The sequence below is a fragment of the Oncorhynchus nerka genome, linkage group LG24, assembly GCF_034236695.1.
Source record: "Oncorhynchus nerka isolate Pitt River linkage group LG24, Oner_Uvic_2.0, whole genome shotgun sequence".
NCBI classification, from domain to species: Eukaryota; Metazoa; Chordata; class Actinopteri; order Salmoniformes; family Salmonidae; genus Oncorhynchus; species Oncorhynchus nerka.
Window position 1 is genome coordinate 51,553,854 of NC_088419.1, and position 288,358 is coordinate 51,842,211.

Consider the following 288,358-nt stretch of genomic DNA (forward strand, 5'->3'; position numbering starts at 1 on the left):
TAGTTTTTAAAACTGAATTGTTATGGTTGCTGATTAGGACACATCAATTTGAATATGTCCTTCATTTTCAAAATGCATACTGAAATACATAGGCTATTCAGTGCATTCGGAAAGTATTCAGACCCATTGACTTTTTCCACATTTTGTTACGTTACAGCCTCATTCTAAAATTGCTTAAATTCATTTTCCCCTCAATCTACACACAGTACCCCATAATGACAAAGTGAATACAGGTTTTTTAAATTATTGCTAATTTAAAAAAATATTTAAAAACACAGAAATACCTTATTTTCATAACTATTCGGACCATTTGCTATGAGACTCGAAATTGAGCTCAGGTGCATCCTGTTTGCATTGATCATCCTTGAGATGTATCTACAACTTGATTGGAGTCCACCTGTGGTACATTTAATTGATTGGACATGATTTGGAAAGGCATGCACCACAGGTGACAGTGCATGTCAGAGCAAAAACTAAGCCATGAGGTCGAAGGAATTGTCCGTAGAGCTCTAAGACAGGATTGTGTCGAGGTACAGATCTGGGGAAGGGCACCAAAACATTTCTGCAGCATTGAAGGTCCCCAAGAACACAGTGCCCGCCATCATTCTTAAATGGAAGAAGGTTGGAACCACCAAGACTCTTCCTAGAGCTGGCCGCTTGGCCAAACTGAGAAATCGGGGGACCAAACTGGTCAGGGAGGTGACCAAGAACCCGATGGTCACTCTGACAGAGCTCCAGAGTTCCTCTGTGGAGATGGGAGAGCCTTCCAGAAGGACAACCAGCTCTGCAGCACTCCACCAATCAGGCCTTAATGGTAGAGTGGCCAGACGGAAGCCACTCCTCAGTAAAAAGGCACATGACAGCCCGCTTGGAGTTTGCCAAAAGGCACCTAAAGGACTCTCAGACCATGGGAAACAAGATTCTCTGGTCTGATGAAACCAAGATTGAACTCTTTGGCCTGAATGCCAAGTGTCACAGCTGGAGAAAACCTGGCACCATCCCTACGGTGAAGCATGGTGGCAGCATCATGGGGATGTTTTTCAGTGGCTAGGACTGAGAGACTAGTCAGGATTGAGGGAAAGATGAACCGAGCAAAGTACAGAGAGATCCTTGATGAAAACAAGACGGCAAGACGGAGCTGCTCTTCCTCCCGGGGAAGGACTGCCCGTTCCATGATCTCGCCATCACGGTTGACAACTCCATTGTGTCCTCCTCCCAGAGCGCTAAGAACCTTGGCGTGATCCTGGACAACACCCTGTCGTTCTCAACTAACATCAAGGCGGTGGCCCGTTCTTGTAGGTTCATGCTCTACAACATCCGCAGAGTACGACCCTGCCTCACACAGGAAGCGGCGCAGGTCCTAATCCAGGCACTTGTCATCTCCCGTCTGGATTACTGCAACTCGCTGTTGGCTGGGCTCCCTGCCTGTGCCATTAAACCCCTACAACTCATCCAGAACGCCGCAGCCCGTCTGGTGTTCAACCTTCCCAAGTTCTCTCACGTCACCCCGCTCCTCCGCTCTCTCCACTGGCTTCCAGTTGAAGCTCGCATCCGCTACAAGACCATGGTGCTTGCCACGGAGCTGTGAGGGGAACGGCACCTCAGTACCTCCAGGCTCTGATCAGGCCCTACACCCAAACAAGGGCACTGCGTTCATCCACCTCTGGCCTGCTCGCCTCCCTACCACTGAGGAAGTACAGTTCCCGTGCAGCCCAGTCAAAACTGTTCGCTGCTCTGGCCCCCCAATGGTGGAACAAACTCCCTCACGACGCCAGGACAGCGGAGTCAATCACCACCTTCCGGAGACACCTGAAACCCCACCTCTTTCAGGAATACCTAGGATAGGATAAAGTAATCCTTCTCACCCCCCTTAAAAGATTTAGATGCACTATTGTAAAGTGGCTGTTCCACTGGATGTCTTAAGGTGAACGCACCAATTTGTAAGTCGCTCTGGATAAGAGCGTCTGCTAAATGACTTAAATGTAAATGTAAAACCTGCTTCAAAGCACTCAGGACCTCAGACTGGGGCGAAGTTTCACCTTCAAACAGGACAACGACCCTAAGCATACAGCCATGACAACGCAGGAGTGGCTTCGGGACAAGTCTCTGAATGTCCTTGAGTGGCCCAGCCAAAGCCCGGACTTGAACCCGATCGAACATCTCTGGAGAGACCTGAAAATAGCTGCGATGATGCTCCCCCATCCAACCTGACAAAGCTTGAGAGGATTTGCAGATAAGAATGGGAGAAACTCCCAAAATACTGGTGTGCCAAGCATAGCGTAATACCGAAGAAGACTCAAGGCTGTAATCGCTGCCAAAGGTGCTTCAACGAGGTACTGAATAAAGGGTCTGAATACTTATGTAAATGTGATGTTTTAAAAAAGATATATAAATCAGCAAAAATGTCTAAACCTGTTTTTGCTTCATCATTTTGGGTTATTGTGTGTAGATTGATGAGAGAAAAAACCAATTCAATACATTTTAGAATAAGGCTGTAACGGTACAAAATGTGGAAAAGGGCAAGGGGTCTGAATATTTTCAGAAAACGCTGTATATAAAATCTTTATAATATATGACAGCTCTGAATCTGTGTGTGTGTAAGTACCCAAACTCACAATCAATCGACACGTTTTTCCTGTGTTTTTTTGTGTTGATTTAGCCTGGCCTATCTGTTTTTTTTAGTGGAATGCCTACCTGCTCCGAATGTCAGCTGCCGCTTGTCCAACGGGACAGAGTTTCGGTTCAGCGGAGAGGAAGTGGGCTTCAACCAGAGCATCCCCTGCAGGAATGTGTATGTATCTGTATTACCAGACATTCGGCACTGTGGAAATGTTGAATACTTATAAGGGCACAACATAGCAAAACGTTTTGCAACGGAAAATCGAAACAAACATTTCTTATTGGACATGTTCGGGTGTATTCATTAGTGCACACCGTAGCAAAACATGTATGTTGGGAAAAGTCAGGTAGGTCCCTCCCCGTTTTGTTTGCTTTCATTTTGTTCCAAGTGAATACACACCAGATAGTACCTTCCCGTTTCATGCCTATTGAATATGACCCTGAAAGTATTTTTTTTATTGATATTGATTAGCCTAAATAATACCCCATCATATGTAATGTCTACACATGTAAAGCATTAGTGAACTGCTTCAAACTAAAATGGGATTTCTTTGCAGGAGCGGTTACTCCTACAAAATAGCAGTGGCCTTGTCCCTCTTCCTGGGGTGGTTAGGTGCTGATCGCTTCTACCTGGGATACCCAGCTTTAGGTAGGCCTATAGTCCTATAACTCAACTCTGAACCTCGAAGCCAGTTCCACTGCGTTTTTCCATTGTTCCCCTTTAATCAGGGACTGATTTAGACCTGGGACATCAGGTGGGTGCAATTCAATATCATATAGAACAGAAAACAGCAAGCTCCGGACCTCGTAGGGTAATATTTTAATAACCCTGGTTTACAGTATGACCTTTGACTTATCATTGCTGTAAAGCAGAGTTCTCCAAACCTGTTCCTGGAGAGATACCCTCCTGTAGGTTTACACTCCAACCCCAGTTGTAACTAACCCGGTTCAGCTTATCAACCAGGTAATTACTAGAATCAGGTGTGGTTGATTAGGGTTGGAGTGAAAACCTACAGGACAGTAGCTCTCCAGGAACAGGGTTGGAGAGCCCTGCTGTAAAGTTCAGGACGAGTATTGGTGTGCTATGTATCTATTATATATTCTATTCAAGTATTTGCAAGGCTTATTTGCTTTAAAAATCCATCCAAGATTCTTCACATTTCAGGGGCTTTTTTGTTTTTCCTTTGGACGGGCATGAGCAAGCTTTAGAGGCTGCACTTAGCAGCGTGATTTGGCATGGTTGGCGTGGGCATCGCCATGGAACAGTGGCGTATTAAGCTGGCAAGATGGGCAGTGGTTTTGTAGAGCAGACACCTGATGGCCATTGTTTTAAAAATCAACAAAGCTACCTACGTAACCCCTCCCCCCAATAGAGAAATGTACATTGTTGTTAATAATGATTTGGAGTAATTGTGTTTTAATCACAAGAGTTGCCGTTTCCAGAATTTGCTCATCGTTTAGTTGTGTGCGTGCGTGTGGAAGATGTGGGGCTAGCGAGCACCAGTAGCCTTTGCCCAGTGATGTCACCCGCCCTAAGATATGGCTAGTGTAGTGATTTGACTATGTTGTAGGCTAGTGACATTTGAATGTTGAAAGGAGAATGTGTCTAGTTGAATGACTGCCCTTGCTCTGGGTTTTCATGCATCCAATTCACACTCTCAGTGCACAGTTAAAGCACGACCTGCGGCTGCACACATTCATACTCCACTTCACTGCCCCTCTCACCGATAAAGACCTGTTGTTCCCAATCCTCCGTTGTTTTGGAAACAAAGTTGACTTAGCACCATTTCTCTCTGAAAGCAAAGCAGGCAGCAAAAAAACACACGTGCACACATACACCCTCTCCACTCAGACACATATTCACCCAGCACTGAAAGCATTCCAAATCGTTCACCTTCGCCTTGCAAGTTAATTTCCCATTCTGCGTCACACGGGCAAAGTTGGAACGGAACACGGGGGATAAACTGAAACGTTGCCCAGTCGCCTGGATGGGAGAGTTTTCATGTAAACAACGAAGCGTTGCTCACACAATAGGTAGCAAATTATGATTAGGGGCCAGGCAGGATTTTATTTATACCTACTTTAAAAAGAGACATGGTGTGCCCCTTTAAGCTTCATCCCACATTGACTATGTCTCCCCCTTTCATTCTCTGTCTCTCTCTGCTTCTCTCTTTCTCTCTCTCTAGGGCTGCTCAAGTTCTGCACTGTGGGCTTCTGTGGGATTGGGAGCTTGGTGGATTTCATGTTGATCTCAATGCAGGTAAGTGGCATTCAGGGAACAGCTGTGGAACACAGAGCTGCTAAGTAATCCCTCTATCTTTTGGTTATGTGTGTGAAAATCCATGGTCTTCTCACAGTGACATTGAAAGTAAATGTTTATGCATCCAATGTGGTGATGACAAGGGTGTGTTAGGTCAGTGATCCCTAATTGTGGGTAGAAGCTGGTTCCTTTTGGGTCACAGCAGATGACTACATTGGTTGGTCACAAGAAACATTAAAAGGCTCATTGGGTCACACTGCAAACAGAAGTTAGGAAACCACTGTGATGTTATCAGTATGATAATTGTATGTTTTACAAAGCTATTTCTACGATTTCAAAAGACGTTTCTCAATTTGAGTGCACCCCCGTGAATAAACAGTCGCTCTCTTCCACTAAAGGCTCGCACACGTCGCACCGAATGTGGGATGTAGCGTTTGTCTGCCGATAGTTCAGCGCGCTGGTGTGTCTGAACCCGAACAGTGATGGTAATCAAACGAGTGGAGCAAAGTTGGTCCTTACAGAACATCTTGGGCTTTGATGCAATGGTCAAGCAAAACACACACACTAATCAGAGCAGGCCACGTAACACTGAACAGAAGCATAGCCAAGCCAGTCAGGAAGATGCTGTGTGTGTGTGTGTGTGTGTCTGTGTGTCTGTTTGTATTCAGAAGAGCACCTGTGTCTGTGTGGCCCTCTGCTCAGCACTAACCTCTCTATGAATGGGGGTTAATGAGACTGTGATGTGTTTTCGCAAAGGGGCTTCTCTAGCCCCATCCCCTCCTCGTCCCCCAGGACCCCCCTAACCCCCCATTTATGGCCCCCGAGCCTGACAAAGAGAGGCCAGTCCATTTGTCATCCTGTTAGGGCCTCAGCTCACCCCTCTTTACCTTCGCCGTCTCCATTAAGGAACCAGTGTTTACAGGATACCATACATGGTTTGTGTTCACTAGGAACCAAATGGAAGCAAGTCGGCCAAAACGGGGAGGGACTACTTGAATTTTTTCCGCTTTCTGTTGCAAACTTTTGCTACGGTATACACTTAGGGTTGTGAATAAGGCCACGTGGACAGAGAAAGCCTTTAGCTTTAACTGGTTGTCAACATGGCCAGATTTTATAGGACGAAAAGCACACTTATTTGTTTGGTTTGTTCATTCGTTTCCCGTGTTGAATGAAACCTGTGTCCTTATCCTTAAAAATAGTTTTTTTTAACTGTGCATCATAAATGCGATTTTTCCAGAATTTTACCAAAACAGTTCCCTGTATCACATCTGAGACAAAAACACATACACGTGATAGAGAAACAGTATACTTTTTCTCGTCCTCCCCAGTTCTCCTCCACATCCTACTGTGGATGCAGGCCTTTATAAAGTCGCTATTTCCTTAGAAAGGGGCGTTGGCGTGCGTTTGGCCACTTTGATTAAGCGAGGCGACGGGCGCACTGTTTATTGTTCTCCTAATTTCTTATTGAAGGCCCTAAGAGAGCAATGCTTTTAAGCAGCTTCGGCTGTCGCGCACAGCAAAACACTTACATTCTCAATTAGCTGTATAGGCTTCGGCCAGGTTCTCTCGTTCTCCACCTTTTTAAAGAGTGACAATTTTGATAAAGAGTTCCACGTCCCCGGAGAGCCCATTTAGACGTCACGCTAAAGCCCCATATTTTAACGGCTAACTACCTCGACTAAAAGCAACGTCGGAGCGGGCAAATGCATCTTTGAGAACTAATGAGTAAACACCTGGGACATGTGATAATTTATATTCATTGATTATGTCTGGATGGGACTGGGGGAGAGGAGGAAGCTGTACGTAGCTGGACTCAGCTTCTGCTCCCTTTACACACTCAGGTGTGTGTAAGTTCACTAGTCCCACTCCGCTGCGATTGCTGAGTACCAAATCAGAAGTGTATTATCTGCTGGACCCAGGTTTTCACCGTGTGTAACCTGATGTCTTTCCTCTGTTCCTTCCTTTTAGATAGTGGGTCCATCGGATAAGTCTGACTACATAGTGGACTACTACGGTGCCAGACTCACACGTCTCTCCATCACCAACGACACCTATAGAAGAACCCAGATCTCACCCTGAGGGTGGGTACACGAGTATAGCATGTTAGACACGCCGCACCGGGGTACACGGGTGAATCTCAAGTCTATAGCATGTTAGTTAGAGACAACAGGCTTTGGCGAGTCATTCGCTGTGTAATTGTGGAAACCCAGAACAAACATGTCATGTAACTGCATCCGCTACCATTTACATGTTATGAAGTCTGTCCACGAGAGATGAGCCACTTTATAACAGTTTGCACGTCTTGTACATACACGACATGACCAAAAGTATTTGGACACTTGTTTGTCGAACATCTCATTCTAAAATCATGAGTTGGTCCCCCTTTTGCTGCAATAGCAGCCCTCACTCTTCTGGGAAGGCTTTTCACTAGATGTTGGAACATTGCTGCGGGGACTTGCTTCCATTCAGCCACAAGAGCATTAGTGGGGTGGGCACTGATGTTGGGGCAATTGGGCCTGGCTCGCAGTCGGCATTCCAATTCCTCCCAAAGGTATTCGATGGGGTTGAGGTCAGGGTTTTGTGCAGGCCAGTCAAGATCTTCCACACCGATCGCGACAAACCATTTCTGTATGGACCTTGCTTTTTGCACGGAGGCATTGTCCTGCTGAAACAGGAAAGGGCGAGATTTCATGGCTGTGTATTCAATTTGATACACCTGTCAGCAACGTGGTGTGGCTGAAATAGAAGATTCCACTCATTTGAAGGGGTGTCCACATACTTCTGTATAGAATGTCATTTTGAATGTCCACTTATTACATCTGCATGACATTCTTATTACAGCTGTATGACATTCAAAATTATATGTACATGAGCCCACACTGTACAGTCTGCTAGGCATCACATGAGAATTTAACACTGACTCTATCAAATATATAAGTTCAACAACAAAATACTGCATGCAACCTCTTTTCTGTCGTTTCAGGGCGAAAGTGAAAAACAACAACATGCTGTCTGAATGCTGTCGTTTTAAATTATGCCCCTCTTTTGGCATCCTATTTTTCACCCAACCAGCACATACGAACTATTCCGAGTCCACTTCTCCTGTCTGCATGTACCCCCAATGTCAGGAGTAGAGCCTGTGAAGCGAGACTTAGTCTCTCCTTGCTTCTTTGTCCTTCATTCCTTGTCTTCTCCTCAAAATGCATTTGAATAATTGGATACCTAGAAATTGGGTAGAAAAAGGGGTCAAATAAAACATGTAAAAATGCATTTGAACATCAAATCTGAGGAGATGAGGATACAAGGAACCAAGGAAAGACTTGAGATTCACCCGTGGACACGAGCTCAGGTCCCGGAGGGTTACAGTACAGGCTTTTGTTCCAACACAACATTAGCCACACCGTGTAGCTCTCCAGTACCAGTGGGTTGATGACCACCACCATAGCGCTTCAAGTCATCGTTATACTCCTATGAGAATCTAGAATCTGCACTGAGAACGGTGTACTGTAAACATAATGTCATCTGTGGTTTTTGAGTATGTCTGGCAGCAAGGGAACTAATTGTACTGTATGACTGTCTTTCTGCTTTCATTTTGTCATTTGAGATTTTTGTAAATAAAGTGATCATTTAATGAACATGGCCGCCTTTTGTAAATGACGTTATCCCGCCATTAAAATTACTTTCGTAAAGGAAAACACTCCGCTCCTATGTCCTCACCATGAACCCCCTCCACAGCAAGCAACCTCCCGCTGCAACACAACTCTGGCTATAACAAATCGATGAACCGCTGTATTCACCGTAGTGGTGTCGGATATCCATACTGATACCACATCTAGAATATCCAGCTCGCCCACCTACTGTACAACACATTCTCCCCATCACTTTCTGTTGCACTGTGTAGATTAGGAGTGTCACACCCATATGTTTTAAAGATGGCTTTCAGGCTCATGTAGCTCATCTATCAGGCCAGTGAGAGTACACCCCGGTCCCCCATCGCGCAGACGCACAGCAGGGCAGCACACCCCAGACCTCAGCAGAAAGCTGAGATGGCTCTTGCCTTGTGACTTTTCCCAAGTTTCCCTGCTGCAGCCTTTGTAATAAAGATGACAGTAGGGATACTTCAGGGGGGAGAAGATCTGTCTTCATCTGCAGGATGGATGCTGAGACCTAGCGTGTCATTTCCCTGACCTCTGAAATCCCTGCAGGATGGATGGTCACACACAGTTCCTCCAATGGGCTCAACGTTGGCCATTGAACTGCTGATAGGGTACTCCGTGTCGGATTGAACGGCAAGTTTCAACATAACTGGTTTTCGAGCTAGACAATATATCCCCTTTATGTAAATCATAAAGAAGGCCAAATATCTTTTTCACTTCTGTGGACTAAAGATGAGAGGCAAAGAAGACAAAGAGGGATAAGAGAGCGATAGATCTGGAAACACTCTAATCCAGTCAGGCCATCCTGTACCCTCAATAGTTTGATTTTGGTCGGAACAGCCGGCTTGTACCGCCTTTTCAATGAAAAGGAGGTGGATGTATATTTTACTCTGTTTGAGTGGATTGCCACATTCCTAAAATGGCCGCGAGATATTTGGTCACTGCTCCTCCAAAGTGTTCTTGTGGGAAAGGCTCAGAAAGTGTACGCCGCTTTATCTCTTGACCAGAGTTCAGATTATGACACTGTTAATGCTGCTCTCCTACGGGCTTACGAGTAAGTCCCAGAAGCATACCGACAACATTAATGTAAATTACAAAAGACAGAATCACAAAGCCACTGAGTTCGCAAGGGAACAAGCATGTCTTTTTGATCGGTGGTGTGGTTCTCAAGGTGTCGACGACCTTGAGGATTTAAAGACTCATACTTCTCAAGCAGTTCAAGAATTGCCTTCACAAAAAGGTTGCGACCTACATTTATGAGCACAAGGATCTCACTCTTGCGAAAGCTGCAGTTCTTGCAGATGAGTTTGTGTTGACACATACAACTACCTTCACAAACAAAGCACCCAGTAGTTATCCCTATTGTCAGTCCATTTCTAGTGCCCAAATATAAAAATCGGCAGAGAACTGTTTTTCGTATCCACCGGTTTGTCATTACTGCCGTGAGAAAGGACACATGAGCTCTTCGTGTCCTACGTTGAAACAGAACAATGAGAATTGTGAAAATGCTGTTTCTTCTTGTGGGAGCAGGTTGTTGTCCTTGCACCACACGGTCAGGTCTCTGACCTTCTCCCAATAGGCTGTCTCATTGTTGTCGGGGATCAGGCCTACCACTGTTGTGTCATTGGCAATCTTAATGATGGTGTTGGAGTCGTGCCTGGCTGTGTAGTCATGAGTGAACAGGGAGTACAGGAGGGGACTTAGCACGCACCCCTGAGGGGCCCCCGTGTTGAGGTTATGGTGGGTGTCATTTAGGTTGTTGTTGTTGTTGCAAGTCAACTTTCAGTGGACACCCCCATGAGTGTCTTTCACAACCTCTCCTAAAACCCCAACTGTTCAATTTTGGTTGTTGTCAATGACCCTTTGTTAGTACCACTTTCTGTTTGAGCGACATTATTTTGTTTTCTTTCTGGGGAACGTAACAAAATGGAAACAAAATGGATACTTTTCTGATAACCCATCAGGTTCCTCTACTCTGGGTTCTTTCGAAATGACAGGATTTGGCATGACCTTCCCTCCAGCCAAATCGTTTCCCAAAATGAATGAGACCCCCTTCACCAGTAGGCTAGGTCTCACTCCATCAACTACGGAAGCAGAAATAAGATCTGACTCGAGTTCCACATTAAACAAAGGAACTTCCATGCAACCCATCTCCACGCCTTGTACTAACACACTGTAATCAGTTGCTGACGTGTCAGGAAAAGGCAAAACACACTACAAAAATAAAGGACTGGGCTGCCCTAGTGTCTCGAGGTATATTCACCGGATGTTAAACAGATTCGCCACACAGCAGAGACACAAATCTGAAACAAAGGGTTCAAACACATCTGATCCAAAATCTGGTTTAGGAGATACCAGTCCCAACCAGAGATTTAATGGGCTGGAGTGTTCCCACAAGAAGAAACTGCTTTTTCCTCGCTCATTTTTCTGTTTCAACTTAGGACACTTAAATATCATGTGTCCTTTCTCACAACAGTACTGACAAACTGTCAGATACAAAAACAGTTTTCTGCCGATCTTTATCTTTTGATACTGTAGAAAAAGGACTGAAACCTCACAGTAGGAGATTACTTCTCTGGGTTGCTTTTTGTGTACGGATAACTACGGGGTTCTTTGTTTGTGAAGGTAGTTTTATACGTCAACACAAACTCATCTGCAAGAACAGCAACTTTCTCAAGAGTGAGATCCTCGTGCTCCTTTTCGTCAAGGCAATTCTTGAACTGCTCGAGAAGATTGAGAGTCTTTAAATCCTCAAGGTCCTTGACTGCTTGAGATACGCTTTTCCCCTTGCGAACTCAACCTGGCTTTTGTGATTCTGTCTTTGATAATTTACGGAACTGCTTCTGGGACTAACTCGTAAGCCCGAGGTATAGCAGCATTAACAGTGTCATCATCTGAACTCTGGTTAAGAGAGAAAGCGTACACTTTCTGAGCCTTTCCCACAAGAATACGTTGGAGGTGCAGTGACCAAATATCTTGCAGACATTTTAGGGATGTGAAAAATTTGTACATTTTTCTAGCATCTCACATGTAGGGTTTTCCACAAATGCTTCCAACTTAAAGTCCAATTTAAATGATGCCACCAATCTTATAACCTCTCAAGGTGGATGTCAGTGACACAAACTCCACCCAAAAGTGTATCTGGGCACAGCAGAGCTTTCTAGTAGCTGACTAGAGCGACTACCATACTCATGGGAAACAATATGCCGGACAAGCCCCCATTTTGTCACAATTCCTTGTCTTTTGTCTTAGCAGGGCTTATCAATACAGCACAAGGATAAGAGTTGGGAGATTTATAGGACACTTCCCAGGAGAGAAGAGAGCTGCAGAGTAGAGGCTGAGCTGGGCCTAACCTTCCCTCCACTCACCCGACAGAGAGGAGGCCATTCCTCATATGGCCGAGTGCTTTATAGCCACTAACTCCACAAGTGTGGAGCGCTGATATTACGGAACACACACATATACATACACACACACACACAAATATGCTCACACTCTCGTTCTCCATGTTTCACAAACACACACACACAGTTTAGAAAAGGACAGTCTTTTCCTGCGTCCACTGCGGAACCTCTACTGCTCCACCGAAAACAATCTCAACCCCTTTGGATAAATAACCCTGCATTGCAGCCTCCATTGATTGCACCCACAGCCCGACAAGGGAGAGTGGAGAGGGGGGAGAGATGAGAAGAATAGTTGTGTGTGTGTGTGTTAGGTGGATCAGACTAGGGAGAATTTAGCTGCTCCATTAATAGGCACACTGATTTACACACTCAGACGCCCAAGCAAACCCTGGTGTCAAGGAGTTCAGACACAAAACCTCTCCACTCCCCAGACTCTGCATCCCTTATCTCTCTTTTTTACACACACACAAAATATCAGAGAGGCCCTACAGAAACTTGTCCCCTATAGGCACCTCTACTATGGTCTGTGAGAAAAGCCAAACTGGAATAACAGGAAGGCTGGGTTGAGGTCACCGACCCCTGGACAGTAACGTTTGCTTGTCTTTATAGAAGTCGAGTGAGTAAAATCATAAAGTGACACAGGGAGACTCCCAGCTGATTGGGTTACAGTGGTTAAACCAGACTGAACACTGCCTTCAACATTAAGGGCTCTATTCAAGCTGTAAAGCTGAAGCGTTACATGCTGACCAAACCAGCCGCATTGCAAAATACATTTACACAGATGTTATTCAATCATTTCATCCAAACTGCTTGCCGGCGTCTGCGTAGCATCTACTCATTGGTTGGTGGTGGTAATGCACCTTAAAGTTGGTTGCCAACCGCCATATAAAATTCACAAAAGAAGAAGAAAGACGAAGAGGGGCCATATAAAATTCACAAAAGAAGAAGAAAGACGAAGAGGGGAGATTAATCAAAGCAAACTAACTAAAAACGAACTAGGTTTCCCCTTTTTATCTGTGGATTAATTACCAGTGTAGATAACACAGGATTTTGTACAACACAAAAAAAAAGGACCATGTGCATTTTAGGTAAAATAAAAACCACATGTTTATCTCCCAGGACAAATTAGCAAGCAACAAGCTAGCTAAATGTCCATGAATGTTTCATGTGTGTTTCGACCTGTCTTCAAATTAATTAACTCACAATGGGTTTCGGGATTTTCACCTGCCTGTCATAAATGCATCTGGAGCCTCATTTCTAAAAATTGACTTACGATCAATTTTGATCTTAACTATGACTCACCCAGAAAACCACGTATAAGTAGTTATTTATAGAACGTTGCTTTGACATGGAAATGATCTTATCTCTACACAAAGTCTAGACTTGCCGTAAATGATTATCCTGCTGGTTATGTAGGGGTATTGCAGTTTGGGACGCATATGCGTCCAAGCCTGTGGTTAAATTTGCATTAGCATTATGAACAATTTGTTAGGAATTATAAATTAAAGGTGTGCTGATTTAATTGCCAGACGCACGGCGTTTTGAATTAAAAACGAGATGCGATGTTCTTTAAATAGTGTGTCAAATTAGAAAAAAGTAACCATGGCTTTTCTTGCGTTTATTGGAAGACATTGAAAACCGTGCTTTTCGAAGGTGAGAGTTTTCAGAGACCGGAATGACTTTATTGCACATGATGATCCATGGCTATTCCTGACTAAACCCTCATCTGTGCTAGCATTCTATAAGGGGAAATCTCTGATTGTATGGCACGTTCAGGTGCCGTCGATTTTAGTGTTAATTTGAGATTTATAGATCACAGGTGCGTAAATTACAAACGGGCTTCTTAGAACCTGCGTAAACTAGTTTTTTTAATGTTCGGTATTTCTTATGAATCGAACGTAAGCATACCGTCGGAAATGATCTTTCGACGAAGTTAAAGTATAAATCTAAGATTTATTTTTTAGAAATGGTGTCCCTGGTGGGGATTTTTTTTTTTAAATCAACATGCGCACGCAGATACACGCGCAGAGCCAGTGTGATCAGCATGTTACAGATTCCACGATAGAAAAGTAACGGTCATTTCTGATCGATCCGAATAATGCAGCCGACCTATGCAGCGTTCACTGTGAATGCAGTCTACGCTAAAGTGGGAACGTCGGTTTACATTTCATTCACGCTGAACTTCTGCGATGCGGATTGATTAGAGCCCTACCTTAAACCAAACTGCTGCTGTGTAACGTTACCCGTAATGTTCCCCTGATATTTGAGTGTCCAGATAGTTACAGGAACATTTAAGGTATGTTAGCAAACACCCCCTGAGAACCAATTTAGGCGTTTTGGTTAGCCCACTGGGCACAGACGTCAATTCAACATTAGTTCAACTTAATTTAATTGAAATTACGTGGAAACAACGTTGATTCAACCAGCGTGTGCCCAAATGGCAGGGCAATATTAAATCTGTATGTTGACTTGTTCGAGAAATGTTTGATTGAAAATAGTGTATGTTAAAAGCACTGTTTGTGTCGATGGGTGTCCCTAACCTTGCCAACAGGCAAAGAGCTGTAAATAGATCAATGGTTCACCAATCAGGGCCTTGATGGGCTCCGCAACAGTAACAATGGGTGGTGTGGTTTATTTGGAAAACGATTCTTTGGGACCATCAGGCGGCGTCCTAAACATGTATTTAGGTACGTCCCTGGAACAAGCTGGGAACTAGTCAAAAACCTCCATGCGACAATGACAGAGCGTTCTGTTTTAAATGTCATTGGACACAGGAATGTGTTTTGCAGTGTTCCCATGAAACTTGTCTCGACCATTAATATCTTATATTCTGAGAACATGTTCTGTGTGTGTTTGGTGTGACACATGAATGTTCAGGCAACCTAGGGCCGTAGCTACATATGAGGACACTGAAGTCCGTACTTCTGACATTTTTTTAAATATATATTTTTAAGTAAATTTTTAGAAACTCATCGGGTCTCAATGTACTGTTGGAAGTTAGAATTGTTGAATAAACAAGGTGCAATTTCGAAACTGGGAGTGGTCTGAGTGGGGAGGGGAAATTAGCTGTTATTGGCAGAGAGGTTTGTAACTCTTTCTTATTGGTCTATTAACTCATTTACTGCTTGGTGATGTCACTAGGCAGGCCAAAACTACATTTTACCAAAACATGCAGAAATGTCGGGTCTTTTCAAACAGCTCTTATACTAAAAGGGTATTATCATCAATTCACAGTAGTATTCCAACCTCATAGTGTGGAAATACAGTTGAAGTCGAAAGTTTACATACACTTAGGTTGGAGTCATTAAAACTTGGTTTTCAACCACTCCATACATTTCTTGTTAACAAACTATAGTTTTGGCAAGTCAGATAGGACATCTACTTTGTGCATGACACAAATAATTTTTCCAATAATTGTTTACAGACAGATTATTTCACTTATAATTCACAGTATCACAATTCCAGTGGGTCAGAAGATTACATACACGAAGTTGACTGTGCCTTTAAACAGATGTCATGGCTTTAGAAGCTTCTGATAGACTATTGACATCATTTGAGTCAATTGGAGGTGAACCTGTGGATGTATTTCAAGGCCTACCCTGGGGCGGCAGGGTAGCCTAGTGGTTAGAGCGTTGGATTAGTAACCAGAAGGTTGCAAGTTCAAACCCCCGAGCTGACAAGGTACTAATCTGTCGTTCTGCCTGTTCCTAGGTAGTCATTGAAAATAAGAATTTGTTCTTAACTGACTTGCCTGGTTAAATAAAGGTAAAATATATATTTTTTTAAATACAAAAGAACTGAGTGCCTCTTTGCTTGAAATCATGGGAAAATCAAAATAAATCATCCAAGAAAAATTGTTACCAAATGCCTGAAGGTACCACGTTCATCTGTACAAACAATATTATGCAAGTATAAACACCATGGGACCACGCAGCCGTCATACCGCTCAGGCAGGAGACGCGTTCTGTCTCCTAGAGATTAACGTACTTTGGTGCGGAAAGTGCAAATCAATCCCAGAACAACAGCAAAGGACCTTGTGAAAATACTGGAGGAAACAGATACAAAAGTATCTATATCCACAGTAAAAACGAGTCCTAGAAAGGCCGCTCAGCAAGGAAGAAGCCACTGCTCCAAAACCCGCCATAAAAAAGCCAGACTACGCTTTGCAACTGCACATGGGGACAAAAATTGTACTTTTTGGAGAAATATCCTCTGCGCTGATGAAACAAAAATAGAACTGTTTGGCCATAATGACCATCATTATGTTTGGAGGAAAAAGGGGGAGACTTGCAAGCCGAAGAACACCATCCCAACCGTGAAGCACAGGGGTGGCAGCATCATGTTGTGGGTGTGTTTTGCTGCAGGAGGGACTGGTGCACTTCACAAAATAGATGGCATCATGAGGTAGGAAAATTATGTGGCTATATTGAAGCCACATCTCAAGACATGTTAAAGCTTGGTCGCAAATGGGTCTTCCAAATGGACAATGACCCCAAGCATACTTCCGAAGTTTGACTTCCAAAGGCAAAATGGCTTAAGGACAACAAAGTCAAGGTATTGGAGTGTCCATCACAAAGCCCTGACCTCAATCCCATAGAACATTTATGGGCAGAACTGAAAAAGTGTGTGTGAGCAAGGAGGTCGACAAACCTGACTCAGTTACACCAGCTCTGTCAAATCAAATCAAATGTATTTATATAGCCCTTCGTACATCAGCTGATATCTCAAAGTGCTGTACAGAAACCCAGCCTAAAACCCCAAACAGCAAGCAATGCAGGTGTTGAAGCACGTTGGCTAGGAAAAACTCCCTAGAAAGGCCAAAACCTAGGAAGAAACCTAGAGAGGAAACAGGCTATGAGGGGTGGCCAGTCCTCTTCTGGCTGTGCCGGCTGGAGATTATAACAGAACATGGCCAAGATGTTCAAATGTTCATAAATAACCAGCATGGTCAAATAATAGGTCTGTTAGGAGGAATGAGCCAAAATTCACCCAACTTATTGTGGGAAGCTTGTGGAAGGCTACCCGAAACATTTGACCCAAGTTAAACAATTTAAAGGCAATGCTACCAAATACTAATTGAGTGTATGTAAACTTCTGACCCATTGGGAATGTGATGAAATAAATAAAAGCTGAAATAAATCATTCTCTCTATTATTATTCTGACATTTCACATTCTTAAAATAAAGTGGTGATCCTGACATAGACAATGAATTTTTACTAGGATTAAATGTCAGTAATTGTGAAAAACTGAGTTTAAATGTATTTGGTTAAGGTGTATGTAGACTTCCGACTTCAACTGTATATAAAAATCAAATTTGAGTGCACTGAGCCTTTAATGTGTAGCAGCTAATTATATACAGATCGACTGAGGTGAATGAAGTTACAGCAAGCAATGTGATAATGGCTGGGGTCATTTTTGCTTGTTTTTGCTGTTCTCCAAGTACAGTATTTGAAAAGGGAGTGAGCCAAACTTAAGAGTTGCACTATTCCCATTTGCACTTACCCAATGTTAACTTTACTGTAGGTCTACCATAATTCACTAGGCAACTATAAAAGGACACCGAACACTGTGGCTAAGAAAGAGTGGAGGATAATGTTTCACTTAGCCCCACAAAACTCAACCAGCCCCTAAACTTGCCTGGGGACCAGACGGTGAATTTCTAAATTCAACTTCTGGAACATGACAGTGTTGATTCTGGAAATGGTCCTCTCAGGTCCTCTACAAGCCGGAATGTTGAATAAAATTATATTTGAACTTACTCTGCCAATTGTCTGTGGTGTTGGTCCTTCAAATGATTGACATTTTTCACTAAATATCCACAAAAGTAAGTAAGTATTATTTACCTGACTTTTTAGAGCACCGGTATTGAAGTTGACATTTCTATCATTTGGCACAGGCCAAAACCAGTGGTGTAAAGTATTTAGTAAAAATACTTTAAAGTACTACTTAAGTTGTTTTTTGGGGGGTATCTGTACTTTACTATTTATATTATTGACAACTTTCACTTTACTACATTTCTAAAGAAAATATTGTGCTTTTTACTCTATACAATTTTCCCTGACAACCCAAAGTCCTCCTTATATTTTGAATACTTAGCAGAACAGGAAAATTGTGAAATTCAGGCACTTATCAAGAGAACACGTGGTCATCCCTACTGCCTATGTTCTAACGGACTCACGAAACAGAAATGCATCTTTCGTAAATAATGGTTGAGTGTTGGAGTGCGTCTACAAGAACATGGTGCCGTTCGCTGTGCTTAATATAAGGAATTTGAAATGATTTATACTTTTAATTTAACTTTTGATACTTAAGTATATTTGGCAAAAATTTACTAAATTAAAATGTACTTTGATACTTAAGTATATTTAAATCCAAATAGTTTTCAACTTTTACTTTCCTGGGTGACTTTCACTTTTACTTGAGTAACTTTCTATTAAGGAATCTATACTTTTGCTCAAGTATGACAATTGGGTACTTTTTCCACCTCTGTGCAAAACCATGTAAACACCTACAAGACTTTAGTTAGTAAGCATGGTTCGCGTGCGTCTACTTGCGACTTGTGCACGTGCCTTCGGTCATAAGCAAAACATAACTTAATTGCCACACACAGACCTGTGTTTTGAAGTTGGTTTTTATAATACTTTCCTGTGGTTATTTTGTCTAAAACTTCTACCAGCTGAGGGACCAACACCACAGACAATCAGCAAAGTTTAAATATAATTTTATTCAACGTTTGTGACAGACAAGGGACATTTAGGATCTTTCTAAGTAAATGTCTTTGGCGTTATATACATCATTTGAAGACATTGGTACGTTTCATGACTACCCCTAACCAACACACCAGCAGCAGATACACGGACATCTTACAGCTAGTCTGTCCCATATGGCACCCTACTGACCTATAAAGTGCACTACCTTTGGCCAAAGTAGTGCAGTATAAAGGAAACAGGGTGCCATTTTGGATGCATACCTACATCAAATTCCTAAGGACCTCCTTCTGGGTTCCAACCTCAACATGGAACCTCCAGATTGGACCTGTGGCGTAAAAGCGTGCACCATTACTGGGATTTGGTGTCAGTCTTTTGATGTCCAGACTGACTGGGTTTGACCTTCATGCTGGTGGTAAAGCCGATCTGTGTGTGTGTGTGTATGTGTGGGTGAGGACACATTAACTTAACCCCCCATCCCATCGACATCCCCAAATCATCCAGGTTCGTTGTGAGTGTAGCATGAGTCTCAAATAGCACTATATTCCCTACATAGTACACTTGCCCATGTGCCCTGGTCAAAAGGAGTGCATTATATAGGAAACAGGGTGCCATTTGGGATGAAAACATACTCTCAATCTCCAGTAGAACACCAGTGAAGATCTCCACACTTCATATCAGACCTCATCATATTTGCTAATGCAGCAAAACAGCTGCGGTGGCTAGTCGGACATAAAGAAATCTTTGTTCTCCAGCTGTCCCTGAGTTTCATATATTTCATACATCTTCACCTCTTCCCTACATAACTCCTTAAGTACATCCTGTTTTCTGGCAAGTTCTCAGCTCTGAAAAAAAGAGACAGAGAGACAGACAGAGAGAGAGAGAAATCTCGTAGTGGGTAGGTCGCAGCTTTCTGTATATCCATGCAGGGTCACGGGCCATGTGTGTTTAATCAAAATTCAATTATTACACTGTACCACGCTCCAGAGCCCCCTCAGCCCCTCAGCTCCTCTTAGACCAGTACCAGGACTGCGTCCCAAATTGCATCCTATTCCCTATGTAGTGCAATACCTTTGACCAGGGCCCTATGGATTGTTCCAAGCCCTGGTCAAAAGTTTTGCACTATGTAGGGAATAGGGTGCCATTTGGGACGTAAACCAGGTTATAGAGGATGATGAAACTGGCCAGGCCCTAATTGGTTCAATATGGAGACAATATCTCCCACATACATGTTATGATGAATTGCTTCCTGTGTTAAAGGTTTTCCTTGGTATGTGAGCACACTGTCCCGACCACAGCCTCCGACTCAGGGGCGTACTGTAGTGTACACGCACCAAACGCATATGCACACCGACGTAAGCGCACACACAGCCTGTGTAGCTGCCCTAGGGAGGAGTTCCATTATCCCTGTTCAGTTTGGTAAGTGCAGGTCAGGACTGATGCATGTGAATAGCCAACCCTTGTGAGAGCTGATCGTTGACTCTGTCACAACTAATTTCTACTTCCTGATCATGTCCTGATTGGAGGTTTGGAGGTCATGTTGCAGTCTCATTGGATCTTGGCCTTGTGATAAGGGTGTGGTCTGAAACAGCTCCATACGCCGCTTCTTCCCTGCATGCACTTCTACACACAGTCTTTTTCTCCTCTTACACACTTGAACAAAAATGTTCAATCTTGGGGATAGGCTAGTTGAGGACCGTAGTTTAGAAACACTGCATCAAATACCCTCCTCATCTCCCTCTCGTACGCACACTCCCTCTCTCCTCCTCATCTAGGCTCGGTCCTTTATTTTACACCCACATGGCCGTCCGTTCTTCTCGACTCCATTACTTATCATAGAGGGAAGCATCCCTCACTGGGCCTAATGGAATCTGCTATTCAATAAGAATCTGTTTAGGATGGATTTAAAAAAGAATGACTCCACCACTCGACTACATTGGTCAGGGATTAAACCTTTTAAGAATGACAATGTCATCCGCCAGGCAGACGAGATGTTTAATCACTGAAACAAGAATGAATTTCCTCGTTTAGATGTTTGTCTGTTTGATGGTTGGTGGGGTAGGGGAAAAAAAGCAAAGCAACAACACCCACATTTTGATCTGGTATTTGTTTTTTTTTAAAGAAAACTGGGAACTGGGGGCACACCCTCCCCAGGGCATTCCCCCCCCCCTTACCCGTAATACCAATCACTGGCACATTTGCGTGGGTTACAGAAGCCATGAAATTACAGTTACATCGCTCGTGACCGAGTGCGGGAGAGGAATTTGCCGATAAGGTGACAGGCTTCAAGAAGTGTTGATCGAGGGAGCTAATAAATAAAGAAATCCTCGGGCCTCTCTCCCTAATCCCATTCTTTTAATTTTCCCATTTCGGGCTGGCGTGGCACCAGATAAGCCAGTTCAATATTAACACATGGGCTCAGGCATGGCATGGCGTCTCAGCTGATGCTTGGCTTCCCTGCCAGCAGGAAGCTGGTGCTGGCGGAGGCTGGCATGAGAGTGGCGCCGCAGGCACAATGTCACAACGGGTGGGTGGGTGACTGTTCGCCTGTGGGTGACTTATGGTTTATTGTTATTAAGATGCATGTATAGCTTTGGGAAGAGGTTACCACCTCACCTTATATGCAGATCTCCCAATCTGTTTTGCCTATACCTCAAGCCTCTCTTTTCAAATGAGGTAACATTTAGATGTAATAAAACAGAGGAAATGTATCTGGATCTGGTCTTAAGGGATGTGTCCACCTAAACCACGATGGAAACATATGTCTCTTTAAGTCCAGTCAGCTCTCTGATAGGGTCTCTGACCCTGTCTTTCAAAGATAATTCATAAAAAAATCCAAACAACTTCACAGATCTTCATTGTAAAGGGTTTAAACACTGTTTCCCATGCTCAATGGTTCAATGAACCATAAACAATTAATGAACATGCACCTATGGAAAGGTCATTAAGACACTAACAGGTTTCAGACGGTAGGCAATTAAGGTCACAGTTATGAAAATTTAGGACACTAAAGAGGCCTTTCTACGGACACTGAAAAACACCTAAAGAAAGATGCCCAGGGTCCCGGCTCATCTGTGTCAACGTGCCTTAGGCATTCTGCAAAGAGGCATGAGGACTGAAGATGTGACCAGGGCAATAAATTACAATGTTCGTACAGTGAGACGCCTAAGACAGCACTACAGGGAGACAGGACGGACAGGTGATCGTCCTCGCAGTGGCAGACCCCGTGTAACAACACCTGCACAGGATCGGTACATCTGAACATCACACCTGCGGGACAGGTACAGGATGGCAACAACAACTGCCCGAGTTACACCAGGAACGCACAATCCCTCCATCAGTGCTCAGACTGTCCGCAATAGGCTGAGAGAGGCTGCACTTGTAGGCCTGTTGTAAGGCAGGTCCTCACTTTACATCACCGGCAACAACGTCGCCTATGAGCACAAACACACTGTCGCTGGATCAGACAGGACTGGCAAAAAGTGCTCTTCACTGACGAGTCGCGGTTTTGTCTCACCAGGGGTGATGGTCAGAATTGCGTTTATCGTTGAAGGAATGAGCATTTCACCGAGGCCTGTACTCTGGAGCGGGATCGATTTGGAGGAGGAGGGTCCGTCATGGTCTGGGGCGGTGTGTCACAACATCATCGGACTGAGCTTGTTGTCATTGTAGGCAATCTCAACGCTGTGCGTTACAGGGAAGACATCCCCCTCCCTCATGTGGTACCCTTCCTGCAGGCTCCTCCTGACATGACCCTCCAGCATGACAATGCCACCAGCCATACTGCTCGTTCTGTGCGTGATTTCCTGCAAGACCGGAATGTCAGTGTTCTGCCATGGCCAGCGAAGAGCCTGGAACTCAATCCTTTTGAGCACGTCTGGGACCTGTTGGATCGGAGGGTGAGGGCTAGGGCCATTCCCCCCCAGAAATGTCCGGGATTTAGCAGGTGCCTTGGTGGAAGAGTGGGGTAACATCTCACAGCAAGAACTGGCAAATCTGGTGCAGTCCATGAGGAGGAGATGTCATAGGCCCATCGTCAACCAATCATATTTCTCAAATGCTTCCGCCTGAATTCCAGCTAAACTTCAAGACTACAGTGTAGGCCTAACTACTTACAACAAGCGTGTTTCTGATGAAGAGTAAGTAAATAGCCATATTAGACTGAAAGATAAGGTCATTTCGTCAAACTTGTGAGGATCTCCATGCTCATTAGTAACTCATTCAACATATTTGCTGCTACTTCACTCGATGTTTCCTTGGCCGAATATTCACAGCTTTTCATAAAAACGGTCCCACGCGGTCTCTCGTTTCTTCATCACCAAATTGTGTGCGAGGCAAAAACAGCCGGATAGGTGCGCTTCAATTGCTTATTCGTTGCAGCAGACAGCAGGGGGTCCGGAGCCCACGGAGCGTCGCTCCGACACTTCTCACAATGGCCCTCGTTTAAAGCTAGATCAAAGCTGAATCAATGTCTTGGATGTTCACTAGTATTCTATATAACATAACCAAATATAATAGCATAGTATAACATTACTGTTCCACCGAAAAAATCACCTCACATATCAGATTTTTAGGAAGTTTAGCTGAATAGTCCATCAAATCTAAAGCAGCTACAACCCAATGTCTTGCATTTTATATTTTAAAATGTGATCACCCGTCTCTGATGGTATCAGGGAGGCAGTTTTGAGCAGGACACATGGTAATGGTTCAAACTGCAGTAGGGGTGTGTGGTGTGCTGTAACGGCCCCCCCTCAAAAAAAAGGGGGGCAAAGACTCTCATCCTAGCCCTGATCTCAGTCAATCTTTTTGCTACCACATGTGCATCCATAAGTTCATCAATAAGACTATAATGCAGATGGGGTAAGTGGGCTGGGATATTAACAATAGCTCAATGACACAATATGAAGAACAAGAGTGTGAATACAGAAAACCTATAACACGTGGGTCTTATCAAAGTCTTCCATTTAATCCCTTCCCGTGACCGCCAAGCCACTTAAAAACAGGCAGCGGGCGTGAAATAAGCAGCACCTGTTTTGGGGGCGGCTCACACACAGACACGCACACTCACACATACTTACGCCTCACGTGTTTGCATTGTTTCTTGTGTGTGTGTTTGTGTGTGTTCATGCCTGCATGCTGGCATGCTTGCTGCTGTGCATATCTTTCCAGCCAGATCTGCAGCACCTCTCTCCTCTTACCAACACACAGGACTGGACATTCATTCCAGCTGTGACAGCACTACTTTACAAAGAAATGGATTGCTAGCTCTTTTTTACTCTCTCGCTACGTCTGGGTCTGGACTCTGGGAGAATAATAACAAGCCGGGCCCTTGCATTAATACGTTGCAGACTTCTACCTTAGGCAACAAGAGGGCTAACCTTCAGGACCTCGGTCCGATAGAAATGGAAATAAAAAATTCACTGAGCCTGCAAAAGATGTGAATGGTCACTGTTAAGACAAATTATGAAATGGGACTAATGAATTCCTGGGTCTTACCTCTCACCAGGGTGGGAGGGAGAGAGAGCGATAGAGAGTTTAAAGGCACAGAACTTCAACTAAGCGGCTGCAGATAAGTGTGTATGTGTGTGTGTGTGCCGTGAGTGCGTCATCCATTTTACCACAGACTGGTGAACTAACCTCACTCGACCCCACTAAAAGGAGAGTTATTGGATTCCAATGAAGAGTAATGACTAAGGGAAATACACCTCTTTCAGCGATTCATCCCAAATGACACCCTATTCCCTAAATAGTACACTACTTTTGACCAGAGCCCAGTGGGGCCTGGTCAAAAGTAGTGCACTATATAGGGAATAGGGTGTCATTTGGGACTCATTCCTAGCTCAACGTGTGAAACAGAGTTCTGTTGTCGAATGCCTCCTTTCTCACAGTGTTCGCACAGGCCATTTTAATTGTCTTGTGAGTTCTCTTTGGACCGTCATAAATAATACCTTACTAAAATACTTCCCCTTGTCATTATGTCTCTCTCAAAATGTTAGTAGATAGGAGGGAATAGAAATCATTGTTAACAAATATTAGGGGGTTCTGTGACTTTAATAGACAAGGCTGCCCTGGGATGGACGGACTACATACACCAGTATTATGTTGTCTCAACAATTGAAATAATGCAGTCTACCTACGGGGGGCAGTGTATCCCACCTCCAATGGACTCTCCAGTCCTCTCTCGCACAGTTGTTCGATTGCCTATCACAGGATACAGATTTATTATAAGGAAAGAAAAATACAACAGGCAACTGATGAAAAAACAACACCTTTTTCCACCTTCCACGCTGGCAGAAAATAGGGAAAGAAGAAGTAGACAAACAAAGTGACAAGTGTATCCCTATAAAAACTTACCAGACCTGGGCCTATAAGGGCTGCAGGCAAGCAGGCAGGTGCACTCACTCACACACACACATATATATGCACACGCACAAACACCAAGACAGCTCAGAGTAACTCAATCCATACAGGAATGTAAACTCAGGGCCGGATGGGTGTGTGTGTGTGTGTTTGTGTAGCGACAGGAGGGGAGAGGAGTCATTTGTCAGACGGGGAGAGATCCAGTGGAGTGTGACAGTGTGTGTGTGAATGCAGAGTGTGTGTGTGGAGGGGACGCCCCACACCCTGCTCTGGGCTGTCAGGGTGTGGTCACGGCCCAGTGAGGAGGCATGGAGGAGGGTTAAGAGCCAAGGCCACAGGGAGAGCTAATGGAGCTGAACCAGAGGGGACAGTGACAGGGACACAGCTTCCCCTCACCTGCCTCAGCCGCACTGCACACACATACATACACATGCACAGGTGCACACACACGCATGCACAGAAACAGACATGCATGCACGTGCATGAGCACGAGCATGGCGCACACACACACACAAGCATAGCACCAGGGTAAAAACATTCAAAACAAGGCTCTGTGTTACAGCACTCAATGAGTCTGAAGAAGCTGTCTGGTTGTAGGCCTTTACAGTTTGGCTCTTATCCAAATTCAGATTCACAGGCAATGACCAACAATTAATTAAAATATATATATATATATATAACATTGGTTTGCTTTCCTTACATATATATATATATTTCCAGCTCTTATTCTTTTGTCATTAAACTTTATTAAACCAAGAGAACCCTTTGAGACCTGGGTCTAATCTCCAATGGTGCCCTGAGCACAACAGTTCAAGCAACGTGAGCAACACATTTAAGAAGGATCACTACAAAATGACAGTTACAACATTTCAAATCATTTGACGTTACATTCAAAAGAGCAGTAGAAGAAGTGTATACAATCAATCAAAACAAGTGCAGCTTTCATTGGTCACATTTTTATCATAGCCCTAAATTCCCCTTTTGGGACCAAAGAATCAAGTTTTAGAGAGGTCATTCCAGGACCAGGGATGCATACTGGTGAGGGTCCAAAAAGGTGACACTAATTGAACAACAAAGAATATGATCTACATGATCAGTGTCTGTGTTAAATAAAAAGTGGTTCATGTGAACCTAACTCAAAGCTAAAAAAAAAAAATGTAACGAAAGCAAACCAATGTTATTTGTGGCCTAGACATTACTAAATGACACTCAAGTCTTGAGAAAAAAAAATACACTAATATTGCAGTTAGCCATGACAGCCTTTATAATAGAACGCTTGTGACCTCACCACATCTAAATATTGCACTTAGGAAAAAAACATCTTAATTAAGAAATAGAATGAAACAAACAGGCATTCTATTGTTGCTCTATTTTAGTGGCCACTATAGTAGACATCAAGTGCACAAGGCTACGTGTGCAAAAATAATGTTCACCGAGTAGAAAATGTAATAATCCCCCCTCACTCAGTGTTACTGTCAAGTTCACACAACAAAAGCAATATCTTTGGGATGCACTGCACATTATTACATTGTACATTTTCTGCCTGTGGACTTTGTTCTACAATGTGCCAGCAGAGCATGAGACCCTTTTTTTTGGCGAAAAAAAAAGGCAGAGAGTACTCCTGGCATACCTCTTTTAATCCACTGTATTGAAAAAGTGAGAAAGATGGAAAGTGTGGGGGGTTCCTTTCACCTCTATAGTGGCATCCAGCTTAAACCAGGCCCAGCTACAGCTACACTTGATCCCTGAATCCACTTGTTAAACAAGGCCTCATTTTCACCTAATTCTCATTCTGAAAATTAACCAGGGTTTGCCAGGGTCCAGTAAGCAACTAACGTTATAACAAGGAGTCGTATACCAGTTTACCAAATATAGCGAATTGGTTAGGTTACTAACGTTAGCTAGCTAGCTAGCTGTCTGACTTTATTAGACAGCAAAACTTCACACCATAAACTAAATGATTTGATCAGCTAAATTTGCTAATGTTGTCAAATTTCTCTGGCTAGCTAACGGAGAATTCGATCCAGCTACTGTAGCAAGATGCTTAACAATTCTAACCATTCTTGTTCCACCACACTTCCCTCACCTCAAACTATCCAAATGCCAGTTGTTTTTTCATGAAGTACGCTTCATCACCTCACCCCCGTCTCCGTGCTCAGGCGTCTCACCTACCTCTTCCGTTATCGTTCAGGGGACGCGCTGTTGTAACTGGCAAACTGCCTTTCCACTCTCCCGCTGTCTTTCCAGAGCGCGCGCTGATGCTTTAACTAGCAAATTGGTTGTCTCGTCTCTCTTCAGTCGCTTGCTGCATTCTGTTGTTATGTGAACGATTGGCTGAGCCTTGGATACAGCCAGTATTGCTCCAAACGCGCATCACTCATTCGCTCATAGCCAGTAGTGATCCAATATTGTCGCGAGACATTAACGTTTTGAAATTGGTCGATAATTATAACGATCGCAGGGTTCACCACCTTTGTGGAGCGGGAGAATAAGGGCCGCTTTCCACACTTTAGGAATAATACCCAATAGAATGGATAGATAAAAAGTATGTGTCATGGGCTCTACAATCAGATAGCCTTAAAACCAAGCATGTCTGTCCCAGTTATTTATTTTTGTACATCAATAACTAAGAGCGCCCAGAAGGTCCCTAGTAATGACTTGCAGAAGAGAGAACAATGGGTCATCATTTATAGTAGCAGGCAGGTCTGTGACTAAAAGGGTACATCAGAGATTAGGTTTTTATCATGAACAGTCTTTTTAAAATTATTTATATAGCCCTTCGTACATCAGCTGATATCTCAAAGTGCTGTACAGAAACCCAGCCTAAAACCCCAACCAGCAAGTAGAGTTGTCCTTATTGATGCTATATGTTGGTTAAACGTGTCAGTTATTTCAGTTTTGTCTGTTTTAGTATTGGAGTTAAGTGGAACCTCATTGGGCAGAGAAGTGTGTCTGCTTCTTTTTACAAATGCCTTCCAAAAGTTAGCTGGATTGCTACGAGGATCAGAAATGGAATTTATGAAATAATTCCAATGAAACCTTTTTTTTTATGGAAGCAGTAAATCTTTTTAAGTTGTCTGAAGGTGAGCCAGTTAGCAGTGTTACCAGTGTGTCTAGCTTCAGACCAAGTTTTGTTCCTTAGCTGAATTAACTCAGCAAGTTCGGGCGTGAACCATGGGTTGGCTATATCTTTAAATCTTAATCTCTTCAATCGGAGCATGTTTATCAGAGCATGGACCATGTTTAGTAGAGAATTGTTCAAGGGCAAGTTCTGCTTCCGGAGTGTCATTAACACTGAGTAAGCCTGAATGGTAAATGTCATGCAAGAACCCATGCTCATGGACCATGACGAGAAAACAACACGCCAATGACAGACTGTATCCCACACCGCGGCTTCGGTTTAGGCCCAGAGTGACTGCCATTGAGTTTCACTGTGTCTGGGTCAAGGTGAGATGATCTGCATTTCGTCAGAGTCCTGGTAAAACTCTATGGGTAACCATATTGAAGCATGATTGACGGTTTGAGATGTTTGAATTTGTATGTGGATTACTCGGTGAAATGCACAGTGTATGTTGGACATGCTCTCTCTCCTCACACTTTCTCCCGCTCTCTCAGACACGCACATACTCACGCACACACGGGCAGACACACACCCTTCCTTTCCCTCTCGATCTGTCCTGCTCTCTCACTCCCATTCCACCTCTTCCCTCCCACCTACACTCTGTGCCCCGCTAGCACATTATGTTCCTTGGAAGTTGTAGGAACGTACGTTTTTGGCTTCACATTGGTTCTGGGAACGAAGCCATAAGTTTCCTGAGCAGTCAAATTTAGAAAAAAAAATTCTTCCTGAGAACGAAGTGAACATTTTACCTGTTCTGGGAACATACATTTTTAAGTTGCAGGGAGGTTCTAAGAACATTTTACTATGGTCCCCTGAAAGTTTTCCTGGGAGTTTTTATTAACGTTCTGAGAAATGAAATTATAGTTTATTTGGAGGTTTTTGAATAACTTCCTTAAAACTTTAAACTGGAATGTTTCAATAACACTGCTAGCTTAGTTCAAGTTAACTGTTTTGAACTCCAAACACAGACAGGGCACATTAAAAAAATGTATTTTTTTCTTGTGGCACAGCGTCAGTGAGATTCGTACTCATGATCTTCTGTTCTCTATCCATGGAATTAGTCCACTGCGCCACCAGGATGGAGCTAGCATGCCATGTTTTTAACACATACAGAGCTGTTTATTTTAGTCTATTCAAACAGGCCCCATTCCAAAGGAAACAAACACTCATTAAGATCAGGTGTGGCCAGTTAGAGGGTGCGGCCATGTCGTCGACGTGTGTGTAGGTGGCAGGGAAGTCAGGCGCAGGAGAATCAAATATGGTATAATGGAGTAGTTTAATAACTTAAAAACACAGCTCCAAAACCATGATACCTAATCAAAATAAAGTGGGTACGAGGACCCGACGCACACCAATACAAACTACACAAACAAACAAACAATCTCTGACAAGGACATGAGGGGAAACAGATGGTTAAATACACAACAGGATAATGAATGGGATTGGAACCAGGTGTGTAGGAAGACAAGACAAAACCAATGGAAAATGAAAAATGGATCAATGATGGCTAGAAGACCGGTGACGTCGACCGCCAAGCGCCAAGCACCGCCCGAACAAGGAGAGGCATCGACTTCGGCAGAAGTCGTGTCAGTACCCCTCCCCACCGACGCGCGGCTCCAGCAGCGCGTCGTCACCGGCCTCGGGGACGGAATGTATGTTTTTAAATATCATTCTAAACAGTGTTCTTTGAACTTTACTACTGTTTTCTTGTGTTGTTTTTTTTAATAGAAAGTGAGAATATGAATAGAACCATGAGAAAACATTATGCTTAAGTACTGAAATTCCCACAGAAGAATGTTGTTTCTTAACATTCTCTAAACTATTCCAGTGTCAAACCACTTGGAGAACGTTCGTAGAACATGACCAAAAATGTAATTAAATGTAACAATGTTTGAACTTTTAGGAAACACTCGGTTAAAGTAATGAAATACTGTACCAAGAAAATACCATTATTTTGTCAAGTTCCTTAAAATGTGCTGAGAATGTTCCAAACACAAGAAACTATCCTGCACCATTCCCAGAACGTTATGGGAAGGTTGTATGCAAAATAACCATAGCACATACACACTCTCACCAAGCTCTAAGAAACATATGGTTCGCGGAACCTTATTTGCTGGCTGGGTGACCACACTGGCTTTCTCCTGCTGTTCAGATCATAGAAAGCAGACAGTTCTCTCAAACCACACTGCCCACTTTCCTTCCCTGGTGGAACAGCCTCTGAACACTGGCCAGCTAGCTGAGGCTTTTAATACATGAAATACATATTAGATACACTAAAACACCCTAGATACAAATACAACGTAGATACACACTAACACTCTCTAGATACACAATACACTCTATACACACACTAAATACACAATAGAAAACACATATGTTTACTTCACTCTAGACACACCTTAATACATGTTTTATACACACTAACACTCTAGATACATACTAAAATACACAGTAGATTAAAAAAAACTACCTACAGACAAAATACATATCCCTAATCGCAAATGAAAATATGACAAATGCTCCATAGAAACACGCACACACACACACACTACACATACAGTCCACAGTACACATGCAGTGACTCCACTCCACACTAGGCTAAACGGCACAGTACACAGTACCTCAGTGAGTCTGGCGGTTAGTGAGTCAGCTAGCCATAAATCATATTGAGGGCTAGCCACAGGAGGCATGGGCAGTGAGCACGCATGCACACAGACACACACGCACGCATAGGCAAACATATGCACGCACACACAGTGGACTGAATTATGCCCATCCGGGACACATTGACCCAAAGTGTAAATGTCAGACGTATAGGCTACACCAGGGGGAAATAATTCCTATTTAACTAAGACTTGTCTTAAAGTTAAAGACGAGGACTTTTCATACTCGGCTCGTTGTTTGAAGGAGCAAGGGTAAGATTGAAAAGTGTGATTTTTTTTCTCCTTTTTTCCCTTTTTCACCCCTTTTTTTTCTTCTCAAAGTGTCCAGCTTGTCATTCGTTTGAAACACTATACTCTTTGCAGTGTCTAAAGGTATTTTAAAAAGCCACCTATTGGTGAGTTATAACCGGAGACGCCACATAGAGAACTCACTGAACCTGGACTCTAAGAACTAGTCAGTCATACTTGAACCCAACTCCAATGTGACACAAAAGTGAGAGGGGTGGTGTGTTTGTGTGTGTGTGTGTGGGGAGGGGGGGCTGTGTATGTTTGTGTGCGCGCGTGTGTGTTGGTGTGTATGCCCACATGTGTGTGTAGGCCATAATCATGATGTTGGTCATCCCAAGAACACAGTGAAGGGAAACTACCCCATCCTTCTCTCCCACCTCCTCCACCCCACTCTGATCATCTCTATAGGAGATATTTTAATAGCACCACTTTCTACATTATATACAGATGGAGCCTCACGAACGCACCAAGAATGAGCATGAAATATAACAGCAATCCCAGTCATAAAAGCAACTTTGGGCCAAAATTTTACATTTTTTTTACTCATTCGCTCAGGCCTCAGATAAAAACGTCTGAGTGAGTTCTGAAACGATTATGGCGCACGTTGTACAAGCCATGAGATGATTGGTTTAAACTGCGGTGCAGCAGTTCAAAGCCCATGTTCTCTGCACCTGCTAGCGTGTCCAGTCATCACCCCTCCCAGTCTGTCTAAGTCCCACATGGCACCCTACTACCTATAGTACCTTATAGTGCACTACTTTTAACCAGAGGCCTATGGGATACCCTTTGGGTCCTGGTCAAAAGTAATGCACTACATAAGGAATAGGGTCCCATTGTCGACACAGACTCTATGTTATTACGTGCTGGGTCAGCTATTGATCTTCTCCCTCTTTCCAAAAACACTAATAGCAATTAAAGGGTTTCAAGCTGGGCGCTGGCCTCTCCTAAGCTTCTCATTGCTATTCAATGTGTCGGCCTGACCGCTGGCCCCTGATGTGACCAGCGCCTGTGTCATGGCCCCCCCCTGCCACACACACGACAAGAGCATGCACACACACACACACACACACACCCAGCCCTAGTCTTTGATTCATGTTAATTTCTTTGTTTACACCAGGAGCAATAGGTCTCCCCTCTAATTGCCCGTTCATTAGTGGTCCAGGCGTGGCCAGGGCCTTCCATCACCGTGGGGTATCCCCCCCCCATCTTGAATGGATGAGGCCACAAGGTCCAAGGGGTGGGCCAAACCACACAATGCTCATTTTGGGGACAGGGGCCATAGCCATCTCACTGAGGGGATTCGCTGGAAGTTCCAGTTAAGATGCAAAGTGACTGGAAATGCACCTCACATGTCGCGCAAGGACGTCAAATCCAGTGTATCCATAGGCTGTTGTAGGCTGGACTTCTTCACGGAAACTGCCACCGCAATAAAGCCCACAGTTTAAAATGAGACAGGCAGGGAGAACATGTGATATTGCATTAAACTGTATACATTTTGATATATACACACTGTAAAGGGGTGACTGTGAATTTGACTGTATCTTACAGGCAGCTCCAGTGGCAAGTAAAATTCTGTATTTCATACTACAGTACAGCTACTGTAATATAAATACGGTATCAAAGCAAGTACTGTGTAATAACACACAGTACGATATTATAAAATGGACTATTATACTGTAAAGAAGTAAATGCTAACCATAATCGGAATAAATGTATGGATGATTGAACATGGGAGGTAGGGGTACTGAGGGTACTGCAGCACCCCCTGAATTGAATCTGAATTGAAAAATATATGCAGTACCAGTCAAAAGTTTGGACACACCTACTCATTCAAGGTTTTTCTTTATTTTTTTACTTGTGTCTACATTGTAGAATAATAGTGAAGACATCACAACAATGAAATAACACAGATGAAATCATGTACAGTAGTGCACTGGGCCTTTAATAGTCCTGTATTAACTGACCGATGTAGACGTTGGCAGCGTGGGCCCAATTTTGTTTTTTAGCAACCATTCTTTAATGGAAATGAGTTTGTATTTCACAGTATTTTACTGTAATTACAAGGGATTGGTGAAAGCAGGTTGGCTGCTAGGTAAAGTGTTTACACATTACTATATATTCATGAATATTTGGTGTTTTATGTCAGTTGCACTTCTAGAGGCCTTAACAAAGGCTTCCAAACTGGCAGCGACTACAGGGTAAAACAGACCAAAAGGACATGATAAAAATGCTCAACCATTTAAGGGTTAAGACTTGCTGCCACTCCAATCTGTCCCCTATACAAACTGATGGGGCACTATAACCACATAGGAGTTACATTGGTACAGTATTCTCAATCACGGGTGCAACTAAATTGGCTTTTACAAGGCACGCCTGAAAATATGTTAATGGGGCAGAAACAACAATACCATGCACCCACTAGTGGTCAAACGGTTTTTGGGCGCTCCAAATCTATGGTAGGGTACTGTATTCTGTGGGGTGGAATTACAGTACCAATCGAAATACAGCAATTATTTGCCCCGCCCACAACATTTTCTCACAATGCACCATCATTTACAGTATACTGCAGCAAAAAGAGTATTTTGCTGTTGATAATGCCCCAAATTACAGTAGAATTTAGTTTTCCGTTACAGTGTACTGAAATGTATACACTACTGTAAGTCACTCTGGATAAGAGCGTCTGCTAAATGACTGAATGTCAAATGTACTGAGATGAAGCGTATCACCTGTTGTGCCAATAAAGCACATTTTGTTGGAATTGAACCAAACAGAAGTAGAATAAATCAAGGACACAGAAAGACTAAAAAGGGGGCGTGAGAGAGTAACAATATACCCTTTTCACAATATTGTGCTGACCCAAACCGTACTGTGCTGGTTCACGTTGTCATGTCCAGCATGGTTCTAGCAACTGGATGCATAACCAGACCAGGGCAGTACAGCTCACCTTAGCTCAATAGTTGGAAAAGTGTACAAGAAACCTGGAAGAAAATGGAAAAGAAAAAAAAGAGACAACTGGGAGAGAGAAATAGAGCAAGAGAGAGAAACAGAGGACACAGAGCACTCCAGAGAGAGGGAGAGAGAGAGGGTTCGAGGGGGGTTCCAAGTCATTCCTCTGATCTCCGCATGAATCTCTCCGTTTCTCAAAAAACGCTTGTCTGCAATTTCCACTCTAATGGTTGTGCCTGAGGCGATAATATGATAATGAGCTTGCTATCACCTGGGGCGAACTTTTCTCTGCGGCGCAGAGTCCCTACTCGGTCCTGCAGCGTTGCCTTTGATTAACGATGCGTGGTAATCCTGAGCGCGCGGGACAGGCCACAGACGGAATCCCTCTCGTTTGTGGAGCGCTCTGCAACAAAAGGCACAGGTGGAATTACAGACGCTTTACATCCGATAATTAAAAACGGTGCAACCCCGGTGTAGTTCTCCCCCCCCCCCCACACACACACACACACACACGTGCGATACATGTACACACAAGCACACACACAGCAATGGCCCCATAACACAAGGGTCTATGTCTGTCCTGTCGTGACACAAGCTGTTAAAACCTTTTAATGCCAGGAGATACCACCACAGCAGTCAAATAAAGTAAAATGGAACCACTAAGTTGCTTTTCCTCACATCTCTTCCTTACAACCTCTCTCAGACCATTTATGTCTTCATTCCCCGCTTTCCCACTCCTTTATGTTGAGATTCTGTATTCCGTTTCCCTCCAACACCACCACACTAGAAATCATATTGAAACGGACTGCTCTATGAGAGAGAACTATATGATGATTTTACCACAACAACTCATCAGGCCATAATAAGTAACATCTGTTTTGAGTTGTGGAAGAAGCTAGATAATTACACTTCAGGCCTACACTGATGGCCTATTGTGGTAATACAATTATATGGCGTTCAAACTCTCCTCTGATTACTCTGTGGGATTGTAATCTCATGCTCTGATTACACTCAGTGAAAGGCAAATGAGTGACTGTACTGTAGCACCACTTAGTCAGAGGCGTTGGAATGTGCAGGTTTAAAACAGGCCCCCATCACATTAAATTACAAATAGAATCACTGTGAATTATAGGATCTCTATGCCTCACAACTGAACAACGTCTGATATCACAACACATAGGTTTGAACAACGTCTGATCAACTCCTGAACCGTGTCTGAATAAAGTCTAAACAACATTTGATCACAACTCTTGACTTCTGAACAATACCTGAACAATGTCTGATCACAAATCTAACGTCTGACCTCTAATGAGGGGGCTTGTTCGTTAACGCTGACGCCCAGTTTAGCCTGAGGTAAAGAACACCCCATGTGTGGACCCACATCACCAACCAGGTGCTGGGTGTGAGGAACACTGATGATTCAGACCCCCTGGGCTATTTATTTGTTCTGTGTTCACCGACAGACACCAGCCTGGCCTCAGAGCCATACAAAACATACTTTATGTATTTCTGAGCACCTCCAAAATGTATGATACTTACTAATGGTGTAGTCATGTTGTTATACAGGAATTAAAGCAGTGAGGTTGGTCAGGAAGGGTGGGTGGGCGTAATCCGCGACGTCTAGCAATCCAAAACTTTGAGTCGCTTCGGGGACAACAGTAGCATGTTAGCTCAATTTAACCGATTTCACCTAACCTACGTAAATTCTCAACTTTTGTCGTTTTAGTTCTCCTAACCTTTGACATAAATTATCCTTACATTTTCTCGTTAATTCCCCTAACCACCAACGTAAATTCTCCACGTAAAAGGCTTTGCATGATCAATCGACGTCTGAAGTGCCCGTACGTTATTTACTGCGATGTAGTTTACGCAGATTTCAGGGCTCTCATACTTCTTGCGCTTAGCGGAGCAGAGCTATTGTGAAGTAAATCGTCAAAGAAGTACATTTGTATTTGTACAGGACGTTTATACAGGACGCCCCCACCTACCATTAACCAATCATGTCAATGTGGAGCTAATATGGAGCCCCCCGCATTGTTACAACATTTGAGAGGCGCGCGGAGATGCGGTACGGAGCCTGATTTGGCCATCTGCATGTCTCCGGGGAGACATCATTTACATTACATTTAAGTCATTTAGCAGATGCTCTTATCCAGAGCGACTTACAAATTGGTGCTTTCACCTTATGACATCCAGTGGAACAGCCACTTTACAATAGTGCATCTAGGTCTTTTAAGGGGGGAGGGGAGAAGGATTACTTTATCCTATCCTAGGTATTCCTTAAAGAGGTGGGGTTTCAGGTGTCTCCGGAAGGTGGTGATTGACTCCGCTGTCCTGGCGTCGTGAGGGAGTTTGTTCCACCATTGGGGGCCAGAGCAGCGAACAGTTTTGACTGGGCTGAGCGGGAACTGTACTTCCTCAGTGGTAGGGAGGCGAGCAGGCCAGAGGTGGATGAACGCAGTGCCCTTGTTTGGGTGTAGGGCCTGATCAGAGCCTGGAGGTACTGAGGTGCCGTTCCCCTCACAGCTCCGTAGGCAAGCACCATGGTCTTGTAGCGGATGCGAGCTTCAACTGGAAGCCAGTGGAGAGAGCGGAGGAGCGGGGTGACGTGAGAGAACTTGGGAAGGTTGAACACCAGACGGGCTGCGGCGTTCTGGATGAGTTGTAGGGGTTTAATGGCACAGGCAGGGAGCCCAGCCAACAGCGAGTTGCAGTAATCCAGACGGGAGATGACAAGTGCCTGGATTAGGACCTGCGCCGCTTCCTGTGTGAGGCAGGGTCGTACTCTGCGGATGTTGTAGAGCATGAACCTACAGGAACGGGCCACCGCCTTGATGTTATTTGAGAACGACAGGGTGTTGTCCAGGATCACGCCAAGGTTCTTAGCGCTCTGGGACGAGGACACAATGGAGTTGTCAACCGTGATGGCGAGATCATGGAACGGGCAGTCCTTCCCGGGAGGAAGAGCAGCTCCGTCTTGCCGAGGTTCAGCTTGAGGTGATGATCCGTCATCCACACTGATATGTCTGCCAGACATGCAGAGATGCGATTCGCCACCTGGTCGTCAGAAGGGGGAAAGGAGAAGATTAATTGTGTGTCGTCTGCATAGCAATGATAGGAGAGACCATGTGAGGTTATGACAGAGCCAAGTGACTTGGTGTATAGCGAGAATAGGAGAGGGCCTAGAACAGAGCCCTGGGGGACACCAGTGGTGAGAGCACGTGGTGAGGAGACGGATTCTCGCCACGCCACCTGGTAGGAGCGACCTGTCAGGTAGGACGCAATCCAAGCGTGGGCCGCGCCGGAGATGCCCAACTCGGAGAGGGTGGAGAGGAGGATCTGATAGTTCACAGTATCGAAGGCAGCCGATAGGTCTAGAAGGATGAGAGCAGAGGAGAGAGAGTTAGCTTTAGCAGTGCGGAGCGCCTCCGTGATACAGAGAAGAGCAGTCTCAGTTGAATGACTAGTCTTGAAACCTGACTGATTTGGATCAAGAAGGTCATTCTGAGAGAGATAGCGGGAGAGCTGGCCAAGGACGGCACGTTCAAGAGTTTTGGAGAGAAAAGAAAGAAGGGATACTGGTCTGTAGAGACTCCTCAATTGCATCCATACGAAGCCTCCGACCACATAAACAGATCAAGCATAAATTGCCTTTAATTCTCCTTTGTTGTTACAGCACAACCTGGTCTCAGAGAAATACGTATAATACTATACATATGAGAAGGTACTTCATCCAATTCGTATGCTATTGTATGACTGGGTAAGACATAGGATACACTATGTCCTATAATTCGTGTGATATTGTACAACCGCTATTATATTCGTAATGTGACTTAATCTATCATACAAAAAGGTGCACAGGTTTTCGTACAGAATAATACGAATTTCCCTGAGACCACGTTGTAGACACATACATCACACATATGCTAAGAAAATGTCCAACCTCGAGAAACATTTGATGCCATGGAACTAAAGTAATGGTCAAGCCAATCTCAATGTAGGGGCAATGGGGATATCAAATCAAATTTGATTTGTCACATGCTTCGTAAACAACAGGTGTAGACTAACAGTGAAATGCTTACTTACGGCCCTTCCCAACAATGCAGAGAGAACAATATAGAACAAATAATAATACAAGGAATAAATACACAATGAGTAATGATAACTTGGCTATATACACGGATATAGAAGGACACAGGTGCCGTTACTAAGCCTTTCAAATAAATCAATCTAAAGAAAATACGTTTTAACAACTCATTTAGCTACAGTAGGTGTGGATCTAGTCTCTAAGCGGTTTGTTAAAGAATTAAAAACCTTGCCACAAGTCATGCCCACATTGGAGAGGCTTTGTCTCTGTGTGAGATCGGCTAAGCAAACGAAGGGAAATTAATTATCATTTTGCCAGGAGGGCTTTACATCCCAGATTAGCCCCCTCCAGATCCTCCTCAATTTATGATCTATGTTTTAATGAGGGATTGCTCTGCATCTGGCTCCTAACTCAAGTGACTGACTATCAGTCAATGGAATCCATAAATTATTTTTTCTATTGATAGAGTTTGTAAAGTGTGGGCTAAAACTTTCCTTGAAAAGGGATCCATCTGTCCTTCGATCCTTGATGGTGCTGCAGATCTGTCACTATGGGACTTGTGAAAGAGGCTGTGTGTGTATCCATGCCAGGCTTAAGAGATTACTTTTAGGTAGTAAAGAAGGAAGGAAGGAAGGAATAAAGGAACAAAGGGAGAAAGGAAGCATTTCCAAAGTCTTCAAAAAGGAAACATGACCTCTGACCTTTTGTCGAATCAAATCAAATGTTATTTGTCACATTCTTCATAAACAACAGGTTTAGACCTACAGTGAAATGCTTACTTACAGGCACTTCTGGGAGGGGGGCGTGTGAGGTCACCGTGGGGGGGAAACGTGATGCCCTTTGTTACTGGTGAATTATTCACAGCACCTCTTGCGGTTTCGTCTCAGGATTGTCTCTCGTCCTGAAACCCAACGCTTAGTCTGCACTGCTCCCCCAGGAGAATCCAAGTTCACTCCCCACCGCACCGCGTCTCTGAGAAAGTGCCTACGGAGAGAGAGAGAGAGAGAGAGAGAGAGAGAGAGAGAGAGAGAGATGGAGAGAGAGACTGCACTCCTCAGGGTTGACGTCCTAAGAGGTTGACACAGTTAGCATAATTGGCAATCAAGTGAAGTTCATGACAAAGCAGGTCCAGAACCAGACAGATCACGTAAATGCCCAATGCAGCTGTTTTATCTCAATATTACATTCTTTTCGGGTAACAATTAAGTAGTTTACTGGGATTATTTTCAATTAATATGGTTAAAAATAAACAAAAAATAGCTTCTTAGCAAAGAGTGAAAGGACTGTCTGGGAGGTCTGAATGGGGAAGGGAAAACTGTTTGTTTGGAACTCTCTTTCTTATTGATCTATTAACTAATTTACCACATGGTGATGTCACCAGGCAGGCCAAAACTCCATCCCACCAAAACAGTCTTTTCAAACAGCCCTTTTAGTGATAACACCCTTTTCATAATGTTTTACAATTTCACAGTATTATTTCAAATTCATAGTGTGGAAATATATATAAAATACTCGTCAGACTTGACCATGCCGCACTGCCACCTTTAAAATAGGAAGAATAATTCTCACATTTGACATTTTAATCATTTAGCAGATGCTCTTATCCAGAGCGACTTAGTTAGTGCATTCATCTTAAAGATAGCTAGGTGGGACAACCACATATCATAGGCATAGAAAGTACTATGGGGCGGGACTGTGAGATTATTTAAGATACTCTATGAAGAGGTAGGGTTTCAGATGTTTTTGGAAGATGGGCAGGGACTTTGCTGTCCTAGCTTCAGGGGGAAGCTGGTTCCACCATTGTGGTGCCAGGACAGAGAAGAGCTTGGACTGAGTGGAGCGGCAGCTGGGAGGGCCAAGAATGAAGTGCTTGGGTTGGGGTGTAGGGTTTGAGCATAGCCTGAAGGTATAGGGGCAAGTACCATGGTTTTGTAGAGGATGTGAGCTTCGACTGAAAGCCAGTGGAGTGAGTGGAGGAGCGGGGTGACATGGGAGAGCGTGGGAAGGTTGAACAGCAGGCAGGCAGCAGCGTTCTGGATAAATCGCAGGGGTTTGATGGCACAAGCGGGGAGCACAGCCAAAAGCGAATTACAATAGTCCAAACGGGAGAGGCCAAGTGCTTGGATTAGGACCTGCGCCACTTCCTGTGTGAGGAAAGGTCGTACTCTATGGATGTTGCAGAGCATGAGCATGCAGGAGCAGGAACACAATAATCGAGAATTTCAATAAGCATTTATCTACGGCTGGCCATGCTTTCCATCTGGCTACCCCAACCCCGGCCAACAGCTTTGCAGTCTATCACAGTGCCATCCGTTTCTATAAGTCTTTGCTAGGTAAAGCTCCGCCTTATCTCAGCTCACTGGACACCATAGCAACACCCATCCGTAGTACGCGTTCCAGCAGGTACATTTCACTGGTCATCCCCAAAGCCAATACCTCATTTGGCCGCCTTTCCTTCCAGTTCTCTGCTGCCAATGACTGGACCGAATTGCAAAAATCACTGAAGTTGGAGACTTATATCTCCCTTACTAACTTTAAGCGTCAGCTGTCAGAATAGCTTACCGGTCGCTGCAGCTGCACACAGCAAATCTGTAAATAGCCCATCCAACCAACTACCTACCTCATCCCCATACTTGTTTTTGTGCTCTTTTGCACACCAGTATTTCTACTTGCCCATCCTCATCTGCACATGTATCACTCCAGTGTAAATTGCTAAATTGTAATTACTTCGCCACTATTGGCCTATTTGTTGCCTTACCTCCTTCCTTACTTCATTTGCACACACTGCATACAGATTTTTTTTCTATTGTGTTATTGATTGTACGTTTGTTTATCCCATGTATTATTCTGTGTTGTTGTTTTTGCCGCACTGCTTTGCTTTATCTCGGCCAGGTCGCAGTTGTAAATTAGAACTTGTTCTCAACAGGCCTACCTGGTTAAAAAAAGGTGTAATAAAAATAAATAAAAGGAGGGAGTCAATGCTTTGATGTTTGCAGTGAACGACAAGGTGTTGTCCAGGATCACGCCAAGTTTCTTTGCACTCTGGGAGGGGGGACACCGTGAAGGAGAGATCTTTGAGCCGGGCAAGCCTTCCCTGGGAACGTGAGAACCTGGTTATATACCCAGAAAAGAGGAGAAACCCCTCCCCCTCCAAAACAGGCACTGATTACCAAAACAACAGTAACAAATCGCCCTGCCCCTTAATCCTGGTTGATGTGTCAACAATCATCTGCAAGTCAATAGGAGTCAAGAGTTCACACACCAAGTAGGCTACTGTGAAGACAGGCAGCACTTAAAGTAGATGGCCATAGACGACAACAAAATGATACTTTCCTGCCGATTTCAGGAGTCTTATAGCTGTAAAAAAAAGTTAGAGGTTAGCAGAGACACCCCACTCACTGTCTTTTTCTAGTTCAATGAAAGTGAATGAACTAAGTAGACCAGACCCAGCTCCTATTTCAATGGTGCCTATGGGAGACACACCCAGCTGAGTAGATCAGAATGTACCATTTTTTTTCAATGGTAAAAGGCCTGAGTGAACAATGTTAATTTATTCTCCATCTTTGATCTTAGTACAAAATATTTCCATCAACTTCCTGAATCTCTTAAGACAGACAAACGGTAGTCTTATACTATATAATACCTGATGCACTGTATCACGACAAAAATGCATGTGCTGTATCAACGAAATCCTACACAATCCTCAGTTTTAGGTTACCAAACCTTCAACTAAATTCACAACCTTTTGCTTATGGGTGTGTTGGAGAGGTGTGCCCTTTTCTGTCCAACGATGTCTAAGATTCGGGGACCTTTTTGATACTCATGAGTGCCCATAGTGGACATTGTTGGTGTCTCTTGAAGCCCTCTGATAAAATGAGCCTTTTCGACATTGGGTAGTTTATGTATTAACGCTGTGTAATCACCTACTTGAATTACAATGTGTTCCTTCACGGTTGTCTAACAATAGAAAAAGTTTCACCTCACCATACCAGGACATTTATTCAAGTGGTTAACCAACGTGGGGGGAAAAAAGCACAGTAAGGGATTTAAAGTAGGAGTGTGTCAAAGAGTTCATGCCATCACTACGCACATGTGCAACTCTTTTGCATTTTTTTTCCTGTGTGTGTGTGTGGGGGGGGGGGTTAACCACCAAAGTGAGATCGAGCCAAGAAACACTTGTGGCTGAAATGAGGCGTGAGAGTAAGACACCAGTATGAAGCAGCCATGCAGCGTTCAACAGAGCGCAGGCTTCATCTCCCCTCAGACAGCTGGCATCAGCACTTCAAACCACTAAGTGCTGGGATTAGTCATAGAGGCCCTTTAATGCTGCACATATCCACCAAACATCAGGTGATCCCTCACACAATTGCGATAGAAAGCAAGTTGTGATCAAGCAGACTCATTTTACCACACTGTGAAGTTCCGAATTTGTCAGAGAGGCGTGATACTGTTTATGTTTGAACTGCCTTTCATTACTCTGCACTTCAGCCTGAATGAATCATTTTTGTCTGTCTGTGATCCTTTCCATCGCTTTAATATCTCAATGAGTGAATAGTAGCAGTTTCGCACAAACACCTGACAAGTTACAGACCATCACAATCAGTGCATTTGTGAAATAAGTAACAAGGCCACTGAAATACGGCATTAGCGTCTTTATTTCATGTTTTTGTTGTTGTTGCATAGGAAATGCACATCTTGCTTCCAGTAATTGAGTCTGCGTGGATGTGATGGTTTCACTAACGGGCCGAGAGGGATGATTCTACACCAGTTTGACAAGAAACAACAGTAGAAAGGGAAACGGAAAAACAGTCACACAAAGCGTTCCCAGGACAACTGAGTGGTAACAACAACTCCCATCTTAACATAGGATGGATACAATGGCAGTCAAACAACAATGGAGCTAGTAACATCCAACAAACAATAGGTGCTTAGTGGTTTATCGTCTTCTGTTCCATAAACGTATAGTAGAGGCACAAGGTTCTAGTCAGTTTCACTTATCTGTTGAATCATAAAACGTCTGATGGTGGTTTATGAGGACGCGGGGAGGCAGTGATGGGATTCTAGGATAATGGAGGATTCTGGGATAATGGAGGACTCCGTGATGGGGATGTGTGACTCAGACTGAGCCAGGAGTTCACTGATCTCCTCCCTCGGTCACTCAGTTTCTCTCAAGCTGACTTTTGTCAAGATTGTCTTTCGTTACGACTAGCTTGACCATGGTGGAGATTTGAGACTGAAGGCTGGGGGAAGTTGCCATATTCACTAACACACCATATGAACAAGTATCTACAGCAGTTCAACTTCCTAGTTTGACATCCAAAAAGTGAAACACTAGTCTACTAAGCTCCACTTTTATTATGAAAGTAAGTCACGTCTGATTGAAATCGCCTACTGCCTCAATTTCGGTTTCAAAGATAGCCGCTTCCCACATTGACGGGCTGACCAGTTTGGAACATGGGGCTTTAAGACATTGGGAAGTCTATCCTCGGGTGAGTTAGATGAGCCAATCGAGCTAACAGGATTGGGGCTTAGCATTGTTTAGCTGAGAGTCTCTTAGGTGTGTGAAGCCGTCTTTATGGACCTTACCCATTCACCTTCGCACTGTTTCACAGCTCTTTTGAAGTGCTACCCTGGGAGCCTGAGCAGGCCTCTCTCAGAAAGCCCAACTTCGGGGCTCCCGGCAGCTCAATGAGGGATTCTGTCGTCGATAGTGCCGAACAGAGCAGAAATGACTGCGGCCATTGATTCCCCCCCCACCCCCCGTAGGAAGGGCCTTTAAGGGAGATTCACACTGGAGCTGCTGCGCTTCTCATGGTTCTCATCAATGGTACTCCTATACTTGAGAAGAGCAGAGAGAGAGAGCGGAGTGCCAATGGTCAGTCGGTATAGGAGTGCAGGGGCCCAGTCATCATGGTACCACAACCATCGCTAAAGTCAATGAGGTTGATTGGAGGGAGTCCAACAAAAACACAACCTAACATAAGAGACCAAATACCCTCCAAAAAACTCTGTCGGATGAGGATGGAGTCAGGATGGTTCAATACAATCAAAGTGTAGAAATAAAGAAAACATGTCATTCTTAGGGAGTGGTGAGAAAGAGAAGGGGTCAAAGGGGGTAGAAGTAACAGGAAGGAGAAAAAAAGAAAGACATAGCATTCAGATTTTTGTCGATTTTTTTTTAGTTGTATTCATAACATCTTACTAGGCGATTATGGAAGATCATGCAGTTATATATTTATGGTTATTGTACATTAGCTATAATCAGAGGGGTCTGACAGACAGCAAAGGCTACTGGTGTTCAGAGATTTAAACAATTACAAACAATTATTGTATTCAGAAGAGCAATATACAGTTTTCACAGGCACTACATTTGATCTTTTTCATATGTCATGTAATATGCTGGTTTGTTTTGATTTCTTTTTGATTTTCATATAACTAGTTCAGTCCTTGAGCTGGGATCTCGAAACAAAAGAATTGATCACAAAAGAAGGCAAAGGCTGAATTTAACAAAGTAGATACCAAAGTTCACCATTTCAAATATACATACACATATACATGGATAATATGTGTAAATATACTTTATGGATATATATTTCATTAGTGCATAGTTCTCATGCAGATTAAACTGCTATGCTTTATAAGTTGTCAGAAAGCATGATAGTAAGTTCAAATTGTCCCCTTTTATCGTTTCTCTCCCCCTCGCCCGGCTTGATTTAGTACTTAGCACCATGTAATGGTTTTGCAAGAGGATACATTAAATATCTTTGCAAAGGATTAGCGACAATGTATTTACTCGTTACAGAGGAGCGCTAGTGAACATCTTCCATGTTACCCGCTCTTCGCGTCAAATGACTTTCCTCTATCCCTTCAAAGAGAACGTAACACACAGTATGTCCCTTGCTGTTTTCCAATGAATTTGGTTCTATCAACAGGCAACAGTGTGAACATGTGTTCCTTTCTTTGAATAGTTGAATTGTCCTTTTCGAAATATTATCAACCCCTAAACTATGCCAAAGGAGTAAAACAAAAGGGGAAATAAGCACAGGTACAACAGGAATGGCCAGAATTTTGTCGATCTGGATTCAACGTCAGACAGAAAAGATATCAGCTGGTATCTAGTCCCTTTGAACAGAAGTATCTCAGGTGTCATTGAAGCCACATCGTGCATGATTGTAACGCCGTTAAGCGAATGCCATTCGCTCTATGTTCCGCTCCCAATTGGTATATTTCACACATTTAGGTCTCTAAATTGATTGAAAGTAGTATTTGTTGTGAACTTTAGAAATACCCTGGTGGCAGCCTGAAACGTTCTGCCATTTCCATTGAACGACATTCTATTAGGCTTCTTCGGTCCTGAACCAAAGACTCTACAAGTACAGTGGCTTGGGGGGGGAATCAATACAGCAACAATGTCCACAATAATTAGGACCGACGAACGACAACAAAAGGCCTTTGATGTACATTTGCAAAGCCAGGCCTTTATTCCACCGTTTCCTAATCGTGTGGTAGAATTCCTCAAGAGCAGCTTCAATAGTGGTCATAATCCCCCTTTCAAAAAAATAAAAGTAACAACAGGTGCAGTGAAACGTGTCAGGTGTAATCAGTGTTGGGAGTAACGCATTACAATAAGATTACTTTTTTTTGGTGGTAACGAGTAATCTAACGGAGTGCTGTTCGATTTGAGTAATAATATTACAACTGAACAAAGATAGGTCGTTGTTACTTTAGTTACTTTTGATATCATTCCTTTCCTTTTACAGTTTTTGATCCAAATTAAACATCTCAGATGATTATTATTCCTTCCCTCTGTGGGCGCAATATTTAATATTTCTAATAGTTTTTATCCTGAGTCTGACATCCTCTCACCAAATTCCGGTTTCGCATGCACTAACGACTAACTGCTTAAGTCAGGGAGATGAAAAAAAATGACAGAAGTGTCTTAAACATAGAGTTCCCCAGCGTGTAAGTACTCCCATTACATTGATTAGGTAGGAGGACAAAAGGATAAGAATGTAACTGTCAAACGTAAACTGTGCCAAGGCGAGAAACACCTCTCCACTGCTGAAAACGCATCTTCAAATCACTTGAAGCACCTGGAAAAGAAACAGGCCAAGACAAAACTCGCAGCAAAAGACCCCCGAGGCCTGACCACTGCTGCTGAAGATGACTGTAAGCCAACCTCATCCAAACAACCAGGGCTGGATTTTAATCAATCAGGAGAACAGCCTGTACCCCAGGGAGAGCTGAACAAGCTTGTAGCTGGGAATGTAGTACAGGAAATGCTTGTGTCTGTCATTATTGGGCTACTTGTGTTAGGTAATATATAGGTAATATATAACCTTTTTTTGGTAACGACCCCACCACTGGTCATAACAGATATTAACGTTCCGTGAGGATGGAACTAAGAACCTAACCGATGTGAGTGGATGGAAAAGGGAGGGAGTGGGCCGATGTGAGTGGATGGAAAAGGGAGGGAGTGGGCCGATGTGAGTGGATGGAAAAGGGAGGGAGTGGGCCGATGTGAGTGGATGGAAAAGGGAGGGCGTGGGCCGATGTGAGTGGATGGAAAAGGGAGGGAGTGGGCCGATGTGAGTGGATGGAAAAGGGAGTGGGGAGTGGTGGGGCCGATGTGAGTGGATGGAAAAGTGAGTGGATGGAAAAGGAGGGAGTGGGCCGATGTGGATGGAGTGGATGAAAAAGGAGGGAGTGGGCCGATGTGACTGGATGGAAAAGTAGGAAGTGGGCCGATGTGAGTGGATGGAAAAGTAGGGAGCGGGCCGATGTGAGTGGATGAAAAGGGCGTGATGAGTGGATGAAAAGGGACGTGAGTGGATGAAAAGGGAGGGAGTGGGCCGATGGTGAGTGGATGAGTGGATGGAAAAGGGAGGGAGTGGGCCAATGTGAGTGGATGGAAAAGGGAATGGATGGAAAAAAGGGAGGGAGTGGGCCGATGTGAGTGGATGGAAAAGGGAGGGAGTGGGCCGATGTGAGTGGATGGAAAAGGGAGGGAGTGGGCCGATGTGAGTGGATGGAAAAGGGAGGGAGTGGGCCGATGTGAGTGGATGAAAAGGGAGGGAACGGGCCGATGTGAGTGCATGAAAAGGGAGGGAGTGGGCCGATGTGAGTTGATGAAAAAGGAGGGAGCGGGCCGATGTGAGTGGATGAAAAAGGAGGGAACGGGCCGATGTGAGTGCATGAAAAGGGAGGGAGTGGGCCGATGTGAGTGGATGAAAAAGGAGGGAGTGGGCCGATGTGAGTGGATGGAAAAGTAGGGAGAGGGCCGATGTGAGTGGATGGAAAAGGAGGGAGTGGGCCGATGTGAGTGGATGGAAAAGTAGGGAGAGGGCCGATGTGAGTGGATGGAAAAGTAGGGAGTGGGCCGATGTGAGTGGATGAAAAAGGGAGGGAGTGGGCCGATGTGAGTGGATGGAAAAGTAGGGAGAGGGCCGATGTGAGTGGATGGAAAAGGAGGGAGTGGGCCGATGTAAGTGGATGGAAAAGTAGGGAGAGGGCCGATGTGAGTGGATGAAAAGGGAGGGAGTGGGCCGATGTGAATGGATGAAAAAGGAGGGAACGGGCCGATGTGAGTGGATGAAAAGGGAGGGAGTGGGCCGATGTGAGTGGATGAAAAGGGAGGGAACGGGCCGATGTGAGCACTCCTCTTGTAGCCTCAGATTAGACAGATCGTCAAAATGAGCCGCTTGTTCCCCCTCTATTTCTCTTGGATTGCCCCACTTCTCCAACATGAGCAGCATATTCATATGGTAATACTTTTTAAAGAGTGCTAGGGGTCCTAACTATTGGACTCTGTGGGATAACAAATGAGACTGTGTATGGCACTTTACACATAGGGCTACCATTCAGGTGTGGCTTAAGGTGGTCTGTCAAATGATTACAGAGATCGAGTGAGTCCGTTGACAATTGCCAGGCACGTGTTGGTACTCCACCCTGCACTGGATGATATTGACCAGTTCTATCTTTCATTAACTAGATTTGAGACACTCCGGAGGAGTATTTGGCAAAATGTTGAGAATAAGAAGCTCAAAATAAGATGTGGGTATGTAAAAGGAAAGCCTCCTCTTCGCCAAGCCATCCTGAGTGAGTTAAAGGCGTGTATGTTTTGTGGTTGATGCCCGTGGGTCTGGTGAATGGTGTGATAATGGTTAGGATATGGTAACGCAAGGAGAGGGAAGCCAAGTATTAGAACGGAAAATGTCAGTAGTGTTCGAGGCCCCTGTGGGTTATGTTGTAAACTCCCATTTGAGGATGTGATTTTCAAAAAAGGTTCTCCTTTAGCACAAATGTGAATGACATTTTGATGATTCGGTTAAGCATCAAGCGCCTCAGTGTCATAACCTTTTCGAGGTCCCCAGTATGTTTTACAGGGCGCAGAGGGTTGACTGCAGATAAGTGATGTACAGGTTATGCCAAACACCTTCCCACACAGCGCCAGTCTATAGGCTGTTCATAGCCTTGATGAAAAGTTTGACAAAAGTTGGACAATACATGAACAACTCACCTCTATCTAGGCAAGAGCCGTGTGTATGTGGACTGTGTGTGTGTGTTTTGCAAATGCCATGAAGAACCGCACGTGAGCGTGTGAATGGGAAGTGGTTTGAGAGGACCCACGGTTTCTGGTGAGGAAGTGGGTGAGAGTGGGACAAGGAAAGAAATATGTGAAAAAGAACCATGTTGCATATCAAGCTGTTTATTTTCCTGCATGGAATGGTGAACACAAAAAAAAAGATGCCGAGATGCATTTATAATAGGGGCATCCTTTGGCTGTCTATGTCATTGTCTTCTGCCTAAACTAAATTTTAAATGCATTAAAAAAACAAAAACACTCTTCTTACCAATTTCCTCAGAATTACCTAGATTTAGCTTCATCAACACTGATGCAACAAATAACCTTCAACATATAGCATACTGTAACATCCATTTACAATGGGCTTTTCACCTCAATACCCTATACTTTTTAAGTATAGGAATACGCTATACCATCAAAAGAAGAACAAGTCCTTAAATACATACAAAAAGGAAAAAAAAAAGAAAAAGATAAGGAAACAGGAAACAGGAAACAGGAAAGTTTTCAACTTAAATCCAGTTCCCATGGAACAAACAAAACCAGTTCTATTAATGTGGCCTTAATACAAACAATCAGAGAATTCACAACACTAGTTTTTTCCTCATTTAATTAATGTTACAAAAGTCCTGCATTATAAAATAGGGCAGCTTTAAAATCAGTGTAATTAATAAAACTATACAACATACAAACAGCACGTCTCCCACAGTCAGGCCTTTCGGCCCTTGCTTGCTCTACAGCTTTTTTCTCTCTCTCTCTTTCTCATCATCACCACCACATCTTTCCTCCACTTCTGTACCCATAACTAAACGACACACACAACACAAGAACAAAAACAGACTGCCCAAACTATTGCTTTTAGTCTTTCTTTTTTTCTTTCTTTCTTTAAAAAGGGTGCAATTTTGTCGTATTTTACACACAGCCAAATCTTGCTGATTAGATGCTAGGCTGTCCACAACAAGGTTTTGTGACAAAAATGTCCGTGCAATTGTTTTTTTTCTTACCCCTTCGCTCTTTTAAAGCCCTGGAAGCAGTTTTTCAATAATTCTCACTATTGTCATTTATTTCATATTTTAGTGCAGATAATTAAGAAAGTAATGCCCAACTCATCGCTAAAGGGTAGGCAAGAACAAAGACAAAACAAAAACGGTCCTACTAAATGAAACACACAACCCACGCAAGTGTTACTACTAAACCATCACGTTGGACACCTTGGGAAAGGCTTCCCAATACTCAAACTGTCGTTATTTAAAAATGATATATGTAATAGACAGATAAACAATTCATATATATGCAATTTGGAAGTCCGTTTGAAGTAAAGGGTATAGAAAGTGGGAGTTTTGTTCTTGTTGGACGTCATATCTCTTAAGTCTGTCGAAAATGTGGATTTTGTAATGGAGAGGAAGTTTGACTTGTTGAATGGCTTGCTTGTGACCAAGAATATACAAAAAGGAGAACCCTACTATATTTTGCGGTCATTTTGTACGTGTCGAATACAAATAAAGTCAAGTACCCGAGCGAGGCTGACTAGGCTTTGCGAAACCTTTGTTCTCCATGAGTGGGTCTGCCAAATGGACCGACCCCCAACCATGCAGCCAGTCAAGTGCAGGCTAACTTTATAAAAAATAAAATGAAAAAGATCACCCCAAAAAAACGACTAAATAAAATGACTAGTGTATGTCTACATGAGTGCAAGCAGGTATTGCATATATCTTTCTCATTATTCACTTCTGGGAGAAAAAAAAGACGGAAAAAAACCAACAACAAAAAAACAGGAAGACTCCAAAACAAAAGGTCGTTTCCATTTAGAAATTTCAGCAACATCCATAAATATCAATAGACTAGTATTCTCAACATTCTCAAAAAAATGGGTTTCAAGTAGGGGGCGGCTCGGGGGTTAACTAAACTATCTACAAGATACAAAGCTAAGCGCTCTATTCCTACTCACTGAACGACTAAAAATGGGGCCCTATCAGGGTGATTGACTCTGGCCTCGTTTAACAGCAGTACTAGACAGAGATAGTATGTCAGAGATAGTATGACAGAGATAGTATGTCAGATCCTGTACTCACACAGCACTTCCATGTTGCATCATAGAGAGAAAAAGCACTGTTGTATACGGGCCTGAGAGGTCTTCCAATAGCAGATGTAATACTGCGTATTATAACCAGCAATTTCATTATATTTCATGTTCCTTATCAGTATTACAACTGTGATCACTCCTACACAATGGGAGGTGGGGGATGAAACTAATAAATCCAAAGGGGGGGAAAAAATGTAACTCTCCACATTGGAACATTGTGCAACAACTCAGGACTAGACCATCGCTCAAGGCACATTGATGAGGAACAATTGTTTCGTGCAATTTGAGAACATACAAACAAAATATATATACTTTAAGAAGAAACGAGAACTGATCATTTCAAGAGGGAACGAAATAGGAAAAAACGACTCCGAAATGATGAGAAGCGAATAAGAGTCTTAAAGACGTTCAGCTGGTTGATTGTGAAGGATAGCAGTAAAAAAAAAAAAAGCCTCGAGGGGCCAAACAAATTTAGACTATTGGCAAGTGCCTGATGTTGGGATTACAATAGTGTCTTTATTCACTAACTCTACATAATCTATGTAAAAATGTGTCACTAACACTAGAACATGCAGATTTTTTTTTGTTGATTTTTTAAATAGTTTTAATACGTTTTTGATCGACAGTGGATGAGTCGGTCATAAGAGTGTATATATATAGTATGTATAGTATAGGAAACAAAAACAAAAACGTTAATAAAATGGTAATTTGCATGCGAAGCGACTGAAAAGCTTCGCCGTCTGGTTGCGATCTTGCCTTCATGTAGATATCAACGTGTTCGCAACACAAATGCTCACAGAGGGTCCCTCTGCTTTTTCTCTTTCTCACTGAACTTCCATCCCCAGCCCATAAGCCAACTGCAGGAATAAGTGCTTCCGATTGGACAAGGCTTAGAGAAGGTCTAGCCAATCAAACCAGAACTTGGACGCCCATATAATATAATTTTTACAACAAAGTTGTTCCGGATTTCGCCTCATGAGAATTTAAGCCGCTAATTATTTATTTAAAATCATGTGCTTTCTTAAAATAAGTTAATCATTTTGCGTAAAAAAAAAAAAAAAATGAATCGCAGTCAAAAGCTGCAAGAGATGCTTTAAAATTATATTTCTTAAAGGGATTTTTCGTTCTACAATACAAACAAATTTACAAGATGAACAAACAAAAAATACAGCTCCCCTTATTTTCTCACAAGGCTATCGTTCTAATTGACGTTTTTTTTTGTACCCCGATATTTTAGAGTCCCGGAGGTGTGAAAGGACTAGGAAGAAAAATATATATACTTTTCACCAATTGTTTCAACGACCTATCTTACAAAGACATTTAACTATCCAACCGCTATCCAACGAAATTGCACTTTCCTCAATTCAATATTCCACTGTTCACGTAAGTCACGGATGTCTCCCGTCTAGTCAGTTAGTAGAATTACAGACCTTCTACCTGCCCTTTGCATTGTATAGCATCGTACAGACCGTTAGTTTGTGGGTTGATCGGAAAGAACTGAAATTACCTTTATACAAAAATGAAACATGAACAAGCCTCCCAGACAGAAGTTATTTTCTCACAAGCCTCTCGTTGAAATACTTCTCTTCTCGTTGCAGCCTATTTACCAGCTTCAATATGTCACCCGATTGACCGATATTAAACATCAATACCCCATCCCCTCCCTCGTCCCCTGCCCTATGAGTTCACGGTGTGATGGTTGGTAGGTTGTTCTCCTCTGCATGGGGTTCCATTTGCACTGCTAGATGTCCCTGGAAAAGCCATGTGGCCGGGTGAAGGCCTTCAGCCTCTTGGTATGGCTGTGGGGGGAGAGTCCCTCCTCAGGGTTGAGTGTGGGATAGGGTGGGGTGTGGATAGATGGTGGTGGTGGGGGGGGGGTGGTGGTGGGGGGGGGAGAGGTATTAACTGGTTGGTATCCGACCCAGCTAAAACCTCCACATCCTCGAGCCACCCAACCAGGGGCAATAACCCCCAACAAACTCAACAGAGTCCGGAAACAACCAGAGAGAGGGGGAAAGGGGGCAAAGACGGAGAGGAAACAAGAGCTTTGATCTTCCCCTCGTTTCGGCACATACACGTACACAGGACGCATAGCTCTCTGTCCCTTTCTCGCCCGCCGGACCCTCTTCAAAGTTCGGCTATGACGACGAAAGGTATAGGGAAGCTCTTTGATTTAGTCACATGATTATGCCCCCTCCGTGGCAAAGTGGGGTGGACGAGAAGAAAGAAAAGGAACAAGACGACGTGCACTTTCCCAGGATATATAGGCTGCTAGCTCTCTTCCAATAAACAGTTGAGGTGACTGGTACTATATAGGAATATAGGCATATAAACCAACCATGAATGGGGGATATATATGGGCTATATAGATATATAGTGTATCTAGCAGTGAGTAGCTCTCCTCTTGTTTTCTGGGGGAGGGGGGGGTTGTTGTAGCCATGCTGATGCTCTAGTCTCTCAGGCGCTGGGGATGTGGAGACGGTGACAGATTGGGGGGCGTGGTGTTGGGCTTCTCTCTGTCAGACGTGGGCACGTTTGCGGGGTGTTGGTCGGTTCAGGTCGGGTCGCACTCAGGGGAGAAAGTAGGGGTCCAGCGATCTGTCCAGCGGGCGGCGAGGGGGTCTGGAGTCCTTATCCCAGGTACCACTGCAAAACAGCGAGAAGGACAGAGGGAGAGAAGAAGAGCATACATTTCAGATAAAGTTCATTTAAGCAGACAGTCCTATTGTTATGTCCGAGTCTGATACGTCAGCCCGCGCAGTTCCTTTTTCTCAAGAGTCGTTGCTCTCTCTCGCTCTACTTAGTACCTAGTTGCCATTGTGTTCCTATACTCTCCAGCCAGCCAGTCACATTGTGCCTTCTTCTATGAACAATTTCAGCCATGAAATTCAGCCATACATGATCAAATAGCAACAGCCACTGGATTCTCCAATTACATCAAATGAACTACAGGACAAAATACAAAATCTCCAACCCAAGAATACCTATGAGGTTGATGGTATCCTAAATGAAATTATAAAATACCACAAATCCCAATTGGCTATACTTAAACTCTTTAACATCATCCTCAACTCTGGCATCTTCCTCAATATTTGGAACAAAGGACTGATCACCCCAATCCACAAAAGTGGAGCCAAATTTGACCCAAATAACTACCATGAGACATGCATCAACAGCAACCTTAGGAAAATCCTCTGCATTATATCATTAACAGCCGACTCGTACATTTCCTCAGTGCAAACAATGTGCTGAACAAATGTCAAATTGGCTTTTTACCAAATTACTGTACGCCAGACCACGTATTCACCCTGCACACCTTAATTGACTAACAGACAAACCAAAACAGAGGTAAAGACTTCTCATGCTTTGTTGATTTCAAAAAAGCTTTCAACTCAATTTGGCATGAAGGCCTGCTATATACATTTATGGAAAGTGGTGTTGAGGGAAAAATTGGCAAAATAAAATATGTATTCCCCCCCCCCCTCCCCCCCGGGGAAATACATATTTTTATATTGAAGAGGGTGGGGCTTAAGCTGCATCCATATATATTGAAGAGGCTGGGGCTTAAGCTGCATCCCTGTCTCACCCCCCAGGGATTATTTTTGTGTGTGCCAATTTTATATATATATATATCAATGAATTGGTGAGGGCACTAGAACAGTCTGCAGCACCAGGTCTCACCCTACTAGAAACTGAAGTCAAATGTCTACTGTTTGCTGATGATCTGGTGCTTCTGTCCCCAACCAAGGAGGGCCTACAGCAGCACCTAGATCTTCTGCACATATTCTGTCAGACCTGGGCCCTGACAGTAAATCTTAGTAATACAAAAATAATGGGTGTTCCAAAAAAGGTTAACGAATACAAATTCCATCATCTAGACACCATTTCCCTAGAGCACACAAAAAACTATACATACCTCGGCCTAAACATCAGCACCACAGGTAACTTCCACAAAGCTGTGAATGTTCAGAGAGACAAGGCAAGAAGGGCCTTCTACCACATCAAAAGGAACAGAAAATAACACATTGCCCTTTATGGTTGTGAGGTCTGGGGTCCGCTTACCAACCAAGAATTCACAAAATTGAGACTCTGCATGCAGAATTCTGCAAAAATATCCTCTGTGTACAACGTAAAACACCAAATAATGCATGCAGAGCAGAATTAGGCCGATATCCGTTCATGATCAAAATCCAAAAAAAGAGCCGTTAAATTCTACAACCACCCAAAAGGAAACGATTCCCAAACCTTCCATAACAAAGCCATTACCTACAGAGAAATTAACCTGGAGAAGAGCCCCCTAAGCAAGCTGGTCCTGGGGATCTGTTCACAAACACAAACAGACTCCACAGAGCCCCAGGACAGCAGCATAATTAGACCCAACCAAATCATAAGAAAACAAAAAGATAATTACTTGACACATTGGAAAAAATTTACAAAGAAAACAGAGCAAACTAGAATGCTATTTGGCCCTAAACAGAGAGTACACAGTGGCAGAAAACCTGACCACTGCGACTGACCCAAAATTAAGGAAACCTTTGACTATGTACAGACTCGGTGAGCATAGCCTTGCTATTGAGAAAGACCTGACTCTCAAGAGAAGACAGACTATGTGCACACTGGCCACAAAATGAGGTGGAAATGGAGCTGCACTTCCTAAACTCCTGCCAAATGTATGACCATATTAGAGACACATATTTCCCTCTGATTATACAGACCCACAAAGAACACAAAACAAATCCCACATCTATTAGGTGAAATTCTAGTGTGCCACCACAGCAGCAAGATTTGTGACCTGTTGCCACAAGAAAATGGTAACCTGTGAAGAACAAAACACCATTGTAAATATAACCTATATTTATTTATTTTCACTTTTGTACTTGAACTATTTGCACATCCTCACAAAACTGTATATAGACATAATATGACATTTGAAATGTTTAATTGTTTATTCTACTTTTGTTTACTATCTATTTCACTTGCTTTGGCAGTGTAAACATATATTTCCCATGCCAATAAAGCCCCTTAAATTGAATTGAGTGTGTATAGTGGTGGTGTTCACATCCTTCAGTGAAATGCCATATTTATTGCTCTCTCCATTGTTCATATTTCCAGTGAGCAAGCGCCCTGACACCTCTCCCTCCGTTCCTCTCTCAACTTCCCTCCTCCCTGCCCCAAGTTGAAGTTCATGCTACCATTAGCAAGACCCGGCCCATGGCTACCTCCCTGTGTATCCCGCTTTCTCCCTCTCTTCCCTCACTCTGCCTCTTTCTCCATCTCTTCTCTCACTCTGCCTCTTTCTCCCTCTCTTCTCTCACTCGGCCTCTTTCTCCCTCTTCTCTCACTCGGCCTCTTTCTCCCTCTCTTCCCTCACTCGGCCTCTTTCTCCCTCTCTTCCCTCACTCGGCCTCTTTCTCCCTCTCTTCCCTCACTCGGCCTCTTTCTCCCTCTCTTCTCTCACTCTGCCTCTCTTCCCTCACTCTGCCTCTTTCTCCCTCTCTTCTCTCACTCTGCCTCTTTCTCCCTCTCTTCTCTCACTCTGCCTCTTTCTCCCTCTCTTCTCTCACTCGGCCTCTTTCTCCCTCTTCTCTCACTCGGCCTCTTTCTCCCTCTTCCCTCACTCGGCCTCTTTCTCCCTCTCTTCCCTCACTCGGCCTCTTTCTCCCTCTCTTTCCTCACTCGGCCTCTTTCTCCTTCCCTTTCCTCACTCGGCCTCTTTCTCCATCTCTTCTCTCACTCGGCCTCTTTCTCCCTCTCTTCCCTTACTCTGCCTCTTTCTCCCTCTCTTCTCTCACTCAGCCTCTTTCTCCCTCTCTTCCCTCACTCTGCCTCTTTCTCCCTCTTCTCTCACTCTGCCTCTTTCTCCCTTTCTTCTCTCACTCGGCCTCTTTCTCCCTCTCTTCTCTCACTCTGCCTCTTTCTCCCTCTCTTCTCTCACTCTGCCTCTTTCTCCCTCTCTTCTCTCACTCGGCCTCTTTCTCCCTCTCTTTCCTCACTCGGCCTCTTTCTCCCTCTTTCTCTTTTCTCCTCACTCCTTCTCTCCTGTCCCGCTGTATTCTCCCTTATCACTGTTCCGTGAGTTCGGAGCAGCCAGACGCTGCCGCAGACACTGTGCTACTGATTCAGAGGGAACGCACACACACACACACACGCGCACGCACGCACACACACACACGCACCCATGGAAACAAACCTTGTCTACACTGCTGGTTTCAATGCACGAAAGCAAACAATATGAGCAAATAACAGACTAGCGTCTCTCCTTTTTGGTTCACTTACACATGTACTCAAAACACAAGGAATGAAATCATCTTGAACATAAATTATTCCATATAGCGGAAAGAAGCATCAAACTAAGTCATGGGACTAGAGGGGTGAAATGGCCCAAGGCTAAAACGAAAGGCCTGGTGTTTCAAATGAAGGCATTGTTTGAGTGTGTGCTTGTGCGTTGTGTATATTATGTGTGTGGTGTCTGTCCTGTGCGTTGTGTGCGAGTCAGTGTGTGTGCTCCTGCACGTTGCTAGCCGCTCTTTTCCTGCCCGCCCAGGCCTGTGAGTGTGCTGGCTCGTGACTCGTTGAAATTCTACTGCCGGGCCTGCGCACGCTGCTGCTCGGCGGCAGAGAAGACTGGAAGGTTAGTTTTTAATCAATACAAGTTGCTGACGCTAGGACTTTCTGCCTCGCTCACTTTCTCTTCTCTCTCTCTCTCTCTCTCTCTCTCTGCAGTGCAGCTCCCTCCCTCCCCCCATCCTTGTCTACTGGTAACTTTCAACCCCCCTGACTCCTTTTTCATCTCATCCCTCCTTCACTACTTCCCTCCCGCCCCCCTTCTTCCCCCTGTCCTGGGGAGACGGGCTCTTGCAGACCAGACGGTGTGTGTGTGTGGACAGTGGGGTAGTGTTACCACACAGTGGACTGGTGCTGGTAGTTGTGATTTAGAATAAAGATACTCAGACACTGTGTCAGGGCACAGTACTACAAGCCTAGAATGAGAGAAAAAGATGGGGACGAAAGAGGGGGAGGGCGAGAGAGGGGGAGGGCGAGAGAGCGAGAGATGACGAAAGAAAGCAAGAAACACACACACACAAGTAGCAGACGGACACGTTCAATTGGTTACCAGTGTGTGTCTTGTTAGTAGAACCAGAGGAAGATGTTATTGGGGACATGTGTTGCTCTGCTAGGCTAGACTGGGGTGGTTGGAGCTGGAACCGGTGCCCCGGGGCTCCACTATAACTCTAACCATTACACTGTGGTGTGTTCCAGTGCCCACAGGAATGCCCACCAGATGCCCGGTCGGGGATGAGCAATACCATGTGTTGTGGGGCCCGAGCGGGCACAAGGGGGGGTGAGAAATGGCCCTTTGTGACCCCCCCGTGTGCCACTAGTGACCTCACACACATGTACGCACACACACACACACACAGAGATAGAGAAAGAGGGAATGACCCCTCTGTGCCCGCTGTCCGTCGTGAGGGAGGCAAATAGAAGCAACGTTGTTTTTATTCGGTGGTCTGACGGAACACAAACTGGTGTTTGTTACAAAGACCATACTTCAGTCATTCTCTCTTCCCCTCCATCCTTCGCCCTCTCTCTTTCACTCAATCCATACCCCTCTCTTTCTCCCTTCCGTCTCTCTCTCTCCCTCCCTCCCTCCCTGAATGAGACATAAAACTGTAAAGACACAGACCTGGGTGTTTGGAGAACGACAGCTCTTCTTTTGTGTGGTTACAGCCTGGGCCTAGATTCACACCAAGAAACTTCCTATGCAAAAACGTAAGAAGCTTCTAATGAAAAAATTTGCAAATCGTAAGTGCAATTCCTTAACAATATCTTAAGTTTGAATGATTTTCTTACGAACTTCTGATTTTTTTCCGTACAAATCTTCTTGAGATGTTTGTTGCTAGGCAACCGTTTCAGCTAGCTATCTAGCTAGAAATGGCAATCGCGTTAGCATATTTCATTCTGAGATTACTGTTCTAAAACATGTTATTGTGTTTGAAATAATCAATATTGAAACTTTCAGATTCATTTTGTGAGTGAATTAAACATGTTAAATTGCTTTCATGAGCCTTTTCTCTCACTGCCCTTAGTTTTAATTTTTAAATTTTTATTATTTAACTAGGCAAGTCAGTTAAGAACAAATTCTTATTTACAATGACTGCCTACCCCGGCCAAACCCAGACAACGCTGGGCCAATCGTGCGCCGCCCAATGGGACTCCCAATCACGGCCGGATGTGATACAGCCTGGATTCAAACCAGAGACTGAGAGTGACGCCTCTTGCACTGGGATGCAGTGCCTTAGACCGCTGCGCCACTCGGGAGTCCAGTTTAAGACAAAGGTTTAGCTGTCTTGGAATTAAGAACATTTGCAATAACTTTATTTTCAAGAATCTGACTTCTTCTTAACGTTTTGCTGAAGGAGAAACATAAGAAATAGCACAAGAACATTTCCAAGAACCTTTTTGAGGAATAGCAACTTTGCTTAGCTTCCTTCTTAAGTCTGTAGTTAAGGAGAAAATGGCAGTTAAGAAGAGATCTCTTCTTAAGAAGGTTTTTGTGAATCTGTGCCCTGTTCTTTCTTCAGGACATTCCTTCTACCTCCAATCTGGGGCCTAGATAGATAGAAATCACACAACCAGACCAGTAAAAGTGGTGGTGGTGGTGAGGGCAACTATTTAATAGGAAAGACAGCGAGAAGGGACGACAGAAAGAAAAATGTAAACATTTAAAAGAGAGAGAGAGGGAGACCTAGAGTCCCAGGGTTGGATCAGTAAATAACACACAGGCCCAGGGAGAGAAAAAGGTGGGGATTCCAACCCTCACACTCTAGCTCTGCAGCTGTTTGCTCTGGGGCTGTCTGTGTGTGTGTGTGTGTGTGTGTGTGTGTGTGTGTGTGTGTGTGTGTGTGTGTGCGTATCTGTGTGCGTGACTGAGTGTGTGTGCACAGTACGATGCTAGCAGCAGGTAACAGACAGCCGCTCTGCGCTCATCTGTCTGGGTGTCCTATCTGAGCGCCTTCAAGGTGAAGCTAGTTTCATATGGATGGGTTGGCGCGCACACACACACGCAGACTGACAGACACACACACACACACTTCACACTTGAGTCATGGAGTCAAGTGTGGCGCAGTGTGGAGCAAGAGAGAAGCAGAAGAGACGGGGAGTTGGGAGAAAGGACACACACCCGGGGAAAGAGTGTGGTGTGGGATCTTAGCCTGTTCCTTTAAACTCCCTTTCAATGGAACCAGTAATCTCATCACGTGGAGAAGTGCTGACTCAGGCCGCTGGGTAAAGTGCCTGCAGATGAGTGTCATCTCGGAGGAGTTCAGCCTCATGTAATGCAAACCAGCTCCCAGCACCCAGAGTGGTGCGCTTATGAAACCACCTCTCCCTCGCGCCCCACGTCCCTTCCCTCTACCCCTCTATTATTCCACCTCGACCCTCTCCGCCAGCCCCACCACTGTTTCTCACTCGTTCCACCTCCGTCTTCCCCTCTCTCCATCTCATCCCTTCTCTGCCCCCCCCCAGCCTCCACATCTCCCCTCTGCCGCCCCTCCCGTCTCTGTCCTTTTCCTCTCCCTCCATCATTTACAGCTCCCTGAGGGATGAGCAGACACTCACCCCGCGGACTTATTTACATGCACACCTATCAGCAACACTGCAACACACTACACCTTACACTATGCCTGCGTTCCAAATGGCACCCTGTTCCCTTTATAGGCCACTACTTTTGATCTATGATACACTACCAGAGTATCCTGCGGGTCTCTTTCAGTGCACACTAGAACCAACACCTCAAACTAGCTGACTATCAGTGAAATGAGTAGTATTGTAATGCTTCGTCATTAGCATTATTAGCAGCGTTAGCTATTCCTGGTCTGTGGATGCTGTAATATTACATTGATGCATTGATGAGTGATAGGTGGCTGTCTTAGACATGGTCTGCTTATAAGAATATGCATCAGAATTACTGTGGGAGAGTAGACAGGTCAGAGCATCTCCCCGCTGGTTCAACCAGGTCATGACCCCCCCAATAAAAATCTCTAAATATTTACATAGTGACTCCTAACATGACTTTACACATGACACGCTGATTATGTTTATGGTAGCCCTAAAATAAACCATTTATAGGACGCAAACCTGTAACTTTTATACACATTTATCCCCTCAATTTAAGTGTAGGGGCTGCCCTTATTAAGAGAAGTGGCTGTGAGGCGACTGTCTCTCTGTGTGTGTGTGTGTGTGTGTGTGTGTGTGTGTGTGTGTGTGTGTGCCACCACAATGATGCTGGCTGGTGTTTGTGGGCCATCGCAGTAGACTCTTCACTGGGAGCAAATTGACACAAAGTACAAGAGCCTATTAAAGGTCTTATCTGTCCTGTTCTGTTCTGCTTGCCCTTTATATAGAGGGAACTAAAGGACTGGGCAGCCAGGGCTACTGTCTCCGCTGCTTCAATTTACTGCCCCACACACGCACACACACACACGGCAAAGACAAAAGGGCTAGGCTTGGCATACACATACACGCACACACGTACTTGCAAGCATACTCTCCACATCACGCTGCACACTCCTATATCTCAAACTATAAACTCCTTCCCCAATTGAAACATTGCTTATGAATCTGAACGTGATCCCAGACCTATTGACACTATGCAAGAGGCAGTCTATCCAACTGTAGACTACGGATGTGTGTGTGTGTGTGTGTGTCTGTGAAGTTTACTCCACCCTTTGTCTCTCCTCTGCAGGGCTGTGTGACTTGTCTGAGGAGTGCCGTTACTATGGGACTGGAGCTGCGTGTGTGTACCAATGTCTTTGTTGGATTAGCCCGGGGGTAAGAGGGTGAGGAGAGGAGGACAAGTGTGTGTGTGTGTGTGTGTGTGTGTATGTATGTTGTATATAGGGGGCGTATGTGTCTACCCAGGATGACAAGGGGCGGGCCGTGTGTGTCTGGTGTGTGAGAACTGTATGATAGACGGGCAGAGAGCAGGGCATCACGGGGTCCTCAGTGTGGTGCTGGTCTCAGGGGGCAACCAACACTGGCTCCCATGGTAGCCTCCACCCACCCCCCTACACTGCACTGACCCGCGGGCACTGTGCCCATCAAACACACACACACTCTTTATTTGGCTTTTCTTTAACACCTATCCCGCTTCTTTCATTGGTATAGCCTTCATCACCCCCAACCCACTCTCCCAAAAAGCTGCCAATGAGAGAGGGGGAAGGGGGGTAGGAGGTATGGAGAGTGGGCACAGGCACACAAACAACGGCCCCTCAATCAACCGTCCCGACTGTACCCCCCTTTCCGTTTCCATGGCGAGCGGACTGGGAATGTTTACTGTTACAGTCACATCTCTCTCTCTCACTCTCCCTCCATCAATCCCTCCTTCCCTCTATCCCTTTCTCTCTGTCTACAATGGCCGCCATGGGTAACTTTTGTCCTTGGAGCCACAGGGAGGTTTAGAAACTAGGGGCCGAGTGTTGGGTGTGTGTGTGTGAGGGTGTGAGTGAGACAAGTTCCCGCTGTGGGGGTCACACACTTTAATATAGCGAAGCCCTCACTGTCCATCTCGAGCCTTTTTATGTCGGGGGCTTTAATATCGCGGCTCTATCAGACGACCCCCCCCAGACGAAATTGACATTGACGGAATGCAAGGCAGAGGGAAAATGGCCGCTTGCACATAGAGCCGCTAGTAGTCCAGAGGCTCTGCCTCAACGGGCATTTCTATGGGCGTCTGAAGAACAGAGAGATTGCAACAGCGCTACTGCTGTGGCGAGAGAGCCTAGCTCTGCCCGTTAATGTAGAAGTTAATGAGAATACCCTTTTCTACTTTTAGCAGGCCCTTTGTCCTTCCGGAATAAAACAGGTTATTTATTAGATAAGACAACAGTGTCCACTTAAGATTCCATGGCTCTTATGGTAAGAGTAGGGGAGTTAAAACCAGTGTCCCATACAATCATGACCACCTAATCATCACCAAGTGCGCTGAGCTTTCTGGCGAAAAATGGCGTCCTGAATACATACTCAAACAATGGCTCACAAACACCCAGATGGGGAGTGTGTGTGTGTGTGCACGTGTGGGTAGGCGTGTGCTCGAGAAACAGGCCTCAGAGTCCCAGTCCTCAGCGCCAGGCCAAATTAATAATGCGCAGAGCGCCGGATTGGCAGGCCTGAGCAAACACAGATAGATGTGCAGATTGGGCTGGAGGCTTAGTGGATAACCCCAGTGGGACAAGGAGAGAGCGAGGGAGAGAGGTAAGAAATGACAGAAAGAAAAAGAAAGAGAGGAGGGAGAGAGAGAGAGAGAGAGAGAGAGAGAGAGAGAGAGAGAGAGAGAGAGAGGCCGTGATGAATAAATAGATAAATAAATAAACACAAACAATAAATAACAGCAGCAGCCACTCGGCTAACCTCCCTCCCCTCCCCTCCCTCCCTCCCACCCTCCTTTCTGGCAGTTGTGACAAACACCTGCCTCCACTCTCCCAGGGGGAAGTGTGTGTCTTGCGGCCTGTGACAGAGTCAATAAATCGACGGCCCCACTCGCTGAGGGCCGCAGACTCGCCGCTTTGACACACACACACACACACACACGTCATCATTCCTTCACTTCTCTTCACCTCTCCCCCCTCTCTTCCCATCCCGCCTTCCTTTTCTCTGGCAGTGAGTCTGTCCTCTGTGGGCTGGTTGTCTGGCTGGATGTAACTTGGCTGAAGCACGGTCTCTTGTGGACTGTAAGAGCTGGTTTCTCAGTTATGGTGCTGGAGCTGGTTAAGTCACGGCGCATACTGGTCTGTCTGGTTTGTGTGTACTGGGATATGATGGTATGTGAGTGCAGAAAACTGGTTTCAGTGTACTAGTGTGTAGTGATGCGAACTACTGTGTATTGGCGTGTAGTAGTGTGTAGCGATGTGAACTAGTGTGTGCTAGCGTGTAGTGACGTTTAGTAGTGTGTAGTGAGGTGAACTAGTGTGTCGTGATGTGTACTAGTGGGCAGGGGTGTGAACTAGTGTGTAGTGCTCTGTGTGTGTGAGTATGTATGTGTGTGTGTGTGTGTATGTGTGTGTGTGCGCAGTGGTCAATGATTAGAGAGGGGGTCTCAGTCAGTGCCACACCAATTACAATCCATAAATCACCTCTGGAATAGGTCCCCGTCCAGCCTAGACACTACTACTGAAACACATACACACACACGCACACACTAGTCACCAAGTGTTAGCTTATCACACAGCTCCCTTGTGAACAGAAGCTACAGTATGTCGTGTGTGTGTATCAGACTCCGGGGAAACAGAGGACTCTCTTTCCCAGCAGACGGGGACAGTAGCCGTACAACACTGTAGGGTATGTGGCTCACCTGGGGCTGCTGAGGGATATTTACAAAGCTGGGGTCTCGGGGGCCCACACTGACGAAGCGCTGGGCTGGGGACGTGCTCGGTGTGGAGTAGGCTGCAACGGGTCAGAAAGGGAGAGAAAGTCATGCCTCGGTCATCCATTGAGATAGAGAAGGTGAGTGCTCGCTAATTCCAAAAGGAGGATGTCAACCCAAGTAGCCAGGTGATATGTGTGTGTGTGTGTGTGTGTGTGTAGATGTGTTTGTGTCCAGTGTCCACTCACTTGGCGAGGTGGGGGAGTTACCCCCTCCCTCGGTGGAGGTGGATGGTGGTTTGGAGTCTGGCACAGGCAGGGGTACGGGCCGCGCCATAGGGGCGGGGGTGGAGGGGGCAGCATGGGGGTGGGCAGGAATGGGTTGTGGACCTTCCCCTGACTGCTTCCGTTGGGCTGAAAGAGAGAGAGAGATATAGAGATATATATATGTATAGAGAGAGAGAGAGAGAGAGAGAGAGAGAGAGAGAGAGAGAGAGAGAGAGAGAGAGAGAGAGAAAGGTGGGGGGGGGGGTAGAGAAAGCGAGACAGAGGGAGACAGAGAATACAAAGTAAAAACCAAGCAACATTGCACCTTCAAAACCTGGACCCAACACAAACGTACTCACACACACACACACACACACACACACACACACACACACACACACACACACACACACACACACACACACACACACACAACAAACACACCAAACACACCAAACACGCGCGCGCAAGCCTCCCAACAGGTCAGTGCTGTAACCTGTTACGGTATCACTATCAGAGTATTGGTCCTGCTTGTCCTCTAAAGAGGCCCTTTGTGTGTGTGTGTGTGTGTGCGTGCACGTTCCACGGAGGACACGCGCACATTAAAGCGCTTCTTTGCGAGACACTGCTCAGCAATTTTCCCTGCTCCTGGTCATAAAGAATTCTGCTGCTGTGCGCACTTTGCCGTTGATAATCTATTACCAAAACAGTGTGCTAGGGCTAACTCCTCCACTCTCCCTCTTTCTCCTCACAGCCTCTCTATCCCTCTACCCCCCCCCCTCTCCATGTCTCTCTTCCCACTCTCTTTCCTCTCTCTCTCCCTCTTAATCTATCCATCCCTCTTTCTCTCGCTCTCTCCACCTCCTCCTATCCCGCCGCCTCTTGTTGTAGTGTCGGGGCCAGGCTGGAGACAGCAGGCTGTAGGGTCAGCTACCGTGCACTCCAGATTTATGCCTGGAAGGAAGTCACACCGGTGTGTGTGTGTGTGTGTGGGTCTATGCGCGTGTGCAATAGAGACAGCTGTAAATCACCCAGCCACTTGTATCAGATACGCTAAGTCGTTTGATATAGAATCCCGCGTCATGTTCAGATCTGATCGAGAACAATTCTGTTGCTCTGTTTTGGTGATTGAATTACTATGAAAAGGGCCAGGTAAGACGGTTAATTGATGGTATTGGATATGTGTCTACCCTTTCCTTTACTGCTATTCAAAGCTAGAAGGTAGTCATGTACTGAGATTGTCGTCACGGCTCACTAAACCTTTACACACACAGTGCTGTTCTCTCTCTCTCTCTCTGTGTGTGTGTGTGTGTGTGTGTGTGTGTGTGTGTCTCGCAGTGTGTGTGTGTGTGTGTATTGTGGGCAGGAGTACACGGAGAGATGGATTCAGATTAAATGGGCGAATGAAAAGTGTGCATGGGGAAACTGGTCTGGGTATTGATTCAGTGTCTAGACAGAAATATATCAACTATCTAACTGCAGACATCGAGTCAACCCCCCCCAGATACAGACACACACACACACCCACCCACACAAACGCATTCCCACGCAAGTACATATACACACATACAGGCATACGCACGCACACACACACCTCCACTGCAGTGCTCTCTCTTCGACCACTTGTACAGTATTTCCCCCATGGTATTTCTGCATACTTCTAACAGAGAAAAAAATCCCCCATTAGTGTATATATATATATGTGTGTGTGTGTGTGAATGGACCAGCATGAATGTAGAGCACTATAGAGGGAGAAAGACAACGACAGAAGAATTTAAACAGAAGAATCCCAAAAAAAGAAGCAAGAGGCATCGAACAAGTAACGCATCCCAAATGACACCCTAATCCCTATGGGCCCTGGTCAAAATTAGTGCACTATTTAGGGCAGGGGTAGCTAACCCTGCTCCTGGAGTGCCGCAGGATTGTGTTCCAACTAGACACCACACCTGACCAACTGAGCTAACTGATCAGTTCAGTGGTTTGCCTAAATTCAACACACCTGGTCTTCCAGGTCGGTTCAATAAAAAAAAACGAAGTGCCCGCGGCCCCTCCAGGGCCAGGGTTGCCTACCCCTGGTATAGGGAATAAGGTGCCATTTGGGACACAGCCTAGGTGTTTGTGGTATGTATGTACTGTAGAAGGCTCCTTGTTCTTACGTTAAGGAAGCCCACCTGTCCTCCCTGCTGGCCAGAGTCGGGGCAGACAAGTTGGACAAACTCCTTGAGGCTCTCCTGGGGGTGGTAACGGATGGCCGGGTGGGAGAAGTAGGAGCCGGGCTGCTGGATGATGGGCGACGTGGGGAAGTGGAGGCTCGACGGCGTGGCGTGGGGACTCGCTGTGGGCGGAGAGGTGGGGGGGAGATAGCAAGTTTGTCATGTCAGTCAATAAGAGAGAGAGAGAGAGAGAGAGAGAGAGAGAGAGTCTGGTTAGGGAGTAGGCTAGAGAGATGGGAGGATGGAGGGGAGAAGGTGACATCATCTATCACGGTGGGGCGCCATGCACCACAGTTTGTCACACACCATTTAGAATGTCACTTAATATCATACATGTTCCGCACATCAACACACTCACATCCAGACACACCCACATAATCACACCCAGTAATTCCCAAACAAACAAACAAACGCCAAGGCACAAACACAAGCTGGGCTGTGCGTGTGTGTGTGTGTGTGACAGGCCTTTTTGACGTGGTGGTGACAGAGGGCAGGCGGCCCACGGTGCAGATGACAAGACGTCTACGGACCACAATGCCCCTCACTGTCTATCAAAAGGGAGGCGGGCCCTCCATGATTCAACCAAAGGCATACTTTGGTCCGCATTCCTTCACTCTCGCACAAGGGGAAAATGTGGTAACCGTTTACTTGACACTTCTAAACATGATATTTGTCACAAATTGGTATACAGTCATTGTAATTAGGCAATGACACTTAGTGACATTTGTGATGTCCGCTGATGGCATTTGACTTTCCACTGTGTCACAACAGAAGTGTCGAGAGCAATGAGTCTGGAGGTGAGTCTGGAGGTGTTGCGTCACCGATGACACAATTAAACATTTCCATCCTCTTAACTTCCAAATCTGTGTGTGTGTGAGCATGAGTGTGCGTGAACACGTGTGTGTGTGTGTGTGTGTGTGTGTGTGTGTGTGACGTCTGCATGTGAGTGAGAGTCGGTGTGAGAGTGAACGCAAGCATGTGTGTTTGTGTGTGTGTGTGAATCCTGCGTGTGTCTGTGAGAGTGTGACCGCATGTAAGGTTTGTGTGTGTGTGTGTGTTGATCTGCGTGTGTGTGTGAGATTCAATGCAAGTGTGCACGCGGGCTCAATTAATCGACTGGCACAGGTCTGCACCTGTCCTCCATCCGGATCCCGTGGTATAACTGACAGTGCTGTAATGGATCGAAGCTTATTAAGTATTTAATTGTAACCAGCACAATCTAATTAGGCTGCTCTTAATAGAGGTAATATTCAGTTATTGGTTATTAGTATAATGCCTGGCTGGGACGTGCAACGGCGGGGGAGAGAGAGGGGGTCTTTAAGCCTGTGATGTATTACTGCTGGGTCTCTTAATAAGACTAGCTCTCTCCGCCACTCTGCCCATATCAGAGAGAGAGAGAGAGAGAGAGAGAGAGAGAGAGAGAGAGAGAGAGAGAGAGAGATGGTAAACAGAGAGAGAGGGAAAGAGAGAGAACGTACAGAAATTACAGAGACAGAGTAGGATAAAGAGAGATGGTTAACTAAGAAAGAGAGATGGTAAACTTAGTGCGAGAGAGAGAAAGAAAGAGAGGGAGAGAGAGGGCAGGGAGAGAAGCAGGGATCGTACAGCTATCGGAGAGAGAGAGAGAGAGAGAGAGATGGTAAGCTGATACTACATAAACATTGTTAAAGCCACAGCTCCCTGCTGCATTAATTCACTTAACTTTGCCGTGATTTATGGCTCTGTCAATAGAGGCTGACTGGAAACTGGGGGGACGCTCCCCCTCCGCCATGCCGCTATGTGGCCATTGTGTTTACAGTAATAATAGAATGGACCATGGCTCTCTCTGGGTGCATCCCAAACGGCACCCTATTCCATACTTACAGCCTCAATAGAGTCTGACAGGAAACTGGACCCTGGGCAAATATAGTGCACTACATAGTGGATAGGGTGCCATTTGGGAAGCAGACTCCATGCCCTTCCTCTATCACTTTCCAGCCTAAGAGGCTGAAAGACACAGAACCCCTCCTTTTCTCTTTTTGGCGTGCCCCGTCTTTTCATATTCCTGCCTTTTGTCTGGGGGGCTGGAATGTTGGACTTTTGAAGTGAGGGGTGGGGTCGGCGGGGGTGAGGAGTGGAGAGACCCTCGCTGTGCACTCCCTGGCTGCGCGAGCACACACACACACACGGACATAATGAGCATGAGCATGTGCATGTGCGTGCACACAGGCGGAAGAGTGGAGTGTCCAGACTCTACAATTGAATTAGCCTTGCTGTGCTGTGTGCTGAGGCTATGCTGCAGAAGCTGCAGGCAGGAGACAGAACCACACTGACCTCACAGAGGCAGACACACCCATTCACAGGCTGACTCAGTCACTCCCTCTCTCTCCCTCTCTCACAGACACACTCTCTGTCCCTGTCATCCTCTTGCTCTCTCACTCTATGTCCTCAGGCACCACTCTTTCAGACACCTCTCTCCTGTCCCATTCCCACCCTCTCTCTACCCTCGACTCCTCTTTCCAGCTCACTGGTCTGAGACCTGTTCTCTGGCTCATGGCAATAGGCCATTGCTGAGCCTCCTCACAGACAGGGCAGTACCGGGTACAGTAACCCAGCAGCGCAAAGAGATCATTTTATCGCCACAGCCTAATTGACAAAACTTAAGTATTGCCAATTTTAATGTTGGCTGCATTCGAGGCAATGGCACTTACAAATGGAGATCCTTCAAACACCCTCAAACAAGGAAAATTATCCCAATCAAAGGTGTAGACACGTGCTCCACTAAGGCAGTTGCTTATCTTCTCATTTTTCCTTGTGGTAAAAAATGATGTGGGTAAAAACGAAGCCCAAACTAAAAGTAAGAATCTCGGAGCATCGTAGCACCATTCGGTGCAAGGACTCGACGTATCCAGTTGCGGCCCACTTTTTGGAAGCGAATCCCCCTATTTCTTCCCTACCTTACATATCGGCATCGAACACGTCAACCTCCCTAGGAGAGGGGGTAACCGTGACAATTTATTGTTAAAACGAGAGGCTGCCTGGATCTTTCATTTAAAGACCTTTGCTCCATTCGATCTCGACGTAGACTTTGATCTGAATCCATTCTTGTGATTCTTGTGATTTTGCCGTTCATTGTAAATGTTTATAGGCCTATGTAGCCAAATGGTATCTATGATCGTACGCTATCCATTCATGCTTTTTATATACAGTACCAAAAAGGATTTAGAACACCTTACTTAATCATTCCAAGGTTGTTCTTTATCTGACTGTTTTCTACATTGTATAATAATAGTGAATACATTAAAACTATGAAACAACATATGGAATCATGTAGTAATCAAAAACGTGTTCATCAAATCCAAATGTAAAGTTGAATTCGGAAGTTTACATACACCTTAGCCAACTACATTTAAGCTCAGTTTTCCACAATTCCTGACGTTTAATCCTGGTAAACATTCCCTGCCTTAGGTCAGTTAGGATCACCATTTCATTTTAAGAATGTGAAATGTCAGAATAATAGTAGAGAGAATGATTTATTTCAGCTTTCATCACATTTCCAGTGGGTCAGAAGTTTACATACACTCAATTAGTATTTGGTAGCATTGCCATTAAATTGTTTCTGGTAGCCTTCCACAAGCTTCCCACAGTAAGTTGGGTGAATTTTGGCCCATTACTCCTGACAGAGATGGTGTAACTGAGTCAGGTTTGTAGGCCTCCTTGCTCGCACACACTTTTTCAGTTCTGCCCGCATATTTTCTATGGGATTGAGGTCAGGGCTTTGTGATGGCCACTCCAATACCTTGACTTTGTTGTCCTTAAGCCATTTTGCCACAACTTTGGAAGTATGCTTGGGGTCATTGTCCATTTGGAAGACCCATTTGCGACCAAGCTTTAACCTGACTGATGTCTTGAGATGTTGCTTCAATATATCCACATACAGTGCCTTGCGAAAGTATTCGGCCCCCTTGAACTTTGCGACATTTTGCCACATTTCAGGCTTCAAACATAAAGATATAAAACTGTATTTTTTTGTGAAGAATCAACAACAAGTGGGACACAATCATGAAGTGGAACAACATTTATTGGATATTTCAAACTTTTTTAACAAATCAAAAACTGAAAAATTGGGCGTGCAAAATTATTCAGCCCCTTTACTTTCAGTGCAGCAAACTCTCTCCAGAAGTTCAGTGAGGATCTCTGAATGATCCAATGTTGACCTAAATGACTAATGATGATAAATACAATCCACCTGTGTGTAATCAAGTCTCCGTATAAATGCACCTGCACTGTGATAGTCTCAGAGGTCCGTTAAAAGCGCAGAGAGCATCATGAAGAACAAGGAACACACCAGGCAGGTCCGAGATACTGTTGTGAAGAAGTTTAAAGCCGGATTTGGATACAAAAAGATTTCCCAAGCTTTAACCATCCCAAGGAGCACTGTGCAAGCGATAATATTGAAATGGAAGGAGTATCAGACCACTGCAAATCTACCAAGACCTGGCCGCCCCTCTAAACTTTCAGCTCATACAAGGAGAAGACAGATCAGAGATGCAGCCAAGAGGCCCATGATCACTCTGGATGAACTGCAGAGATCTACAGCTGAGGTGGGAGACTCTGTCCATAGGACAACAATCAGTCGTATATTGCACAAATCTGGCCTTTATGGAAGAGTGGCAAGAAGAAAGCCATTTCTTAAAGATATCCATAAAAAGTGTTGTTTAAAGTTTGCCACAAGCCACCTGGGAGACACACCAAACATGTGGAAGAAGGTGCTCTGGTCAGATGAAACCAAAATTGAACTTTTTGGCAACAATGCAAAACGTTATGTTTGGCGTAAAAGCAACACAGCTCATCACCCTGAACACACCATCCACACTGTCAAACATGGTGGTGGCAGCATCATGGTTTGGGCCTGCTTTTCTTCAGCAGGGACAGGGAAGATGGTTAAAATTGATGGGAAGATGGATGGAGCCAAATACAGGACCATTCTGGAAGAAAACCTGATGGAGTCTGCAAAAGACCTGAGACTGGGACGGAGATTTGTCTTCCAACAAGACAATGATCCAAAACATAAAGCAAAATCTACAATGGAATGGTTCAAAAATAAACATATCCAGGTGTTAGAATGGCCAAGTCAAAGTCCAGACCTGAATCCAATCGAGAATCTGTGGAAAGAACTGAAAACTGCTGTTCACAAATGCTCTCCATCCAACCTGACTGAGCTCGAGCTGTTTTGCAAGGAGGAATGGGAAAATATTTCAGTCTCTCGATGTGCAAAACTGATAGAGACATACCCCAAGTGACTTACATCTTTAATCGCAGCAAAAGGTGGCGCTACAAAGTATTAACTTAAGGGGGCTGAATAATTTTGCACGCCCAATTTTTCAGTTTTTGATTTGTTAAAAAAGTTTGAAATATCCAATAAATGTCATTCCACTTCATGATTGTGTCCCACTTGTTGATTCTTCACAAAAAAATACAGTTTTATATCTATATGTTTGAAGCCTGAAATGTGGCAAAAGGTCGCAAAGTTCAAGGGGGCTGAATAATTTCGCAAGGCACTGTAATTCTCCTTCCTCGTGATGCCATCTATTTTGTGAAGTGCACCACTTGCAGCAAAGCACCCCCACAACATGATGCTGCCACCCCCATGCTTCACGTTTGGGATGGTGTTCTTCGGCTTGCAAGCCTCCCCCTTTTTCCTTTTAGACCAGAGGACATTTCTCCAAAAAGTAAAAATTTTGCCCCCATGTGCAGCTGCAAACCGTAGTCGGGCATTTTTATTGCGGTTTTGGAGCAGGGCTTCTTCCTTGCTGATCGGCCTTTCAGGTTATGTCAATAAAGGACTCGTTTTACTGTGGATATAGATACTTTTGTACCTGTTTCCTCCAGCATCTTCACAAGGTCCTTTGCAGTTGTTCTTGATTGATTTGCACTATTCACACCAAAGTATGTTAATCTCTAGGAGACAGAACGCATCTCCTTCCTGAACGGTATGACGGCTGCATGGTCCCATGGTGTATATTCTTGCATACTATTGTTTTAACAGATGAACATGGTACCTTCAGGCGTTTGGAAATTGCTCCCAAGGATGAACCAGACTTGTGGAGGTCTACAATTGTTTTAAGGTCTTGGCTGATTTTTTTTGATTTTCTCATGATGTCCAGCAGAGGCACTGAGTTTGAAGGTAGGCCTTGAAATACATCCACAGGTACACCGCCAATTGACTCAAATGATGTCAATTAGCCTATCAGAAGCTTCTAAAGCCATGACATCATTTTCTGGACTTTTCCAAGCTGTTTAAAGGCACAGTCAACTTAGTCTATGTAAACTTCTGACCCACTGGAATTGTGATACAGTGAATTATAAGTGAAAACATCTGTCTGTAAACAATTGTTGGAAAAATGACTTGTGTCATGCACAAAATAGATGTGTTACCCGACTTGCCAAAACTATAGTTTCTTAACAAGAAATGTGTGGAGTGGTTGAAAACTCGAGTTTTAATGACCCCAACCTAAGTGTATGTAAATTTCCGACTTCAACTCTATTTTATATTTGAAATGCTTCAAAGTAGCCACCGTTTGCCTTGATGTCAGCTTTGCACACAGCTTTGCACACTGGCGAGTCGGGCTCGTAAAATGTGGACGAGTCACTCTCTAGTTAGCGCCTGACAAGTGTGCTAATAAAACACCCCGTCACACTTGCAGTCGTACACGCACAGGCACAGACAAACTTGACACGTGCACACGCACACACAACTCAAGGAGGTACTATGTCCCCCATTAGAATCATAATCAATCATTGGTGCTTTTATACCTCCCGCTAGCGAGGCAGATTGTCTAAGTAGACTACCATTGTCGGGTGTCACTTAAGGTTGTGTCCAAAATGCCCTTAAATGGGATCTGGTCAAAAGTAGTGAAGTATGTAGGGAATAGGGTGCAATTTTGGATGCACCCTTAGTCTCTGGATCACCGCCACTTATCATCGCTTACCCCGTCCAGTATATGGCCGTAGAGTCTGAGTGATTGACCGCTGCCTCTCTGGCCGCTGACCAGCTCCTGTCCCACTGTGCCGACCGGCATGGGCCGGTCCAAGAGGGGTCCGCCAATGTCCATTACACAAATGGCCAGCGTCAATTAGGAATCATTATTTATTTCTGGGGGAGACTAAACTTAAGTGTTCGAGAACGATTTCCAATTACTTAAATAGCCTTGCTCACATGTTATGTTCCTCATTTATGCTCTGATGAATAATTTCCAGGGGAGAAGTTGTGAGTAAACTAAGTTTGGCGCCCATGTCCCAGCTTGTCAACTAATGAGCCCAAAAAAGGCTTTTAGCATGCGGAGGGGTGCTGCTACTCTACCCCTTAAACCCATCTTTACTGCATTTAGTCCCCTCTTGACATCCAGGGGTCACACTACCGATCCTGGGGGACCGCTAGCCTGGTTAATACCCGACTGAATGCTGTACTCACCATTACCTCGTCAGCGCAACATTCAGTCTGCTTTAAAACGGGTTAGGGGAGCCCTGTCAATACTTCTTGTCATTCCCATCAATCACCTCATATCTGAATTGTCCATACGGAACAAAAATGCTTCGTGAGCGGAAATAAAAGATCCCGGAAATGTTCCATACGCACAAAAGGCTTATTTCTCTCTAATTTTGTGCACACGTCTCTACAAACCTGTTAGTGAGCATTCGTCCTGTTATGACACTGCTGATTTGAAAAGACTCCACAGGTGGTAAAGGAGAAATTGGGGTAACAGTGTTAAGGCCTGTTAGAGGGGTGGGTGGAGTAACCTGCCACTGCTACAGAGAAGGATGTATTCCTGACAGCAGACACAGCACAGCTCATAACTCCCGGAATAAGCTCCCTCTTCTCTTCTCTCCCTCTCCGGGGTTTATTTGGGCTTCGCCTCGTGAGCGATGCGTCACATTGTGCTGAAGGTGTACTAACGCCACATTGTTGGGACAATGGCTCCCCATCAAATATGTTGAAGCAGCTGATATGCTGCTAGCCTGCTAGTACGCTAACTATGGGCTCTGTAGCCCCGTGCCCCCATCCTCATCCCATTCAAATCCGAGGGGACTAGCTGTAGCTTGGAGGGGAGGGAGAGGAGGTAGGGGACAGCATCCCCAGCAGGGTCTCTGAGGGCCTTTCACTGGGGCTCTAAGCGAGGCCTGTTAGCTGTGACTTTAACGCGTCATTATGGAGGAGAGATGAAAGTGGGGCTGGATGGACAGCAGGTCCTCCCCACATGCGCCCAGTGGGTGGGCCTGTAGCTAATCTGGAGGGGGTCCAGGGGCATCGCCCCCCCCCCCCCCCCGGGTCAAATATGTAAATTATCATGACGTGGGAGGGGAGGGAACAAGACGGGAAGCTGGCTAAGGCTTCAGACAGCTGGCGGGAGATGGAGGGAGGGAAAGAAGGAGAGATGGAGGGAGGGAGGGAAAGAAGGAGAGATGGAGGGAGGGAGGGAAAGTAGGAGGGAGGGAGGGAGGGAGGGAGGGAGGGAGGGAGGGAGGGAGGGGGAAGGGAGGGAAGGGAAGGGAGGGAGGGAGGGAGGGAGGGAGGGAGGGAGGAAAAGAAGGAGGGAGGGAGGGAGCAGCGGGCTCCATTGTGGTCTGGGCCTACATGTGGTGCTGCATGGCCAATAGAAAAGTGCTACGGATTAGTTCCACTTTGCAAATTGAATTGGTTCGGTGGCTTTTTCTTCCCCCACCTACCACTTTGTTCTATTTTACCCCCACTGCCAACTTCTAGTTGAAAAATATATTATACACTGAGCGTACAAACATTTAAGAACACCTGTAAACAGTGACCGGTAGCAGGAATATATAAAATACTAGTAATATTCTAGTGGTAATACACTGAGTATACCAAACTCTAAAAACACCTTCCTAATATTGAGTTCCAGAACAGCCTCAATTTGTCGGGGCATGGACTCTACAAGGTGTGGAAAGCGTTCCACAGGGATGCTGAAAAAAAATGATACAAAAAAGAAATCCCTCCCTTATTATGACTGAGAAGGGTGGTTTTCACTTGGAGAGATATCAACAGGTGTGTGTGTGTGTGTGTGTGTGTGTGTGTGTGTGTGTGCGAACCCGTGGGAGGAGGCTGCTGAGGAGAGTGCAGAGGGAGACAACGAAAGAAGACCGTTTTAATAGCCCTTTTGAAGACGAGAAGTCAAGCTAACGAACCGTGTGGCTCGCGAGTCTTTGTTTGCCAAATTGTGGCGCCCTGTGACGACACCTACGTCTCGCGGCTCAACGGGTTCGGCTAACGTTTCAAAAGGAACGTGGGGCGTGAAGAAGGCGCTCCAACTATGATAAATCAATTACAGATGAGATCGGTACAACAGGCCGGTTAAAGTCAACCAAACAGACATGACAACCGGCTCGACTTATGAAGATGAATGAACCCCACCATTTTGGCCTTTTATGTGAGCGTAGAACACAACATCCTAAATGTGACAGTTATACTACTTACTGACACTAATTAATCCCCCCCAAGCCTCAACCTTTAAGCCCCAGTGGGTTTTAACGGTTTTTTTTAGGTCAAAATATTATGGACATCAAGCCTGTAGTAATCCCCCCCCCACTGCAGATGGAAGACATCAACGAAACAGTGGTGTGTTTGTGTGCTTGTGACGACTACCTTCTCTCAGACAGACAGTGACGACAAGCTAGCTAGCTGCTTGACAACACAGAGAGCTCAAAGTGCTCACGTCACTGTCGATGAATGGTCTTCCTAACGTGTTCCACATTATCCGACGCACAGTTATCTGCACCGAGCTTAGCAGTGAGTACGAACAAAATGGGGAGACCGGTTGAAAAATGAGAATAAATAAAATGGTGAATTTAAAAAAGAAAAGCTATACGAACACTATAGGACTACACGTTCCTCAACCCATTTCTCAAACTGCAAGAACACTAGCCTGGACAAAGCAACAGAGTGCAAAACAATGTTTGGATGACCCATATTTTCCCCCTCAAACAAAAAGCATTGCCAGAGCATATGAAAGCATTGCCAGAGCATATGAAAGCATTGCCAGAGCATATGAAAGCATTGACAGAGCATATGAAAGCATTGCCAGAGCATATGAAAGCATTGACAGAGCATATGAAAGCATTGCCAGAGCATATGAAAGCATTGCCAGAGCATATGAAAGCATTGCCAGAGCATATGAAAGCATTGCCAGAGCATATGAAAGCATTGCCAGAGCATATGAAAGCATTGCCAGAGCATATGAAAGCATTGCCTCGCTAAAGCAAATACTGCTGGTGGGCAGGACGGGAAACAAAGCTCCCGGATAACCACACTATACTGTAACGCAGTCCCCCAAACGGAACCCGATTCCCTTTAAAGGGCACTACTTGGAGCCCTACGGCCCTATGCCATTTAGGACCCGTCCTAATACTTGGATAATAGTTCAGAAAGTAGCACTTACAGCTAATGATCTATGACGATTACTCATTTCAATGTTAGTTACTGGTCTCCTGAAACATTCATATCGTATAAACCTGTGTGGTCTACATTTAAGGCTATATGGTAATAAGTCATAATATATAAACCAAATATAAACCAAACCATATATAAACCAAACCATATATAAACTAAACCGGCCAAAGCAAAAGCAGCTTGCCTTGGTGAGGTCATCTGTGGATTACACTCACAGTAAAAATATGAACTCGTGTTCTGACATGACCATTCCCGGCTAAACCCACAGCCAGCCATACATGCACGCACAAAAACAGACACACGCAAACACGCACGTGCACACGGAACTAATCACCAAGTGTGAAAGGGGGATGGGATCTCGCACTCAAACCCACAAAGCAGAAACTGAACAACAGTGTTTCCCAACTTCCGGTCCTCAAGTATCCCCAACAGCACACATTTTTGTTGAAGCCCCAGATAAAACCACCTGATTCAACCAGTCAAGGGCTTGATGATTAGTTGACAAGTAGAATCAGGTGTGCTTGTCTGGGGCCACAACAAAAATATGTACTGTTGGGGGTCCTCCAGGACCGCTGATGGGAAACACTGCTGTACAACACACTTACAGTAGCAACACTACGTTTGAGCAGAGCCACACACACAGCAGCACCAGCCACATGGAGCACTCTGCTTTGTCTCTATCTCTCTACAGCCCTTATCTGACAGAGGGGAGTAGGCAGCTATAGGTGGTGAACTAGGGAGAGCCAGGGATGACACGGTTGGGGGTGAGGGTGGGGGGGGGCCTCACCTCTAGGTCCTGTAATGACAGGCCGATGATGGTGTGTGAATGCCGTTCGGGGGGAGGAGGTGGTCTGCGAAGGCACGACAGGGCTGCTGAAACCACACTTCTCTGACTTCTTTAATGTGGTGGGCGATGGCATCCCTGGCAAGAATGATTGATAAGTGAAATTTAATAAGGAAAGGGCACGGAGACTCACAGGCTGGGTTCACAGGTGAGAGAGTGTGGAGGAAGGGGGGTTGGCGAGGCGTGGGGGCCAGACTAGGGGGTTGGGGGGAGGAAAGGGGAGTGGTCAGGGCCCAACGGAGCGCAGCATAGGCTACTGTACGAGTGGAGGCCGGTCTTTAAAGGGGAATACAGATAGTTTTGTGCCTTGCGTCGCAATTATTATTTTTTAAGATATTTCCAAAAATCCTCACCTTTGTTGTTTGCAGGGTCCTCAATGTTAATCCATCTAACAATGTTAGGGATTTGATGACGATACAGAAGCTAAGTTACTGTATTACTTTTGAGAAGCATAGCTCAGAGGCACATACGTGTGCATTGATTGCCATTTTGTAAGGACCTCTTTGCCTATTCAGTTCAAGTTTTTAGAGGAAAGTTGATGAAATTCCAGGATACAGCACTAATTAGAAAATGTAGATTTTATTTTATTTTTATCGAGTTGAGGTTAGTTGTTAATAAATGAATGATATCATTTCCATACCAGAAAATGGGCACAAATATATAGAACGAATAGACATGCCTTATCCGTGGACTGATGGGGGTTTAGGGTTAAGAGAGAGATGTGGGAATGGTAAAAATAGGGGAAGGAGGAATAGATGGTATAGTAGACAGGTAAGGTCCTAGTGGCAAAGCACACAGCATGGTCACACAGTCCTGTCCAGTGTGTACTGGGGCTTTGCTGGGTTAATGTGAGCAATAGGCTCAGATAGCATTTTCCACAAGAGTTTAAGCCAAAGAGAATAGTCAATAGAGAGACCATGCATGATAATGTTATTTATATGGTTCATATTCAGTCTCTACTGTAATTGGTTGTGCACCACAGCCAATCAAAGCTCTATCTGACCACACCCCAACCACACTGGATGCTTTCATTTTACCTTGCCAGATGCACCAATGGAATGGTCTAAATTATGCAAACTCTGTACACCATACAAGGTAAAACTAATGCCCCTGATAAACACTCAATGGCTTTTAAAATATTAGTCTAAGAATAAAGCTTTCTTAATAATTGTAATGCCTCTCATTTTTGTTATGGAAGAATTAAACATTCCTTCCGACATTCCGAAAAGATCATGCACCAAGCAGAGCTGGATTTGGCCTTTTTCTAGCTCGTCTTGAAAGCATTGGAGTTGGGATCTAAAGTCTCTAGATGGGTCTGTGTCAATGGACTGAGGTCTGTGTGTAAAAAGTGTGTGTGTCAATCTAGCCCTAAATGACACAGAAGTCTCCATAACTCGCAGACTCCTTTCCCCTTTCAGGCAGTGAGAGAGGGAGATAAAGAAAGAGATGGAAGGACTGACTAGTAATTGCCCTCCGTTGGGTAAAGAAGGGTTTTGGGGGAAGGCTGTTTGATCAAACTGAGTTGGAAAGGGAAGGACTTAAGGTAGAAGTAGACCCTAACCATATATATATATATATATATATATATATATATATGCTGTGCAAACTGATCCTATATATATATATATATATAGGATCAGTTTGCACAGCCCCCAATCGTAACCGTAGCCATTTGGGGGGTAAATCATATCTGCTCTTGGACCAGTTAGGGGAAACTTCTCTGGGGTGGGGGCAGGTTGGAGGATGGACACACAGTCACAGTTTAGAGAACATCAAGAGGAGAGGGTTGGCTGCTTTCAACACAAAGAGACCAGGTCATACTGACACCATACAAAGTATCCTAGCGATCAAGAAACAAGAGGGCACACAGACGAACAAACACAGGTCTACAAACCCACATTCAACATACACTTTCACTCAATTAGATGCTCCACAATGGCTGAGAAGCACACAGCATTCATCCCTCAGATACACACTTGTTCACCATATAAAGACCTATCAATTCAATTGAAACCCAAGTCTTATCAGACATATTGCTGAATGTCTACTTTGATCTCAAACACCTTCTCTAAAGCCACTGGAAGTGCATATATATATATATTTGAAGCCCCAGCCTCATAAACAACACGAACAACAGTAACCACAACTTCTAGAGAGAGAGAGCGGCAGTCAAGCATGGGAAAAAAACATCTGACGTTTGGGTGGCCACCAAAGACGAGTCGCCCTTTTCAAATCCCGAGGAGGTTTGTGACCAATTGCACCACGCATGGGCCGTCAGAACCATAAACGCCATGATCCCATGGGCTGTGTGAAGCAGAGAGATGAAAGACAGGGGAGGGGTCAGACCAAACGTTGGCCGTGTTCTTTGAGGGGGAGAACTTTCGGAGAACAATTCTGCCCATTCATTACTATACCTGGTCCTTTGAAGTTGTGTTAGCGGCGGCTAGCTAGCTAGCTAGCTTCAGAGGCCCGCTGGGCTGGTCCCTCTCCAATAGGGTAGCATAGACCAAGCAATAGGAGAGGCTGGAGGGTCTGGAAGGGGCAGGAGGCTCAGACTTGGGCTGGAGTCAACAGGTTGATTTGTGTGCTAATGGCCAGGATCATATTCAAACAGTAAGAGCCCTGTTCAGTGTGCAGGCAGCTATTGTAGACTAGAGTCTTCTTCATGTGCTAGGGAATGGGGTCGTGTGCTCAGGAAGCTCTGGGTGCACGTGATTCAAGAAGAGATAGAGATTCATGGAGGTATGCGTGAAGTGAGATAGAGAAGAGGGAAAGCGAGGTAGAGAGGGAGAGAGAGAGAATGAATAGGAGAAAGTGGGTATAGGGGCTGAGACTGGGAGGCAAAACATCTGGACTGAGAGAGAGATTGCGTGTGTGTGTGTGTGTGTGTGTGTGTGTGTGTGTGGGAATGCAACTGTGTGTACTTGCTCGTGTGTTGTCTTGCTTGTGTGTGTGTGTGTGAAGGGCCTGAAGTCTGAGAGTGAGTAATGAACACTTAAAAAGATTCTGTCAGGTGGAATCAGAGCTGGGCTGTACTCAGCACTTTCCCCATTCCGAGGCGTTATTACACATAGAGGGGCCGCTTCTCTCCCCCCGTCTCTCTCCATCCCCCCTCTCTCCTTTGCTCTCTCCTGCCTCTGACAAATTGACAAGCCTGCTGGCTGGCGGGCAGGCGATTCTGTATCGAGCATCCGCCCCCCTCCTCGTCTTTCTCTGCTGTCCATCCGTCTCCCCTGCTTCCGAGGCCTCATCTCCGGCAAGCATCAATCAGGCCCAAGCTATCCCTGCTTTGCCCCAACTCAGGGTGTGCAAGTGGGCATGCACAGCAGCCAGACAGGCTATAATGGAGAAAGGTCCTTTACCCGAGTGGACAAGCAGGGCAGGTTCAGGCGGCCTTATCAATGCCAAGGACAACAACGTGCAGAGTCATGTCTGCCCCACAACGCCTTCTCTGATAGGTGGAGACATATCAGGAAGCGGGTGTAGGTAATGTTCAAATAAAATGAAATGTGATTACGCTCCCGAACTTTAACCTATGAAATATGTGGATTGAGTAAGTCTTCTTCTGGACATGTTAATTGATGAAACAACTTCTTCTTTGAACAGTCAGTTGAGACGTACAGCTCAGCGCATTGCTTAACCCCCTTCACACACTCCCAAGCAGACAAAATACACACACGCAGAGACGCGCACACACTCTCTCCCTCTGACACTTAGCTATCGAAGCCCCGGCGAGGCGTCCATGTGAGTGACGTGTTCCTGAGACCTGACGTGGGTTACCTGGGAAATGGATGGCATGCCGTTCCGCGGGATGCACTTTCACGAGCTGCGGCTAATTATAACACTGTCCCCACCGTGGTGAAAGGGCCACACACACACCAGACAAGACTTCAGCAGCTTGTTGACGTGACACACTTGTCCCAATGTCATCGAGTGTTTCAACACACACACACACACACACACACACACACACACGCGCGCGCGTCTCGGTAACCACAAACAAAGCCAACTGGACATCAACAAGAGCCAAATCCACCATCAAACAACATCGCAATGCTCAACAGGATGACAAAGGCAAAAGGAAAATGACACAAGGGGAGGGGGGGGGGGGGTGAAGCTGGAGGTTTGGATGACGATGAAAATCGTCATCCAAACGAACAGGCAGACATGCGTAACGCAGACATTCATGTGTCGGCTTGTAATGTTCCAACTCGGGGTGTAGATAAACAAGGACACAGGCACCAGGACACATGTTCACGGAAAATGTATGCAAACACACACAGACACACAGTCCACACCCCGGCTGGTGATGGGGGCTGTGAGGTGGGAGGGTGTAGCTACAATTCGCTCTGAATACGTAGACAATATGTACTGAAGTTGTTGACAGACACTTAAGATATAAAATGGGTGGAGTCGCTTGAATGTACATATCATGGTGCACAGTCAGGATTTAAATGGATATGAGCCCCATGCTACAGTACAGACACAGTGCAGGTATAAGGCCTAAGGTGTGCCGCAAGGATCTGTTTCAGTCCCACTATTTTTCGTCACAATCACACACAGTGAGGGAGAGGTGGAGGGGGAGGGTAGGTGGGGGGAAACCTGGACAATACAAAACACCAACCACAAAACTCGATACCACAACCAACTACAGAACCTCCTGATTTGGAGGGGGGGGGGGGGGTTAGGGTACTGGGGGGGGGGAGGGGGGCAACATAGGACGGAGGTGAAATTGGAAACAGTAATGCATCTTTACCTTGTCTTGAGATGAACGAACTAGCTAGCGAGCCACGCAGTTTATATCCAGCTTTTGAGAGACAAAAGGAAAGGGGGGAAAGAAACAGGGGAGAAAAACAAACAAAAAAAAGAGGCAGGGTGAATATAGTGTAGCGTTAGGAGAGAATATGGAGCATTACCTCATCAATTAAGTATGCATGTCAGTCCTGTTCCCGTGAGGGAATGCTGGCCGGGGGTCACATTACACATACAAATCACACACACCCATTCACAAAAGCATACACACACACACACACAAATACAAAAGAACGCACACACACACACACACACACACACTGTAAGCAAACATACTCGCACAGCCTGTTTAACTCATGCCTAGGACATGCACTCGTTGACGCCGTGTCGAATTTCTATCCTCTTGGAACACGAAACAGAAACACGAACACAGACGCACCATAGAAAAACGAACACACACACACCCGCCGCCAGTCCTCGCACTCTGAAGACGGGCCTCTGAGCAACTCCTCCCTAAAATTCCCAAACCACAAACACACCCCGGCACCAGTCCCTTCATGGATCACAACATGTTAGTAATAGTATTCATGTCATCGTTAATACCATGAAGGTGAGCCATAAAATGAAGGGGGAAAAGCCCATGGGCTCGACGGCGCTATTAAGTGACCCATAAAGTAAAAGCATCCTGAAATTCTGAGCTTGTGAGCACACAGGGTAGGACACTGGACTTTCCAGAGGAAAGCTGCAAAATGGCAAATTGCCCATCAAGACAGATCGCCTTTGTAAAAAAAAGTATATAAAGTCCAAAAGTGGTTCTGAAAAATGATCATGTGAGCCTTCGCTTTATGTAAGAATGGAAATCTCACGCGTCACCAACGCGTGAGGTCGAGACAGACTCAGACAGACAAGGAAGAGACAGGACACGATTCTCCCCCTCACTGTTTAGACACAATCCTACATTCTCACCCTTCACAAACGCACAATCCTACATTCTCACCCTTCACAAACCCACAATCCTACATTCTCACCCTTCACAAATGCACAATCCTACATTCTCACCCTTCACAAACACACAATCCTACATTCTCACCCTTCACAAACGCACAATCCTACATTCTCACCCTTCACAAACACACAATCCTACATTCTCACTCTTGACACACACACACACACACACACACACACACACACACACACACACACACACACACACACACACACACACACACACACACACACACACACACACACACACACACACACACACACACACCACTCCCTCTCTAGCTTGAAAGCAGAGGAGAAGAGCTATGTACAGTCGTAGTAGTAAGAGTAGGGAGGGTATCATCAGGGTAAAGGTGTGTTACAGGGGTGTTGGCATTAAGGGCAGGTCGGTTGGCAGCTTACAGCAGTACGTACCTGGTTCCACTTCGTGCCAGCTGCTGGCCTGGCTGCCGCTGCCCGGGGAGCGACCCTGGCCCGGGTAGTAGGACTCCTCTCCTGGACTGTCCACCTCATCCTCCATACACTTGATCCTCTTGGCCGAGCTGGTGGGAACACAGACACACAGACACGCACACACGCACACACGCACACACACACACACACACACACACACACACACACACACACACACACACACAGGTACAAGGGTGAACGCCTGCTAGCAATGTTTCAGTGCTATTCAGAGGCCATTCCTTAGCGCTTAGAGTTGAATGACAATACGCCTGTTTAAATATCTTCACTCATAAAATCGTACATTCAGTCATGATCTAAATGTGTCGACAAGAAGTATATTGTCACTGGTGTCTTTATAGAAACACAGTGTGTGTGTGTGTACGTTTAATGGTTGATCTCTTTGTGTCTGGTGCCCATGCATGTGGATCAACTTCCATGCTCTGCATCGGCCAGAATATGGAGTGTGTGTGTGTGTGTGTGTGTGTGTGTACATAGGGGTATCATCTGATGAATGCAGCCATCCCCCGGAGAGAGAGGCAGGCCAGATGAATGTAATCCTCTTTAACAGTGGCAACTCTGGCCAAGGATCAAGAGCCTGGGACTGACACACACGGCTGGCCTGAGTCTACCAGGTTATGTGTGTGTGTGTGTGGGGGGGCGGTCTGCATATGTTTGTGTTTGATGTGTATACAGTTAGGATGTAGCCTATGCATTTGGGTTAACGGGTGTGTGTGTGTATTCTGTCTGTATGTAAGCATGCATCCGTGTGTCTGCGCACGTGTGTGTGTGTGTTGGGCTCCTACTTGCGGCCACACCGGGGCCTCCCATCAAAGCCTGTCCCACACTGCTCTCTGCTTCACACAGTATCACTCCACACATGGACAGTGGTTTGGTGCTGGTGTGTGTGTATATCTACCAGACCACTGCTAGGGGGCGTCTCAAATGTCTCCCTATTCCCTTTATATGATGCACTTCCTTTGACCAGGGCCCATAGGTATCCCATAGGGCTAAGATCAAAAGTACACTATATAGGGACTAGGGTGCAAATGGGGAAGCACCCCTAAACCAGTGAGTTGTTTCCCTTGCCGTTGGTTCTGACATTTCTTTGTGTGTGTGTGTGTGTGTGTGTGATGTCTGCTGGCGGGTTTCCCTCCTAATTGCATAATTAGAGGCGGGGCACACACACACAGCCTCCTTGTTCAGCCGTGTTCGCTTCGGTAGGGAGGAGGCTGGACGGAGAGCAAGGCCGCTGGCTCACGTGGGCTTGACGCACACGGGTGTGCACGTGCATCCGAACCTGCACACACAGTGCCTGCGCATACACATATGCAAACCCATGTGCATTTAACATGCGCAAGTTTAACCAATGCACATGGAGAGTGTGTGTGTGTGTGTGTGTGTGTGTATGCTAGAGCGTATACAGTGCAACACTTTCCATTAGAAAGGATGGATATCTTGCAGTCATTATGTGAGTACGGTACAGGAGATGGTAGGTTGGAGGTTGAGCCCAGTTCAGTGAGCAGTGCCTCCAGGCTCTGTGTGTGTAGCTGCTCTTTCAGACCTTACACGGTGCGTGGGCTGTCTCCTGAGTAACGGGCAGAGTCAGAATGGGTGTGTGTGTGTGTGTTTGCGTTTGAGAGAAACACACATAAATGCGCTCCTAAACACACACATTGGTTTTTAACGCACAAACGTGCGCTTGAGCAAATACACACTGTGAGGTAAGGGTCTTGCTCGGAGAATGAGCAAGCCCTGTGTGTGTGTGTGTGTGTGTGTGTTCTGTGTGTGTGTGTGTGTGTTCTGTGTGTGTGTGTGCGCACGCTTGCGGGTGCATGCTTGAGTGTGTGCGTGAGTGTGTGTGCCTGTTTGCGTGTGTGTCCCTCTCATTCTCTCATTCTGTGTGTGCGTGAGGGTGTGTGCTTGTTTGCGTGTGTGTCCCTCTCATTCTGTGTGTGCGTGAGGGTGTGTGATTGTTTGCGTGTGTGTCCCTCTCATTCTGTGTGTGCGTGAGGGTGTGTGATTGTTTGCGTGTGTGTCCCTCTCATTCTGTGTGTGTGTGTGTGTGTGGTTACCTGCTGGAGGAGGTGCTTGGTAAGGGTCGCCTCATGGCCCCGGGGCTCATGCTGTAGTAGGAGGAGCTGTCCAAGTCCGCCAGCGAGAAGTTAGGACCCGTCCCCGCTGCGATTGGGGCTAGAGAGAGAGAGGAGAGATGAGGAGAGATGAGGAGAGAGGGAGAGGAGAGAGGGAGAGGAGAGATGAGGAGAGAGGAGGAGAGAGGGAGAGTAGAGAGGGAGAGGAGAGATGAGGAGAGATGAGGAGAGAGGGAGAGGAGAGAGGAGAGATGGAGAGGAGAGATGAGGAGAGATGAGGAGAGAGGGAGAGGAGAGAGGAGAGAGGAGAGAGGGAGAGGAGAGAGGGAGAGGAGAGATGGAGAGGAGAGATGAGAGGAGAGATGAGGAGAGAGGGAGAGGAGAGAGGAGAGAGGGAGAGGAGAGAGGAGAGATGAGGAGCGATGAGGAGAGAGGGAGAGGAGAGAGGGAGGGAGAGAGAGGAGAGAGGGAGAGGAGAGAAGGAGAGGAGAGAGGGAGAGGAGAGAGGGAGAGGAGAGATGAGGAGAGAGGGAGAGGAGAGAGGGAGAGGAGAGAGGAGGGAGATGAGGAGAGATGAGGAGAGATGAGGAGAGAGGGAGAGGAGAGAGGAGAGAGGGAGAGGAGAGATGGAGAGGAGAGATGAGGAGAGAGGGAGAGGAGAGAGGAGAGAGGGAGAGGAGAGATGAGGAGCGATGAGGAGAGAGGGAGAGGAGAGAGGGAGAGGAGAGATGAGGAGAGATGAGGAGAGAGGGAGAGGAGAGAGGGAGAGGAGAGATGAGGAGAGAGGGAGAGGAGAGAGGGAGAGAGGGAGAGGGAGAGGAGAGAGGGAGAGGGAGAGGAGAGAGGGAGAGGAGAGAGGGAGAGGAGAGAGGGAGAGTAGAGAGGAGAGAGGGAGATGAGAGATGGTGAGGAGAGAGGGAGAGGGAGGGAGACCATTAGTTGTGTTACATTTCAAACGTGTGTTTCCTCTCCCTGTCTTCTTGTCATCTCCTTCATCTTCACTGAGCCCAAACACACAGAATAGACCTGAGCAACATGGAGGAGTATTGGGAATGTGCTCCCACCTGTACAGTGCTGATGAGAGGAGACAAGAGGAAAGGAAGCCACTTTTGACTATTGAGACGCGGTCGGTACCTCGTTCGCCTTGTTGCACCAAAGTGTCCCACTAAAAAGGTTTCCCTTCCCGCTGCCTGCTCACTCACTCGTGTGTGTGTGTGTGTGTGTGTGTGTGTGTGTAGGTCACCGTGGGACTAGCTGGCATGCTATCGAGCGCCTTTTGTCAGCCAGTCCATAAAGGCAGGCGTTGGTGCCTCTTTATATTCATGGTGACAGGGACCACTATTTTTGATGAGGACAGCGCAAACGTGAGGCGGAGGGGATGAGGGAGGGTTGCCGCTGCATACCAAACAGAGGAGAGGAAGAGGAGGAGAGGAAGAGAAGGAGGAGGAGGCTGTGACAGACACGGTAATGGTGTTCCTAATTAACATTGGAAGAGGACACTGGTACAGGGGCAAGAGGGAGAAAGGGAGGGCGGGATGGATGGAGAGGGGGAGAGGGGGAGGGAGGGAGAGAGGGAGGGATGGAGAGAGAGAGAGAGGGATGGAGAGAGAGTGAGAGAGGGAGGGATGGAGAGAGCGGGAGAGAGGGAGGGACGGAGAGAGAGGGAGGGAGAGAGAGAGAGGGATGGAGAGAGAGGGCGAGAGGGGGAGGGATGGAGAGAGAGGGAGGGATGGAGAGAGAGGGAGGGATGGCGAGAGAGGGAGGGATGGAGAACGGGAGGGAAGCAGGGAGAGAGGAGAGGGAGAAAGCGCGATAGTGCATGTGTCATCACAACGCAGCATCCAGCAAACATCTCTAACAATAACTACCAAAAAAATCAACACTGTCCCTCGTAGTCATTCCATAACCCCCCCCCCAAAAAAAAAAACAAATGCCACTGTCATTTCCAAAATTCCATCCCCCTTCATCCTCCCTCCCTTCCTAATCCAAAGTGGCTTGGCGGGTTTATTTACGAGGCGGGCAGTAAAGCGGAGGGTACATTTGCATGGCTAATAGTGGGGGCCGCAGAAGTAATTTGTGAGAGAGCTAACCTGGGCACCGGGCTGCAGTAACTCAGCCTATAGCTCTAGTCTGGAGAGGAAGAAAGAGAGGGATGGAAGGAGAGCGGGAGAGTAGGGACAGAGGGGGTGTAAGGATGGAGGAAGGGAGGGGGAGAGGGTGGGTGTAAGGATGGAGGAAGGGAGGGGGAGAGGGGGTGTAAGGATGGAGGAAGGGAGGGGGAGAGGGGGAGGGGGTGTAAGGATGGAGGAAGGAAGGGAAGGGGGTGTAGGGATGGAGGAAGGGAGGGGAGAGAGGGGGTGTAGGGATGGAGGAAAGGAAGGGGGGTGTAGGGATAAAGAGAGTGAAGGAGGGATGGAAAGAGAGAAATGGATAGAGGGAAAGAGGGGGATAGAAGGAGAGGAAAGTAGGAGGAGAGTGATAGTGGGAAGGAAAGAAAGAGGGATATCGAAATAAAGGTGTACAGCGAGGGCCCTTCCTTCGGAACCAGTGGGATAGAGGGATGAGAAAGAGAGGGAGGCAGGATAAAGGGAGAGAGGAGAAAAATGACCAACGCTGCAGTCTGTCTGACTGGAATGGAAATCAATCATAAAGGTAATCCGCAGTCTCTACCTCTTAAGGGCTTTATCAAGTGCTTTTTGCCTCCTGGAGGATTCCAAATGAAACCTGTAGCTATCAGGCCTGCATTGATCTCTCTCTCTCTCTCTCTCTCTCTCTCCCTCTCCTTCTCTCCCTCCCTCCCTCGCTCTCCCTCTCTCTGACGGAGCCTTCCTCTCTCTGACGGAGCCATTCTCCCTTCTCTCCCACCATATCTGTCAGACTACCTTGGTTGTACCTTGCCGGTGCAGGAAGAAAGTTTAGCATTAGCGAAATGTTTCAATCAGCTCAATCTACTCATTAGCCACTTTAGTGCAAAGGAATGCGTCAGACGGTAGGTGTGTGTGTGCGAGAGAGAGACAAAGGCAAACACACAAACTAGTGCACACTAGTGCCGCGACAAGGTGGTGCTGCTGTACAATTGGCCCATCTGTTTGCTAGCCTCTCTATTTATCCCTCCCCCTCTCCCTCCCCTCTCGCTCTCCAGTGTGGTCCACTACCAAAGAGGCTGCCATTTCCTCCCCACGCCCCCCTCACCTCACCGGTCCCCCCCCCCAATCCAGCCAGACACCGGGGATCTAAACCTCCACAAAAGCTGTGAGGGCAGTCTTTAGAAAAAAAGAGAAGAGGGAGAAAGGAGAAAAAAACCTCTCCTTTGTTCGAGCGGATTTTCAAATTGAAGCATTTGACAACAAAGGCAGCAATCAACTTCAAACCCGGACATCCGCCCAGCAACTAGAGAGCGAGAGAGAGAGAGCCCCCGAGCTTCTCCTCCCTCCATCCCTCCTCCTCTCCTTTCCATCGCTTTATTGACGGAGAGTGTAATGGCATGATGGGATGAGCGAACGGCTACAGAGGGAGGAGATGCGAGGGAAAAAGAGAGAGAGAGAGAGAGAGAGAGAGAGAGAGAGAGAGAGAGAGAGGCCCTGACAGGACTTGAGTTTTTCTGCTTGGTCAGCGCCGCTGTGTTTTCTCTCTGTTGCTGCCCTGCAGACCTGCTCCTGGACTTAACATACACACACACACACTCCTGGTGGGGCTTCTTACACACACACACACACACACACACACACACACACACACACACACACACACACACACACACACACACACACACACACACACACACACACTTCTGGTGGGGCTTCTCACACCCATACGCACACACACACTCCTGGTGGGGGTTCTCACACCCATACGCACGCACGCACACACACACACACTCCTGGTGGGGCTTCTCACACCCATACGCACACACACACACACACTCCTGGTGGGGCTTCTCACACCCATACGCACACACACACACACACACACACACACACACACACACAGTGAGCTACCGCTGTGCTACTGGTACTGGGAACTGCCTTCAGAAATTATTCATACCCCCATTACTTACTCCACATTTGTTGTGTTAGAGCCTGAATTCCATGTATTTTATTTTTATTTTTATCTCACCCACCTAAACACAATATCCCATAATGACAACATGTTTCTAGGATTTTTTATTTATCGAAAATGAAATACAGAAACATGTCATTTACATGAGTATTGACACCCCATGTCAGAATCCCCTTTGGCAGTGATTACAGCTGTGAGTCTTTCTGGGTAAGTCTCTAAGAGCTTTACATACCTGGATTGTACAATATTAGCACATTATCATGTTTAAAATTCTTCAAGCTCTGTCAAATTTGTTGTTGATCATTGCTCGACAGACATTTTCAAGTCTTGCCATAGATTTTCAAACCGATTTAAGTCAAAACTGTAACTAGGCCACTCGGGAACGTTCAATGTCGTCTTGGTAAGCGACTCCAGAGTATCTTTGGATTTGTGTTTTAGGTTATTGTCCTGGTGAAAGGTGAATTTATCTCCCAGTGTTTGTTGGAAATCAGACTGAACCAGGTTTCCCTCTAGGATTTTGCCTGTGCTTAGCTCTATTCCGTTTAATTTTATCTTTAAAAACCTCCCTAGTCAAGCATACCCATAACATGATGCAGCCACCACCATGCTTGAAAATATGAGTGGTACTGTAATCAGTGATGTGTTGTGTTTGCCCCAAACGTAACGTTTTATATTTATAAAAAACTTAATTTCTTACTTTTTTTTTTTACAGTTTTACTTTAGTGCCTTATTGCAAACAGTATACATGTTTTGGAATATGTTTTATTCTGTACAGACTTCCTTTTTTTCACTCTGTCACTTAGGTTAGTACATGTATTGTGGAGTAACTATAATGTGGTTGATCCATCCTCAGTTTTCCTCCTATCACAGCCATTAAACTCCGTAACTGTTTTAAAGTCACCATTGGCCTCATGGTGAAATCCCTGAACGGTTTCCTTCCTCTCTGGCAACTGAGTTAGGAAGGTAGTCTGTATCTTTTGTAGTGACTGAGTGTATTGATACACCATCCAAAGTGTAATTAATAACTTCAACATGCTCAAAGGGATAATCAATGTCTGCTTTTTTTAAAAACCCATCTGCCAACGGCTGCCCTTATTTGCGAGGCATCGGGAAACCTCCCTGGTCTATGTGGTTAAATCTGCGTTTGAAATGGTATATGTGGGGTGCAGAGTTGAGGTAGTCATTCCAGAATCATGTTAAACACCATGATTGCACACAGAGTGTCCATGCAACTTATAGTGAAGCACTTTTTGTTTTTACTCCTGAACTTATTTAGGCTTGGCATGACAAAGGGGTTGAACACTTATACGACAGAAGACGTTTCACCTTTTTGTTTGTTTGATTCATTTCCAAAAACATCCTTCCACTTGGACATTATGGGGTATTGTTTTTTAGGCCAATGAAGACATTCTGAAGGCACTGTATATTTTAACACCCGTTATTGAGTGCTGCTACTGTGGCACAGCCACCAGAGCCATACCAGCTGCACTGCTTAACCCCATACACCAGTACCGCCAGTGGCTGTGTGTGGCGACCAGATGGCACTGCCCACTGGCACAGGAGCCGGTCGGGGCATGGTGATGCTGTTGGGGTTGGCAAGGCTGGCACACCGTGTGGTGGATGAAGGGTGTGTGTGTGTGATGTGTGTGTGCATTAAGTCTCCCCAGAGGTGGTGCCAGGGAGTGCCAGGGGGCAGACAGAGTGGCTGAGGGTGAAGGGGGGGGGGTTGGATAGAAGGATGGCAGGATGGAGGGAAGGCCTTGCCAGCCCTTCTCTCTTCCATTATTCATTCATTTGCTCACCCTGTTCTTCCCAGTCGTCTGGTCTCTGGGTGTCCATGCCAAGGCCCCATTGTGTGTGTGTGTGTGTGTGTTGGAGGGATCCCAGGTGGGCATGCCCCTTGAAATGGGTGCTGTTTGCCACTAATACTAGCATGGTGCCAACTAGTTTTTAGATAGAGTGTGTGTGAGTGTACTCGTGTGTATTCATGCGCTTGAAAATACGTGTGTGTGTGTGTCTATGGTGGGCCAATATTAGCAGATGACCTGCAGGTGGACACCATTGGTCGAGGCGTGTGTTGTCCTGGGGCCGGATTCACAAAACATTACTTACGAAAAGAACTTAAGAAGCTGCTTAGGACAAAAAATAAGAAGTTCACGATAGTTCGTAAATGCAATTCCTCAAAATGTTCTTAGGAATATGTCGTTTTTTTTTTAGGAACTTCGTAAATATCTTCTTATGTGGCATTGACATCAGTGACAACTAATAAATAAGCCTAATGTGACAGGGATGATAGGATCTAATGACAGGGATGATAGGATCTAATGACAGGGATGATAGGATCTAATGACAGGGATGATAGGATCTAATGACAGGGATGATAGGATCTAATGACAGGGATGATAGGATCTAATGACAGGGATGATAGGATCTAATGTGACAGGGATGATAGGATCTAATGACAGGGATGATAGGATCTAATGACAGGGATGATAGGATCTAATGACAGGGATGATAGGATCTAATGACAGGGATGATAGGATCTAATGACAGGGATGATAGGATCTAATGACAGGGATGATAGGATCTAATGTGACAGGGATGATAGGATCTAATGACAGGGATGATAGGATCTAATGTGACAGAGATGATAGGATCTAATGACAGGGATGATAGGATCGAATGACAGGGATGATAGGATCTAATGACAGGGATGATAGGATCTAATGACAGGGATGATAGGATCTAATGTGACAGGGATGATAGGATCTAATAACAGGGACGATAGGATCTAATGACAGGGATGATAGGATCTAATGACAGGGATGATAGGATCTAATAACAGGGATGATAGGATCTAATGACAGGGATGATAGGATCTAATGACAGGGATGATAGGATCTAATGACAGGGATGATAGGATCTAATGACAGGGATGATAGGATCTAATGACAGGGATGATAGGATCTAATAACAGGGATGATAGGATCTAATGACAGGGATGATAGGATCTAATGACAGGGATGATAGGATCTAATGACAGGGATGATATGATCTAATGACAGGGATGATAGGATCTAATGACAGGGATGATAGGATCTAATGACAGGGATGATAGGATCTAATGACAGGGATGATAGGATCTAATGACAGGGATGATAGGATCTAATGACAGGGATGATAGGATCTAATGACAGGGATGATAGGATCTAACCCACCACAACAAAGTGTTGATATTTACATTATATTACATGTATTTATTTGCTTAATGCCTCAAGAATAAAAATGTGTTAGTCGGCTCGCGAACCCTTCACACACACACACACACACACACGTTATCTTACAGACTAACGTTAGCTACTGTACATCAAAATCAAAAATGGATAACCAAGGAAAGCGCAATTAAAAAGTCAAGCAAACAAGAGGTTGAAGTGACGGTGGAGGGAACAGCAGCCAGGAAAAGGTTTCTGTTGGGGAGACTTGAAAACTGCGTGGTCACTGCAGACACCAAAAAGAGAGGATGGGCGAGAGCGGCCGAGTCGGTCTCTGCCGTCGGGGGTATGGCATAAGAAGTGGTCAAAATGGCAGTTAAGAAGACATTTCTTCTTAAGGTTTTGTGAATCCGGCCCCAGGTGTCTATGTGGTGCCTCCTGGCACTGCCTCGACAGGATTCCCTTGTTAAACTGGCACTGCCTCGACAGGGTTCCCTGGTTAAACTGGCACTGTCTCGACAGGGTTCCCTGGTTAAACTGGCACTGCCTCGACAGGGTTCCCTGGTTAAACTGGCACTGTCTCGACAGGGTTCCCTGGTTAAACTGGCACTGTCTCGACAGGGTGCCCTGGTTAAACTGGCACTGTCTCGACAGGGTTCCCTGGTTAAACTGGCACTGTCTCGACAGGGTTCCCTGGTTAAACTGGCACTGCCTAGACAGGGTGCCCTGGTTAAACTGGCACTGTCTCGACAGGGTTCCCTGGTCAAACTGGCACTGCCTCGACAGGGTGCCCTGGTTAAACTGGCACTGTCTCGACAGGGTTCCCTGGTCAAACTGGCACTGCCTCGACAGGGTGCCCTGGTTAAACTGGCACTGCCTCGACAGGGTGCCCTGGTCAAACTGGCACTGCCTCGACAGGGTTCCCTGGTTAAACTGGCACTGCCTCGACAGGGTGCCCTGGTTAAACTGTCACTGTCTCGACAGGGTTCCCTGGTCAAACTGGCACTGTCTCGACAGGGTGCCCTGGTTAAACTGGCACTGCCTCGACAGGGTGCCCTGGTCAAACTGGCACTGTCTCGACAGGGTTCCCTGGTTAAACTGGCACTGTCTCGACAGGGTTCCCTGGTCAAACTGGCACTGCCTAGACAGGGTGCCCTGGTTAAACTGGCACTGTCTCGACAGGGTTCCCTGGTCAAACTGGCACTGCCTCGACAGGGTGCCCTGGTTAAACTGGCACTGTCTCGACAGGGTTCCCTGGTCAAACTGGCACTGCCTCGACAGGGTGCCCTGGTTAAACTGGCACTGCCTCGACAGGGTGCCCTGGTCAAACTGGCACTGCCTCGACAGGGTTCCCTGGTCAAACTGGCACTGCCTCGACAGGGTGCCCTGGTTAAACTGGCACTGTCTCGACAGGGTTCCCTGGTCAAACTGGCACTGTCTCGACAGGGTGCCCTGGTTAAACTGGCACTGCCTCGACAGGGTGACCTGGTCAAACTGGCACTGTCTCGACAGGGTGCCCTGGTCAAACTGGCACTGTCTCGACAGGGTGCCCTGGTCAAACTGGCACTGCCTCGACAGGGTGCCCTGGTCAAACTGGCACTGCCTCGACAGGGTGCCCTGGTCAAACTGGCACTGCCTCGACAGGGTGCCCTGGTCAAACTGGCACTGCCTCGACAGGGTGCCCTGGTCAAACTGGCACTGCCTCGACAGGGTTCCCTGGTCAAACTGGCACTGTCTCGACAGGGTTCCCTGATTAAACTGGCACTGTCTCGACAGGGTGCCCTGGTCAAACTGGCACTGTCTCGACAGGGTTCCCTGGTCAAACTGGCACTGCCTCGACAGGGTGCCCTGGTCAAACTGGCACTGCCTCGACAGGGTTCCCTGGTCAAACTGGCACTGTCTCGACAGGGTTCCCTGGTTAAACTGGCACTGTCTCGACAGGGTGCCCTGGTCAAACTGGCACTGTCTCGACAGGGTTCCCTGGTCAAACTGGCACTGCCTCGACAGTGTGCCCTGGTCAAACTGGCACTGCCTCGACAGGGTGCCCTGGTCAAACTGGCACTGCCTCGACAGGGTGCCCTGGTCAAACTGGCACTGCCTCGACAGGGTGCCCTGGTCAAACTGGCACTGCCTCGACAGGGTTCCCTGGTCAAACTGGCACTGTCTCGACAGGGTTCCCTGGTTAAACTGGCACTGTCTCGACAGGGTTCCCTGGTTAATCTGGCACTGTCTCGACAGGGTGCCCTGGTCAAACTGGCACTGTCTCGACAGGGTGCCCTGGTCAAACTGGCACTGCCTCGACAGGGTTCCCTGGTCAAACTGGCACTGTCTCGACAGGGTTCCCTGGTTAAACTGGCACTGTCTCGACAGGGTTCCCTGGTTAAACTGGCACTGTCTCGACAGGGTGCCCTGGTCAAACTGGCACTGTCTCGACAGGGTGCCCTGGTCAAACTGGCACTGCCTCGACAGTGTGCCCTGGTCAAACTGGCACTGCCTCGACAGGGTGCCCTGGTCAAACTGGCACTGCCTCGACAGGGTGCCCTGGTCAAACTGGCACTGCCTCGACAGGGTGCCCTGGTCAAACTGGCACTGCCTCGACAGGGTTCCCTGGTTAAACTCAAAGGGTGCCCTGGCACTGGCTGTCTCAACAGGGTTCCCTGGTCAAACTGGCAAAGGGTTCCCTGGCACTGCCTCGACAGGGTGCCCTGGTTAAACTGGCACTGCCTCGACAGGGTTCCCTGGTTAAACTGGCACTGCCTCGACAGGGTTCCCTGGTTAAACTGGCATTGCCTCGACAGGGTGCCCTGGTCAAACTGGCACTGTCTCGACAGGGTGCCCTGGTCAAACTGGCACTGTCTCGACAGGGTGCCCTGGTCAAACTGGCACTGTCTCGACAGGGTGCCCTGGTCAAACTGGCACTGTCTCGAAAGGGTGCCCTGGTCAAACTGGCACAGTCTCGACAGGGTGCCCTGGTCAAACTGGCACTGGGCTACAGAGATAAACCCATGACTGTGTGGCATGACAAAGTAGTGATACCGCATTTGATTGGGAATGTCTAGAAGGACCAGTGAACTAGATTAGAGGAACACTGTCTCAGAAGAGACGGATAGAATGTACGTAGAATAGAATGTACGAGACATAGATAGGTAAGGGAGGAGAGAGAGGAAAAAGGGAGGCATGGAAAGGAAAGGGTGATACCCGGGCCCGGTAATGAACAGGACAATTACAATTCCGCCCAAGTCACGACTACCAAAATAAATGTAAAAAACGATGTAGCTATAACCACTAACTTTATGAAGACTTTCATTTCGCTCTCTCCACCCTCCCTCCCTCTCGTTTTTTTTGTGTGGTGCTTTAATAGGATATTGATCGACAGAAGCAGATTCGATTGGGCCCTGCCACTGAATTGTGTAATGGGTGCACAAAGCCAAGGTCACACTGCCATATAGACGGGGGTAGGTGGGGGGCTGTCGCCCCATTCAATACCATGAACGACCTCTCATCTTCTGCACTGTGCACAAGTCAACCCCCCCCACCCCTGCCTGGTTCCACGCATGCACACACACACACACACACACACACACACACACACACGGAGCGTCGTAATGTCGACCTTACGTGCACCTCCACACTTCCACTGGGATTACGCTAAAGTGCATCAGCTTTCTGATGCCAACTGTTCCACAAAAAAAAAAGGAAAAACACACACACTCGCTCAGGAAGTGTATGTGTGTGTGTGTGTGTCCACCAAAGTCATGGCTGTGTATACTGTCCAGCACTCTATCTGGCCATATAGAGCAATCCCCTTAGAGAGACCCGTCGACCCCCACCCACACAAATACACACAGATACAGCTTTGCTGACTGGGTAGATATGGACACTTTGGGCCAGTGGCTATTTAAGGGAAGACCAGGCACCCTTCGGCAAACCACGGGTGCTGTCAATGTTTTGGGGGGGAGGGGGATCTCTAAGGGGATTGCTCTATATGGCCAGATAGAGTGCTGGACAGTGTGTCTGTGATCGTCTTCAAGATGGAGAGAACCTGGAGTGCACTCGTATGGACCTTGTCAGGAGGCAGGAGTTTCCTGTAGCTACAAGTTGTGCAGGGTTTTGTTCCAGCCCTGTAGGTCTGTCTCATGTGCACTGTGTCTGTGTATTAAAGGTTTACAGTATTCTTTGCCTGACCTGTTGATTGGCAAAGGCATTTTATTTGATATATTCAACACAACACTTCATTCCATACTTGATTTATTATGTATTGGCATTTAGAAGAAAAAACCTTTCTAGACTGTTAGCTTTAAGGGCCACACACAGTCAGTCAGATGTACAGTAGCTAAGTGAATAAAGCTCCCTTGTGGCTATGTTGTGGCTGGAAGAGAGCGAGAGAAAGAGAGAGAGAGAGAGAGAGAGAGAGAGAGAGAGAGAGAGCGTGGTAGAGAGAGAGAGAGAGAGAGAGAGAGCGTGGTAGAGAGAGAGAGAGGGATAGCGAGAAACAGCGAAATAAAAAGTTTGTAAGAGAGAGAGAGAGAGAGAGAAAGAAATCTTCCAGAAAACATAAGCCACCCGGTAACTTCCTTTCTTCTACCTACCCCCCCCCCCCCCCACACCACCACCCCCACCCGTGTCACAGATGTTGGGATAAAAGCCCAGCTCTTCATAGAACCAGATCCATTATGCATATTCCTTAATCTTGTTAACCATCACATGCCAGGACTTCTGATGCGGGGGCCGCGCTATGCCTGCGCTAATCAGACTAATATCACAAGCTAGTGATACACATGCACCCCCTCTCTCTCACACACACACACACACACACACACACATACACGTCCCAATAGAACACAACCTATTGTACACTCAGGATCATGGGATCCTTCTGGTTTCGTCCCAAACAGACACACACAACTCCACAATAAACGATTGTCCGATTGCTTGCCTGACACGTCTCACACACACACACACACACACACACACACACACACACACACACGATGGGTCTGCCCTGCCCTACCCTGTCCTCTGCCAACACAATGGAGGCATCTGGAGAGGGCCAAGACCTGGGTGCCAGCTCTGTGAGACTGAGAAGGGGGGGGTTGTGTGTGTGTGCCTATGTGTGTGTGTAGGTTAAAATCCTAGTGGGGGGATTCACACGGTGGGCCGGATGCCCGGGTCCACCCTGTCTGGATCCCCTTGGCACTCCGGTCTCCCCCAACCCTCCCCCGTCTCACCTCCCCCGCATCTCCCTGACCATCCCCACTATGGCTGGTCCTAGGTGTGGTGCGGCCCAGCCCAGTATTGGGTCACGACAGTGTGTGTGTGTGTGTCTGTGTGTGTGTGTGTGTGTGTGTGGTAGGGTGGTCATCAATGCACCTTTGATCAAAAGGGGCTCCAGCCGGAGTGCTGACAGGCACTTTCAATGGGCTATTGTTAGCGGGGGCTATCGACAGGGCCGTATGGATTGTTCTGCACTCTGTCACTCTCCTCCCTCCATCCATCCCTCCCTCGCTCTCTACCCCCCTCTCTCTACCGCCCCGTGTTGCGCGTAGACGGCACTTTTTAAAGGTCACGTTTGCTTCCCCTCCCTCTCTCACTCTGCCTCTCCTCCCATCTCTCTCTTTTGTCTTTCCCGTCTCCTCCTCCTTATCCGAACGACGACGATGGCTTTCTTTTGCTCAGTACTTCGTCTCGCCACGTCCCTCACCTCTTTCTCACCCCTTCACTTTCTCGTTGCCCCATTCTCCTTCTCCTAGAGGGCTTTTACACGCAGGTCCTACAGAGTCCCCCAGTCCCAACACGACACACCAGTCGATCATTACGTAGGCCTTCTTGTCGGGTCTTGGGGACCAGCTATGATGCCACAGCAGACGGGTGCCTGGTCTTGTTTTAGTTCACTTCCAGCCTTACCTGAAATAAAAGGGACTCCAGGGCGTGTATTGCAGTGGCTCAGGGTAGGAGTGCTGATCTAGGATCAGGTCCCCCCCATGTATTATTTCCTTATGATCTAAAAGGCAACTGGTCCTATCAGTCCTTTGGGAATACGGGCCCAGATCTTAGTTGATCTGGGTCTTTGTTTTTAGCCGACTGTCTGATTTGGGAGAGATTTGGGGTTTGCTCTTAGTTCATTAAGAGAGTATGTGTGTGTGTGGGGGGGCTCTCCGTACTGGTCCTGATAAATTGCATTAGTGGGCCGGACCATATCGATGGCAGATCTGCAATCAAATCACAGCCTGCAGGGATCTCTTTGTGGAGGGGGAGAGACAGGGAGAATGGAAGAGAGAGAGAGGGAGGGAGGGAGAGAGGGAAAGAGAGAGGGAGAGAGAGAGGGAAAAAAAGAGAGAGAGGGAGAGAAAGAGAGAGAGAAAGAGAGAGAGAAAGAGAGGGAGAAAGAGAGGGAGGGAAAGAGAGGGATGGGGACAGGGAAAGAGGGAGTGGTGGAAGGAAAGAGAGAGAGAGAGAGAGAGAGAGGGAGGGGAAAGAGAGAGAGAGGGAGGGAGGGAAAGAGAGAGAGAGAGGGAGGGAAGGAAAGAGAGAGAGAGGGAGGGAGGGTCAGGGAGAGAAAAAGAGAGAGATTGAAATAACAAGATGGACAAACTTACTCTGTGAGACTCGCACGAGTTCAGCAACACTGAAGACCCCCGATGTGACGAAGCTGTCCTGGAAGCCAAGATGTCCTAAAAGCGCGAGAGAGAGAGAGAGATAGAAAAGCACAAGGTGATGCTATTGCCAACAGAGGGATCGGAAACATGAAAGAGGAGGTATAAGGGAAGAGGTACAGGATTCCCCACGTTTCTTTTCAAACACACACCACGACATTCTCTCCTGTTACGCAACACACACACACGCACAAACACACCCACCCTTCCATGTCCCGGTGGGAAAGAGAGGCCGTGTGGGGGAGGAGGGTGTGTTTAGGGTAACCCAGAGGGCAGGGCACATCTGGGGCCTCTGTCCCCATGGGTGTGTGTTTGCCTCTCCCAACACTACAGCAGGGGGCTCCAGGAGGGCCCCTAATCAAACTACTGGAGCATGTCTTGAGTTGGTACTAAACAAATTTGAGTGTCGAACTAAATCCCATCTCCACCCATCTTTCCAAGACTTTTTCCAAAACTTTGGACATGCTTTCCTACACTTTCCCCCCTCACAACTCATCTTCATTGCCCAGAACTGTGTCCCAGACAGCACGCAATAGCATTATAGCGCACTGCGTTGGACCAGGGGCCCATAGTACTCTGCTCAAACGTAGTACACTATTAAGGGAATTAGGTACACCCACCCCCATACAGGGAGTGTTGGCGGGTGAAACTCTGGTCGGTGGCTGAGGAGACCTGCAGCATGTGGACCACTAGATTCATACATAAAGAAGGCAACTGACAGAGAGAGTAGAGGGTGGACGGGGGTAGAGGCAGAGAGATAGATACTAAGAGGCAGGGAGAGAGGTAGACAGAAAGAGAGCCTCTTGCGTGAGAGAGCGATAATATATACGGCTCATTGCGAGCCAAACTGCTGACATTAGCTGAAAGTCTGTAGACCCACAGAGCACTCCCGCGCAGACGCCCCTGAGACTGGACGGGGGGGTGGGGGGGGGGGGCAGAGAGGGAAAGAGAAGGAGTGGGATTGAGAAAGAGATGAGAGAGGAATAAACAGGACAAGAGGAAAGGAGAACGAAGGAGAGAAATGGTGTGCTGGAGAAGCAGTGCGAACGGGAACGAGGGGGAACGAGGGGGAACGTGACAAACAAGAGAAAGAAGGAAAATGAGAATGTGAAAATTCCGAGACAGACAGAGAAAGACGGAAAGTGTGTGTCGGAGAATTGAGAGAGAGCAGGAGGGAGAGGAAGTTTGAAAAAGAGTGTGTGCGCGCACGTGTGCTAAGCATTAAGTTAAATAGTGTGTGTACAGTATATACGTGTGTGTCCCCGTGTGTGTCCATAGGCAAGTTAAATTGTGTGCGTACACTATATATATACACGCGTAGAGAAGTCAAAGTTTCCATGCAGCTTTACATACTTGTGAAACAACAATTACACAAAGCGTGTGTGTGTGTGTGTTCGAGCATGTCTGTCTGCCTGTCCGTCTGTGCAGAGAGCATAACACAGCCCCACTGTGGGATTGTAGGACACAGCGGCATAGCATAGCCACAGCGCACTAGCCTGAGCTGCCGGTACAGGGAGCAGGAAGGTATATATATATGCACTCGGCAGCCCGGGTTCAACAAGGCCATTTCCATGAGTGAGCGCCTCGTATAGGGAGACAGGGGGAGGAGGAGGAGGGGGCAGGGCTTCTATATCTCAACAAGGATAATCACTCCCAGCTGTGTCCACTGAGACAGAGAGAGAGGGGGGGGGGGGCTGAGAAAGAGAGTTAGAGAGAGGGCAGAAGAGGGAGAAGGGGGAAAAGAGAGGGAGAAATAAGAGAAAGAGAGGAGGGTAGGACGAGCCAGAGGTTCGGCTTTCATAAGAGCTGGGAGAGCTAACCTCCCCTCCGACTGGCGAGGGAGACCAAAAAAACTCAGCTCAACAGCGTGGGAGGGAGGGAGGAAAAAAGGTTGAGGCCCAAGTTCAACTGAGTTAGGGGAGAGAAAACGTGTCCCTACCAAACAATGACAAGTCAGAGAAAACTTTTGACATATCAACAAGTGCTTTTCTGTTTGCTAAAATGTGTGTGTGTGTGTGTGTATTGTTGCTAAAACGTGTGTACATTGTTTCCAAAACGTGTGTGGGTATTGTTGATAAAACGTGTGTGTTAGTTGTTTCAAAAATGTGTGTGTGTGTTTGTATTGTTGCTAAAACGTGTTTGTGAGTTATTTCTAAAACATGTGTGTGTGTTGCTGCTAAAACGGGTGTGTGTGTATTGTTTCTAAATCGTGTGTGTGTATTGTTTCTAAAACATGTGTGTGTGTATTGTTTCTAAAACGTGTGTGTGTGTGTATTGTTTCTAAAAACGTGTGTGTGTGTATTGTTTCATATGTGTGCAGCAGTAGAGGGTGTAAAGGCGAGGATATCCTCTGGTCTTATCTCATGGCCTGTGGATTGTACAACAAGCCTCTTGTCCTCGAAAGACACCAGTCAAGCTTTGTCAAACAGCACGTAGCACCCGGACCCACGGGTCAAGGTTAACCAGGAAAGGCCACACACACAAACACACACACACACACACACACACACACACACACACACGCTTTCTCAGTCACACACTTGCGCAGACACACAAACATTTGCAAACACATATTTGAACACACACACACACACACTTTCCCCTCACAGTCACACAGCGTGTTTTCCTGTGCTGACGACAGAGGCGGGGGGAGCGAGACGGGGCGACGTCGCGTCAGAGCGCTGGGTGTGGGTGAGGAGGGGAAGAGGGGAGAGGTAGTAAAGTGTGTGTGGAGTCAGCATTGTTGAAACCACAGCCTCTCTATTCTAACCGCCAGGGTCAAGTGCAGGATATGTCTAAGTTAGTGGGCCAAAGCTGACGGTATAGTTACTCTGCCTATGCAGCGCCTAGTACACCGACTGAAACTAGAGCGATGCAGAGCAACAGCCATTCAGCGTTTACTTTTAGGAGGCACCCTGTGGCATTTTATATGTCACACTAGTGTTGGGTGGAATTGATCAAACCGAGTGTAGGTGGTAGGGGCTAGGACTGTGTGACAAGGTTTAGTGTTTATTCTAGATGGGTTGGGTAAGGTGGTTGGTCTCTGGGAGAGAAATAAACTGTAGGTTAGGTTGAGACATAGTGTGAGCTGTAGGTTAGGTTGAGACATAGTGTGAGCTGTAGGTTAGGTTGAGACATAGTGTGAGCTGTAGGTTAGGTTGAGACATAGTGTGAGCTATAGGTTAGGTTGAGACATAGTGTGAGCTGTAGGTTAGGTTGAGACATAGTGTGAGCTGTAGGTTAGGTTGAGACATAGTGTGAGCTGTAGGTTAGGTTGAGACATAGTGTGAGCTGTATGTTAGGTTGAGACAGTGTGTGAGCTGTATGTTAGGTTGAGACATAGTGTGAGCTGTATGTTAGGTTGAGACATAGTGTGAGCTGTAGGTTAGGTTGAGACATAGTGTGAGCTGTATGTTAGGTTGAGACAGTGTGAGCTGTAGGTTAGGTTGATTCATAGTCTGAGCTGTATGTTAGGTTGAGACAGTGTGTGAGCTGTTTTTAGGTTGAGACAGTGTGAGCTGTAGGTTAGGTTGAGACACAGTGTGAGCTGTAGGTTAGGTTGAGACATAGTGTGAGCTGTAGGTTAGGTTGAGACATAGTGTGAGCTGTATGTTAGGTTGAGACATAGTGTGAGCTGTAGGTTAGGTTGAGACATAGTGTGAGCTGTAGGTTAGGTTGAGACATAGTGTGAGCTGTATGTTAGGTTGAGACAGTGTGTGAGCTGTATGTTAGGTTGAGACATAGTGTGAGCTGTAGGTTAGGTTGAGACAGTGTGTGAGCTGTATGTTAGGTTGAGACATAGTGTGAGCTGTAGGTTAGGTTGAGACAGTGTGAGCTGTAGGTTAGGTTGAGACAGTGTGTGAGCTGTAGGTTAGGTTGAGACATAGTGTGAGCTGTAGGTTAGGTTGAGACATAGTGTGAGCTGTAGGTTAGGTTGAGACATAGTGTGAGCTGTAGGTTAGGTTGAGACATAGTGTGAGCTGTATGTTAGGTTGAGACAGTGTGTGAGCTGTATGTTAGGTTGAGACATAGTGTGAGCTGTAGGTTAGGTTGAGACAGTGTGTGAGCTGTATGTTAGGTTGAGACATAGTGTGAGCTGTAGGTTAGGTTGAGACATAGTGTGAGCTGTAGGTTAGGTTGAGACATAGTGTGAGCTGTAGGTTAGGTTGAGACATAGTGTGAGCTGTAGGTTAGGTTGAGACAGTGTGAGCTGTAGGTTAGGTTGAGACATAGTGTGAGCTGTAGGTTAGGTTGAGACATAGTGTGAGCTGTAGGTTAGGTTGAGACATAGTGTGAGCTGTAGGTTAGGTTGAGACATAGTGTGAGCTGTAGGTTAGGTTGAGACATAGTGTGAGCTGTAGGTTAGGTTGAGACATAGTGTGAGCTGTAGGTTAGGTTGAGACATAGTGTGAGCTGTATGTTAGGTTGAGACAGTGTGTGAGCTGTATGTTAGGTTGAGACATAGTGTGAGCTGTATGTTAGGTTGAGACATAGTGTGAGCTGTAGGTTAGGTTGAGACATAGTGTGAGCTGTAGGTTAGGTTGAGACATAGTGTGAGCTGTAGGTTAGGTTGAGACATAGTGTGAGCTGTATGTTAGGTTGAGACAGTGTGAGCTGTAGGTTAGGTTGAGACATAGTGTGAGCTGTAGTTTAGGTTGAGACAGTGTGAGCTATAGGTTAGGTTGAGACATAGTGTGAGCTGTAGGTTAGGTTGAGTCATAGTCTGAGCTGTATGTTAGGTTGAGACAGTGTGTGAGCTGTATGTTAGGTTGAGACAGTGTGAGCTGTAGGTTAGGTTGAGACACAGTGTGAGCTGTAGGTTAGGTTGAGACATAGTGTGAGCTGTAGGTTAGGTTGAGACATAGTGTGAGCTGTATGTTAGGTTGAGACATAGTGTGAGCTGTAGGTTAGGTTGAGACATAGTGTGAGCTGTAGGTTAGGTTGAGACATAGTGTGAGCTGTATGTTAGGTTGAGACAGTGTGTGAGCTGTATGTTAGGTTGAGACATAGTGTGAGCTGTAGGTTAGGTTGAGACAGTGTGTGAGCTGTATGTTAGGTTGAGACATAGTGTGAGCTGTAGGTTAGGTTGAGACAGTGTGAGCTGTAGGTTAGGTTGAGACAGTGTGTGAGCTGTAGGTTAGGTTGAGACATAGTGTGAGCTGTAGGTTAGGTTGAGACATAGTGTGAGCTGTAGGTTAGGTTGAGACATAGTGTGAGCTGTAGGTTAGGTTGAGACATAGTGTGAGCTGTAGGTTAGGTTGAGACAGTGTGAGCTGTAGGTTAGGTTGAGACATAGTGTGAGCTGTAGGTTAGGTTGAGACATATTGTGAGCTGTAGGTTAGGTTGAGACATAGTGTGAGCTGTATGTTAGGTTGAGACAGTGTGTGAGCTGTATGTTAGGTTGAGACATAGTGTGAGCTGTAGGTTAGGTTGAGACATAGTGTGAGCTGTAGGTTAGGTTGAGACATAGTGTGAGCTGTAGGTTAGGTTGAGACATAGTGTGAGCTGTAGGTTAGGTTGAGACAGTGTGAGCTGTAGGTTAGGTTGAGACAGTGTGAGCTGTAGGTTAGGTTGAGACATAGTGTGAGCTGTAGGTTAGGTTGAGACAGTGTGAGCTGTAGGTTAGGTTGAGACATAGTGTGAGCTGTAGGTTAGGTTGAGACATAGTGTGAGCTGTATGTTAGGTTGAGACAGTGTGTGAGCTGTATGTTAGGTTGAGACATAGTGTGAGCTGTAGGTTAGGTTGAGACATAGTGTGAGCTGTAGGTTAGGTTGAGACATAGTGTGAGCTGTAGGTTAGGTTGAGACATAGTGTGAGCTGTAGGTTAGGTTGAGACAGTGTGAGCTGTAGGTTAGGTTGAGACAGTGTGAGCTGTAGGTTAGGTTGAGACAGTGTGAGCTGTAGGTTAGGTTGAGACATAGTGTGAGCTGTATGTTAGGTTGAGACATCAACTATTATCTGGTACATGATTGAGCGGTTGAGATGACCTGTCTGTTAGGCTGAGGTGACTTTTAGGAAGTGTGTGTGTGTGTGTGTGTGTGTGTGTGTGTGCGCGTGTGTGGGAGGGAGGGATTATTCCCTCTGCTGAGTACCCACACATGCACAACTCATCTCGACCCGGCGCTACAGCCAGCCAGCAGATGGACTTTGGCTCCCTCCCAAAAAAAGAAAACATTAAATCAAATAAATAAAACTAAAATATCACACAGGCATTATGGGAGGTGATGTTGGATATCCGCAAGAGAGGCACATGCAAGATGGAGCGACCTTCAGTTCATCCACAGGGGAGGGAAAAAAGAGAGAGAGGGAGAGAGAGAGAGAGAGAGAGAGAGAGAGAGAGAGAGCAGATGAGCAGATGACATCAGCTACATATGGGCCAGGGGGTGAGAGGAGGAGGGGAGGTGAGAGGGAGGGGGGAGAGGAGGAGAGAGGGAAGGGGGGTGGGGGAATAAACAAGCTCCTCATCTGTCTGTCTGTGTTAATTGCTATAAAAAGTCCCAAACACAAACACAGGGCGGGGCGGGGCGGTGTCACGCGCAAATAGGTCCCTCTCCCTATACTAAGTACCACTCCCAGCTATCTGGGGAGTGGGAAAGACATTTGTTATAAGGCAACGGGGTGTTGGCAGGGACAATCTTAAGATATGGTCATGTTATAAAAACAACACTAGACACTTATGAGAGAGATGGTCGACCCCCCCCCCCCTCCCCAAACACACACTCTCCTCATGGCTAGGTAATGGCCTCCCGTCTCCCCTCCCCAAACACACACTCTCCTCATGGCTAGGTAATGGCCTCCCGTCTCCCCTTTGGCTTTAAGGTGCTAGATGTTCACACGGGGTGTGAGCGTGTTGTAAATCGCCAGCTCCGAGCAGCCCAGGAGAAGAGGCCTGGCTGGGCCACAACCACACTGCTTAGCGAAGGCAAAACACATGTCCGTGTGTGTGTGTCTGTGTGGTTTCGGCGTGGGGGGGGGTTGAAAAATAAATCAACTCTTTCTCCCCGACAGCGTCCAGACAATTTTTGGCACGGATAATTTAAAAAATCCAACTGGCAGAAAGTACTGTAGTTTAAAATCGTACAGGAAGGTTAAGTGAATGTGAATAGAAGTGGACTTATGTGGAATGGACCTTCCCATTTGAGACTTAAAATAAGAAAAATGTCCCATTACCCGATTGCACCTTTGTCATTGTTTTGTCAATAAAAAAATAGTAAGACTTCCTTCCTCCCTTCAAGTGAACACTGGATACCGTAGGTCAAAGCAAGGACTCTACACGCCACACGGCTTTGCGCAATCCAGTCGTGTTGAGATCAGTGATCACTTCAAGGAGGGAAGTATTTTCAAAGCATTGGCTCGGCAGGCACTGGTTGGGGGTGTAATTTTACAGACGGGCAGGAGTAGGAATGAAGACAGGTGAACTTACACACACACACACACACACACACACACCTGTGTACTGGTCATTTTAGTAGCACGATTGCAGAAAAAGCACTTCATAAATCAAATGTGCTATGATAGTACTAGTATACTACAGTAGTACTACAGTAGTTCTATAGTAGAGTACAACGTTGTCATTAGACTCTTACCGTTCTCAGGCTGGTCCTTGATGTCAGACTCACTCTGCTGGTTGGGACTGTCTGACTGGCCATCTAGAGAGAGAGAGAAGAGAGAGAGAGAGAGAGATACTGTAAGGGACTGGAGCAAAGGTTCTGACTACGTAACTTTCATGAAAGCCAAGATGGTAAATTTTTCGTCGACAATGAGATGCCATGGATATACACAAGGTAAGACAAGACTGCGAAACACGCAGAGTCCATGAAAAGACGCGGATAGGGTAAGATTCTTCGGTCGCAATACTCAATGCATTTTGTCACCATAGTACTGTGCATGTGAGTGCGGTCGGGGGATTGCCTACAGTCAGAGGGTTAACCCAACCCACCGGGTGTGTTCTGTGTGAGTGTGTGTGTGTGTGTGAATGAGTGTGCTCAGGTGAAACCCTAGCCCCCATGTCTCAAGCTCTGCGATCGATGCGGGTGTCTGTCCCCCCCCGGCCTACGCATCGACTGCACACTGGCACAGCCTGAGCCACACTGTAGGAGACTGCAACCGTAGCTATAGACAGACTGACTGACTGACAGGCCATGGGCTAAAGCTACTGTAGACTACTGGCTCGTCTGGTCTAGTGTGATGGGTCGATGCCCCTCCTCCTCGATGACATTGACTCTGCCTTCGTCTCATCGTACTCTACTGTGCTGTCCAGCCTGTGTCAGCGTCTTCACTGTCCTGACAGTGCACTACGCTGTCTGTGGGTGTTGTGTGGAAAGGTGTGGTGGCGTGGGGTGTCGGAGTGTTTTTCTGGGGCTTTAGACTGACATGTTTTCAGATGTGGTGTCGGTCAGAGGTGGGGAAGGAGTTGAGGAATTTGTGGTTGGGGAAAGGGAAGGGGGAATAAGGCTTCTGGAGAGAAAGCCCAGTGCGAGGATGTCACACTGTTGGCAAACACTCACTTATGGAAATTGGTCTGGCTGGAGAAACACTAAGAAGCCGATGCCTACCGCAACAACTCCATCCATGGCTCATAAAACCCATACATTTTACGGGCAATTCTTCTGCCCCGGCGCAAGGACGTCTAACACCGTCGTTAGCGGTGACAGCGACGGTGAGGGAAGTCACGTGTAAAAAGAGCCGTTCTTGGTGCCTAAGAAGTCCGCTCCTTATGTTTCGCCTCCCCTTTTTTTCCCCGATTCCCCCTTTTTTTAATTTTTTTTTTACTGCTGCCAAAAATGGCAGAGGAACATAACCTCTGGATGATTTAGCTGCTGCTGGGTTGTATCGATCCGACGGGCTGCAGATAAAATTGTTGGGAGTGGGAGAAATATTACCCATCTCCACTCTGGGAGTCGGGACTGAAGAGAGCCAAGCAGAGAGACAGAGAGCTATGACTCAAGGCCTGCTGGGCTGATAGGACGACGTGCCTGGTATTGCTGCTACACATAGGCTGGAAGGCTGATTCACTGAAACTAGTTTCCTTGTGTTCTACTGAAATAGGTACAAGATGTTTGCCAGAGTAGTGAAATAGTTGCAAGAGGAGGTACTTATCTTAACAAGGCTGAGATAAAATCGAACCAGGACCATGGTTTTTTGGCATAGAGTTTCATTTTCTCTCCCCCCCCCCGAAATGTTTTTCTGCTCTGTTGCTGGTGAGAGAAATCAGGCTGAGTGCGTTTTACACCAAATGTTTATCTCTAAAAACAAAGATTTTTCAGAGGCAAGTGTTACCAGACAAGCTGATTGACCCCTTTGATCTGTCGGGGGGAGAGTGTAAAAGGTCCATTTCCGAGGCAACCAATGACGCGGGGAACATACGTGACTGGAACGTCAAGAGGGGTGATGGGCAACGAAAGGCGGCAAAAACAGCGAAGGGAGGACAGAAAGTCAAAAGTGTTGCTTGAAATACTAAAACAAAACAAAAAAAGGAGAAAAGGAAAAAAAAAAAGAAAAAGGTTTTTGGCTGGTGGTTTCCCTCCACTCGCAAGACAAAGTAAACAATTTAGAGGGAACTTGTTTGCATTCTGCTCAGCGTTTGTGGTCTGCATCAACAGCTTAAAACAAAGGCAATCGGGAGGCCCGCGGAACAAAACGTCCCCCCAGCAACCGAACAGAGGCGGTTGAAAGAGGGGTGGGGTGGGGGTGGTTCGCCGGGGGCATGAGGCTAGTGGCTGGGTGCTGCCTGGTGTGGGTGGGGGAGGCACTTTCACACAGTCCACAGCCCCCCCCCCCCACCCTAGTCTACCCCGGCGCTCTCACGCGCCTTTCCCCCTCGCTAATTAAATATGCAAATGAGGCGTGAGACCCAGACTGTGTCTCACATCTGCATTTACCCCCTGTTGAGGGCCCTCAGAGCTGGGAGAAGGGGGGCGAAAAATCTGGCCGATTAAAACAAAAAAACACACTAAACAACAAACAACGGACCCCCCCCCACACACACACAAACAAGACCTATTCACACAGCCTCTATACAAGTCCCTTAACAAGTCGCTCTTTATCTTTCTCTCCCTCCGTCTGAAGGGAAGGAGGAGAGGACTAGAGCCAGGGGCCGTGTCTGGTATAGGGCTCTGACCACCTCCCACCCTTCACTACTACGTCTAAGAGCCCTGAAGGGGTGGGCACTTGATGGGGGGGACCGGTGGGGTACAGAAAGTAAAGAAAGCCAAAAGACCCCCCCCCCCCCACGCACCTCCTTCCAGTCCAGACAGAGGATGCACTACAGCCACCATAGATCAACGGCTGGATAAGAGAACGTTCATTATGGTTACGCCGTTATGAATATGCACTGTCATGGAATTTATCACCCCTCACTGGAGGCATTAATACATTGCAGGATTAGTGTCACAGCTCCTTCTACGGCGAGCCAATAACTTTCATACGACTAATTAACGGTCCGAGCTGTGTGAGGCTGTATTTTCACCATAGCAACCGACGTTTTTTTACAATGGAGTCATGAGAGAGAGAGAGAGAGAGAGAGTGAGAGAGAGAGAGAGGAAAGCCTGGGTCGTGTTCATTAGTGCACACCGTAGCAAAATGTTTTGTAACAGAAAACAAGCATTTCTGATTGGACACTCTCAGGTTGTCCATCCGTGTTTCAGTCCGTTTGCTACCTAATGAATACGACCTAGGGTCTAACTGTGGCTGCATACCGTTGGTTCTCTGTATGGTCTTTAACACGACCTGGCTAGACCAGTAACACTCTTAACCACCGAGCTGGTAAACTTTTACGAGCAGGCCCTCGTCTATTAAACGGACCAATGGGAGAGAGCAGATTACAGTAGAGTACGGTATACTACTACTAGAGTGGGAGTATATAGTGGTGTCTCGGGCCTGGAAGAGAGATGAGGAGAGCTGGGGGAATGTGCGTGTGTGTGTGTGTATGGAATGTCTTGATGGCTGGTAGTTGAATTAGTGAACGAGTTGACACACTAATTAGATCGTTAGGGGACGGCCTCGCGGCTGCATGTGTGCTGACTGCTCTACTGGTGCAGCTCTTTGCCTCAGACACACACATTCCCAGGTCATCCCTCTGTCTCGTCCCTCCCTCTCCTATCTCTCTCTGCTTCACTCTAGTCTCTTTCTGTCTGCACTCTCCCCGTCTTCTCCCAGATTTGTCTCTTTCCCTCGCTCCTTCGGCCTCCCCCGCTCCTTCGGCCTCTGTGTACCCTCTCTTTTTCCTCCCTCCATCCCACAGTTCTCTCCCTCTCTTCAGTCTCCCCCTCGTTCGCTCGCAGTCTCCAGTGTCTCTTTCTTACCTTCCCCCCTCTGAGCCTCGACTAAGAGGGGAACACCGCCTGGCCCGCTCAGCCCGCCCCAGCGGCCACTTCATTATGCATGCGCCAAACCCTCTGTACCTCTCCCGGGTCCCTCTCCCTCCCGCCGGCCCGCTTTCCCACCAAGTGCTCGTGCTGTAATCCAATTGTGTGTTAAAACCCTGCTTTCTAAAGGCCCTTTTGCACACTGAGCCCAGGAACACGCATGCCAATAAAAGAGGAGGCAGAAACTTCATTTAGAAATACAAACGGCCCTTTCTGTCCGCCATCAATGGAAGGTGAAGCCACAGGGATTGGCTTATTGTTTTCACAAGTATCGTCTCCTCTCGTCTCCCTCCCGAGCTTTTTTTTTTCTCCAACCCCTCTCGCCGAGTTGAGCGTCAAGCCCGGGCTTTGTTGAACGATTGTGGCCGGATTCGCCAAAACCTTCGGATTTAATTTGGCATTCCTGTAAGCCTCTCGTCCTCCATCCCTCCCTCCTCTCTCCATCACCCTGACACCCTCCCTTCCTCGGAATGAAATGGTACATGACCGGAGAGCCATTCCAGAACAATCCACCACCGGGACACTTGATGTGGGTTTTGTTATATAAACTGTAACACTGGTCCCAATCAACATGAAGATTAGCCGTGGGAAGTTTCAAGTAGCTACAGTACGTGAAAAAACGTAAGCGGCCATTTTGAATCGTTTCTCTGAAATCGGGCCCTGTAGGGTTAAACCTGAAGGCACGCTGAGGTCCTTTCAGTGCATGGTGTCAGCACACAGGCGCTACTCATACCTAGCCTGCGCCAGGGCAAAGTAGAAAAAGGAGAGAGCATATAGGGAGAGCTTGCCCGGGTGAGTTTGTTTCTGTCTGCGTTCCCTGTGTCCAGTGTTTGGCTAACCTCGACCTTCATTCAGGCTCCCTTACGTCACTCCATATTTAATAAGCTCAGTGTTTACATAGAACCCTTCTGCTTCTCATCTACGGCACAGCCTCAATCCCACTCCTGCGCGTGTGTGCGATTGCTAGCGTGTGTTTGATTGTACTGAATGTGTTATGTGTGTACATGGGTTGCGTTCCGCTGGCGAGTGTGCTATTTTGTGTTTTTTTGGGGGGGGCTGAGGAAGAGGGGACAAACGAGTGTAAAGTTACAGCCCGGGCGTTTGAGCGCGAGCGTGTGTGTGTGGAAATAAAAACACTGACCACCTTGGAGGAGTGTGGAAGAAGAACAAGGGCATAAAGGGTTCTGTTTTCCCGTCGGCCTGAAAACCGGCCCCGGAAAAAAAAAAAAAACGGGTTGTTCAGTAGGTCAACAACAAAAAAAAAAAGAGGGGAAAAAAGAAGCTTTCCAATTGGAAAAGTTCCAGGAGAACCTTGCCATTTCTAAAGATTTTCAAAACGTCTCTTACCCATTGAACATAGCCCAGGCATCAAGGGCTAATGTTTGGTTTGTCAATACTGTACAAGACATAATAACGTCTTTAATTATCGTCTTATCCAATATCCTGAACGTCAATAAGTTATGTTTGTGCCGTAACGCCCCTCCCAAACCACTAAAGAACACACTCCACTGTGTGTTACTGAGTGTGTGAAGGGCTGGTGAACTGTGTGTGTGTGTGTGTGTGTGTGTGTGTGTGTGTGTGTGTGTGTGTGTGTGTGTGTGTGTGTGCAAGGTTTGGACATAGGCATTAGGGAATGTCTCCAGTTGTCCTCTGTCTATTCTATTTGTTGCCGTTTCCACAAGTGAAGGAAGGTGTGTGTAGGTTCAGGTCGTTCACGGTTTGATCCCGGTTGCTGCTGCAGCCCTGGTAAAGCCGTAAGCACTCTGCTGCCTCTTCTCCAGTCTGCCTCCATTCCAGCCTGTCTTCACCTCAACAACTCTCCTTCGTCATCATCTATCATCTCCACCCCTCTCTTCACCCATCTCCACATTCATCTATACTCCCATCTACCCGATCCATCTCTACCTCTCCACATTCATCTATACTCCCATCTACCCGATCCATCTCTACCTCTCCACATTCATCTATACTTCCATCTACCCGATCCATCTCTACCTCTCCACATTCATCTATACTTCCATCTACCCGATCCATCTCTACCTCTCCACATTCATCTATACTCCCATCTACCCGATCCATCTCTACCTCTCCACATTCATCTATACTCCCATCTACCCGATCCATCTCTACCTCTCCACATTCATCTATACTCCCATCTACCCGATCCATCTCTACCTCTCCACATTCATCTATACTTCCATCTACCCGATCCATCTCTACCTCTCCACATTCATCTATACTTCCATCTACCCGATCCATCTCTACCTCTCCACATTCATCTATACTTCCATCTACCCGATCCAGCTCTACCTCTCCACATTCATCTATACTTCCATCTACCCGATCCAGCTCTACCTCTCCACATTCATCTATACTTCCATCTACCCGATCCAGCTCTACCTCTCCACATTCATCTATACTTCCATCTACCCGATCCATCTCTACCTCTCCACATTCATCTATACTTCCATCTACCCGATCCAGCTCTACCTCTCCACATTCATCTATACTTCCATCTACCCGATCCATCTCTACCTCTCCACATTCATCTATACTTCCATCTACCCGATCCAGCTCTACCTCTCCACATTCATCTATACTTCCATCTACCCGATCCAGCTCTATCTCTCCACATTCATCTATACTCCCATCTACCCGATCCATCTCTACCTCTCCACATTCATCTATACTTCAAACTACCCGATCCATCTCTACCTCTCCACATTCATCTCCACTTCCATCTACCCGATCTAGCTCACCTCCTCATAGGTGCTTCAGTGTTCTGGGTCTGCCCTCCTGGACACTGGCTTACAAAGGCCACCGGGCTCATTGGGGAAAGAAGGGAACAATGCAGTGAAGGAGGTAAAGAGAAGGGGAGTTAGGGAAGCCTGGAGGAGGAGGAGGGAGAGAGAGAGAGAGAGAGAGAGAGAGAGAGCGAGAGAGAGAGAGAGCGCTCCCTCCTAGCTGGCTCACTAGACCTCCCTGCTGCTCCAGAAGAAAACTGTGGGAAAAGTCAAACTCTGTGGCCCCGTAGGCTGGGCTATGTGGAATGAAGAAGGGGAGAGAGAGGGAAGATAGAGGGAGAAAGAGAGAGAGGACCTTGCTCACTCACTCCCTCCTTCCTCCTCTCCTCTGCTGTTATTCTGCCGTCGTTTCTAGGAAGAGGGTGGAAAAAGAAAGGGGGGAGGCCGAGGAGGAGAGACAAGTTCTTGGCCTTTTCCCAGCAAGGCAAAAAAATAAAAAACAGCAGTCCAATCCCAGCATTCTCTAGGGGTCTGGTGAAACATACAGCCCTGGGGCCGCTTTCAATTTACTCTCTCTCTCTCTCTGTGTCTAATCTTCTCTCTCCCCGTCTCTCTCCCTCTCTCTCTAAATAGCAGGACTGTGAGAGAAAAGTCGAAGCTGTCATGGATCTGATGTGCTCCGCGACCTCCCTTAGCCCTGATGGGGAGAAATAGAAAGATTGAGGAAGGGTCAACTGTGTATGAGAGCCAAGTGTGTGTGTGTGTGTGTGTGTGTGTGTGTGTGTGTGTGTGTGCGTTTTACATGCTAGGAGGACTGGTGGGTGAGAAGATAAGATAATAATGAAGCAGACACAAATAAAGCATTCTTAAAAAAAGATATCAAAACAAGCTAATGGCATGTGGTTAAATAAAGGTTCAATGAAATAAATAAAAAATAATGTACTGTGTGTACTGCTCTTTTCTTTAAATCGCAACCCCCCTCCCCACAAGATGTCCAGTGATCATAGTGATGGAAAAAGCGTTCAGTACCCCCCCCCTCGCTCAAAAACACTTCCTGTCTTTGTCTGACTCTATACACACACACTCGCTCTCGCTATGGTAACAACTAACAACTGGAGAAAGCTCAGGACAGGTACAATAGAGGCTGCTTTACAGCCCTACTTTCCACTGTCAAATTGGCTCTGCGCCCTCAACAAAAGTAGTGCACCGCTTTGGGAATAGAGTGCCATTTGGGACGCGGAAAATACTGTACACATGCTCCCTCAAATACGGTACACATTCTCCCTCAAATACGGTACACATTCTCCCTCAAATACGGTACACATTCTCCCTCAAATACGGTATACATTCTCCAACAAATACTGTACACATTCTCCCTCAAATACTGTACACATTCTCCCTCAAATACGGTACACATTGTCCCTCAAATACTGTACACATTCTCCCTCAAATACGGTACACATTCTCCCTCAAATACTGTACACATTCTCCCTCAAATACGGTACACATTCTCCCTCAAATACTGTACACATTCTCCCTCAAATACGGTACACATTCTCCCTCAAATACGGTACACATTCTCCCTCAAATACGGTACACATTCTCCCTCAAATACGGTACACATTCTCCCTCAAATACGGTATACATTCTCCAACAAATACTGTACACATTCTCCCTCAAATACTGTACACATTCTCCCTCAAATACGGTACACATTGTCCCTCAAATACTGTACACATTCTCCCTCAAATACGGTACACATTCTCCCTCAAATACGGTACCTATTCTCCCTCAAATACGGTACACATTCTCCCTCAAATACGGTACACATTCTCCCTCAAATACTGTACCCATTCTCCCTCAAATACTGTACACATTCTCCCTCAAATACGGTACACATTGTCCCTCAAATACTGTACACATTCTCCCTCAAATACGGTACACATTCTCCCTGACAGGTTCTAACAGCGTAGCTATCGTGAGCAGGAGAACGTCGACAAACACTTGAGATTTCACAGGCTCCTCTTGCTTGTCTGTCTCCCAAATGGCACCCTGTCCCCTAAATAGTGCACTGCTTGTGGCCAGGCCCTTGTGTTCCGGGTAAGAGAGGAGGAGAAGGCAGACATCTTGAACTTCTCCTCATGTCATCTTTTTCTACCCGACAGCAGCCTGGGACAGCAGGAGTTGTCGTCGGTCAGAGGGTGTACAGTATTGAATCAAAAAAAAAGTGTTGTCAGTTTGATTGTCATTTGCCAGAGATCTAATCTTGGTGAGTACTGGGGAGGTCTGCCCTTCTGTGACACAGGAAGAAAGCCGGGAGAGAATGTGTGTGTGTCTATGAGCTGTAATTCACTGTGGTCCCAGGGCCCAGCTGACAGGCTCCAGCTGCAGTGTCGAGGTACTGTGTGAGTGTGTGTGTGTGTGTGTGTGTGTGTGTGTGTGTGCTCAGAGCCTGTCAAAGGCGTCGTCACACCAGTCTCCTAAACAGCAGCGAGCCCATAGTGCCAAGTTAGAGCCCCCTCATTCCACCTCCGCCATTTTACAACTGCAGGGAACGACGTGCTGTCTGAGACCAGGAAGTGTCAGTCACCGCCTCTCTGCTCTCCTACCGAGGAGGTCATGGAAAACATGGTTGAGAGGGAGCAGCGGGATCTCTCTCTCGCTCTGAGACCATACCCACTCTCGTCTCTCGCTCCGAATTTCCCACCCAAAAATGTCCATTCTCCACACTGAGAAAAAAAAGATGGAGAGAAATTGAGGAGGGGTGTTGGGGTCTGAGGGGGGAACAAGACGGGGAATGATCACGCCACCCCGTCCTCCCCCGCGGTGATCTAATCAAATTTACTCCTTGAAACAAAAGGGGCGACTTTGCACACAAACAAGTCACTCTGGGCCAGATGAGTCAATACATGTGACCTGGGAAAATAAGCAGGAACAGGGGTCGTCGGGAGGGGAATGAGGAGCGACTGTACTGCCACCCTGGCAGGAACAACCGACACAAAACCAGAGCTCGCCTTGTGGGAAGGGAAGCCTCGACTTCTCTCCTCCCCTCCTCTCCTCTTTCACGCTCTTTGAAACAGTGGAAATAGAACATCTCCCTGCAGCACAAAGCAAAACAAAATACAAAAATGACAGGGCGAACTGCTTTGGCAGCCAACTTTTGCGCTGCCTACTTCTCCGCCTCCCCTCCCTCTCCATTTTCTCTCTCTCTGTTATGCTAGTGCACTCTCTCTCTCTCTATCTCTCTCTCTCTCTCTCGTAGAGAGAGTCCCTGGCTAGAGCTCCTGTCTGGAGCAGACTAGGGGAGGGAGGTTGGTGCCAGGGTTGAAAAACTGGGTGAGTGGCGATCTGCACCGCTCCACGGCAAACCCAGCCCAGCCGCTATCCTCTCCTCAACCCGCTAGGCTTCCTTCCCAGCATACAGTGGGGCTTTCACACATGGCCCGCAGCGAGGAGGGAAGGGAAACCCCCAGTCACTGCACACAACATGCCCAGCCTGGCCACTCCTGCTGGGTCTTCCCCCTGCCTACACACTGCCCCCACTACAGTCACTAGAGCCAGGGTTACCCACCCAAAACTCCTGGGCCCTGCCTGACTAACACACGCACAGACGCACGCACTCACACACCTCATTAAACACAGCTCTATGCAACAAATACTAACTGAATATGCCAATAAATATTATCAGATCGGGGGATATGTTTTGTGATATTATTGTTACAAAATAAAAACAATTTCAGTTCGACTGCCTCTTCCTTGAGAAGAATTTGTAATAAAACGTTTTTTATTTCCTATTTGAAATTTAAATAGCCTACCATGCCACATATAAATGACTTAACTTTATTATGAAATGTGCATTGTAAAACAATATATTCCTTATCAATTTTACAGACACTTTTTTATTTTCCTTTTAATGAAATGATATGATATATGGTATGATTTCAAAAGGCTGTCAATCTATATCGAGCCACCATTCATTTTCTTCTGCAGTTAATTTCAGAGAAATCATAAATTACCAATATTTACATTTATGGTACCTCGACTCTCCAACTCTATGCATTTCAATACACATATATATACTTCTTCTTAGAAAATGTGTGTGTGTATATATATATTGAGAGCTTTGAGAGTGCACTATATATATATATATATATATATATATATATATATATATAAATAATGCAAATATTGCAATACCAATAACCCTACAATACACTATACTGCATTTTGCACAGACAAGTACAAAATATGACTTTTGTTCACTATTGATCATAGCATGATCATCGGAACGTAAGTAATGCTCGCTAACGGATTTGCTACAACGGAGGAATTTGAGAGAAAACTTGAGGAAAACAGCCTGTAGAAAAAGGCTCACTAGTGGAGAGTATGCCAGTCCAATTGTCTGTCTGGCATATGCCCACCAGTGCGTAAGGATCAGGGCTTATGCCAACCAAGGCGCTGGGTTGGCATTTCCACCCTGGCAGACCCCTGTACTCGCAGCCAAATCGACAGCGAAAGAGAGAGGGAGAAAAGGAGATACATGCTTTTGTTCGGTTCTGAATGCTACATAAAAAAGACAAACAATTCGACGACTGGTGGCAATAATGCATTTTTTTGTGCCAGGTAGCCAAAACGTGGGGATTTCTTTTTATGTGCCCTCCCCCCTTCCTTAAACGTCACAGCAGAGTAGCCTGTTACAGGCGCACCCAAACTCTCCTCTTCGCCCCTCCCAACCGCCTCCATTTTGTGAACATCTGACTGCCTCCATTTTATGGCAGCCCTTTCCTCTAAGAATGGCACAAATACAGTGCTATCATCGATTGTCCAATATACAAAAACTGTCGCCCATACGCTTCACTCACAAATAAAATACTTGACGGAGATGAAAAGCATTGGCTTTGAATGAGTGCCATCGCTTGTCGAGCCGCCATTTTAAAGCGAGTCAGTCTCTCTCGCTCGTATTTTGTCTTCATTCTCCTTTCCTCTCTCAGTCGGTGTCTCTCTCTCTCATGCTTATCCTCAACGTAGCTGTTAAACCATCCTGCCAGGCAAAGCTATACTGAGAGAATCACGTTAGCGGCCTCCATTGTTGGATGACACAGAAGCAGCCGCTGCCAAGAAGTTTGCTGCCAAGTTCAACAACATTCAGATAAAAGACAGCAAGAGCTACAAAAAAAAAGAGGAAAAGGCACAAACACAGAACTCAGCAGAGCCCAGGACAGAATCTCCAGTGACAAAGATGGCCGACATGTCATGGTATTAGCTCTAACGTTTACCATTGATACACCCCTAACCCCCTTTACACCTAATGCCCTGGCAGCCATCTTAAAAGCTTTGGCAACCATTTTGAAAGTGCTCGTCCTCCTTTGAACAGTTGCCATTCTTCATGCCACATTTCCACAACAAAAGACGCAGTCGGAATTACCACTTCCGCTACCAAATACCGTGCGTTCACAAAAGACTTACTGTATGTTCCCAAACAAAAAGGTGAAAGAGACAGAAAAACAAGCGTTTTGTTTTCATTTGGAACAAAAAAGGAATCTTAAGACACTTTTGTGTTACAGAACTCTGACCCTTCCCCAGAACAAACCAGGCAACTGATAAATGTACAATTTCCTGTGCAACGAGATACATTCAGCTCTCTCCAACATAGAACATCGAAATCGATATGAATTTGAACTTACTACGGCATCACATGAAAGTCCCTTGAACAATAGGCCATTTAGATAAAGCTGTTCATCAAGCCACAAATAAAATAAACTACAGCTTGTGTTGCTTCCGTTATGTCCATTGGCACACAGTACCATTCACATTGGTGTGCTAGCTGTCAAGTGGTTCAAAATTCACATTATTTTCTGACAGAAACCAGGTTTCCATCCAACCTTTTCATGCGAGTAAAGTACATGTCGGATATTTTTTTTTCCGTCAAGACAGGCCCAATGGAAACTTTCCAAATGGCGACAAAACAAAATACGCTAGGCAAGGTGGGATCCGTTAGTGTCTGTCAAATGAATTATGCGAGAAATGGAGGTCGGAAACGCCGTCATATCGTAGTAATGGTATATTGTGTGGCCCTCCCACTATGATTCAGGAAACCATGCAGTTTATTAGGCTACAGATGAAATAAGTTATGCTGAACTTCACAGGGTGGTGAAAGTGCAAGGTGATGAGCACGATGCTGCTTTCCAATAAACATCTAGTCTTACTCCGGTGACATAATGATCGATGCTTGGCTTGTCTGTAATATTCTCATCATGTAGGCTATACACACACACATATATATACATACATATATATATATATATATACACACACACACACACACACACACACACACACACACACACACATACATACATACATACATACATATAGGCTGTATCTGCAAGCTGTTGGCTAGAGCGCACCTGCCATGACCAGACAGGGCAAATTCACAATATAACCCACAATTAAACCCACAATATAACCCGCAGTATAACCCACAGTATAACCCGCAGTATAACCCACAATATAACCCACAATATAACCCACAATTAAACCCACAATATAACCCACAATAGAAACCACAATATAACCCGCAGTATAACCCACAATATAACCCACAGTATAACCCACAATAGAACCCACAATAGAACCCACAATATAACCCATAGTATAACCCACAATATAACCCACAGGATAACCCACAATATAACCCGCAGTATAACCCACAATATAACCCACAGTATAACCCACAATATAACCCACAGTATAACCCATTGTGAAATGCTTTGTGCACTACATCATCACGCCCAGGCTTTAATCCGGCACAGGTCAGTTTGATGGAAACACATCTCTGGTGGGAAAATGCGACTCTTGTTTTTATTTCGATTTTAGAATATTTACATGAAAATCTGTCACCAGTTGGATAGAAACAGAAATAGTGCTGCAGGTTGTCACGTCAGCATTAGTCTTGATTGAAAGGCCCATATTAGGTGAAATGGCTCCGAGTCATGTACGTACACGCTTCATTTCTTGTTCCCCAACACGCCTGTGATGCTCAAATTACTCAAACGAGCAATTACTTTATGCTATAACACTAAATACATCATTCAGCAACATCACAGAGATCTCAAAGTCATCCGTCTTGCTGTGAGGAGAACATTACGATTGGGTTTAGTGTGTAGACTAGCCAGGTACACAGTCATTTCCAGTATAAATGTATTTATACTGCTTTGCTGGCAATTAATTAAATTGCCTATATGTCTATAGCACAGCATTAACACAGCCTACAGAAACTCATTTCCTTTAACTTGCCGGTATACAACATTCTAATTAAGCATGCCATAATTGTATTGTAATGCAATGTAACTTACAAATAAAATACTGATACAATTTGCATACAGTACTAATTATACCAAAACACTATTTTTAGACATACGGCAGCTTGTCCGTGGTATATAGTATAAAACGTCTGAAAACGGTCCATTAAACACAAATGTGACAGGCTGATTAGTAACCCTGGGAATGAAGTGGGATTAGGAGCTACCCCATGTGAACTAGGCAGCCATGGGTAGGTGATAAGAGGGAGTGTGTGTGTGTGTGTGTGTGTGTGGACCACAATAGGCAGGATCTAGAGAAGATACTCTCATTGTGCCCATCGCTGTTCCCTTTATCTAGGTAAGGGGGGGGTTCACCTATGGCCAGTCTTGGCACTCGGACTACTGCGGCAGTGGATCAATTAAGGGGAGCGTCCAGAATAATGGACGTTCAGGGGAAAGTGGATTAGGCCGGGATGGAACCTTGATGTGTGGGCGAGATATTGTGCTGGCGGAGTGAAGGACGCCGTGGGGCAGTGGCATGATGACATAAACCAGATTGAAATAGTTTGGAATGCGATTGATGAATTGCCGTATTGATTCGGTTCTGCCTCACTTACCATAATTATAGCACCGTAATGGATGGCGTTTCTGATGTCAGACGGGTTCTCTCCTCTCTTTTTGCTGCTTCCTCGCTCCCTCTCTGCCTCAACAGTAGGTGGAACACCCTCAAAGCTCATTTGAACGTCCCAGTTTGATGGTGGAAGCGTTTGAATTTCGAGAAGAGGGGGTCTTCTCCCCTCAACAACAACTAGTGATAAATGCTAAACATGCCTTGTCTGGTCTTAGTCTGGGAAATTAAATAATGCTTTTCATCCGATGCCACAATAGTCCCCTTCCCCCATGTTCCCCCCTGCCTTCCCTACCCTCTTCAGTCTGTCTGGAGTGTCTCTTTGCAGGGCCGGCTCTGATCCCTTGAAGAATGCCAGCGAGGGGAGCCGATATCACCTCTGCAGAGACACAAAGTGCCGACTTTCAGCTGGAGAGAAGTGGAGCCCTCGCTACTCCCCCTCCTACTTCCCTCCTGGCCCCCCAGTCATTGATAAGTAGAAAACGGCCTAGAACAAGATTCCTCAGGCCCAGACAATGGGCTTCCTGTGAGGCTACAGTTACCCCGGGAGGGGAGACAGGGAGAAGGAGGAGAGGAGGGGAAAGGGCATGAAGACGACAGGGAGGGATAGAGAGAGAACGAGAGGGAACAAAAGAGAAGAGCAGACAGTGCTTGTGTGGTAACTAACTGGGCAAGCTACTACTTGATACTGTTCGAAGGTTCAAAACCTTTGTCTGCGCTCCGTCTGGGGTAGGCCCGTGAAAGAGAATCAAGCATAAACTCACAACAAATGAACCCGAACAGTGAGACTTCTTGTAGGTAACCTACCACTATTCTGTCCCATCGTGTGACCACCTGTAATCAGGAAATTAATCAAGCTGTGTGGCAAACTCAGTCCCACCAACGTTTCTGACAAGGGATTGCAAAATTATATCTTAACTGTATATGAATAGAACAGACACCAAAGAGCTGCAGCTTATAAGACTCAGTTCCACTGCTATATCATGTAGGCTATAGTCCATCTATACAGACATGATATATACCGCAGGGTCTCCGTAAACTAACCCAGCTACGTTTCCATTCAGCAGGAAAGACTAAGGTGGATTTTTCCTCTGTTGTTGTTGAGGTGGAGTACTCTCAGGTGGGAGGCCAGGTGTGTGGGAGCGTGTCTGTTTTGACATCTCCTCCCATGGAGAGGAGAGCCCTGTGCTGGTGAGGAGAGGAGAGGAGTGCGATCGATAGGGCAGCCAGGGGAGGGTGGGAGGGCCCTGTCTCTGGTTACCCCCCGTGGCCTCCCCCCAAGGGGCACCCGTCTGAAGAGCTGCCCTGACCACCCACACACACACACACACACACGTCCAGCCCAACGATGACGAGGCTTAACAACATGCCAACGCAGAGCGATTCCCTACTAAATCCCGACTAGAGCTTTTTCTGGGCAGCAATCGTGGTGATTGGAATTGCTTAAAAATGTGAATTTTCATATGGGTTTGACATATTTGTGTCGCATACAGCTTCTTTTTTACGGTAGCAATTTGTACGTTTAACTGTAATTTGTCCGAGAGCAGTCAGCATTCATGGTCACACATCCAAGTGGTGATAAAGTTGACACCGACAGTGAGGGAGAAAATACATTTTAAAAACGTAGCCTCATGCTTGAGTTCACACCACAAAACAAACAAACACACAACAGACACTACGAGAATCGATGTCACAGTGGAAATAGTCATTTAATTGTAAATGTCGGAGAGAGTGGGCCTTGGATGTACTAACAGCAGATATATACATAAGTGTGTATTGGGCCGGGGCCACGCTTTGTGAGCTGTGGACAATGTCAGGCAGCAGCATCGACCGGCGAATCAATCCCTGCTGGGGGGAAATTGAGAGGGGAGCTGCAGTAGCGCAGGCTAGGTTTTCTAGGCACTAGCCTTGCTTTCTCTTCACCGGACTGCCCTGTGAGGCTGCCAACCGGGCACCCCCGCGCTCTTTTCTTTTCTTACTTCCCGACTCACTCTCATTACGTTGGTACCCTCTCGTTTATTTCTCTCCCCCTTTTCTTTTTCTCGTTCACCATCTCTCCTTTTCTCATGTTCACGCACTCTCTCTCTGTCAGTCCGTAGCACAGTATGGGACATGGCATGGGGCGCTCTCCTCTCTGTCAGGATTCAGTCAGGATGTCTGCCTCAGATAATACAGGAATGAGCACATAGGCACTCACAGCACTGGAATGGAAGACACACACACACACACACACTGTTACGCACACGGAGTTCCGTGTTTTGAAAACCCTTCATGTTTTCTCCTGTTTATCTTATCTGACCTCACTCTAATCGTGTTTATACTTGGTCCTTTGTAGCTCGGTTGGTACAGCATGATGCTTGCCCCGCCAGGGTAGTGGGTTCGTGGAGATTCAAGGGAGATTCTCCATTTAGCTTCTTTGTTTGTATATGTGTCCAGGAAACTGGCCCATAATGCATTGCTTTGGGCACTGGACTTTGAGGGTGTTCCAGGGTGGGCGCACTCTGTCTCCAGGATGGATTACGCACCTGTCATGAAGGCCCCCCTTCCTCCCTGCCACTTTACCAAAAATATCCTCAAATCGGCCTTCCTCTCCCAGCCTGCTACTCTCCGGAGAGAGGCATCGCATCAGGTCATTTATCACCCGCCATTTCCCGCAGTAATCTATTAGTCTTCCAAGTGGGCGGACCTGAATCCTGTACTCTGGCCCTGGCACTACCTGTTACAGATGACCACCCGCCTGTCGGTCTGTCCGCTCTACCCGTCTGCCTGCCTGCCTTTTCCTGGAAATCCTCTCTCACGCATTTCCCCTTTTTTTCCCCCCTTAGGACCCGCTCTCACGCTCTCTCTCTCTCTCTGGAATACCTCAGACGAGAGGCAGGCACAGCAGAGATGCCTGTTCAACCTCTTCGAAATCATGTCTAAAAGAGAGTGGCGTTCTGTGATAATTCCACCTTAGAACTGGACTCTGCTCACTAACAGTCAAGTTCCGTCTGATACGTTGTACCCTGATGCAAATTGTATGAAAATACTGATATTACAGTGTCAATGGCAAAATACTTGTGTTTTTTTTTATAACGCAATAGACCTACAATGCTATTTTATATTGTAGATTTTACTTATAAGCATATCGGTATCATTGTTTTGTTTGTTGGTGAAACAATGGGAAACAAATTTGCATTCAAGCACACACACACACCGAAGACAAAGCCCGGGCAGCAATGCCAATGTTTGTGCCCCTCGAGTGCCACTGGGGTTTGCCTGTTCCCAGGGTTGTCAGGCAGCCCAGTGCCCAGGGCCTGCGGCTGGGAGGAGAGGAGGGGGGCACGGGGAGGAGGGAGCAGGGCCAGAGGGTGGGCGCGGGGTGGGTAGCGACGAGAGGGGGGGTGGAGGAGTTAGCAGAGCTCGCCCTAAGACACAAAACATCTCCAAAGTCAGGTGATAGGAAAAAAGGACCGCACAAAATGTCTCTGGTAATAAAGAACCAGCGATGAGTGAGGGACAGAGATGAGAAAGAAAAGAGAGAGACCACCACCCACCACCCAAATGGGCACAAAGAAAAATGTGTATGAGAGTATGCGTGCGCCAATGTGTATGTCTGCTTGTTTGTGAGAAAGAGTGTGTGTCTGAGAGGGAGTAGAAGGGAGCTGAAAGGGGGCACTGTTTCCCGCTCCGTCTCCCCGGCCCTGCACACAGCCTGTCTCACTTCAAACAAAGCTATTGGCAGGAGAGAGAAAAGGCAGGCCGCTGCCACCGCCGTTTTTCCAGGGCCGCCCGACGTTCAAAGCCCGCGTGAAAGAGGGGCAGCAGCAGTAGTTGTCTGGAGGCTACAGAGAGAGAGAGAGAGAGAGAGAGAGAGAGAGAGAGAGAGAGAGAGAGAGAAAGAGAGAGAGAAAGAGCCCGGGCTGGCATACTTGGCTGGCGCTGTGGCCAGGTGGTCTGGGCACACTGGCAAAGACACTGGCACAACAACCTACCCAGATGGCTCCCCGGGCCCTTCTTTTTTTTTAGGTGCCGTTCTCTCGCTTTCTTTCTCTCCCTCTCGTCTGGTCTTATTCTCCCTCTCTCTTTATCTGGTTTCGCTCTCTCCCTTAGTCTCTCTTCCCTCTCACCAAAAAATGTGCACGTGCACGTGTGGACATATGCCCTCCTGGGGGGGGAAGAAAAAAAAAAAGAAATCCCTGTCCTTGTGATTGAATCAATGATTGAGATTTGCTCCTGGGCTAAGGGGTGGCGGGCTCTGCAGGGGCAAGATGAGCCCGGGTCCTCCCAGAGACGGGCATGCGCAGGGAGACGGGCATAGAGGGTTGCCAGCTGCGCCAGGCTGCCTTTGTGGAGCCAGCCATGCCCACTGCGCCCACTGCTACGACAGTGGGTATGGGAGAGGGAGACACCATCTCTATGCCACTCCCTACCTATACACCCCCCACACACACACATATTTAACCCACAACATACAGATACTGTATCCTAGTGTACTCTAATAAAGAATGGCTCTGATCTGTATCATCAAAACACTATTATAATCTACAGTGGTAGAAGGAGCAGAGAAAGAGCAGGGAGACATTGTTGTGAATTCCCTGCCGCTGTGCTCTGGGTAGCTGGGGGCCTGCAGTGGGCTTCTGTGGCTGTGTGCAACGCTCCCCGAACATATGGAGGAGGATCCGCCAAGCCCCGCTTCACAGCTGTCTGCTCTGCGCCCCCACCTCCCTCCTCATGCACTGCTGGCTGGCTGGCTGGCTGTACACACACACACACACACACACACACACACACACACACACACACACACACACACACACACACACACACACACACACACACACACACACACACCTGTGCACTGACACACACACACACAACTGTGCACTGACACACAGACAAAGATGCAATTGTACACAAAAACAAATCAATAAACGCACACACACACATGGCTATGCATGGAGAAAAATCACCCTCCCAACTGTACAAGGACATGGCCCCACCCACATTAGTATACCTTAGCTGTAAAAAAAATAAATGGGAACGCTAAAAAACGCTTGCAAAACCACATGTGAAAGGCATCTATCAGCAGAGCTTCATATTCAACTGAAACACCACCAAACATGCATCAAAAATCTATTATTTCATGCAACATTTTGACAGACATGTAATGAATCGTGCTTTTGTGCGGTCGCCTTGAAAAATAGAACAACTTAATAGGTTACGCTAACAAAGGCTAAGCTAACGGTGTTCAGATATCCCTCTCAATCCACCCTGTTACGCAGCAAAACAACATACAGTAAACTGTATACAGTATCACACTCTGAAGAAGACGAAATACAATTGAAACGTGTAAGTGTGACATTGTCTTTTTAATCTTTCTTGTGGACATGCCATCGTGAAGACATTTTCATTCAGATTTATCTGAATTACTTTCGCCATAGAATTGACAACAACAACAAAAATAATCTTTCAAGCATCGACAATACGGAAAATCTATTTTCAATGCAAACAGAATAACCAGAATAATAACCAGAATAATAACCAGATTACTAACAAGAATAATAACCAGAATAATAATCTGAATAATAACCAGAATAATAGCCAGAATAATAACAAGGATAACAAGAATAATAGCCAGAATAATAACCCAGATAATGACCGGGATAATAACCGGGATAATACCCGGAATAACCAGAATAAACAGAATGATAACCATAATAATAACAGTAATAACCAGAACAACAACCAGAATAACCAGAATAATAACCAGAATAGTAACCGGAATAATAACCAGAATAACCAGATTAATCACCAGAACAATAACCGGAACAATAACGGAATAATAACTAGAACAATACCCAGAATAATAACCAGAATACCCGAGATAATAACCAGAATAATAACCCAAATAATAACTGGAATAATAACCATAATGATAACCGGATTAATAACTAGAATAATAACCGGAATAACAACCAGAATAACCAGAATAATAACCAGCATAATAACCAGAATAATAACTTGAATAATAACTTGAATAACAACCGGAATAACAACCAGAATACCCAGAATAATAACCGGAATAATAACCAGAATAACCAGATGAACAACTGGAATAATAACCGGAATAATAACCAGAACAACCAGAATAATAACTAGAATAATAACTAGAGTAATAACCAGAATAATAACCAGAATAATAACTGGATTAATAACCTGAATAACCAGCTCCAGCCTAAGAGTTAACCAAGGCTCCCCCCATGTCCCCTCCCCAACGGTCGGCCCGGTTCCGCTCGGCTCTACCTAGCCCCCCGTTCGTTGGTCCAGTGGCGAGCCCCCCCCCGAGGTACTCTACAATGTGGCATTATTACGCAATCATTATGTTCTTTTACACAGCAGAATCGTGCTACTCTGTGAGAGGCCCCTTTCTTATGGTGATCAGCGTGCCCAAAATGTTTCCTCGTGTTAGTTACCCACTCGCGGCCATGCCAGCCCAGAATTCATCACACCACAACCAATTATGGCCCGGGAATGATTAGGGGGGGAGGGGCAACGATTGGAGGGATTCATCGATAAATGTGAAGCTGGGAGGGAGTGGAATGTTGGTGTGTGTGTGTGTGTGTGTTAATGAGGAGAGAAAGTGATGAGAGGGGTAAAGAAAGAGGGGGTCAAGCTGCATCCCAAACACTCGAGGGGGGGTGGGGGGCCTTGACGCCCCCCTCTGCCCATCTCCCTCCCTGCGAGTGACCCAGAGCCACTCCATGGTGTGAATAGACGGCCGGGGTCTTTCAGCCCTCTCACAATGTTTGGACATTTTCCTTTGTCCACTACACTTATCCCTCTTTCAGCCGGCCTCCATATAATATCCCTTAGAGCGGGCGTCTTGTGAATGGAGATAATCTCCTCCACACTTCCACACACAGACACAATTTACAGTAGAGTAGGGGACTGGGAGACTGGGGACCACTGCCCCCTTGCAAACGCTCTCTCACTCTCTTTCTGTAACCTATGACCATGAACAGATGTCTTGCTTTGCTCTGTGGCCCTAGTTGGTTTGCTGTGGGTAAAGTCTATACTAGACAAACATTTGTGAGAGCTAACTCCGCCCTATAGCAGCCTATAGAAATGTAGATGGCTGTTAGGTGTTACACACAGGTGGTTCATTGAGTGTCATTCAGTGTCCTTCAGATTTGAGAGTCAAGAGGATGGGTTTGGGTTGGAGGTGGGGGGGTTAGGAATAGGGGGGGGGGGGGTGAGAGAGGTGTTGGAGAGAGATGAGGAGTTGTCCTTTAGAGAAGGAAAAATGCCTAAGGTAGTCATGATTGGCCAGATCATTTATCCAAAGCAGGACACAAAGTACACTGTATATTTAGATGAAATACCTCTGCTATGAATTTTCTCTTTTGAGTTGATCATAATGATAGAATCATTTCCAACTATCAATGTAGAGAAAAGACTTCCGTAAAATATATATCGATCGGGGTGTTTGCTTGTTTAGAAAAGGAAACCACTAATACCCTTTATGATATCAGATTGCATTTGTTTTGTGTTTTCTACGGTTTGCTTCCTGGTGCACCAGAAACGCCTCAATTACTCAAATCCTGTCTCCAAAACACTATCTATCCCTCAGATCATTTTCACTTCTGTGAAATCCTCTGGTAACCCCCCACCCTCCTTCTGATTCCCCCCAGGCCTAGCTAGCTTGAAGAAAATTATTTAAACCCACCACCCTTCTAAGGTTTCAATTTGGCATTGTCCCCCCCAACAAGAAAAAAGCAGAACATCGGCACATCGGCAGTCGGTTCTGAAGTTTCCCGGCTGCAGCAACAAACAGGGTGGAGGGAAATCGCATTCGGTCGGCTAAGTGGAACCACATCAAACAAGAACGATGTTAATCCTGTCTGAATTGAGAACGCTAGCTGCCGTCCCTCTTTCCTATTAATAGTAGAGTTGGAGAGGAAGGAACATTATGGATTTCATTTATTTATTGTGTCAAACGTATTAAGACGTGCGAGCGGGATCGAGGTCCCTCTTGGAACATTAAAACAAAAAATTAAAATCCTTCCCTTTTTTTTCTTCTGATAACCTATTTACATATATGGAAATGTTGCTTTTCACCCACCATCCAACCTCCTCATTTTCACGCATGAAAGGTGCATTAACAAGCACTGTGGGAAAGAAATGAGTGTATAATGTATATAAAAAAACTATATTTGCCATTTTGGCCTGTCTGATGTTGTTAATCTATTGGTGTATTAGCTGTAGTATTATATGGAGCAGAAGGGAAAGAATCCTCTGTTTTATTATTAAGAAATAAGGCCCAAGGGAGTGTGGTAGATGGCCAATAAACCACGGCTAAGGGCTGTTCTTAGGCACAACGCAACCCTAAGCCGTGGTATATTGGTCATATACAGTCCCACACCCCGAGGTGACGTATTGCTATTATAAGCAGGTTACCAACGTAATTCGAACAGTAAACAAGTAGTTTTGCATCATACCCGTGGTATATTGTCTCAAATACCATTGGCTTTCAGCCAATCAGCATCCAGGGCTTGAACAACCTGGTTTATAATACGTTTTAATAATGTATATATCAAAAGTATAGTATACTACTGTGGTCAGTAATAAGTGCCAAGATACCAAGCAACTGTACAGGGGCGAATGGGCTAGATTAGATCGGTGCTTTCCACTGGCACAAGTCTGTGTGTGTGTGTGTGTGTGTGTGTGTGTGCGCATCTTTGTGTGTGGGGATGGAAAGTGGCTGTGGGATGCAGTGGTGGTTGGAAGCACCATTATATTCCCTCTCTCTCTGCCAGAGACGGGCATGGCATCCCTCCACGCCATGCCACTGTGACTAGCGACAACGGAACCCGATCACAACAGCCAGCGACCGGTCCTGGGTCGACATACACCTAGCTGGCTGAGCCTAAATACAGATGTCCGACAATTGTTTTCAAGAGAATCTACTCACGCTCGCATACGCCGAATGTCTATATCCGGGTAGCATCGGGTCTATAGGGACCAACATCACATGAGCACGAGCACTCAGTGTGCACAGGGAACAGCGAAGGCGTCATCCCAAAAAAAGGCAGACATTTGATGAATATAAAATGTTAATATCTTCGGCTGTGAGTAATGATATTTTCTGGGGGGGGGGGGGCTCAGTTACAATTATTTGAATAATTCGGTGAATGTTTAGTGCACAAAAATGATGGCTAACGTGTCTTATAAGGAATGTTCAAATCTAACTTTTCTATGTGGCTGTGTTTGGAAATAGTCTTTCTGTGGTCAGTTAGACTGCAGTACTGAAACAAAACTGTAGGAGCAGTCGAAACCACGCTCCTCGACCCATTGGGTTCAACGCTCTCCTAAATGGAATGAGACTCCAACCTTGGTGCTAGCAGGAACCCTAACCCACCCTCACACCTCCCCACATGTCCAGTTCTCTTCCTCTGACCACAGGTCCCATGGACCACAGTGTCACAACGGGTTAGAGTAGAGGGGCGAGCATTTAATCCCACAGCCTTGCATTAATCAGCGGCACGCCACTCTTTACGTTTGCGGCAGAGCGCTAAAAAGAGAGAGACACTTTCCCCCTTTGCCAAAACCAATATAAACACATGCTATTACTGTGATTATCTGAAAACCGCTGCCTCCCTCCCTTTCTCTCTCTCTCTCTCGCGCTCTCTCTCTCTCTCTCTCCCTCCCTCTCTCTCGTTTGCTCGCTCAGTGCTGTGGCTTATTGTGATACGGGGGGCTGCTATTACTGACAAGCCTCTACATATGTTTCTAATTTCTGTGAAGGATTTTAATTCCTAACAGCAGTTTACAGATCTCTCATTACCAAACTATGCTGGGAAGGGGAAAACAGCAACAATAAAAAGAAGTAAAGACAAGGGGAGGGAAGAAAAATGCCTCGCAGGCCTCATCAGCCACAAGAGCCTTCTCCTTTCTCTCCTCGCGGCCGCCGCGCCCTCGCTGCTAACACGAGCCCCACTCAGAGCTGACTAGGAGGTCAGGGGTCAGCTAAGAGAGCTGGGCTAGGGAGTGGGGAACCTGGCCAGGGGTTTAGCATTGTGTGGGATTGTGTGTGTGTTGAAATGTTTGCGCGAGTGTGTGCGCCTTGTAACGTTGGTGCAAGTGTGGGAGAGAGTGTGTTTGAGGAGGGGCGATGGTCACGGAGATAGGGAGGCTGCTCAGTGTGTGTGAATGCATGCTTGTGTGTGTGTCAGTCTTTGACTGTATGTGTGTATATACAAAGTTGTGGTGAGTGCCGTTGTGCGCTGAGTAGCCACATCCCCCCCCCCCAACCCCTCCACACCATTAACAGCAGTGGTCAAAACCTGGCTTTAGCTGCTACAGTCATTACCCTGTCTGCCCCTGACCAGATAAATCACACGACACTCGGATCCTCCTCTCTGCTTAATTGGAGCCACTCCCTCCCACTCATTTGCACCCTGTGCTAATAGCCTGAGCGCTAAGTTATGAATCAGGTTTTAGGGGAGGCTAAGCTAAGCTGATCAACCCCCAGACATTAGCTAGGTAGGCCCGTGGTGTATGGCATTTTTCGGAAAACTGGCCAGTAGCCGCCATGTAGACAACCGCCATTTTGTCTCTTCGTCTCTTGTTTTTCCCGCCCGACGCGGGAGCCGTTTGTTCCCTTTTGTCTTGCTTTGTGCGTGTGTATATGTATGTGTGTGTGTGTGTGTGTGTGTGTGTGAGCGCTGTGTGGTTGCAGAGAGCGAGAGAGCTTCCTTTTGTTCGCCTGGCTGAGAGTAGAGGAGGGAGAGAGGCTTGCCAAGAGCTGTGGTTGAGCTCGCCGCCGTGTTGCTATTAGACATGGTTAAGGGATGGAGCGAGCGTTGCAACGACGACGCCAACACAACCCCGCAGCAGTCGTGTGTGTGTGTGTGTGTGTGTGTGCTCTCCGCCCCGGGTTCTGCTGGCTTCTGTTAGGGCTCCACACAGCAGCTCCCTGACATTCACTGTACATGAACACTTCATCTCTCATCTCAAAGTGTACTGATGCGCCTTGATAAACTATACTGTAGTATCTCATTTTCCAGATGTATAGTCCTCACCCACGACAGGGCTGTGAGAGGAGTAACTTATTGTGTTAAATCAAAGCCCATTTTGATTTGTCACATGCTTGGTAAACAACAGGTGTAGACTAACAGTGAAACGCTTACTTCGCAACAATGCAGAGAGAACAATATAGAAAGAAATTATGACACAAGGAATAAATGCACAATGAGTAACGATAACTTGGCTATATACACGGGGGTACCAGTACCAAGCTGAAGTGCAGGGGTACGAGGTAATTGAGGTAGATATGGACATGAAGGTAGGGGTAAAGTGAGTCGGGGAAACAGGATAGATAATAAATATAAGCAGCAGCGTATGTGGTCAAAATAGTTTGTGCAAAGAAGGTCAATTAAGAATGTCCGGGTAGCTATTTGGTTAACTATTTAGTAGTTAGTATCAAATGTAGTATTTAATATCCTAAAGAAAGCGTTGTTTATTATACCATATGAACCGATCAATGACTGAACAGGCAAGCCGTAATATGCCTTGATGTGGTGAATCAGGTGTGTTAGTGCTGGTCTAGAACAAAAATGTAAGCCCCGGGGCTCCCACTGGGAATGGAAATGAGAAACATGAACAGAACGTTTCGAGAGTTGACCACAGAAGCCGACCACTTGGCCGTTTGTTTACAGCCACAACACAAGCACAAGGAGGAGAGGAGTGACATGGAAAGTTCCGGCCCAGAGGCCTTTAGAAACCTGGGCCGCATTCACTAGACACCAAACGGAAGAAAACAGACAGCTCCACTTAGACTTCGAACCACTTCTGGAGAGAGCTGGGGGTTTGGGGGAGGGGGGGGGTCCTACTATACAACTCCAATTCCATTTTGAACCGGGGTTAAAAAAAATCTATCCTAACGACATTTCACTACACATGACTTCATCTGGAATTAGAGGGAGGGAAGAGCTAATTGGACTGGATATAAAAATGGATCTGATATTGAAATCCACCAAAAGAAAATGTGGCCTCCCTGATGCATTGTTTAGTTAACAAGTATTGCAATGTCTGGCTTCCCGGCAAGAAATGTTCGGAACATTTCTAATAAATACACAAAGGACGGCAAAGTTGAGCACGAGCAAGTCTGAAACTGTCTGGGTGAAGAGTTAGTGGGATCGCTGTGGAAATTAGACATGAGGCAAGAGGGAGATATTCATTGATTAGGAAACAGCTAGCAACTGGTGGTGCAGGGATAGGCAAAAGGGCAGTGTGTGTATCCATAGGACCCCAGGTGAACGTGCGCGCACACACACACGCACACACACAGACACACACACACACACACGCACACACGCGCACACACACAGACACACACAAAGACACGCGCACACACACACGCGCGCACACACACACACACGCACACACACACACACACACACACACACACACACACACACACACACACACACACACACACACACACACACACACACACAGGAAAACACCTCATTAGGTACTGGCTTGGTGGCTCTCCCGGAGCACTGAGGCATGTGTTACGCAGGCGACTCATTACATCATCATTTGTTATTTTGTTGAAATTTGGCACTAATCTCTTCATGCTTGGTTACAGGCCAGGGGAGGAAAAGGAGCGAGGAAGTAACAGAAAAAAGAAAGAAATTGGTGTGTCAGACCACTAAGTTCTCTTTTTAGAGTAAGAGTCTCTCTGCCCCCCCCCCCCTCACTCTCTTCACCCCAGCCCTATCCCTAGCTCTTGGACTCAGGCCAGGAAGGGAAATCCATGAAACATGAAGAATGTGAGCAGCGCTAGAGCTGTGCGACCGCTCACAAAACTTTTCCTCCCGAACGAAGCTTCTACACTGGAAAGACAGCCTGTCCTGAAGCGAGAGGAGTTTGTTGTACCCCGTTCGGAAAGGACCCAAAATATGCTTTCTAACTGTCATTGGAAACAAGATTCAGACTGAGGACATTTGAGCAGTCTTTCCAGAAAGGGGAGGAAAGAGAGGGAGAGAAAGAGGGGAAAAGAGAAGGATTGTCTGCTGCAGGAGACTGTGCTATCGTGGCACGTCACATGATCCTATGGCCACCTACGATTGGTCAGGAAGCGGAACAAATCCATCCGCCATGTAAGGAGGGCTGAGAGCGACATTCTCTTTCTCCCTCTCTCCCTCCTCTCTCTCCCACTCTCTTGCTCCAATCTTAAAATGGCTGCCGTCGAAAGTGTGCCAAAAAGCAGGAAAACCTACAGCTCTTTATTTTAAAGACTTATTTTCTTCTTTTTTTTACAATTTTTTTTTAATCGAAAAACTGGGAAAGTGAGAGTGGGGAAAGGTTTGAGTAGAAACAGATGAAGCAAGCTTGGTTTTTTTTGTTCAGCGCTGGGCTGGCTGGTACGGGAGGTTGAGGGGAAGTTTGAAAGTGGGCCAGGAAAAAACATTAACTGTGCAGTGTCCGGGAGCCGGAGCCCAGAGAACCCCTGGACTTTTGGCTGGCAGAGGGACACGTGAACAACACACACACACACACACACACACACACACACACGAGTTAACAGGCTCAGATCCCCTCAGGGGGGCTGACATGACAACACTGGCTGGCCCAGGGGCAGCCAACCGGGGCAACAAGACACACCTACACACGCACACTCAAAGTGTACACACACACACACACACACTCACAATAAATCCCCAACCGGCACTGGCTCAGTGCAGTTCAACGCCGCATGCATGAAGAACGCAAATATTTGCCTGGAGGCTAAAGTTTGAGCGGAGCTGCCACCCCAGTAACACCAGTCACTGCCAGGCAGGTCACTAAACTGGGAAGAATGTACTGGGACTGGGAGGGAGAACCAAACCAACCCTCTGCTCACCGTATAGTCACACTGCATATACAGACAAATGTCTGGTTAACAGAAAGCACCCACTTAGCGACAGACCTCCAATGTGACTCTATTGCAAACGGCAGCAGTTGCACGAGGCGAGATGTAGACGCTCTGAGAGAAAGGGGCCATGTAAAACATGAGACATAATGCCTTTGCGTGTTCTGTTGTCGATAAGTATGAACATTTACAAGGAATTCGAGTCACGGAAATACACACCAGAGAAGAACTGAAACGGCACAGCGCTTCAGAACCACTGAACAGTTCGTTTTCCAAAATTGACATTCAGATATAAGCACATGCCCTACCATTAAAATAACTCCACCGCAAATGGTGTTCTTAGAGCATAAATCAGTGTGGCTGCACGTCTGTAAGGGTGATAAAGGATGACAAGTCTCGTATGGTCAACATACTGGTCATGATAATATGAGACGGCATGGGAGGAAGCGGGGAAACCACAATGTAAACATTATGGCTGACCTAACATTACTTTTAGTTGGATTTTAAGCCCTTCTGTACACTGTGCTACCACCACTACTTACCAGCTGGTTGCTACCTAGAGCTACCTTTAGCAAAATTCCAGTAGGCTCCCCCAAATCCTCTGGAATGTGGAGAAAGTGAGCAGAATTTTGCAACATGAGTTACTACTACTGCAGTAAGCAGAGGGAGAAGGGGGATCCTTCTCCACTGAGCTCAGAACATCAGATCTCCAGTATGTGTGGACTTGACCCCGGCCAGCTGCTCTGTGCTACCAATGGAGGTATGGAAGGAACCCAATGACTTTCTACTGATTAGAAGTCGTACAAGCCGGGAAACGTCAGATCTCCAGTTGACGTGTGGTAGAAACAGACACTGGGCTTAAGTGTCCTAGGTCCACTGTCACCTCCAATGAGGATTTAGTCAAATGGGGCTTTGCTGACATAGCTCCCCGGTCCTCGGGGGGGGGGGGGGGGGACAAGATGGCCCGCGGGGAACCTAATCGTATCAGGGCCGCTGGCTTCCGCTGGCTCGGCCAGGCAGCATCAGTGAATCATATGAAAGAGGATCACGGTGGAATGTTCTGTGGAAAGGATCACGGTGGATCCCTTCCGCCCAGCTGACCCTAGGGCCACAGGGGCCCAGGTTAAACTGATTGTCTTACCCAGCGAGCAGCCTAAGGACAGTGGAGAGAGGACCACTGCTGGGAGCTGGGGATGGTGGGGCTTGAGCTATTAAAAGAGGCAATTAGGAAACCAGTGTGGACGCTGGTTGACTCCCACTGGGCTCTTGGCTCTTTCACTATTGGCTGTTTGAGGTGGAGGCGGAACAAAGGAGTATCTCTCTCTCGCTCTCTGGCCAGAGTGGGCAGTGCGGTGTGCACCCAGTGGACTAGTATGGAGAAACATGGTCAAACTCTGGTGGTTCTATCGTAAACTGCTCCCCATGGCATCCAATTTCGAGAAGAAAGCAGGTTGAGTAAAGAAACTAACATTTCAACCTTTCTGACGGAGTGGTGAAAGTGGGAGAAAAGGGAGAAAAACAAAGATGGATGGTTTTGTGGAAAGGGGCGTGGCTCCCTGGATTGCTCTGGTCAGCAAGCCGCCCACTCACACTTAGACACAGACAGAGGAGGGTGTCATCTCTCCCAGGGCAAACAGACCGAGCAGCAGCAGCCACTGATAGCCACTCTGAGAACCGTCTAGTCTCTTCAGTCTCTCTCCGCAGTAGATATGGAATCCCCCTCCGCATGACTGACAGCCTCCATTGCCTGGTCGAGGCACCCTCGGCTCCATCCTTCTCCATCTCTCAAACGAATACTATTGTTCTCGTTATTTTGCCGTTTCCCGAGCGCTCCGCTCTTGATGTGCGGTGGCACGCTGTTTATGACCCAAAACAATTGCTGTCTCTCACATCCATATTTAATGGTGACAGCTGAACAAATTACATATTTATGGTTTATAAGGGGGGAAATACCATCCGGACTCATTAGCTATGCAGGCAGGTAAGGGGGTCCCATCTGTACTGGCATCTGTAAGGCAGGGGGGGCTGGCGCATACAGGCCAGGGCTGTGCCGGAGACCCCTCCTTTCTGTGCTTGTCCGTCCCTTACACACACAACACTAGTCACACGATACAGCCAGGCAGCTTTGTGTGACATCACAGTCTCGTGTCAGCGGCATGCTAAGAAAACGAGCGAGGGTGCGAGCAGGGCAGGCCAAGGGGTACAAGCTCGAGTCCCTGTCGATATGGCAAAGCCAGCTGAGAGGCTAGAGGTGCCACTCTGGTTAGAACAAGTAAGACGTTCGCTGCTCTCACAACGATCTTACATTCAGCTTAGCGAGACAAAGACGTAGACACAGTACGTTATTTTTAACAGCACCAGCTGGGGGGATTGCAGGTCTTGTACTCTGGATTGGGGAAAGTTACAGTAAGCTGCCGAGCCTGTGGGGAACAAGTAATAGGGGGTGATTCTGATCAACCTAACCCTGGGATGATGGGGGTGGATGAGAGAGGGGGGAGAGAGAATGAGAGAGAAAGATCAGGGAGGTCTACTCAGTATTCAGCGGATTAGTTGCTCCCCCAGCCACACATCCCATTAAATCATGTACTCTGTGGAGTTTTCCTCTCACTTTCACCTTAATTAAGATTTATATTAAGGCAGTGTGGGCCCTAAAAACCTAATGATCAGGCGTTGTAAATCATAAGAGGAAATATCCACCATTAGAAACAGGTTGATACAATTCTCTGTATGATTTTGGATCGTGGACCTCTCTGCTTCGAATATTCGGCCATATTTGTCTTGACCATCTCCTTCTACGGACTCTGTTTGGTCTCCAATCCAGGGCCAGATTACTAAACGGGTACGTAGAGCACGTGCCCCGGGGGCCCCAACTCCATATGCTATCTGGGCCCAGGAAATTAGCTTGTTTGCACATTTCTCTCAGCCTCATGGCAAAATGTCAGCAAAAGCATGAGATGCGATAAAAAATAAAAAAATGGAAATTCTCAGCCCAATGGCAAAAAGTGTCGAATTGCAGGAAATTAGCTTCAAAACTGCAATATTTCTCTCAGCCTCATAACAAAATGTGTAGAAGAGCATTATAAAACAGATCAGTGCCCGGGTACGCAAATGCGGTAGTCCGGCCCTGCTCCTGTCTTCAGCTGATTCATTTTTTTCCCCCTTAAAGCTTACGCTTAATGGGCGTCACACCAATCCCTCACTGCGATGATGTGACGACCTTGTGCCTCACTATTATCATACCTCATTTAGCTGGTTCGGTCCACACAAGAACTCCAACCTATGTACTGTAGGCTGATAGTTCTGCTGGACAACAATGCCTTGATTCAGTTCTGTACCCAGCGACAACTGAAATGTTTATGTACAACTGATGAACTCGATGACACCTTATACAGAGTGGGAGCCAAGTTCAAAGCCGTGGCACTCAGCCACGTCAATGCACGGTACTGGTGAGGAATCTTTCCATTGTTTAACCGACGCAGTTCAGAGTCTCCCCCCGTGGCAACGAACCGCTGTAACTAGATAGCGAGGCTATCGCCGATGTCTCCTAAGCCATCGTGATTTTGAATACCTGGAACCGAAATACTTTGGACGATTCGCGGGTTGGTGGGGAGGAACAGCTGCTCTCCCTTGTAAAGTACTTACAGTGCAAGAGGAACGACTTGTTCCGGCACGCTAACAACCTTAGCGAGGATAAGGCGGCTGATCTGCCAGCGTTAGGCTCATTATTGTTGGAGAGGATTTGAGAGCTGCTTTTTCCTGTCTGGGGGCGAACCAAACGTAACGGTTAGGCTCCTCGGGCTCCCCCACAGATGGGGTTTTGTGGCTTACCTACCTACAAATTCCCCTGGAATTCACAGGGGATGTTTGTTTTTGAGTTGCCACCAGGTATGAAAAACGTCAAGAGAGCACGCAATGAGAGCGAAGGCAAATGGGATCGGGGAGTTTTTTGGGGGGAGGGGGGAGAACAGCTTGGCTGTGTCTGGGTCGAGAAAGAGGCAGGAGGTCTAGTGAGAGTTTTCCAGCAGGCAAGGAAGGAATAAGGGAGGGAGTGAGGAGGTTTGGAACTGCCATGGCTGTGGTGACGGGAGGGGCGGTGTGTGGTTAGAAGATACTTCATCCACCAAACCAGCTGCACAAGGGGAAGGCAAAACAAGGAGAGGGGGGGAAAACCACAGCTCGTTTTCGACAAGTTGCTACTGCCTTTGTCTACTGTACGTCCCTGCCTCTCTCTTTCTCTGCCTCACAAACAAAAAGCATACACTCGACCAGCCTAATTCAAACCATACAAGATTGCCACGTTTCCCCAGCTTCCCGTCCAATTTGAAGAGGAGCCATGTGAAATCGCACTTCGGTCCAAACTCTCTTTTTATATCTGGAATGAAAATCTATTTAAGAGGGGTCACTGTTCTACTTTCATGAAAATATTCATATGTAAATAAATATATCACGATGCATGCTAAACATGTCAATCAATACACGAGTATACAAAAGTATAAAACAAAAGGTCCATGAACAGTGCCAAAACGTGGCCATGTTTCCAATGAATCAATGGGTTAATCTGGTGCATAATCGGTTGCATCAGAAAAACTAGAGAGCAAAGAGAGGGAGGGATGAGAACGAGAGAGAGAGAGAGACTGCGAGAGAGAAAGAGAGAGAGAGAGAGAGAGACTGTGCTCTCTCTGGGCTTGGGCCTGGGTGCTCTGCTCATTAAGATTCCCGCGGTACGGTGACTCAGCCCATTTTGATAATGGAGAGCCCCGGCCACCTAAAGATGGAAATGGCAATTTTTCAACCCCCCCAACCCCTCCCTTTTATATATAAATTATCCCGAGCACTCACAAAGTAGGCCACGAACACCGCAAGGTCATTCTCAAATCTTTTGGATGCCTTGGATTGGAAGAGGAGTTTTAATGGGAGTGCTGAGGACAGCGGGGTGAGCTGCAGCCATACATAAGAGACGGACAGCTAGCAGGCCAGCCAGCCAGGCAGCAGAAATCTACAGCTAATTTCTAATGGGGCTCCAGTCATTTTCACTCCCATCAACTTGATGGTTATCGACTTATTTTTGGGAGGGGAGGTGGTATAATGCTTTCCTCAGGGAGGAAGGAGTTGGCAAACTTGGAAGAGGGCTTGAGTCTGGACTCCCTTCTGAAGTTGTGTTACCTGACATGCCGTGAGACCAAAATGAAAGCTGGATAATCTCATCAAGATATTTCAACCATGTTTGCACACCTGCACGTGCATCGACATTGCTAGTTTGTGCAGGTTAGGGTAGGGGACAGTGGGTGAAGTTGGGACATCAATAGGTAAAGACTGCCGGGAGGGCAACAGCAGGTGAAGTCCAATCCAAGCTCCTGGGGGTTAAACTCGTCTGGGACCTTCACCCCACAGCCCTTCCGCTGCCCTATAAGCCTTGCTGTCCTGCCACCCCCCCCAGTAACCCTGCTCTGTCCTTCCCTGCTTCCCTTTATCCTGAGGAAAGGTCACACAAACCCAGTGGCTCCTCTCCTCCACCCCCACCCGCCACCCCAAGCCAGCTGACCCTCTATTAATCACATGACCGCCAGACCATATGAACTAATAGGGTGGCCAGGGCCAATCAGCGGCGAGGGGGAGGTTAAGAGGGATGGTGGGTAGGGCTTAGTGATGGCTAATCCAAGTGTGCGGAAGGTCCCAGTGCAACCGGATGTGGTCAGATGCCGCCACACCACCAGCCCTCACCGCCACCACCTTTCCTCCTCAGCTACTCCTTCTCTTTTCTCTTCTTCTCTCACTCGCTCACAGTGACCTTGTGTGCACTGGAGGGAGGGAATGGGCGAGTGTGACAAGTCTGAGTGGCAGGAGGTTGGGTAGGCGGTGACAATGACGTCACCCTAACAGGATGAGGGATCCCCCGTCACTCTTTTGGGTGAAGTGGAGCGTCCACCTCCCCCCTTTCGTTTTTGCTTCTGTCATGCTGAGGCTAATAGCTATAAATCAGACAGGGATTGCAAGATTAGTGCTAGATTTCCTCCTTAATCGCACCTGTGTGCTTTAGGCAAGAAGGGAAACTAGAGTTGGGAGAGCAGCTTGTCTGCCAACCCACGGCACTGCCAAACAATGAACGACCTAAGGATCTCTCTTTGAGGACGACCTGAGGCGTCCCAAGGCCTTGTACTGTACCTTGTCAAACGGTTGTTTCCCTCCACCCCACTAGGTTACAGTCAACTCAAAATCACTACCCCAAAACATTAGTTTTTTAAAAGTTTTTTAACCGCCAAGAGTTAGACTTCAACCTATCAAAGTAATAGTTTAACGAACTGCAATGTCACACTTTTGATGTCACACTTTGCTAGTAAGTATCTGCTAATGGCTGAGAAGTGTGTGCAATTTAGGTTAAGTACCGTAAGCAGCATCCCAACATCAAAATGATGGCCCGGCCAAAGACTTAGCTGCTATTCACTGCGCATGGAGTGATCCATTCCATCTGTCCTGACAGTGCCATGCAGCCGAAGGCTTTCAGAAGGCCCGGGTCTGGCTGACGGCGAGATGTCTCAAAGCTCCCGTGGGGTAATGCTAAGCTTCACTTCTCTGTTTTAGACCCAATATCTTGACCTAACCAACATCTTTCTCCAGGGGATACCTTTTCCTGGTTTCTGGGTCACTCAATGCATCAAGAGTTCATTCATTTATCAATTGATTTGTTCAAAGTACCTTTTCCACAGGTAGTATTACTCAGGGTAATAAAGACAACGTCATACAATACTCTAACTGACGATGCTATTAGGATAGATGAGCCTGGTACTGATGAGTGGAGATGTGGTTAGGTCATGTGGCCAGGGCCACGCTGACTTGGTGGAGTACAGTAGAGTAAGTGGCTGGTCAGATCCGTGACCGTCAAAGGGGGGGCCCATGCAGTGGGCTAAAGACCGGGTGTGGTGAGTGAATGACGTCTTAGATGACCACTTTCTGTTGGGGGGGAAATCAGATCAGAATCAAGAGCAGAAACCGAGTCTGTACAGAGCAGCTCGCAGTTGTAGCCACAGCAGCTCTCCTCTCCCCTTCCCTCCCTCCTATCGCAGTTCCATCTATCTCCGAGCAGCAAAAGCCACCAGTTGGATTACATCTCACACTCCTACGTGTGATCCCGACCGTAGCGTGTGGTGCGTTGACCACGTCGCCTCCACTCGAGAGAGGGGACGTTGGTGTTCCTTTTGCAGGTCAGCCCACGGTGCCTTGCTGACGGTTGGGACTCCTCTATGACAGTAATGGCATCCCTCTCCCTCTTCTCTCACTCGCTCCCTCGAGCTCTTCTCCCATACATATTGATCGATGGGTGAGGACGGCTGGATGTTGCTCCTCTCCCCCATTTTTTCTCCCCGTCCTGCGTCTGTGAGTGAATGCCTGGGATATTCACAAGACATTATTGATTCCTCTATCAGTGCTACATGGAGGTCAGGGATGTTTCTCGCCCTTCTCCTGCTTTGGGCCAACCCCTCCTCATCCCTGCCTCCATCCCTATTGCCATGCATCCTGGCAGCTTCCTTTAATATCTATCTTAAGAGTTGACAATCTTTCGGGGCAATTAAAGCAATCGATACAGGCCTGAGAGGAGCCTCTTATCCACAGTAATAGCTTTCACTGAATAATAAATAACACTCTGGCCCAAACGACAGCAGAAACAGACTCACAGCTGCAGTTCACAGGGCTTTGCGCTAAAAGCCAAGTGCCTGGAGATCCCAGCTCTTATGAATCATCCAATGAGAGTTATCTGATAGGGGGGGGAAATGAATTTTAAACGAACAGGAGCTAGAAAAGGTTTATTATCATATTTTATTTTTGTTTCAACGAGGATTTGGAACCGGTTGAGGGAACATAACCCGAAAACTGTGAGGGAAAAAAATATTGATTTGAAAAGCATGGTAACCAGTTCATAACAGCATTTTACATGACAGGCTTTTTTTCAGTCCCACAAATAATCCAACAAAGCGCCTATACAAAGCCCATACTCTTGTCACTCAGAAACGAATTCCAGTGTCTGTCTACCAGCTGGAAATCTTTGACAGTGTGTGTGCAGGCTACCTGCCCCTCCCCTCCCCGAAGCATAGTTGACTGTAGCCGACTGATGTTACCAGAGTGATTCAGATATTAGGGAGAGAGATTTTGACTTATTAAGAGATGAAGGATTCACTTTTTCAAAACAATTTAAGGATCCTACAGTTATCACGTTTAACATCGGATTTAGAAACTAGAAAAATGCCAGATGTGTTTTTATTTGAATTCTGGTGCCGCTTTGCACACATAAGCTTATTAGCTAGCGAGCTCTGGTCCAACGTTAACAACTCTCAGAAGTTCAAAGACATTTAAAGTTCCTTCATAGGAACTTTGGCATTAGGCCCACAGGTATAATTCTGTGGGCCTAATTCAGATAATGCATGTCAAAAGATGCCCAGCACTTCAAGCCAAGCCTCCTCTTTCAACCCCTCTCGCTCTCTCCCAACTTGCAAAATTTCAAGGCCTACACTTTTCTGTCCAATGCATGTAAACAACTACAGCATGCCGGCTTCGCAGCTCCATAGCAAGCTGCTCTATCTGCAGGGATTGGTTAAATAATATAATGTTGAGCTAAATGTAAAAATATATATATACAGTACCTACTCATTCAAGGGTTTTTCTATATTTGTACTATTTTCCACATTGTAGAATAATAGTGAAGACATCAAAACTATGAAATAACAAATATGGAATCATGTAGTAACCAAAAAAGTGTTAAACAAATCAAAATATATTTTAGTAGCCACCCTTCGCCTTGATGACAGGTTTGCACACTCTTGGCATTCTCTCAACCAGCTTCACCTGGAATACTTTTCCAACAGCCTGGAAGGAATTCCCACATATGGTGAGCACTTGTTGGCTAATTTTCCAGCCAGCCTGGAGGTGTGTTGGGTTATTGTCCTGTTGAAAAACAAATGATAGTCCTACTAAGAGCAAACCAGATGGGATGGCGTATCGCTGCAGAATGCTGTGGTAGCCTTGCTGGTTAAGTGTGTCTTATATTCTAAATAAATCACAGACAGTGTCACCAGCAAAACACCATCACATCTCCTCCTCCATGCTTCACGGTGGGAACCACACATGCTGAGATCATCCGTTCCCCTACTCTGCATCTCACAAAGACACAGCGGATGGAACCAAAAATGTCAAATTTGGACTCATCGGACCAAAAGGACAGATTTCCACCGGTCTAATGTCCATTGCTTGTGTTTCTTAGCCCAAGCAAGGCTCTTCTTGTTAATGGTGTCCTTCAGTCGTGGTTTCTTTGCAGAAATTCGACCATGAAGGCCTGATTCACGCATTCTCCTCTGAACAGTTGATGTTGAGATGTGTCTTTTACTTGAACTCTGGAAAGCATTTATTTGGGCTGCAATTTCTAACGCTAATGAACTTATCCTCTGCAGCAGAGGCAACTCTGGGTCTTCCTTTCCTGTGGCGGTCCTCATGAGAGACAGTTTCATCATAGCACTTGAAGAATCTTTTAAAGTTCTTGAAATTTTCCAGATTGACTGGCCTTCATGTCTTAAAGTAATGATGGACTGTCATTTCTCTTTGCTTATTTGATCTGTTCTTGCCATAATATGGACTTGGCCTTTTACCAAATAGGGCTATCTTCTGTATACCACCCCTACCTTGTCACAGCACAACTGATTGGCTCCACAAATGAACTTTTAACAAGGCACACCAATTAATTGAAATGCATTCCAGGTGACTACCTCATGAAGCTGGTTGAGAGAATGATAACATTGTGCAAAGCTATCATCAAGGCAAAGGGTGGCTACTTTGAAGAATCTCAAACATAAAATATATTTTGATTTGTTAAACACTTTTTTTTCATAGTTTTGCATCTTCACTATTACTCTATGTAGAAAATAGTGAAAATAAAGAAAAACTCTGGAATATGTAGGTGTGCCCAAACTTTTGACTGGTACTGTATATTTCAGAGGTTTAAAAATGAACCGAAAGGAACGATATAAACCGATAGTTTTTTGGGGTTCGAACTTTCTTTTGCTGTTTGGAACAGTGGAACGGAACAAAAAAATGTTTTTTTCTGTTCAAAACGAAATTATTTCGGTTCCAACCCCTGGTTTCAAATAACTCAGTGTTGAAGTGTATCAGCAACAGAGAATAGAAATCTACGTCTGATCGTTGGTGATCGCACACAAATGAATGACGCATCCGCGGATACAAGAAAGGGGGGGTGGGGTAAAGATGATCTCTCCGTGACTCCTTGCTGAATGAAGGAGGCATTGTCTGCCCCCCCCACCCATAACATGTAGAGGGACCAGGACAAAAATAAATCCCAGTCTGTGTTGCTGGGGAGGAATAGGTGGGTAAGGCGAGAGGCTCTGATTTCAGACTGCACAACAGTCATCTTATTATCCAGCCAGAGTGCACGTGAAGTTAATGAGAGTCTATTGACTGATCGTCCTGAGGTAAGCGCCTTGACACACAAATGCACACATATACACACAGCTTGGTCTGGACCATCTCCACAAAAGGTTAAGCCACATAGGAATACACTAACGGGACATGGGATGGACGCTACCGTACTTAATGTCTGTTGCAAGCATTCAAGCATTGGGGCGAAGGAGTCAACAGTTGGCAGGCTACTGTTATGTTATTTATGTTATTTAACCTTTATTTAACTAGGCAAGTCAGTTAAGAACAAATTCTTATTTACAATTATGACCTATCAGGGAACAGTGGGTTAACTTCCTTGTTCAGGGGCAGAACGACAGATTTTTACCTTGTCAGCTCTAACCACTAGGCTGCCGCCCCAGAAGAAAGTTGGTCAGAATGGTCACAATGGTCAGGACAGCCGTTGCTACTGTATGTGTGACACACTGACCACAAAGCAGTACATGCAATAGAAGAAGAACACATCCACATGGTGAGTGTGGATCCTGGATCTGCCACTGTCAGGGGGGACCCCCCCCCCCCTCTTGTTGCTGCCCAGGGAAATGGCCCGACTCCGTCGCTCTCCTCTCAGCTGTTTCCCTCTCACACAACACAAGCCCCTGCTCTGCTCAAGCCCAGTCAGTATGGCTGCCGGCCCAGGGCTTGCTATCAAATCTACCACGGGTGCAGCGCGAGTAGGAGCCAACTAGAACTCCACTCAAATGTGGACAGTGTACCTTTCCAAGACTTGGGTTTGTTGCTGTTCGTCAAGCCAAGCCTGACTCAGGCGCGACGTTCACGACAACCCCCCTCCTCCTACTTCCGGCCAATTCTTTGGCTCTCTAAACGGCCGGGAACAGCATTGCACTAATAATAATGATAAAACATTTATACAGTGACCAAGGCGTTTTTGCTGCACTGGAGAAAGATGAGGTGGCAGTGTGTAGTCCCCACATAGGCAATGTTCTCTGGTTGGCAGCGACTGCATCAATCTGACAAATCCTGGTTGGCCAGTTTATTTGAAGTGTCAGAGTGAGCCACCTGTTACACACCTCGTTCCCTCAGACGAACGTTGACCTGGATTGACACCACAGCAGGTTGCCCTAAACCCTGGGCTGACCCCGCCGACCCCCCCGGTGACCTTTGCCTTTTAAGCGTGACTGGAGCCATAAAACACATCTCCTTTGAGGCCCCCTGCCTATTAGTAGCAGCTCTCACAGGCGGTGTGGGCGCCGCGTTAACCTTGGGTTCTGGTTCAACCCCCCGGGAGATTATTTCCTATGCCCAACTGCCTTTATGCAACCATTTCCAACTGGAGTAGGAACCCAAACAACCACAAACAACAGCTGATATTCCCCAGCACATGTTTCAGCCTAATTACTCTGACTAGGGGGACTGAGACGGTTGACAGGGGCCAGATTAGAGTTCCTCCACCAGACGACAGGAGTAGGGAACACACTGGCCCAGCCCAGAGGAGATAAGAGTCTAGGGAGGGAGGGACGGAGTCGAGGAGGAGGGGAGGTTCAGGTGGTCGATGGCGCATTATGGGATTTTGAACTCTGAGACGGACAGGCAGGGCTCTATCAACAGCCAGCAGCTATTTTTACCGCTCCTGATCCTGTCGGCCAAAATATACTCCCCTAGTGTCAGCCAACAGTGAGGACTGCCTTCGTCAGTGGCAGCAGATCCCTGGCTCTCTGTTGCCGGGCAAACCCCAGGGAAGGACAGGGGGAAAACCACCCGAAATGTATTAAATAACAACAGAGTGGTTTCCAACGACTCCTACTCAAAATCACATTACAGTGGGAGCTAGAGGAGTCGGGCCGCAGTGAGTGCAACAGGCTGTTGTTTCTTTGAATGGGAAATAATCTCTCCAAGAGCCTTTGCACGATAAAAAATGTATAAAATGTAAACCTGCCTGGAGCAGTGAACTGGCTCTAACACCTTGATAAATACAGGTTCAATTAAAAGTGGGAAATAAACGCTACGGATTCATGTAACACACCATACCACTCAGGTTCATTTATTGTACAGACGGACTAAAACAACTCGTCTGCACACGAGGAACAAATGGTCAAGGAAGTGGCAGGTTTGTTGGATTCCCAACGTTAGAACAGCTTCCATTACAACAACAAAAAAGAAGGTCCAACTTCGGGCTCATGTTGTTGCGTGGCTGCAACGCCAGGTTGTTGTCCATGGCGTGGGGGTGGAGGGAGGTGGAGGAGCAAGAGGCTTGCCTGACCGCCGCGTTATCTGGTCTGGAGACAAACCAGGCACGGGCTGTGGATGCCAGCAAATCTCCTGTTTACTTTTAAGCGACTTGCAGATTATGGCTGAACAAAGGCCACGGTCCCAGACCCAGAGCCAACAATCGGGAAAGAGGGGAGAGCGAGCGCCCGAGTCCCAGGATAACAGCTCAGTCTGGGGCTCTCTCTTACTCGCCACCCACCCATCCCTCCCTCCATTCTTATTTCTGGATTATCCCGTCAACGAGGAACAAACCAAAAATACAGCTAATAAAAACAACACCATAGCCGGATTCCCAAGTCGAAACTGGGAAAGGGGTTAGAGGTTACGTTTAAGATGTCGATTTCAAGACGTTCCCGGTGTCTGAATAGGAGACAATGAGAGTCGAAATAAGGCTCTGCTGCCTTTCCTCCCCTCCATATATTTATTTTTTACCCCCCCTCCCTTGATTCAGAGGGGAGAGCACAGTGCACAGGCCTCCCAGGAAGAGGGGTCCAGCAGGGGGCCGGGGGCTGTGGAGCCAGGGGAGGTGGCGGAGGGGTGGGTGGGGTGGATGTTGAACCGGGGTGGTTCGGCTGTGATCTCCTTCCTGTGTGGCTGTGCTGTCAGCCTGTGGCGGATCCTTACATCTTCCCCCAGCTCTGCCCTTGTGCCCCCAACTCTCCCCTCCCTCCTTAAAGCCCACCCCCACAAAATTGTGTTCCTCCCGTCTGCTCCTGTCCGACCTCAGGATCCCCCCCATCCCATCCCATCCCAGGCCCAGAGGAGCCCTCCTCCGTTAGGAGGAATCAGAGAGGAGGAGACGAGGCCCAACGGCTAGACGGTTATAAGTGGTGCTCCAGCAGAGTTGGACAACTGCACCGTTCCCACCACATTCCCACAAAGCTGGCATTATGTTACACAGTGACCCCCCTTCCTACAGAATATGAGATTAGCGAGAGATTAAAGCATAATGCTACAGATTTGCTCCTGATGTGCGAGCAGCACTGAGCACTGATAATGGCTTGACTACTCAGTGCTAATCAGAGTTTATTCCATTCAGAGCTCAAGTTCAGTCTGTGGCGGATGGGTGGAAGGAGAGAGGGCATTGAGTGGAGAGAGAGTGTCAGTTGAGGTCAGTAATGTGACTGGGCATGAGGGAGTATTTAGGCCACTGAGATGGGCTGGACAGGCTGGGGCAGGCAGGCAGCAGGCGTGTGACATACTGACCTGGTCAGTCACTTCATGTGCTGCTGGCTGCTCCCATTAGATTACTGTTCCCCCAGGGGCTCTCTCACAGCAAACAAACAAACTGCACAACCCCCCCCCCCTCCAAATCGAATCAAGAGGACAAGCCACGGCATTACGGCTAAATCTAACTAAAGCAGATGACCAAAAATAATAAAATCCTGTTATCTCTGCACTCCAATGCCCCCATCCATCCCATCCTGCCCCCAACTTTGAACTCTTTCAATAGGATGAAGTGAACTTTTCCACGCGGGGGGAGCCAAACAGTGAAAACAAACGGGGAGAGAGATGGGCTTAAACGATAAAGGGCCATTTATTTCTACAGGATAAACTCTTCAGAGCAGTTTGTGGAAACTGTGGTAGTCGGAAGAACCTGAGAGTATGTTAGGAGGACTAATTGTAAGTTTCTCTGGATAAGAGTGTCTGCTAAATAACTCAAATGTAAATGTTACTCCTGTTGTATTTGTAGGGGAGTGGGAGTATTTTAGAGGGAGGGGGGGCTTCTGTCTGAGAAGAGGTGTGCTGAATGAGCGCTCTGGTAATTGCGGGCCTAAGATGGGGGGGCATTGGAGTTGGAACAGGGGACAAGAGAGTGAGGGAGAGCGAAGAGGGGCTGCTGCGCGCCACTTGTGCTGCTGACTCTCGGCCGATTGTGCTGCTGGGAAACGGGCACAAAGGAACAGGAGGAGTCCACTTAATCCTGGTGGGGGGCAGTCACTCTGAGCAGGAGCACACCACCACTCTCATTTATCTATTTTACCATTTCATTAGGAACGCCACTCCTCCGCCACAACTCGCCACCGCGCTTTGTCTTATTAATCCCTGCAATCAAACGTGCGTGCAGGCAGGGTCCGTCAGAAGCAAAGGGGCACTTTGGCTGGAAAATCTTTGGGCAAATAAAATACCTCCCTGCCGCCAACATCCACGCCTCATCCCCCCCCCCCCCCCCCCCCAACATAAAAGACAACAAAAAAAATTTGCGGGAGGGGGAGGAACACTTAAACAAACTCCAGAATTCTGGATGGGCAATTTTTTTTTATATATATGTAAGTGAAAGAAAAAGAAAAGAAACGAGAGAGGAGAGGCATTCTTTCTGTCGGAGGGAAAAAGCAGAGTGAAAAAGGCCCAGCAGGACTTATGACTGCTGGAAGCTTAAGAGTTGTTATCCTAGCAACTGGAGATAAAACAGTCTCCTGCTAGTCCGTGGGAGACTAGGGGCTGTGCTGGGCTGCGCTGTGCGAGAGAGCAGATCCCTAAAGCATTTCCTGGTGCAGAGGTTCCCCAGCTCCCTGCCGCTGTGGCTCGGGGCGCTGCTCAGATAAAGGCTCCTTATTGCATCTGTTGAGGGGGTGAAACCGACCGCAGCGATGCAAAGAGGTCAGCAGGGCCACTCCTCTGAGGAGCCCAGGCTTTTTTTCCCCTTCCTAAGCGCTTTAACTATTTATTTATTCTTTGTGGTGTTTGTTTTTGTTTGTTGCTCGATTCTTATTCCGACATATTTTCTTTTTACTCAAATAATATGTTGAGGAACCACTTGAAATTGAGGATTTGACAAGTGTTAAACGCTATTATTCATCACCGCTTTGGTGGTAATGTAAATACTCCGATACTGTATGCAGAGAGAGTGAATCATGAGGAAGCGTATGTGCGGCAACTTGTGCTCGTTGTGCTCGGTGCACAGATAGTGGGTTTCTGGATATTGCAGAGTTCTGCTGAAAAACGTGCCCTGACCCTGCTCCTCTCCCTCCCACCTTATCCTCTCCCAAACACATTTCTGTTTTCTCAGTGTACACGTCTACTGTAATCCCTCCACTACACTGGAAAAACCTCATCTCAATCTCCACTAGCTACATACACATGCGTGGGAGGGGGGCGTGTAATCTAACCATGTTACGGCCCTATAACCCCACCAGGACAGTCCCACTTCGCCACACTCCCCTCTCTCTCCGACTCAGTCTCCAAAGGCCTTGGTGTCCCCCCCCCCCCCGGGGGACGTGTGCTGTGTATATTCTCCTTGGTCAGGAACAGCGTCTCAGGGGTGCCTCTGGGAAAGCAATGCTCTGCCACTGCAGCCTGCAGTGTCTATGAGGGGGAGATTTATACCTCTGGTCCCTGTGGGGAGACTGCTAGAGTTACTGTTACTGGGGAATGCATGTCCCTGTGGCTGGCCCTTGATTTATGCCGTCAGGCTGACCAGAGCTGGCCCTCTATTTGTGAATGCTCGGCAAGGCAATGCAGCTAGCCGATGTGGCTGCAGCCCTGCTCCTCGCCTCCTTAATAATGGATGATGTGTATAAGCCCTGACATTGTCATTTATGGGCGAAACACCAGGACGGTTGCTGGGGATGCTATTGTTTAAAAGCAATACGTAATAATGCGAGTTCAACACGGGGAGACGTCTGTGTGTGTGTGTGTGTGTGAGACAGCGTGTTAATAGACATCCCACACCTACACACACAAACGTCTCAAATTTACGGAGTATAAAGAGACAGGGTACAGAGAGACAGTGTCCAGAGAAATTGGATAACATTATGACATGTGATTTCGATGAGCACAAGTGGCCTAAGCCACTTCCAAGAGCGCACTATTTGAGCTGTGTGTGTTGTATGCTGCCACGGAGCCACAAACAGAGCCTCTGACGGACCATCTCAGCAGACTAAAGTGGCTCCTCTCCTCTTCTCCTTTCCTTTATTACCACCAGCAGGTGAAACGATTGGATCGGCTTCACCATTACCTTACCATACATGTTTACCTGATAAGCCATGTCCCAGAGGAGATCATTGAGTTCAGAACATAGAAGGTAGTCACTTTACACTATTGAGACGCAGCCTTTTGTCTCTCTACGCTCACTCTAGTTCCACATGAGTCTGCCTCACTTTCCAATTCCTCTCAAAGCCACACCTCTCACTCCCGCTCTTTAACGTCCCTGCTCTCTCGCTCCCAGCCCTAGTGCTGTTCCTTGACATTAAGAAAGACGGCGGAATAAGACGTCACATTTATCGCTCTGAGGTCTTCTGCAAGGGGGTCCGGGCGGTGGAGGGGAGGCAGGCTGGTAGGGAGCTGCCACTGGAATCTAAATAAACGCGTTGATTTCTAACAAACAGCAAGCTGGCGGGCTTGAGACACTTTCTTACCATGATATGTGTGTGTGTGTGTGTGTGTGTGTGTGTGTGTGTGTGTGTGTGTGTGTGTGTGTGTGTGTGTGTGTGTGTGTATATAGAGGCTTTTGAAAGAAAGCATAACACGAAGGCTGTTGGCTTTTAAGGGTGAAAAGTTGAGGGGGGGTTGGTTCAGGGAGTTGGGGAGAGGTGGTGGTTCAGGGAGTTGGGGAGGTTGGTTCAAGGAGTTGAGGGGAGGGTGGTTCAGGGAGTTGGGGGGTTGGTTCAGGGAGTTGAAGGGGGTTGGTTCAGGGAGTTGAAGGGGGTTGGTTCAGGGAGTTGAGGGGGTTGGTTCAGGGAGTTGAAGGGGGTTGGTTCAGGGAGTTGAAGGGGGTTGGTTCAGGGAGTTGAAGGGGGGTTGGTTCAGGGAGTTGAAGGGGGTTGGGTTCGGTTTGGGGTCGACCCTCCTTTTTCCCTTTTGTTTTATTGTTTTAGCATTTCAAAAACGGCTTCTGTGAGAGAGGGGGGCGACCATCTCACCCGCAATATGTGTGCGGCATCTGTTGATGGTTGATGTCAATCGGGCGGCAGACTCGGCATGCTGTTCGTGCCCACTTCCAACACCACCCTGCCCACCTCTGCTCCCCTGCTTATCCAAGCTCCTTTTGGAGGTGTGCGTGTATTAATTGGGGAGGGGGGTGACACTTATCCTAACATACGTCAGCTATGCCTTAGACTTAAGAGTGTTAGGGCTTACAGTCGAGTCCATTTTAGGCTACAGCTCATTGCAAGGTATCTTTAAGGTGTCCTTAATACGGATTAATCTTTGGTCTGATCTGGATGGGAACGGGGATTCCGTTTCGGATGGGGGGAACGGGTCTGACTGAAAGTGGAGCTGCAGCTTCAAAGTCACACAGAGTGGCGATATTGCACGCCAGGTGTGGAGTACCGCCTCTGCCTTCTAACACCTTCGGGAAGGAAGGCCTCCCACCTACATCGGCAGGACATGGCAACTTTACAAATAATAGAAAAGGTCAATGGCAAAGTCAACTGGAGATTTTCTACAGGTTTTTCCATTCATGAATGAAGGGGATGGGCCATTGTCCAATGAAAGACGCACACGTGAAGCACAAACTAACAGTGATCAATGAGGAAAGTGATGGCTAGGACTGTCTGGCCAGTTTGCTACTGCCTTTGGGCTGTCCTCACTTCTCCCCTGTTCCCTTTCTCTCTCCTTCACTCTTCCTCTCCACTCATCTGGGGCTTCTACTAGGGCTTCAGACCTTGTTTCCTCCCCCTGCTTCCTCCTCACCGCCGTTTGCCAGAGAAACAATGACCGACTGACTGATCTAGGAGCAGTTTGGACTTTTAGATCATAATTAATAAAACGATATGGAGAGTGGGGGGGACGTGATCCTAGACCAGCACTCCTATTCTGAAACACTTTAAGAATACACAGCCTGGTCTCCACTAACTGTTCGGGGAGACTGCTTGGGATACAACAGCAAAAGCTGTTGGTAAAATCACATTTATTTTATTGGTCACGTACACATATTTAGCTAATGTTATTGCGGGTGTATCGAAGCTCTTGTGTTCCTTGCTCCAACAGCGCAGTAGTATCTAACCATATACAACAATGCACACAAGTCTAGAAGTAAAAGAACAGAATTAAGAAATATATAAATATTAGGTTGAGCAATGTCGGAGTGGCCTTGACTAAAATACAGTAGAATAGAATACAGTATATACATATGAGATGAGTATAGCCTTACGTAAACATTATTTAAACATGATTAAAGTGGCCAGTGTTTCCAAGTCTATGTATAGAGGGCAGCAGCCTCTAAGGTGCAGGGTTGCGTAACCGGGTGGAAGCCGGCTAGTGATGGCTATTTAACAGTCTAATGGCCTTGAGATAGAAGCTGTTTTTCAGTCTCTCGGTCCCAGCTCTGATGCACCTGTACTGACCTCGCCTTCTGGATGATAGCGGGGTGAACAGACCGTGGCTCGGGTGGTTGATGTCCTTGATGATCTTTTTGGCCTTCCTGTGACATCAGGTGCTGTAGGTGTCCTGGAGGGCAGGGAGTTTGCCCCCAGTGATGCGTTGGGCAGACCGCACCACCCCCTGGAGAGCCCTGCAGTTGCCTTACCAGGTGGTGATACAGACCGACAGTGTGTTCTCAATAGTGCATTTGTAAAAGTTTGTGAGGGTATTAGGGACTAAGCCAATTTTTTTTTGCCTCCTGTGGTTGAAGAGTCACTGTTGCACCTTCTTCACCACACTGTCTGTGTTGGTGGACCATTTCAGATCGTCAATGATGTGTACACCGTGGATGTGATGATGTGTACACCGAGGAACTTTTCATTTTCCCCACTGCGGTCCTGTCGATGTGGATAGGGGCGTGCTCCCTCTGCTGTTTCCTAAAGTTCACGATCAGCTCCTTTGTTTTGTTGACGTTGAGGGAGAGGTTATTTTCACATTTACATTACATTTACATTTAAGTCATTTAGCAGACGCTCTTATCCAGAGCGACTTACAAATTGGTGCTTTCACCTTATGACATCCAGTGGAACAGCCACTTTACAATAGTGCATCTAGGTCTTTTAAGGGGGGGGGGGAGGGGGAGAAGGATTACTTTATCCTATCCTAGGTATTCCTTAAAGAGGTGGGGTTTCAGGTGTCTCCTGACACCACACTCCGAGGGCCCTCACCCTCCTCCCTGTAAGCTGTCTCGTCATTGTTGGTAATCCGGCCTACTACTGTTGTGTCGTCTGCAAACTTTATGATTGAGTTGGAGGCGTGCGTGGTCACGCAGTCATGGGTGAACAGGGAGTACAGGAGGGGGCTGAGCACACACCCTTGTGGGGCCCCTGTCATGAGGATCAGCAAAGTGGAGGTGTTGCTTCCTACCTTCACCACCTGGGGGTGGCACATCAGGAAGTCCAGGACCCAGTTGCACAGGGCGGGATTCAGACCCAGGGCCCCAAGCTTAACGATGAGCTTGAAGGGCACTATGGTGTTGAATGCTGAGCTACAGTCAATGAACAGCATTCTTACATAGGTATTCCTCTTGTCCAGATGGGATAGGGCAGTGTGCAGTGCAATGGCGATTGCATCGTCTGTTCATCTATTGGGGCGGTAAGCAATTTGGAGTGGGTCTAGGGTGTCAGGTAGGGTAGAGGTGATATGATCCTTAACTAGCCTCTCAAAGCACTTCATGATGACAGAAGTGAGTACTACGGGGCTGTCATTTAGTCATTTAGTTCAGTTACCTTTGCGTACTTGGGTACAGGAACAATGGTGGACATCTTGAAAGCAAGTGGGGACAGCAGACTGGGATAGGGCAAGATCCAGCCAGCTGGTCTGTGCATGCTCTTAAGACGCGGCTAGGGATGCCGTCTGGGCCGGCAGTCTTGTGAGGGTTAACATGCTGAAATGTCTTACTGACGTCGGCCATGGAGAAGGAGAGCCCACAGTCCAAAGAAGGTGTTTAGCTTGTCCGGAAGCAAGACGGTGTCTACGACGTGGCTGGGTTTCCCTTTGTAGTCCGTGATTGTCTGTAGACATACCTCTTGTTTCTGAGCCGTTGAATTGTGACTCCACTTTGTCTCTGTACTGATGTTTTGCCTGTTTGATTGTCTTACGGAGGGAATAACTACACTGTCTGTATTCGGCCATATTCCCAGTCACCTTGCCATGGTTAAATGTGGTGGTTCGCGCAATCTTGAAGCATGGATACCGATTGGTCAGACCAGCGTTGCATAGACCTTATCACGGATACTTCCTGTTTGAGTTTCTGCCTATAGGAAGGGAGGGGCAAAATTGAGTCGTGATCAGATTTGCCGAAGGGAGGGTAGTGGAGCGCCTTGTAAGCATTTCGAAAGGTTGAGTAGCACTGGTCCAATGTTTCACCAGCGCGAGTACGACAGTCAATGCGTTGGTTGAACTAGCGTAGCGTTTTCCTCAAATTTGCTTTGTTAAAATCCCCAGCTACAATAAATGCAGCGTCAGGATATGTGGTTTCCAGTTTGCATAAGTCCAGTATAGTTCTTTGAGGGCCGTTGTGGTATTGGCTGTGACTATAACCGGAGAAAATTATCTTGGGAGGTAATACGGTCGGCATTTGATTGTGAGGTATTTTAGGTCGGGTGAAAAAAACGAACAAAGGATCCAATTCGGGGAAATCCGTATTTCTGGTCGTAATGCTGGTAAGTTACCGTCGCTCAGATATCTAAAAGTTATTTCCGGCTCTATGTAATAACACACAAATTATTCTGGGCTAATAATGTAAGAAATAACACAAAAAAATAAATACTGCAAAGTTGCTAAGGAGCTAGAAGCAGAGCTGTCATATCTGTCGGCGCCATCAGACATAGGAGTGGGATGAAAACTGTTGGGATGAAAACTGTTGGGATGAAAACTTAATAAAAGACATACCCACGCACAACGTGTGACAGACAAAGACAGACAGGCCTCAAGTCCCAGGCCGCCTTAGCTGTTGGTGGAAAGGGAAAAACTGTTGAGCTTATTCCAGCAGAGTGCTCATGCTTGGACAGAGAGAGAGAAAGAGGGAGGGTGTGGGGCGGACTATGGAGAGAGAGAAAGAAGGGGGGAGAGAGGGTCGGGCTATGGAGAGAGAGAAAGAGAGAGGGAGAGACATACACACACACACGCACACACACAAGTGCCGGCCCTGTGCTTCCTGGCCACGGCCTGGCAGACACTTTCCCAGGCTGGACGGGATGAGAAATGTCTTCTACGGTGGGACAGACAGACTGCACTGGTCTGCTGCTGCTGCACACGCTAATCTCCAACTCCGAGGAGGAGGAGCAGGGCCGTGAAGCTGGGATAGTGTGTGTGTGTGTGTGTGTGTGTGTATGTGTGTGTGTACAAGTGAGAGTGAGACGGTGAGTTGTCACGTATGCCTCTTAAGTTTCACAGCCCAGCAGGGTTCTCTGCACAGTAGGGTCTAATCCTGCTCTAGCCCTGGGGTCCTGGTCTCTGTAACTTCACACGGCACCAGCACTATCACACTGCATCCACGGCTAGGCTCCAGACACAGGTTTCACAGCCACTCAAGGGGGGGGCGACGGACATGGCCTTAGATGCAGATCACCAGCAAACACAAACCATACACTACCGAAGCTATTAACTGGAACCCTATACGACAGCAAACCCACACTAATGTCACGTTAACCACAACTCTCATGTGGCTTTGAATCCAATATGAACCAGTGTCCCTAGAACATCATAATATAATGACTGGTGTTTACGTTCAACATTTGAATCATTTAGCAGACATTTCATCATTTTACAGTATGGGGCGGCAGGTAGCCTGGCTTGTAGGAGCGTTAGGCCAGTAACTGAAAGGTTGCTGGATCGAATCCCCGAGCCGACAAGGTAGAAATCTGTCGTTCTGCCCCTGAGCAAAGCAGTTAACCCACTGTTCCCTGGGCGCCGACGACGTGGGATGTCGATGACGGGCGCTGTCCCAAATAGCACCCTATTTCCCACAATACATAGTGCCCTGCTTTCCACCAGAGCCCAAAGTAGTGCACTAAATAGGGAAGAGGGTGCCTTTTGGGACGCACACAGGGTGTAGGTGGGTTTCTCAGGGGTTGGTAGCCTGGTAATAAATACCTGTGGAAGTCTGGTACATCCAGAGGCATCTGCAGGCCGACATGAGCGGAGCGGTGATTAGGACTGATGAATTAAGGCGTCGCTGTCTAAACATTTCACCAAGAACCCGGAGCGTTTTTTAATGAAGCTGTGTGTGTGTGTGTGTGTGTGTGTGTGCCACTCAGCTGAAAGGCGTCTATAATGACCCGGCTCAGCCAGAGGGCCTGGAGCAAACACATACACACACACACACACACACACACACACACACACACACACACACACACACACACACACACATACACACAAGGAAATAATGCAGCTGGTTGGACTTGGCACCGGTATACACTGGTGAGACAAAAGCAGCTTGGCCTGGGGGTTAGCAACAGAAAGAAATTGCTTTAAACACATTATGGCTTTTCATTTGTACCTCGTCCAACAAATATAGCTCACAATTAGATTTTTTTTTTATGTCAACTTATTAAATAATTATCTTATTATGGCTTATTGGGACATGTTCAATTGTGCAGCGGAGTTATTCAATTAGCTGGAGCCCCTTTTGTGTGCCATAGGCTCTTACGCCTAACCCAAACAGCTGATTGGTTTACAGCTCAGAGAAGAGCATTGTAGGGCCACTGTGAGGCCACAGTACAGTAAGAGAAAACATAGGGAAGCGGGCACGAGACAATTAAAGCCCCATTGCAGACAGATGTTCAAATCAAATACTTGAATCCCCCCTTCTCCGACTGATTAGGGCACTTGTGGTGTGAACCGGGGCCCTCGTGGCTTTATTTGAACTGGGGCTTCGGAGCTCGCAATCAGTTTTGTTTCATTTTCAATCAATTTGAACAAATCCAAATGTAATCATTTTTAATCAACTAAACCCCGGGTCCGTTAAATGCTGCCGCCATCAGTTGGTAGGATGGCATTAACGACTGCCTTTAGCGTGTCATGTTAATTACAGGTGAGAGGGCAGAGAGCAGGCAGAGAAAGAGAGAGAGAGAGAGAGAGAGAGAGAGAGAGAGAGAGCGAGAGAGGGCAGAGAGAGAGAAGAGAAAGAGAGGGCAGAGAGAGAGAGAGAAGAGAAAGAGAGAGAGAGAGAGAGAGGGAGAGAGAGAGAGCGAGAGAGAGAAGAGAAGAGAGAGAAAGAGAGAGAGAGAGAGAGAGAAGAAGAGAAGAGAGAGAGAGAAGAAGAGAAGAGAGAGAGAGCGAGAAGAAGAGAGAGAGAGAGAGAGAGAGAGAGAGAGAGAGAAGAGAAAGAGAGGGCAGAGAGAGAGAGAAGAGAAAGAGAGAGAGAGAGGGAGAGAGAGAGAGCGAGAGAGAGAAGAAGAGAAGAGACAGAGAAAAGAGAGAGAGAGAGAGAGAGAGAGAGAGAAGAAGAGAAGAGAGAGAGAGAAGAGAAGAGAGAGAGAGAGTGAGAGAGAGAAGAAAAGAGAGAGAGAGAGAGAGAGAGAGGGAGAGAGAGAGAGCGAGAGAGAGAAGAAGAGAAGAGACAGAGAAAGAGAGAGAGAGAGAGAGAGAAGAAGAAGAAGAGAGAGAGAGAAGAGAAGAGAGAGAGTGAGAGAGAGAAGAAAAGAGAGAGAGAGAGAGAGGGAGAGAGAGAGAGCGAGAGAGAGAAGAAGAGAAGAGACAGAGAAAGAGAGAGAGAGAGAGAAGAAGAGAAGAGAGAGAGAGAAGAGAAGAGAGAGAGAGAGTGAGAAGAAAAGAGAGAGAGAGAGAGAGAGAGAGAGACAGACACAGACACCCAATCCCCTCTGATCAATCCCACAGCAGGCTGGGTTTCCCCTGTCCCCCCCCCCCCCCCCCCACACACACACACACACACACACACACGCACGCACACCTCATATCCTCCCACTTGCAGTGTAAGGCCTTAAAATTGAAGCGAGATCACAGTGGGTCTCTGACCGCATAAAGCTGCCATTGAGTGTTTGTGATGTGTGTGATGTCTGTGTGTGATGCAGCTGTAGAGTCCCTGTGGCTCTTCTCTGAGCCATTCAAAGAGATGACCCAGAGAGCGGTAAGTGAAGGAGAAGGATGAAGAGAGGGAGGTGGGGGACTCCTGCACTATCCCCGCTTTCATCAGAATCCCCCCCACAAAAAAACTGCAAGTCCGCCATGTCCACAAACCCCACCGCCTTGTGTAACGTCTAATGCCGGAACATAAATTATGCATCGGCAGATTAGGGGGAAGAGCAGAGCAGCCGATTTAGGCAGCGAATGCAAACAGGACGTGGGGCTGGCAGGGGCCGTTATCAGCCCATGCTCTCCCTCTTCTCTCCCTGGGCAAGGCAAACACCTACTTAAATCGCCCCTCTAATTCCCTCACACACAGTTTGGTTTCCAGATGGGCCCTGAGCCCCATGGCCCTGCCAGCAACAGCTTTCGCCGTGTTCGTTGAAAACAAAGATGACAGATTAAATATCATGTGCCACGCCACGCATGGAGAACGGACGGAGAGAGAGAGAGAGAGAGAGAGAGAGAGAGAGAGAGAGAGAGAGAGAGAAGATCATTCGCAGTTTCCAGAGCAAATAGCGTGGACTAGGATGGGAATGGGATGGGAGAAGACATGGCTTTTTATTTATCCCTCCCTCTCTCTTTCCATGTAGACGCCATTGACATTGTGCCAGCTTGATGCCCTGTGCTGGAAAAGTCTGGCGGTGGGTCGAAGCCATGGAGGCAAGGTTCTGCTCACTCCCCTCTCACTCCTGTCTCTCCCCCCCCCCTTTCTTTCCCCCTCGCTGTATCTTCCTCTGCTTCTTTTCCACCCCCTTTTCTTCCCCCGTCGCTCTTGCATCCTCCTTCCTTCCCCACGTTCTCCTCCCTCCTTTCTCTGGATTCCCTCACCTCCTCGCTGTACCATTGTTTCCTCTCGCCGTGCCTCCCCTCTCTCCCTCCAACATGGCCCCGGCCCACTCCCTCCATCTCACCACTCACTGTAATTACCCCACTGGATATGTCAGACATCGCCGAGATGCGCCAGAGCCCAATATTGTGACGCGATGACCGAGTCCAATCCGTCTCTTTTTTTTGTATTGCGTTTTGTTTGTTTCCATGCTGATGACAGTGTTTGTCTCGCGTGTGGCTGTGAAATTGAGCGTCACTCCTCCGGAGAATGCTTAATAGGGTCAATTAAGTTGTTTACAATGAAGTAATCTGTAAAATGGCACAACTGCTTCCGGGCGCTCGGGAAAACAGAATTGCAGGAACGTCACGTATTAATCAGAGCGCCAGCTCCACGAGCTTTGAAAGAGGACACTGTGCATTCGCTAATGTGGACACGGTGCCACATTCTTCGCATACCGACCAACGCGCATCCGTTTAACCTACATGCAGTGACAGCAGCCTCGGAAGTTGGAGAGTAGTCCATTCAAAAGGACTTCCATCTGTCCATGCAATCAACAAAAAAAACAAAAAAACGAACAATATTTTCTTTGTCAAATCTCACTGTGTGTAATGGCATTCCTCAACTTTGACCTCTCCCATGGATTCCCTCATTCGCCATCCTTACTAATATTCACCCGCTGGAACAACAAAGCACACAGTATTTCCCTGTGGTGACAGACATGACATGTTCCCTGTAATGTTGGGGCATCCCTCTCCCTTCCCCTTCCCCATGGATGTGTGTGTCTATACTCGAGTCTTTAGCCGAGTGTGTATTCACCCAATAGGGATTGCCATAAACAGATCAATGCCCCATGCTGTTCTGATGAATTCCCATTACCCGTATGCTCCATCATACCATTGATTTCTCTGTAAGGGCCCGCAGCCATTTGGAGAGGGAAGGACTAGTCACTAGAATATGTTGCACTTCAACCCTAGCGGACAAGTTTTAAAGGGGAATTCCACCACTTTTTAAACTTAAGTGGGAGAATTCGCCTTGAAAGTCTATGCACTTCAACCTAAAAGTACTTATCTAAAGTACTTATTTAATTGCAGCAAGTTGCGAACCTCGATAGCGTACAGACAAAAATAGTCATTTCGACAGATGTCTTACAGACTCCACCACACAACTGAAAATGACTGAACTGAATTAGCTTAACGCTGGTTAGTGCAAAGCAAGAAGAAGAGGAAAAATGCCAGGCCTCTTCTTGGGTTTGACTACAGTGCAATGGTACTGAGCAAGCTGGAGAGCGGGCAGGCAGGCAGGCAGGCAGGCAGGCGGGCAGGCGGGCAGGCGGGCAGGCAGGCAGGCAGGGCTGCCACTTTAAAGAAGCTGTCTATGCTGTGATTTAAGTGCTGGTCGGGGAGGAGGGCTGGCTATTTAATAGAGCCCGCGGCTAATTGCTCCGGTGGCACCTAAACCGTCTCCCTCAAAAGCCCTTGGAACCTGGAGGATGACGCTGCTAGCTGACACAGGCCCTTAGTGCTGATCACACCTTCACAAAACACCAGAGAGGAGAGAACGTGGTTTAGCCAGGAGAAAGATAAAAAAGGGCGTCTCTCTCGCTCCAACGCAGAAAAACAAACAACAACCAAAGAGACTCACTGCTACGAGTTCTGCTTGGGGGTGAAGCGAGAGCAGGTTTTGGCCGCGGCCACACAAAGGATCCTCCTCTCCCTCGGCAGAGAGCATTTGGGTCTGATCGGGGAGGGAGGCGTGCTACAGGGGTAATGATACACCCCATAGCCTGTCATTTCAGAGCCGGCGCAGCGCAGGGCAGGCACACAAAATAGAACTATCACTTTCCCTCTCCAGCCTTCCCCCGCCCCGGAAAGAAAAAAAAACAGACTATCACTGCTGCATGCTGAATCATCCTGGGAAATGAGGGAGAGGAGAGGAAGAGGGAGGAGAAAGGGAGAAAGACGGAGGGAGTGAGAGAGGGATCGAGAACGAGGAAGAGAGAATGAGGAGGCGGCGTGGGAGGGAGAGAACGTGAGCGCGAGACAGAGGAAAGCAAGGAGAAATGGAGAGAGCCTGGTCACAACACTCGTGCGTCGTTTTGTTTGTGGTGGCAGCAGCGAGGCACATGGTGGTGGTGGCTGGCATCTGCAGGGCAGGCCCCGCTACACAAACCAATGCAACCCAGAGCTAAACCTCGCCATTCATCTCCCGTTCAGTTCCAAAACCTCAAGCATCTGGAGCTTTTTGGACAGCATTCTCCAATCATTAAAAAAAAAAAAAATGTAACCCAGGAACGAGTGTATTTGGGTTTTGAAGCGGATAGTCTGGGCATCTACTGCATAAAATAAGATCAAGTGCAAGCTCAGCACAGTGCTGGCTTAGCAAGAATGTTATCTGTGTCCTGTAATCAACCCTAGCACCAAAGGCTGATCTCGAGCACCCGATTTACGATGTTCAGTCTTTGTCCTGATAAGTGCGAGAGAAAGGTGTCAATGAAGGTCGACCTCAGGCATTCAGACAGCCATTTTGTGCACAGGAAGTGAGCGAGAGTAAAGACGCGTGATTTGGGCTGTGACCTTGGGGCTGGTGCGAGCGGGCCACCCTGTCACCATGGTCCTGTCGCGTCGGCGCGGGATATGACAACACGCCAACAAGCCCAGCGCTCGACATCTGGTTTACATCTCCAGGGGAGGAGAGCAAGAGAACCACTTCTCTCTCTCTCTCTCTCTCTGCCTCTGCATACTTTCCGCGCTGTCCGAGCGGACCACTTCAGATTCAGTGTCTGCAGGAAAAGAGCGTGTGTATATTCTGTCGGGGTATATGCTGTGATTCTTATCAGCCGTGCTCTAACATAAGAGTGGGCTTACATGTGATTTATAGTGCGAGTTAAAAATCCCCTAAATTCCTTAACCGTGTTGCTTCACACGACCTCATAACCCCCAAAGCATCCAAAGGACAAAGTATTTTAGGATAAAGTCTTTTAAAGTCTTGCTAGCATGACCCAGACATCCTAGAGAATACTTGTCAAGCTCACAAAGGATTTAGGTTTTCCCAACTAGAATTGTAGACCTTTTGGAATCAATACCGTGACCTCAAAATACATACGGCAGCCTATGTGGTGCATCTTGAAAGCCCCGGGTTCCACATAAAACCGTGGGCGCCAAAGCCGAAAGGCGTTGTAATTGCTGACGAGAAAGGCAAGAGTCGTTAGAGTGCAGATCGCTTTGATCTTAACCAGAGACGCTTTAGGATTAAGTCTCTTCAGTGGGCCGGCATTGTTTCGGCAGGGGGGAGCGGGGTGCGCAACAAGCTATGCAGATGAGATGTTAATCAGGCAAATGGTGAATTAAGACTAGACCAGTACAAACCAGCCCATTGGAATGGGGAGTGTGGGAATAGGGTGTCTGTATGAGCCAGCTGCACCCCTTGCCACCGTGTTGACCCCACCCCCCACCTCCCACCCCCCACTCGTCTATGCATCACTTCCTTCTCTCGCAGTTTCTATCCGCTACACCTGACTGGGACACACCAACACATACCATTCAGTGTCTGACTATTTTGTATGGACAGTCATTAGTAGGGATAGATAAGGCCCTGCTCTTTGCAGTTTCTCTTTGCAGGCTTTGGCTGTGAGGAACCCATGGAAACTGGGTGCTCATAAGGTTCTGATGGACCCTAAATGGATGAATAGCAATTCACATGCTAATGAGTAAAGAAGAGGAGGCAACGGGAGAGTTTTGTTTTTTCTAATTTCTTGTTGGTTCTTCGTCTGCTTGGGGCGCTCTGTTGGTCTGGTGTGTGTGTGTGTGTGTGGGGGGGGGGGGGGTGACTGAGGGTATCGCCGGGGGACTGAGGGGATTCGAGGTAGCTCCCTCTTGTTCCCACTCTGTGCGTGTATACATAGTGGGAGGCTGTAAAAATGCCACCGAGGACTCATGGGATGCCGTTTCTCTTTCAGAGGAGGTGGGGAACAACGATGGGAACCGTTCAGACCATAACGACTTGAGACTACAGAGCATGTGAAAAAAAAAGGTCATTGATGGCGCACGCAATTAAACATCAATTATCAACACCTATTCACATATCTTTAGTGCTATTAGATCCATCAGGGTTCAAGGTGACCCCTGAATATCTTCTCCGTTGACATGGCAGTTGGATTATCAATATGGTTAGGGTTTCTAACCAAGACACAGGAGACAGTGTCACTGTAGATAGCTGTCAAAGTATTTTTCACAGCTATATATTTCCTCGAAGAACGCTGACCGTATGCTTACCACGGTCAATAAGGATTTAGGAACACTTCCCTCTCGTAGACGCGGTGTTCAAGGGCTGTGGGCGGAGGTGTAGATTCTTCATTGTTTATTGGCTGTCAGATCCCCAATAATGTGTGCCGTGACTTGCATACTGCCGCATCCCTCGGGGAGGGAAGGTAGGTGTGACACCGCAAGCTGAAGTGGAACAAAGAACGAACATTTGACAAATGCTTTTGTGAGAGACAACTTCGTCGACCTGTCCAACCTAGCGACAGCGGCCCCGTGCTAGCTTCAACAGTTTCACCTGCCACTAGTTCAGGAGAGAAGCCTGCTGACATCTCAACGTCGGGGGGTTAGGTCGTCTTTGTGGTATGAAAGGGAAATACCCCCCAAAACCTTTTTGAAAAGGAGTCGCCTTGTCTAGATTTTAACACAGCAATTACAAGATGATTTCAGTACCATTACACGAATGAAGCCCAGAAAAGTAGTTCAAAAGAACGACAAGCCAACACAACGCTGGACTACTTGTTACTTTGCTCCAGGTGGCAAAAGCGAGGTGCTCGTGCGAGCCGCACGTCAGTACATTTTAGAGGACGCAGCCTGGTGGAGTGTCCGTCTTTAGAATGAAAGGCATTTTGAAGGTATTAGCTTATCCCTCCCTCGCTCCTCTCTCTCCTCTCTGCACCCTTGAAAGCATGTGGTGACCCAGGGATGTTTAAAATGGGGGCCAAATGAATTGCTTGGGCACTTGAGCTCTCCCAGCCATTAGAGCGGGCCGCCCTACCTGTGTTGAGTCAGCAGTCCGCTCACTCCATCCGTCTAATGGACAGCGCAGGAATTTAATTAGCAGGAAGCCGCAGAGTGGGGGGCTGAAGATTCCCCAGGACCAAGAGAAAGGGAGCCGTGTGTGTGTGTGTGTGTGTGTGTGTGTGTGTGTGTGTGTGTGTGTGTGTGTGTGTGTGTGTGTGTGTGCGCGTGAGAGCGAGAGGAAGAAAGAATGTGTGCGTCTTCACAGGACCATAGTCTTCACAGGACCATGATACTCCCCAGCCACCGTCCTCTGTCTCGTCACTCCACTGGCATTTCTTAACCCCAGCTGATTCTATCCCTGCTGCTATTGGCGCATATTTGTTTTCTCCCCATGCAAACGTCTCAATTCTGGCATTGGCCTCTACACACTGTCATTTGTGGCGAGGTGGAGACGAAATAGAGCGACACTCGTACGGCTAGTAGACTAGTGTAGACCCTCAGGGCCTCCGTGTGCGCCAACAGAGTTCAGACACGGGACATCAACAGAAAATAGCTCTCACTAACCAGACAACTATTCCACCTGCACCATGCAGAGAGAGAGAGAGAGAGAGAGAGAGAGAGAGAGAGAGAGAGAGAGAGAGAGAGAGAGAGGGAGAGTGAAAAGGGAGGGGGGAATTATATGCTTGGGAGAGAGAGAAGAGAGAGAATGGGAGGAGAGAGAAGCACTGACTTTTGCCTGCCTGGTCACAGGCAGAGCCGTTTTCCGCTGGTCACATGGCACAGAGTTGCTATGATTGATTGTTGCCTTATCTCAGTATATCTGACTTTGAACCGTACCCTCCACCCTCTCACTCAGTTCCCAGCCGAGGGCTACCGCCACTTGTTTTCCGCAGCCACCGAATTGGGGGTGGGGTGGGGGGTAATTTGGCTTGACTCACAGCAGGTCCCCGACTTTCTAGGAAGACTACCCACCTGTAGCGTTTCAGGGGATATTGACTCAGTGCCCTTTGGCTTGACGACGGCGCGATATGCCTTTTGGATCGTGTGTGTTAGTTAGCCATTAGGTAATCGAATGAGAACTCAAAACCAAAAATCAGAGGAAGTCGACCGCAGACACCTTGGCTTAGGACAACTTACTGAGGTTAACCCTAATGATGGTGGCCGTATGGTCTGAACGGAGACTCGGAACTCAGTGACTTCTTTGCCTTTTGTTCTTTCGACTGCGTTGCAAGGCTCCGGCCTGCAGGGGGAGCCCAGCCTTGGCAGCCTCCGACCCAAATCCTGTTTGGCGCCTCTCGACAGCCGTCATCCCCCACTCCCAAACCCGAACAAAAGGAATCTCCAAACAATATTCAATATTTCATGACAGAACGCCGAGTTCTCCGGGGCCAGAGGCCTTCTCCGTCGGTGTGAAGTAATATGAGCCGTCCATTAGAAGGAGGAGGCCCCCCTCAGTTCCCATACTATACATTTGGGTTCAGGGGTTGAGGCTGGCGATGGAGACTAAATAACACACACAGATGCACACACGGCGGGGAGAGAACCGGCAGAGAGAAAAGGGCCTTAATTTAATTGTGTGTATACAGGATGAGTGTTTCCTTTCTAGTTTGGAAATTTGGACCAATTAGCGTGGTCGCCCTGCGCCTCGTTCCCAGACGGTTTCGCGACTAATCAAGTGCCACTTTTGTCTCCACTCTGAAAACAGTTTTATGGTTGAAGTGCACAAATAAACGAAGGCCGTAATGCCTGGACATTGAGAATGCACTTGTGTCAAGACATACCGGTCCAACAAAACTAACAAGCAGCAAGCATATCTGGGAGAGTACATACAGTTGCAAGGTACCTCATAAAAGGTGTCATATCAATTACCCCCCCCCAAACGCACCATGTGGATTCATGGGGGGGTTGTCTGTCGCTCATTCATGGCAGAGTTGGAAGCTTCTCGGTGAAATCACTGTGTAGGAGGAGTTGAGTGGAAGAAAGAGATGTGACCTACAGTAGGTTTCCTCATTAGCCCACACAGAATACAGACCCAAATCATTTGCATCTTTCTCGCTCCTCTTATCATCTAATTTGCCTTGGGATGCCTTGGCTAGGAAGCACTTCAGGAACGGAAAAATATCCAAACTTCCCCATGCCTGGTTTTCTGATTCATTTCAAATAAAAATACAAATAAAAACATTTTTTTAAGGTCGCTTGAGCATGGTGGAGCGCTTCTCATCCCGAGCTGGTTGTTTTGACCTGACATGCCAGGACAAACGGTGTGTATTTTGCTCCCGACGCAAGCCAGGGGAACGTAATTACTAATGTGTTGGGTGGTTGCTCAATGTTTTCTTGAAGGAGCGCCCATGCTCGCAGCTGAAATAAATAAGGGGATTCAGTGTGCGCTGTGCCAGGGCCTTGTGGTTTGGCACGCTGTAGCGCCACAGCCTTGTTATCCTCGTTGGTTTATTTATTTATATTGCCCTGCTCCGCATACACAGATGGAGGGACCGAAGGGCAGTGCTGGTGGAGAAATGGTTCTATAATAAAAAATAAGAATAAAAAAAAACACTCCACACTTATGCACCCCCTACCCAAATGTGCCCTCCCCAACACCCGACGCACTCTTCACTTCTCATTCAATTAAAAACTAACATCTGACAATATGAACGCAAACCAAACAAGAGAATAAAACGACAACAAAGAGGTGAAATGCATGCGTACCCGCGACGACAGGTTTGGGCGCTTCGTATGGCTTCACCTCCAGGATGGTGTCCAAAGTGGGATACTTCGGTACGTCGGCAATGAGGCCCTTCATCTACTTCCACCATTTCGATGTCTCTGTGTCCAGTATTTTGCGAGCCAGTGTTAACTAGTCTCAGTGCAACGACTGGAAGTCTACGGGCATCTGCTCGTATCCACGAGTTCATCCGACTCTAGGGAAGTAGATCAATCCTGGAGTATCCCTTTATCTCGCCGACCAAACACAGTAGTCTCGTCAACATAACGATTACAGTCCTCATCAGTCACGGTTAGAGTGACTTCAGAGTTTGCCTGGCTCTTCTTTAGGTAATAACCACATGCCCAGCCGTCTCCACATCTCTGGCCCTGTAGCCCAACTGCAGTTGTTTTTGGGGGGGGAAGCTGGGGGAGATTGAAACAGTAGATGCAGTGATCCAGATTGATACTTCCCAGGCTGGAAGAAGGCGAGAGATGGACTTGCCCCCTCTACCCAGTGCGTCACGAGCAGGAGCAGGTCGTTAACTCGCGGTTTATTCAATACAGGGTGAGCAAAGCCGAGGCAGAGCGGGGACCCACTGGCAGACGGCTGGCCTGACCTCCATTCTTAACTACAGAGCAGCCGGGAGAGACAGGACCTGCACTAGTCTACACTCACACGTACACACACACACACACACAATTTGCATACCGACCCAACAGATCCACGGATAACACAATCATCACTGCTCTGCACATTGCCCTATCACCACCTGGACAAGAGGAAAACCTATGAGAGAATGTTTGACTACAGCTCAGCTTTCAACACCCTAGTCCCCTCCAAGCCCTGGGTATGAACATCTCCCTCTGCAACTAGATCCTGAACTTCCCAACAGGCAAACCCCAGGTGGTGAGGGTATGCAACAACACCTCCGCCACATTGACGCTCAACATGTGCGCCCCCCCCCCATGGGTGTGTGTTCAGCCCCCTCCTGTACTCCCAGTACACCCACACCTGCGTGGCCACGCACTACTCCAACGCCATCATTAAGTTTTCCGACTACACAATGGTGGTGGGCATGATTGCCGACGAGACGGCATATAGGGAGGAGGTTAGAGGCCTGGCAGAGTGGTGCCCGGAAAACAGCCTCGTCCTTAATGTCAGCAAAACCAAGGAGATGATCGTGGACTACAGGAAACAGGAGGGAGCACGCCCCATCCACATTCAGGGCTGTAGTGGAGGGTCAAAATCTTCTGAGTTCCTCCGCGTTCACGTCACAGAGGACCTAACATGGACCAATCACACTGACACTGTGGTGAAGAAGGTACAACAGCACCTCTTCAACCTCAGGCAAAGAAATTCGTCACGGGCCCTCGGATCCTCAAGAAGTTCAACAGCTGCACCATCAAGGGCATCTTGATCGGCTGCAGAAATCACTGGTAAGGCAACTGCACCTGCCTCAACCGCAAGGCTCTACAGAGGGTGGTGCGGACAGCCCAATACATCACTGGGGGCAAGCTCAGAGACACCTTAGAGACTATTTGCACTCGCTCTTGACACATCAAACCCTTACACAAAAGCACACACACATCAATAAACACACACACACACAACTGTCCTATTACACAGTATTTATTCAACTGGCTATTTGCACTGACTCTCGACACATCCAACCCTTACACAAGCACACAGAGACACCCAAGACACAACCCAATACTGTAATACTTGACATAGCACATTGATTATCTATAGTGCACCTTCAAAGTCCAGTTTATAAGGTACACCCATCTAGTACCGGGACAGACCCGCCCTTTACCTCCAGAACTGCCTGCCAGGAAAACATTCCCCACACCATTACACCATCAGCCTGCACCGTTGACACCAGGCAGGATGGGTCCATGGACTCATGCTGCTTACGCCAAATCCTGACTCTGCTATCAGCCATGATGGAGCAGGAATTCATCGGACCAGGCAATGTTTTTTCCACTCCTCAGTTGTCCAGTGTTGGTGATACCCAGCCCACTAGAGCCACTTCTTGTTTTTAGCTGATATGAGTGGAACCCGGTTGTGGTCGTCTGCTGCAATAGCCCATCCGTGACAAGGACCACCGAGTTGTGCGTTCCGAGATGCCGTTCTGCACACCGTTGCCCTGCGCCGTTATTAACACGCTTGTGGCCCACCAGTTAGTTTGAACGATTCTTGCCATTCTCTTTCGACCTCTCATCAACAAGCTGTTTGTCGCATCATTCTCGGTAAAACCCTAGACACTGTCATGCGTGAAATGCCCGAGAGGCATTTCTGAGCTACTGGAACCGTTTCTGAGCTACTGGAACCGTTTCTGAGCTACTGGAACCGGCGCCCCTGGCTATGACGATCAGATCACACTCAAAGTCACTTAGGTCACTTGTTTTGCCCATTCTTCAATCGAACAGTCACGGAATGCCTCGATGCCCATCTGCCTGATTCATATAGCAAGCCACGGCCTCGGAACTCATGGTCACGGGGTGGTGTACCTAATAAACTGCTCACTGAGTGTATATCCTATTGTGTACATATAAGGCTCTTACTATCCACAATACCTATTATATTACTTGTTATTTGACTAATATTAATATTACACATAGTAAACTGTGTACGTGACAAAACATATTAGATTTTGATTTGACTACACACACTAATCAAATTTTATTCGTCACGCGCTTCGTAAACACAGGTGTGGACAAACAGTGAAATGCTTACTTACGGGCCCTTCCCAACAATGCAGAGAAAGAAAATTGAGAAATAATAGAAAAGTAAAACACGTAATAATAAAAGTAATATACACTGAGTGTACAAAACATTAGGAGCACCTTCCTAATATTGAGTTGCACCTCTTTTTGCCCTCAGAACACAGCCTCAATTCATTGTGACATGGACTCTACAAGGTGTCGAAGGCGTTCCACAGGGATGCTGGCCCATGTTGACTCCAATGCTTCCCACAGCTGTGTCAAGTTGGCTGGCTGTCCATTTGGTTGTGGACCATTCTTGATACACACTGGCAACTGTTGTGTGTGAAAAACCCAGCAGTGCAATTCTTGAAACACTCAAACCGGTGCACCTGGCACCTACTAACATACCCCGTTCAAAGGCACTTAAATATTTTGTCTTACCCATTCACCCTAAGAATGGCACACAATCCACGTCTTAATTGGCTTAAAAAGGCATAAAAATAATTGAACCAGTCTGTCTCCTCCCCTTCATCTACACTGACTGAAGTGGATTTAACAGGTAACATCAATACGGGATCATAGCTTTCACCTGGATTCACCTGGTCAGTCTGTGTCATGGAAAGACCAGGTGTTCCTAAAGTTTTGTACACTCCGTGTAGATACACAGCAGGTAACGATAACTTGGCTATATACAAGGGGTAACAGTACCGAGTCCATGTGCAGGGGTACGAGGTAAATGAGGTAGATACAGTGGGGAGAACAAGTATTTGATACACTGACGATTTTGTAGGTTTTCCTACATACAAAGCATGTAGAGGTCTGTAATTTGTATCATAGGTACACTTCAACTGTGAGAGACGGAATCTAAAACAAAAATCCAGAAAATCACATTGTATGATTTTTAAGTAATTAATTTGCATTTTATTGCATGACATAAGTATTTGATCACCTACCAACCAGTAAGAATTCCGGCTCTCATAGTTTTTCTTTAAGAAGCCCTCCTGTTCTCCACTCATTACCTGTATTAACTGCGCCTGTTTGAACTCGTTACCTGTATAAAAGACACCTGTCCACACACTCAATCAAGACCAGAGAGCTGTGTAAGGACATCAGGGATAAAATTGTAGACCTGCACAAGGCTGGGATGGGCTACAGGACAATAGGCAAGCAGCTTGGTGAGAAGGCAACAACTGTTGGAAATTATTAGAAAATGGAAGAAGTTCAAGATGACAATCAATCCCCCTCGGTCTGGGGCTCCATGCAAGATCTCACCTCGTGGGGCATCAATGATCATGAGGAAGGTGAGGGATCAGCCCAGAACTACAGGGCAGGACCTGGTCAATGACCTGAAGAGAGCTGGGACCACAGTCTCAAAGAAAACTATTAGTAACACACTACGCCGTCATGGATTAAAATCCTGCAGCGCACGCAAGGTCCCCCTGCTCAAGCCAGTTTGCCAATGAACATCTGGATGATCCAGAGGAGGAATGGGAGAAGGTCATGTGGTCTGATGAGACAAAAATAGAGCTTTTTGGTCTAAACTCCACTCGCCGTGTTTGGAGGAAGAAGAAGGATGAGTACAACTCCAAGAACACCAATTGCAAAGAAAGGTTTCTGTACCAAATATTAAGTTCTGCTTTTCTGATGTATCAAATACTTATGTCACGCAATAAAATGCAAAGTAATTACTTTAAAAAATCACACAATGTGATTTTCTGGATTTTTGTTTTAGATTCCGTCTCTCACAGTTGAAGTGTACCTATGATTTAAAACAATTACAGACTACATGTTTTGTAAGTAGGAAAACCTGCAAAATCAGCAGTGTATCAAATACTTGTTCTCCCCCACTGTGTGTACAACTAGGAATATGCCACTGAGAGCAGTCTATGATTTGGATGGCTGGAGACTTTGACAATTTTTAGGGCCTCCCTCTGACACCGCCTGGTATAGAGGTCCTGGATGGCAGGGAGCTCGGCCCCAGAGATGTACTGGGCCATCCACACTACCCTCTGTAGCACCTTGCAGCCAGTTGCCAAGCAGGTGCCATACCAAGTGGTGATGCCGTCAAATCAAGATGCTCTCAATGGTGGAGCTGTGAAACTTTAAGGATCTTAGCGCCCATGCCAAATTCTTAGCTCAAAGGGAAAACATGTTGGCATTCGTTTCATTAGTCCATTGTTGATATAGTCCCAAAATGTTTTGCATCTCAGCAATCAAGTTTTGAAGATGTATAATGCCGGTATGAAGCATTTTACATCATATGATGCACAACGCACTAATAAAACAAATACCAAAATATAGTTTTTGCTTGAGTTCTCCTTTAAAACACAATACACCCCCCCCCCCCCCCCATTTTAATCAACAGGTCTCATAACGAATTGAGAGGATATTATGACCATTCAAGTGAATATAATGGGGTAACATGTATTAAAAAATATATACTATTTTGAAAAGGAGTAAACGTGTCAAATGGAGCACAGAGGAAATCAATCTTCCTGGCACTGCACAACCGATGGGCAAAAAGGGTATAAGGACCGAGCAGTGATTCATGAAACATATTATCTGCTACAACACACAAGCTGAAACAACACGTGATCCCACTCACTAAGACATGCAAACACGTATACACAGAGGATGAGAGAGGAACCAGTTCAGCAAACCCCTAGTCTTTCTTCTATATTTTACCAGCCATACGGTGGTTTATTTTTCACTTCTTTCACCATCTGTAGCAACATTCCCCTACAGACGGCCACAGCTGTCCTGTTTCATGTCTGCGGGCCCCTTTTTCTATGCCATCCCAAATGGGTTCATCGCACAATAGTGGATCGTTGGTGGATCACAGCGTCGGAACGAGCCCAGTCCTTTTCAAAATAATGACCAAGACAGTAGTGACCCCACCGTAATAGACAGTAAGAAAAACCATAGGATTCTGGGAATGCATTTGCAATGCTGGAAATCAGTTCCCCTCCTCATCCTCCGGTGTCCACTCTGCCAATTCTCTGGCTGTACTTCGAACCCCAACGCTCAACCGCTGAGCATGTAGCTAGCCACGTGGTTATGCTACTCTCCCCCCGAGACCGTCTTCTTCAGAAGACTTAATACATCTTACCCACGTAGGTGTTGGAGAAACGAAGCTCAGATGTCGATCCGTTGCCTGGCGTGTTGTGGGGTCAGGCAAGACTCCATTTAGAGTTGGCATGCGTCTGCACTGGACTGGCTGCACACCCCTAACTACATGTACGACTACATTACCTCGACCCCTAACTACATTACCTCGACTAACCTGTACCCCTGCACATTGACTCGGTACTGGTACCTCCTGTATATAGCCTCGTTATTGTTATTTTATTGTTACTTTTCATTATATATTTTACTTTATTTATTTAGTAAATATTTTCTTAACTCTATTTCTTGAACTGCATTAATGGTTAAGGGTTTGGAAGTAAGCATTTCACGGAATGTTGTATTCGGCGCATGTGACAAATAAAATGTGATTTGAAGTGAGAGAGCTCGGGCGCTGAGTGGCGGGAGAGGAGCCTCTCTCAGTTGCTAAGATCCCCCATAAAGACAGTTACTCTCTTTTACTACTGACTGGCACAACCCACCAGCTGCAGCACATTCCTGTAGCTCCCTCGAAAAAAGACGGGAGAGGAGCTGACATTTAAACGCAGTGAATCCTGAGATCCTAGGCCTGAGCACATCGCCGGCCCAGAACCCTTTTGTCCCCCCCCCCTTTCCTACCCTCTCCCTCGCTGCCACAATCGTCGGCTGTGTGTGTTTCTATCTGTGTGGTTCGAAACATCCTGTAGCCTGCGCCACCGACACACAGTCATGTGGCACGGCAAATCAATGCGCAGGACAACAAGTGGAATGTTCCGAGACAGGCAGCGAGAAGAATGAGTTGTTTCTACCTCATTGCTGGGTGTGCGCTTCGACCATGTGCAGCTAGTGCTCGCTCCCCGTCCCCCCCCCAAAAAAGTTGTCGCTCGGTAATAAGATGATTAGCACGGTTTCCCCCCCTGCTCGGGCCGGAACAGCACATGAGCTGTCTGCCCACCATTCAAATGAAGTCCTCATCAAGTCCTAATACAATCAAAGTACACACAATAAACACTGAGCGATGACTAGCGCAGAGGCTAGCAGGGAGCTAAAGACAATGGGACTCTTGTTGAATGGCGTGTGGGTACAAAGAAGGCATTCTCAGAAGTTAGCCAAAGCTAGTGCCTGTGTAAGTGCTGAATGGTCTGAGCCGTTAGGGAGAGCTATGGTTCAACTCATGCAGTTCCTAGGCTTTAACTCCTTTGGAACCAGACAGGCCCTAAGAAACTGACAAAGGACAGCAAATATCTAACATGGAGGAGAGGAGAAAATATCACTCCTGTAGACTGAGGCCCACAGCTTCCTGTCAGCCTAGGTCTCATACACATACACAACCGCCGTATCTCATGGACAACCCTCCGGATTAAAGAAAGAAAGAAACGGCGAGCTTCAGAAAGCTTGGCACATGCCTCGGTCTCCCCCTCTCTGCTAGCGGTTTGCTGCTGGGGACGTCCTGGGCGGACCTGGGCATTAATGCAGAATTAATTAGCCCAACTTCCCCAGTGCCAATCTCCCCATCCGTCTGTCTGTCCGCCCCACTGGGATAAAGCAGTTAGTTACCACATCCAGGTGCCCGACTCTATACACATGCCAGACCACTGCTCACCATGCTTCGCTAACGCTATGTAGCCTAGCCCCCGCCGCTAAAACAGGGCATTGTCTCGTTTAAGAAGGTTCGGTCCAAAATACGAGATTTAGAAAGGAACTCATCTCTTTTACGGTTTGCCTATTGAAAAGGGTATTAAGATTTCAAATATTGTGGTGTTGCCCATTCTGAAAAACACCAGTCTGCTTTGAGAGAGAGTGTGTTTTTAGTCATCAAATGAAGGACAAAGAAATAGACAAAGGCAGAGGGATAGGCGGTCCTCAAAACGGTCAAGGCGACAAAGAGAGCCACCGCAATTGTTTTTTGTTTCGCTTTGTGATCGTTCATGCCTCAAAATCCTCAACTGAAACCAGACAATATGTTCCAAATCTGTACATTAGTAAGGATTTCGGGAGAGCTCAGCGTTGACAATGCACTTTGAAACGGATTACCTGAATGTGCTGTGCAATCAGGTTTATGAGATATTTGCCCACGGAGGGGGAACGCTGTTTGACAGAAATCTTACAACGTTTCCCCATCTGAGAACCTTATCTGCTTTGTTTAATCCAATAAAATGGCAGCGAAAATGGTTCAAAGTAAGGTCATATCCAGTGATATTAAAAAGACAGTATATTGTATCAGATCATCTGATCCTGGCCTGGGCTACTCCTTTGGCACAGTGGACCAATGCCAGCTGTGGGATTTGTCTCGTAGGGCATCTGCATAGCAGCCACATTACTACTCGCAGATATCAAATGCTATGACAATGAGGCATTTTTATGAATGGGCCCCAACCTGAATTACAATGAATGGTACAGTGTGTGCTTGTGTGTGTGCGTTTCTATACCGCTGTACTTGTGAGAGCGTGGTGACAAAGTCATTGTTGTAGTCATAGCTATGGCAGTCGTGTGGTTACAGGGATTTAGGGGGGGGGGGGGGGGGGGGGCAAAACCGCGGTGAGTGGGTGGGTGGTGGTGGACCTAACCCACCATGTGTACTGCAGTAACCACAAAAAAAGGCTGTGGTTTATCCCACAATCACCTTAAATAGCTCAACATTATTGTTATTCCTCAGCCTGTGGAAGGGAAATGAAATCTAAAACGTCTGAAACATGACAAGCCAAAAGTCAGCTGGTAGGAACGGCTGATGATCTAAACTGGCAGCAAACTAGTCTGGTGTGCTGTGTAAGGTCAAGTCCATTCAAAATCCCTATTCACACAGCCTGTAGACTAGGGTAGCGCAAAACTCCATGGACACTTGGAGTTCCAGGCCAGTAAAACAACTGGATGTACTCTTTACTTTTGATCAGAACCTAAAAGTAACGGTGCCTCGAGGATGCATCGTCAAAGCTAACGAGTTTAGAGAGACGCAGCGCAAATCTCTTTAAGAGCTTAGCGGGAAATAGGTCAGGCGTCCTTACAGACATTCGACACACGAAAACAGTTTGTTCATCTCTACCACCGGGGTCATAGAAGGCAAAGCGGCAATAGAAAATATCAGCGGCCCTGGACATATTCACATAGGTCCACTCAGTGGCATGTTATCTCTTCCAGCCAGTGATATCCTTCAATTGTATTGGGCAGAGCGAAAACAGAGAAGGTGAGATGAAAATGGGGTTTAATAAGCATGGCCGTGTTAACTTTCCATTTGAACCACATTCCTCTCCGCCAATCTATGGGCTGCTTTCTTTACTGCCACATTGCTAGTGATATTACCGCCGGCATTTAGGCTAACCAGTTGCTGTAGCCATAAAAGGACTCGACTCCAAACCCCCAAAAAATCCAAAATCCAATACTTTGCGTCACTGACGCCTGGATTTCCATGTCTTGTCACTTTTCTGACACCACAACCCAACCGTCGAAGCCTTTCTCCCCCCCCCCCCCTGCTTTCCTAGCCAGGGTCTTCCCTGCCAGTAAGTAGGTCTTGCCAGGTTAGCCAAACCCCGAGGAGATAACGATCACCCAAACCATCTACAGTAAGGCCTTCACTGTCCCTCACCCTCACTAGAGAAAACACATTCTGTTTGCGTCAAAGGCCCAGAGTCTTATCAAGAGTTTCTATCCTATTTACATGATTAGACAGTTGTCCAGCAGACAGGTTTCCAATACCCTTCAGTCTACTTGCTCTTGTCCAGACGTGGCATGAAGTCGTGGTTAGCAGACTTTATATAGCATTCAGTCTGACCACATATAACGTTAAGTGGAAGCAAAGGCATTAAAAAGTCTGCAAGCGAGCCAAGAGACAACCATTGATTTTCAATTATTTTGGGACTACTAGTCTCAGTCAACACTTGTCTTTCATCTAGTTTTGTACATTTTTCTGTTCCAAAAATACCGTAGCATATCATTTTTACGACTTTAACCACCAATGAAATGGTTAAATTACCCAACCACTTCCAAACTATTATGGCCTATGCCTTAAATAGCTTCTAAACCAACCTATACGGCAGGGCTATCCAACCCTGTTCCTGGAGAGCTTACCGTCCTGTAGGTTTTCACTCCAACCTTAATCTAGCACACCTGATTCTAATAATTACCTGGTTGATAAGCTGAACCGGGTTAGTTACGACTGGGGTTGGAGCGAAAACCTACAGAAGGGTATCTCTCCAGGCACAGGGTTTGGAGAACCCTGATATTCGGCTTGCAGAATTACTGCTACTGTTTAGCTTCCATTAAAGAAATGGCCTCAAACAGTTTCTTCAGTCTATGCCGAAACGGTTGTTGGCTAATTTTAACCGACTGGCCAAGCTGCCCCAAACAAAGTAAAAGTGGGCTGCTCTCACAAGAGGTCACAGATTCCTCCAAAGCCAGAGCAATCCATCCGCTTGACTGGCTGCTAACGAGGGAGGTCAAACGCCTAGAAGATAGGGTCAAAACTCTAACATCTTAAGCCATGACCTCTCTCACGTGTTGAGTGCTCCTGTGATAGTGACACCCGTTGCCGGGGTGAGAGCGAGCCCTAAATTAGCCCTGGCCACGCTGCCTGCTCTGGAGTCAAAAGGGGGGCCCGCCCTCTGACACCACATTGTTCCTAAAGATGACAAACGATGCTAGCTTGTGACTGTTGAACAACGCTGGGAAAGCCCTGGTTAAAGACTGATATGCCAGCCCTCCCCCTCCCACACACACACACACACACACACACACACACACACACACACACACACACACACACACACACACACACACAACACACACACACACTCACAACTAAGTAGGGTTAGGCATGTGGCACTACATCATAAAACTCTCCCAAGAGTTTAACAGATTGCAAAATAACTCACCAACCAGTAAGCCTAAAGACAGATAATTAAAGGCAAATTAAATTGTAAACTCTGCAAGTACATACAGTCAGCAAGAAGTTTCACAAGAGTTGTTTTTGAGAATTGTGACACCCAGATAATAAAAGTGCTCTACTATGTTTGCTGTTAAATAGGTTGGTGGCAGGATAGTGTTAGCACGGGGGGGACAAGTCCTCTTCTACCACCCCTTGCCCTTGCAGCAATGGGGGTACCATTTAATTACGGACTTCGGCTGTCCTCAGAAACCTCAACTTCGGCATCCGTGCATGAGGTCAGCCTCTCTTCAGATGGCTTTTAATCAACGGCGCTTCAGAAATGCTCCACTGCTTTAAATGAGACCGAGGAAGAAACCCGATCCTGTGGGACGAGGAGACGAAGGAGCCAGCGAGCACACTGCGGACTTAACTCCACTCTAGGCAGACCTCCATGCTCTGTGGGCATTCTGTCTCTTTCTTCTCCCTCTTGTTCACTCGCTGACACCTCATTCACAATCAAGCCCGGTGAAGAAGAAGAGAATCTAACTTCAGCTATAAGAATGCTGGCGGGAGCAAAGCGCCCATGAATAGGCTTACAAAACATCAAAACTCAGGATTTGGCAGCAGGGGGGATAACATTTTAGCCACAATGGGCATCAGCAACTTTTATTTGAGACGAGCATATAGTAAGTATACTGTCTCCCAAAACATTGAAATGAGGGTCAGTGTCTCGTCTAAAAATTGTTTTGTTTTTTATGTACTTAGCATATTGCTAATCGGGGATTTATTTCTGTCCAATTATAACACCGTTGACTAAGCTGGTTTTCATAATGAGGCCCATCATGCCTTATTTTGACAAAAACCCTCTAAAGGCCGATACTTTTGTGACTGGCCCAAGTTAAAATGAGCTCCCATTCCAGCCAGACTAAATCGTAGTACTGCATAGCTCTCAAGGTAACCGACCCTATAGGCTCATTTTAAATCACACACGTTTTTATTCAGATTGGCCAAAATCACGACATAACCTTCCTCAACATTTGGAACTGAGATTGCAGTGCTGTTAATGTAAAAATCTACAACAACAAAAAAAAAACGTACAAAAGCTATGAAAACAGTCTACAAAAATATGTCGCAATAAGATTGTCAATGTGGGCACATATCATGCCTAGCTCACTTAGGCTTCAGCAAAACCATTTGTTGTACAGAGGAAATGGTTGTAATTAAGGTGCTCGGTTTGCCTGGTGGAACAGAGCTCTCTCCAAACCGTGATAGCTGGTGTTTGTGTTGCTGCCAGTGGAGGAACGAGCCCCTGCTGCCTCTTGCCAATTAACATTTTCTCTATTGGTTATTTACACTGGACTTCACTCTCAGGGTGAGTTTTCATCGAACAAGCACTACTAATATCATGGTGGCAACGTACACAAGATTTTCCAAACTGTGGAAAGGAATCAAGAATATTTTGTTAAATTGCAACAACAAAAAAATTCTAGATTAGGATTCAGCTCAAGGGGAAAAACATAAAACCATGTCCAATTCATTAGTTAATTAATTATGATGTATTTTCTACGTTTTAATCAAAGCTTTCTAATACATTAATTATTTACAGGAGAGAAATAAAATATAAAGCCCTAAATTTGATATCATGTGGAGGTTTTTATATTTACCAAATAGTTAATTTTCTTGTGTATTTATAAGACGGCTTCCTAATTTACAAGAAGTTCAGAAGCTCTAAAAACGTAAAAAAATGCTCCATGCCAAGTTTTTCATTCCACTGCCAAACACCTATATGAATATGCTACTACACTGTTGCGCACAGAAAACAGGAAAATAATTCAAGTGAATATCTCACCCCAACCGCAGCCCACGTTGAATTAGTCTGAAATAGAAATTGTGCTGAGCAATCGTGATGGAGATAATTGTTTTTTTTTAGGCAACTGACTCTGTCGTCTCGCAGTGCGAGCTTCCCCTAAATCTGGCCCATCTTAAAACAGCGAAGGGACGGGCCCGTGCGAGGAATTTGGCAGAGTTGTCCCGCTTTTCCCAGACTACTGCTTTATTGACCACTGATGAAATTATGGGTGTCTGCTACAGATAACCTTTGTGTCTACATACAGAGACGGAAAGGTGCTGTGCAGTGCAGTGTTTGGTTTGCTGGGGGGCAAGTCCTAAAAAAAGGAAATGTAACTTTATTTTGGTTGGGTGATTACTTGGTGAGTGGCCTGTGATTGTTCGTTGAAAGAGTGATTCTTGATGCCAACTACAGTACGAGTCAAAAGTTTGGACACACCTACCCACTGCTGGGTTTTTCTTTATTTGTACTATTTTCTACATGGCAGAATAATAGCGAAGACATCAAAACTACGAAACAACATATGGAATCATGTCGTAACCAAAAAAAGTGTTACACAAATTAAAATATATTTTATATTTGAGATTCTTCGGTAGCCACCCTTTGCCTTGATGACAGCTTTGCAGACTCTTGGCATTCTCTCAACCAGTTTCATGAGGTAGTCACTTGGAATGCATTTCAAATAACAGGTGTGCCTTGTTCATTTGTGGAATTTCTTTGCTTCTTAATGCGTTTGAGCCAAGTGTTGTGACAAGGTAGGGGTGATATACAGAAGATAGCCCTATTTGGTAAAAGTTAATTGTATGGCAAGAACAGCTCAAATAAGCAAAAAGAAATGACAGTCCATCACTACTTTGATCCTGGACAACACCCTGTCGTTCTCAACTAACATCATGGCGGTGGCCCGTTCTTGTAGGTTCATGCTCTACAACATCCGCAGAGTATGACCCTGCCTCACACAGGAAGCAGCGCAGGTCCTAATCCAGGCACTTGTCATCTCCCGTCTGGATTACTGCAACTCGCTGTTGGCTGGGCTCCCTGCCTGTGCCATTAAACCCCTACAACTCATCCAGAACGCCGCAGCCCGTCTGGTGTTCAACCTTCCCAAGTTCTCTCACGTCACCCCGCTCCTCCGCAGGAAAGGAAGACCCAGAGTTACCTCTGCTACAGAGGATAAGGTCATTAGAGTTACCAGCCTCAGAAAATGCAGCCCAAATAAATACTTCAGAGTTCAAGTAACAGACACATCTCAACATCAACTGTTCAGAGGAAACTACGTAAATCAGGCCTTTATCGTCGAATTGCTGCAAAGAAACCACTACTAAAGGACACCAATGAGAAGAAGAGACTTGCTTGGGTCAAGAAACAGGAGCAATGGACATTAGACCGGTGAAAATCTGTCCTTTGGTCTGATGAGTCCAAATTTGAGATTTTTGGTTCCAACCTCCGTGTCTTTCTGAGATGCAGAGTAGGTGAACGGATTATTTCTGCATGTGCGGTTCCCACTGTGAAGCATGGAGGAGGTGTGATGGTGCTTTGCTGGTGACAGGGTCTGTGATTTATTTCGAATTGAAGGCACACTTAACCAGCATGGCAACCGCAGCATTCTGCAGCGATACGCCATCCCATCTGGTTTGCGCTTAGTGGGAATATAATTTGTTTTTCAACAGAACAATGACCCAACACATCTCCAGACTGTGTAAAAGGGCTATTTAACCCTCAGATGACCTGGCCTCCACAATCACCCGATCTCAACCCAATTGAGATGGTTTGGGATGAGTTGGACTGCAGAGTGAAGGAAAAGCAGCCAGTAAGTGCTCACCATATGTGGGAACTCCTTCAAGACTGTTGGAGAAGCATTCCAGGTGAAGCTGGTTGAGAGAATGCAAAGAGTGTGCGAAGCTGTCATCAAGGCAAAGGGTGGCTACTTTGAAGGCTCTAAAATATCAAATATATTTTGTTTTGTTTTACACTTTTTTGGTTACTACATGGTTACTACATGGTTACTACATGATTCCATGTGTTATTTCATAGTTTTAATGTCTTCACTATTGTTCTACAATGTAGAAAATAGTCCAAATAAAGAGAAACCCTTGAATGAGTAGGTGTGTCCAAACTTTTGACTGGTACTGTATATACAGTACATTGGCATGCGCTCAGTGACAAGATGCAAACTTGACCCTTGAAACCCATCCGGGTGTTTTTGTCTTTTAATTCACTGTACAACATTATCCCACATTCCATGTCCTATCACTAAGCAGAGTGAGGTCAACATTTATGTGACTCCAATTTTAAACAAATATTGACGTGCTTATAGAGAGTTGAGAAACAAAAAGAGGGACTTTACCTGCGTGCACAAAGTAGGCCAAGTAGAGGTCGAGCTCCTTCACAGAAACTCCAATGTGATGAGGCTGCACACACAGCCCTGGGTTCGAGCACTGTGGGGACTTTACCAGCCTTTCGCCATCAGTACTTTCGAGGGGAATACCTTTGAATAAAATGACCATGACCAGGTCCAACCTCCAGACTTTGTCTGCCTGACGCAGGCAGTCGATCCTCCTCATCTTACCCTTCTGGTCAGGGTTGGACAGCACGCAGCACGGGGGCTTCTTCCCGGTGACGGTGAGCACAAAATCCTCCCGGAACTCAGGCCGGATGTCCTTGCGGAGCTTGGCCAGAAGGCGCGATGCCCACTTCTGCTTGACCTCGGGCTTCTCGCTGAGCAGCTCGTCCTTCACTGCGCGCTCCTCTTCCTTAGACATGCGCTTCTCGTGCTTCTTGAAGTACTTTCTCTTGCGGGCCTGCAGGTTGAACCATGTGTAGGCAAACGCTCGCACGTGGGGCAGCAGAGCTTCGATGAAAGGATGGAATTCATCCTGTGGTAAAGAGGAACACAGGGGGGTGATGAATGATTTGGTGGCAACACATTGATAGTACAACACTTTTTGTGGAAACAAAGTACAGAATCCATCAAAATAAAAAGACCAAAAGCGGTCATTACAATTAATCTTGTGAAATCAGACGTGCCTTCAGTAAACACTCATCAACTCATTTGAAATACTCGGCAATCAAGGAATTGCACAGAAGAACATACAGTACTACTATTAGATCAAATATCATTCCAGGCGGGACTTTTCAGAGAACAAACATTGTCCATTTCAGAGTAATATGCACTGTCCGACACATTTATATTTATGAGTATTTATGTCATTTTTATTTGCAGCACTTGGGCCCGTGCCATTAGCATTAGCAGAGCGGGCTAATGGCGGAGTTTCTCTAGGCCGTACGGAGGGAGCAGTGTGAAATAAGGCCTGTCTAGGCCGTACGGAGGGAGCAGTGTGAAATAAGGCCTGTCTAGGCCGTACGGAGGGAGCAGTGTGAAATAAGGCCTGTCTAGGCCGTACGGAGGGAGCAGTGTGAAATAAGGCCTGTCTAGGCCGTACGGAGGGAGCAGTGTGAAATAAGGCCTGTCTAGGCCGTACGGAGGGAGCAGTGTGAAATAAGGCCTGTCTAGGCCGTACGGAGGGAGCAGTGTGAAATAAGGCCTGTCTAGGCCGTACGGAGGGAGCAGTGTGAAATAAGGCCTGTCTAGGCCGTGTCTTGGCTCTTTGGCAAGAATGTGGGTCTGTGGGGGTCTGCCAGAGAGGACAGAGAAAAAAGCAACAGCCGAGCGGGAAAGCTGAAAGTCTATTTTTAACTGTTTGCCATGCAAACATATAATATACGTGCGCACACACACACACAAAGAGACACACACACACATGCATGCAATATGTACAGGCACAAACGTTTCCCTCTGAAACGGTTCCAAGACTGGTATATTCTGTGGGCTTTCACCAGGGACAGCTCCCTGTACAGCTATTACAGCAAGAATGTGGATAGATGGCATGTTGTGGATCAGTCCCAATTTTGGTTGGTTACACCTGCTACTAGCAGTCACACACTGGAGCTTTCGCCTGAGAATCTGCTCCCTCTCATAATCTGGCCTGAAACAGGCAGTGGAAATGTTACAGCACGACACTACAGCTAAACGAAGCAACGCCAACGGGACAAGGCAAAATCAACCTCAGAACAACACTTTCCTATTTAAACTAGTCTCGCATCTGAAAACTCACTCGAATATTTTTGAGGGACAAAGACATTTCCATGGATTAATGACCACTGCCATTAAATCTATTGAACCGTTAGTCTGTACCCATTTTACGGACATTTTCAATAATTACAGTATATAAAAAGAACCCAGAACAGAGTTACCAAAGAGATGAAAGGTGCCTACTCCTTTAAAATACCTGGTTGTAAAAAAAAACGTGAATATGTACTAAAAGCGTTTATAACCAAATGAGATAATAAAATCTTTGCCTTTTATATAAAACAAATACCTCAGGGCATACGGATACAACATTTGAACTAAAACTGGTAAGTGTGCCAAATCCAAATACTCAGCTTCAATTTTGTACAAGTGTGTCACACTAGATCATGCTATAAAACAGTATGCTACATTAAGCACCAGAGCAGATATGCAGCTCTTCTAGGCCGAGTGTTTACACGCGTATATACAGTGAGTAGAGTACAAAGTTTGTCTGGACTGTGTCCTACAGAGGGCAAGCTAGGCTAGGCACAGAACTAACAGTTATATTTTAAAAAGCACCAATCAAATCCAATCAAATGAAATAAACAATGACAAACCACCACTCCAATTTGCAATTTTACAACAGGGACGTATTTTAATTTCCCAAACACTCTCAGTAGAGATTGGCAGTGATGTAGTGACTGGTCGGAGTACAAGGAGACATGTTTCTGATATGAGGCCCATTTGGAGACCCAGGGCGGGCCTTGGCTTCACCTCAGGCCATCTTACCACCCCGGCCACGCAAAATCTACTCAACTATTCAGAGATAAAAGAACGCTGAACAAATCTTGACACGTGCGGAAACCTCTGACTGGCATGTGGTCACTAATATATGTACTAACACAAGTTTGCGAGCACAAACGCAGGAATAATCATCTAGAATACAGAGCTGAATTCAAATATAATACAACCAAATACAATGACGCCACACTATTCCTCGAATTTCAAAAATACTTTCACGCCCTTGCCTCATAGGCATGGAAATTGTATTGTTTGAGCTTGGGTAAAATCCAGTAAATGGCTTCTCCAACTGCCTTCTCCGACACTCGGAGTAACTTCAGCCAATGTGCTATGAAATATCACTCCTCAATGGCTGACGTTATGCATTGTTATTTGTGGTTTCTGTATATAATATAGTTCTCTCCTGTCTCCGGGCCATTTGAACAATACCTGCATAGTCTATATTTGTTTTTTTTTGCTTCTTCACAACATTAATGACACACACACACACACACACAAAACGTACACGTGACACAACTATATTATGTAGGCCACATTTCAATATATATCATCCATTGCAATTCCATTAACAAAACCCTATAAAATAGTATATCCACTACTAAAAGCGTGTCAGGAGAATTGTTAAGTACGAAACCTCCAGCTGTGAAGTTTGTTTTAATTTTCTGTACACCTTGGTGACAAATCTAATGTTTACAAAGAACAGGCCTGTAGCAACAACTCATGAATAACTGTAATTTAGAAAAGCAATGTTGGTAATCTCCTCCTATTGACACCCACGCTACCCCACACCACAACACAGAGGCAATTATGACAGTGTGTCGACCGAGTTTACTCTTGCCTCTCTTCCTGCCCACAACAGTAAACGTACTTAAACAGAGCGGACGTCTCACCATTGTTAATCAAATTGGAGCAATTTCCACAAAAGGCATATCTTCCTGCTTTTACAAAGTTGCAGCGGACTCAAACAGCCGTAAGGGGCATGTGTACTTGTAAGTGTTTTCACAAACCCATGCAATGTGCACAACTGTTTCATTCCCTGCATCTCCTCCACCACGACACAAAACGATACCATGTGCCTCAAAGACAAGATGCAAAGGCAAATTCGGGGAATTATCAATATTTTTCACATGAATGCACAAAGAATGCAAATGTTCAATTTTCAATTCTAGGTTACATATTCTATCCTTTGCAGTGAACAAAACATATGGAAGTTATTTAGGCTTGCCTGTCTTGTACAGGATCCCCCTCCTCCCCCCCAAAAAGCCAAATATAATTGAATCAATCGAAAGCCTTTGATTATGGAGCGATCTTGACTTAAAAGATTTTAGACTTGATGAAACAGTTTTTGCCCTAACTGAATGGATAAGAGGGTAACACACACACACACAAAGTATCTTTGTATATCATTCAACTCTGAATACTTATACTTAATTAGCCAATTAGTGCAGATTCTGCTTTATACAGTTGAGATTAATTGTATTGCATGTGAATTCACAGTCTCATTTTAAGAAATTAAAAAAACATATCCAGGCAAAATTTGTATTAATTAATATTTTACATACTCAAGCGAGCCATTTCTCTAAATGTCCCTTCTCAAGTTTGTGTCCAACTAATATCAGGTTTCAGTTCTCCTTTAGGCCCATTTCGGTCTTGCCTCAAAGATGCACTGTACATTCTTATAAAATAATTCTAGATAAATATTCAGGACTTATTAGTTATGCTTGGCACTAGAGGTATTGGAGCAGTATTGGTTTTGAAATGGTCTTCCATTGTAAAGGTTGGCAAGTCCAGGAGGAGAACCCATCATTGATATCAAGTCAGGTGTTTGTCATTTACATACATTTATAACCAATAACGTGGTCATGGTGACAAAATGTTTGGGGGGGAAAGTATATCCCAAAAATAAAAATAAAAATATTTGAAAACATGAAATCAACTTAGGTAAAAATCATAATCTTATTTTAAGATAATTTAAAACATAAATTGTGTTGATCGTTAAATACAACTGACATGAGACGAGGCCAATATGCCTTGGTGGTCAATAATAAATCAATTTCAAAAACAAATACATCTTGTCAAATCTTAAACAAACCCAAAACTGTATCATGATACATTTGATACATAATTTTAAAAATACATTTTAGGTAAGCCGATAATGGATTTAAACACCAACCACCTGGATATGCAACTGACAATTTAACAAGCTATTCAACCTATGTAACGTTCCCACCTCCCACCTTTTGATTAGGCCTACAAAACACCATATTTCGGGTAATCAAACTCGAACAAGAATCAAATCCGAGAAAACCTAACAATCTTCGGGAGCAGAAAGTTTTTAGTAAGTCTAAAAGATAATCTTAGTTATTGAGCATGCTACATGTCAGTCATAGCCCTAGTGCGCAAAAAACACACACACACAAAAACATGATCCATCGAATATAACAGTAGCCTTGAAACGTGTAATGTCCTAACTTGTGCTTTCCCGGTGCACATTGATCATGACAAAGTTCAATGCCCGAGAGTGGCGGCGACTCGATTCAGTGGAAGAGGTGTAAAGACACACAGCAACATTTTAAATTCATAAAAGTTACTGCTGCCAAAGAACAAGCTAAAAATCGAACGCTTACAACACTGATTCTAAGTTTGAAACTTTTGGGATGCAAGTTAGACCCAGCAAAATGCAGCCTTTTAAATATCGCGTTTTAGCAGTAATCAATACAAAGTGACAATTGCATGCATGTTAATGACTCCCAAGTGCAGAGACTTAGAGGAAGCCGTCCAGGGGAGCGTTGGAAAATGATGTTGCCACCTTTTGTAAAAATACATTGTGTGCATTCATTCATATCAAATATGTGGGAAGACGATAACGTGCACATGCAACTTATAGGAAAGGCCATCTTCATTTTAGGATTGGAACTCAAAAAGTAGTCCACGTAAAAGCGCGCTCGACATCGATATAGGTCTAATATGAACTAAAATAGACATGCATATATATGTGTACATATGTAGGAGATATAGACGCCATCCGCCATGTGTTACTTAGTTCAGATGGCTCTGACAAACCAGGAATGCTACTGCACACAGTTTGTCTTGAGCAACGTCAGTCCATTTCGCCATGTCCCTGAGGAAGAAAGCATAAATGCAACACAACTGGTTAAAGACAGACGAAAGGCTCACTTACCTGTGTTAGGCATAGCGGAGAATACATATCTGTTGTATCTAATCTTGGATGTGGAGGGTGTATGTATGTGTGTGTGTTTGGGTTACACGAACGGGTCTGCGTGTTTATGTGTGTGATGGTGTGTGAGTGAGTGTGTGTGTATGTGTGAATTATGTGTGGGTGTGTGTCCGTGTTTGCCCGTGTATGCGTGATGGCTGTGTCCGTGATGGCTGTGTCCGTGATGGCTGTGTCCGTGATGGCTGTGTCCGTGTTTTGAAAATAAAGAAAAAAGGGAGAGACAGAAGGGAGAGAGAGGGGAAAAAATAAAGCCTGCTTCTTGCTTTCACATTTCCAACTCTGCGAACTGCAACCAACGCTTCACCACCCCATAGAGCTGAACTTTAACCCCGCCTCGAGTTACACTGCTTCCACTTTCCGCACGCATCTATTGTACAGTGCAGTAAAAGCCGTAGAGCAGTCTCTTCGTTGGATAACCCAAAACTTTCACCAGAGGCATATTCAACAATAAAATAAAAGTCCAAAGGCAGACTGGCTGCAGCGGAGAGGTTAAAAATCACGGGAAATAGGAAGAAAATAAGTCATCTTCGGACAGTGCTAATCTTGTTCTCATACTAATACCATTACAAAAAAAATGCTGATTGTCAGACGTTCGTTCTTCTGAACTCGATATGAGTTCTCCCATTCACTCCGGTTTCTCGAAGAGACAAAACAAAGCTCGCAACAACCGAAAGCATTGAAGGCATGTGGTGCGGCTGGCTTCACGGTGGAGCGAACTCCGAAATGAGTCTGTCGGATTTACGAACAAGGAGGGTGCGGTAGTTAATGAAGGTGATAATATCCCAGAACACCCAAACAATTGCTTGTCGCTGAAGCCCGACAGCTGGTTTCCGTTTAGAAAATTATCTCTAACAGCAGACGATAAAGTGAATCCGTGTTGCGTCTGTCCTGTCTACGGCGACAGGAGCCACAACCGCCTGCACCGAGTTCCATACAGATACATACAGTTCACTTTTGTCCACAGTGCCTGAAGGACAAACTCTTGTACTCCCCTCTCAGCATAGCTCCCAAAGTATACACGGTTTAAGGGAAGTAATAAGACCAACATAAATGCAATGAACATGTAGGACAGAAATATATCATATATATATATTTAAATTTTCAAATTATAGTCTGCCTTATCCTGTCTACTTGAGCCCATTAGCCCCGGAATGAAATGGGTTTTCAAACAACGCAAACCTATCAATTTCAATCAAGAGCAGAGCTCGCGCAAAACTGCCACACCAACACTGCTAAATACATGTTCTTATATGATGTTTAACGCAAATTAGACAGCGTATGGCGGTGAAGAGTGAGCTCAAGAGATCACCACGCACTATATAAGGGATATACCGCCCCTTTTGAACAAATGCTTAACTTTTAAATTCGTCGGACAAAGTAACAGGCTGTTGGGTATTCCATATTATTTTTCGACACCTATCCATATTTACAACAAGTTACAATTAGAAATATTTGTATTATTATACATTGTTATTATGAAGCTATCACTAGGCTTTTAGCCTATTGGCATTGGTGTATTGTTATTGCGGATGATAATTGACATACATTACATGCAAATCAATGCATGACCTATCTATCTGTTCATGGCATACGAGCCAATTTATGTCCATTTGCACAACACGTTTCATATGAGGGGTGGAACAACGAGAGCAGAATCTTAACAATTCAATGAAGTGCATTCAACTTTACATAACCCAAAACCAAGTATCTCCCCAGATAATTATATAATATAAACGAGCGAGGGCCATTCGACAGACAAGATTACCAATCATTTTCCTAACTCACATGTCATTATGTAAGCATGATCACGGTGCCCTCCTAACACCGACAGGCCTATTATCCAAAACCAAAGCATCGTGCAACTCCAGCATTTTACGCACGCTCTACCGATCACTGTATACTTGAAACGTAATGCATTGAGTTTCAATCATTACCGTCTAGACAAAGAATTCAAATTAAATATCACGTGGACAAAACCTCCCCAAAAAGCCTCAAACAAAAGGTATACTTGGCAATAGTGAAAACTACATGCGTAAAGCATGCGTAATAACTTCGGTATAGCGCCTATATCAAATGACTGAGCAACATTTTACAAAATGTCATACTCCTAAATTAGGCTACTATTGTTTTATAGCCTATACATCTCAAACGCCCAAGGTTAGCATTGGTAGCCTTTTTGGTGCTTCACCTGCCCTTGCAGACAAGTAAGGGTTAATATTAATTGAAATAATGGCAATAAAGACACACCCATTTAGTGGTTTAAACAAAAGTAAAACCTATACACTTAAACACATTTAAACAGGACTTGCCTATAGCATAATTAGCCTACAGTACGCCTGGAGGCGTCCAACATTGGTGTGACTTAGTATTTTGACGGATTTCTGTTCAAATATCAGATTGGCCCGACATGAGTCACCCACACACTCTTGGTCCACTGATTCTGTATGGGTTGCTCGAATTTGTTTTCAGTGAACAACTTCTGGCCAGAGGGAGAAGTCAGTTGGGCGCCCTCTAGGAAATGGCCAGGGAAGCGACCACAAGTGGAGTGTGTGGTTCTGCTACGCAGCTACATCTGACCACTATACACACACACACCTGCACCAAGACAGCGAGATTCAGCAACACCAGATGCATGCTTCTTCACAGTCTAAAGTTTCATTGACATACCTTCAAGGCTAAAGGTGGACTTGCAACTGCTTTCGCTACTAGGTTATAGTTATTACAGCATAGCCTAATAATATAATATTGTAGCATAGGCTGCTTGAATTCCTGAAAGCACTCACAACGAATGGGACAATCGTTAACCTATACCCAACTGAAGTGATTATTCACTATATGGACTATAGATCATGTGTTGCTCAACATTGTAAATAAAATGTTGCTCAAGTAATTTGAATAATTGTCTAGGAGTAAATACAAGCCACACGCTATTGCGCAACTCAATAAGAGGCCGGAATAGGGAAAATGGTCTACCCATATAGTTCATGTGCTTGGCCGGACAATACATTCAGGAGACGTGCACTGTATTTTCTCATGTTGCAGCGCATAGAACCTCTATTGAGAATAGGGCAATAGGCTAACTTGCTATCGGTATTTGGCCAGCCTTCCGGTATCCATGTCCTCCGTGCAATGCTAGAGCTCCGTCCTCTGATTGGACTAAACTCCAGGATTTGAAGCCCAGCATCCATCTTATTGGACAAAACTCATGTCACAAGGATTTAGTCGAGAAAGCGTTTTTCTGCAATCGCTCGTTTACTCTGCAGAACAACTAGTTACCACATAATGAAACAATGCTTTTCTCAATCTGGTCACTACGATGCCCTTTTGTCAGAAGGCAACTCGGAGAATGCAGGCTCTGTTCTGTTTTGTTTCAATACCAAAATTATTTGGCGATAAAGATATCCGCATTGGCATACCTCGCTGGCAAAAGAGATCCGATTGATACGGACTATTCTCAAATCCCTATACAAAAGCCAAGACCGACATTTTAGGCTACATTTTAACCTGTGTACAGGTCATACACGCCACATGCACATGTCTATAATTTATCAGGGTAAAAAGAGATGGTAAGAGGTGTTTGCACGTACCATTGCAATGTAACGTGTTACGTGAGAAACTTTAGACTGATGAGACGAAGTGCTTCATTTTCAGCCACCTTTTGTTGTAGTCTTATGTTTAATTCAAAAGGTATTAACTTGCTGCCGTTGTGTGCATTTTACACCGAAGAAATACAGTATGATAAAGCACAAGGGGAAACGGTTCTTGTATTAATCCCAATAAGAAAAATATATAGCAGTGAGCCTTCTTTACTCCTTGATATTTGACTGCGGTCCAAGCTTGGCAAAGCTGACTGACTCGCGACACACACTCTGCCTATCTCAGCTTGGTTTGTTAGACTTTGTGCAGAAGTTGCAATCGATTGAGCGAGTCCCACTTTTTTTAAATTTCCGCAATCGCTTTGCATAGTAACCACGCAGGACACGGGCGGCAACAGAACGCCACTTCTCACTCACCATGTCCTCCCCTCGAGGAGTCACATACTGGCAAACGAGCCGGAGTCGCGTGCCAGTCAGACCACACAGTCTGCGTTTAGCTCCCGCATGGAAAACCTACATTTTTTTCACCTATATATTGCTGCATACCGCACTCTCTCAGCCCTTCCTATACGTTTACGGCGCGCATGGGACAGAGGGAGGAACGCCGCGGCGCCTATTGCGATCGAAAAACCGTAGCCTTTTGGTACTAGTCTAGTGCATTATTGCTGCTTAAACCTTTAGCACCAGAGCATTGTTGCAATGCTGGACATCTAAGCAATATTATACTATTACAATGAGGATCTGCGAACTCCACTGAAGGTGCACGTTTATGGCTGGTCGGCAAAAATGAACACCAAATCTTTTCAGCGGATTTTCTACTGCGTCCCCATGGAGATATCGTAAAAGGTCAACCATAGTGTACGGAGGGGTCGTATTGATTTAGAAGGCATGCATCATCATGTCATAAAATATTCGTATTGAACGCTTCTTACATTCTATCTGTGAATAAAGTGGGACTGTATTGTTAGGCTATATTCGATGTATACGTGTTCATACAGGATTGAACCGTTGGTGAGGTGTATTTATTCCCGTGTTGATTTTGCCCTTGCGGTTGACTGCAGTTATATATATTGCGCGAAAGAGTATTCTGAAACTGTAGCCCATAGAGCTGATATTCTGTAGGTGAGCTATACATTTGACATTGGACATGACACGAAGTGGTGGTGTTGATTATTTCCTCAAATAGCCAAATAAACTCCATTTCTAAACGACAATGATGGTGTTTGCTTGTTATAGGTTATATGAAGTAGCCTGTTTGCGCGACCAGAGGTGACATTCCATGCAAATCCAACGAGTGTCCCTCTGAGGTCAAAGCCTACTATTGAAGAACATTATTTTGAGAAATGAGGGGCGATTGTTCCCACGGATGCTGACTCGTGTATGTCAAAACGCATGTTGTGTATTGGGACGTGCTTGAACATAGTCCAGCCTACACTATAACCTTCTGTAACGCTGATTTCAATGAGGCAGGCTCGAACGGCACGTAAATCCTCCGTTTTCACATTCGGTATCCTACTATTGAAGTCGCCTATAGCTTATATTAACATGCATGTTTGATATTTTCGCAATAAAAATCATGACCACATCTTCATGCCCAATTATGTTCCATAAATCGTCCTAAGCCAACTGCCTAATTTTCCAAATGACTTCTTAATGGTCAATTGCAGACCTACAAGCAATGTTTGGTAAGGGTCAATTCCCTATCGTACTTGATCAAGTTCCATTTCAGGACCAACTAATGAATGCAGTTGTGTAGGTGGGAACCACCTGCCTCTTCAGTCTTGAATTCAAAGTGTAAAAAAAAAAAAATCTGGTCCCACGAAAAACAAAAAAGACAAGCAGCCCAACATAGGCCTACAATGTAAACTCAGATATTGAGCATCTAATCAAATCCAGACAAGTTTTTATTTAATAATATAATTTTAAACATTTTTGGAAATTAAAACATGTTTGTCGCTGATTGACACGGTGTGACGTCATCGTTAAGCGTTTTCTCCTGGCTCAGAGGGTATATATCCTGTTATGGTGCAAGTTGTGCGCCTGCACCCAACAATCATACAGGTTCGCATGAAGTGTCAAAACGGCCACTACTTTTAGTGTCGCTATTCGCCACAGAGGAACGTTCACTGGTTACACTGCACTTTTGCCACTTCTCATCTTACAACAGCCATGTCATATTTGTCATAAGAACACTAGAATCGTTCAATCAAAGTGACTATCAAGTTAAGTATAACTGATTCAGTAAATTATTTTTATTTTTTGGCTAATAAGCATACGTTACATTTTAGACTTCAAACGAGATCTCCTGTTAAATCAAAGTCAGGCTGAATGTTAAGGTGCCCTGAAAAAAATAATCCATCAACTGAATGCCAATATTAATTGTGTTTTTACTCAAGTTTGATATTGTGTGCTCGAAACTGTCTCATTTAAATCACATTATTGATTTCAGATACAACTGAGAAATTACCAACTTGGCAACGTTGTCAAACGTTCCGCAAAGAGTTCACAATACATCTGAGTTGTATGCACGGACTGGACAAGGATTGGGTGGCTCACAAACAGCGTTGAAGGGTGCGCGGGTATGCTTTAGGCCTATCCACAATTCTCAATACTTACAGTCACATATATTTTGAAGTCACATATAACGTGGTTTATGTAAACTATTAATTAACCTACCGCAAAAAAATCAAGCGGAAGGGTCGGGTGCTGTAAAGGCAAAGTTATGCGTAAATGTATAATTCATATACATGTATTCTACTTCCAAATCAAACCAGTGCAATGAGCATATCATGCTTTGCATTGCTACTTGTTTTATCTGGTAAGATCGATCCAGTTCTTAACAAAAACCCGTTGACATGGTGGCTCGAGACGCCTTTATAGTATTTTCTGCCAAGTTCTGCACACAAAAATGCCCAAAGCCCCAGCAACCATGCCAGGGCTGCCAATATACTGTACTATGCCCAAGCAAGAAGCGGCAGGGGGCTGTGCGCAGTTACAACATCTTATGAATAGCAAATACTGGAACGATCAAGTCGAATATGTAAATAGGTTTTCAAGCTTATTAGACATCGGAACTTTAAAGGATGAGTTGGAACGCCACAAAACTACATTATGGTCTATGGAGTCTGTACTGCCCCTCTCTCCGAAAGCTTCTGCGAGTGCAAGGTAAAGCAAGTTTGGAGGATCATAAACTAAGATACATCAAAGGTGATTACAGGGCTATTCTTGAAGTGAAATATTGCAAGTCATTTGACTGTCATATGCGAGTTTGCGAATACAGATTAAAGAGGAAGAAGTGCCTACACATATGTATGTAGCCTACCCATTGTCACCAACATTGTCGGCAACTGTCCGATGTGGGCTACCAGAACAGTTATGTTCGGAGCTCCGAACATTTGTTCTGAAATCTATCTGTTCTGAAAAGGATATCACAAGAGAGTGGGTGCGAACTTGAATAGATACAGTATATAAAGAGTCGTTGGCCATTTCAAAACTGGCAGATCAATCCAACCAAGCATGTGACTTAACTTGATCCAGCGTTGATTCAAATAGTTCATGATCTTCGTAATAAGCATGTTTTTTTGTTGTAGTTTGCGTTACTGTGTTGGAACAGTGCAGTAAAAGTTAAGTGGTCCTAGGCGATTCTCCATGACACTATTTCTCGAAGAATAACTCATGACTGAAACACATTGACACTGCCCCAAAATCACGACATAAAATAGATTTGGAAAAACTTGTCTTCGTTCAATGCTGGAAAAGTATTGATGTAGGATATGTATCACCTTCTTCCGTACGTACAAGAAACCACCGTTTCTCTAAGTTTGTAAACGACAGGGATGAGAATGCACAATAGATTTATATAAAGGAGGTGTGAAAATCTAAACTTGACGGTTTCAACACAAACATTTAAAAAATACGTTTGACCACCTGCTGCAAACGCGTCACTGAAAGATAAACGTTACGCTAAATGGCGATTAGACTGTTTGTTGTTGTTGTGTGATGGACATTACAGACAAATCTAACCTTAAATCACCCATGGCGGGCAAGACAAACACCGTATCCATCTTCACAACTTTAGGCTAAATCAGTAAATATAAATTCTGCTTTGATGTAAAGGTACACCACTCATACTGCTTACACACACACAGCTATAAATGGAAATAATTCATTTGGATGGATTATGTGCAAAAATGAAATCCATAATCTTAAAATCTGTGAATCTGTGAATAAAGGTGTCTAGAATTGAAAAATAGGCCTGCGGAAAACATGGAAACAAAAACACCAAAGTAAATGTTAGGTCTATAACACAACGATAAATGTCGCTAAAGCCTATTTTCTTAGAATAAAACATGATACTAAGGTAATCATCTCATGAAAGTTCAGATTCCAACATGAGAAAATCATAATCATTTCCCAGATATGGAAATGAAAAAACGTCAAGAAATTTAAAAAATAAAATAAAAACTGCTGAACCAAGTGTCTGGGCAACTAGTCGGCTATAATACATGCAGTTTACTATGCTAGAGGTATTCTGTCATTTAAGAAGTCGTCATTGTTTTTTTCATTCGGTTTATAGTTTTTCATCAATTGTGAAGCTGCCAAATTTACAGGCGGTGACGGCATAAATAGTGGTGTGGATTGGTCGTTCAGCATGACAGTAGAAAGGATGATTGTAGAAGTCTTGAAATGTCATTGACATGAACTGAAATTATAGCAATATAAGTAAAAAAGGATACAGCTGACAGGATAATCTAATAACGAAATTAAAGTGTTTGGTTGATTTATGGAGCTATTGATTTAATTTCTATTAGTCAGAATTGATGACGTATTAATTAAACATGCCTACATTCAACAAATATTTTGAAAAGCATTAAGTCAAATAACTATTTATTTGTTAATACAAATATAATTTGTAAACTACTAATATCAAGAAAAGCATGTTAGTGTTAAGGTTTTTAATGACAGCGGGATTGTTTTTCTCTTATTTGAATGCCAAAGATGAGTCGTTCACAAATGTAAATATCTGTCGGTGCCTACTTCAAATGAATTCCCTCCGCACATTAAAGCAGGTCGACACGCCATCTAGTGGGTCCTGATCGAAACTACATGTTCTGAAGTCCTATCAGTTAGACACAACAGCACTGAAATATATTACTGTAGTTTCAAACCGGTATGGGTCATCTATGCACGTTTAATTTACGAACAGATTTGGCCCCAAAACAGTGTCGATAGATGTGCTCATGATATAAGTACTCAACAACTCATATTGTTGACGCTGTAGGGCATGCTATGACATAAAATAATATATCGAAAATAGGACCTCATAAAAGTAGGATACATGTGGAAAAATAACACTCCCAATGCCTCTATCAATTCAACTGTCTGAATATTCAATGCATTAATTAAGCATAAATGGGGGAGGGAGGGGGGGCTGATATTATTTTAGAAAAATGTGCTTTAACAAATGTGCTCTTCCTCGTAATGGATTTAATTCTTAAAACATTGTGATATAATTTTTAACTGAATATATGTATATTTGAAGCTAACCTCTGTCTGGATGAAGTCAAATAAATAATACATTCACACAAATATAATGATAAAAATAGACAAATAGACCAAAAAAACAATTCACTACTTTCGGGATGTGAACTTCTTTTCCTGTTATTCTCTCAAATATATTAGTTACATTAAAAATAAAATAAAAAGTTTAACAATAACCCTATAATACCGTTTTTGATAGCAATGATTATTAATAGTTTACTATTATTCAATGCAAACATTACATTATAGGCTGAAAATAAACTAAAAAGATTAAATAAAATTGCTTTGAAAATATATGTCTTAAATTCTAAAGAGGTCTTCATATGAATGAATTCGATTAGTCGATTTTCGATACCATCTATTATTCACAAGCAACGTTCAATTTTTAAGACCTTTGGTTGATATAAGGTGGTCTGGCTGTAAATATGATCTTGACGAGAATAACGTACCCGCTAAACTGCAACCCACGTAATGGTGCACTGAATGCCTGAGAAACGCGCGGTTCCACTCCTCTTGACAATTCACACTTTTACCACAAGGGGGAGGTATTTCAATGTTCAATCTCCAACATTACAATTCAGAGGCAAGGAGGACTTTTCTTGTGCCACCAGAAAGCTATCTCCACCACTCAACAGTGAGCTGACAGACTATTTATTCATGAGATCATGCAAATTCTAGGAAAACATATTTTACTCAACTATTACATTGAAAACATTACAAGTGTTTTCTCTTCCAGCCCTGTTGAATAAACGTTCTGTGTGTCTGTGTGTGACAAACAACTACAAAAAAACAACATGAATGTAAAAAAGCTTGTATGAACATTGCACAATGAGAGAGCGATGCTCTGTAGTCATAATTCGTTTCTGGCGCACATACAAGGCGTACTCCACACACAAAAGACCACTGCCTCAGTAAATAGAACAATACCCCCAATATGTCCACCTGGTTCACGATGGCTGTGAAATGGCACTTTTGGGGGAGTGGAGGAGTGTGTGTGTGTGTGTTAACGCTCTGAGCCCCAGGGTAATTACACTACCCTGTTCTGGAGCAGCTTGCCTCCGAGGCCCTTCCATAGCGGGGCCATATTAATAAAGGAGGAGCCACGTCTGTGGATCCCCTTACTCTCCTGTGACCCTACTGTGCCCTCTCCAGAGAAGCCGTGGCACCAGCGTACATTACCCAACGATTCAACTCAACAACCGGCATCAACACTAGATTCAAATGACACAAATGGATGGAAGGGCAATATGGACATTTTCAACCCATAATGGCACAACGAGAGAGAGAAAGAGAGACAGAGAGAAAGAAAGCGGGAGGGAAAAGGGAGGGTTACTGGGCGGTTTGGACCCTCTTGGCTCCACCTGCTGCCATTGAGCTGCCAACACTGGAGGTTGGCCAAGACCAGTCCACAGCTCAGCCTCCTCCTCCTCAGCCCACACATTCACACAGAGCGAGAGAAGGGGGGGGGGGCTCACTCCCAGATCACTCACTCATTCACCGACATCCTGTCCCAGTGCCAAAAATCTAACCATTACAAACCAATAAAAGTCATCTCTCTATCAATTAGGTATGATGAGAAAAGATGGACACCACAACAACAAAAAAGAACAGAAGAGTGCTGTGTTTACAGGCTGCACATACATCTCTAAATGGCCCAGAATGAATGAATTAAATGCTCTAAAACATTCTCAAGACAGGTAAAGTTGGTTGGAAGTGCCCTTAAAAGGATTGTGTGGATTTGGACCACGTTCTACTTGGCATTTGAAAACAAAGCCCGTTTGTCCCTCGGCGTTGGCCCATTAAAAAGAAGACCTTGTATCATCTCGGCCCGAACAAGCTGCTCCACTATTTGCTGAACGGCTGAGCAGCAGCAGCAGCAGCAGAGCCTGGGCTGGGCCTGTAGCCTGAAAGCCAAGCGCAGACCAGAGGGGTACGGTGCGGCATGCTAACAGAAGCCCTGATAAAAGGGGAAGCCAGTTGTGCTATGAAAGGAGAGGCTGGGCGAACAGATGGGCCCTGGGAAGACTCGAAACCTGCACCACTGTGTGTGGATGCGTGCGTGTGTGTGTGTGTGTGTGTGTGTGTGTGTGTGTGTGTGTGTGTGTGTGTGTGTGTGTGTGTGTGTGTGTGTGTGTGTGCAAAACACAGATAAGAGTGCCTCTGCAATGGCTTTAATGAGCTGGTCCCTTTTAAACAGAACTCCACACACTCTGGCCATTTCACTCTCCAGCTGCAGCTGTGACAGGATAAGGTAATGACAGCCAGCCGGTGCCACCTGCCTGCCACTGGCTGGCTCCTCCCTCAACACAGCGAGCAACCAGCAGTGACCACAACTACATCCGTCACGACGAAGGCTGAAACACTCCAAAACCACTACTTCATCTACTTCAATGAGGCCTCTCTCTCTGCTAAAACGCCAAAAACCACGACCTCATTTACATTTAGCCAGGCTTCTCTGATACACTGCAGAAGCCCCGGCACCTTCACGTTCCAGACAGTGATTGCCGTCATAATGGAGGTTATAGGATGTGTCAAGGTAGCGTGACCTGCAGCGGGGCTGGGCTGGACTGTAGTGGAGTCGCCAAGTATGTTTCATTTATTTCCCTCAGCCTCCGTTTGCCATTGAAATGGTCAGTCTGATTGTGCGAGTGTGGCGATACAACTTTAAATAGATTTACATTCACAGCCCTGATTGGCGGACAGGATCATCTAGACTAGAGCCTACACGATCACCCCTTCATAGTAGGAGGATACATATGTAAATAAAAGATGATTGGTCATTGGTCAGAATAATCAGATCAGATTGCGATGTCATGGGCCAAAAACTCCATCCCATTCCTACCTGAACAGGTTGATATTCCAGGCATTTTTTCTCCTAACAGCTCTTATATAAAAATGACATCATTTTCACAATTTCTGAGTGTTATTTCAACCTCAGTGTGGAAATATCATGGACAATCTCATTTTTAACAGCACTGCCCCCTTTAAAAGAGGCCTGCAGGCAAGTTTTTAACATACGCAAGCTGTTGGCATTGCCAGACATATGCTGGGTCTCGCTCACACATCTCCCCTTCCCCTCACTCCTTCTGTCTACTAGGCAGGCAGGCAGGGCCTGGGAGTAGCTGCCTGCAGCAAACTAGCATGGATGTGCCCTGCTCTTTTCACTACACTAGGGCTGGATTCAAAACAAATCCACCACAATTCAAACCATTATCACAATGACTATAAAGGATACAGGGTTTCCTGTAAGAAAAAAAAAAGTGTTGTGGCACAACGCCTGAAATTGTTTGCTGTCATTTGCCTCACGTGAGTTTGGCCGTGTACAGAAGTACTGTATTGTGGATGGCTGACGTCCAACCATGTATCTTGATATTGATAAGTACACCCAGCTCTTTACAAGACATATAGAGGCGGTTTTCAGCGCACAGATTAAATCTAGACCTGGACTAAAAAGTGTCCATTGAGCTTGCTTTATAGTTCAGGACAATGCTTTATCTGTGCCTGGAAAACTGCCCCATAAGTTGCGACTCACTGCATAGCGGAGTACGGACCTGTATGGCCTTATTGGTCTATGACATTATATAAGATGTCTCAGCTTACAGTCGACTGTAGTTGAGGGCCTTTGTGTCTGTAGCTGTGCAGTGACTTTCACTCCACAGAGAAGCTCCACTCATAGACTAGACACACACAGACACACACACACACACACACAAACAGATGTACAGACTCACAACCCCCCCCCCCCCCCACACACACACAAACAGCCCCCCAACTCAATATAAAAACATCATAAGACATCTGCCAGCTGTTCCCCCCCCAAAAAAAACAGGAGATCTGCACACACAGCTGGATGTGGAGACCATACCCTCCCTCCCACCCCCTCACTCCTCCCTCACACACACCCTCCCTCCCTCCCTTCCTTCCCTCCATGCACATCTCCCCCACAGCATGGCGGTGTAATTGTCAGGTGAATGGGATAAAATTAACTAAAAAGGGAGGATTCAGAGGCAATCCGCTAATTACAGACACTCATTATGAAGGAGAGGGAGAGAGGGAGAGAGCGAGAGAGAGCGGGAGAGAGAGAGGGAGCGAGAGAGAGAGCGGGAGAGAGAGAGAGAGAGCAGGAGAGAGAGAGAGCGGGAGAGAGCGAGAGAGAGAGAGCGGGAGAGAGAGAGAGCGAGAGAGAAAGAGAGAGAGAGAGAGCCTTTAGCAACTAACATACCCAGGTTTTTAGGACGCAGCTGGGAGAGATGAGAGAGAGGAGACAGAGAAATGGTTGGCTCGCGCTGCGCTAACCCTAGTGGCAGACACACCGGTTCAAAGATGGGCCCCACCGGCTCGCAAGTCGAAGGTAGTAATTATAAGGTACATTTTATTTGTATTTTTAGAAAGCCTCTCCCACATACTTTACTTGTGAATAGTCACTATAGCGTAAATATTTAATGCTTTTTTAATTGAAATACTACCATCCTATACTTTCAGAATGTGGGGGTAGACTGTAGACTGGGGCCTACTGTCTTTTGTACAATCATTCATTCATAACCCTTGTACAGGCGAGGTGTCTGCTGTGAGCTTTATAGCTGCACTGTAGATGGTGGCAGTAGCAGTGGTGGGACTTTCTGGCTTCTCTCCGTGGAGCGGCTTGGAGGACCCGGCTCGGGCCCCTCTCCTGGGGTGTGACTAACGTGGGGCGACAGTGCCAAGGCAGGAGAGGACAGCAGCCCTGCCAGCGAGCTCGCGCCACTCGGCTCGGTTCAAGGCCGCTTTTGTTGTGGGCCCACTATCTTCCCACAACATGTGCTTCTGTCAGGCCGGGGCTGCCCAAATCCCTTATTGAGAACCCAAATCCTCTTGATGCGCTCCCGCGCTCCCCTTTAATGTCTTAATTTTCCATACACATTTCTCTTGAGACGAGGGGAGGTGGGATTCAGAACAGATGAGTAATTCATCACTGCATTAGGTCTCTACCTTCAATGTATAGCTGCTGCTGGGAAAGCTTTGATCTTTGTGAATTCATATTCATCTTTGCTGTGCTGTGAAACTAACTTTTTCCCCATAAATAAGTAGCACATTGAATGGATTCTATTGATGAATTCATAAAAAAATAAGGTGCGCTTACATCCCCTTTTCTCCCATGAAAGGGGACTCAAAAGGGTTCCTGTTCAAATAAAATAATAATCATTACAAATGAAATAATCGTTTGAAAAAAAAAGGTCACATAAAATAAATGCTTCCAAGGAAATATCTGAAAAATAAAACAGCGAAAACTAAAGCAAACAAAGAAAATCGGAATATAAAATCGTTAACTGAAAGGAAATTTCAAGCATGTCTGAGGGGCACCTGCTCTCAAAGCAGCTCCAGTCTTGGAGTAATGTCTCCCCCTGGTGGCCATTGACTGCCAGTGCACAGCTTTGAGTTAATTAGTGACTCAATGAAACCCAGTGCATCCCAGCATCAAACAACACGGGGTTGACAACACAGGTACACACTGTTTGGGGCATAGGCCTACTTTTTTACGTCATATGTCATATATTACACGACAATTCCATAGCGACTAGACGAGAAAATGGCATTGGTATCGTCCAGTCCCCTGGACAGGCAAGCCTCTCTCTCTCAGAACTTGGCCAGGGGTTTTCACCACAAAGTCAGAGAAAAGTCAGCCCCCTCAGTCCCGGTGTAAAACCCCCCAGCTTACACTCTCCCCAGAAATTGGTTTTGAAAAGGGCAAAAAAGCGGCTGGCTCAGAGAACCAGATGTGTTTGTGGCTATGTGGAATTCTAATAAGATAGCAGACTACCAAGCTTAATCTGCCCTCCTTTCCTCTTCCTTCTATTGTTCTCCCTTTCTCAGTATCCCGTGGCCTGCTTGGAGAGGCAGAATGAACTGAACCAGCTCCCAGAGAAAGAGAAGGCAAGTCCCTATGTTTCTATAGGCCCCGGTGCTAGAAACAGTACACCGTCTCTTTCACACAGAGATATGCGTGTCAGTACTTATCCCAAATGGCGCCGTATTCCCTACATGCCCTGGTCAAAAGTAGTGCACTGGGAAGGGAATAGGGTGCCATTTGGGACAAAGCCTCAGTAACATCCTCATTCGGACCAGAGACGGCATCACTGTCACTGAACCCTGAATAAAAGAGTCTAAATGGATCACTTTCATTACAATCACAGACCCTTGAGAAGTAGGTACCGGTATACCACAGAAAAATGATCCAAAAAGGGCAATTAAGTAGTGTTTTTTTTAATTGGCACTTAATTTGTTGTGGATAGAAGAGCCAATACTAATTTCTAATGCTGAACCCGAGAGAAACACGCCACCTTGTGTTAAAAACAGTACATTGTAAAAAAGGTATAGTGCCCAGTTTCCCAAAAGCATATTCAGGCTAAATTAATCATTATAACCTTCTAGGAGCATCGTTAATTATTTGAGCTGTTTCCCAAAACCATCGTTATTAACGTTGCACTTGAAAACACTCGTAATCTAGCGCCTGCTGCAGACCACTCATAGAAAACCTAAGTGTGTTGTTAGGTTCTTTTTTGCTCTCCCGCATCACGCTAAACATAGAATATATACGCTAAACATAGAATATATACGCTAAACATAGAATCACATGGTTTATCAGCCTCCCTGTGACCGCAGGTAACTTCAGAACAAAGTTGACTACAAAAAAAGGCCACAAAGTTGTCAATGTCATTGCATTGATAAACCAGCGTCGTATAAAGAGATGCTTCAAATTAAAACCCAAATAACTGCATCAACATATAAATATAGTAGGCTATAGGCCTATTTCAATCATATTGAAATACATTTCATATTCAAATCAATTGACTTCTATTTTGCTACTTGTCAGCTAATGTCTGTAATTTGTCACAATATAGTTCATGATGTGTAGCCTAACGTGCCAAATCTTGGTTTAGTGCATTATCATAAGTATCAGAATAAGCTGCCTCAAGATGTAGCCATAGGTGATAATGTATTTATTTCTAAGAGCTGTTCCGTCGTTAGTAATGCGGAACAATTCTAATGTTAAGGTAGGATTCGAAAGGGATTATGTTGATCGGAGAGCAGAGCTGTTTTTCTTTTGATTCTATCAGCTTGGGCAGATGCCTCAAAGACGCACTTAGCGAACGTTCTCTCTGCGTGGCGTTAGGGAAAGGCGTATTCAGCCTACATTTTGGGACATTTTAGGGACGTGAAAAACACTCGAAACACTGATCCTCGGACGACCTGAACTTGTCCAATAAACGTTTGTTTTGATTGCAAAATGTTTTGTTACAGCCTGCGCTAATGAACAAGACCCTAGCCTGCCAGGTGGGGTGAGTGATGAGCATGGCAGGGGTAAAGGGCCGTAGGTACATGCCTCAGAGTGGGGATGAAGGATGCTGCAGGTAGAAGGCGGACACACACCATCACTCACTGGCCCTGCCCTCACTCCCACCCAGTGAGGGGTAGGGGAGATGCAACAGTGGAGGGCAAGTTCCTCTCCTGCTCTCAGGTGTGTGATTCTTCTACCTTCACATCGTTGCCTCCCCCCCGGGGGGCGTGATAGCTCAGGTTGGCTCAGCTGGAGACCAGGGGATGGTGGTGGAGGGCTTCAAGACCACACAGAGACGAGACGAACTAGAGAGGGGGGCCAGGCCAAGTGTTTAGATTTCTGACTCACTTTCAATACACCTCTGTCTGTCTGCCTGCCTGTCTATCTCCAAATATGTATCTTCCTATTGTTCCCTGTCTCCCTCTGGCTCTCTGTGTCAGTCTCTCCCCCTAATTCTTGGCACCACAGCATTAAATAGATGTGCCCTGGTGAGCGAGAGGGTCAGCCCTTATTTCCGCACGGCTTAATGAGAAGCACACGGCCACGGTCTGCTCAGTAACCCCCCCTACTTTCACATGCTGTCCACCACGCCGTGGGGCCGCGGGGGTTACCCCCCAAAACCTGACTGACCTAGATGATCAGCCCCGTGGGAGGGAGGCAGCGAGGTTAAGGTAGACGAATCAGATACCCACCTTAGGCACCAGGGGGATATGGTAAAGGAACTAGGCGATCTGTCTTGTTCCTTTACAGCACAAAGCTGGCTTCTCTTGCTGAGACGGTCATCGCTAATGGCAAAGAAAGCAGTACGCAGTTTTGTACAGACCCACCCACACATTCTGGCCACGTCAGTTACATTTTATGTTTACATTTTAGTCATCTAGCAGGTGGTCTTATCCAGAGTGACCTACAGGAGCAATTAGGGTTGAGTTCGAACCGGCAGCCTTTCGGTTTGGTCCAATGCTCTTAACAATTAGGTTACCAGCCGCGTTCCTGTGTCATGCTATCTTCAATGAGTGGAATTGTATCTGGTCACGATTGTTGTTCACCTGCTGTAAATATGTGTTTGTGTGTGTGGCAGGACCAAGGGGGTAGTGAGTGTGTGTGTGTGTGTGTGTGTGTGTGTGTGTGTGTGTGTGTGTGTGTGTGTGATGCAGCGCGTCTGACTAGAGCTCCATGCCCATCTGTCAGGGCCATGGTTCCATCAGTCATGCGATGGCTCCAGCCCATGGCCTCCTGCTAAAACCTCCCTGCCTCTTATTTATCCACTCAGTGTACCTGGCAGAGCCAGAGAGTTGCACTGAAGGACATGGCCACCGCCTTAAAGGTGCACTGTAGGATTTATTTGAGACTGGCCTCTAGGGGCGCACATGAGCCAAAAATAGTCTCCAAAATTTACATTTACATTTACATTTAAGTCATTTAGCAGACGCTCTTATCCAGAGCGACTTACAAATTGGAATGGACCTTACAGCACAGAAACGCGCTTCTGTGTCCCCCTTTTCAACAGGCTGACTTTGAAAACTCCAAGGTGGGTCACCATCACAGAAATACTCACGCAAGACAGAGAACACATACAAGACAGACACTTTGCCAAAGCAAACGGTCGCGGACACGTGGACATTGGCGATAGACCGGTCCTGACATGTACCGTAGACCTAACTTTATTGCATTTTTCCCCCTCACTTCTCAATGTGTGTGAGAGACTGGGTGGATCTCTCTCTCTGCTGTGTATGTTGGTCATTGCGTGTGTGTGTGTGTGTGTGTGTGTGTGTGTGTGTGTGTGTGTGTGTGTGTGCGCACGCAAGCGTGTGCGTGCACGTGGGACAGCTGCAGACTGGTGTCCCTGGGAATAGGTGCATCATGAATATTCAGGTGGAGCCTCTGGATGAAACAGCTGCCAGAAAGAGCGAGATGGAGAGCGAGACAGAGGCCGAGAGGCAGAGCGAGACAGAGGCCGAGAGGCAGAGAGAGACAGAGGCCGAGAGGCAGAGAGAGACAGAGGCCGAGAGACAGAGGCCGAGAGGCAGAGAGAGACAGAGGCCGAGAGGCAGAGCGAGACAGAGGCCGAGAGGCAGAGAGAGACAGAGGCCGAGAGGCAGAGAGAGACAGAGGCCGAGAGGCAGAGAGAGACAGACAGAGAAAGGAGTGAAAGAGAGAGAACGGAGGAGTGAGAGGGAGAGACGTGAAAAAGAAAGAGAAGGCGAGAGAGAAAAGGAGAAAAGGGGATTGAGAAAAAGAAAACAAAAAGCACGAGATAGCGAGTCACATGGCCCCAGAGAGTTGTTTAAGGCCACATCCTAGTCCTGCTGTAGGGACCGGACTATTAGGAGGAACAGCTTTGAGACAACAGAGGAGAGCCCCTACCACACAGACAACCTGGGTTCTGTTCTTTTGTTTAATTACAGCACAGGCCATGCTAACTGGAGACTTGGCAGCAGCAGGTCTAGGGACGCCCGATTGTTCACAGAGTCTCTAACAAACGAGGTAGAGACCACAGACCACAATATTTTACTGTACGACAATTAGGTACCGGGCTGTATGTAGAACCTAATCTTAGACTACGAAAGCACCACCGCTTCAGTCTCTGCTCAGACACCTGAAGTGTGGACACAGAGAACGTTAGCTTACCCTAGCAGTAATGAGAGAACTATTGAGGTTTTCACAGCATTGCAAAACACTGGACTGTCAACAACCTATATTTCAGCCTTAGTTGATGTTATATACACTGAACAAAAATATAACATTTTCTAATATTTGACTCTGAGTTACAGTTCATGAGGAAATCGGTCAATTGAAATAAATTCATTAGGGCCTAATCTATAGATTTCACATGACTGGGAATACAGATATGCTTGTTGGTCACAGATACCTTTAAAAAAAGGTAGGGCTGTGAATCCGAAAACGAGTCAGTATCTGGTGTGAGCGCCATTTGTCTCGTGCAGCGCGACACATCTCCTTCACATAGAGTTGATCAGGCTGTTGATTGTGGCCTGCGGGCTGTGCGAGGTTGCTGGACATTGGCGGGAACTGGAACACGCTGTCGTACACATCGACAGCGTGATCAGTTTCCATGCCATAACCCCACTGCCAGCATGGGGAACTCTGTTCACAACGTTGACATCAACAAACCGCTCGCCCACACAACGCTATCTGCCATCTGCCCGGTACAGTTGAAACCAGGATTCATCAATGAAGAGCACACTTCTCCAGCGTGCCAGTGACCATTGAAGGTGAACATTTGCCAACTGAAGTCAGTTACAATGCCGAATTGTAGTCAGGTCAAGACCCTGGTGGAGATGACGAGCATACAGATGAGCTTCCCTGAGACAGTTTCTGACAGTTTGTGCAGAAATTATTTGGTTGTGTAAATCCACAGTTTCATCAGATGTCCGGGTGGCTGGTCTCAGACGATCCCGCAGGTGAAGAAGCCGGATGTGGAGGTCATGGGCTGGCTTGGTTACATGGTTTGAGATTGTGAAGCCGGTTGGATGTACTGCCAAATTCTCTAAAACGACATTGGAGGTGGCTTATGGTACAGAAATTAACATTCAATTCTCTGGCAACAGCTCTGGTGGACATTCCTGCAGTCAGCATGCCAACTGCATGTTTCCTCAAAACATGAGGCATCTGTAGCATTGCATTGTCTGACAAAACTGCACATTTTAGTGGCCTTTTATTATCCTCAGCACAAGGTGCACCTGTGTAATGATCATGCTGTTTAATCAGATTATTGATATGCCACACCTGTCAGGTGGCTGGATTATCTTGGCAAAGGAGGAATGCTCACTAACAAGGATGTAAGAACATTTGTGCACAGAATGAGAGAAATAAGCTTTTTGTGCGGTACGTAACATCTCTGGGATCTTTTATTTCAGCTCATGAAACATGGGAGCAACACTACATGTTGTGTTTTGGTTCAGTATAACAAATGATCAGATAATCCAATGGATAGTGCATGGGGAGTAGTTCCATGGATAAAGGGCCATTAAATATAGGTGAGAACCACAAGTGAGTACATGACCATTTCCCTTTAGTTCCCTGGTTGAACTATCTGTAGGCCCCTGTAGTCTCCCATCTAGATCAGATGTTAAAGTGAATCAGATGTCATTTCCTTACAGCAACAACTGCTTCCTTTCTTCAGACTATTCTTTTGTCATGTTCTGGGAATTTTGCACTGCTTGCCCTGGAGGCAGTTTCCAAACCGTGTGTTTCGGGGTTAAATCAAGTTCCCTCTCAAACTTTTCCCCTAAATATTACAATTATAACGTTGGCTCCTCCGCCCGGGGAATAAAGACAAATTCTCATTTGTGCTGTCCAGATGTTTGAGCAACAAGCAACAACTGTCTGTTAAAGCTGCTGCTTCTCAGGAGAGCCACCCGGATCACATGTGATTCATCTGTTCACAACAGCAGAAAAACAATGCCACCGCGATAAGACAGGCAGAGATACTGATATGACATGAAATGAAGTCCACTTCAAATTGGATCCAAAAATCTATGACAGACTTACAGATCCAGGTGAAGCTTCGACCTGCAACAGCTATTTCTGCATTAAGTCAGTTTAAAACTTTTCCATTTGCAAAATACTTAGTAAAAAAAAAAAGAAATGTACATTGACAACAAGCTCCTATGATTGAAATGCTAATCTATTTCTAGACTGGCCTTGTGTATCTGCCAAGAAACTTGACCCAAAACTCGACTGAAGTTACTCTACCACCCCCTCCCCTTTCAAAAGTGTGAAATGGAGGACTACATTATTTCATTTATAGTTTTTGTTTATTTCAATTTTGTTGAACATCCTTGTTTTTTTTCACGGTGTCTCAGTTATCGATGCAATACGAGCCAAATCTGTTTCGGAAACTTGTGTCATGGAAGTGATGCGTAGAGGAGAACAGATGGGATAAATTAATTAGCCCATGTATGTTTAAGTAGAAAGGTATTTATTTGCGTGAGTGGCCAAGGGCCGGAATTAAAGAAATAAAGGGGGAAAAGCGAGGGACAGGGGAGTACTTATTTTTACAGAATCTCAATGAAACCCGGCGTTTTCACAAGCTCACAGCGATCGGGTTACAACACAGAGTGGTTTCAGGGAATTATAAATAAATAAGAGTAAAATAGGCAATCTGGAGTGGAGGAAAGCTCTTTGTTTACGGGCGGCTCTGGAGACCTGAAACGGACCCTCTACAGGAAGTTCAGCTGCTTCCCCTCAGGTCCAGTTTAGTTTTATTAGGTACAGTCCTGTAGAGATACCAAACAATGAGTCGCTCTCCCCCCTCACTCTGCCCCTGCACGTGTGCCGCTCCCACAGTGGGTCGCTGGCCTCCACAGCATATCCAAACAGTCACAGACATCCCGAACATACTTTCAGACGGACGCAGTCACAATTCCTCCAGAAGAAATGAACCAGAACCGAACTGGCTTGACTTAATGCAAAGCATCTTTGCGAGTTGGAACGTCGCCGCTAAAATAAAGTGCCACCCTCTTCTGCATGCATTCTTTAAGCCTCATCAATAATTGACCATCAGCATGCACCTGAAAATGGCAAAAAGGCACGGGGAGGACAGGTGTGCAGGGCTGAGCTTGGCTGAGGAAGCCAGTGAAACAACAGCTTGCTCTCAGTGGGGGACACATAGGAGCAGGCGAAAAGATATCCATTGCACACCTCTTTTACAGTGTCTACCTGACACCACTTTAGAAAGGGAGGGAGGGAGGGAGGGAGGGAGGGAGGGAGGGAGCTTTGGCAGTACAGGAAGCAGGACGAAGGAGATGAGAGTGCAGGGTGCAGACGGCCAGGTTTGGGTAGCAGGGAGTGAGTGCTGCAAAGTTAGCCAGTGGAGAGGAGAGGTCGGGCCACGCGAGGGTCAGCCGTGGTGACTTCACTGTCTCTTTATGAGCTCAACCCTAGCGGAGTGCATGCAAAACACAGAGGTCAAAGTCACAGAGTTCCGGGGTTTTGAAGAAGCCCCATCGTGGATTCCATCATCTGTTATTCACCTACTGTATATAATCAGCCTGAGAGCGATACTTATTTCAAGTGAATAGGTCTTTCATTTATCAAATCAAAGTGTAGGTTTTTCTCTGTTTAAAGAAAAGTGACTTTTTTCAACCAAATCTGTATTTTGGATGTAAAATGGCATGTTATAGTTGTGTCCAGACAGTTTTTGTTGTTGTTGCAAATGGTTGTTTTTGAGAAACTTACAGCCAACTTACAGCCAACCAACTACCTCATCATCGTTGAGCAGTATTGGGGAGCTCCAAAAACACCCAAATACTCCTTTTAGAAATGGAAACGCTCTCAGTATAGTGATGCAGGTCTTTAGACGTTGTACACATGAAAATGTCATTCCGAACTGTAGCCGCTAAGTTATATTCCATTTTGTGTGACTCAAACAGTTTCCCCTATCCAGCTGTTCCATTCTCAGTGTAGCCTGCTGCTACACTGAACAAAAACATAAACATGTAGTGTTGCTCCCATGTCTCATGAGCTGAAATAAAAGATCCCAGAAATGTTCTATACGCACAAAAAGCTTACTTCTCTCAAATGTTGTGCACAAATTTGTTTATATCCTTGTTAGTGAGCATTTCACCTTTGCCAAGAGAATCCATCCACCTGACAGGTGTGGCATATCAAGAATCTGATTTAAACAGCATGATCATTACACAGGTGCACCTTGTGCTGGGGACAATAAAAGGCCATTCAAATGTGCAGTTTTGTCACACAACACAATGCCACAGATGTCTCAAGTTTTGAGGGAGCGTGTAATTTGCATGCTGACTGCAGGAATGTCCACCAGAGCTGTTGCCAGAGAATTGAATGCTAATTTCTCTACCATAAGCCGCCTCCAAAGTAATTTTAGAGAACTTGGCAGTACGGCCAACCGGCCTCACAACCGCAGACCATTGGCATGGCGTCGTGTGGGCGAGCAGTTTGCTGATGTCAACATTGTGAACAGAGTGCCCCATGATGGCAGTGGGGTTATAGTATGGGCAGGCATAAGCTACAGACAATGAACACAATTGCATTTTATTGCTCCATACTGCAGAACAAGCAATGAGGAAGTGTATCGCGAGTGGGGTAAGTTTCTCAAAACCAAGCAAAATCGCCCAAAAAGTGTCTGGAACCTTCTATAACAGACGATTTACTTCAAATTGAGATTTGGTTGTAAAAAAGTGAACTTCTCCTTGAAGAGAAATAATCCTCTGCCACCACAACCCCACCAGCAGGGGGTATCCTGGGCTATGAGGTCTGGCTGACCAGTGGTTCCCACAGCGAGGTGTGTAAACTGAGCCAGAGGGCCATCCCCACAGCTCCAGTGATATTAATACTGACCACATAGAGCCAGGAATAACACAGATCTTCAGCTGGGCTGTACTCCATCTACAGTCATATACAGGCTTAATTAAGGCCTCTGCGCCCGTCTTTCTCCCACTTCATTGTTCCACTTTTTTAATGAGCCTTTTCATTCACCCCACAAATGGCCCTTTTATTCGCTCTGTGAGGAAGAGGAGTGTTGGGTCTAAAACAAACTCCAACAGGGACTGTCTGGGACGGGTGGCCCGGGAAGGACAAGGATATGGGTTCCCCCCACTCTCCCCCTCCCTGCAGCTTGTGGCTGGCCTGGGACACCTAATCTGGTTCATTAATTCTCCCAGTCAACCATCAGTCCTGGGCTCCCACAGCCTTGTCTGGTTTCAAACTCTCTACAGCCCAGGCACCTGGGCAAATACCTGGCCAGCCCACTAACTCCAAATAGCATAGAGTACACTCAGAAAGATGAATCCAATTGAACAGGTACTGTACTTTACACTGGCTCTGAATAATAACCCCAATGTTTAAAAAAAAGCTAATTGGCAGTTTTTTGGAAAAACCTCCGGCTCTGATCACAGGTATGGCCACCGCTTACCAAAGCAAAACAGGCTGCTTTTCATAGCAATACACGGCTGATAAAGCAGTTGGATTCGGGAAGCTAAATAAAACAGCTATGCAACAAATATCTCCATTGAGATTCTAAAAAATAGTCTGTGACAAGGGCCAAGTGGAGAGGAGGTGGTACCGCAACTCATTCAGCGGGAAGGTGGAAACAATTAGAGTTAAGGAGGACCTGCTCTGCGTTCCCCCGGCGGATGGCTTGGATTTGGGGCGAGGAGGATCGCGGCCGGGCCCACTGATTGCAGGAGGATGTATCCACTTTAGGAGGCAGGCCGCCTCTCTCACTTTCTCCAGGCCACAGTGGAGGTTGAGGGGCTGGGAGGAAGGGCCCATCGTGCCATGACTACACTGACTGTACCGGTGTGGATTCAGCTTAGCTGACCACCATTTTCTCCCCAGTGTGCTCAAAGAAAACATAGAGCATATTGTTGTTGTACATACTGTAGACCCTGTAAAGGGAGCCCATGTGGCTGTAATGTGTGGACACCTGCCTGCCTTGTCTGCCAGCCCAGTGGGTCACCTTGCTCCTCTGAACAGATGGCTGCCTTCGCTGGCTCCCCCACCACCATCATCACTACCACCCCATGGTAAACAGATATGTTGCTGTGGTTTTCCTTTCATCATCCAAAAACAACACTAATATGTACTCGCAAGCTCACAGCAAGATCTAAATGTAGAAAGAGAGAACGCATCCCTATTACTCTCGGCTGTAAGGTCTTTCCTTGACCTCTGTGTCGGTCTGTCTGCATCTGTCCATCTAGGATCTGATATTTGGAAATGATGGACTGTCAGGTTGTTTAAAAAAACAAACATTTTTGCATCTTCCCCAGTTTTCCACCATCTCCTTTCTGTCCTAGCTCCCCGACTTCCCAGTATGTGCTCCGTACCCTAACCACATTCTGTGTCCTACCCTCTACCCCCATGCCAGGCAGCAGGAGGACAGCCGGCCCCCTGCTAAGACTCCCAGCCAGCCGGCCCGGACAGCCAGTGTGGGGGCCTGGAGCTCCTGGATGTGCCAGGCAGGGCTACAGATGTGCTGCCAGCTTTGCCAGGGGTCACCTTGGAGTGGCCAGTGGCAGCCTGTCCCCCGGCTGCAGCTAGCTGCCAGCTTAATCCGCCACGGGGGGAGGAGAGGGGCCAGCCAGCCAGTCCTCTGGATCCCTTACAGTCAACCTCCACTTTTACGGCCACCACGTCACCATCTCCCTCTCACTCCACCTACCACTGCGCTGAGATCAGAGTGAGGAGCAACTACAGAGCTGTTCTCCATGGCTCTGCTCACTATGAGTAGAGAGTAAACAAGGACAGTCCCCCCTGTGAGAACTTCCTGTCTTTTTGAGAGGAGAGGGGCGGGTGGGTTGAGAGTTGAGGGGAGGACAGCGGCCTCTGGAGATGCCCCCACCAGCTGTTCGCTCTCCCCTGGGTTGAGGGGTCGGCGGCTCCCCGTCGGAGGCGTGTGGAACATGGGCGACAGGCTCGTGGGGTCAGCGGGTGCCCCTGGCTGGACAGCCATAAGTAATGGGGCCCTGCGCCTAAACAGGCACCGCTCTGAATCAACTTAATTAGATAGGAGGAAGGGGGGGGGGTGAAAGGCTTGCCACGGGACAAAACGGAGTAGGAGTTTTACACACGCAGATAAAAAGGCTGATCATTCTACATTAGCGCTGATGGGGAATTAGCTGACCCTGCATGATTTGGGATGCTGAGAAACTCCTCCAAGCATCTTTTTACTCCCATCAGATGATCAGGCGCAGTTTAGACTTCAGAGTAGAAGCTGAACCTGCAGGGTTTTAGCTAAGTGAAATAGGCAATAGACAGATGCTTCTACAACAAATGAGAAGTCATTCTGTGATCCCCTGCCAGTTAAACTGCAGATGTAGAAACACTTTGTTTAGATACTTCACCAATATGTCAGGGTGAGTAGAGCCCGACCGATATATCGGTTCACCGATATTGTCGGAGGATAGGGGCCTTTTAACACTATCGGTGTCGGCCGATACTTCCATCGATAAGCAATATTCCATAAATAGGATTTTTTAAATATTCTCATGCTGATCTGAACGCTTGCGGCCATTCCCATGATGTGTCATGCACAATGTAAGAAATCAACATTTGAAGCATATTTTTGGGACAATCGCTGCTTTGGATGTCAATTTATGAGATTTCAGTATGGAACAGTTCAACTACAATTCAACTTTTTCATTTCCCCCCCCCCACACACGCACAAAAAAAGATTAAAACGTTTTTAAAAAACCATATTGACCGGGTTCTAGGGGGGAGAAAGGCCCATCCGCTACATATAAGGCAGAGAGGGTTGCATGAGAGTGGCACTTCCGTGACCTCTGGTAATTAGGCCAACTCTGATACCGTGTGACGCGTTGGGCAGGGTGCCACAGTAATCATTAGGGTGGGGCTCTTCTCTTCTCGTTTCAAATCAAATCCGCCGCTGCCCTCTGTGTGTCCCCGCAGCCTTGCCACCCAGCCACCAAACAGTCAAAGCCCCAAATCACCGCCCGCATTAGCTCAACTAATCTAGCCCCGCCACTTTTAATGAACTAAGTAGCAATCTTGATTTTATTTGCTGGAATAGCCAGCTCATTTGTTAAATTGTTAGTGGGCTTTTCTGGTAATCAGTGTGATTGGTTTTAAAGTCTTAATGGGTCAGCAATAGCACACAACCACACAGCGGATGCATTAGCAATCATTGAAAAGAAGATGCTAATGGCTTGGTACTGGTGTGTGAAGAGAAAAATCTGAAATATAGAACTGAGGCTTTGATTAAAAAAAAAAAAAAAGATCAACAATTATTGAGATGAAACCATTATGCCGTATCATGTTTAGACGAGAGATCTCTCCTTCACACACACACACACACACACACACACACACACACACACACACACACACACACACACACACACACACACACACAAACACACACAAACACACACAAACACACACAACACACACACACACACACACACACACACACACACACTACCCTGAGCTTAACCAGCTGTGCACCCCACAGTTCATATTTCATGCCTTTCGGAATGAATTGGGTCTGGGGCCAAACAGAGAGGATTACCCTTTTCACATGTCAGTTAGTGAGACCTGAAGCTGGGCAACACTGGGGCTTCACAGAGCCCACAATCAGATGGAATTACTCATTTCACTATGCCAAAGTCACAGGGACCATTATACATAGGGGTGTAAGGCCAAAACAGTGAAATACGAGGTCTACAATTTCAACCGCGGGGAGGTTTCTGCAGCCAATTCCTCATTTACAACTACTGACACAGGGAGATGTCCCATCTCTGATTGTAATGAAAAGGAAGAGATGGGAGTTAGTGGTAGACATCTCCGCGTTAATGCACCACCTGCATCACATTCACAGTCCTGCTAATGGCTCATGACTGTGATTCCACATTATGAAAAAGGGAAAAAGTGGACATTGCCAATATTCCCAACTGTATCGCGCCTTCAGTTCAAACTTGGGAAATGACATGTTAGAGGAAGATGGAGAGAGTGGCAAGAGAAGAGTTAATAAATACGGGCAACGATCCAGATCTGCCAATAAACCATCTCTCCCTCACGCAACACCAAACACCCCCCTACCTCCCTTTTACTGGAGAGACTGACACCTTTTTTTTGGCAGCAAAGTGGTGGGTGGCTAGAGACCAAGAGGAGAGGTATGGAGAGAAAATGATCACTTTCCGACACGTACACACACACACACACACACACACCTCTTCCAAATACCAGATGGCATTTCTGTAATCCTTTTCCTTTTTTTCTGGGACCATCACAAAAGGAAAACTCCCAAAAGAACACACTTTTTCAAATCAATACCAGTCATACACGAGTATATATACAGTAAGAGGAGACGGTAAACGCTTATTGGCTTATAGGTTTTATTATGGCTAGAAGTTCAGTAAACTCTGCAAACAAACAAAGGAGCATTGCTGGTTGGAGGCAGGGAAACAGCCAGGGCTGGAAAACAGAGCGTAACCAAACTGTGGGAGAGAGCATACGCAGGAGCCAGTGTCCATGATTGTTTGATATTGTGCCTTGGGTGGCACAGAGCCATGACAGAGGGAAAAACAATCCCCACTTTGTTCAGCACCGCTCCCCTCAGGTTTACCGCTCTCCTCTTAGGGAGGGAGATGAGAAAGGAGGGGGGGGGGGGTACAGGAAAAGAGAGTGAGGGAGAAAGAGACGGAGAGAAAGAAAGACAGAGGCAGAGTCTGGATCTCTGGTGAGTGATACCACTCACATCCGCCATCCCACTCAACCAAAGTGAGCTCCGCAGCACTAAGCACAGTGTGGTAGAGAGCTACAGAGGCTGTGTTTCCACTCATACACCTGCCACTAAGCTAAACACTAATGCACTGGGGGATAATGAAGGAAGCCAGCCCATCGACAGTAAGAATGTGAAGATGAACAATTCGACACGTTACAAGTGTAGTGTAATTTAGTAATTGAACTTGATCACCCTGTTGCAGGAGAATGCAGGAGATTTAAAACGAGTTGTTTATTTGAGGTTGAAAAAGGCTTCCGAAGTTTGTAATTGCCACAGCAATTTCAGACTTGATTTTCCGTAACGAGAAATGGATCAACTCCAACCCTTTCCTGCTGTAGCAAACTGGCTCAAATTAAGATCCAACATGTGTAACACGTAACTAACCGACTAACATAAATCCTTCCCTTGGCTTTGGATTAAATCAACGATCTCCCAGAGCGGAAATTGCAGTGGGTCAGTCACTGATATATACTGAACAAAAATATAAACACAACATGCAACAATTGCAAAGATTTTACTGAGTTAAAGTTCATATTAAGGAAATCAGTTAATTGAAATAAATCAATTAAACCCTAAATCGATGAATTTCACATGACTGGGAATACAGATATGCATATTTTGGTCACAGATACCTTAAAAAAAAGTAGGAGCATGGATCAGAAAACCAGTCAGTCTATTTCCCTCATTCAGCGCGACACATCTCTTTCGCATAGAGGTGATCAGGCTGTTTATTGTGACCTGTGGAATGTTTCCTGTGGAATGGCTGTGCAAAGTTGCTGGATATTGGCGGGAACTGGAACAAGCTGTCGTACACATCGATCCAGGGCATCCCAAACATGCTCAATGGGTGACATGTCTGGTGAGTGTGGGGGCCATGGAAGAACGGGGATATTTTCAGCTTTCAGGAATTGTGTTCAGATCCTTGCGACATGAGGCTGTGCATTATCATGCAGAAACTGAGATGATGGCGGCGGATGAATGGCATGATAATAGGCCTCAAGATCTTGTCACGGTTTTCTCTGTGCGTTCAAATTGCCATCAATAAAATGCAATTGGGTTCGTTGTGCATAGGTTATGCCTACCAATACTACAACCCCACCGCCCCCATGGGGCACTCTGCTCACAACGTTGACATCAGCAAACCGCTCGCCCCCACGACGCCACACACGTGGTCTGCAGTAGTGAGGCTAGTTGGAGGTCCAAATTCCATAAATGGTATGAACATTTAATTATCTGGCAACAGCTCTGGTGGACATTCCTGCCGTCAGCATTCCAATTCCATGCCCACTCAAAACATGAGACATATGTAGCATTGTGTTGTGTGACAAAACTGCACCTATTAGAGTGGCATTTTATTGCCCCCAGCACAGGGTGCACCTGTGTAATAGTCATGCTGTTTAATCAGCTTCTTGATATGCCAAGATATCTTGCCAGATATGCCAGATATCCACCTGTTAGGTGGCTGGATTATCTTGGCAAAGGTGAAATGCTCACTAACAGGGACGTAAACTAATTTGTGCATAAAATTGTACAGAAATAAAAACATTTGTGCATATGGATCTTTTATTTCAGCTCATGAAACATAGGACCAACACTTTACATGCGGCGTTTCTATTTTGGTTCAGTGTAGTTGCGGCAGAAGAGGTTGGTTTCTGTGAGTCTCAGGCCCATCATGGGCACACAGAGTGGGAGTGGGAGCATCTTCTTCAACTCCCATTGTCCCCCCAGCAAGACAAGCCCCCAACAATCCAAGCCTTGGAAAACGGCACCAGACTGGCCCAAAGAACCAGCTGTCTTGGCCAGTAGCCATCGTTCTCTGGGGAGGGACATAGAGACGGGTATAGCGAGAGAGAGGGGTAGGGGAACGGGGTGGGCTGGAAGTGGAGGGTGGGATAAACATATAGAGGGAAGGAGGGGGTGGTGGGTGGCGTTCCTTGCAGAGCCATGCCAAGAATAGAAAGGGGGCCTTTTTCTCACACAGTGACCCATGACCCACACCCCCCTCCCTCAACCAACCACCTCCCCATCCCAGGCCCAGACATGAGGGATTTCACACGCATCTCTTCCACACAATTGATCCCTTCATTCTACAGCAGAGAGGAGTGTGGCTTAGACAGACAGAGCAAGAGAGAGGGAGACAGGTTGAAAAAGAAAAAGAGGGGGGGGACAACATTTTGACACTAGTGAAGCTTTCGAAACACTTCCAACTAATTTAAAATCAGATGTACCTTAAGCCTTCCATTTGAATGACAAAATAAATGAATTAGTGATGCAGCACGTTACAGTACGGGCAGTCTAAGGTGGAGTCCTGTTTCCCTCCCGCCTACATTTGGAAGCTGATCGTAGCGAAGGTCACGAGGGGGGGGGGTTTAATTGATACATCTTAAGACTCTTTAGGAGCTGGTACTGCTACACTGACCAATTAAAACACACCAGATCAATATCAACATTAAATAAAAATGTCTGGGGAAAAAAAGCATTGGGAGCCTTTAACACTTCCAAAATATATATTCACCAAAATGGGACCACTTAAAACGGCGCGGAAGAAGATAAAGAAATCGGGTACTCAAACGGGGCGGTTTTGAAAATATATAAAAAATATATAATAAAACAGTTACTTCTAAGAGCTTTGCATTGCCAAGAGGTATAAAATAAGGTTGCCCGATGTCACCATACTTATTTATTATAAGTCCTCATGTCATAACAACAAGATGCCCAGCACTTCAAACGAAGCCTCCTCCACCCTCTCTCGCTCTCTCCCCACCCGCAAAATATTTGTCGTATCTCATGCCATACACTAGTCTGTCCAATGCATGTAAATAGCTTGCCCACTCCATAGCAAGCTGCTCTATCTGCACTGATTGGTTAAGTAATTTAATATTGCACTAAATGTATTTTTTTTTTAAACATTATTTCAGAGGTTTAAAATAGAGGTCGACCGATTAATCGCCATGGCCGATTAATTAGGGCCGATTTCAAGTTTTCACAATCGGTAATCGGCATTTTTGCACTCCACGAGGAAACTACGTGGCAGGATGGCCACCCGTTACACGAGTGCAGCAAGGAGCCAAGTTAAGTTGCTAGCTAGCATTAAACTTATCTTATAAAAAACGATCAATCTTAACATAATCACTAGTTAACTACACATGGTTGATGATATTACTAGTTTAACTAGATTGTCCTGAGTTGCAATTAATCAATGTGGTGCCTGTTAATTTATCACTGAATCACAGCCTACTTCGCCAAACGGGTGATGATTTAACAAGCGCATTTGCGAAAAAAGCACTGTCGTTGCACGAATGTACCTAACCATAAACATCAATGCCTTTCTTAAAATCAATACACAAGTATATATTTTTAAACCTGCATATTTAGTTAAAAGAAATTAATGTTAGCAGACAATATTAACTAGGGAAATTATGCCATTTCTTTTGCGTTCTGTGCAAGCAGAGTCAGGGTATATGCAGCAGTTTGGGCTGCCTGGCTCGTTGCAAACTGTGTGAAGACCATTTCTTCCTAACACAGACCGTAATTAATTTGCCATAATTTTACATAATTAGGACATAACATTGAAGGTTGTGCAATATAACAGCAATATTTAGACTTATGGATGCCACCCGTTAGATAAAATATGGAACGGTTTCGTATTTCACTGAAAGAATAAACTTTTGGTTTTTGAAATATAGTTTCCGGATTTGACCATATTAATGACCTAAGGCTTGTATTTCTGTGTGTTTATTATATTATAATTAAGTCTATGATTTGATATTTGATAGAGCAGTCTGACTGAGCAGTGGTAGGCAGCAGCAGGCTTGTAAGCATTCATTCAAACAGCTCTTTCCTGCGTTTGCCAGCAGCTCTTCGCAATGCTTGAAGCATAGCGCTGTTTATGACTTCAAGCCTATTAACTCCCGAGATTAGGCTGGCAATACTATAGTGCCTATAAGAACATCCAATTGTCAAATGTATATGAAATAGAAATGGTATAGAGAGAAATAGTCCTATAATTCCTATAATAATTACAACTTAAAACCTCTTAACTGGGAACATTGAAGACTCATGTTAAAGGAACCACCAGCTTTCATATGTTCTCATGTTCTGAGCAAGGAACTTAAACGTTAGCTTTTTTACATGGCACATATTGCACTTTTACTTTCTTCTCCAACACTGTGTTTTTGCATTATTTAAACCAAATTGAACATGTTTCATTATATATTTGAGTATTATATTAAGTTAAAATAAGTGTTCATTCAGTATTGTTGTAATTGTCATTATTACAAATATATATATAAAAATTGGCATCGGCTTTTTTTGTCCTCCAATAATCGGTATCGGCATCGGCGTTGACAAATCGTAATCGGTCGACCTCTACTCTCTAGTTTAAAAAGGAACAATATAAACCATTCAGAACTTTATCTTGCTGGTCAGAAAAGTGGAACGGAAGGGGGAAAAATTACGGTTCTGTTCAGAACTTAACGATAGTAAAACAATTTTGTTTCCAAACTGGTTCTCCAGCAGGCTACAAAGAGAGGCACATTCAATGTCCAAAAGCGGTCTTATTGCCGTTATTCAGATTAAAACCAACCATTTCTGGGGGATTGACAATTGATCCCCGTTTAAAGTATCCCTCTTTTTTAAATGAAGCCATACAGAATTGGTTACAACTCCAATTTCAAATATCACAGCAGGTAACATGGCTAAACTCCAATGTACTGACATAGGAAAGAGACATTTTCTTGGAAAAGATACAAGGAAGGTATCATGTTGATGAATGACGTAAATAAGGACAGCAAAATTGTCATGCAAGCAATTAACAAAGGTGTATGTAGATGTTTGGCTCAAAGCAAAAGTAAAACCAACTCACAACAGCTCTGCCACAAAAATGGAAGATGGCAATAACTCAAAAGAGAAAGACAAATCAATTCATTCCTGTCTCCAGTGGAAAACCATGCATGGCATAAAATGACGAGTATAAATCGTAAAATGGATCAGTTTGATAACTATGCCGTATAGAATTCAAGACAGTTGCTTACAGATTTTATTTTTTAAATCTTAACATAATCACTAGTTACCATGTGATCGGATTTATGAATTGATGTACAAAACAATTGACGCATCACTCCGTTTTCAATTGAAACTATTAAATACAACTCTTGCCACAAAAAGAATGCTCAATATACGGGGCACTGAACAGTCAGCCCTGTGCAGACTGCCACGGGGAAAGTGAATCAATAGATCCATCTCTTTTGGTACCGTCCATTGGTGGCTCGCTTTTGGAGTCGGGTCCAGGAGTGGTTGTTAAATCATAATGTCTGTGTTCAGATGGACCTACAAACAGTCCTTTTACGATATCTGAAAAACCACCATCAACCAAAGAGAAAGGATTACACTCTTAGGTCAAGTATTTATTTTTAGGGCAACCCCGTTTAAAATTGTACAGAGGGGTTCAAGACCCTTGTAAGACATAACCGTATTGCAAAAGGAAATCGTAAAATGGTAGTGTACAGGGAGAGATTGGTTCGTCTCTGGACACCTGAGGGTTGCAATTAAGATTGGAGTGATTAGGCCTGGCTCGCAGTCGGCGTTACAATTCAGACCAAAGGTGTTTTCGATGGGGTCGAGGTCAGGGCTCTGTGAAGGCCAGTCAAGTTCTTCCACACCGATCTCGACAAACCACTTCTGTATGGCCTTCGCTCTGTGCACTGGGGCATTGTCATGCTGAAACGGGAAAGGGTCTTCCCCAAACAGTTGCCACAAAGTTGGAAGCACAGAATCACTGGAACTAAGGGACCTAGCCCGAATCATGAAAAACAGTTCCAGACCATTATTCCTCCTCCGCCAAACTTTACAGTTGGCACTATGCTTTTGGGCAGGTAGCGTTCTCCTGGCATCTGCCAAACCCAGATTTGTCCGTCGGACTCCAGAGAACACCTTTCCACTGCTCCAGAGTCAGATGGCGGTGAGCTTTACACCACTCCAGCCGACACTTGGCATTGCGCATGGTGATCTTATTTGCGGCTGCGTGGCCATGGAAACCCATTTCATGAAGCTCCCGAATAATAGTTATTATGCTGACGTTGCTTCCAGAGGCAGTTTGGAACTCAGTAGTGAGTGTTGCAACTGAGGACAGATGATTTTTACACGCTACACACTTCAGCACTCCCATTTTGTGAGCTTGTGTGGCCTACCACTTTGCGGTTGATCCATTGTTGCTCCTATACTTTTCCACTTCACAATAACAGCACTTAGTTGACCGGGGCAGCTCTAGCAGGGCAGAAATTTGACGAGCTGACTTGTTGGAAAGGTGGCACCCTATGACAGTGCCACGTTGAAAGTCACTGAGCTCTTCGGTAAGACCATTCTACTGCCAATGTTTGTCTATGGAGATTGCATGAATGTGTGCTCGATTTTATGCACCTGTCAGCAACGGGTGTGGCTGAAATAGCCGAATCCACTATTTGGAAGGGGTGTCCACATACTTTTGTGTGTGTGTGTAGAGAGAGAGATAGAGAGAGAGAGAAAAAAAGAGAGCATTTTTACATTTTCCACCAAGTCCTCCAACCAGGGGAGAAGGGGCATAATAAATGGATTAGAAATGATGTATGAAGTAATGTTATTTGATAGACTTCAAGTCTCTCTGCTAATTTCATAGCTGATCTATCCCCTAAAAAAAAAACATTTAAAAACTGTACTCATGTGCTTTGTGGATAAGACCGTGATAATCTATAAGAAATGATGATATAAACAATAAGATCAAATAAGGTATGAATGCTTTGTCAAATAGCCTGGGCTGAATCCCAAACGTCTCAACCTCAGTTTGTGTCTATTTTAACATGCAAGCTCGACCCAAAGACGATTTTCTCCTTCCTGCTCTTCTCCTGGTCACAAGCCAACAACATCACCAGGTGCCAAATGAGAGCAGCCCTCCACTCAGCCTCATCAAGATCCGCCTGTATCCAAGAACAGCGTCAGATTGTCACTATGGGTGAGAATTCTCCGATACCAAATTTGTAATATTACCAGAAATAAGCATATTCGAAATGTACTGTAACAAAAGGCCAAGTACATGAGGTGGCAACATGAGCAGTAGATTCTAAATGGTACTTGTCTCCTATATGGTCTTTCGCTTCAGATATACGTTGCAACACAAAGAAAGCCAAGACACCCTGAGGCATGGGTTTCTGCCTGAGACACTCAACATATGAACGGATATTACGGCCTTCTGCTAGTCATTCAGAATGTTCCAATACTATATTGCAAAAAGAAGCCGAAGAGCCTGAAATCCCATCCAGACTAGAAAGTCAAGTAACTCAAAATAAACACTATTCCTCAACTTGCACAGACCACTGTAGCGGTAGATCAACAAAGATGAGCTAATTTACCAAGATTTGAAATTATAGCACCAAACACAACTATACAGAATACGATCATTTGCAAACAATATATAACAGCGACATTTTTACTTTCTAGTTCAGTGTGAATGTAGAACAACGAGTCATTAAAACCTCCTAGACATAAACTATTCTAGAGGACAAACTACTAACATTTCTAATCTTATTGTGGCCAAACATACAGTACCTGCCCGCTAGCGTCTAGCAGGGTCACACAATGACCAATTCCCATCATTACCCTGGGAGAGAAGTGACTCATAACAGGCCGTTGATACAGACCCAGCTGACAGCCTGACGCACACTGGGAGCTATTTTACACTGTGCACCACCCGGTGAACACGCACACACACCTAGTCTGGAAGTCTATGTGAACCGGTAGACAATTTCCCAGGCTGTAGGGCCTATGGCTGCTCTGGCAGCGAGAGAGCAGGAGAGTGAAGGAGAGCAAGCATGCAGTGTTCCGGAAGTTCAAGCAGACAATTTTAATCCTCCAATTTCCTCCCCTCTAATCATCTCTCTCCAGTCCATAGAAGAGACCAAATTGGAAACATCTTGTGCACAATATGATGCTAACACGGTAACTGCACCACATGGGCAACGCACAGGTAGGACGAACACGGCCCAAACACTGACAGTTCCACGTCTTTTGTGACAGTAACATGGTGGAACGGCAGATAAATTGAGTTGCTAAAATGCGCCAAACTGCTCATTTGCCATCTCCGATCGTGTGGAGTAATACAATATTGACGTTTAAGCATTTGAAATGAGCATAAAGCCGACATTTAAAACCCAAAACTGCTCACTTCTGCAACAATGATTCTTTTTTTTCAAATATGAGACACTGTCATAAGCAATCTGGAAACATCTTCTTTCTTACAGTGCTAACTTGATTTATCATACAGCCACATGGACTTCTGGCGATTTCACACTATCTAGACTTGTTTTTGGGCACCCGTAGATTCAGCCATAAAGGGATACTTCGGGATTTTGGCATTGAGGCCCTTTATCTACACTGAACACAAATGTAAAACGCAACATGCAACAATTTCAAAGATTTGACTGAGTTACAGTTCATGAGGAAATCAGTCAATTGAAATAAATTCATTAGGGCTTAATCTATGGATGTCACATGACTGGGAATACAGACATGCAACTGTTGGTCAGACAACTTTTTAAAAAAAGGTAAGGGAGTGGATCAGAAAACCAGTCAGTGTATCTGGTGTGACCACCATTCGCCTCCTGCAGCACGACACATCTCCTTTTCATGAGTTGATCAGTCTGTTGATTGGGGCCTGTGGAACGTTGTCGCACTCCTCTTCAACGGCTGTGCGAAGTTTCTATATAATGGCGGGAAACGGGTACACGCCGTTGTCGTACGCGTCCATCCGGAGCATCACAAACATGCTCAATGGTTGGTGACATGTCTGGTGAGTATGCAGGCCGTGGAAGAACTACTGTAGGATGTCTTCAGCTTCCATACACTCTGGCTGCCATCTACCCGGTGCAGTTGAACGCTAGTTAGCAATTGCACGAGAGTTAGCAACATCCTTCAAACAGCACACAGAGACTTAAAAATGCTATCTACGAGTTCATCTGATAAAGGGCCTCAATTCTGAAGTATCCCTTTAACCTGTGACTCTGGATGCAATGGTCCCATGTTATCAGAATAGATGTGAGGGCTGGCTAATGAACACGACTTCACACAGAACAAAGACAACTTGTGAGCACAATGCCGCTGCATCTTTACGGACACAAAGCCTGATTCATCAAGTTGGCAAATCAGAGTTTGATCTGCGGTGCCCCAGGAGAGCAATTCAATTGAATCATTTGATTCCTGAATAAACAATTGCAATTAGATGACAAAATAATGAACACCAATTATGAAGAACATCTGCTGAAACAAATACGTGACAGTTTGTTCTTTGGATCTCAGATTCATTTTCTCCCTTTTTAGCTTTGAGCTTCATTTAGAGGCAACACATAATAAAGGTGATGAGACACTAATTCCCAGTTATTTGAAAGTGTCAGATCAGGTGCAGGGCATGATTTTTCCCCCACTCCAAATAAATATGATAGCTATAGTTGCAGGGTTAGGGAGGCAGTTGGGGGTGGTGGTAAATGACTATGGTCATTATTTAATTCCCTCATGCCATCCCCCCTCTCTACCACTGGCTCTCACACACTCATATGCCCACTACTTACAGTAGGAGTGAATACTGTACACTCACACTGTGCACATTTGCCTGGTGGGGGTGTGTGTGGGGGGGGGGGGGGGTCTGCTCACTGACAAGTGGATTATAGGAGCGGCACTTGTCGTGCAGCTGAAATCCCATTAGTCCCTCCGGTGGTAAAATATGACATGAGTGCAGCGTTAACACACTGGCGGGTCAGCCCGCAGCCCCCATGGCTCAGGCACAAACAGGGTTAATTAGAGTGGCCGACTTCAAACAAAGCCTGGGTGCCTTTATCACATAGAGCTGCTCCGCACAGCCACCGCACACAGAGAGCCCCGGCCCCGCCACCTCTCAAAACGCTAAATGACGAGTAACACGTGAAATGTACAGGGCACATGGAAAATAGAATAGGATCTATATCAGGAAAAAAGGTAATACTTCGTTGATGCCTGCTACTGGACAATATTTCCAAATAATGGAGAATATAACCACATTTAAAAAGACAGGAACGGTTACTTTAAATAGACCATAGGAAGTTTGAAGTAGAGACAAACCGAGCAAGTTCAGTAGAAAAGTAGGCACACAGGAGGCGAGGTGGAGGTGAGGTGTGCAGACTGAAAGGGCAACACTTATGACTAGTATCATTTGGATACTAGTCCTAGTACTTTGGAGTATGTTGTACTTTGGAGTATTTTGTACTTTGGAGTATTTTACAAGAGCGTAGCTCGACCAGGACTGACTGAGCCGGGGAGGCACGCACTTCTGATGTGCATTTGAACTGGTCATCATGAAAGCCCCTTTATGAACAAACCTTACAAGGATGAAACTCATGAAGTATAAATTAATGTACAAGATGGCCCACTAAAAAAGCCCATGTCATACCTCGTAATTCTGAAATGCATTTCAAGTAAAGCAAGCTGTTTTGCCAGTGTAGTCAATGAAAAAAAAGTAGAGGATGGAGTCTACATCCCCAGTATTTAACGAGATAGCGGCAAATGTGTGGAAACCACAGCCGAGGTGAAATGCTCACTAAAATTAACATGAAATAATACACATTTAGGTATACAGCAGGATCACATAGACCAATCATCAGTTGATGTAGCAAAGTCCGAAAGCTGACAAAGCTAGAAAACAAAGCTCAATGAATTACTAATTGGAAAATGTGGACTTATATTTACAATGTGGGCGATGAGGGTTTTGCCCTGTCAAATACAAGACGTCTAACTTGCAATGGTAACAACGTGGCAAACCTTGAAGCAAATTATATCCATTTGAATTATTATAAAGAGAGCAGAGATGGGCAAAATGGTCAGACCTACTTCCATTAAATATGATGAATGCCAAATAACATTTGAGCTCAAATAAAACGGATGAATTCCACACAGTCTGTGCTAATCATCTGAAATAATTACTAGAGCTGTGGCTCTGAAACTAAACATATAATCCTCTTTCCGCTGTAACCGAATTTAACCTCCAGCGCCATTAAAAAAATCTGATATAACATTTCAGGGGGATTAAATTAGTCGAAGCAACTGTTGACTAATTCAAGTGAATGGGAGCACATGGATGGTAATTAATAAAAACAGCCTCCACTCCGCCTCTTCTAAACTGGAAACCATCCCGCAGCATTCCCATAATAACCATGTCATTGTAAACCTTTGACTCTTTCTTTATTAATACAGCGAGGACACGATCCATTTGAAGAAACGTCATCTCGGTTTCCTTGGTCAACCACCTAATACATTTAACATTCCACATTTTTTAAAGCAGATTTTTAGTATTGGCACAAGATAGGACATTTTCCAAGTGAGCTACTGATTTAGAAACAAATATGGTGTTACTGATACATGTTTCCCTAATACAACAAACAGTGGTTGTAGAAACATATAAATCACATTTTCAGAGTAAATCAATAATGAATTGCAACACTCATGCAACATTGCTTCACTACATTTACCAACATATTAACATAAACAGTCGCAGAAAATACATGGTGTTTTATAGAATTGAAATGTCAAAAACACTTAATGATGTATTTTACATTAGCTAAATAAATGCAAGGTAGGTAGCATCTTTGAAATTCAACACCAGATTATGTATTGACAAATGTCTATTGACTGATGACTAAATTAATTCATAGCTCTTCAGTACTTATACTGCTTTAAACACAATACTGATTCATTAATGTGCAATTACTGCTCACAAAATCACCTGTACAACCCAACATGCAACGCAGGAATAGACATTGTCATATATATATATATATATATATATATCCCTGCGTTGCATGGTGGATTTTACAGGTGATTTTACATACTCACACATACACATACATACAACTACCATATCTCATGAGGCGACTTTTTAACAAGTAAATCAACTTTAATTACATTTTTGTAAGAACATGTGCAAGAGACCAACTGAAAGCTTAATTTTCTTTTAGAGGATAATTTTTTTAAAGCAGCAAGAGATGACTCAAAATGAGCAAGTCCACGAACTGGGGAACATCCCGTCTTCAGCCCATGGCCCCAGAGAGAGGGGGAGAAAGCGACAGTGAGGAATGCCCACACATCTCTACCCCTTTCCGTACGAAAACTAAACCACCACTACCACCTCTTTCCCCTCTGTGACATGTCTCCCTCTGTAGTGAAGGGACTCCGAATGAAAGTGACAGGGAGAGAAATGCTCCCGTTTCTCTCCTTCTGCCCGTCATCAGTTCCCTACACACAGGCATGGAGCGCTGCTTGCTGACTGCCGCTGTGGACGAGGTGGCATGGGCGAGGAGCGGGGGGCGGGGGAGGCAGAGAGAGGGGGACAGCGGAGTGGAATTCTAAAGTTCATGGTCTTCTTACAGAGGAATAATACAGCCATTGTCTCTTGGCAATTACAACTACTTTATTTTATACAATCTGGCAAGGAACCTGCAGTGGAGAAAAGGACCAGTGCTCGCCACCACACTCCCCCTTCCAAAAATAATTATTCTAATTATGCTGGCAATAATAAAGATAATAGGAATATAACGATGCCGGGGATAACGAGTCATCCCCTAATGAACACAGGGCACTGGGAGTTTCAAAGCCCTTTTATCCAACCCGACTGGGCTCATTTGTATCTACTGGCCACAATAGACTACTGTGAATCCCCCTACCCCTCCTCGTCTCTCAGCAAAGTCTACAAATTCCACTCGTCTTTTTTTCTCCTTCGCTCTCCCTCCTTCCACTTTAACCTCTCCCCATCGCTGCTGGAGCGACAGGGCTGTCAAAGGTTGTCTGGCCTCGCTGACCACAACAAGCAAGTTAATCTGCCCCGGCGCTGGGTCCGACTCGTCCCAGGGTACGTTTTTTTTTCTTTTTTTCTTCTTCTGTGCGCTTTAATTGCTGCCGCTGCGTGTCAGAGCTCAGGAGCGGAGTGCGATGCTCCGCACACTCGGTAAACTAGAATGAACTAGAGGTCTGACAGAAACGGTGCAACACTTTTTGTTCCTTTTTTTCAACGCCTTCACTCAACCTTCCTTAACTAGATGACACGAGCCGAAGCTGGCAAAATATTGGTTTACTTATGGCAAGGGCTGACTCATCCGTGCACTGCAGAAAAGTTGAATTACAGTCAGCAGATGAATAGTTTTTTGTGAACAAAATATTTACTCCGCAAATGGATATTTATTTTCCTGAAGACAAACTAATGTTAAACACTGAACAAGAACAAATAAGCACAGCGCCGGCAGAACAATATTTCAGAACTGGCATACTGAACTGAGACGACAAGAGACTTGGAAGAGAAAAAAACAAGGGGACATGAGTGACAAGGCTCCTACAGAGAGGACTGACATTGACAACAGACACAAAAACAAACCATCCACTATTTTAAAATCCACTCAATGTGAAGTTGAAGAATGGAGTAAAAAAAAAAATGTTTTTGTGTCTTTTTTGAAGGATCTAAAGAAGAGGTACGTTTTTTTAAAAGAACAAATGGGAAAGAACGCGGAAGAAAAAAACAGCTTCGGTTGCTGCCAACTTACCATCCACCAAGTCCTGGCTGAGATGTCGTAGCAGAGCTGCCATTTGATGGAGCCTTCCGTGGTTTTGCCTGCCATTACGCTGTCAGCAAGCTTCATCTGATGCTGGTGCACTCACCGGAGATAAGATAACTAATTGAGAAAACATTTGCACTGGCATGTTGGGCAACATGTAGCCCGCTCCATACCATATGGAATCATGGGTAAAAAAAAAAAAAAAAATCCTTGACAATGAACCAATCTCAAGCAGACCCCGTGGCAAGGTGAGCGGCAGTCATCTGCTCACAGAGCGCGCAGTCTTTAAAAAAAAAACACACACCAGAATGATGAGCTTTTTTTCCACATCACCGAGTTCTTGGGGTCATTTCTTTCTCCCTCTGTAATTAGGGCTTGTTCTTCATTATCACCACCCCACCACTAGCCCTGTTGACTTGGGTCTGCACAAGTTCTGATTGTTTTCCTGACTTTCTCATCTTTTTTTTTTTTTTTTTTGAGGAGTGGAGAGATTTAATAGGACCGAGTCAGGTAGAGAGAGAGAGTGAGGGCAGTGGGCTGAAGCGCTACAGGCTATTAGCCTGAAATTTCTGCCGGACAGATGGAACTGCTTAAAGACTATCATGCGATGTTTTGTTTTGCCCCCCCCCCCCCCCCTCTTTTCCCTCTCCTGGCAAATGTCTATCTTTTGGCATAAATACCTCCAGACAATAGGATCCTCTAAAGCCCATAAAAATGGACATGGGGGTGCTACATTTTACAGGCTGCCTTACTTTACACTGCTTATATTAATTGATCTAGACAGAGTCCGGACATTATGTGGAGGAATTCAAGGCTGCGTGTAGCAATGCTGTCCAGAAGACACTTCACACCTTTAAAAAATGGATACGTAAGTAACCAAACCACTTTACATTGAGTGTAAAGTGCAGAACATAACAAATGTTGAGTACTATTACAGACGATATTCTATACACACCTTTAGAAATGTTAAATGTTCATCTTGATTTGAGTACATAACCACGTTCTCCACTGCATGTAGTACAATCAACACTATCTAAAATTCGATTACATGAAAAATATATATTTCATCCCACTTTTGTATCCCGTAACAAATATGATGTACAGTAATACTCTGCTTTCTCTTTTCGGAGTCGTTGCGTGCATTGAGCAGGGCTGGAGGGCCATGAGAGGTGGTGCCCGGCCGGTGCTCTCTGAAGCTCAGGTTCCTCATCAGGGGGAATACCTGAACCGGGGGAGGGAGAAGGAGACAGAGCGTCCATCAAACAGTTCTCCCATTGTAGCATATAGCAGCTATGGAATTCGATTCCGCCAGAGATATGGAGAGCGCTTTGGGGAGGGGAACAGAAGTACACAGGTACACTGAAGACCAAAGACTGCACTGAGTGGTTTTGGAGGGAGGTAATCCTCATTTCACCTTTTGACAAAGTGACTACTTAAAAAAAAAAAACTTTCTAGCACACTATGTTCACCAATAAGTTAAGAAATGAGATGTTCCCGACCTTTCTCAGAATGGCTGAGATGTACGGCTAGAATGGTGACGCAAAAAACGATAAGCATGGGGATTCTGATATAACCTTACAAATATGGATTCTTTATTAAAATTATCTTATTAAAATAAATGTAGCATCTCCGATGAAGATATCACGACAATGAAGTGAGGCAATATATTACAATGCATCTCAATGTTAAATGAGCAACATGCTATTTCCTTGAACTTTTGATTTCAGGGACCATTTTCTCTAAATGATTCCTTTTCACCATAAATTAGTAATGTTTTATTTTGTTCTGTAATGATCAGTCCAGGTCATTTCTGGATATCAATGCAAGCTGTATTATTGAGTTAAAAGTCAAGAGGTTAAGATTTCCTTGATGAATATAATCACAAGTAAATGAATACCGCCTATTCTCGTTATGCATAGCTGACCACGGTTGGCAATGTAAGTCATTTTGCTGTTACATTTAGTGGGGATGATTGTTAGCAAAGACCAGAGCTGTGTGAAGTTCAGATTGGTTACTTGTTGTGTGTGTGTGTGTGTGTGTGTGTGTGTGTGTGTGTGTGTGTGTGTGTGTGTGTGTGTGTGTGTGTGAGAGGGGATGGAAGCCGCGTCACGCGGCCAGCGAGGGGCTGTTCACTGTACACACCAGGTCAGCAGCGGCCAGACAGCCTCTACAGTCTACACCATGATCACTTGCGACGCAAATTGTAAGGCTTCATTACAACCCTTTGCACTTTGGGTTAAAGTTTGACAGACGAATTAGTTTAGGACACATACCCGCACAGACAAAACTCTCAGGTCTGAATCATATACGATCATTTAATTGAGCAAAAATGTTGATATTTCCGCCTCAAAAGCACATTTGAAAAATAAAAATATGAAATATGTAGATTTGATAAAAGTTGAATAATAAGAATACAATCACATGAGGTTGCTACTGAGTATTGTCACTGAGGAGAATAGATGTGAACTGTTATCACGTTGTATGATATGGTACTGTCACGTGTTTAGCTGACGTTAGGGCGGGTGTAGCGAAATGCTTGTGCTTCTAGCTCCAACAGCGCAGTAATATCTAATAAGTAATATCTAATAAGTAATATCTAACAATACACACAATCTAAAGTAAAGGAATGGAATTAAGAATATATATATTTGGCACGAGCAATGTCAGAGTGGCATAGACTTAGATACAGTAGAATAAGATAGAATACTGTATATATATATATATTTATAATATGAGATGAGTAATGCAACATATGTAAACATTATTAAAGTGATTAGTGTTCCATTATTAAAGTTACCAATGATTTTAAGTTTATGTATATAGGGCAGCAGCCTCTAATGTGCTAGTGATGGCTATTTAACAGCCTGATGGCCTTGAAATAGAAGCCGTTTTTCAGTCTCTCGGTCCCAGCTTTGATGCACCTGTACTGACCTTGCCTTCCGAATGATCGCGGGGTGAACAGGCAGTGGCTCGGGTGGTTGTTGTCCTTGATGATCTTTTTGGCCTTCCTGTGACATTGGGTGCTGTAGGTGTCCTGGAGGGCAGGTGGCTTGCCCCCGATGATGCGTTGGGAGAGCCTTGCAAGCTAATCACTTAGAACATTTGAGGATACGAAAACAGAGCTAAAGAGTTCAAGCAGAAAGCCAATTCTGCCAGCTGACCAGTAGAAGGCAGTGTTGCACTGATGGGCTTTTACTGTCAGAGTACTTCACAGTTCGATGAAGTTTTTACAAGTTAAGATTGACAATCACATTCTCTGTTCTATTTACATACTATAAAAAAAACTTTTAATTCTCTCTTGCTTACCTTTTTCAGAGTATGTAATGTCATCAACAGTGCAGTTTACTGTCAGAAGTCCTACACACATTCATTTCTGCAATAAAAAAATGACAGAGCATCAATGCCAATTCCCATATTATTTTTACACGGACACCTTTATTTGAACCAACCGTTTACTAAATCACGTAAATTAGGCAGCACGTAAAATATATTCATTATACAAATATCATGGAGCTGCCCGATTGGTGGTCTCTTACAAAACGTCCCTTGAATCACACAACACCATAGCAAAACAAAAAGAAATTGCAAATAAGACAAATGGTATAATAAAATCGACTTAGTTCTGTGTCACTACACACTTGGGAGGGAGACGTGCTGAATTGATTTACATATGATGTGCATTATGAAATTTCAGCATGTAAAACTGAACGCACTACTAATGCCTGGCAGATATGTTGTTTGAGAATAACATTTGGAGACAAAAATGGGTGTTCATTCTGAGAGGATGAACAATAGACATCATTCATTTTGGCGGCTCAGCGTCAGAAGGATTTGGTAATCGTGATTTTAATATTTTCAGTTTACCCAATATGGTCACTGTTAAGTGACACATTGGTGCCTAACTACCACCTAACTTTTTTAAAAATGTATACTGTTTTAAAAAAAAACGGTAAGCAAGCTAAGTCATAGTACGCAACTGTACTTTTTAACAGTTCTAAACTGAAACCTGGAAAAGGGAGAACGCTCGTGCACATTTTTCCAATGTATCACCAAATCCAATCACGTTAAGTTACTTCCTCTTGCTAACCCATAATTCAAAATGCTGGAGAAAAAAAAAACATGATTGTCAACATGTGTTTTGCTTTTCCTCTTTGTGGAACATGGCTGTACCCCTAAGGCAGGCCAGCGTCCTGCCACCCAGCTCTGTCCCGCCACTCTGCTCAGTGAAGCTCACTGAAACCAGAGGAACAGTCAGCGCCAGTGTTCTGTCTGACGTGTCCATATGAGGACTATGAGGTGGAGGGAACTAAGCTGTCCCGGAGTATCCTTATTTGCTTCCGGGGAGAGGATTAAATCAAGTAGACCGATTAACCCAACTCCGAAACAAGTACCCTACAGTACAAACACTTTCTAAATAGCTAAGTTGAACAGTCTTGGAAACTTCTTCCCAGGCACCTTTTGTCCTGTTTTTATCTGCCTTATTGGCACTTGCAGAACATAAGAAGCACTCAATGAAGCATTTCACAAAACCCAGGAAGCTCTACTCCAAACAAGGGTGTTTATTTTCATGCATTTTTCCTCTCTGATTGTTGTCAGATGCCTTTGTGTTCCAGGTTGTTAAAACTGCAGAGGGGAAAGCATGCAGCAAAATAAATCATATTTATTATATAATTGTCAATGTATATATTATATATACGGTGTGATCCATAAACGTCTTTTAAATTCAGCGGGAGGAAACGATTAAATTAACCTAATGGCTCTATCAGGGCCGTCGGCCGTGACATCACACATCGGCAGTGCCAGTAAAGATTCCTCGCATTCATTTCCCAAACATTGTGGCATTTAGGAGCGAGTGAAAAAGCAGCTGCCTGGACCCAAGCTCTTCAATGCGACAGGCCTGATGGGTTTGGGACTTGGCTGGAGTCTCTTCTGAGCGAGGATGTGGAGTGAGGACAGTAATGGGGACCTGCTGCACGTGTGCTCCAGCGATTAGTAACACACCACACACACATGCACACACACACACACACACACGCACACGCACACGCACGCGCACGCACACGTACACGCACACACACACACACACACACACACACACACACACACACACACACACACACACACACACACGGGCCTCACTTCCTTGTCCAGGCATCTGCTCCAGTGCACTACAAAATGGGTCAATTTGCCAGAGGACGCCAGAGGAAAACCATTCCATAATGAATCCATTGTGTTCCCAGAGCAACACATTTTAAAATCCCCCTGGAATCAACGGAGTTGAATCCAGCCCACCATCTACAGTATATGTCTCTATTTAAAACGTAGAAGAAAATACACTCACACAAAACATCGCCAACTTACATGTTATACCACCTACGCTCCAAGGGCAGAATTCTTACTCGGGATACATACACAGAACTTCAACTATAATGCAAAACAACAATGCATCTCAAGTCCCCCAAACAGTCAGGCGAACCGTGTTGTCCACGTCTCAGAAATATGAATCTGTGTTAATCAAATCAAGCCAATTATTCCGATCAAACCCACTGAAAGACAAGGACAAGAGAATCAGAGTATGAATAATGGATGTCACAAAAGAGTACGTGAGACAGCAAAACGCATAAGGTTAATAAATTCAGGTAGTGTGTCCAGTACACAACCTCCAGACCTGACACCTTACATTACAACCACCTGGTCCTATATACATTTGTGTGTGTGTGTGTGTGTGTGTGTGTGTGTGTCCAAACACACAGAATACTGAGTCTACAACCGGCCACAGAGCCCAGAGGGCTGGCAGATACGGGCTACAATAGAGGGAGGGGGAAGTAAAGGAAAGGAAGGTCCATGAGTACCATCTGCCTCTCCAATGCTGACAGAGCCAAGACGTGCGGTCAATGGCTCTCCTAAACGGGAGATTTCAAATGTGCTTGCTTACTGCCATGTGCTTTCAGAGGTGAACTATGTCCAATGATATTGGGGGATCTGCTGTTTTACATGTCGACTTGGAATGAATCTATTTGTGCCTTTGTGTGCAAAGACGAGGGAAATTATTATTGTCAAGGCCAATGATTGTACACATACTTCCATTTAAGTTGTGGCCTTTCAACCATTCCAATATTTGCAGTTTGCTACTTTTCAATGGAATGGTTCATTAGTAAAAATGTAAAAAAAACAATGTTACAACATGGACAAAGAATCTTTCAAATGTCACAAAAAACATTCAATAAAGTAGAAGTTTAGCAAGCAAACACAAGTTTAGCAGCAACCCCCCACCCCCACAACTACAGATTAATGACTGGCTAGCGTGCACGACCTCTCCCTGGTTTTATTTTCCTCAGAAAACAATTTCCTGGCGCCCTTGGAGGCTATTTATACCCTGGGAGCTTTAGCCATGTCTTAATGTATCATCAGGTTGGACTCATCAATTTGCGGAGGGTGAGAGTTGATGGTCAAGTTGGCAGAAATACACAACTTTGGAGGAATTCCGTTTATTTCTATATATTGTTTTGTTGCCTTAGTGACAAATATAAACAGGAGCCCTGTTCTCTCCTGAGGGCCCTGCAGACACTTGGAATTGTAGCCAAATGACGTCGAGGCATGACAAATGCCAAAGTGCTACATCTTCCCCAGAACAAGATATTGTGCAGTTGTGCCATTTAAAGTCGACAGGCACTACATGCTAGGCGGGGCTGTTACCCTGAGACATGCCCGCTGCGTTGATGTCCATCTTGGCACATCATTCTGAATCAGAAAGAGTGGCGATGCGTGGCGGCCAAAGCTGTCATCCTGATGTCCTATGTCAGCCAGCAGCAACCCACGCTCTGCTCCTCTGACCTTCACTCATCCCACGGCTTGCTGGCGGCCCATGCCACCTTGTCCCCGCCCGGCTGCCCGGCAGTGAGCCCACAATCAAATCAAAACCTACTTTTAGAACATTCCATGCCATCGCCTACACACGGATGATTATGCACTGTTACAGAGTACACATTTGATTAATAGTTCTCTAAATGATTTACAGATTTGACAATCTAACCAATTTGAGCTTGCAGTGGTGGGACTTTTGCACTGGTACAAACCCTGGGAGGCATAGGACTATCCACAAGAGAAGGAAGATTGCTACACAATTGCAAACACTTCATTAATTTGCATCCCAATATAAATTATCCCACTCAGGAAGTGAAGAGTTATGACCATCTAAGAGTTAGCCTAGAATTGAGATTTTCACACAAACCTTAGGCTACACTATCATAAGGGCCCGCACAGACTGTACAATTTCGGCAGTCTTATGCCGCGACTTCGCAGTCCCAGACGAAATGTCCGTGTTGTGGGCTAATTATGCATAATAATAATAATTATATTATGTCTAGGTCTGCCGACTAAGAGCCACTACGTGTGGTCATGTTTTTTTGAAACTGCTAATTATTGTTCCCAAAGCAAAGTCCACTGCAGGCAAAACAGTGGTACTTAACTGGTTTTGCCTTGGGACCCAAATTGAGCCAGGTTGTCTCAAAGAAGAATCGCCAAAATACAATCTGGAAAACTATTTTTAATGCTATATTGATAGTAAAGGTAGCAATTATATGACAAGGGAACAACATTCCCACCTCTCATTGTCAATCATTAAATGTCCCCTATATTCTTGATGAAGGTCAATAAACTCACTGGTTTGAGACTACACAATCAATCAAAATAGTACTGCTAATAGCTTTATATTGAAAATACGGTGATTGAAGAAAACATTTACAAGGATTAAATACTTTTTAAAGGTAGTTCATTATCATTTCAACACACTTTCTACCTGGTTTAAGCCGTTTAAGCTCAGACTGGAGTATCTTCGTGTCATTTTCTTTTCCCACAATATTTTTGTTGTTGTTGTAATTTTACTCAGACACCCGCTGTGTTAAGACACACACACACACACACACACACACACACACACACACACACACACACACACACACACACACACACACACACACACACACACACACACACGAAGCCAACAATGTTTCACTACCTTGTTTGTGGTAAAATGCTAAATATTCATAATGCAAAATATTGCTGATTACAATGCTGATTGTCACCAAAAACAGTATTAATTCACTTAGTCTCCCCCACCTGATGTTTCTCCCAGTTAAGATAATCTTTGCTTGTGACTGGAAAGTACTTTGTGCGTGAATGACGAGACGGCACACAGTTTAAGAAGAGAAAAGATTCCTTCTTCCATGCAAATGTCGCTGATTAGTATTCAGTTCGATAAAATAAGTCCCAAATGCAGGGTGAACAGATTGTTTTTCATCTGTAGCCTCCTGAAATCAGCCAAAACGAGCTGATTAATATCTCAATGCATGCACACACTCCTACTGAATATGCGTTCACCTGTATTGTGAATGGGCGTAGGCGACATCTTGATTTACCTAGACATCAATAGAGACATACCATTCAAATAAATAATTCCCATTATGTTGCTATGTAGTTAAATTAGCAAATAAAACAATTGAATATATGATTGTATAATTGATTCATTAATGCATACATTCAAAAATCAAACATTTCTAATGTAATGATATTGAACTCTAAAGATCTGTCTGGATTAAGTGCCATTCTGTGACTTTAGCTAATATGCATTTGTTTTGCTGCGGTACCTTTTTGGTATCAAGTATCGTGATGGTATCGTGAGTTTAAACCTGGTATCGAAGTAAAAGTTCTGGTATTGTGACAACACTAGCAGCGAACAGACCTCCTTTATAATCGTTGGGATTTTAAATAGAATCACACCCAAAGATACAGCATTGCGGAACATTCTATAGGCTTCTGACAGCGTTCACATGCTCGTTGGATGTGGAGACTACCATTAAGGAGGTCGTAAGTCTGATATGATTGTGTTTAAGTGATTTGAAGTCAGAACAATTCTTTAACCTTTAAGATTTTAGCTAGCTAGTAAATGTTGCTAATTTTAAAGTTAGCTAGCATGCTTAACATTGACAATATTAGGTTTAACTAGCTACATTATCCATTTTGACAAGTTTGTAAATGTCAAAAAACGGATTTGTCGTCATCTTTTGGTTGAAAAGGGGTGATTCCTCACGAAACAAGAACAAAAACATTTTGGGAGATTTTCATGAAAAATATCCATAGAAGGGTCATTTGGAGGAAGGATTGGTGACATACACTACCGGTCAAACGTTTTAGAAAACCTACTCATTCAAGTTTTTTTGTAAAAAAAAAAACTATTTTCTACATTGTAGAATAACAGCGAAGACATCAAAACGATGAAATAACACATATGGAATCATGTAGTACACAAAAAAAGTATTAAACAAATCAAAATATATTTTCAATTTGAGATTCTTCAAATAGCCACCCTTTACCTTGACAGCTTTGCACACTCTTGGCATTCTCTAAACCAGCTTCACCTGGAATGCTTTTCCAGCAGTCTTCAAGGAGTTCCACATATGCTGAGCACTTCTTGGCCGCTTTTTCTTCACTCTGCGGTCCAACATCCCAAACCATCTCAATTTGGTTGAGGTCGGGGGATTGTGGAGGCTACGTCATCTGATGTAGCACTCCATCACTCTCCTTCTTGGTCAAATAGCCCTTACACAGCCTGGAGGTGTGTTGGGTCATTGTCTTGTTGAAAAACAAATGATAGTCCCACTAAGAGCAAACCAGATGTGATGGCGTATCACTACAGAATGCTGTGGTAGCCATGCAGGTTAAGTGTGCCTTGAATTCTAAATAAATCACTGATAGCGTCACCAGCAAAGCACCATCACACCTCCTCCTCCATGCTTTACAGTGGGAAATACACATGCGGAGATCATCCATTCACCCACACTGCGTCTCACAAAGACACAGCGATTGGAGCCAAAAATTCCAATTTGGACACATCAGACCAAAGGATAAATTTCCAACGGTCTAATGTCTCTTCTTTTTAGTGTCCTTTAGTAGTGTTTTTTTGAAGCAATTCAATTATGAAGGCCTGATTCACACAGTCTACTCTGAACAGTTGATGTTGAGATGTGTCTGTTACTTGAACTCTGTGAAGCATTTATTTGGGCTGCGGTCCGTGGCGGTCCTCATGAGAGCCAGTTTCATCATAACGCTTGATGGTTTTCGAGACTGCACTTGAAGAAACATTCAAAGTTCTTGACATTTTCCGTGTTGACTGACCTTCATGTCTTAAAGTAATGGACTGTCTTTTCTCTTTGCTTATTTGAGCTGTTCTTGCCAAAATATGGACTTGGTCTTTTACCAAATAGGGCTATCTTCTGTATACCACCTCTAACTTGTCACAACACAACTGATTGGCTCAAACACATTAAACACATTAAATTCCACAAATGAACTTTAAAGAAAGCACACCTGTTAATTGAAATGCATTCCAGGTGAGTACCTCATGAAGCTGGCTGAGAGAATGCCAAGAGTGTGCAAAGCTGTCATCAAGGCAATGTGTGGCTATTTGAAGAACCTCAAATATATTGATTTGCTTAACACTTTTTTTGGTTACTACATGATTCCATATGTGTTATTTCATAGTTTATGTCTTCACTATTATTTTACAATGTAGAAAATAGTCAAAACAAAGAAAAACCCATGAATGAGTAGGTGTTCTAACACTGACCAGTAGAGTATGTATCTTAAAGCAAATCTGAGAAATAATGAATTGATGTTCCCACTCTGGAACTTTGATATGCCGTGGTCACCAACCAATCGTCAATCTCCAAGGCATTCCTAGTCGTTCGCCAAATATTTCTGTAAAAAACCCAAAGATAAAGCCTCGCATTCCTTGTTTGTTATTTATTTATTCGTCTCGCGCTGTTGGTTGTAGGTGCGCTTGATTCAGCTGCCCTGTGCACCGGTTAGGGGAAATGTTCCCATTTTGAACCATTTCTTAAGTCTGAAGATTCAAACTCGGCCTTCCCGGCAAATCAAGTGCACTATAGTTTCTACCGCTGGCCAATCAGATGGCTCAGATTATTGTGTCTCCAGTAACGTAGCAGGAATAAAAGAAAGCTACAGCGAAGTTGATACTGTGAGATTTCAAAACGTTTAAAACCATGACTAGAGAGAGACTGTCAACGAATACAGCAAAGAGATGCTGTTTTTATGAGTGAGTTCATGTTTAAGTTCTTACTCAGCGCCGTCAACACTTTGCATTCAACACTTTTATAGGTTATAAAAAACATGTTCTTCCTACTTCCACTCACGCTACAACCAACACTACAGCTGTAATGAATGATTAGGAAAGTGTATAGATAGGCTTGCGTTATTATTAGCGGCTTGGGTCTTTTTTAATACCAATAAATATTTCACTTTTTCTGTTCATAGGAATAATAACATGAATTTGTGCATGAGGCAGAAATAATGTGGTGTGACTCAGGTTATGCCATCAGCTGGATGACGGTGTCCCTTTTTGGTCAGTTCAGCAGAGGGACGTTGAGAGACTGACCATCAGATGCAGGCACCAGTAAAATATGTCAGCTGTGCCTGACAAGTAATACAACTGATCTATTACTGGTGTGATCATATAGCCCACCTCAAATAGTGAAATATAATTTAAAAACTTGGTCCGAAAAACAATGGATTGGCAGGGCAAATTCAAGCAAAGCCAATATGTGGTGATAATATATTGGGCCTATATCCTACTGCACAAACCTTATTGCTACAGTACTGTTTTTAATAGGTTGATGTTGCATAGGCTTATGTTTTTTTAAGTCATGTTAAAAAAAAAACTCATGTTACAAAAAAAACTCAGTCAAGTGATCTTGACTCAGAAAAGGTTGGTTGGTGACCACTGCCCTGGAGTGTATTATCTTTAACAATATATTGAAGATTAGCCAAATCAAAAATGTTATATTTTCAATATTCATGTTTATATTTTTCTATATCCATAAATTAATGTAAGACAATTGTTATTGAAATCAAAATACTCATATTACAGAGCAAGTGGTAAAGCTTCACATTTCACCAATATTTGCTTTGTAATTCATTATTGAATGAATTCTTCTTAATTATGCGTTAAGACACGTCAAATGCATGTCCACATTCTTTCCTTCAAAAAGACTTGTGGATAAAATGTTTTTTTTTTTAAAATGTTGTGGTTTTGTGAGGAATCACCCAAAGGAGAAAAACCTGCGGTGAAACGTCACAAATCAGCAATTCATTAGTCAGATTCCGTTTCTTCTGTTGCAGTCAGTGGTGGTCCGTCATTCATAGGATGTTTTGAGCCCCACATCTTTTTGCAACTATTTTTTTTGTGTGTGTGCTTTTCTTGGCATTATCTATCACATATCCCTTTGCAAACCATGTCAAAAATATATATACTGTAATTGTGTTAATAAAGCCGTATACAAACATGGTCTCTGGTTTTGTTTTCTTGAGTAAGGCAGCTCCAAAATGCTGGTGTTTCAGCCTAGCTCAGTGCTTTCTGTTGTGGTGGGGCAAGCCAGCAGAAAATATGGAGCGTTGCGCCGTGATTGGCTCAGTGTTCTGTTACTCATGGGGACACCACGTCACCACCAAGTCTAAAGGTACAGCTCGAAAATTCAAGTCCCTTGGGTGCCGCCATAGAATTACATTAGAAGTGCCCATCCAAGAAGGCTCAAGGTCATTGTCCACAGATAAAATTACGTCAAATCACGTTACATCTACAGTAGCTTTAACTTTCTAAATCTTAGCTAGCAGTCATCATCATGAATGAAGTCGACAATCTACTGGCAAATCATTTTTAATCCTGTCATTTGAAGAGAAATATTGAAGAGAAAATATAGATAACATGTATCGGTACTCATCGGCCATTGGACATAAACATTACACAACAAGTTGGAAATCGCAAATTCAACAATGAGTGGTTTGGAAGAAATAAGTGGCTAACTGCAAGCATTGCAAAGCAATCATTAGCCTGCTATTCACTGGAGTGGCTGTGTGGTCCCAAGTCTAAGATTAAGGGTATTTTTTCCTAGTTTAAAATAATAAACATTCAACATTGGCCATGCTGTCAATGAAGAAACTCGGAACTGGGATCTCTGGGAAAATGAGCTACAACTGGGAAAATACGTGTTGAACTTTTATCCAACTCAAACTTGTAAAATAGGGAACTCTGGCCTCTTTCTAGAGCTACGACCTGAAGATCACTGAAGTCATCATGATTCAACCAGTTCCCAGTTGTCTTGAAAGCACCATAAATCCAAAGAATGCCGGACTTTGATGACAAAATTTGCCCACGAAGGACCGCCGTGCCACCTTCCTGTTCAAGTGAGCACAGCACAACAAGGTGAGTCCAAAAATGTCTTGTATGTTCCTGCATAAATTATGTAATATGCCAGAGAGATATGTATACGGTAGCTAACAGAGTAATACTAAGTGTATGTAAGTGGCCCATGTGCCTGACCCTAATAATTTGATCTATTTTCTCCACTTAATTTCACATACTGTTCTGACTTGGTGGTGCACATGTAGCCTATAACCTGTTTTTGATAAATGTAATCATTGAATATTTTAAGATCTTTCATTGTCGCCTATATGCCCCGTTTATTTATCCTGCGGGTCTGACTTGGTATACAGGGAGAACACAAAGAACAGCCCATGTTCTGAATTTTGTCGCTGTACATTTCGAAAGTGCTGAACATATAGCTATATTGACTATGTCCATCCTAGCTCACTCAATGTCTTAATCGAAATTACGGATTGTTTCTTATGCACTTGTCGTACCCTTAAGCAATAGTTTGTACATCTCAATTGTCAGCAGAAACCACATTTGTTTAATCAAGTCAGCCATATCAGCCACGTTTTTTTAAGGCAGTAAATGAGGCTGAATTAACTAGTTGCTGCCAGACAAGGCTCCGCTGATAGCCAGGTGTAGCAGTGGTGTTGGGATAGCTTTATGTCGGCCCTAACAGTTTGTGGACACTGTTTGTCACCGTTATAGTTCAATTAATGTATTGGTTAGTGTTGTGTAAGTGGCTTTGCTAGCATACATTCCACAAATTCATTTTTTTTGCCCCACCAAGATTTACATGCTAAAAATCAGCACTGATCAGTTACAAGTTTTGCAACAAACGTTTACGCTAGGAACCAAACAGGTGCAAACGGGACAAAACAGGTAAGGACCTGGGTTCTATTCATTACATATTGAAACAGAAACAGTTTACAGGTTAAAAACCAAACGGAAGCAAACAGCATTAAATGGAGAGTGAGAGACCTAACTGAATTTGCAAAAGAATCGGCGTAGCCTAATGAATACACCCCTGAATTTCTGCAAAGCCTTTTCTGTTTGGAGTAAATGTTTTCCCAGACTAATAAATACACCCCAGGTCACAACATTTTCTCTGAGTTTCCAACTCGGAATTACTGGTGTTTTCAAGACAACTGGGATGAGTTCAAATTTGCTACAGCTTCCTAATGGTTGATTCAGATACATTCCATGTGGAAAACTCTGAGCTCATCTGTCTATAACGAGCTTCCAAGTTGGGAATTTCCGAGATGTCTTCAACGCGGCATAAGACTTGGAAGGTTTCTCAAGTCTAATTTCCCAGTCAGAACTCCCAACTTCCGACAGCATGTGAACGCCCCATATAGGCCTATCACAAGGCGCCGGGTTTCTATTAATAGCAATGTTCTTTTCTCTCACCAATTGAGCATGGGCTTGATATTTGAAACGCATGGATGTCGCCTAATTAAGAGTTTTACAATATAGTTAAACTATTAAAGTCTTTACCAAATGTGTCTATTGATTGGGATGAAGAAAATGTGATTTCTATGACTTTACCAACTTAGAACATGCTGGGCTAGTCCCACCTGTTGGTCTACATTGTTTGTAGCCTGTGTCGTCTTCGTCATCGAAGCTCATCACATTTCGGTCGCCCATTACTAACTGTTTACTTGTTTAATATAGGCTAATTATTTCAATGAAAATATTGGCAAAAATAACTATACAGTCAAATATTTTAGGACTCGTACAACTACGGCGAGAAACAAACTACACAGGTGGGGGGGGGGGGGGTGAAATCAGATGAACATCTAAATGTAATTAACATGTGAAAATACAATTATTATAAAAATATTTCTTATTTACCTTGGTAATACTGATTGAACCTAACTTATTGTATAAAAAGCCCTTTAATCTGAAATACATCATTATCATTAAATATGCTGGCATCTTCTTGCGTCCATCACAATATAACTGAATAGAGCATAGGAAAGGGAAGTGGGGTAAGGCGTAGGTTACTATTGGTCATAATGAAAATAATAGGACAACTTTATATCTTCTTTGATGAATAAGGCCAATAATTATTACATCTATGCCTTTTTGTGTGTGTGTGGGGGGGGGGGGGGGGTGGGGGGGCGGGGGGGGGTTGCTTATTAAATTTCCCCCTTCTCACATAATGGCCCCATTGTTGTGACTGCAGATTAGTGACTGAAACTGAACTTCACAAAATACCTGCACTCCCTTGAGTCAGTTACATGAAAGCATGCATTTATTCCTCCTACCTTTGAAATTCTCTCTCAAGGCTGCTTCAATGGTTGGTCTGACCAGGTGGCTTTCATTTACATTTAGAGGTATGGCTTTATGTTCAGCAGGCCAAATTAGCCTGTCCGTCTTTGTGACAATACAGTGAAATCGTCTTTTGTTATCGGACCAGTCATTGATTGTTGAAATAACTTCATTTTATATATTTTTTTTAATGTACATTAGAGATTGCATTGCTTTACTAAGGTGGGTTTGTGTATTTGGTATTCAGACAATGCATAGGTTTTGAAAGGTAAGCAAGAAAACAACGTGGTGACCATAAATCACTCCTTGAGAATGATTCCCCCCTTAGAACAGGGACATCCAGAATTACACTATACCGACTTGATGAATGGAGACATAAACTGAAAATCCCCTCTATAGGAGCACAACGTGATATAAGGTTTTGGCTGTGGGCCTTGCCAGTGAGATTAAGTGCTGAAAGAAAAATGGGCTGTAAAGTGAGGAAAAAGAGAGACTTGAGCGAGGTAGTAGTAGGACAGGGACACAAAGGACAATGTGGGGGAATGAAGGTGATCTCTCTACTTCTCTCTTCTCGCTCATGCAAGCCCAAAAGGAAGCCAAGAACTAAGCTACGTAAACAGGTAATACTGGTCACAGTAAGTAATAAAATAGTGGAGATAGGTCCTTACTTTGAAGGCCCCTCCACATAATTACATGACATGAGTAATGCGTATTGGAGGAAGTGTGTGGCTCCACCTCAACATTTTTACATCGCTTGCATGTTTTTCAAGCGTCCCATCCCAGTGTCTCATCTTTGGCCATGACACTGACATCTCAGGAACCCTTAGGTTGGTCTATGAGAGTGAAGTGGCAGCGCAGGTCCCTTTCCTAGGCGCAGACTCTGAATTGTTGGGAAGGGCCCGTAATGAAGCATTTCACTGATAGTCTGCATCTGTTATTTGCAAAGCATGTTACAAATAAAATGTTATTTGCTGATTTTGATTTGACGCACACTCTAAATGATCCAGTGCCCCATGGTCTGCCTGAGCAGCTTCCCTGGTCCGACCCCCAGCGCCTGGCTATCAGAAGGAAACAATGCTGCTGTGCCCCTCTCCCGTTACTGCTGTTTAGCATAATTAATTTGATCTGCCTATAGTAAGGCTCAGCGCTCCCATGCCTTCTGCCATTGCGAATCACATCGGCGTGCTAACCACTTTAGCTAGGGACTTCACGCTGCACTGGCTGGACACTGTGGCCAACCACTGTGTGCTGGCGGTAAACATAACCCCCAAAAAATGCACTCTGATAGAAACAGGTTCTGTGCTCTGAATTGGGGTTAATGTCATTATCCAGGCTGGTATCATTGTAATTTAGATGATCACAGAGTATTCTAAGCATTGCTACGATAACATTCTACAGTAATAAGAATTCTGATCATGTGTTTATCAGTATTTTTAGCTTCAGGGTTAGTAATTAATGAACTAATAGTGTTATCATTTTAAGAGTAGAATGTCATCGAATTCTTGTATGTCAGTCACAGACCTTTCTCAATATGCATATATTTAATATTAATTTGCAGTACAATTGCATTTGGACTAATAATGAACAAAATGTTGAGGTGATTCAAGATGATTGTGGGAGATAATTGTGCGAGAAACCAGCACATTTCCTCTTTAGTGTTGATGTGTATCCCCAGCCAAGCCTCATCCTCCTAAATAGGATGTCCTCCCCTTCTGAGATGTTCCGTTTTTGGAAGGGCTTGGTTATCATATCAAAATATGAAGCACAAAACAGGAAAAGGGTTTTAATGCTGTGTCTTTTCCATGCGTACAATTGGAGGGACATCACTTTTTTTCATTTAGGAAACACAGAACCATGGAAACATATGTTCACCAAACCCAGCAGATGTCCTTCTCCAGGCTCCGACTTACGCCCAGTAGAGGCATGCAAGCTTCAGCAACTTCTTTGTGTTGGCCGACCATCGGCGGGGTCTCTCTTGGGCTAACATCTCTTTTTAGCTCTACCTTTTTATTGATGTCCATATTGTTTTCCTAGTTTGGAGTGGTGATATATATATATATATATATATACACACACACATACACTAGTGTGCACTCAGGCACAGCTCCCTCAATGGCATAAATATTCTCTGTGGAGAGAGTAGCGTGATATGGAAACGGCACATCATTGTACCTCTCAATGTAAATAACCAAGACAGTGTGAGTTTGGAGAAGAGCGGGCCAAAAAGAAGAAACAGAAGATGTCTCGTGGAAGTGTTGCCATCTGCAGCCTGCCTTGTGTGTTGGCAGCGTGGTCCATACCATTCCCTTTCCAGTGAGCGGAGATTAGCAGACAAGCCGAGCAGTCTGGCAGTCACGCTGGCCTTGCCGGAGCCGGAGAAAGCGACGTCCCTCGAGAGGGAATTACAGAGCTCTCTGCATGCCCTGATACTGCGACTGCTACACAAAACACCTTTCCACATCCAAAACCCAGAGGATGGAGTCGTCCTAATATCGCCTGGTAAGGGCCACCATTGTCCCATTTTTAGACATTTTCATAAAGCTTGTTCTGGCAACTCTTCCTCCTCTTTCTGCCCGATTCCGCTTCTTAATCCGATCCGCCAACATATTGTACCTCTGCATTTCATTTTTTTTCCATTCCCTGCCGTTCATTGTCATTTTTGTCATTCACATATTTCTTCAATGTCACTGTTTTTACCCCCATGTGAATGCCAATAAGACAAATAGGAAGAGTATATGGATGAGTCAGTGAGAAGAGATGAAGCCCAGACACAACAGGGTAAGGCGAAATTAGTGTGCACTGTGAATGTTCGCGTGCTGGTTGTTGGCCACATACTGTACAGTTCAGGGTCAGTGGCCTGAAAGAACCCTTGGCTCGGTCCAGGAGGCCTGGAGAGTTGCCCTAGAGCCTGGCTGACTTCTCCTGGAGGCCCTGGAGGTCTGATGGCAGGAGGCTGGGTGGGAGGGTCGATGGTGGTGGGTGCTGGACCAGGCATGGGTGGGAGGACCAGAGCCATGGTCTAATGAGGGCCAGTGCCAGCCCAAGTCCTGAAATCTGATCCTTAAGATCCTCTCTCGCCAGCCATGTTTCTGTTTACCCCATATAAACAGTGCCCAGAATGCCAAATGTTAATGTGAGACGTTGACGTCATGCCAGTGTTACAGTGGTCAGGGCAGTGCAGTGAGGATGTGTTTTCTGGGTGTGGTTGACATACAACATCATTGGTCTATTCCAGACGGACACACAAGGGACTGAATTGGAGTCAAGTTGCAACACTGGTCTACAGCTCCTTCTCATATCAAAAGAAAGAACATAGTCCAAAACGTGCAGTTGTGTAATTTCTTTGGCCAATGTACATTGTTTCTTTAACACACATAATACAGCAAGTACATACAGAAATACACATTCTCTACGTCAAAGGTGCAAGTTCAAGTCGTTGTCGATGACCATATTAAGATGTGGCTATGTTAAAAACACTGTCACAGAGGACAGTTCACCCATTGACCACGTCCAGTACAGCCATTGTGGCTCAAGGCTGTTCGTTGGTCTGCTGTATAGACACGGATGTTCTCATGCGAGCTGGAACCGAGCCACCAGCGGTTGTATTGAAAATGTCCCGAGCCCCTGCCTGCCCTCATCCCATCCACGTCCATTCCAGGTCAAGCCATGTTTAGAAATGTAAATAAATACAGTCGGGAGTAAAACCAGGAATGGCCTATTCAGCAGGGCATCAACGTTGTGGAGCATTCAGATAGAAATATATAATGTAGAACAAACATGCCTCTCTGGCATGTAGAATGAGGGCCCTGTGCTTTGGTTTGCACCTCCTGTTTGGTGGGGACTCCAATATGGCCTCCTCCATGCTTGGCTGTGCTAGCTAACTGCTGCGAGAATAGGCTGTACAGGGGCTGCCCCGGCCTCTGCGACGGAGGCGCTGATTACCAGAGATTAATCGTCATTAATGGATCCGGGGACTTCCACTGTGTCACTGGAGGACACACAGTCATTAGTAAGTCCTTTTAATTGCACTCATTAGCCCAAGCTTGTCCTCTCTAAGCAGTCCATCTCACATCCACGCCTCTCCTTCTGTGACAACGCCTTCGAAACGAGTGGAACGTTGAAGACAAGTAAGGGAATTCAAATAATAAACTCAGTGTCACAACTCAGATATCCAACCGAAAAACATAACTCCTGATTGTTCTCGTATCCAAACCATGTAATGTGGCGTCGCAGTGCTATAAAGGCATAAATGAGGACGGGCTTTACCGAAGGAGGAACTATTTTTGTTCTCGGTGCCCCCCTGTTGCTGAGAGGGTGTGCGCGCATGGAGACAGACAGATGCTGGGTAATAAGTGTTTAAACAAGATAATTAACGAGCGCTGTCAAGTGGAACTGCAGTAGTTTGCTCTATTAGCCTCAGCTTTGGACTGTAGCTGTCCCTCTGGTTCTACCATAGGGTTCTACAGGCCTTGGCACTCACATTAGCATGGGTCAGCACTATCAGAACGACACTCCTCATAGCTCTCTTTAAATGGGATACATTACTGTGCTAGTGAGGTCAGCCGTTTAGCTGCCTTGAACAGTCACAGTACATTGATTGCGCACAGATATCTTCATGTCACTTGTCCAGATATATCATTGTGTAACATCAATTATACTTTTTTTTGAGGCAGCTTAAAAAAATTCAGAGCTAAAATTACATTTTTTTTTTTTCAAGTCCCCTTGGCTCTGAACATTTTTTAAGCTACCTCAACAAACAAAAAAAGGTATAATTTATATGATACAATGATATATCTGGACTAGTGAACATGAAGATATCTGTGTGCAATCAATGTACTGTAACTGTTCAGGCCAGCTAAAAGGCTGACCACACAAAATCTTAGAAATTGTTGCATGATGCGTTTATATTTTTGTTCAGTGTGTGTGTGTGTGTGTGTGTGTGTCAATTGAAAGAAAGTTATTATGTCCTAATCTATGAATTTCACAATACAGATATGCATCTGTTGGTCACAGATACCTTTAAAAATCAAAGGTAGATGGATCAGAAAACCAGGCACAATTTGGTGTGATCACCATTTGCCTCATTCAGCAAGTCACATCTCCTTTGCATAGAGTTGATCATGATGTTGATTGTGGCCTGTGGAATGTTGTCCCACTCCTCTTCAATGGCTGTGAGAAGTTGCGAGACACAGGTGGGAACTGGAACACGCTGTCCAGTTCCTGCCATGCTCAATGGGGAACATGTCTGGTGAGTATGCAGGCTGTGGAAGAACTGGGACATTTTCAGCTTCCAGGAATTGTGTACAGATCCTTGCAACATGGGACTGTGCACTATCATGCTGAAACATGAGGTGATGGCTAAGGATGACAGGCACAACAGTGGGCCTCAGGATCTCATCACGGTATCTCGATAAAATGCAATTGTGTTCATTGTCCGTGGCATATGCCTGCCCATACCATAACCCCACCGCCACCATGGGGCACTCTGTTCACAATGTTGACATCAGTAAACTGCTCACCCACACAACACCATAAATGTGGTCTGCAGTTGTAAGGCCAGGTTGGACGTACTGCTAAATTCTCAAAAACAACGCTTGAGGTGTGCTAAATTCTCAAAACTTTGCTTGAGGTGGCTTATGGTAGAGAAATGAACATTCAATTATCTGGCAACATCTCTGGTGGACATTCCTGCAGTCAGCATGCCAATTCCATGCTCCCTCAACTTGAGACATCTGTGGCATTGTGTTGTGTGACAAAACTGTACATTTTAGAGTAGACATTTATTGTCCCCAGCACAAGGTGCACCTCTGTAATGATCATGATGTTTAATCAGTTTCTTGATATGCCACACCTGTCAGGTGGTTGGATTATCTTGGCAAAGGATAAATGCTCACTAACAGGGATGTAAACAAACTTTTGCACAAACTTTGAGAGAAAGTTGAAACATGGGACCAATACTTGAAATGTTGCATTTTATATTTTTCTTCAGTGTGTGTGTGTGTTTATGTGTGTGTGTGTTTATGTGTGTGTGTGTGTGTGTGTGTGTGTGTGTGTGTGTGTGTGTGTGTGTGTGTGTGTGTGTGTGTACAGTGCATTCGGAAAGGATTCAGACCACTTGACTTCTTCCACATTTTGTTCATTTTGTTAGCCTAATTCTACACACAATACCCCATATTGACAAAGCGAAAACATTGATTGAATATGATTTGGAAAGGCACACACCTGTCTATGTAAGGTCCCACAGTTGACAGTGCACGTCAGAGCAAAAACCAAGCCTTGAGGTTGAAGGAATTGTCCGTAGAGCTCCGAGACAGGATTATGTCAAGGCACAGATCTCAAATATAAAATATATTTTGATTTGTTTAACACTTTTTTTGGTTACAACATGATTCCATATGTGTTATTTCACAGTTTTGATGTCTTCACTACTTTTCTACAATGTAGAAAATAATAAAAACAAAGAAAAACCCTTGAATGAGTAGGTATTCTAAAACGTTTGACCGGTAGTGTAGTTGCACTCATTAGTTTTTCCATTTGTTGGATTTCCATCCGTCTCCATTTAGCAGTTGATGCCGGTTTCATCCATAAAATAACAGCTGCCCATGTCCATTAAAGTTGATGATGTGGTTGTTACTGACAAGAAGCACATGGCTGAGGTCTTTAGTCACCACTTCATTAAACCAGGATTCCTATTTGACTCAGCCATGCCTCCTTGTCCGTCAAACATTTCCTCATCTCCCACCCTTTCTAATGTGAATATCCCCAATGTTTCTCCCTGTTTTTCCCCTGCCCCGCAACAAAGTTTCTCCCTGCAGGCGGTCACTGAGTCCGAGGTGCTAAAGAAGCTCCTGAAACTTGTCCCCCAAAAAACGTCTGGGTCAGATGGTTTTGACCCTTTCTTCTTTAAGGTTGCTGCCCCTATCATCACCAAGCCTATCTTCAACATTTGCCTTGGAAGGCAGCCATGGTTCGTCCTTTATTTAAAGGGTGAGATCATGCTGATCCTAACTATTATAGGCCTATTTCCATTTGCCTTGTTTGTCAAAAGTGTTGTAAAAACTTGTCAATAATCAACTGACTGGCTTTCTTGATGTCTATAGTATTCTCTCTGGTATGCAATCTGGTTTCCGCTCAGGTTATGGGTGTGTCACTGCAACCTTAAAGGTCCTCAATGGCGTCACCATTTCCCTTTCTTCTAAGCAATGTTGTCCTGCTTTTTTTATTGACTTGGGTCAAAGCATTTGATACGGTAGACCATTACATTCTTGTGGGCCGGCTAAGGAGTATTGGTGTCTCTGAGGGGTCTTTGGCCTGGTTTGCTAACTACCTCTCTCAAAGAGTGCAGTGTATAAAGTGAGAAAATCTGTTGTCTCAGCCACTACCTGTCACCAAGGGAGTTCCCCAAGGCTAAATCCTAGGCCCCATGCTCATCTCAATTTACATCAACAACATAGCTCAGGCAGTAGGAAGCTCTCATCCATTTATATGCAGATGATACAGTCTTATACTCAGCTGGCCCCTGCCCGAATTCTGTGTTAAATGTTCTACAACAAAGCTTTGTTTGTGTCCAACAAGCTTTCTCAGCCCTTAACCTTGTTCTGAACACCTCCAAAACAAAGTGGTTTGGTAAGAAGAATTCCCCTCTCCCCACAGGTGTGATTACTACCTCTGAGGGTTTAGAGCTTGAGGTAGTCACCTCATACAAGTACTTGGGAGTATGGTTAGATGGTGCACTGTCCTTCTCTCACCACATATCAAAGCTGCAGGTTAAATCTAAACTTGGTTTCCTCTATCTTAATTGCTCCTCTTTCACCGAAGCTGCCAAACTAACCCTGATTCAGATGATCATCCTACTACCCATGCTAGATTACGGAGACATCATTTATAGATCGGCAGGTAAGGGTGCTCTAAAGCGGCTAGATATTCTTTACCATTCGGCTATCAGATTTGGCACCAATGCTCCTTATAGGACACATCACTGCACTCTATAATTCTCTATAAATTGATCATCTCTGTATACCAGTAGAAAGACCCACTGGTTGATACTTATTTACTCCCCCCTATCTGAGATATCTACTGCAGGCCGTATCCTCCACATACAACACCCGTTCTGCGAGTCACAATCTGTTAAAGGTCCCCAAAGCACACACATCCCTGGGTTGCCCCTCTTTTCAGTTCGCTGCAGCTAGCGACTGGAACGAGCTGCAACAAAGACTCAAACTGGACATTTTTATCTCAATCTCTTCATTCAAAGACTCAATCATGGACACTCTTACTGACAGTTGTGGCTGCTTTGCGTGATGTATTGTTGTCTCTACCTTCTTGCCCTTAGTGCTGTTGTCTGTGCCCAATAATGTTTGTACCATGTTTTGTGCAGCTACCATGTTGTGTTGCTACCATGTTGTTGTCATGTTGTGTTGCTTCTATGCTGTGCTGTCATGTGCTGCTGTCTTGCTATGTTGTTGTCTTAGGTCTCTCTTTATGTAGTGTTGTGTTGTCTCTGTTGTTGTGATGTGTGTTTTTGCCCTATATTTCATTTTTATTTTTAAATCTCAGCCCCCGTCCCCGCAGGAGGCGTTTTGCCTTTTGGTAGGCAGTTATTGTAAATAAGATTTTGTTCTTAACTGACTTGCCTAGATAAATAAAGGTTAAATAAAATAAAATAAAATAATATATATATATATAATATATAATAATTAATTAGGTTAGGTAATGCTGTTCTCCCTGCTTGTTTACGTTGTTAGATCGTTTTAAGTTTGACACAGCCTTTTTTCCCTCCCGAGATGGATTTTATCCCATTTTAATCCCATTTAAGTTTAAACTTAGTTTTGATGTCTTGGGATATTGGTTGACCTGCCGTCATGGATTCTGATTTCCCTGTATTGAGTCTGTATCCGGACACGACACTGGTGTTTTATTTCATCCATAGTGGTAGGAACTGACAGGCATGTTTCTTAAGTAGGGAATCACATCGTCTGCATACATTGCTAATTTCTGTTCTTCCTGATTGGTTCTGCAGACCTTTTTATTTTCCGATTCTTTTCTTATATTTTTTGCCAAACGGTTCCATTACTTAAAATTAAGATTAAGGGTGGTGGAGAATCTCCCTGTGTTTTCCCCCTTAGGAGGTCTAACAAGCATGAAAATGGACCATTTACTTTTATTCTGGCATTTAGTGTTCGTACGTCATTTGCAGCCAGTTCAGGAGTTTCACAAAAGTTCATTTTTTTTGCGTTTAGAAAGATGAAAGGCCATGAAACCTGTGAAAGGTTTTCTCTGCATCCACAGTTCGTGTGAGCAGTTTATGTTTTTTCTTGAGAGCGTTCCATTCCATTAAACGTTCACCTAACATTATCACTCAGACGTCCGCCGGATTTATGATATCTGGGATTATATTACTCGATCTATTTGCAAAAACTAACGTCAGCCATTTTCTTTCGCTGTTTAGCCGTGATATTGTTTGATACAATGCACATTTTGCTGGATCTTTACCATTATGGATAACAGTAATTATACCTGAGTTCCAGGTTGTTGCGTTCTCTCTGTTGTTGAGGGCCCATTTGAGAAAGGTACTATGTCTTGTTTGAATTCCTTGTAGACTTCAAAAATGTATCCGTCACTACCTGAGCATTTATTATTCGTAGTTTTTTTTTATGATGGCTGTCAGTTCTACTTCAGTTATTGCTTAGATTAATTTAGCGTTTTGTTTGTCTGTCATTTCAGGGAGTTTTTTTTCTAAGTATGTTTGTATTTTCTCTGTTAGCTTCTTGTATCTCTGGATTATATAGTTTTTGGTAGTGTTTGACATTCGTTAGCTATTTCGATTATTTTGGTGAGGATTTCTGAATGATCTTTTAAAGCTGCAATATGTAACCTTTTGGGTAACCCGACCAAATTCACAAAGAAATGTCAGTTATAGAGCTGTTACTCTCATTGAAAGCAAGTCTAAGAAACAATATATATGTTCTATGTACACTATTTCTATGCTTCCCATTCTTAAAATTTGTTTTTGCGTCTTTTACTTTCAGTTTTTTCACTAGTGTCAAACAGCTGAAAATACAATATTTTGGGTTATTGAACATGTATTTCACAGCGGTTTAGATGGTAGAATGTCACAAACTGAAATTAGGCGAACTATTTGAATTTGAGGAAATGGCAGTGTGATTTCTGCATATTGCACCTTTAATTCCTGGTATGTTGGACCTTAAGAGCCAAGCGGACTTACACACTTAGTGGGGTGTTTTACGATTGACTTTAGTAAAGATGTAGAGGCTATGTTCTTTTGCCTCACTTCCATACACTTAGCACTGAATATTTTTTATATTATTTAAAAAAAATGTTTGAACCTTTATTTAACTAGGCAAGTCAGTTCAGAACAAATTCTTATTTACAATTTACAACCCCTCCCCTAACCTGGACGATGCTGGGCCAATTTTGTGCCGCCCTATGGGACTTCCAATCACGGCCGGTTGTGATACAGCCCGGGATCGAACCAGCTGTCTTTAGTGATGCCTCTAGCACTGAGATGCAGAGCCTTAGATTGCTGCACCACTCGGGATCCCCAAAATAGAATAGAACCAGAGAGGTCTGAGTTCTCCTTATTTGGTAGTGTGTGTCTGGTCATATTGATTCTGTGTGCACATAAACACAAACCCAGGACTCCTGCACACAGTGAGCAACAGTGCACCTGGACAGGAGAGAATTTAGCTTCAGATTTGCTCAGCAAGGTTGTCTTTTCAGAAAATTCTGGAAGCGAATGACTCAAGATGTAACTTCCTAAAATCCCGTCAAGTCCCTGTCAGAAATGGATCCATATTTTTCTTCCACTTTTGGATTTTTTTCACAGAAACTCTCAGAGATGGACGGCTTGAGGATTAGTGATGCAGAACTATTTACGCTAGTACAGTGAAGAGGCATGGGCCCCAATCTTGTGTCCTTGACCACTCTTCCCTGCTGGGCTAGACTTGGACCACAACCCTTGCTTTGGTCATGCTTCCAGAGGGGCTACATTTGATTGACAGATCCACATTGGACACCAGCTCTAAACAGGACCTACCCCTATAACAGAGCTTGAGCCATAATTCTGTCTTGGACACACACACCGCAATATTGGCAGCAGTATACCTCACGTCCCGAAATTGATTCAGCGGCAGCAATATAGTATGAATTATTAAAGGAATAATAATGGTAGGGTGAATTTTCATTCCTTCCTCCCGGCAATTCATAGAACAAGGCTCTCATTAGGAAAGATAACTCTCACTTGCCTGTCTCCTAGTTTAAAAAGGACAAAAGAATCCAAGAAATGCCGTATTATTTCCCTTCCATCCCCCTATAGGACCAGTGGGTTACCTTGTCCCAGTAAAATACTTAAAACACCCTGCGGGACTTAAAATACTTGAACTGTTAGAACTAACTTGGGTCCGCTACTTTTAAAAGTAACACGCATGCCTTTACTCTTAACTTCAACCCACTCAATGGGTGCCTTATTACACCATAATGTGTCCCATTAGTCAATGACGGGGTGGGATCATTGACTGCTGCGCATGGATGAGTCTTCACCACATGCCCTGTTTATTCTTCCCCTTTCTCTTTTCTCTGGTTGGTTTCCCCTCTTTCACCCAAATGCATGCAGGTCAGGTCAGACTGCCCGTAATCCCAACATGACGACAACAACAACAACCAAAAATAAAGCAACACCAACCATATGGACGGAACACTGGGGGCTACAGGCAACGAAGAGGAAGAACCTTGAGCCAGTTGAGCTGAAAAAGGAGGTGAGGGGGGGGGGGGGGGGCTGGGGGTCTCTCCCGTGTCCCATCTCCCTCCTCGGTGGCTCACCCTGGAGCTGTGTGGCTCACAGACAGTGCAAGGGGGCTGGGGTGGGGTGCAAGAGGGGATCGGGGAAGGGGGGGTAGTGTCTGCCAACAGCAGGTGTTGGTCCATCCTTGGGGGAGCAGGCAGCAGGCTGGGTACTGATGTGTGGCAGAGAGAGGGGACCTGGCAATCTGGTGCACAGGGGAAGCATGGTGTAGCGTCTGGACAGAGAGAAAGAAAGACAGATTGACAGAAAAGATAGACAGGTAGACAGATTAGGGGACTGAATATAATGTGTCTACTTAAGGCTCTGATTAATGGCTCTTGGTGTGTGCGTGAGCGTCTGTCTTATCAGACATTTATCAGACCTTTTAAATTATTGATGTCCTTGGCTCAAGTAATTAAAAATGGCTGATATTTCATATTACAAAAATGAACACTTACATGTGATGTCTGGGGGTCAATACCAGTACACTATACTGTTATTGCGTACATCTAATATGTGCACATTACATCTACAGCCTAATATACTTTCTCATTGGTTTATGCAATGATTGATATGTCTGTAATGAAAAGATGCCAATTTTGACATGTAGTAGATTACAAGTAGATTATCCATAACAATCATAGTGGGTATCTTATTATATGGGTGTGAATGGGTGTGAATGGGAGCACGGGTGTGAATGGGAGCATGGGTGTGAATGGGAGCACAGGTGAGATGGGTGACCCCAACTTTAGTGGGGGGATATAGGGAGGGGGTTGCGGTGGAAGGGGACACCTCTGCGCATCATGTCAAACCCAGATGACATGGCAGGAGCTCTGAACGACAACTCAAGACGTGCGCCCCGTCTTTGGCTGTGGAGTTGTTGTGACTGTTGGTCTCTCAGAAAAACATGTGCTTTGTGTGGAAGTGCCATATGACAGGGGGGAACCTGCCCAGCTTGTGTCAGCTAAGCTCCTTGCCCGTGTGTGTGTGTGTGTGTGTGTGTGTGTGTGTGTGTGTGTGTGTGTGTGTGTGTGTGTGTGTGTGTGTGTGTGTGTGTGTGTGTGGGGGCATATGCATACCCCCTTCCTGTTCCATTTTTTAAATGGTGACGTGACAACAACAAACCAAATGGCTTTGAGTGAGTGTGGCCAGACAGGCTGGCAGTGGCGAGCGGTTGGCAGGAGCTCCCTCTGTGTGAGTGTGTGTGCGTGTGCATGTGTGAGTGCCCATTCACGCTCATGCTCATGAGTGTGCGCGTGAGTGCATGTGTGTGTGCATCTCTAGCTGAGAGGGGCTGTGTTTGTGCAGCGAGATCTTGTCTCTGTCCTCCCCTGCTCACAGCCAGGTCTTCAACTGCAGCCAACAGCTCTGGATCCTCCTCAGCCTCCAATCCCCCATCCAGGCCTCGTCCGGCTCCCGCTGCATCTCAGACCCTCCTGGGCTCCCTCTGCATCTCACTGCCAAATACTGGACACTGCTTTGTGTGTGTGTGTTTGCTGTGCTTGAATATATGCGCTCGTGTGATTTCAATATCCATATGCAGCTGCCACAAAAATACGCCCCAATTAAGAAATAAATAAATAAAGGTGTTTGGTCCTTTTTAAGATAACCTGCCTATTCAACTGACAAACTAACCTGCATCTTTGGCAACATCTGTGCCCAATCTCCCTGTTAGGTTCCATGTATGTATAATAGATGTGTTAGTCTTGCTAAATGCTCAGTATGTCGAGTAGTGACTCGAGCCTCAGGTGAGCACAGCAGCAGTCAGGAACAATTACCTTCGCTCTCTTCACTTCCTCCTCCCAACCTTGCCGCCACACCAGAGAGAAGAAGAAGAATAGCGAAGGCTGATGGGTAATGGTTCGGATGTTATGGATCTATTGTGGTACGTATACAGTAGAATGGCGTTAGGGCTATATTTGTGGAAATAGTTTTTGTGTTTTGAATAACAGCATACTGTTGTGACTCTAAAGAATGGTTAGATTGAACAAATATTACAACCATTTTTTATGTTTTAACTGTAAATATATATTCGATGTTTAATGTTAAATGACAAAATACATCCCATGTTTAAATAAAAAATAACGTGATTTGTTAATTGAAACCTTGTTTTTTTTAGATGAGTAGAAATAAGCAGAAAACCTGAACAACAGTTTCACAGCTCTGTAACCTCATCAATGGGGGTACGTATCAAATAGAAAGAGTGTAGGGCAGGCTACTTTAGTCTACTATATCCTATGATGTCATAATATATGATAAAATATCACAGTTGAATCTAATGAAGCCTTTTGGCATCTCATTAAATAAGATGATACGCTGGTGGGCCAAATGATTTTGTGTCGGATGGCAGTTTAACGTTATTATACTATTTGGAGCGTTCAAATTCTATGTCCTCGGGTATGTCGTGACCTAAATTAACTTTGGTGATGTGAGGTGGGGCAAAAAGCACAATCAAATAAATGTAATAATTGTGATGATAAATTCTCTGCCTCTGAGTTGGAGGGTTAAAATGTATGTGGACTTATTTCATCAAATCTAAATTACAAATGCTGCGCCTACATCTCTTCTCATACATTTTAAAGTACTTACTTGGGAACAAATACTATTTTCTGTTAAATTAAGTAAGGGTCAGGGGCTTGGAACGTATACATACATATACCAAAGCTTTCTCACACTGCAGATTTCTCCACAGGAATCTGCAAATGCTATTTTCATTTGTTCACGTTCGTTGAAGCTGGGAAAATGTGCTGCTGCTGCCTTCTATATCCTCACCAGCAGGGGGAAACCAACAGTCCATTCCTGGTCTTGAAGGGAGACGGCATGCCATCAGTATCTGAACAAAATTTAGAAGCTGTATCAATCAAATCACATTTTCTAACCGGTTTATTTTTTGCATGCGATTATAATTGTGTCGATTATTCATACAGGTAGCCCATCGCTTACCTGTATACTTGGATACTTAAATGTAAATTAAAATGTATACTTTTAAAATCAAACTCCTATTTAGTATATATATATATATATAGAGAGAGAGTAATATATATATATAATATATATAATATTTGACATATTATTAGCCACTGTTTTGGTCTCAACCATTTCAGTTGCTTTATACTTGCACTATTTACATGTCATGGTACATTGTCTGTCACTCTGTCTAAAATATTTGCTTGACAATATTTGTCACTTTTTTTTTAGCCCTCACTGTCAACAATGCATGAGTTCAACCTCTCATCAGAAGTCAGACGAGACAAACACATGACAAAGAAGACCACAGCTCCAGGTCACACCCATACAGTATTATTCTGATAAACAGTCAACAGCTAATTGATTAAATTAATGAATAAGTTAGCATAAATCAAATGTTTTGTATTCTGTAGTTTAGCTAAGCCCTGAGCATATCCCCTCTCCTCTGCTTTTCTTCCTCTCCCTCCTTCCCTCTCTCTCCCTGCGTGGCCGGTCAGTCAGTCAGTCAGTCAGTCATTCGGGGCTGTCTCCGCTGTCACTTCACATCAGGCTCCGTTTCCGTGACGACAGGCGCTGATGGGCGGCGTGGGTAACCCGCGGTGATGGGAGGCCACTGTGATATGTAAAGCAGGGCGTCTGGACAATGGCCGAGCTGTCATCGGTGTAGCCAGCCTTCGCTGGGAGGGAGACTGCAATGGGGGTCAACGAAAATGTATGCAAATTTGACATTTCCAAACTCATTTGCATATGTACACATGAATGTTTTTTTTTTTCTTTAATTATTCTCCTCTTTTTTTTATCCTCCTGGTTTAGTAGAGTTAAAGGGCTCTTGGGTTGTTCAGATCGTCCCTCGTCTTTCCCCAACCGTCTGTTTTGGAGCTTATGAGAGTGGTTTGATGTGAGGCTGTCCGGCCTTAGATCAATCTTCCCGTGATGACAGGGCGATAACGTCTCTCGGCCAGGGCCCTCCTTCTGCCTACCCAGAATCCCTTGCTCTGGGTTCCTGCCTGTCCCCAGAGCATTGCCACATCACCTTATGCTACGAAAAGTACCTCCTCCATTTTAAATCCCAGTCAAACTCAATCAAAAGAGGACAAATATTTCAAAGTAGACCTCATTTCCTAATGTTTTGTCTTGAACGGCATTGTGGTACAATGAAATCTAAGCGACACAGCCGTGCAGTATGAAAAATAAGTGCAGTAAACATGCACATGCTCATGACCGCTGTGCTGCTCATGTTGGTGATGGACGTATAATGTCCTTATGCCTGGTTCAATTGTCTTTGTGATATTTTGAGACTACAATCTTATTCATACCCAAATGGTTAGTTTGGAGCTATGTCATTTTCAGTTTGAATTCCAATAAATTGACATTGTGTTTTTATATTCTTTGTTGCTCTAAGTGTTGATTGGTAATGCTTGGCTATATGTACTATAGCATTTTGACATGAATTGTTCTCGGACTTTGACCAAATGACCAAATGGCATTGAAATGACACAAATTCATTCATGTTTACAGCTGATTAATACTAACTAATCTAACTAGCTAACTAATACTAACTAACTAATAAAGTATATGAACTAATCATTCAGTGACAAACCATTTAGAAAGTGTAACTCAGTGGTCTCCAAGGCATTCCTAGTCGATCACCAAACATTTCTGTAAAAAAAAAAAACAAAGATAAAGCCTTGCGTTCCTATATGTATTTTTTCGTTCCACTTGATTTAAGCAGCCCTAGCGCCGGAAAGGCAAAGTGTTCCCATTTTTAACCATTTCATGTGTTTGAAGTTAGAACCCAGAATGCCCAGAAGGCCCAGAAGGCCCAGAAGGCCCAGAACGAACACAGCAAAGAGCTGCTGTTTCTATGAATAAATTAATGTTTAAGTTGTTATTCAGCACTGTCAACACTTTGTTCAACACTTTTATAAGTCAGAAAATGCACATTCTCCCTACTTCCACTCGCGCTACAACCAGCACTTCAGCTGGAATGAAGGAGAACTGCAAAGTGTTCCGATAAGCTTGCGTTGTTATTAATACCGGTGTGTATGTTTTTAATTATTGAGGTGTGTGTGTGTGTATATAGGAGTAACAGCGTGAATTGGTGCGTGAGGCAGAAATAACCCAGTGCGACTTGAGTTTTGCCATCAGCTGGAAGACTGTGTCCCCTTTCCTCAGTGGAGGGAGGGAGGGTCTCACCCAACGGTGAGTCGGGTGAGAGGCAGCCCCCCCTCAGACTGACCATCAGATGGAGGCCATCAGTCCAGTAAAAATACAATACAATCAAATGATGATGCTCACTCAGCTGTGTCTCACAAGTAGTACAACAAATGATCTATTACCAGTGGGAGCATGTACTGTACCTAGCTTTTAAAAAATATATCATTTCAAAATGGTCTGAGAATAACAAAGTTGGCAGAGCATTTCAAGCATAGCCAATATGTAGTGGTAATGTACTGGGCCTATAGCTTACTGCACAAACCTCATTGCTACAGAACTGTTTTTAATTGGTTAAAGTTGAATAGGCTTACGTTTTTTAAAAGTCATGTTTAAAAACAAATCCGAGGGGTAGATCTCGGCTTGCATTTTGACTCAATGTGATCTTAACTCCGGAAAGGTTGGAGATCACTGGAGTCCCTTGATCTATGGCGTTAATCGTCAGGCTTTATAACCTACTTATGTTGTTTCTATTGTGTCCCATTGGTGCCCCATTTTTATTTGTGCACTTTCTGCAGTAGTTTCATCCCGACAATTGTAATACATAAGCTATAGACATTTAGTGTTGTCTTACTTGTCTAATGTTGTGTGTGCCATAGTGTAGCCCTAGCTATTAGTACAATAGTTGAGGTGATGACATTTCTGTCAGCCAAGATGGTTGTTATGTTATAGCTACTTTCCCAGCCAAGTTGTCATGTGCTTGCTGAGGCACTTTACAAGGTTCTGTCCCAATTTCTGTTTGTACCTACCACACATCAACATGATACACACACGCGCACGCACACACGCACGCACACACACACACACACACACACACACACACACACACACACACACGCACGCACGCACACACACACACACACACACACACACACACACACAGTGGCACATTGGTGACAGAGATGCGGTGGGTCTGGAGAGCGACTTGGTCACCCAGCTTTTGGCAGGCTCCAGCCTTGGCTCTCCAACACGATCTGTGCTCATGGTCTTGGCAGGCCCCCCCGACCCATCACCACCTCCTCCCCCCTCCTGCCCCTCATCCATCGGTCCCTTTCCCTTTACATCCAAACCCCCTCCCCTCCCCACAATTTGGGGCCACCAGCCGCCGCTGTCCCTGGCTCAAGATTACACACCTGCACGGTTGGTGTGGGGCATGTTGAAAGAGAGAGGAGGGAGGGAGGATAGAAGGAGTGAGCCAGCACCACTCCCCTGACTCTCCCCCTGTATTTGTGATGTCAGCTGGCTGTGAACGGCGAAGGAGGGCCGCACAGGCAGGCTGACCGCTCACTGTGATTAAGCACCAACTGGGCCCCGGCCAGAGCACTGGAGCCCCGCCATGCTGCCCCTGTCTGGGCACACCGGCCAGCCAAGATTGTCTCTACTGAGACCCAGCCTGCTGCCGCAGCTGAGGTGGAGCCGCTGCCCAAGTACACATGAAAACCACTGGGATGGTGGGTTGTTTGCGTGTATGGAGGGTGGGGGTGGGGGGTGTGGGGGGGGGGTGCATATGAGTGTCTGTCTTTAAAGAGTGTACCCTCTCTTTTTTACTTTGAATCATTACACCAACTCTCACTGCAAAACTAGAACGGAAACTAAGATCCAAAGAGGGACAAGATGTGTGACCTTCCTCCATCATGTCAGCATTTTTCTATCTAGTATTTTTTATCCTGCAAATACTGGAAAGAGAAGGATGGTTCTCCACTGCATTCATTCCTTTTTATTCTCCAGAGTTCAGACATTTAATATTGTTACCTGCTTAATCAATTGTTGAGTCCCAAACAGGAGCAGTTGGCTGACATTGGCTGCTATACAGGTGTACTATCTTAATTTGACCAGTTTCTCACAACAGGAAAATAATCCTGTAGCTACAGGAAATGTGGATTATTATGTGGATTATAATTCATGGACATTATTGTAGGTGTTGATAGGTTTTTTTGTTAGGATAAATCAAGTCTGACATTTTTAAGTGGAAATTACCAACTTTAGAAACCTTGAATACACTATAATTTGCATTTTCCGCTGCACAGGAAAATTATCTGTGACAAATAGAGTAATCAAATGAACATAGCACATCTGTACAGTGAACCTCTATCACGATTCTCATGTATAATGTCCCTTCAGCACATTAAAAAAATGGATTTAAAATCCACATCAGAGAGAGAATCCAAACTGCCACACAGTAGAGCACCCAAGATGGAGGCTTCCCACCCTGTGGACAGTATGTGATGAAGCATGAAGCCAGGACAGTGGCCAAGTCCACTCCAGCCTGTGCTCCTAATGCAAAGCTACTGCTGCTACCGCTGCTGCTTGACTGAGCTTCGGAGGAGACACGCTAACGTGGCCTAGCCGTAGCCATCGGTCAGTCCTCCTGCCTGCCTGCTGCAGAGCCGTGTCACACCAGGTCAAAGCCCAGCGCAGAGCCAGCCACCGCAGGAGCCTACACCACCCTAAGCAAATTGGCATCTCCTCAGCAGGCCCGCCAGGACAACCGGAGTATAAGGAGATGTCACGTGTCTGGTTGTCAAAAGCTGAGGAACTTGGCTTGACTGTGAGGGTAAATGTGTTACTGTGAAGCATGGGTTCCTAATAGCATTGATTGATCTTGACGCTCGTTAGTCCTGTTGACAGACGAACAGCTGAAACTATGTAGTCTATTTCTGTATTTCTTTATTTAACCTTTATTTAACTTGGCCAGTCAGTGAAGAACAAATTCTTATTTACAATGACGGCCTACCAAAAGGCCTCCTGCGGGGACGGGGGCCTGGGATTAAAAATTAAAAATAGAATAACCATGTAAGGACAAAACACACATCATGACGAGAGACACCACAACACTACCTAAAGAGAGACTTATGGCAGCAACACATGACAACACAGCATGGTAGCAACACAACACGACAACAACATGGTAGCAACACAACATGGCAGCAAAACAACATGGTAGCAGCACAAAACAGGATACAAACGTTATTGGGCACAGACAACAATACACCACGTAAAGAAGCCACAACTCTCGGTAAGAGTGGCCATGATTGAGTCTTTGAATGACGAGATGGAGATAACTGTCCAGTTTGAGTGTTTTTTTTCCAGCTTGCTCCAGTCACTAGCTGCAGCAAACTGAGAAGAGGAGCGACCCAGGGATGTGTGTGCTTTGGGGACCTTTAACAGAATGTGACTGGCAGAACAGGTGTTGTATGTGGAGGATACGGCCTGCAGTAGATATCTCAGATAGGGGGGAGTAAATAAGTATCAACCAGTGGGTCTTACGATGGGTATACAGAGATGATGGTTGATTCACTGATGTGGTCATCCTGTCTGGGTTGGCGCCCCCCCTTGGGTTGTGCCATGGCGGAGATCTTTGTGGGCTATACTTAGCCTTGTCTCAGGATGGTAAGTTGGTGGTTGAAGATATCCCTCTAGTGGTGTGGGGGCTGTGCTTTGGCAAAGTGGGTGGGGTTATATCCTTCCTGTTTGGCCCTGTCCGGGGGTGTCCTCGGATGGGGCCACAGTGTCTCCTGACCCCTCCTGTCTCAGCCTCCAGTATTTATGCTGCAGTAGTTTATGTGTCGGGGGGCTAGGGTCAGTTTGTTATATCTGGAGTACTTATCCTGTCCTATTCGGTGTCCTGTGTGAATCTAAGTGTGCGTTCTCTAATTCTCTCCTTCTCTCCTTCTCTCTTTCTTTCTCTCTCTCGGAGGACCTGAGCCCTAGGACCATGCCTCAGGATTACCTGACATGATGACTCCTTGCTGTCCCCAGTCCACCTGGCCGTGCTGCTGCTCCAGTTTCAACTGTTCTGCCTTATTATTATTCGACCATGCTGGTCATTTATGAACATTTGAACATCTTGGCCATGTTCTGTTATAATCTCCACCCGGCACAGCCAGAAGAGGACTGGCCACCCCACATATGCTCTCTCTAATTCTCTCTTTCTTTCTCTCTCTCGGAGGACCTGAGCCCTAGGACCGTGCCCCAGGACTACCTGACATGATGACTCCTTGCTGTCCCCAGTCCACCTGACCGTGCTGCTGCTCCAGTTTCAACTGTTCTGCCTTATTATTATTCGACCATGCTGGTCATTTATGAACATTTGAACATCTTGGCCATGTTCTGTTATAATCTCCACCCAGCACAGCCAGAAGAGGACTGGCCACCCCACATAGCCTGGTTCCACTCTAGGTTTCTTCCTAGGTTTTGGCCTTTCTAGGGAGTTTTTCCTAGCCACCGTGCTTCTACACCTGCATTGCTTGCTGTTTGGGGTTTTAGGCTGGGTTTCTGTACAGCACTTTGAGATATCAGCTGATGTACGAAGGGCTATATAAATACATTTGATTTGATTTTGATTTGATTTGATGATCAATTTATAGAGAATTATAGAGTGCAGTGATGTGTCCTATAAGGAGCATTGGTGGCAAATCTGATGTCAGAAGGGTACAGAACATCTAGCCGCTCAAGAGCACCCTTACCTGCCGATCTATAAATGATGTCTCCGTAATCTAGAATGGGTTGGATGATCATCTGAATCAGGGTTAGTTTGGCAGCAGGGGTGAAAGAGGAGCGATTACAATAGAGGAAACCAAGTCTAGATTTAACCTTAGCCTGCAGCTTTGATATGTGCTGAGAGAAGGACAGTGCACCATCTAGCCATACTCCCAAGTATTTGTATGAGGTGACTACCTCAAGCACTAAACCCTCAGGGGTAATAACACACCAGTGGAGGTGTTCAGAACAAGGTTAAGGGCTGGGAAAGCTTATTGGACACTAAGAAAGCTTTGTTGTAGAGTGTTTAACACAAAATCCAGGGAGGGGCCAGCTGAGTGTAAGACTGTATCATCTGCATATAACTGTATGAGGGAGCTTCCTACTGCCTGAGCTATGCTGTTGATGTAAATTGTGTAGAGCGTGGGGCCTATGATCGAGCCTTGGGGTACTCCCTTGGTCATAGGCAGTAGCTGAGACAGCAGATGTTCTGACTTTATACAATACACTCTTCGAGAGAGGTAGTTAGAAAACCAGGCCAAAGACCCCTCAGAGACACCAATACTCCTTAGAATGGAGTGTTCAAAAGCTTTGGCCCACAAGAATGGAATGGTCCACCGTATCAAAAGCTTTGGACAAGTCAATCAACATAGCAGCACAACATTGCTTAGAATCAAGGGCAATGGTGACATCATTGAGGACCTTTAAGGTTGCAGTGACACATCCATAACCTGAGCGAAAACCAGATTACATACCAGAGAGAATACTATAGACATCAAGAAAGCCAGTCAGTTGATTATTGACATGTTTTTCCAATACTTTTGATAAACAGGACAAAATAGAAATAGTTTGGATCAGCTTGATCTCCCCCTTTAAATAAAGGACACAACGTGGCTGCCATCCAAGCAATGGGAACCTCCCCAGAGAGGAGACACAGGCTTGGCAATGATAGAGGCAGCAACCTTAAAGAAGAAAGGGTCTAAACCATCTGACCCAGATATTTTTTGGGGGTCAAGTTTAAGGAGCTCCTTTAGCACCTCGGACTCAGTGACCGTCTGCAGGGAGAAACTTTATAGAGGGGCATTGGAAAAAGAGGGAGGAGCATCAGGGCTAGTCGCATTAGAAGGGGTGAGAGATCAGGAAATGTTGGACGGGCAAGAAGGCATGACTGAGTCAAATAGGAATTCTGACTTAATGAAGTGGTGATTAAAGAGCTCAGCCATGTGCTCCTTGTCAGTAACAACCACATCATCAACATTAAGGGACATGGGCAGCTGTGATGAGGTGGGTTTATTCTCCAGGTCTTTCAGAACTTCTTGGGGTTAGACCCACAGAGAGAGAAGTGCTCCTTAAAAGTAACTAACTTTGGCCTTCCGGATAGCCTGAGTGTCTAGTGAGGCATTGGTAGAGGAACAAGTTATAGTGTTAGTCATGCCAAATGATTATCTAAACACTTTTTAGATCAAATCACATGTTTGCGTGGAGCCTCTCCATCTTACGTATTTCTATGACATGTTTTTTTAAATTCACACAATTTCAAAGAACCAAGAGGTTCGCCCTCGAGTTGCCCGCACCAAAGAGCCCAGGTACTTTGGCCTTACAGTTGGTGACATCCTGTACAGTATCATAGGGCACTGCCCTGCAGCAATAAGGGGACATATTGAAACCGTTCATTGAAGAATGTGTTGATAATTGATAGTAGTGGTCTGTGACCCAGGAGCCCAGTGCGGTGGAAGTGTGGGCCCCTGAGGCTCCCCAGGGCCCTGACAGAGAGCCACAGTGCCACCAGTCATCTGCTCGTGTCTCTCCGCCACAGATCCTCTCACCTTACCAAAACACTTCCATGTTGGCTCCCTCCATACACATACATTATTCATGAGCTCTATAGCCAGGACCCCCTCTCTCATCTCCCTATCATCTCCCACAGCGAAGTGAGAATAGCTCAGGATATGATGGGTGGATATGAGGGGTTTACTATAAGGAGAATGGGGAGAAAGAGTGGTCATGCGAGAGGGGGGTTAGGGGTCATCGTGGAGAAGGAGATGGGATAGGCCAGCCCTCCCCCCCGCGGCACTGAATGCACCGCCAACCCGCTCACTCATTTCAAGTGGAAAAACAAACTAATTACGTGGAAATATGATAATGTATTGTGCTGGAGGAGTCGCCAGTCCAGCTCATTAGGACCTCAGGAGCTTATACCCCTCTCTCCTCCCTTCTTACTGCCTCCTCCCTCTCTTCTTCCTCTGCTCTCACTCATCTCCCTCTCCCCCACCCATGTTCATCTTTCCATTCAGCTAATGTGCCTTATTTCTCCCAGGGAGCCTTGCCCTTTCACGACTCGTGAAACATTGGTGACCAGTCTGGGGCGCTTTGCGTCAAAGCCCACCTCATTTGCATAATCGGAGGAGCAACTCCTCCTTCCTCCTCCCTCCATCCTGCCACCACTGCCGCTAGTGAAGGTCAACCATTATGTCCCTTGATTCCCTGGGAGAAGATGATCACCCCTCCTTTAATCCTCCTTTATCCCTACATATACCCCTACCTGATGCCTCGGACCATGGGTTGCCATGGGGTGGGTGCCAGACACGATCCCTCCTTCATCCATCTATCTTCTCCTGACCAGAGAGAAGGGATGGAGGGATGGCGCGTCAGTGACGGTCGTTTAGTTGCAGTGGCAGGTTGTAACTGTGTGATGATGCCGATTTCACCTCCACAGGTGACCAACAGAGTGATTACTGATATAGAAACGACGATTGACCGCCATGGCCTTTGTTACTTGACAACTGTTCTCAGGGCTCTAAGCAAACGAAGGCCATCCGATACGTGGAGTTTACGGTCCGTTCATTCTATTCCAATTCATTTTACTTCAGTTCTTCAGTTCTTGTCAGGTCTGTGTGTTTGTCGTATGCAAAGTTTTCAAACTATCTGAACCACTTTGATGATGAATGCACATACGAACCAGTGTATCCAGGAATACTCGCCCATGTCACAACAAGCGAACGCTATCCCGGATCTCCCAATAAAGGCACTTTGAATTCACTGTGCTACAGTGGAGGGAGATTGGGAAGGAAGAAAGACGGCACCCATGGTCCTGTGCCACGCATCTCAATCTCTGCCATCAGCCTCCCAGGCTTCATCAGCTGCCAACCTCACCCACCGGTAGCAGGATTCTCTGAAGACTTGAGACGTATTTTGCTTTAATTTAGTGACTTGATTCACGGCCGTGGAGCAGAACCACATTGCAAAACGGATCTTTCTCGTTGGAGGGTGTCAGTTTTGTACCTGATAATTACAGGACTCGGGTGTCTTTTTTTAGTGGTGCTGATAGATATGCAGTTTCCCAGCCAATGCAACTATTAAAATGGATCTCTCGTCAAGAGCGAGAGCCTGAAGTCTCTTTTTCTCAGAGCAGCTGCTCAGTCGATTTCCACACCCAGGCAAACGTACGATTCTGTGAACATTTGTTTATAGTTTAGAGTGTTTAAAATATAAATAATTAAAATGTTTTTCAACTTCGTGCCCTGATAACTAGCAGCTAACTCAATCAAAAATAATATTATTTCAGTCTGAGGAGAGCGTTCCAGAATTTAATCATGGGTCAATAGTGGAGAGAAATTAACTTCAAGTGGAGAAGTGGTGGCCGAGCTATGACAGGCCCCTGCAGGGTCAGGTGGGCATAGGGCCAGTGTTGTGCCACCACGCAAAGGGTACGAGTCAGAATTCATCAACAGTCACTGGACACTTGATTCAAATGCAATCAAAACTAGCTCCAGCATCGTTTCTGGCAGTGCCTCTACTCTGCACAATGTCAACTGTAGATATTAAATATAACAATGTCAAATGTAGATATAACAACAAACTAGGTTACAAACTTTCACTTTCTCCCATTGACTTTCTCCCATTGATCTAAAACGGGCTTTTACTGAGGAAAATGATCGTCAATAATTAGATTCATTTCACGCTGTCCCAGAGTTGAGCTATCCTCAAGCAAACGCTTCCAAATAAGTTGATAATAAACACTACAAAACAGAACATTATTTGTAAAAAAAAATTTTTTTTAAACTTTCAATAGAATATTATTTCACATAATCGTCCTCTCATGTTATTTCATCATTTTTCTTAAGAGTGCAGTGGAGCTCAATCGTCAACTATGTGAAACCGCAAAACACTATAGGGAGAGGTTCTCATCTGAATCTGAGGCTTTTATCTGAGGGGTCCAGATCGAGAGGCTTATTTGAGCCAGCGGCTCGATGAAGGCAGAGAACAAGTGGCCGTGTTTTGTGTCAGCCCCTCATTAAACACGCCTGAACACACCCCTGATTGGACGCAGTGGCGACTTAACGACGACTGACAGGTCTGTGCCTTCAGCTCAGCCTGCGTGCAGCCTCCGAATCTGCTCGAGTAATCACTGAGCACTTAAACTGCTCATCCAGCGTGTGTATGTTTGTGTGGGGTGTGTGTGCGTTTGAAGTCCTCACAAGGATAGTAAAACAAAGAGAAAATCCGGACAAGTGGACATTTCACCGGTCCCCACAAGGAAAAATACTTTTTATTTTTTAGGCTTGAGGGTTAGGGTTGTGTGTTGGTTCATGTGTACGTGCGCACATGCATTTGCATCTAAACAGGTTAGGACAAAACAGTGCGTATGCAGTTCGTGGTATTCAGTCAATGGGCCTACACCAGTTAACAAGTTGAATTATCCACAGCCTACTCCATAACTTTGTACGGTTACAGCTTTAAGGACTTCTGGAAGTTGACGTTTCCAGAGCGGTCCGCAAATGGAGTTGTCGTCAGCGAACCTACAGTTGAAGTAGCCCAGGTCAGGAAACCTCTGTTTCTTTCTTCACAACATGTGTTTTATCACTCAGGGAAACCCATGGAGTCTTCTGGGATATGACGGGATGGATGCAGCTTGAACATATTGGCGTTTCCTTTAGCTGCTGGTGTCCCATACAGAGCCCATCAAAGACCACAGGAATGACTGTACCTATAGGTTCGTCGGGGACTGGTTTGAGACCTGGGAACATCAGCCGGGTGTAATTTAATGATCAGGTAGAAGAGAAAACCAGCAGGCTCCGGACCCCGTAGGGCAAGAGTTGAACACCCCATGCTGTAGACCATTCTTTTTGATGCCCCCCCTGATAACCTGTCTAGATAGTCTCTCCTCATCTGGACTATCTATGTCAATCTAAATGGTACTTTCTAGTGTTTTTGTTGTTGTCTGAAGACATATATCCCTTACTTACAGCCCTATCCGGACGAGAACGTTTCCCTGAGGAAAAAATCACATCATTTCCCCTCTGCCTGTAAGCTATGGACGAATGGGAATGCCTATGTCAACAATGGCCGGTTGGATGTCTGCACACCCTGTTAACCATCAGCCATCAGAGGAAGTATGCATCACTGTCATAACAGGGCTAAACCTTTAGCCGACGAGTGAAGTAACGGTTTCTGTCGTCACAGAGGAGAAATGGCGATTGCCATAAGCTGCCATATTTGTTCATTAAATACTGTACGTTATGACAGTGCTACGTAGTGTTATGAAGTGATTTGTTTATGTACTCAGCCGTATGTTAAGTGCTCGCTAGTTACGCTCCCTAAGTGTTAGCAACCTGTTTGTCCTCAATGCAATGCACGCCTGCAGAATCCATCTATAGGATAATGACCTGTTGAGTTGTGGGGTGAGTGGACTGCTGGTGCTGTTGATCTCCCGGCTCGGTCTGAGGGGTGTGGGGGTGTGTGCTTGCGTGTGCGTGTGTGAACGAGAGAGAGAGCGGGAGAGAGAGCGAGAGAGAGAGAGAGAGAGAGAGAGAGAGAGAGAGAGAGAGAGAGAGAGAGAGAGAGAGAGAGAGAGAGAGAGAGAGAGAGAGATTGGGAGGGTGCAGACTTGGGTGAAGAGGGCAACTCTTCTCCCCTCATTCGACTAAGAAAGGCAGCCCAGCGGGGGAGAGGTATGTCTTTGTCCCACAGGTCAGCCTGGGGCGTGTGTGTGCGCGTGTGTGTGTGTGTGTGTGTGTGTGTGTGTGTGTGTGTGTGTGTGTGTGTGTGTGTGTGTGTGTGTGTGTGTGTGTGTGTGTGTGTGTGTGTGTGTGTGTGTGTGTGTGTGAACAAGAACGAGGCAGAGTATTGGTGTGAGTGTAAACTGGAGAGGGAGAGAAAGTGTGTGTGGTTCCTGAAAACCCTTTGTGTTTCTGTTCCTTTCTTCTCCTTTTCTGTGCAGCACCAGTCTCCTTCCAGGATGCCTGTGATGCCATAAAACATCAAAGCTACTGCTTCACAGCAAACAGGTTGGCTCAACAAAAACCTTTTCACTTCTAAGCTATTGGCTCTTCCCTCTTTCAGAAGAACTACAGTTTCTTCTAACAAAATCAAGGCCTCTCTTTCTCCTTTCTCTCCGTCTCTCGCTCTCCCTCTTTCTCTCGCTCTCTTTCTCCTCCACTCACTCCCCCTCTCTCTTTCACCTTCTCCCCCACTCTCCCCTCTCTCTCTCTCTCTCTCACTCCCTGCACTGGACTGCAGTGGGGTCTGAGGTTTGTCTTCTTTGGGGAATAAGAACATCTGGGATTGTGAGTGCAGGAGAGAGCGATAGAGAAGTAAAACTCTTGGAACTGCTCCGCACATTTCCTGTGTTTTTGAGGTTAAGCAGTTTTTCCCTCTCCCCCTTCCCTTTCCCCTTCTCCCTCTCTCCCTCTTTCTTTCCCTCTCTCTCACTCTCTCTGTGTGCTTCCCAACAGTCTGGCAGGAAGACGACCTCTAACAGACGTGGAGAACCCTGTGTTTGCGTGCTCTTGTTCTCACTAATCTCACAGGTCTTTGCCCTGTGTTTTGTCTCGGCTGTGGTCCTTTTTTTGTGTTGGGATGCCAGAGTTTTCCCAGTAACGGCGTGGTTTCAGGAGGGTTGTGAGTGTGTGTGTGTGTGAGGTGACAGGATCCCTCCTCTCTGAGCGTGTGCAGATGGTGCCGGAGAAGGGACCTTTAGGACAGCTCCAACTGCAGGTATGTGCCAACGGCTGCATGCATCACACACACACACACACACACACACACACACACACACACACACACACACACACACACACACACTTCCAGCACTTTGTCGCACTACGATAAGAGCCTTACCTCCTGGCCAGTTTCGGTAAAAGTAGGGATTGCTCTCTTTTATTCTCTCTCTCTTTTTTTTCTGCTTCTTTAACACTTACGACTAACAATTAGAGCAGTGGCGGTTCACGGGAAACGTTCTCTGGAGGGTTTTGCCGTCTCTTGAGCACGGAAAAGTCGCTGCACAATGCCACGCCACTCTTCATTAATGACTCTGCTCTAAGGATGTATGGTTTAGACATTAACTGCTGCAGTAACACAGACATCCACACAGAAACACAAACCTTTCAGTTTCCGCTGTGCTTACATGAACACGTTGTAAAACACTGGACTTCCCCTTCAAGTTAACCCGTTGTTATTCATGTCATGTTAATGTTAAGTGCACGTAGATAGGCAGGGAAAATGATAAGTGTTGATCTACCACACACTCTATAAATTAGCCTAGGTGTCTTCTTAGAAATATCCAGATACATTTCAGTTTTTTTTCCTATTGGGCTATTAGGAGGTATGCTATATTGTTAGCTTGCCTAACAATTGCCCAACTAAACAAATATGTTTTCGATTTAGCTACAGTGACTAATTACATACAATAGAAACAGCTGGCGAAATGTTAACAGACCCTTTCTAGCCTACCAGCAATCTTTCTACTCTTTCTCTTTACTATGCTGGTTGTCTCTGCTCAAAGTCTAGAAAATGAGTAGAAATAGACTCTCTAGTCATTCTATTTCTATGGTCCTAGCCTACCTTTGTCTGGCTAATAGATGAAAGGCAGCTAGCCTTCACCACGCTAACGATGTAACGTACACCTGGCAGAATGTGTAGTGACACACGCGGGCTCCAGTCCTCGCCCCCCCCCCTTTGATCCTCCCACCCCCCCAATGCCATTTCCAGCACCTCGCTGGGGTCACACAGATTAACCCCTTGTTTCCTGCAATGGGGGCTTGTTTTGAAGTGAAATGGAGGATGAAGGCGTTTCCGGAGCGAGTCGCCTGTAGAGTAGACTACTGGCTGCGTTTGACTGCTGGCTGATTATAGACAGACTTTGTGTTGGAGAGTTTTTTTTTCATCTTTCCCTTCAGGTTTTGCTGACTATTAGATGGAGATGGAACAAGAAAGTCGGCCATTGCTGAGGCAATCGTCTTAAAGGTATCTGAGAGACATTGAAAGACTAGAGAAACTGCCTGATTGTGTAGAGTCCATTTTGTGCCTCCTATATATCAAGCCCCACCGTAAAAACAAAGATTTGTTTAACTAACCCAAGATAGACTAGAGCCTGTCATTTCCAATGGGAGCAAATTAATCATAGTGGGCAGAACAAGCAAGGAGGTGGGTAGAGCCAAGCACTTGCTAGTTAGATCCTATTGGTTCGTTCTAGCATTTATTTGCATATTTCTGTTTAGGAACGCCTACTCTGTGAAGTGTGTGTGTACCATAACTCAATTCGCCCTTGCACTCCTTCTAAACAATGCCATTTTTGGGAACTTTGACAAAGGATAAAGTCTTAAAAACGCAGTCCACCCTGTTTGTTACAAATTTTAGTTTTCGAAACAGAAAACTGTACAGAGATCAAATGTTTCATTGATGAGAAAATTTGCAGAATATCGGCCAAAGTCCATCTCGCTCCATCTTCTCCCACTGCCGGCCACTGGGCTTCCTCTCATTACCATATTTGGTAGTGAGTGGAAACGCCAACCGGATGCTTCACATTTATACACCCGGTGAAATATCTGGCTCATTGTTTTGTGATAAAAACCCTTTCTCAGGCCTCCATCAAAACACCTGATACAGCTCTGAGCGCCTGCCACAGAAAACAAACCAACAGACATTGAGCCAAAATGGCGGTGGCCAGGATCCATTCCTGGATGTTGTTGACCCTGATGGCTGTCCTACCACATGCCTGCGCCCAGCAGAGTCTGGTGCAGGTGAACTCAGGGGTCCAGGTTGGCCGGGGAAGGTCTGTGTTTGTGACAGACAAGGAGCTGCAGTTCAACGTGGACCAGACATCAGACTGTAAGGTCGAGGTGGTGCTCAATGAGCCGGTGACTCAGAGAGTAGGGAAACTCACTCCTCAGGTGAGAGGATCTAGTCCGTGTTACTTTTAAATGATGACAAATGTAAGCAAATCTAAAGCAAAGCGGCCATTTTGTTTCTGCTTCTTTACTAGCTACCCGTTGCAGTCTTCAGAATATATCCACAAGTGTATGACATGCTATAACAGTACATGGGTAACTACAACACATTATTAGAATGTGTAGCTATTGTAACAGTGTATTCCACTGTGTGGCTGTGCGTGCTCTACATCAGTGTGTTGCTGCGTAGTTATGTGAAGTGTAACGGTGGCCTATTTTTGTTGCAGGTGTTTGACTGCCATTTCCTGCCCGATGAAGTGAAGTACATCCATAATGGTAGTCCCCTGCTGGAGGAAGACACAGTCATGTTGAGAGTGTACAGGTAGGACCAGACACATTCAAATCACAACTTTATTTACAATGGTTTTAGCACACGTCACACTTCGTTAACCGAGATGAACGAAAACCAGGCTGGAAAAGAGATGTCGTTTGTGTTCAATTAGGAGTGGCAGCGCTGGGCTTAGGCAAAAAAGTTGGGTCCCACCAGGAATGCATTGAGACACGGTGCTGTTTCAGGTTTATTCGTTGCACTCCAAATTCAAAGTTTGTCATGATACGTTTTCAGATCTCAAAAGGGGTCGAGATGAGTGTGCTCCAACTCATTTCAGGTTCACAGACTCCGACACCGTGGTGGAGACGGTGGTGTTGAGGTTGATTGTGGTGGAACCGGAGAGCAGCCTGGTAGAGCTGGGCAGCACTCCCCTGGTGGTCCCCCGGTTCTACGGCCTGTCCAACGCCATCGACGGCGGAATCCTTAGCATCCGCAGTCCGCCCGACGTGGCCTGCACCGTGCGGCTGCTCACCCCAGAGACCAGTGTACCCTCCCTGGGGCAGCTGGTGACCGAGGATGACCCTGGGCTGAGGAAAGGTAAAGCATGGCATCATCCATATCCCGCTACTTGTCAACACGTTGGAAATGCAATGGTATTGAAGGTGCTTTGTGAGTATGTTGTGTTGTTGTGAACATGAGTTCGAATCCCAGTTCCCTCGTGGCAGGGATGGACGATCTGATGCAGAATTTGGCATTACAGATGTAGGATCGTAATTTGATCACCGTGTTGCAGGAGAACTTTCCTGCAACGCAGGACCTTTAAAACTTGTAGTGTGTGTCTGAGTTTGAAAAAGGCATCTGAAGGTTGTAATTTCCTAAAATGTATTAACAAAATGGCAGATTTGATTTTCCCTCAAGAAAAATGCATCAACCCCTACATAAATATCCATGAATTATAATCCACATAATAATTCACATTTCCTGTTGCTGCAGGATTATTTGCCTGCTGTAGCAAACTGGCTCAAATTAAGATCCTACAATCGTATGGCATCACATCTGGGAGCTTTTGTCCTGTCAGATAATTGATACTACTGAACACGTACAGCAAAGGAATCAAACACTGTCACTCACTTTTTTTGTCCCTTGTGTTGAATGTAATTTTGCAAAGCCACTCTCTTTGATTCTTCTCCGTAGTTGCTCTGTATATTTAACAAGCCTCGGGTAAACTTCCATTGATTGACATACGTCTCCCAACGATCATTCACCCAAGGCAGACAAACTGGAGACCCCTGTCCAGGAAACAAGCCCTGCCTCCATGGCACCAAGGAGGTGCGTTTCCTCAAAGCCACCTGCCACGAGTTCCTCAGCTTGGCTCTGAAGTACCAGCACCTGAGTCCCCCCTCCCCGGAGATTGACTACATCCCTATCAGAGTGGAGCTACGGGACCAGGCCTCCAGAGCACTGCTGGAGGTAAGAGACTACTGTAACTGTAACATACTGTATGGCAGGGTTCCCCAATAGTCGGCCCGCGAGCCAAATTCATCCCGCGGCTGATTTTATTTGCGGATTTTTGCTGTTAAACATAAAACATTGTATAAATCACCAGGAAATCAGCTCAAAGCTATTTTAATTTAGGAAATCTTTCCCAAGTATTTCCCAGTCTTTCCCAGTTTTTGTCAAATACTATATCTGTTTTGGGCTTCTTGCAGACAATTTGCAGTGTACAAATTATTTATAATTATGTTCTGTCCCCACAACCATCCGCTCAAGAAAAAAGATTGGCCCTCAGAAACAGGCCCTGGGTCTGTTCTAACGGGACCTACAAGTTCAGGCTGCGCCTGTGACAGTGCTATCGAGTGCCACCATCTGTTCGCTAACAGATCTCATGGTTTATTTTAGGGATATAATACCATTTCTTGTGGCAATTCTCTGTGCAGTCGTGGTAGAATCCACGGTTTTGGCTCATGCTTGAGTAAGCTAGCAACAGTCACTAAGGGGGGCGGGACCTACAGATATTTAGCGAATGAGTCCAGTGTTCACGTGACTTGTATCTGCTCTGTGATTGGATGATACAGACCGCAATGCTGAATGGGCTGAGTTGTTTCACATCTAACAACAAACGTTCCCACAACTTTAGAGAACGTTCTCTTAAGAATCTCATTAGGTCAGTAATGTGTAAGGACCGTTTCCAAGAGACCCATTCACTTAATGTCAAACAGAAATGACCCAGAACGTGGTTACCATGTTCTCAGAATATTCAGTATTAATATTGTAGACATGTTTCATGGGAAGGTTGCAACAGCATTCCTGTGTCCAGTTTTCAACGTCCTACCAAACGTACACAGAACCTGGCTGCCGTGTTCTCAGAATACAAGATATTTAATGTCGCTGCTCACCTCCGTTTTGTCAACTAAACAAAAACAATAACAAATGTGCCTGTGGCACTATTTCCCCCTTCAATCTCAGCTTTAAGTAGTATCTCGTTAGAAAAGAAAGGTGTATTTAACCTATTCAATGCCACTAACCTCTGTCTGTCCCCCAGACGGAGGCTGTGTGGCTGCCCGTGCTGATCCATGGGGCCATGCAGAACCAGCCTCCGCAGGCCGCCTTCATGGCCTCCTTCATCCTGGAGGCGGACCAGTTCATCCTCACCCCCCTGACCACGGCCGCACTGGACGCCAAGGACGGAGAGACCCCCCAGGAGCGCCTGGTGTTCAACGTGACAAAGCCCCCCACCCAGGGCTACATCGCCCACCTGGACGACCACACCAAAACCTGCCACTCCTTCATCTGGCAGGACCTACACGAGATGAAGATAGCCTACCAGCCGCCCAATAGTAGTCACACAGGGAGGAGGAACTATGAGGTACTGTGGTGGAGCAATAGAGCTCTTCGGCCCTTTTCACACCACTGAGCCGAGCTGAGGCATGTCGAGCCGAGCCAAGCTTCTACTGAGCTGGCCTGCTGGTTTATGAGACCTGCTTTCCAGTGCCTTTTTCATCTCCAAAGTCACATTTAGAGAGAGATTGTAGCTGTAGAACGAGTGGAAACGTTATGTTAAACTAATGCTATATCTATTCCATTTCCTGCAGGTTGAGTTCCAGGCTATTGACGGTTCCTATGTAGCCAGCCCACCCATTATGGTCCACTTCTCCATCAGAGCAGCTGAGACAAACGCACCCAGAGTCTCGTGGAACATGGGTATCTTCACATCGAAACATCACATTGAATTGCAAAGAAGTTACCATCATAAGAGATTGAATGATTCAAACCCATTGAGGAGCTTGTATTTATGTCTGTATTGTAGGCTACTGTACGAGGTATATAGTACGACATATCAGTACATTGAGTCCACAATGGAAATAAGGAGCTAATTCAGTTTATCCACTTGTGTGGCTGAATTATGTTTTTAAATGGTCAAATAAATCAAATCAATAAAATAAAAGTACACTGATAAAGACAGGATGTTGATACCAACCTATCCTGGCAGGGTTGGATCTGTTGGAGGGTCAGTCTCGGCCAATCACCTGGGAGGATCTCCAGATCGTGGACAGTGACAACATTGATGCTGTCTACCTGGTGGCCGTGGACGGACCTCTGCATGGACGACTCAGTGTCAGAGGTGAGAGGTCAGATGGGGTGGGTTCAGTTAGGCGAAACTTTCAGAACATTGCCGATAGAACTGTGACATAGAACTGTCTTGATATGACACATCTGGAAAATGAGACAAGAAAACTAGACATTGTCACTATTCAAAGTAAATGACAAAATGTCACAATACAAAGTCAAAGAATGCACAACCAAAACATTTGTTGAATCGTTGATGCGCTTCCTTATCACAGAACATTCAAGAAAATAATTACACATTTTTTTAACCCTTCCTTGGAATTCTGTGCTGGTATCTGGAGTGCCACCCTGAAGATTCCCAGGAACGCCTGCCCTTTTCCGCCCTTTTGCTTCCATGTGTTTCCCATCCGTTGGGGACGGCGGCGCGGCTCCCGAAGCATATGTGAGGTGGTCTGCATGTGTTTCCTAATCAGGTGTAAAATGGGCCGTCGCCACTTTCGCCAGGGGCCCTCGCACACAAAGCTGTCTTCAGCGTTCCGGCGTCTGTCCTTCCACTCCAGCGCACGGGGAGACAGGCCTTTGTTTGCACAGGCCCTGAGTGAAGCAGATTGGGGAGACTTATGTCATTTCATGCCACTGTGCACAAAGAGCAGATGCGCTGTCCCAAGAGCAGACCTGTTTATTTTTTTGTTTAAGTGAGAGAGAAGACGACAGACAAGGCTAGGGACGTAACCTTTCATGACTACTTTGGACAGTGAGAGAGAAGCGCAAATGCTTGTGTGGTTTTATTGAGGTTACAGTGGTGACGTGTACGACCGAGTGGCTTCGGTTATTGTATTGAACCCCTCTTAACGGACCATTTTACTCTGTCAATCTGGGCTGTGTAGAAGGCTAGTCCCTTACAGGGAGGCTGAGCTGGTGGTTTCTTTCAGCTCGGTAGTTTCCAGTTTGGACTAACTTCAGTTCCCATCGGCCACTGACTCCATCCCATTCCCTCCTGTAGGGCCATCCGATGAACAGCAGCACCTGCTCAAACAACCGTCCCACCCACACCCATCCCGCTATCACTTTAATTGCTGTTTACGTTGTTGTTATTTGGATGGGGGAGGGTCACTTTCATACTGATTGACTACCCCCCCCCACCCCACCCCCACGCGTGATATATAGAGAGCGAGGGAAAAAAACGGACCCAAATGTTTTGGCTCCCGTTCTCCCTTATCAGAACCTGTTTGCTAATTTTCTTCATGGCTCCACTCAGTTCAGTGAGAGTTCTGGCCCACCAATACATAGTGTCTCTGGAGGACTTGGCGGGCAGAGGGAATTGCTCACCCTTGACCTCCGACTCGGGACGTCGACGCTGGGGAGTGTCAGAGCACTTTTGGTCCAACGCCTTCAGCCAAATGGAAAGCTGCCTGCCTGTTCCTTCATACTCCACACTGTCCTCCGACTTGGGAACCTGTGTTTTTTGTTTTGTTTTTGGGCCTGCTGCCCACTGCCACCTTTGGGCCCAATTACCAAGTTGTTTCTCCGTTGGACTTGTAGCCATTTCCCCCATTTCCCCCGCAGTAAAGTTGCTGCTAATGAGGTTTCATGCGCGACCATTCATCACTCAATCTGTCTTGTGACCTTGCCCTTCTGTCTCCCTGGCAAGCAGGAGTGGGCCATCGTCACGTTGGGCAGCCGCCACAGCACGCTAGCCTGGGAAGGACGCCATCTTTCCCTCTCTGTTTTTCAGCGACAGGGAAAAGCCTGAGCCAGCGCGTAGTGCCTTTAGGCAAAAGCGAAACTTGTTATTTCCAAATGACAATATGCATCCAACATTAAAAAACCCCCAGCTTATTTGTGAGAAATCATTAATAAATGAAAACATGAAGTGGCTTTGGCAAGAGTGGGGGATGTCCACCTTAGGGTGCTTCTCATAACACCATGTCAAATATCCAAGTACCCAATTTCCTGATGTACTGTATGCTTCGCCTTAATATGCTGTAGTGGGGTTAACTTACAGTACATGGCACCGGTAACACTTTACTTGACACCCAGCGTCATAACATGTTATGATACAGTCATGACCATGTCATAACAGCTGACATATCTTGTCATAACCTGTCATAGTATGGTCATAGCACTGTCATGACCATTATATTTAGACCTTTGTGACATACATTGCATTATTCTATGGCTGGTTATGACACTTACAAAAGAGTGTCAAAACCACACAAAACCTACCACACAAAGCAAAACATTCCATGACACCGTAGCCTACTTGTCAACAGTGTGTTTGTTATTTGACATTTTCTGAAATGAACCATATTAAATGATCATTGTAATTGCAGAACATATTGATGTCAGACATGCACCTCGACCAATGCGCTGTTGTTGATGACTGGCATGAATGCAGGAGCAGATTTGATGTTCATAATGCTTCATGACAGTGTCATAAAGTGTTTTTTTCTGTTATTTAAAAGATATTTAAAATATGATGATATTTAAAATATAATGAAAAACAACAACAACAAATAACTTAGGAAACAAACTTTTAAATGAAAGGAAACACATTTGAGTAAATGTGGGTTTTGACACTCTTATGTACAGCCGGACGTTTACATACACTTGGGTTGGAGTCATTAAACTCGTTTTTCAACCATCGTTTTTCAACCACTCCACAAACTTCTTGTAAACAAACTATAGTTTTGGCAAGTTGGTTAGGACATCTACTTTGTGCATGACACAAGTCATTTTTCCAACAATTGTTTACAGACAGTGATTTATAATTGAAATAATCTGTATCACAATTCCAGTGGGTCAGACGTTTGCATACACTAAGTTGACTGGTCCTTTAAACAGCTTGGAAAATTCCAGAAAATGATGTCATGGCTTTAGAAGCTTCTGATAGGCTAATTGAAAACATTTGAGTCAATTGGAGGTGTACCTGTGGATGTATTTCAAGGCCTACCTTCAAACTCAGTGCTTCTTTAATTGCCATCATGGGAAAATCAATTAATGTACTTTGGTGCGAAAGTGCAAATCAATCCCAGAATAACAGCAAAGGACCTTGTGAAGATGCTGGAGGAAACAGGTACAAAAGTATCTATATCAACATAACCTGAAAGGCCGCTCAGCAAGGAAGAACCAAAACCGCCATAAAAAAGACAGATTACGATTTGCAACTGCACATGGGGACAAAGATTGTACTTTTTGGAGAAATGTCCTCTGGTCTGATGAAACAAAAATACAACTGTTTGACCATAATGACCATCGTTATGTTTGGAGGAAAAAGTAGGAAAAAGGGGGAGGCTTGCAAGCCAAGAACACCATCCCAACCGTGAAGCACAGGGGTGGCAGCATCATTATGTGGGGGTGCTTTGCTGCAGGAGGGACTGGTGCATTTCACAAAATAGATGGCATCATGAGGAGGAAAATTGTGTGGATATATTGAAGCAACATCTCAAGACATCAGGAAGTTAAAGGTTGGTCGCAAATGGGTCTTCCAAATGGACATTGACCCCAAGCATACTTCCGAAGTTGTGGCAAAATGGCTTAAGGACAACAAAGTCAAGGTATTGGAGTGGCCATCACAAAGCCCTGACCTCAATCCTATAGAAAATGTGTGGGCAGAACTGAAAAACCATGTGCGAGCAAGAAGGCCTGACTCAGTTACACCAGCTCTGTCAGGAGGAATGGGCCAAAATTTACCCAACTTATTGGGGGAGCTTGCGGAATGCAACCCAAAACGTTTGACCCAAGTTAAACAGTTTAAAGGCAATGCTTCCAAATACTAATTGAGTGTATGTAAACTTCTGACCCACTGGGAATGTGACAAAAGAAACAAAAGCTGAAATAAATGATTCTCTCTACTATTATTCTGACATTTCACATTCTTAAAATAAAGTGGTGATCCTAACTGACCTAAAACAGGATTTTTTACTAAGATTAAATGTCAGGAATTGTGAATTACTTAGTTGATTTGGTATTTGTGTAAGGTGTAAGTAAACGTCTTTTCACGTGTCACCACGTTTAAATATGTGGGTCATGAATGTTATGACCATGTTATGACAAGTTTTGTCAGCTGTCAGGAAATATTATGATATGACTATGACCATGTCATAATGTGTTATGACACTGGGCGTCAAAGAAAGTGTTACCATGAGGACACACTACACGCTATAGTGGCCCAAATTTGTACCGAAAAAATAAACATCATCAAAAAACAACATTTTAACAAGGGTTAAATACATTCCAGAATGTGATGATTTGGAAAAAAACTCAGAGGAAAAGTATCCTTTCCAATTCATTCATTCATTCATTCATTCATTCATTCATTCATTCATTCGAACTCGCATCTCCTCCCAAGGTGGTAAAGGCTTTATGTTCCGGATACGGGACCTACAAGAGGGCGTGGTTGTCTACCATCACTCGGACAGCGACACCACCGGCGACCACATTGTCTTCCGCATCACAGACGGGCGCCACAGCATCCGCCACAAGTTCCCCATCAACATCCTGCCCAAGGATGACACGGCGCCGTTCCTGATCAACAACGTGGCATTGGAAGTGCAGGAGGGCGGCGAGGTGCTGGTGGAAGAGTACATGCTGCTGGCCTCCGACCTGGACTCGAGTGATGACTACATCCTGTACCAGCTCCTCACCTTCCCCCGCGCTGGAGAGGTGGTCAAGAAGGCCCACCCACAACAGCCAGGTAATAGGATACCATCACAAATTGTATAGAAAAGCTCCATTGCTATAATTGCCTGATAACTGATAGTCCAAACCCCGTATAATTGGCATTTAAGCAAGGTAGGTTCAACCTGTTTGTGAGCGACATTGATTGTTTTTGTTGAGGTCTGATGAGGCTAACCTTCAACATGAGACGGGTAGTTAGCTCTCCTTCTGTATCTACCATCTTGCATTGAGAAAATGTCCCATTCTATGCATTCGATGCCTATGTTGATGACTGGGTTGTGATTTCCTGTAGGCGTGCCAGTGAAGAGTTTCCTGCAGAGGGATCTGTTCATGGGGATGATCTATTATAGGCACTCTGGAGAGGAGTGTTTTGAGGACACCTTCGACTTCACCCTCTCAGACAGCCATCAACCCCCAAATCTATCCCACAGACACGTAAGTGTGCAAAGATCTAAACCCGATACTCCATATGGCACATTACTGTTACGTTGCAATACTTGACATTGGGGATATTTGAACCAGAAGTCGATGGTAAGGCAGTGAATACAGTGAATACAGTGAATACAGTGAAATCCCGAAATATCATCTGGAAAAATATATATTTATTGGATCATATGTCTATATTACAACCCCTTTAAATGTCTATTCGTCTGAAACGTTCCGTTTTCCATTAATGATCCCTATTCCATTGTGCTGTCCTCTGTGCCCTCCAACCACAACACAGACTGTGGTGATCCACGTTTTCCCAGTCAAAGACCAGCTTCCGGTGGAGGTGTCTGGCAGCGTTCGCTCGGTTACGGTGAGGGAGACTGACGTGGTCTACCTGACCCAGAGTCACATCCACTTCAGGGACACAGAGCACCCAGACACGGACCTCTCCTTCTTCATCACCACACCCTGCTTCAGTCCCACACGGCCAGGGTACAGTACAACTCTCTCTCTCTCTCTCTCTCTCTCTCTCTCTCTCTCTCTCTCTCTCTCTCTCTCTCTCTCTCTCTCTCTCTCTCTCTCTCTCTCTCTCTCTCTCTCTCTCTCTCTCTCTCTCTCTCGTAGTCACAACATGGCTGTTCACTTCATGGACTCTACTGTGGCTGTGTCACCAGCGTAGCTGAGGCCAATGCGTGCTTAATAAATATGGTTTCAGATGAATTGTTTAATGCATGAGGTTTATGACGTTTAAAGGGAAAACGCTCTTCAAAATGAAAATCATACAACTGTATGCTGGATTTGTACCAGGACAATCACGCCCCAAGCCTAAATAAATGGGAATGATTAGCCCCGTCTAACAGAGTGTGTTTGTGGCCCTGATTCCAGACTACCTGATGCAGGGCGACTATTCTACACAGACAGCACCCACTCCATGAAGAAAGACCCAATGGTCCCTGTGCTAAAGTCATTCACCCAGGTGCGCTCACCAATATACTGCGCCAATACACTGTCGTGCATGTAGTGTGCAGGCATATTCATTTTGGATCACAAACGCCTGTTCTTACTAAACCTCAAAGCAGCAACATGT

The 288,358-nt window shown here is 45.5% G+C and overlaps 3 protein-coding genes and 1 long non-coding RNA gene across 5 annotated transcripts in view; 3 read left to right on the plus strand and 1 right to left on the minus strand.

The window, feature by feature from the left end:
* Positions 1 to 8,514, plus strand: part of LOC115108115 (TM2 domain-containing protein 1) — a 10,602-nt gene extending 2,088 nt beyond the window's left edge. Inside the window, exons 3-7 of one of the 2 annotated variants that reach the window (XM_065008954.1) lie at positions 2,683 to 2,791; positions 3,177 to 3,268; positions 4,806 to 4,879; positions 6,848 to 6,960; positions 7,863 to 8,514. In XM_065008954.1, the coding sequence (XP_064865026.1) occupies positions 2,683 to 2,791; positions 3,177 to 3,268; positions 4,806 to 4,879; positions 6,848 to 6,958 (386 nt within the window). In that variant the 3' untranslated portion in view covers positions 6,959 to 6,960; positions 7,863 to 8,514. Of the gene's footprint in view, positions 1 to 2,682; positions 2,792 to 3,176; positions 3,269 to 4,805; positions 4,880 to 6,847 lie in introns of both variants that reach the window. The other variant, XM_065008953.1, reaches the window with a different exon arrangement.
* A 44,759-nt stretch (positions 8,515 to 53,273) lies between these two features.
* Positions 53,274 to 232,289, minus strand: LOC115108117 (nuclear factor I/A). Its single transcript, XM_029632097.2, is given in 14 exon segments — positions 53,274 to 53,423; positions 64,126 to 64,217; positions 64,386 to 64,478; positions 64,481 to 64,550; positions 65,998 to 66,063; positions 66,560 to 66,738; positions 77,845 to 77,979; positions 82,658 to 82,708; positions 84,073 to 84,200; positions 86,184 to 86,301; positions 100,069 to 100,143; positions 107,713 to 107,775; positions 184,102 to 184,630; positions 232,130 to 232,289. Coding segments are annotated over 14 exon segments (1,710 nt in total). The 5' UTR covers positions 232,226 to 232,289; the 3' UTR covers positions 53,274 to 53,408.
* LOC135564316 (uncharacterized) lies at positions 231,107 to 235,536 on the plus strand. The gene is made up of 2 exons (XR_010460915.1): positions 231,107 to 233,009; positions 233,272 to 235,536. It is a non-coding gene; the product is annotated as an uncharacterized LOC135564316 (long non-coding RNA).
* Positions 235,537 to 275,607: 40,071 nt separating this feature from the next.
* Positions 275,608 to 288,358, plus strand: part of frem1b (Fras1 related extracellular matrix 1b) — a 55,795-nt gene continuing 43,044 nt past the window's right edge. Inside the window, exons 1-13 of the mRNA XM_029632106.2 lie at positions 275,608 to 276,093; positions 277,275 to 277,341; positions 277,959 to 278,267; positions 278,552 to 278,646; positions 278,933 to 279,192; positions 279,866 to 280,065; positions 281,138 to 281,461; positions 281,688 to 281,796; positions 282,086 to 282,217; positions 286,514 to 286,858; positions 287,135 to 287,277; positions 287,567 to 287,763; positions 288,157 to 288,247. Coding sequence (XP_029487966.2) covers positions 278,031 to 278,267; positions 278,552 to 278,646; positions 278,933 to 279,192; positions 279,866 to 280,065; positions 281,138 to 281,461; positions 281,688 to 281,796; positions 282,086 to 282,217; positions 286,514 to 286,858; positions 287,135 to 287,277; positions 287,567 to 287,763; positions 288,157 to 288,247 — 2,133 coding nt within the window. The 5' untranslated portion in view covers positions 275,608 to 276,093; positions 277,275 to 277,341; positions 277,959 to 278,030. The remainder of the gene's footprint in view (positions 276,094 to 277,274; positions 277,342 to 277,958; positions 278,268 to 278,551; positions 278,647 to 278,932; positions 279,193 to 279,865; positions 280,066 to 281,137; positions 281,462 to 281,687; positions 281,797 to 282,085; positions 282,218 to 286,513; positions 286,859 to 287,134; positions 287,278 to 287,566; positions 287,764 to 288,156; positions 288,248 to 288,358) is intronic.